Raw genomic sequence first — 260,187 nt, forward strand, 5'->3', positions numbered from 1 at the left:
CCAAGCTGGTGAAGTTTGGCGATCAGCTTGGAGGGGATCACAGTAATCAACAATAAGTTAAGAGCTTGTTGTTTGCAATGATTTGGTTGAAAATGTAAATGGGTGGATCAGCAAGTTGCAGATGACACCAAAACTGACAGAGTTGTGGACAGTGTGTAGGATGTACAGCAGGATAGATATCAGTTACAGATATGGGCAAAGTAGGGGCAGATAGAGTTTAATCCAGGCAAGTGTGAAGTGTTGCCCTTGGGAGGTCAAGTGAAATGAGAAAGTACACATTTAATGGTAGATCCTTAATAGCATCGAAGTCGTATTTCTCTTTGGATGCAGGTGCACTGAAAATGGGTACACAAGCAGATAGCTGGTAAAGAAGGCATATAGCATGCTTGTCTTCATTGGTATGAGTTTGAGTACAAGAGTAAGAAAGTCATGCTGCAGCTGAATAAAACTTCTGCCAGAGTGCACTTGGGGTATTGTGTACAGCTGTGGGTGCCCCATTAGAAGGAGGATGTGGAAAAGGTGCAGAAGAGTTTTATCAGGATGCTGCCTGGATTAGAGGGGATGAGCCATAAGGAGAGGTTGGACAAAATTGAGTTCTTCCCCCTCTCCCAGGGCATCAAAAGCTGAGGGTAGATCTGATAGAGAATATTACAGTTATGAAAAGCATATATAAGGGTATACACTCATAACCTTTTCTCTAAGGCAGACATCGAACATCATACAACATGCTTTAAAGTTGAGGGAGGGGTAGAGTTTAAAGGCAACATGAGGGGTAACTTTTTTTTAATGCAGAGAGTGTTAGGTGTGTGGAATGGATTAGCAGGGGTGGTCGTGGAAGCTTGTAGCTTGGTGGAATTGAAGAGGCTTTTAGATAGATACAAGAATATGAAACAAGGGAATGATTTGGATAATGAAGAATGAAGGATAAGGGTTTGACATCAAAAATGAACTCTCTGGATAGCTAAAATTAAATATGTATGTCACCCTTACGTACTGGGATGGTAGACCAGTACTACGGGTCTCAGTGTCAGGATAATGGAACAAGCCTTTTAGAAACGAGATCGGGAGAAATTTCTTCAGCCAAATGGCGATGCACTTACAAAATTCTCTAGCATCTTAGGCAGTGGACACCGAGTCATTAAATAGATTGAAGAAAAGGGTAAATTATAGTCTATTTCTTGATGTTAAAGCCATTAAGAGAAATGGTGAGAAAGTGATGACAGGATATTTCAGTGGATGATCAGTAAAGATCATGTTGAATGATGGTGCAGAGTGAATGGCCTATTCCTTCTCCTAATTACTATGTTTCTGCCTTTTTTTTAAAGGAATTCAGAACATTTAAAACTAGGTTATTTAGGGATTATGGATTCTTAAAATAATTATTTTGGAAACCTCCAACTTATTTTATCCTTATCCCTCCACATAAAGATGAAATCAAAACACTGGTTTTGCCAATAATGTCATCGTTGCAAATGAATAAAGTCAATGGTTGTGTATTTCTTGTGATTTCTTGCAGGACGCATGATTTTTCTCCAACCATCATTCTAGACTCAGGACATCCCTGCAGGGTTTTCACAGGGCAGTCCCAGGCCAAACCAAATTCAACTGCCTCAGTGATCTTCCAGTATAAACTCCAAAGTGTGATTGTTCATTTGAGATCCCACAATACCCAATTCCTCAGGCAATGAAACAGTCCACATCTATGTGCAGCAGAATTAGACAACATTCAGGCTTGGGTGAATAAGTGGTAAATAACATTTGTATCCAGTTATGGTCATCTCAATAAGAAAGTCTAATTGATTACTTTTAACATTCAGTTATCATTGGAAGTCCTATACTATCTACATCTTGGAGGTCGCCATTGGTTTTAAACTCAATTGCAGCAGTCAAACAATACTTAGGTTACAGTAAGTCAGAATATTAATATTCTGAAGTAATTTGCATCTTGCAATAATGACTTACCTACTGCCACCCTAATTCCTTTACACCATCTATAAGCCACAAGTCAAGAGCAGGATGGAGTACTCTTCACTGTTCTACATGACTTCAGCTCCAGGTGCACTCAAAGAGTTTAACACCATTCACAACAAAGTAGCCTGCTTGTCCCTTAATATTCATTCCCTCCACCACCAGATGTAGCACGTGCTGTGCACAAGATTTAGAGCAGTTACTTAACTCGGCTAGTCTGAGAGAACCTCTCAGGTCCGTGACCTTTACCACCAAGATGCCAAGGGCAACAGTGCATGAATGCATCACCATCTGCTGTTCCTTTCCAAGTCCTGACTTGAAAATATGTTACCTTTCCTTAATAATCCTGGAACTCCCTAACCAATAGAATTGTACGACCACAGCACTAACTTCTTGGGGCAATTGTGGATGACCAATGAACACAGGTTTTGCTAATGATGCCAACATTGCATATAAAGAAAGTCAGTGGTGTGTATTTTTTTGTGACTCCTTGTGGGCACTCTTAAGCTGTTCCACCATTTTACAGGCTGCAGTTAGGTGACTGAAGGAATACTCTCCATTTGCTTGGATGTGAGCAATCTTACAATCGATAATCTCAACACCATTTGGAATAAAGCATTTCATTTTACTGGGAACATGTCCACTGTTTTATTCATATCCTCTTCTCTCCCAGCAAACCATGGTCTGTAACATGTACAAAATGCATTTTAAACGTACGTTCCTCTGCCCAGAAGAAAAACTTTAGCAGGAACATGGAACTGCACCACCTAGAAGTTACAACCTAAGTTATAATTGTGATTTGGAAATATATTGTCACTCCCCCACTACTACTACGTCAAAAATCCTGAACTCCCTTCTTAATGACATTGTGAGAGTAACTGCAACACAAAGACCATGATAGATGGAGGTGCTTTATTCCTCACTAACTGATTTTTCTTTTACATTTCTGAATGTTCAAGTGTGTACTTCCTGAAAAATCTGAAATGTCAACTGGAAAATTTTTGAATCCCAATTGAAGTTTAGGTATTTTTACATGGAATATTTATTAAAATGCCAAAGGAGGTGATAATGAATGTTATTTATACACATTTATAAGTTACCTCACTATTAAACATCATTCAACCACATTACAAAACATTTTGATGTTTCACATTTCAAACTACACAAATTCAGGTACTGTTCTATTTTAGCAAAACTGTTAGTTTTACAGTATTACTAGCCTCGTCAGTCCTAAAGAATGAATCTATCAATACTACACATAAACAAAATCTGAATAACTTCCACAGTAGCTTTCATTATTTAAATAGACCATTGGAATTACTCAACATACAGTAGCTTCTGAATAGGAAAAAAATTTTTTAACTGCTCTGATTAAGTCACTGGGATAGAGGATAAAGGAAATTTGTTGGAATTCTTTTTTGTTCAGTCTTGTTTTACAAGTTAAGTGTTTCATTTGCCAAACTAGGGTATACAGTAACAGCTTTTTTTTCCAATTTGAAAGGGGTACCACTCTGCACTCCCTCCGCACCAATCCTAACCTCACCATCAAACCTTCAGGTAAGGGAGGTACTGTAGTACAGTAGTCTGGCGTACTGACCTCTACCTTGCTGAGGCCCAGCGCCAACCCTCAGACACCTCCTCTTACTTACCCCTGGAACAGTACCCCACTAAGGAACATCTCGTCGGTGTGGAGTGTGTGGAGAGCCAGCAGGACACAGGGCAGGGTGGCCAGGAATAGGAGGAGGGTTGAAGATGGGAGAAGGGGTCGTCGGTGTAGGGTGGAGAGTCCTTGCCAAAGAAAGAGACAGGTACTACTCCCCTCTCCCCACCTTTTAAATCTACTCCTCAGTTTTTTTTTCCAGTCCTGCCAAAGGGTTTCAGCCCAAAATTTTGACTGTACTCTTTTCCTAGATGCTGCCTGGCCTGCTGAGTTCCTCCACCATTTTGTGTGTGTTGCTCAGATTTCCAGCATCCGTGGATTTTTTCTTGTTTGTGAGTTTGTACCCAAGGTCAGACTTGGGAGTGGGGTGTTATTCGAGCCCAGCATGAGCTGTGATTAGGCTGGCCGATGTTATTGGTGGGGTTACGTGAGGATGGTCAGGAATCGTCCAATAACGTTAAGGTTGTGGATGGGTTGTGGTAGTGATGGAAAGGACAACATCAGCATTGGGAAGAAGATGACAATTGCAGTAACATCAGTGAGGGGTAGTGGAAGAGAATGAATTAGGAATGAAGAATGAAGGGAGAAAGGAGTGCTGAAATTAAGTTGTAAAGTTGGCTTGGTCCATATTGGAGATCAGATGTTGGGGAAATTGGTACAGTGTAGGTCAGGGTTGGGGCTGGCCCAAGGATACAGCTGCATGTTTCACCCACCTGCAGACTTCCCACATTAGTGCTGCAGTTTAAGAATCCACTTTCATGGATGTCCCCAAGCAGTATGATTTGGGCTTCTTTAAAATGCTTCTTCATGAAGAAATCACAAGGGTGTCTCATGACAAGAAGTGCCCATATGAGTTTCATCAATGGTGTGATATGACCTACAAATGTTCACACATGATTTACACCATCTCAGACACTCTGCCCCTTTTCTCTCCCTGGTGATAGACTATCTACTGATATCTTTAATAAACCTACTGACTCTCACCCACCCTATCAGTTGTAAAAATGCTATTCCCTTTTCTCAGAATATGGTTTTCCATTCTAGAACATCTGAGATGTCCTCCTTTAAAGAATGGGTTTCCCTATCTCTACCATAGATGCTATTCTCATCCATATCCCCACCCCCCATTTCCTGGACATCAGCTTACCTACCACCCAACGAGCCTCTGCATCCAGCACATCATTCTCCATAACGTCTGCCATCTTCACTAAATATATCTTTCCCTCCCCCACCAACTCTCCACTTTCCATAGGGACCACTCACTACATGATTCTCTTGTCCACTTACCCCTCCCCACTGATCTTCCTCCTGACACTCATCCCTGCAAACAGAACAAGTTCTACACCTCCTCCCTCAGCACTGTTCAGAGCTCTTCCTGGTGAAGTGATATTTCACCCCTATGTTTGTCAGGTTCATCTACTATATCTGCTGCTCCTGGTGTGACCTCCTCCGCATCTGTGATTTGGGGTCAGCTTCATCAAGCGCCTTTGCTCCGTCCATCACAAAAGGCAAGTTTTCCCAGCCCTTTTCTTCTTCCACATATCACTTCCCAGCTTCTCACTCCACCTGACCTCCCCTCCCCAACCACCTTCCCCATCGCCGGTTTCATCTATCACCTGCCAGCTTGTACTCCTTCCCCTCACCCCTCCTCCTTATTCTGAATTCTCTCCCCTTTCTTTCCTTTGCCCAAAACGTTGACTGTTTATTCCTCTCCATAGATGCTGTCTGATATGCTGAGTTCCTCCAGCATTTTATGGGTGTTGCACTGGATTTCCAGCATCTGCTGAATCCGTTGTGTTTATGATTTACTCCAGGTTAAATTGATAATCAACTGCATATTGCAGGAAATAAAACAACACCGTGACATTCAATTTCCGGGCAAGTATCCTTTAAGTAACTTGAGGAATTGTGTATGTTTGTATATTCACTGACTCTAATCTTGCAGCTAAAAAATGTAACTAGAGGCTGTTCATTAGCCTGGAGGCACATTGGCAATGATGTTCTCCACAGATCAGTCCTCAGCCTGCTGTCCAGTTTTGTTTATAACCTGGATTGTGGTGATGGCACTATGGTCAGTACTTTTTAAAGATACAAAGATATGTGGATAGGTTAAGGCGTTAAAGAACAATTAAGGACATCATTATTTGTTGAAACTGCCAGTGATGTCCACATTCCAAATAAAGATAATTAAAAGTAATGCACCATCAGAACAGACCAAAGGGAACTGCTTTTTAACCCAGATAAGTCACATCAGAAGAACCACATGCTCTTAAGGAGATGGAGGAAGATTTTATTGTGATCACCAAAAGTTCATGTTCAATACAGTAAATCCATTGATGAATTTGAGGGTATTGTATTAAATAAAGGAGTACTAATCTGTTACCATATTGTGTTCATGGGACAGCATACAGTCCAGAAACAGACCCTTTGGCTTACTGACACTGCTTGAACCATCAAACACCCATTGAGACTAATCTCTCTCTCCATAGCCCCATTCCTCTCTTCATATTCCCAGATTCTACCAACCACTTACACGTTAATATTTAAAAATAGCCAATCTACACATTTTTGGGATGTGGGAAGAAACCAGAGCACTTGGAGGAAACCCTTGTGGTCACAGGAGAACACACAAAGGTTAGGACTAAATGCACTATACCACCCTTAACAGAGGTCTTGGAAGCGTTTCAGAGAAATGATTTTTTTTTTTGCATGAGATAGTATCCCTTTGACATTAAGAAGTATAATTTACCTCCTTCTTAAATCTGCTTAATGATTCTGTATCCACTGCCAACAAAGCTTGAAAATTTCATAAGTTCTCCTCTGTTTGGGTGAAAAAAAAAATTCTCTTGAATTCAATCCTAATTGGCTTTTTCCATTATCCTGACACAGTGGCCTTTGGTACTGGGTTCCTTAGTAGTTGGGAACAACCTCCTTATATTTAGTCTCTCTAAACTTGTTATAACTGTATAGGTTTCTATGAAAACTCCCTCTCATTCTAATATAATCCAGAGAATATAAGCTTAAATGACCGAATCTCTCATGCCTGCTCTGACGTGCCAAAACGTAAAGCTACCATAAAATCAAAAATCAGCTTGTTTAATTAGCACAAAAGGTAATTATATTTCCTGTTAATTTTATTATCTCAAGTGAGCACAGGCCTAGTCTCTGTAGCTGACCATAATAATTTAACTTCCATATCTTTCTAGTTTTGTACCTTTCTTCAGCAAGTGCAATGACCATAAAGATGTGATGACCATAAAGTGAAACTGGATTTCATATCTTTGAAGTCTATCTGGAGAGAACTGAGTGTGGAGAATGATTACTGTAATCCACAAAGATTTCATGAAGCAACATTGCAGGATTGGAAAATGCACTGATAAATTATTTTCAAGGCATAACATTAGGTAAAATCAAAGGCTACCTCATCCTACTGGTTACAGGTAAGAGTTGTAGAGGAGAATATATTTGTTAATTCACATCGTAAGCTACAGCTAGGCCAAAAATGGATTATGCATCACAGTGATAGAGAAAGACTTCGATTGGTGCCCTTTTCATGCTGTTCAGACATGCAATAATGCACAGATTTGGGAGGTAACACAAAAATTCAGGAAGACAACAACACATGCGTGAATACTAGTTCAGGTTAAAAAGTATCAGTTAAAATTATTTGTACAACAAAAAAAAATGAATTTGTTGTTTTAATAAATATTTTATTAACTGACTTAGATTTTCCTGAGATAGATAAAAGCATTGAAGTGGGTCAAAATAAGTGAAGTATAATTGTTATTAGAATATGATGCCATTTTCTAGGCCACTGTAAAGATCTGAGAATATACCACCTTCATAAATATTATCCAAAGCAGCTCACCCCACACTCTGAGCTTCCAAGGCACTTCTCACCTTTTGCTGCAATGTTCATACACAAGTTTTTTTTACACATCAGACATTTCAAGTAATCAAGTTCCCTTGTGAATGCAGTTGCATATCATTCTAAAGTTCAACAGGCTTGATTATCCTTGTTTGTGAATAATAAAGGAACATGTTAAATAGCTCAACCACATGCAAATTGTTAAGTAGCAAAGATAACAAACATATTGCCAAAATAGACAAAAAATTCTGGTTTAAATTATTTTAAAAATTAACTTAACTTCTAAAATCGTTTCTTACAGATTAAGATAAGGCAGATCTATTACAATGATCATTACTATCAAAGTACAAACCTATTTAAAAAATTATAAATAAAAAGGAAATACAAACTACAGGACCAAAATCGGCAGTTCTTGTCATTGTAAGGAAAAAACATGTTTTCATTATTTTGCTTATTTATTCCTGAGGTTTTATGAGAACTTTGTATTCTCAATGCAAATTCAGTATGTAATGCAACAATGAAAACATTATGATAGGAAGTGATGCTGAGGTAATTTTACCGTTTATATACCAGTTTACAGCAAAAATACATTGTTTTAATTTCCTGTAATGAGTTTATACAGGACTGAAAAACCCATCCACTGGCAGAAATTATTGAACTTCTGGCCTAATAGCTTTCTCAGTCTCTACTAAACAGAAGGGGTTCAAAAATATACTAGGTCATGCTTCCTTGGAAAATGTAATTGATAAGTATTTAATTCACAGTCATTTCTTCTTTGCAACTGTGAGTAACTTAACATGGATAAAGTTTCTGGATTTTCATGTTATGCATTGTGCTTCTTTGTTCAGTCTCACAATCTAATTTGAGTCCATAAACCATCTTATTGCACTTGGCACCCATCAGCTGGTAAGAAATCTTCCATGTATATAGCTGCAGCCTTCAAAATATAAGTCATGGTGCCAAAACGACCACTTGGAGCACTGTCATATATCAATTTACAAATCCCGGTGGTTTTATCCTTCTCTAGCATTTCATCATTGGCTCCCAAGGCTGTCTAATAAGAGAAGTGAGAATCCAGTTAGTGCCATAGCTCTGTTAAAAACCAAATCATTCAGACTTAGAGCGGGGGTTTCACAGCTTTCTTTAAGCCATGGACCCCTATCGTTAACCGAGGGGTCCGTGGACCCCAGGTTAGCAACCCCTGATCTAGAGGAATAATGTAGTTTATTTTATTTGTTCTTGAAATGTGAAGATGTCACAAGAACAGGATTTATTGATGATTCTCAATTATAGGACTTTGCTGCATCCTGATAGTCCAGGCATTTCAGAGAATACTGCTCTGAGTCCACAGGCCATGTAATGTCAGCATATTTCCTTTCCTGCTTTTCTGAAGGCCACTTGTGAACCAAACATATTTTTACAACAATCCAGTAATTTCATGATCACCATTAGTCAAGCTTTTTATTCAAAATTTATTAAATTACTTGAACTTAAATGATTCTGAGATTCTCTGGTGAGACTAAGTATCTGAACATCAGTCTAGTAACTTTATCATTATGGATTTGGGCTCCCACTCATGTATTATTCACAGAAAACGTATCCAGAACATTTATAACATTGATGGAGAAAATGAAAAGAGACTTAGTGCCTGAAGTGATTGCAAAACTGGACACAGTCTGGATTTTGTGGATTACCCTCTCCCCGTCCAAACTTTTGGTCAGAAAAAGGATTGGAATTAGAAAGGAAAAAAAAATTCCTTTTTATGAATGAAGAAATCAATTTTACCTGCTCCTCAATGAATAACTTATTTGCCATGCGTGCAATGTCCTCAATATGAATTGTTCTACCAATGTTCGCTATGTCTACATCCACCAGCGTGGTTAGCACAAGGATTGTCTCCACAAGAAGCTGCCGATATTCTGGCTGCGGCACACAGTTTAGGAAAGTCTCCACCTGAACAGCAAACTTAATCTCACCAGGAGTCATCTGTTCAGAAAAAGAAATGATTAAGTAAGTAAAAATGTACACCTCGCATCTGTGTTCATAATGTTACATTTATTGTACAATACAGAACCAAACCAAATGCTTTAAGTTCTAAGAATTGAAAAACAAGGCAAAAAGAATGTACGAGAATGCACCACAGGAAACGTAAAATGTCTTTTATGAACATATCAATAAGAAAGGGTTGGTGAATTGAAGGCAGGACAAATTGGAGCAAAAACAAAACAAAAAAAAATCATTGTGTGGACTGAGGCCCAAATGGATAGATCACCTCTAATTCTCTAAACAGTTGAGGAGGAGGCAACAGAGAATTTGAATGGGATAAAACAGATTAACATTGTTAGGATTTGTTGTGTTTGGGTGGGATGCAGCTTAGGTAGCTGATGTCAGAGGATTTGATTATAAGCTTCCAATAGTCTGAGTTTTAGGAGTGATACAGAAAATGGAGGATTGTAAGTTCACCCCTCCAACTATTACAGGCTGGGTTGTCTTAGCCACGCTGCTCAGTAAACATCTGAACAAAAATAAATCACATCTTAAAAAATGGGTTAATAAATTGAAACTCTGACAGATTGTTAGAGATGACAGTTGACAACATTAAATGAGCTCTTTGAAGTAATGGAGGATTAACGAGAGTAGTACGATTGATGTACACACAGATTTTAAAAATTAATTTCATAATGTATTGCGTGATAAATCCATTAGTAAAGATGCTGCCTACAGGATTAAAGATGAAATATCCCAATGGAGGGAATACTTGCTGAGGCACAGATGAAGACAGGAGTTGGGAACAGCTGTTTTACCAGCTGTATAAAGTGATAAAGTGGTGTATTTTAAAGGATCACTATCACTTCTGCTCTTTCTAGCATCTGTAGTTTTATTTGCCTGCCCCTTGAAGACACAGGTTAGATCTGTCTCTAAAGTTCGTATTATTAGTGAAATCCTGTTCATCAGTTATTATTAAAAAGTGTCCACCTCACAACAGTGCTGGCCCATTCATCAACCTCAGCTTCTCCACTCAACCATGCAAATTGAATCCCTCATTCCTGGAATCATTTTAGTAAATTTTGTCTATGGCCTCCGTAGGGTCTGAGGTGACCAGATTTGAATGCAAGAGGAGTTGTTACAATGGTTAAAAGTTCATGAGATATCTTTTTTTTAAATACAGGAAACAAAAAAAAACAAGGAAATCATGATAAACTTTTACAAATCACTATTTAAACCTCAGCTGGAATACTGTATATACATATTCCTGGGCCACATGCTTCAGAAAGATTACTATAATCTTTCCATACAATTTTTATTGGAAAATAATATTTACTTTGATTGATTTATTAATTTTGGCGCCATAGTTGCCTCTGACAGGGGCAGCATAGCCAATCCATGTCCCCTTGAGAATTTTAGTGACGAGTCGCTTTTCAAACTGCTAGAACTCTTCTTGTATAGATACTGACAGTAAAGGATTATGTTTCCAAATCAAGTGACATGCAACATGAGGGAGTCTGCAGGTGGTACTGTCCCCAAGTCCCTGTGGCCCTGGTCCTCTTTGTTGGTGGAGGTTGTAAGCTTGGGAAATGGTGTTGGGAATAGCTGAGGCAAGTAACTGCTGTAAATTTTGAAGGTGGTACACACCACAGCAATGGTGCAGGAAGAAACAAATGTGTAGGTCATTAAGAGGTACCAATTGAGAGGACTGCTTCTTCTTGGATAGAGTCAAGTTTTGGCAATGTCATTGGAGCTGATGTTAAGCTCAAAAATGGACATGATATCTAATCTTTGAATTACTCTGGTAGCCAGAATATTTATGTTGGTGGACCAATTGTGCTTTAGGCCTTGACAAGGATCTTTGCATCTTGTATAGCCAGACATGAGGTCCCAGAGGACTGAAGAATAGTCTATGTTGTTCCTCTGTTAAAGAAGATCAAGAGATACATAAAAAGCCCCAGGAAATTATAAACTGGTAATAGTTGAAGATTAATGCTGTATACATAAGAGTTTGAAGTTCAAAGTTCAAAGCTTTCAATAAAATCCCTCAAAGAATGTAGAAAGTATAGTGCAGAAACAGGTCCTTCAAATCACAATATGTCAACCTAAATTAGTAATCAAATGCCAACTAAACTAATCTCTTCAGCGTACCATATTTCCATATCCTTCCATTTCTTGTACATTCACATGCCTAAGAGCTTCTTGAACAACACTATTGCATTTGTCTGCATCACCAACCAAGGCATCCACAGCTCTGTATAAAAAAAAACTTGACCCACATACCTCCTTTAAATATATCCCCTCTTACCTCAAATGCATGCCCTCTGCTATTAGACATTTCAACCCTGGGAAAAAGATAATGGCTGTCTACTCTATCTATGCCTGTCATTATCTTGTACACCTCTATCAGATCTCCCCTCAGAGAAAACAACTCACGTTTTTCCAACCCCTCCCTTGAATCCAAGCAGCATCCTGGTAAACCTCTCCTGCACCTTTTTTAAAGCCTCAATATCCTTCTTATAATACGGTGACCCCCACTATAGAATGCAATAAACCAGAGGCAGCCTAACTAGAGTATTAAAACACTGAAACATAATTTCCCAACCCTGGAGTTCAATTCCTCAACTAATAAAAGGCAAGCATGCATATGCCTTCTTTACCACCCTATCAAGCTGTATAACCATTTCAGGATGCTTATCAATGTGAACTTCATGATCCCTACACACCAATATCATTAAGAGTCTTGCCATTAAGAGTGTACTGCCTCTCTATATTTGACCTTCCAAAGTACAACACTTCACATTTGGTTAGGTTGAATTCCATTTGCCATTTTTCCATTCATATCTGCAACGGATCTAAATCATGTTGTATCCTTTGCCAGTCTTTTATACTATATCCAACACCACCAATCTACATATCCTCTTCAAACTTACAACCTCACCCAACTACGTTTTCATCCAGATCATTTATATATATCATAACCAGTAGAGCTCCCAGTGCAGATCTCTGCAGAACACCACTAATCACAGACCTCCAGAAAGAATGAGACTGTAGACCGTTCCTGTCTTTCACAGCAAGCCAATTTTGAATCCAAACAGCCAAGTCATCATAGATCCCGTGCACCTTAATCTACTTGATGAACCCCTCATCAAAACCCTTACTAAAATGCTCATGATAAATAGATTCAGAAAATTAAGGCATATGGGATCTATGGAGACTTGATAGATTGGATTCAAAATTGTCTTTGCCACAGGAGGATACTGATGTAGAGGAATTTTTCTGACTGGAGTTCTGTTTCCAGTGTTATTCCTCAAGGATCAATGCTGTATCTTCTGGTGTTACTGATGTATACGTATAAATGATTTGGACAAACATGTAGGTGTGCTGATTGCCAACTTTTATTTCACTTAAAAACTTACCAGAGTTACGGATAGTGAGGAAAGCTGTTAAATGATTCACTATTTCTCTGTTTTTCTGGTCATTTGGAAATATGGGCAGAGAAATGGCAGATGGAGTTTAATCCAAACAAGTGTAAGATACATTGAATATAAGAGGAAAGTATATAGTAAATGGCAGGAACTCTAGGAACACTGATATACAGAGGGATCTTGTGATGCATGTCTTTAGTTCGCTGGAATTAGCAATAAAAACAAGTCAGGTGATAAAGGATGGGTGTACCATACTTGTCTTCATCAATCAAGCTGTTGAGTATAAAAGTCAGGAAGTCATGGTGCAACTGTACAAAACTTTGGTTAGCCACATTTGAAATACAGTGTGCAGTTCTGATCACCACATTACAGGATGGATAAGGAGGTTTAAGAGGGGTGCGAAAGAGGTTGCCTGTATTAGAGAATTATATACGATATGGAGAAGTTGGACAAATTTGTTTGTTTTTTCCGTATCACAGAGGCTGAGGGGTGATTTGATAGAAATATATAAAAATTACAAGAGTCATAGACAGGGTAGATGGTCAGAGCCTCTGTCCCTTTGTTAAACACTGAAGGGGAAAACCACAAGACCGTAAGACTTAGGAGAAGAATTAGGCCATTTGGCCCGTCAAATCTACTCCGCCATTCATCATGGCTGATCCTTTTTCCCTTTAACCTTTGATGTTATGTCCAATCAAGAACCTATAAAGCTCCGTCTTAAATACACCCAGTGACCTGGCCTCCACAGCTGCCTGTAGTAACAAATTCCACAAATTCAGCACCCTCTAGTTAAAGAAATTTCTCTGCATCTCTATTTTAACTGGACGCCCCTCTATCCTGAGGCTGTGCCCTTTTGTCCTAGACTCTCCCACCATGACAAATATCCTTTCCATATCTACTCTGTCTAGGCCTTTCAACATTTGAAAGGTTTCAATGAGATCCACTCTCAGCCTTCTACATTCCAGCAAGTACAGACCCACAGCCATCAAACATTCACCGTATGATAACCCCTTACATTACCGGAATCATCCTTGTGAACCTCTTCTGAACCCTCTCCAATGCCAGCACAACTTTTCTGAGATGAAGAGCCCAGAACTGTACACAATGCTCAGGCTGAGGCCTCACCATTGCCTTATAAAGACTCAGAATCACATCCCTGCTCTTGTATTCTATAAATGAATGCTTTCCTCACCACCAACTCTACGTGCAAGTTAACCTTTAGGGTGTTCTGCACAAGGACACCCAAGTCCCTTTGCATCTCAGATTTTTGGATTTTCTCCCCATTTAGAAAATAGTCTGTATATTTATTTCTTCTACCAAAGTGCATGACCATGCATTTTCCAACGTTGCATTTCATTTGCCACTCTTTTGCCCATTCTCCTACTCTGTTTAAGTCCTTCTGCAGCCTACCTGTTTCCTCAACACTACCTGCCCCTCCAGCAATCTTCGTATCATCTGCAAACTTGGCAACAAAGTCATCTATTCCATCATCTAAAGGTGAGGGGATAGGTTTACAAGTTTATTATACATTTTACACAGAGTATGGTAGGTGTCTGGAATATGCTGTCAGAGGAAGTGGGGGAAGTTGATATAATAGCAATATTTAAAGTGCATTTAGACAGACACATGAACAGATAGGGTCGAGAAGGATATAGCTCATGTACAGGCAGGCACGCGATTTAAATTGGCATCATGACAGGCACAGAAAATGTATGTCAAAGAGCCTGTCCTGTGACGTTCCTGTGAAGCCTAATGCTTGCAAATCCACGAGTCTGCAGAAGGCCGAAGGTGGCCTGTCTTGTGGTTGGAGCACTGTGTATGTATATGGGTGGGTGCGCTTTGTTACTTGTAAGTATTGTTTAACTGATTCAAAGACTGAGGCAGGATGGTTAGAGGTAATCAGGAAGAGGGTTTTTTGTGCTTGTTTGACTTGATACAACACAACTTCTTTGGGTTTCAGAGTCAATATTAATTCCCAGGACCACAGGACAGGATGTATTCAGGGGTTCAGATGACAGATTGTCTGTAAAATATGAAGCTGAAGTACAAATATATCAGTCAGTTATTTGATTGTTCTTTTAGCCAGTTCTCCTAATGTAGCGTTCAGTCTCCCGATAATAATGGTTAGGGTTTTTGAAGCTTAGACTGGGCTGGAACAACTTTGCTGAGTCCAAATTCAACATCTAGGCCATTGCTGGATTGTCTGATCATTTTATTATTTTAACCTTGCTGTCAAAATAAAACTGAGAACCTCTGGGGCAGTCAAAACATCCAAACTGATAATGGTGACTGATAATTCCCTTTGTTGGTAATATTTCAAAATAGAACACAGATCATAATCAGGAAAACATTAGTAACTATAGTAGCAGCTATTAAATATTGAAGGCTTTAATTAAGGGATTGGTTTCAAGGCAGCTTTAAAAGTAGGAGAGAAGATAAGTGGAGAGGTTTATGGAGGTTATATCAAAACTTAATTCCAAAGTGCCTGAATGCAAAGCTATGAACTGGAAGTAGAGAAACTGGGCGAATGATTAGGAGGATAGTGGAAGGAAACTAATATCCATGGGCTTGTGCAACTTCTAAAATAAAAATTAAGAGCATTTGAGTACTATGTTCAAATTGGCAGAGACATTTGTTTCTTTATTGTAAAGAAGAGCTAGTAATGCAGACTGCTCTCATGTACCTCTGAATTTCTAGTCATGAGCAGAGAAAGGATTTGATGCAGCAAATTGTAACCTATGTTTTTGTCTGAATAATGTCACTTTTGTTGTACGTCATTTAACGTTTCTATTACTGAGAGCTGAATTGGTAAGTGAAATTTGTTAATAAGACATAGAAAATTATAAGGTGTTACCTTGTGGTGTTATCAGCTAGTGTAATTTTGAAATATAAAAGGATTTAGTGTTCTGGATGAGATAAAAATTAATTCCTGATTACTCTCTTTTCCAGAGACAAGATCTGAATGTGCATGTGTGCACTGAATGAAGAGAATACTGCCATGAGGTTACCATGCTCTGATCTGATTTCATTCTTACTGCCCTTCTAGACTTATTGGAGGGAAAAAATAACTGAGGGCTCAGTATCTGCATTCCAGGTACTAAGCCTCAAACCTACTGCAGGAAACATCTAGTCATTACAAGATGAAAGTGAATCAAAAAATAAGTCCTTCAAGTCAAATATATACCCTTGGCAAAGCCTTACCCGATCTTCCCATGCAACTTGATTGCAATCTCTGTCCTCACTACCCCACCAGCTAGATTGTGAACTCAGAAATCCACCTGTGCCAACCTCAGATTGATGTCCTGGCCCATAGCCAATCTGTTTTCATTTATATACTCTGTACTGACTTCTGAATTATTAATATAACAGATTCAGGAGCACAAAAATAATATTTATTGGATAACTATGCATTATTAATTTTATGTTTCTCCAGGTATATATTTCTCTAGGCCATAACCTATTAATTTCAAATTGTTTGAGAAAAATGACTGGACCAGACTTTCATATCCCATGAAAACAGGTACAGAAATCATGATGCAAGCCCATTGCTTCCAATTCAAGTAGTACACCAAATTTATTCTGTCTGTTAATTAACACATTTACAACATACAGTCTGCACTGCTGCATGGCAACATGCCGCATAATGTAACTTATATTCAAGTGTCTAGCACACATTAAAACCATACTGTGCTATTAAAAAATCAGTCTGCATCACAAAGGGGAAATGCATTCTGCAGCAGGTGGCAAATTTCAGCAGGACTGTGTCTACTGAGGTGTCGGCATGTCACAAACAGTTCCTCACTGAGATTCAGGCGGAAGAAAAGTTTCCTGAACATCCTGATGAATTGTCCAAGTAAAAAGCACTTCCTCCTCTTCTTTCCTCTATTACCTGCTTGTTAAACCCTATGGCTATTTTAATTTTCCCAGTAACATCATGTTCCAATGGAATTGCCAACTGGTGCATTCATGTTTGAGAACTGTAGAAGTCAAGTTCTTTAGCAAGTTCTATACCAAGGTCTGTAGCCTTTAAATACTTTAAAAAGCATCAAACACGTGTACAATACATAGTAAGAGATATTAGAAATCAATTGGGATCTCATCTGAAAAGAGATGATGATCCCTTTAAATAATGTTTGCTTGTGGTGAGGTTATCCTTCACACAGCTGAAAGTGCATTCAGCCAAGAATGTTGAACCATGTTAACTAGAATTCTGAGCTTCAAAATGTCCATACCAATAATATGGTTTGCTACCTCTGCATCTCCTCATCAGTTATTAGTTGTGTGTGCCCCAAATTACTCAAAACTGGTGCTTGCCCATGTGAGACTTGCATGTGTATATCAGATGACATTTTAGCAGCTGAAGTATTCACAAGATACACTGATCTGTATCTTGTCACAGAATATCAGATTGATCAGTCCCAAAATTTGGAGCACAAGATTCCTCATAGTCTTCACAAATTGTTTTGAAGTTGTGACAAAGTCCTCCAAATCTCATAAATGAAACCTGATATTTCCTTTTGGAATTTAATACTAATACAGGTTCACTTTTTCAGATTATGGGGAACACTCCCAGTTTTTCAGACAGCAACTACTAGCAGTGACTCTGATATTCTTATTTACAGCTCCATTTGATCTATTCATTGTGTTTTATAACATTTCTTGCACCAATATCTATTTTTCATTTGCTCTCTCCCAACCTATTGCCAAGCATTTCTTTTTATTCTTTTTTTTCCCGCTAATGTCACGTCTTGTTAAATACGTTTTCCTCTCCAAAGATGTTTCCTGGCCAGTAGAATATTGCTTTTATTTGAAATGATTGCATTAAATTAGTCACTGGGGTTGATACGATATTACAGTTGCAGAATACCAAAGAACTACTTTAAGTTTGATATTTTACTGTGATCTTAGATAAATTAAAGATAATAGTGGTTTACCTCTTCAGTTGTAGATGACCAGAGAACATAATTTTCAATTGCCAACCCTCGACACTGCAAATTAGAGATAAAATTATATTATAGAATTTTGCTTCATAAAGAACACATTTACTGTATGAGAATACAAATAACATTCACAGGCTACACTGACCTTTTGTAAAATTTTCCATACTCGTTGATAAAAACCAACAGGAACTCTGTTCAGTGCACCATCGATTCGCCTTCGCCGCAACCACTGTCCCTGACGTGTGTCTATAAAATCACTATCTTGCCATGGATCAGGCATCTTAAGTGCTTGCTGCAATATACGAATAATTTAATTCACTATTAATGCATCTTCCACTGTATTTTAAGGAAGGAGAAAACAATATCAGTCTGCTCAAGTTATCCATGTCCAAATCACACATACACTGGATATCTCAAGCAGCAATAGCCAATGCAATTGTGATGTAAGTAACCAGCTGAAAAACTTGCTCATCTGTGACAATAGCAGGATTTTAATCAAACACTGCAAGAAGTAAACAAGAGTAAGTTCAGTGACTTTTAACCTACCAACATCACATAAACATTTATGTATTTTAAATATAAAATTGTCTAAATTCTGCTGTCCAACTCCATGTCAATTTGTTAGTTAAACATCTTAGCATGGGTGCTTGCTAAAACTAGTGGCTCTGACAGAGAGCATGTTGAATGGAAGATATATTAATCATTTGACATAAGCAAGAACCGTTCTTCAAATCTCCTCCACTGAATGTCTACAGGGCATTTACCAACCTATTATCAACCTTGAAATCACAAGAGACAGCTGTACAGATACAAAGCTTGCTTTCTGACAGAACACCTGTCATGTGGCTGTGAACTAATCATGGTATTCACATGAAAATAATTGGTTCCTCAACATACAGATACATGTACAGGTTGGGACAAAAACAAATGTAACATCAACATGAGACATTCTTACATGGTTGGTCAAATGTGCGGGAAACATAATGGGCCTTGTTAGGACTGAGTAGACAAAGGACTGTTGATTGGGCACCAATTAATCCCTTGACAGACAAATTGAAATTCCACGCCATGACCCTGATGTGATCAGGATAATAGAAACAGTAAATGAATGGACTGTGAATAGCTATGAAACATCTGAAATCGGCCATCCTTAAGAAACAGTAAAGATCTGAATAGGTCAAATATTAGGGTCAACATATAATTTTGAATTAATATACTTGAAAGCTATGAAGTACAAATACTAAGAGGAGCTCTGCAGCTCAAACTTAGGCAAGGGACAACAGGAGGTTCCAGACAGTCATCTATATCTACTTAGTCCAACCAAAAGTTGTCAAGGGCACATCTGATGGGCTTGACAATGATCTGCCATGTTACATAATTGTATCAGAAATATGAAACTAGGGAGATTCTTCCACCTAGTCTTCCCTGCACTGAGATTAAACGAATAAAGGCTTGCTACGATAATGGTTCCAGATTCCAAGTGATTCTCCATTAATGATGGCTTGATTCTACAGAACCTATCTTGTGACTTCTTTTGCCCTCTATGTAAATTGACCCTGATTCAGTACAAATCAACAAGAGGTGCTATGAAATAATTTTCTTCAAACTTTGATCCATTCTGACTCCTAAAGAGTGTGATGAATATTTGGGAAAAAGTGGGGTATACCAAAGATAAAGTTGAAGAACACCAGGAAGAGAATATAACAAGTGGTGGACAAATTTAGCAGTCATCAAAAAGTACCAAGATTTTTAGTGAATTGAGAAAAACTGATAGGTTACATCTTTCCATTTTTTTCATTTATGTATCTCTCCTTCACTATCGAATTTTATTAAACAGTTGTCAAATAAGTAGAACAAAATTCTTAGCTGTACTGTAAAAATATATTTGTAAAACAGGTGAAATTTAATACAATTGTTGTCCACAACTATTTAAGTGATAATCCACATGATTCCTAACAAACACTCTTAATAGTACCTTAACCTGAAGGCAGCTCAAGTTATGCAGGCCAAGAGGAATAAGCTTTAACAACATTTCTGGAGTTAAAAGGCTAATATTTCAGCAGAAAGTATTTAGAGAAATGAAATTTGTAAAAATAGGAACTTGAAATCAATCTGCTTAATTGGCAGTTTAAGGAAAGTAACATCAAAACATGTTACAAATGTTGAATGTTAGAAGTGGCTTCTTCTAAGGGCTAAAGAATGAGCAAATGGTTTGTGAACTGGGTTTGGAGAAACAAAGCCCTTTGATCTGTTGGTCTGTGATTATGGAATTTGAGAAGGAACTTTTTTTTGATGTGTGTAGTGAAATGAAATATCTTTATTGTCATTGCATAGTACAATTTGTCATGCACCAATACAGCAAAAATGAGTTTGCAACTCTTGTACTCAAAGCTATAAAACAACTAAAATAAATAAACAATAAATAAAATCAAGTAACCAGCCAGTACAAGCAATAGCCAGTACAAGCAATGTCCAGTAGTACAAAAGCACAACTCAGATGCATGACAGCCATAAAACCAGTATTAAAAGTAGCAATATAACAAATTTATGGATGATGCCTGATCGATTGGTTACATTCTAAAGGTAAGAATCCAAAATAGCAAGTAGGCAATCTGCTTAAAGAGATTGCAAGGAAAAGGGCTTTGGCTTATAGAAAAGAATAGTAATTCAGATTAATCTAAGATGTTGGAACGAGCAACATGCTAATTTTTACTTATGTGAAGTCTAACCACATACTGAATTAACTAATACTGAAAACAATGCATTTCTCTGTGTATTACAATACAGTATAATGAAAATATGTTTCTGTACTTTCACTCAATGTTTTTTCACTTTATCTTCAGAGAGAATAAAGTTGATGCATCAAAGTTATATTGATCTGTTCCACACTGCAGAGCATTATACCTCCAGGCCAAACTTTTATAAAATAGAAATGGGGCAATGCAAGTTCCAGGAAAGTTCTTACTACAGTTCTGCTTTATATTTTGGAATGATTAACACTTGAAATTTGAGTCCTAGGAAAATGGCTAACATCCAGATTATCAGAGTTGCTGCTGCAGAAAGAGGTCATTATGACCATAGACTAGATTATTGCATCTGACTTAAAAAAGCACACCCAAGATATCTCATTGTGTATTTCTTGTATAATGAAGACAGAATAGAGCATCAAAATGACTCATTGAAAAATATGTATTCATGAAATTCAAAGTATTCTCAATCTCCAATGAGTCACAGAAATTTTCATGTTCAGTGTAAAAAAAAGCTTGATTGAAGACTAGATGCCAGATTCAACACCTTTATCTTAAAAGAACAAAGTCTAAATCATTAAATTAAGCTAATCACATTGAAATAAGATCCATTACATATCTCATTTTACAAAGTAACTCTTGCAGGAGCACACAAACTGAAAACTGGTGTTTAAAATTTTGAGTGCATTTTCACTTAGCCTTTCCTTAAGGTCATGGAAAAATCTGACAGAGGTCAAGATAGCTCAAGCAGTTATTGTTCCATGGTATTTGTCAAAAATTCTGAGGACATAATTCTGGTAAATCAATTGATAAAATTTGCAACAAAAGTCATCACCTCTTGTAGTTCATCAGATTTGCCAGTTGGCTTCAAAGCTCCACTCTACAATAGCAAGAAATAACAATATTTAGATTAATGAACATACCATGTAAACAATACAATTTTATGGATTTCTGGCCTATCAAAGCAAGTTGGAAGTTAGTGATCTCAAATACTGAGGTTAAACTTATATAACAAAAATTATTTCTTTTTTAAAAAACATCATGCAGTATTAACATCCATGATTAAAATGTTACAGGAAGAGAAATCATAATTTGCAACTGAGTAGGATTCCAGTGGAGTAAAGCTCCACTTAAAACATTTCAACTTTTAAAACAATGTTTGAACATACATATTCCAATAGAGTTCCTGCCTGGGTACTGAAAACCTTTGCTGATCAACTGGCTGGAGTGTTCAAGGACATTTACAATCTCTCATTGCTGCAGTCTGAGGTTTCAACCTGCTTCCCATGCCCAAAAAGAGCAGGGTGAGCTGCTTCAATGACTATCAACCAGTAACACTCACATCTACCTTAATGAAGGTCTTTGAAAGGTTGGTTCTGGCTAGAATGAACTCCTACCTAAGCAAGGGCCTGGACCCGCTGCAATTCACTATCACCATAACAGGTCTAGAGTAGACTCAATCTCATTAGCTTACATCTCTGCTTTGGGCATTTAGATAACCACAAGACAAACACTGTTTAATTGATTGCAGTTCGGTGTTCAGTACTATCACTCTCTCAGTGCTACTAACCAAACTTCAAAACTTGGGTCTCTATACCACCCTCTGCATCTGGATCTTTGACTTCCTTCTTGGGAGACAACAGTTAGGGCAGATCACTAATAACATCTCCTCACCTTTAATCAACAGAGGTGCACCTCAAGGATGCATGCTTAGCCCATGGCTCTACTCTATACACTTGTGACCGTGGGGCTCAGCACAGTTTAATCAACATCTATAGGTTCACTGATAACACTACTGTGATTGATAGAATCTCAGATGGCAATGAGTTTGTGTACAGGAGTGAGATAAATCAGCTGGTTGAATGATGTTGCAACAATAACCTCACAACCAGTGTCAGAAAGAATACAAAACTGATCATGGATTTCAGGAAGGGGAAGTCTAAAGTCACCAGTCTTCACTGAGGGGTCAGCAGTGAAAAAGCCGAGGAGCTTGAAACTCCTGAGCATCAACAACTCAGAGGAAATATCCTGGACCCAAAACGTTGATGCAGTCATGAAGAATGCATGCCAGTGGCCCTACTTTGTTAGGAGTTTGAAGAGAGGCGGTATGTCACTGAAGATCAGGAAATTTCTATAGGTAGATAGTGGTGAACAATCTGTCTAGTTACATCACAGTCTGTGATGGAACCTGCAGTATTAAGAATCACAAGAAGTTGCAGAGGGTTATCGACTCTGCCAGCTCCATCACAACCCTCCCCACTGAAGACATCTTCAAGAGGCGGTGCTTCAATAAGGTGGCATCAATTATTTAGGACCCTCACTGTCTGGGACATGGCTTCATCCCATTGCCACCAGCCAGGAGAAGGTACAGGAGCCTGAAGACCCTGACTTAACGATTCAGATCCAGCTTCCTCCACTTTGTCATCAGAATTGTGAATGATCCATGAACATTATCATCTCATCATTCTTTTATTCGCACTACTTATTTTTGTAATTTATAGATTTTTATTTCTTTGCACTGTTCTGTTGCTGTAAAACAACAAATTTCATGTCATTTCTCAGTGATAATAAACATTATTCTGATTTCCCATGCATTTTATTTCACGTTTCCAGCCTTTATTACTAAAGCAAAATATTGCTTATCCTGAAAATCTCAAATGAAAATAGAGAATGCTGCAAATGATCAGTACTTCCATGGAAAGGGGAAAACGGTTAATCCTGCAGGCTGAAATGCCATTTCACTGGATGTGAATTTTTTGAAACATCCCAATGATGGAAATGTGTTATCAGAATGCAAATTAATTTGCCTTTTCAATAGCTTACACCTGAGAAGTTTCTCTGAACAGTGGGTTATTTCCAATATTTACTTAGAATCAAGTTCTGAAAGAAGATTTTCATGGAATGATTTAATGAGATTACAAAAATAAAAGAAATGAATCAATACGGTAGCACCCTTTTCATCTTTGGAATGTTCCAAAGGCAACGTGTTTGACTCACAAACACTGGACTGCTATTAAAGTAGGAAACATAACAATTTCCACAAAAGGAGTTTTCCATAAAGTCCAATGAGATGTGATCAGACAAAATATTTCAACGTGCTGTTTCTGGAGTAAATCTTGGCCAGGACGTGGTACCATAGTCTCCATGGTACAATGAAGAAGAAAGACATACTGAAATAGAGCAATAATACCTTGCTCAATCTTACACTGTGTCAGTCTACATTATACACTCCCTTTCTGGGATAAAGCTTGATCTACACTATTTCAGTCAAAACCATATCACCATTGAAGTAAAATTGACAAAAAGAATTAATAAATTACAATTCTCTCTGCCATTGACTCAAGTACAGTTGGATTAATATTTTTGACTCCCTGAAGCATGATAATCAACTTAGATAGCTTAAGAAAGTCATGAAGCACATGTTCAACTCCTAAAATCGATTAAGCCCAGATTTGAAATCACGATGTTGTGAAGAAATGCTGAACAAGTACTAACTTTGTCCCTAGTTTAAGATAGGGAGAGAAGTTTGTGGAGGATATGGAAGTACATTATTTGATTTTGTCAGAAAACAGTACCTGTTTAGAAAAAAATATTTAGAGGCAAACTTTGAAATTTTAAAACAAAGGATTAAGGTTAAATCCGTTATTCTGGGGTATATGTAATAATTCAAATAAAATGGTGATTAATCAAAGCACCACAGTAACAATTAGAAGACTCCAAAGGAATATCGTTATACATATATTGGTTATTTTAAATGAAAACATTAAACTGATGGTTAAGCTGTGACCTCAAAACAATGTACAGGATTTAATGTTCTGTAAAGAAATAATTAGGTATTTCAGTAAAGTAAAAGGATGGAAAAATTGTGAAGATTTATTTGTAGCTGGAGTTATATGTCACCTCAATATTGGTTACAGCAGCAGAAAATCTACGCTTATCCATCTAAAAACATGGGAGAAGAAAATCAGATAAATTAGTGTCATAGACTATAAACAATTTCTGAATTAACCACTTCAAAGGCTACAATTAGCAAATAACACAGTCATTGATAGCACAATTCCACTGGTAGCAAATTGCCAAAACATCCATCGACTACAGTGTTCCCTTGATATGTATTTTATGTTTTCTTCTTCTCCCGAACACATTATAATAATTTTACTTTCTCCTCCCCTAATTAAGTAAAGACAGCACTAGGAATGCAAGAAATCGGAGACCTTGGTTGCTTTTCTAACTCAAATGCTATTTTCCTGCCTGGTCCAAAATCCCTGGATTCATTTAATATTATGAAATTGTACTATTTCTGTTCAATAACAGCCTCCATGCTATGGAATTATAAAAGCACCACTTGTTCAGTTCTGAGACCAAACAAAATCCTGGCTTTAATTAACGGACATGCATTCCAGAACTAGCCACTTCTGATGCCAGTCCAGTTACAACACCGGTGTCGACTAAACAATGTGGAAAATTGCACAAGGGCTATATGCTAAACAATAAGCTGTACAAATCTTAAATATCAAAGACAACAAATAAAGAAAAGCAAATGCTGGAACCATGAGTTGCAGAATTTCACTGAAATATTCCTCTATGCACTTCTTTCAGTCATCAAATCACCACCTTGGCATCAGGATGGGGTTATTGCAGTGTGTCTATTCTAGGTCTGAGTGGATGTAGCAGTAGTAGTCTTCTACAAAATACAGTGCAGGCAGAACCACCAAAACCATCAAACAAAATTTCCCACGTCTACAACACTACATTCAGGAGGACAATGACAGCAGAAGTATTGGACCATCCAAGATCCCCTACAGGTATTGTGATTTACAGGATCTAAATCTTGTAACATCACTACCAAACAGCTTTTTGGCAATATCTTTGTCAGAAAAATTGTAGCTGTTCAAAGTAGCTGCCAACCTGAATCTTCTCAAGTACAATTTGGTAATGACAGCAATGTTGGACTTGCCAATGATATCATAAATGAGAAAAATTTGCCATAAATGAGAAAAACATGAAAAAAATTATAAAATACGGAGAGTGCTGTGATGTGGTGAGAGTGGATGCTTATTCTACCTGAAGATTTTCTGTTAGAAGAGAGTGTAGTTGGGGAAGGCGGGGGGGGGGGGGGGGGTGAAATGAGGACAGTTGGGTATGACTCTGTCCCAATCATGGGCTGCAATGCCTCTTCCATAAAGGTATGGAGGCATGCCTGAGCTCTTGGGGTTTTGTTTCTGGCTGCTCCAATTATGCAGCACCTTCACCTGACAGAAGAGTATCAATATGTACCCTAGTCTATGTGGTTTTAGAATTAAGTGGCTAGCAGCAGATCTACCTCAATACAGATGCGATGTAGGTAGATATGTTAACTATATACTGGTGAGGTGCTGTGCCTAAATTTTAGGAAAGAGTTCCATCTGAAAGTGTTTGCTTATAAACAAGATTCTGGGATGTGAATTATTGAACAATATTTGATGCTAGTCTTGCAAATGGTACATTATGCCTTTTAATGATGCACAGACTATCTAATTTATGGAATCTCATCAAACCCCTGTGCTTAGATCATGGTTCTGGCCTTCTGGGTTATCATTTCCCACAGCCTTTAAATTGCATTAACTGGTGCTGTGTTTGAAAACCTTGTGCTATCCTTCACTGCTTCCCAGTCAGTTGCACTTCTAGTACATCTTCCAAATCCTGGCCAACTTGCAATGCATCTTTAAGAGGTGCAACCTTGCTTTTTAGGTAGTGCAGGTAAACTTCAGCAAGCTTTAGTAAGTTCTAATAAATCAAAGGAATAAACTAAATGCAAGGTCCTCTCCAGGTCACACACCATCTTGACTTAGCAAATCTAATTCCCCTGTCAAAACTTAATCTAAGTCATTGAACTCTTCTTTCATTAACTGCGTGGTAGCACCTTTACTAAAAAGACAGTGGAGGTTCAATGAGCACCATTTCAAGGGTGAGCACGATTAGACAGGAAATACTGGTTTTGCCTCACATGAAGCTACATTAAAAAAGACAGAAAAATAATTAAAATGTACACAGAGTATAAAGTAATTCTGTCATCTTAATTCCACTTAATTGGTGCAGGTCAATTGCACACAATCTCCATGGCCATATTCAGGGTTAACTCCATTTTGTAGAATCCAAGACAGAAAATTCACTGTAATATGAAACACAGAAGGGAAGATAAAGAAAAATGAGATGAAAAGAAAGAGAGACTAAAGAAAAAGTTAAAACGATTTAAATTTTGGTTAAAATCTACAGGAATAATTACAAACTAAAGGAATGAGATTCTAAACTTTTAAAAGTAAAATTTCAGTGCCAGATTGTTTGCTTGTCAGTATAAATTCATTTAAACTTGAATAGTCCAGATCAAATATTATTTTTGTTTGTTTAGGGGGTAACTGGCAGAAATGTATACTAAATTCACAAATACATAGTAAATTACTATATACTTTAATCTTGAATCTCTCAGTAAGGCACCAGTGCTGAAGATCTCGAAGGAGATCACAACAATTCATGTGGCAATTTCCTGACTTCGAGACACAAAATAAACAGATGCTAAGACGCAGAGCAATAAACAATCTGCCTGAGGAATTCAGCAGGTTGAGCATCTGTAGGGGAAGGCACTGTCAACATTTTAGGTTGAAACCTTGTATCAGGACATCAGGAGATTTCCCATTTTCTTTCTTTAACTGCTTGTGTTAAGATCCAATTCTTTACTTTCCAGTCTACTCCATGACAATGAAGCATGGTATCCTAACTGTAAAATTTGCAGCATCAATTCATGCTGAAAATCATTCCACTGATGCTGTCTGAATCTTGATACAGCTGCCTTTGGGTAACTTGTGGCAGTCAGTTTGATTCTGTTCATAAGTACGGACACATACATTCTGTAGTTGAAGCTACTGGACAAGAAGTGTACCTGCTAAATGAGCTGAATGTTAGTTCAACTCAGTTTCAGGGTGCTACTAAAAGGTACAGTGCACCCTGACTACACTGGATAATGAATCATTCTATGACGGCTATTATAAATGCATATTTACAAATACACTGGTCACATTTCAGTTAAATGGACTGCTCACCTGCGTCATCTCAAGCTTCAGTTTACTAATTCCAGCTCGCTCGCTTTTTGTTGCTCCAGTGTGATCCACATCATGGATAGAAATATATTTCCTTGTAAAAAGATCAACTGTGGAAAGACATCAGGAAGGTTGCAGTTCCAATATGTGGCATTAATTGGATCATTATTTTGTCAGAAAATAAGTTATGACAGTTTCAAAAGAATGACAGAAATTGAGGATAGGGATTACTAAAAGGTTTGCGAGAGTTTGAAAGGAATATTTATTGTGAAATATAGAAAATAAATAGATTGTCAAATGACTTCATTTCATTTATGAGATATTTCCAATTTAAATAATACATGCAATAATATAGCTCAACAAAAATAGCTATTTGAAATAAAATGGGGGACAAACACCTAGAAGGGATAAAGATGTCTAGAAAGGGTTAAAGGGTGTCTAAAATTTCTTTAGACAATCTGCCATCATAATGGTTCTACCTTAAATGATTCACTAATTTTCCAAAAAAAAAGTTGTAAATGCACCATGCAGAGTTCTTTCACTGAAAATTGAACTCCTGCAGTGTATATACCCACAAAATGATATTCAGTCTTGGAGTCTTACAGCATGAAACAGCCCCTTCAACCCAACTAATCCAGACCAATCAAATCATCTCTTTGAGTTTGTCCTATTTGCTTAGGTTAAGCTTTCCTTTTCATGTTTCTGCCTAAATATCTCTTAAACATAGTTGTACCTGCAATTCACTTCCTCTCCATCACTCAGTGACAGCCAGACCATGACATTCACCTCTTTACTCTTCTCTCAACCATGTTCACTCGCAGACAGCTCATATAACACTTGTTCCCATTCTCCTCTTCCCTGATTCTACAGCTCAACACACAGCCATCAACAAAAGCAAGACAGGCTTCAGTCCTAGGGAAAGAGGATGGGGAGACTAGAATAGCAGAATGATTATTCTGGAGCAGTGGGTTCTTCTTATCATGGACATTGGCGGAAGGTGAGTCTCTTGCTCCCGAGACAACAGAACAAATTCCTGTCTTAGGTCAGCAAGAATTTGGGTGGTAAAAGGCGAGTCAAATCATAAGATCACTAGTCTCTGACCTGTTCTTGTAGTCATAATCTTTAATGTGGCTAATCCAGCTGAGTTTACAAACATTAGTGACCTCCTAAGATGTTGAAGGATAGACTCAATAATGGTATTGGATTTGAATGTCAAGGCAAGTGGTTAGATTCTATCTTGTTAGAGATGGTTATTGCTTGGCATTCTTGTGGTATTCATGTTACTTGCCACTCACCACTCTGAGCCTGTGTGCAGTAAGATCTGAGTGCTGCCTGGACCTTGTTGCATGCAGGCATTTGGTGCTTCATTTCAAAGGAATGAAAATAGAATTGAACATTGTGCAAACATACCCACTTCTGACTTTCTGATGGAAGTATGATAATTGATGAATCAGCTGAAAATGGTTGGGCCTAGGTTACTGCTCTTAAGAACACCTACAATAATGATTTGTGGCTGAGCTGATTAACCTCCAACATCCTTCTCTTTGAGTAGCACCCAGTTGGAGAGATTGGAAGCCTAAGAAGACATAGTTCACTCAGGTTCACCAAATGAGTAGAAAAGGCAGCAACTCGCAGCAGTTTGGAGCTTTGAGCAGCAGCCAGTCCACGTTCAGGATTGATTGGCAAAAAGAAGGCAGGGACAAGCGGAGCAGCCATTATCAGAGAGGCCATCATTGGAGTAGACAGAATTAGTGTGGGGATTTTGCGGCTTCAGCTCTTCGAGGCTTCAGCGAGGAGAGGTTGATTCAGAGAAAGTGATAAGGTGCTGGTACAGCTCCCCAACACCCCTCCACCCCACAGTTTATTGTTCTTCCTTCTTTATATTTGCTCAGTTAGAACAGTAGAGATGCCAGGCAGGATAGTTGAATGCTCTTCTTGCAGGTTATGGGAAGGCAGGGAGACCTCCAGTGTCCCTGATGACTACACCTACGAGAAGTATATCCAGCTTAAGCTTCTAACGCTCCACATTAAGGACTTGGAGCTGGAACTGGATGAACTCCAGATCATTCGGGAGGCCAAGGGAGTGATAGATAGAACATAAAGAGAGGTAGTTACAGCCAAGGTGCAGGACATAGGAAACTGGGTGACGGTCAGGAAGGGGAAAGAGATTAAATGGCCAGTGCAGAATACCCCTGTGGCTATCCCCCTCACCAACAGATATACCACTTTGGATACTGTCTGGGGGGGGGGGGCGGGGGAAGATGACCTATCAGAGGAAAGACACAGCTGTCAGGTCTCCAGTACTGAGTCTGACTCTGTGACTAAGAAGGTAAGGGGGGAGAAGAGGTGAGCTGTGGTGATAGGGAACTTCTTAGTTGGGGGAACAGGAGGGAGGTTCTGTGGATGACAACAAGATTCTCAGATGTTATGTTGCCTCTCAGGTGCCAGGGTCTGGGACATCTCTAATTGAGTTCTCAGCATTCTTAATTGCGAGGGTGAGCAGCCAGAGGTCGTGGTCCATGACATACCAATGACATAGGTAAGAGGAGTGTCAAGGTTCGGCAAAGTGAGTTCAAGTGCTGCACAGTGGGGTTTAAACAAGAGTTGCAGGGGATGGGAACCAGAGTGACAGAACAGTTAGTAGAGAGGTTGTGGAGACAGATGTTAAGACCTCTGGCAAAGTCAGGAACCAAAAGATTGGTGCGACGAATGTCCTGAGCTGCGTATGTTTCAATGCAAGGAGAATCATAGGAAAGGCAGAAGAGTTCAGGGCATGGATCAACACCTAGAATTATGATATGGTAGCTATTAGTGAGACTTAGTTGCAGGAGGGGCAGCTCATTATTCCAACACTTAAAGAAATTAGGAGGGCTAGATGAAGGCATGAGGTTACCCTAGCAGATGAGGTGAAAGAGAATCCTAAGGAGTTCTACTGATAAAAGATTGCAAGGGACAAAATTGGTCCTCTGGAAGATCAGAATGATAATCCATGTGTGGAGCCAAAAGAGATGGGGGAGACCTGAAAGAAATTTTTTGCATCTGTGTTTACTCAAGAGATGGACAAAGAGTCTACAGAAGCGAGGCAAAGTGGCATCTTCATGGACCTTGTTACGGAGGAGGTGGTGTTTGCTGTGTGAGGCAAACCAGGGTGGATAAATCCCCAGGGTCTGAATTCCACTGCAAGCCATGATAGCTTTCCTCACTGTCCCTTGAATCCCTCAGGAGACAAGTACAGAGATTGTCATGGCCCTAGCAGAGATATTTAAATCATCCTTTGCGACAGGTGAGGTTCCAGAGGATTGGAATGTTGTTGATGTTAATGTTGTTGATTGTTAATGTTGTTCCGCTGTTCAGAAAGGCTCTGAAAATAAACCAGGTAGCTATAGACTGGTGAGCCCGACATCAGTAGTGGGAAAGTTATTGGAAGGTATTCGGAGGGTCTGGATATATAAATATTTGGTTAGATATGAGCTGATTAAGAACAGTCAGTATGGCTTTGCATGTAGTAGGTCACATCTAACCAATCTTTTAGTTTGTCGAGGAAGTTACTGGGAACTTAACTTGAAGACAAGACAGTGAATATTGTCTACATAGACTTCGGTAAGGATTTGACACAATCCCACATGAGAGGTTGGTCAAGAAGGTTCAGTTGCTTGGCATTCAGGATGAGGTAGAGAACTGGATTAGGCATTGGCTTCATTGGAGAAGCAAGACAGTTGGTGGTGGATGGTTGCCCCTTTGACTGCAGGCCTTTGACTAGTGGAGTACCGCAAGGATTAGTGCTCGGTCTGTTGTTGTTTGTCATCTATATCAACGATCTGGATGATAATGTGGTTAATTGAATCAGCAAATTTGCAGATGATACCAAGATTAGGATGCAGTGGGATCTGGACCAGCTGGAAAATGGCACATGGAACTTAATGCAGACAAGTGCGAGATGTTGCATTTTGGAAGGACCAACCAGGGCAAGTCTTACGCAGTGAAGGATAAGGCACTGAAGAGTGAAGTAGAACAAAGGGATTTGGGAATACAAGTCCATAATTCATTGGAAGTGGTGTCATAGACAGGCAGGGTCATTAAGAAAGATTTTGGCACATTGAGTACAGGAGATGGGATGTTGCGTTGAAGTTGTATAAGACATTGGTAAGGCTTAATGTGTGGAGTATTTTGTGCATTTGTGGTCACCAACCTATATGAAGGATGTAAATAAGGTTGAAAGAGTACAGAGAAAATTTACAAGGAATTTGCAGGGTCTGCAGGTCTGAATTGTAAGGTAAATTGGAATAGGTTAGGACTTTATTCCTTGGAACATAGAAGAGTGAGAGGAGATTTGATAGAGGTATACAAAATTAAAAGGGGTAAAGATAGGGTACATGCAAGCAGGCTTTTCCACTAAGGTTGTGTGGGACTCCAACCAGAGGCCATGGATTAAGGGTGAAAGGTGAAAAGTTTAAGGGAAGCATGAGGGGATCCTAGTTCACTCAGAAGGTTGTGAGATTGTGGACAAGCTGCCAGGATAAGTGGTGCATGTGAGCTTCATTTCAACATTTAAGAGAAGTTTGGATAGATACATGGATGGTAGCTATGGTCCCAGTGCAGGTTGATGGAAGTAGCCAGTTTAAATGGTTTGGCAAAGACTAGATGGACTTTAGGGTCTGCTTCTATGCTGTACTTTTTTTAATGACTCTATCCTCAACTATCTTGCTTTGAACAAGGCAGGAGTCCAACTACGGGAGCACACTGACTTCAGTTTTCCTGGAAACCTTGATACTGATCCAAGTCAAATGCTGTCTTGAAGACAAGGCGTTCTCAGACATTTCTTAATATCATGTGGAATGAACCAAATTGACTTGATCCTGCATTATAGTGTGCAGTGGAACTGAGGACCTGGGAGTACTGTACAAGTGCATCGTTCACTGGTGGTGAGAAAAACATTTTGCACAATGGCCTTCTTCAGTGAGACACTGAGTATAGGAGTTGGGATATTATGTTGTAGTTGTACAAGTCGTTGGTGAAGCCACACTTAAGAGCTCTGTGCACAATTTTCTGCACCCTGTTGGAGGGAAGATGTGGTTAAAATGGAAAAGAGTGCAGAAAAAGATTTATGAGGATGTTTTCACAGGACTAGACACTTGAGTTGTAGGGAGAGATAGACCAGGCTAGATCTTTATTCCTTGAAGCATAGGAGAATGAGGGGTGCCCTTATTGAGGCTTATAAGAAGCAATTGGGTCAATACATGCAGGGACTAGGTTGGCCAAACACAGGAAACTGGGATTTGATGGGTTGGCGCTATGGTCGGCATGGTCTCATTCGGCTGAAGGACCTGTATCTGTGCTGTGTTGCTCTATGACAACACTGAAGATAAGACCTCATGAAGAGATCAAGATAGGTCTCTACTCATAACTTCTGATGAACATCACTGTGAATGTTTTAGCCTTGAGGGATAGGGAGAAAGAGAGTAAAGCAGCAGTGGTCAAGGAAACAATTACAGCTATTTATTTATTTAAAGATACAGTGTGGAACAGGCACTTTCAGCCCGGCAAATCCATTATCCAGCACTTACATATTTAATCTTAGCCTAATCACAGGACGACTTACAAGGACCAATTAACCTGCTAACCAGTACATCTTTGAACCGTGGGAGGAAACTGGAGCACCAGGAGGAAACCCACAGGCTCACGGGAAGGACATACAAACTTCTTACATATAGTGCTGGAATTCAACTTCGAACTCTAGCACTCTGAGCTGTAATAGCATCATGTTAACCACTAAACTACCATATAGGATGGCTGATAAAACAATAATTAAGCCATAAAAATCTTAATTGAGTAGACAATAAAGGTATGTTTTAACTCCATAACAGAGGCATACGTGTGTTTACATATGGTCAAGTGGTGATGTTGCCTCACAATTCCAGTGGCCCAGGTTCCAACCTACCAGACTGGAGCTTGCACTTTCTTTCTCTGTCCCCAGTTGCTCCCACTTCTTCTCATGACCTATCTAGTGCTGGTTGGTAGGTTAATGAGCTACTATAGAATACCTGATGTAGGTGGGTTGTAGAAAATAAACACGGGGAATGGAATTGCTCTGAAGCTGGAATAGACAAAGTGTTAGCAACTATCCAGAAACATTGAAATTGTTCAGATTAGCATTTTGCACAATCTGTAGGTGGGCTAGTCTTAATTGCACTTTAGAGAATCAACCAGAGCAAATGGAAAGCTCAGGGAAAAGCATTTTGGAGGCTGTAATCAGACTGCAGATATAATAGGCATAGGACAAAATTATGCTTAGGTTTCCTTATTTCTTCCCACATTCCAAAATTACGCTTGTAGGTTAATTAGCTACTGTAAATTACCACACAAAATCTGCAGATGCTGGAGATCCATGCAACAGACACAAAATGCTGGTGGAACTTAGCAGACCAGGCTGATCGGGGATGAAGGGTCTCGGCCTAAACCATTGACTGTTTACTCTTTTTCATAAATGCTACCTGGCCTGCTGAGTTCCTCTAGTATTTTGCATGTGTTGCTGTAAATTACCCTTTGTATTGGTGGGTGACAAGGCAATCATGGAGTAGCTGATCGGCATGTGAGAGAGAATGTTATAGGGAAGTAAATGGGGAATGGAAACACGAAATGATATACATATATCTGTAGAATGTATGAACGGAGACCAGAAAAGCAAAGTGGGAAGGGAAAGAGAGGCATGACAACATTTTGACAGGTAAAATCAAGAAAAATCCCAAGAGTGATCAGTACTTGCAAGGGGATAAGAAAGGGAAGTGCAAATCCAATTGAACATAAATACGACGCACACAAATGGTATCTCTTTAGCTCAATTAATCTTTCACACAGGAAGAATCAATTGTCTTATTTAATCTGAGGATTTCAATATACTCAGCACTTCTGCATAGTATAGGATGACTAAACTTTCTACGACAATCTTGATAAATCACTGAACTTCTTGGCAACTTCTACACAAGCCAAGGACTGAAATTTACTTTAATATTTAAATAGAAATTACAATTAATTCCAGGACACCATCATGTACTTCTGAAGAATCCACAGGAGACCCATAAATACAAAAGCCACTGGAAAAGACTTTTTTCTAATATAGATTAAAGAAAGTTGGATTACAAGCCTCTCCTCTCCTTATCTCCCTGTCCCCCTGCAACTTATTTCCTCTCTCATGCACCTACATTGTTTCAGAAAAACCCATTTTAACGGCATCCTATTTCAACAGGTCACCTAACTGAGCATTAAATATTACTTCTCACCAGTGCAGTTCATTCATATTATACTCATGTATATATTTTGGAAAAACAATAAATTAGGTCAAAAATACTAACCATTTTCTTCAACTGAAAATTCCTTTCCACTGAGGACATGGTGAAGAAGTAGCTTCAGGTCAGAGGGTCTCATTGACATTAAACTTTCAGTTGCTGCTTCACCTAAATAAAAGGAAAAAATTGGTAAGGATGATAATCATTAAGGTCAGATTACTGTAAAACAAATTCTGAATGTGTATTAATAGTACAGAACTATAATTGGAGTACCACATTAAATTTAGTCACATAACAAAACATGTATAATCATTAAATAGGATGCCAAAGAGCCAGAGTATTGAAAGTTATAGGCTGTAAGAAATGATTCAACAACCTCAGAAAAAAAAAAGAGGTTGGGGCATTTCAGGTGCACGTTGGTGTAAAGTAAGACATTTTATGTTCAACTCTGAAGATTTTTTTTATCATTAATAATAATACTACTACAAATCTAAAAATGTAATATGTCATTCAGTTTCAGAATCATTTAAAAAAAAGCTTCCCTTAGCGATCTGAATAAAAATCAGGACATAAAAGGTGGCTGGATTGTTTAAAAGATAAAGACACATTTAAGAAATATATAAAAATAATTGAAATTGAAAAAATAATAATTCTGCTAATAGTTTGTAATGAAAATGGAGGCTGTTACAATATAGCTGTATTTTTGTAACCACAAGGGATGTTCATAAAAAATGTGAAATATTGCAAAAAGTAGAATCAGAATCAAGAAGTAGGTTGATGATAGATAAGATATTACAGGAATCAAAAGATAAGGAATTAGTGCAAGAAACTGCTACTGAGGTAAAAGGTTAGCCATGATCTCACTGAATGGTGGTGCAGGCTTTTGGGACCAAATGGTCTACTTCTATTTCTCACTGTGCTAAAGTCATGAAAGCATTCATTAAAATAACTGTAGCAGGGATTTGCTGCATTAACCCAAAAGGCCTGGCTAAATATCATAATTTGATTTTTGGTATTGGTTTGAAATGGTGTTTCATGCCACCCAAATGAGTTTCCAAACCACAAACACAAATGCACTCTTTGGGATTAAGAGGCCACAAGCACAACCACTGTCATTCTTATTTCAATATAGCTTGCGGCATAAGGTCTGTAGGCATGATTACTCCAACGTACCAAACAAATAAGGTTGTCAAATATTGCACTCATAAATTTATTGAGGCATCCAGGAGCACTTGACCATTGTTCACCATATGCTTATGGATACCATGTTTCTGAGGCAAGGGTACTGCCAAAAAATGGAAGTGAAAGACCATCACCAATGAGTAATGCTTCTAAAAGCCTATTTGTGAATCGTCTTCCAAATGAATATACAGTAGAGCACATCAATCTTACCCCCTTGTCTCTGTGGTTATGGCCATACTTCTATTGACAGCAAGCATTTCCCCATAAGAATATTTCTTTCCCTTTAAGCAGGCTTAAATACTTATACAAGGACTGATGCTTAAAGCTTGCAAAATCAATCTGGAATAGCTGACTGACAAAGACACTACTAGAGAAAAGCAGAAATTCTGAGCAAGTTCAATCATGTCATCGTGATTCTCAAAACAAGTGGCAGAACTGCTGTTCCCCAAATTGAAAACTAGCATAAACGCCTCCAGATCAAATTACACAAAGCAGCTGCCTGTTCACTGAGGATGAAATATTATCCTCAGAGCATTCTATTTGCATAGAACAGTGACCTAGTCATGGTGAAGACTGACCTGTTCCAGAGTAAGGACTAAATGCCTCTTAAATGTGCTATTATTCTGCCTCTTCCTCCTCCCTCAGCATATTCCAAGAACCTACACTCTCTATGAAAGAAAACTTACCTCATAGAAACATAGAAACATAGAAAATAGGTGCAGGAGTAGGCCATTCGGCCCTTCGAGCCTGCACCGCCATTCAGTATGATCATGGCTGATCATCCAACTCAGAACCATGTACCTGCCTTCCCTCCATACCCCCTGATTCCTTTAGCCACAAGGGCCATATCTAAGTCCCTCTTAAATATAGCCAATGAACTAGCCTCAACTGTTCCCTGTGGCAGAGAATTCCACAGATTCACCACTCTCTGTGTGAAGAAGTTTTTCCTAATCTCGGTCCTAAAAGGCTTCCCCTTTATCCTCAAACTGTGACCCCTCGTTCTGGACTTCCCCAACATCGGGAACAATCTTCCTGCACCTAGCCTCTCCAATCTCTTTAGGATTTTATATGTTTCAATAAGATCCCCTCTCAATCTTCTAAATTCCAATGAGTATAAGCCTAGTCGATCCAGTCTTTCATCATATGAAAGTCCTGCCATCCCAGGAATCAATCTGGTGAACCTTCTTTGTACTCCCTCTATGGCAAGGATGTCTTTCCTCAGATTACGGGACCAAAACTGCACACAATACTCCAGGTGTGGTCTCACCAAGGCCTTGTACAACTGCAGTAGTACCTCCCTGCTCCTGTACTCGAATCCTCTTGCTATGAATGCCAGCATACCATTTGCCTTTTTCACCGCCTGCTGTACCTGCATGCCCGCTTTCAATGACTGGTGTATAATGACACCCAGGTCTCGTTGCACCTCCCCTTTTCCTAATCGACCACCATTCAGATAATAATCTGTTTTTCTGTTCTTGCCACCAAAGTGGATAACCTCACATTTATCCACATAAAATTGCATCTGCCATGAATTTGCCCACTCACCTAACCTATCCAAGTCACCCTGCATCCTCCTCACAGCTAACACTGCCGCCCAGCTTCGTGTCATCCGCAAACTTGGAGATGCTGCATTTAATTCCCTCGTCCAAGTCATTAATATATATTGTAAACAACTGGGGTCCCAGCACTGAGCCTTGCGGCACCCCACTAGTCACAGCCTGCCATTCTGAAAAGGTCCCGTTTATTCCCACTCTTTGCTTCCTGTCTGCCAAACAATTCTCTATCCACATCAATACCTTACCCCCAATATCATGTGCTTTAAGTTTGCACACTAATCTCCTGTGTGGGACCTTGTCAAAAGCCTTTTGAGAATCCAAATATACCACATCCACTGGTTCTCCCCTATCCACTCTACTAGTTACATCCTCAAAAAATTCTATGAGATTCGACAGACATGATTTTCCTTTCACAAATCCATGCTGACTTCGTCCGATGATTTCACCGCTTTCCAAATGTGCTGTTATCACATCTTTGATAACTGACTCTAGCATTTTCCCCACCACTGATGTCAGGCTAACCGGTCTATAATTCCCTGGTTTCTCTCTCCCTCCTTTTTAAAAAAGTGGGGCTATATTAGCCACCCTCCAATCCTCAGGAACGAATCCAGAATCTAAAGAGTTTTGAAAAATTATCACTAATGCATCCACTATTTCTTGGGCTACTTCCTTAAGCACTCTGGGATGCAGACTGTCTGGCCCTGGGGATTTATCTGCCTTTAATTCATTCAATTTACCTCATACATCTCCGTTAAACTCATCCCCCCCTCCGCTTTCAGTTTTGGTATTTCCACTCTGGGAAAAAGACTCAAGATATCTATTCTATCTATGTCTCATTATTTTTATACCTCTGTCACATCACTCCTCAGTCCAGAGAAAACATTTCAAGTTTCTTCAAGCTCCCCTTATATCTAATGCATTCCAACCCAGGTAACATCTTCGTAATATTTTCTGCACTCTCACCAAAGCTTCTGCATATTTGCTAAATTCCAACAACCAAAACTGAACATAGTACTCCAAATATAGCCCAACAGTACTGTTATACAGCTGCAACGTGATTTGCCAACTTTTATTTAGATTGTAAACAGTTTTGAGTCCTGCAGTTAACCCATAAAATCTGCCAAGTTGATAAAGACCCATTTTCTGCGATCTGTTCTTAAGCCAATTCCCTGTTCATCTTATTATGCCACATGTGTCTTCACCGTCTACTACCACTTGCACTTCCAAGTCCTAAAGGCCTGTCACATTTATTAACAGTGATTCATGAATTAAATTTCTCTGGTTCACAAGTTCTCTGCTCATTTATGCACCCACGGAAATATTGTAGAAAAGTATTTGGAATCAGATACCAGCAAAAAAAACCATAAAATACATAGTTTGGAAGATTGCTCATTTCATGATGTGGAATCATGAATGCCAGCCTATCAATTTAATCACCGAGTAAAATATTTTGAACAAGCATTGATAAACAATTTGCCCTATTCTATCAGAACCAGAATCAGGCTTAATATTTCCGGTATATGTCTTGTAATTTGTTAACTTGGCGGCAGCAGTACAATGCAATACATGATAATATAGAACAAAAAGTAAATCAATGACAGTAAATATATATTTGTATATTAAACAGTTCAATTAAAAATAGTGCAAAAAACAGAAATAATATGAAAAAATTAGGTAATGTTCACAGGTTCAATGTCCATTTATGAATCAGATGCAGAAGGGAAGAAGCTGCTCCTGAATCGCTGAGTGTGTGCCTTCAGGTTTCTGTATCTCCTTTCTGACGGTACCAATGAGAAGAGGCCATGCCCTGGGATGCTGCCTTTCTGAGGCACCCAAGATGGATCTGACTAATTTTACAACTTTCTGGAGCTCCTTTCAATCCTGTGCAGTAGCCCTTCACCCCAGTACCAGACAGTGATGCAGCCTGTCAGAATGCTCTCCACAGCACATCTCTAGAAATTTGAGTGTTTTAGGTGACAAACCAAATCTCTTCAAATTCTCGTCTTGCCTTCAAACCATTTCTTTTTTTCCATGGCCTAATTACACACACAACAGAATTTTAATGTACATATACTATGTATTTTCTTAGACAGGTTTTTTGTTTCACCTGCTGATGTTTCTGAGAAACTTTACCTGAACAGTTGAGACTATTGCCCATTTCAGTTGCCATAACTTGAATTATTAATCCAACACGCAGTCGGAACATTTCAGCAAATAGATTAGGTTCTGTCCTTGCATACATTGCCAGATAAACCATGACTTCCTATCAAAAAAAAACCATACATGTAAAATAAAGCAGTGGACATAATATGCAGAACAATTTCTGAATCCAGAAAAGTTTCATGGCAAAAAAGACAATTTGGGCCTGCAGCTGTTTACCATTTACATTGATGATTTGGAAGAGGGGACTGAGTGTAGCGTAGCAAAATTTGCTGATGACACTAAACTAAGTGGAAAAGCAAATTGTACAGAAGATATGGAGAGTCTACAGAGGGATATAGATAGGTTAAGTGAGTGGGCTAAGGGATGGAATATAACGTTGGTAAATGCGTGATCATGCACTTTGGAAGGAATAACAGAAGAGCAGATTACTATTTAAATGGTGAAAGATTGCAGCATGCTGTTGTGCAGAGGGACTTAGGAGTGCTTGTGCATGAATCGCAAAAAGCTGCCTTGTAGGTGCAACAGGTTATTAAGAAGGCAAATGGAATGTTGGCCTTCATTGCTAAAGGGATTGAATTCAAGAGCAGAGAGGTCATGCTGCAACTATACAGGGTACTGGTGAAGCTGCACCTGGAGTACTGTGTGCAGTCCTGGTCTCCATACTTGAGGAAGGATATACTGGCTTTGAAGGCAGTGCAGAGGAGGTTCACCAGTTTAATTCCAGGGATGAAGGGGTTAACCTATGAGAACAGATTGAGTCGCCTGGGACTATACTCTCTGGAGTTCAGAAGAATGAGAGGGGATCTTATAGAAACATACAAAATTTTGAAAGGGATGGATAAGATAGAAGCAGGAAAGTTGTTTCCATTGGTAAGTGAGACTAGAACTAGGGGGCATTGCCTCAAGATTTAGGGAAGAAGATTTAGGATGGAGATGAGGAGAAACAGTTATTCCCAGAGAGTGGTGAATCTGTGGAATTCTCTGCCCAAGGAAGCAGCTGAGGCTTCTTCACTAAATATATTTAAGAAACAGTTAGATAGGTTTTTACATAGTAAGGGAATTAAGGGTTATGGGAAAAAGGCAGGTAGATGGAGCTGAGTTTATGGACAGATCAGCCATGATCTTATTGAATAGCAGGGCAGGCTCGATGGGTCAGATGGCCAGCTCCTGCTCTTAATTCTTGTGTTCTTAACCTGTAACACATTTTTTGAAACAGAGTTTCAAAATTGATTCTATATTCCTATTTCTCCTTGACCCTGCAAATTTAATTCACCACTCCAGTATTTATCAGTTGCTTCTTTGAAAATGACTACTGAATCTGTTTTCACAATCTCTCTTGATAGCATATTCTAGATCAGGGGTCCCCAACCTTTATCGTACTGCGGACCGGTTTCATATTGACAATATTCTTGCGGGCTGGCCGACCGGGGGGGTGGGGTATGGTTGCCAACGCACAAAAGTAGCAGTCAAATACGTCGGGTTTACCCCGAGAAAGACTACAATGACCATGAAGCCTTGCGCGGGCACCAGTGCGCATGCGTAACTACGTGCCGATTTCTTAAAAATTGTTTTTGCCGATTCTGTTATCGGCGGCGGGTGTTAATCATGACCGGAATATAGGTGATAAAGTGGCTAATACACTCAATTTCGTTTCTAAAAGGGTTTACCTAACGAATTTAACATTAAACACACAGCGCATATTTTCCTCGAATGAATATAGCGATAAGACAATTATCAGGGGAAGACAGGGGTGCTTGAAGTGTTGAACGAACTTCCAGTAGAAGTGGTAGAGGCAGGTTCAACATTATCATTTAAAGAAAAAATGGATAGGTATATGGACAGGAAAGGAATGGAGGGTTATGTGCTGAGTGCAGGTCGGTGGGACTAGGTGAGAGTAGCGTTCGGCACGGACTAGAAGGAGCGAGATCGCCTGTTTCCATGCCGTAATTTTTACATGGTTATATAAGTCACTTATAATAGCATCATAACATTTTAATTAACGTCTGGATATCAAACACACAGCGCATATTTTCCTTGTATGAAAATATAAAATCATTGCAACGCACCAATATCGCTGAATCAGTGGGAGCCCTGGGCTTGTTTTCCTGCAACAAGACGGTCCTATCGAGGGGTGATGGGAGACAGCGATACTTGAAAGGGGTTCCTTATGTCCTGTCTGTTCCGCAATTTAGTTTTCGTTACATTCATTGCAGAGATATGTTGGAAATGGAAGCAAAGTTTTCAGTGCTTTCCTGACTATCTCAGGATATTGAGCCTTGACTTTGATCCGGAATGCCGGCGGAGATGTTATATCAAACATACTTTTCAGCCCGCCGTCATTTGCAAGCTCGAGGAGTTGATCTCCTTCCCGTGCTGACACGGATGACGCGCGGGTAATGACCTCGCGTGTGTTCAAGCTCAACAGTGGGCGTGACAAGGAATGAGGAAAGGTGCAGCTGACTCCTATCGCCAAATCATATCGTTTCCTCGCGGCCCCGTATCAAATGCTCTGCGGCCTGGTACCGGTCCACAGCCCGGTGGTTGGGGACCGCTGTTCTAGATCATAACTCACTGCGTATTTTTTAAATCCTTGTCAAAGATCTAGAATTTTTGTCAATTATTTTAATTCTGGGTTCTTGAGTTTCCTGTCAGGGGAAAGGGTCTATCCTTATTTAAGCCAAAAAAAAAAACACCCTGTAATGATTTTTAATGTCATTATAATAGCTCTCCTTTATGTTTTCTGTTGAACAATTCTAGGTATGCCATTCTCATCATATGAACATATTGTACAAAGTGTACCAACACCAAAACAATTATTGTATACCAGAGGTAGCAAATTGTAAAACAAATGTCAATTCTACTTTTTAGAATTCAGGCAATAACCACAAAAGGAAACAAGGTATTAAAAAAATCTTATAAGCAAGAGGTAGATAAAGAATATCACATTTTAGAGTTCCTGCCTGGCATTTCTAATGACTTGCTGCACTATTCCTGCTTTAAATTTCATACTTAGACACATGTCTACATCAGTACAAGAAAAGGCATAACTATCTTCTTAATGAAAGAAGATCAGATTTCTATCATTAATTGGATTCACCATTTAAGATTTTGTTCTCTCTCAAGTTTTTTATATTTTAAATAACACTCGTAATATCAGAATAGCCTGACTATCAATTCAGTGTCCCCACCTCTACAAAAACACACATCAGACTGTGTATACAGTAAGGTATCCTTAATACATGTGCGCTATGGGGATGCCAAATAAATCAACATTTGTCATTTTATTGAATTCCAAAACTATCCAAACTGAACTTTAAGATCTATCTGTTGTTACAAACATATAACATCCAAAAGGTATAGCACTTCCCTCCCACACAGACTTCCATTTGTCCTTCATTCATGTGCCTATCTAAGAGTCTCCAAAATGTCCCTAATATTTGCGCCTATCATCACTGCTGACAGCACATTTTCCACACCCACCATTCTCTCTGTAAAAAACCTAGCTCTGACATCCCCTCTATACTTTCCTCTAGTTGTCCTAAAATTATGTCCTCTTGTATTAGCTGTTTCTGCTCTGGAAAAAAAGATGCCGGCTGTCCACTCTAAACATGCCTCTTATCATCTTACACACCTCTGTCAGGTCACCTCTCAACCTCCTTTGCTTCAAAGAGAAAAGACCTAGCTTGCTCAACCTTCCCTCATAAAACATGGTCTCCAATCCAGCCAGCATTCTGACAGTTAACATAATGAGAAAGAAATAAAGAAAAACAAAGTAAAGAGGGGAAAAAATCTGAAACTGTGAGACTAACAACAATGCAGATGCTGTCATTTGTTCTCCCTCCTTTTCTTCTTTTCATTCATCTGCTCTTTATATCTTTTAAAGACATGTCCCCACCGCCCTCTTAAGCAGCATGATCACCACTTGCGGCACTTAGTCCCTATTGGTTTGCATCCGACTGTACACACTTCCTTTGTTCTCTCCACCCTTTCCTGTCACTGAAAACATTTCAACAACAAACTCTGATAACAGATCATCAATTTCAAAACAATAACTCTGGTCCTCTCACCACTGATGCTGAAAATTTCCAGCATTCTCTGCTTTTCTTTTAGATTTTCAGCATCAGCATTTAATTTTTTTTTTGCTTTTCCATTGCATATTTGCTCGATTCATTGGCTGAAGTAATCCAATGATAACATGAAAAGATAGATAGATCATTAATGCGGAATTCATATAACAGAATCTAAATTTAATGAACTTATGCTGCATGAACCAACCTGTGTGAGGATGAACAAAGCATTATTGTGTTCGTTAGCTTCTGCAATCAGCTTAGTAAATTCAGCAGAAGGCAAGGGTCTAATGAGAAAGTAAAAGCATAAGTTAATGTTAAAATTCTCTCAACCTATGACCTGACATCATGCTCAATGGAGTACTCACGCAGAAATAGTTCTCTCGCGTGGTTCAGGAGGAAGGCCAACAGTCAGATGCTTCTGATTTGACAAAAGGGTTGTGCAGGCCTATGACAAATATCATCAGAATGCATCATCATGCTCTTTAAAGTAATCATTAGAACAGGTATGTTAAATTACTAAGGTCTTCCAATATCTCAGTAAATGCTTCATCATTTTGTTATAGTTAGCCCAAAGTGCACCAACCTGATGTTGCCTTTTGGATACAAATATTATTTGTTAATCCGGTAAGTGAGGCTTATTTATGATCACAGAAGAATCCTTGTATAAACTACTAAGGAATACTACTATAGGAACAAATGTTGCTCAAATCAATCGTTACTTTCATAGAATAAAAGGAGAGAGGCAAAGCAAAACTAAGTAGCAGAAGATAGAACATGTCATAAAATTAGATACAAAAACTCAACACTCCATCATACAGAAGCTGAAACTTTATAATGTATAGTTTTATGAAAATTTAATCTCCTTGAAGCTCACAACAATTTTCAATAACAATTAAATATAAACAATCAAATTTACATCATGGTTAAATGAGTATATGTCCTAGTAGACTTGCACAAGTAAAAATAATATAAACAGCAATGCACATGTAAAGCAATATGTAGGTTAAAACTGCAGTATTAGATGTTTATTTACCTCATCAAGTTCTTCAACTTTTTTATGGAGCATACCAGAAATATAACGGATCAGTCCCCAGTGCTGCTCCTTACCAGCTTTTGTGTACAGCTCCATTAAGAGGTCATGAACAGTCAGATCAGGATGACCTTCTTGACCCACTTTCCAATCTATACCCCTGCACATTTGAACAGGTGGGTGGCGAAAGAGAAACAGAAAAGGTCATCAAAACACATATTAATCACTACCTTTAAAAAAAATCAAAATGTTTTAAAACACAATAGTCTTACTTCATGACATAGATTACGTGGCTTATTTCAACCTGTTCTTGTAAGCTATGACTCTTTTTCAACTGTTCCATCAAGGCTTTACAGTCTATTTCACCAGAGTCATCTCTAGGCAAGTCTTTTGAGGTCTTTAATGGAAACTATTATAGAATGAGAACAAGACCAAATTAAATAATTCAGATTGTTTAACTCTTTTAGTCACACAAATGAATCAAGCTCAATTAATACAAGTTGTGTACTGCATGATACTGAAAGAACAACCAAAATTTATGAGTTTAAAATCATACTTTGGCAAGCTTTGAGTTGCAAGCTTACAATTAACATATAGAATAAAACCGCAAATATTAAATGGGATACAGAGTCTGCCACTTGCAACTGCAAGTTTTGAATTGTTTTTTTTTCTAATGTAAAATCTTATGAGAAGTCAGAAGTTACTTAGGTCTTTCCTGTCTGCTCTAACCATCGTCGTCGGATAAAATACCGCACAAGTTCCTTCTTGTATTCATTATGCCCAAATCAGGTTTTACTTTGAACCTGGGATAATAAAAGTGCCATTGGCCATGATTTTGTCAAATCAAATCATACAAGCTTCTCAGACAATGACACCATACTAGCTTTCAGTACAGACCAAGCAGTTGGTAAGACTTCTGTTACTGGTCAAGTAAGACATCAAGGCTACTCAAAAGTACATTTTGCTACAAGTGTACAAATAACTCTAGCTGAAAGGATCAAGTCAAATCTTTGAGGTTATGATGCATTCAACTCTTTTGGCCATTCTAGTAATCAAGGCTTTACCAGGCAAACAGTTATTCACAAAGTACATCAAGGGTGCACCAGCCTCAACAACCAATCATTATCCACGTGCAGGCAGTATGGGAGTTAGGCTGATGATGCAAGTGTTGGTAGGGGATAGGGTGTTGGGGGGGGGAGAGAAGGAAAGAGTACAGAAACAAACTCAAAGGGAGAACTCACAGAATGGATAGGGAAGAATGTGATTAGGTTAAAAGTTGGGATAAGAGAGAGCAAAAGGAGAACATAATCTATATTCCCACCTGTTAGATCATGTTCTTTCTGAGTACCACAACACCAACAGGAAGTTCCCATAACTCCCTGTATCCTGCAATGTGCTGAGAAAGTGGTTTCTTTTCCACAATGGGCAGTTGGATTTTTCTAATACTTTTTGCTTTTAGGCTACGTTGCTTCTGTAAAGTGTATCTCCCAAAGCACACCATGTCACACGGCAGACACCTCCTGTGTCATATGGAGTTCTCTGGTTTTTACATCTTAAGAAAGGGTAGCTTAGAGGCCATGTTGTTCAAGTAATTGAAATACTTGGGACAAATCTGGGTTTTTGATAAATATTCATTAATCCTGTAATAAGCTACAACCAAATGGTATGTGAATTAAAGGCCATCGTTGCTTTCTTCACAGATAAACACAAAGTAAAAGTTAACATGCATTTAGATCAGTTTTCAAATAGGACATTACACTGTGTGTTTAATTTTGCCACAATTATTTATTGTTTTGTTTCTGACTTTACTGACCAAGGCCCCCCACGGACATTCATTTCCAATTAAATTAATAACTCTTGCGCCTCCTCAGACCAGGTGCAGATACTCTGTGGAATTTGTTGTACAAGTGTAGGACATTTATTCCAAGTTCCTTCTCCTATAATGAATTCAAAGGGCTACAGCAGGAACACACTTTTTTTTTTAAAATCCAAAGGCAAATCAAAAAGTTATTTACAAAATATTCTATCCAATCTGTTAACCTGTCAACATGACTCTGCATCTGGTCTGCTTGTGGTGTCTAATTTCAAGCATTCCCAGTATTATACTGATAAACAGAAGACATCCTAAGGTATGGACGTAAAAGAAGAATGTGTGTTAATATTGCAGCACAAATAATGAAGAAGAAATCTCATTCAATTAATAATTACCTCTGGACTGACTGAGGATGCAGATACAAGATTGAGTTTATGACGTGATTCAAATATCAAGCTGTTTGGTAGATAGAAAGAGACGTCTAAAAAAGAAAAAAAACTTGCATTTAAAATACTATATGCTATTCAGAACAAACGTTGTTCAAGTTCAGACCCATAAAATAATGTTGCTCTAGATTTTAATTCTAACATGCATCCAACATGATCAGTTCTACACTATTGATACAAACTGCACTCAACTTGGCAACCCAGTTCCGATGAATTGCTTTCTCTTACCACAGATTCTATTTTTCAGCATTTTATATTTTTATTACTCTTCACAGATTAATCTGCTTACTGAACCTTCATCAGCTCTAGATCTACGCAATTCATTCTGCTCCTCTAGTCTTCACCCAGAACCATTTCTCCAATATCTTCCGATATTTTTTATCATATTCATAAACTGTCCAAATGAACCTTTTTGAATGCATAGATATCCGGTACTTGTGTTGGATATCTCAACCAGCTCACAAGAATTCAATAATCCACAGGTTACAGACTAGGGGCATAAAACTAGGAATTTAAAATGGATGAAAACAGAGTTCCATCATTTAAAACCAATCAGAATTAGAATTGCTACATAATTTTATAAATTAATATGTTGAAAGGTCTATTTCAAGTTACTTTTTTTTCCTGCCCTATAGGCACCAAGAATCCCAGGATAGGTAGCTCACCTCGTTTTCAATGTGAAAATAAGAAACTAAGATCACACTTGGGGCACTACAATCAAAATTATCCATTAGCGTGGGGCACTTTCCCATACTTGTCAAGTAAAATATGAGAAAACTTATTACCAGTCAAATATAGGGCTTTTCTTTCCCTAAGAATTAAAGCACAGTCGCCAAGTATCACTTCCAAACTATCTGAGATTAATTTGCATGTAGGGCCTTCTGATCTGAATAACTTACTAAAGATGTAAATATATAAGCTACTAGAGAATTTAACCATTGAAGAATTTTTTCAATGAATAATTTCCAGCTGATACATTAATGTGGATACATTGCATAAAATTAATAGGTAAAAACTGATTAATCCATAAGAATCTCCACGCTCAATTTTTGCTGTGCACTCCTACTGTAGAAATTCCTCTGCAAGGAATCTACCCATAACCAACAATAAATAAAGAAAATCATTCTGACAAGCTGTACATCCAAATGTAACTGATCAGGGGGGCTTTTGGGGTGCATTGTGCCTGATCTAGTACATACCTTGCACCAAATGTAACTGATCGGGGGCTTTTGGGGTGCTTTGTGCCTGATCTAACACATACTTTACATTTGCCCTCTATGCAAATCATACAGCTACAATAATTTTTGGTGATCCCATGCAACCAGTCATGCTTGATGTCGCACTGCTATGGTCTCCTCACAAAGTAGAGAAGTCCAGTAGCAGTGACTGGCAATAGGCAGGGATCCCCAAGTCATTTGACATGTTTCTAAATGTCTCTGTTGGGCATAGACATTTAAAATTAAAATTAGCATACATAAATAAAATAAATTCAGATTTCTTGATGCACTAATATCACTTAAACATTTCAACTCAAGAGATTGCTGCAAGTACCTTGCAAAAGTTGGCAAGAAATGACAATCTTTTTTGTGGAAAAAGTTGAAGTGCTTCAGGATGACAATATCATCTACAAAAAGTTTCAGTGATGTTGCTGTTAATTCTGAAACAGGGAAAGAGCACAGAAACTCTTCTTTGCTGAGGGTGAAGATAGTTGATAAAAACAGCACTGTATGAGGAAAAGGATATCTCCAACACACCCTAAACAAAGATGAGCCAAGAAGAAAATAATGACTACAGATGCTGGAATCTAACACTGATGAATTAAGACTGGAACCAATGTGCTGGGAAGGCTCAATACATGCATCTCTGGGAAACAGAGCAAAACATATCAACACCAGGAAACTGGAATCAGTGTGTAGCATATTTAATATTTCAGGAATATTTGCTGATTTTGTGAACGTAATGCAGGAACACTTAAAACTGAAACTATGGTTGATTGCAGAACATTTTAAGTTCGGAATCAAAAGGAAGGAATCCATTTCAGCTTAAGTGGCTAAATTGAAAAATATGCCTGAGCATTGTCAATTCAATGATGGTCTGAGTGATGCACTGAGAGATCATTTAGTTTGTGGAATCTTACGAGAAGCATTCAAAAATGGCTCCTAACTGAAGCACAACTCACATTTAAAAGTGCAGTTGAAATTGCTGTATCACTAGAAACAGCAGCCAGAGATACAATTGAGTTGCAGTCAGGAATGAAAGTGAGCGTGAACAAAATTGCAACATCTATACAGAAACCTATCTGGCTGAACAAATTGTATTACCATTGTGGTAGGCATTCAATATACACCAGACCAATGAAGGTTTAAAGGTGAGACTTGCAAAAAATACAATAAAGTAGCACACATAGACAGAATGTTAGGCAGACAAAATAAATGAACTGCACATGGAAGAAGAAAAGAATAAAAGTGAAGTTGTAGTTCCAAAAAGAAAACTAATCTGCATGCTATTGATGAAAAATCTGAGAATGATTAGAGTGGCACAGGACTGAAAAACATTGAGATTTGCAATGTGAAATCTAACAATAGACAAGCTACATAGCTTACACCAGAAGTGAATGGCAGATTTATTAAAATGGAATTGGATACTAATTTGGCTGTTTTTCAGTCATTCCACAAAATTAGATTGAACAGCATTTCAAAGTTACTAAACTGAAACCTGCAAATATCCAACTAAGATTCCTCCTGTGGGAATGACAGTCGGAATAGTGAAATACAACAACCAGCAACAACCACAATGAGCTTGTATGTGGTAAGAAGAGAAAATTCATCCACCATTTGCACGTCACATCCACTACAATAGTACCAACTGAAAATGAACAAAGAAAGGTACTGAATGATACCACAGCAGTGTTCAAGGACAGTATTAGAAAACTCAAACAAAACAAAGGTAAAATAGTGTTAAATGAAAATGCCACACCAAGTTTCACAAAACCTGTCCAGTTCCTTATACCATCCATTTTAAAGTAGATAGTGAACTAGATCTCACGGAGACTGAACTCTTTCCAAAGTTGAGTGGCGCCCAAGGCAACTCCAGAGGTCCCAGTAACAAAGAAGGGTGCGTCTGTCAGGATCTGTGGTGATTTTCAGGTCACCATCAACTGAAAGCAGATCAATACCCTCTGTCCAGGATTGACAATACCTTTGAAAAACCTTTCTGGAGGGTAATATTAGCTGAGGCCTATTTACAGATGGAGATGGAAGAGGAGTCCAAATTGTTTCTCACCAGTGAAACTCAAATAGCTTTATCATGATAATAGACTTCTATTTGGTGTAGCATCTGCACCTGCCTTCTAGCAGGAAGTGATGGACCAGCTGCTGCAAGGGTGTCCAGGCACTCAGTGTCCACTCACTCACCTGAATGACATCATTGTTACCAGTGAAGATGACAAGGAACATGGAACCCATGGAAAAGGAAATACCTGAAAGAAGTTAAAGAGGACACTCTTCTTTACATATTCTTCCTAATGTAAATCAAAAGTCTTCCTATTATAGCACAGATGATCAAAAGGGAAACCAGAAAAGACCCCACACTGTCTTATGTCTGCATGGCCACCCAAAATGGCTAGAATACACAGCAATTTCCAGCTCCCCCATTTTTACCAGTGCCAGGAGGAACTTGCCCCTGATGGGGGGGTTATCTGATGTGAGGATTGAGAGTCGTATTATCCAAGCTGAGAGTTAAAGTGTTGGCTCGAAGCTTTGACTGGTGGCCTGGTACAGATCAGCAGATCAAAGTTCAAAGTAAAAGTAAAAGATTGAGCAGCTTGCCAAGAGCAATGCCTCTCCAACCCTGGCCCTGGCAGAGGATTCGTATGGATTTTGCCAGGCCATTCATGGGCACAAACTTCTTGATTGTAGTGGATGCAACTATGAAATTGCCAGAAGTTCCCAATAACCTCCACTACAGCCTCGCACACAGTTTATGTATTGAGAAGCCTCTTCTCAAGGACTGATGTTCCTGAACACTTAGTCAGTAACAATGAACCATAGTTTGTTGCAGAACAGGTTTGGTCATTGCTAGAATAAGACATATCACATCTGCACTGTTCATCCAGCTACAAAAGGCTCGGTAGAAAGGCTTGTCCAGAGTCTAAAGATCACACTGCGAGCAATGTTAGTAAAGCACACAACATTGACACCGAATCAGAAGCTTGCCAATTTTCTCCTTGCATATCACAATGCTGTACACTCCACAACCAACAACTCACCAGCTATGCTGTTCCTTGTTTGTCCCTTGCATTCACTCTTGGATCTCCTCAAATCCAATCTCAGGAGGAATATACAGGACAAACAGCTAAGACATTCTGAAGGCTCCTCAAACAAAGAGGTTCGATGTTTCACAAAAAATCATGGTGAAAGACTACAGAGGTGATTAAAAGTGGTATTTGGAAAGATTAAGGACAGAACTGAACCACTCTCCTACAGAGTGGAGATTGCATCTGGAGACAACACATCAATCAGTTGTGGAGCAGAGTCGATTCCTAGAGAAGAAAGGCGTCCAGAGTTATCAGAATCACTTCTTGCAGTCCCAGAGTCAAACCCTACAACCACCATGGAGGTGGCCACAGAACCTGAGATTATTTCATAGCCGCAAGTTTCACCTGCCAAGCAGAGAGACTGTCCTTTTCGGAAAAGATATTATCCCACAAGAGTAAGAAATCCATCAGAGTGATTAAATATATAATGACGAGAGAGAAATACAAGATATAGGAGCAGAATTGGGCCATTTGGCCCATTGAATCTGCTCTACCATTTCATCATGGCTGATCCATTTCCTTCTCAGCCCTAATCTCCTGCCTCCTCTCTATATCCCTTCATGCCCTGACCAATCAAGACTATCAACCACTGGCATAAATATATGTGAAGACTTGGCCTCTACGGCTGCCTGTGGCAATGAATTCCACAGATTCACCACTCTGGCTGAAGAAATTCCTCTTCATTCCCATTCTAAAAGGACGCCCCTCTATTCTCAGGCTGTGACATCTGGTCCTAGACTCTCCCACCATAGGAAACACCCTCTCCACATCCACCATTCAATAAGGTCACCCCTCATTCGTCTGAATTCCAGTGAATACAGGCCCAGAGCCATCAAACACTCTTCAAGTGACAATATGTTACATTTTGAATTGAGATGCATTCTCAATGCATTTTGAGTTGGAGTTCATAGTTAAGCAGGGAGGAGTGTAGTGTATTTAATATTTCAGGTACATTTAAAAATATTGTAAATGTATTGTTTTGATTCAGTATTCTTTGATGTTTACATAATTCATTATGGATTATGTTTAAGAAACATGTGAATGCCATTCGTCATTATGCAAATACATCATATGACGGAGACTCACTAAAGAGGGGCAAAGGCATGTTACTGGCATGTTAAAACCAGTCGCTTTGGGCAGATGGTGCTTGTCAGCATGGTTGGCAGCTCGTCTAGAAGGAAAACTCTGATCTCAAACTCCTGCTGCCTTGTGGCTATACCTAATCATGGGGAAGGCTTTGGAAATAAATCCTGAGGGAAAAATCAGGAGCTGGAGTCCCTAAGGCAGTCCTAAGTTGAGTTCAACTCTGACTGGCAACTCCTGCGATGTTGCTGGCACCAAACTGTATCGGTCTCCTTTGGGTTCATCAGGTGCATGGAAAGGGGCAACAGCTTTCTCTCCATATCACACTGCATATCTAGACAGCTAGGACACAACATCCATGGTCAACTCTGTCTGACAGAGCCCTCACTCACTAAAGAAAAACTAAGTAGACAAAACCTATCCCAACTCCTGCATTCTTCTTTCCATTAATTTCTTAAGTTACAAAGCATAACACAGTGCAGCATCCAAAACACCCTACTTTTAGAAGACAAGGCACAGCAATGTTAAGAAAATGACTCACCAACTCTGAGAAGTTGGGATCAGCGCAGCTGACAATTTACCCCAGATCCAGAAGCAGCAAACTTGAAAATACAAATCAAGAGGAGACAAGTCTAACTGGGGACCAAGCAGCTCTTCCCACAGCAACTTCATTTTCTTCATCACAGAACAATTCAAACCCCAGGGCAGATCAACTCATATCTCAGCTTGGGTGCAATGTTCACAAGTTATGAATAACTTGGGTACGCTGGTACAAAGTAATGACTGTTGTGATGCAGCGTTAAATCATACGTTTGCAATATAACAGGTTTAAAGATTGCATCTATTGACATGTACTCTTGTTTAAAGCATAATTTAAGAGTTAAGACCTTAGAAATACCACAAGGTCAAGGCTGCATGCGATTTTTGGAGGAGTGAAACTTGCTGCACTTAAGGAATAAATGACAATGATCATAATGGTAGTCCCATCGGCAATCAATCTGGTTAATAGACAATAATAAACATTATTAAGAAGGAAAGCTACTTCACCATCACAGAAGTCAAAGATTGCTGTCTCCTTTTAATGCTTGTAACATACAAATATGATCCACTCCAGCTTATCAATATGCATTCCTCCTCTCTGAAGAAAAATTAGTTGACTTTCTTCCCAAAGTTCACACTGTTGCTGGCAGCTTCTTGGACAATTCCTGGTGGTGACTTCAAATATATTGCATAAATACCCAGATAATCTGGCAGATATCAGTAAACTGTACACTATATGCTAATAATTCTTTGAATAGTTAAAGTTGTATGACATCTTCAGCAACTCAGCAGATGAAACACTATGGCAATGCATCTAATTGAAAGTAGATGGGTCAGATTGGTCTAGAGTAGACCCCATTTGTGTTACACGTGCTCAATCACATATCATTGAAATCACACTAGTGCTATTCTTTGAAAAGTGTTTCCTGGTGATTGACTGAATCTTATAGGCTAATATTAGAATAGGATAGTAGAACAAGAATTAGTCTCTTAAAAAATCATTAAGGAACATGAAATGGACTAGAGCGGTTAAAGAACTGTGAAGCTTCTCTTCAAATACCAGATACAGTAGTGTGAAGCATTCGAGGAAAATATTCATCCTCAGCATTCAGAACAAAAAGTATTCTGAGAGAAATGCGCTGTGCAGAGAAGCATGCAAAATCTGCAGCTGATGCAATCAATAGGGAGTTAGCTTTTATTTAGAAGTTTAAAATTTTGTTTTAAATTCACAATTTTCTGAAACTACCCTCTAGTCTATTGAGCTCAGGAGAATAAGATCTGGGAGGTTACATTTGACTTTTAAACTGTATAGCTTGACAGAGAAGGATTGCAGATCCTTAACGTTTCTGGCTGTGAGGACATTATTGAGCCACCCTATTCCTCACAACAACTACTCACAGAGGTCCCTCAGTAGAACTGGACATCTCAGGCAAACTGAAAAGGGCATCCTCACCCTCAACTACAAGTGTAAAGGCAAAAAGGAAGAATTCTGACATTGATGAGCGGCATTACTCAATCAGGATTACAAGATTCTGTCCAAGGTTATAAAGCAATCAAGTTGAGGGATTGGTGATTCCCCCAGCTGGATGATTTCTGGAATATAATCGTTATTGAACAGGACAGGGTGGTGAACATTCTTTAGTTAGCTTGGACCCAGAGTATAACTTTGACAGAATAGCACATTTGTCTACGATGGATGTACTCTCCAATACAGGGTTTGGACAGAAAAACAGTGGAGCATCCTACTCAGTGTGTGGGAAATACTGCACTTCCCCATCAAATCTAGATAGGCAAAGACTACCCATTCTTCTCTTATTTGTCTTAGACCCCATGATTAAGGTTAAGAAATGGTAATGATCCCAGGCAGAGAGGCTCAAGTCAAAATTTCATGATAAGTATCCATGATTAGTTTCAACTGCCCATTAGGGCAAGAATTAATTGCAACAAAGCAGCACTGCACTCTTCAGTAACAATGCAACCAATCCTTTGTCCCCTTCAGCATCATGTCTGGTTACCTGAAGGTGCTGGGAATATGCTTTGGAAGAACCAGGACATACAGCAAGCAGAATTATGGCTCATTTGTGATTGCGGGAAAGAACCTGCTGATCAGGTATCATGTATGCTGAAGCAAGCCTTACTTGTATCCTACTAGGTAGTCCATGCACCTATCAACTTCTATATAGATTGATCTTTCAGTGACTTTCTTGGTGTTCACTCCCACCTATCACCCTCCTATCAGATACCATCAGGACCCTTTGTCAATTATCTGACCACTATCTCCCAGAGTTTAAATTTGCCTGTTTAAACAATTGCCAAACACAACCACCTCTCAACCAATCAAGCCCTTCTTAAGAATCCACCCACTGCCGTCTTCTAATCTCACAGCATTAATATAACAATGATGTTAAGCAATGTTATACATAATTTACATTACTCTGCATTGCATATTAATTGACATCACTGAACACATTTCTATGTTTGCACACCACATGCAATGTAATTCCCTGAAACATTATACATACAGATGCCAATGTACTCTGTATTAATGCACTCTGTATTAAAAAATTCTCACTCTTCTCTAAAATATGAAAGTAACGAAAGACCCAAGGGTGTTTAGTTCAAAATGGAAAGTCATTTAAAAATATTAATTAATATAAAGGCATTGAGACAGGAAACAGATTCTTATGCCTACCCCCACGTTTCTTGAAAAAATTATTACTTAAACCAGCATGTGAGCATCTTGCTTAGCCCGTACAAGAACTTAAAGTTTGGTTACCATCAAAACTCTCATAATAAAAGCTCTTTAAAAATAATTCAGTAATATCAAACTAACTTTGGACGTCAAGTTCTTTTGCTTTATGTGCCAGAGATACGACATCCCGCGTAGCATGTGCGGCAGCACGGAATCGATGCAGGCCCACTTTCTTCCCAGATGGCAGCAAAGCAGATTTTGAAGGTTTCGTCTCAAGCAGTTGGTTTAAGTACACAGTTAGCTCATCTCGGTATTCCACTGTGGTAATGAAGAACTCAAACTGAATTAGCACTGACAACGGGGACTCTAACTTTTCCAATGCTTGCATGCATAATAAGAATCCTGCAGCAGCCATACAAGAAATTCCCTATCAACACATTGGCTGATTAAAAGGCAGGAAGCAGCTATGCACACAGTCAAAAAGTACAAATAAAAACGCTACGCGATCAAGCAGTACATAGCTTTTGATGAAGCTGCAGCTGTCTCATTGGGAAAAGCAATATGTACAAACACTTCACCCCGCAGACGATTGAAAACAATATCCAATGGTCTGGATTTCACAGGAGCAACGGTAGCAAACACACACATCTTTCATGTTCTTGCTCTGCAAAACTGGCAACTGGCAGGAGTTGGCACATTTAAACATCAAAATCTGGAAGAAGCTGCCAGCAGTTCAATGTAGGCTGCACTGTGAAGCTGAATATATAATTACTTAATACATAGAGTACGATTGCACAGAAACAGGTTCTTTGGCCTACCTAGTTCAAGGCAAATTATTAATCTGCCTGTCAACCTGCATCCAGACCAGAGTCTTCCATACCCCTCCCATCCATGTACTTCTCTAAACTTTTCTTCAGCGGTGAAATCATTCATGTCCACCATTTCTACAGGCAGTTTGTTCCACACTCTCACCACCCTTTCAGCATTCTTCCTTAACCCATGACCTCTAGTTCTAGTCTCACCGAACCTCCGTGGAAAGTCTGCTTTCATAATTTTGTTTATCTCTATGAAATCTCCCCTTATTCTCCTATGCTTTACAGAAAAAATTCCTAACCTATTCAACATTTTCCTATATCTCAAGTTCTCAACTTTTGGCAGCACCCTTGTGAATTTTCTCTGCACTTTCTCCAATCATATTGATATCTTTCCCGTAGGTAAATGACAATCATCAGGAGGAAACGTTGGAGATGGATTGGGCACGTGATGAGAAGAGAGGCCAACTCCATCATCAAGACAGCACTTCACTGGACCCCCGAAGGGCAGAGGAAACATGGGAGACCAAAGACAACTTGGCGCCATACTATAAAGACAGAAATGAGGACCCTGAACCATGCCTGGGGCAAAATAGAGAAGATGGCCAAAGACAGACAGAGATGGAGAACCTTCATTGCTGCCCTAAATGCCAGCAATGTAACAGGCAGTAACTAGGTAGATAACTAGAAAATGACACAGCACTCTACATCAGCCCTCTCTGATGTCTTATACAACTCCAGCATAACATCCCAATTCCTGCACTCAATACTTTAATTTATAAAGGCCAATGTGCCAAAAGCTCTCTATACAACCTATCTACGGTGACACTATTTTCAAGGAATTACGGATCTGTATTCCCAGATCCTTCTGCTCTACTGCACTCCTCAGTGCTCACTGTGTAAGTCCCACCCTGGTTTGTCCTTCCACAGTGCAATACCTCACATTTGTCTGCATTAAACTCGATCCACATTTTTCAGCCCATTTTTCCAGCTGGTCCAGATCCCGCTGCAAGCTTTGATGCTTTGCTAGCTTTACTCGTTGTTCCCTACATTCCCCAATCTTGGTGTATTTTTAGCAAATTTGCTAATCCAGTTGACTACACAATCAACCAGATCATTGATATAAATGATAAACAACAGACCCAGCAACTGAACACTGCAACACACCATTAGTTACAGGCCTCCAGTCAGAGAGGCAGCCATCTACTACCACTCTCTAGCTTCTCCCATGAAGCCAGCGTCTAATCTAACTTATTGCATCATTAGGACGGCATGGTAGCGTAGTGGTTAGCACAATACTTTACAGGGCAGACAACCCAGGTTCAATACCCACCACTGCCTGTAAGGAGTTAGTACGTTCTCCCCATGTCCATGTGGATTTCCTCTGGGTGCTCCAGTTTCCTCCCACAGTCCAAATACGTACCGGTTGGTAGGTTAATTGGTCATTGTAAATTGTCCTGTGACTAAGCTAGGGTTAAATTGGGGATTGCTGGGTGGTATGGCTCAAAGGCAATAAGGGCCTACTCCACGCCGCATAAATAAATAAATATTAACTGAACCATTTGAATGTGTCATGTCCTTGTCAAAGCAGGACCTTGTCAAAGGCTTTGCTAAAGTCCATGTAGACAACATCCACTGTCTTGTCTTCGTCAACTTTCCTGGTAAATTCCTCAAAAAACTCTAAGATTGGACATACAAAGCAATGTTCATTATCCTAATCAGTCCCTAGTCCCTTAGAATACCTTCCAATAATTTACCCACTACTGATGTCAGACTCACTGGCCTCTAATTTTCTGGTTTATATTTAGAGCATTGTTTAAACAATGGAACAATATTAGCCATTTCCAATCCTCTGTCACCTCACTCATTGCTTTTGATGTTTTAAATGTCTCTGTTTGGGCCCTTGCAATTTCTGCATTAGCCTTCCATAAAATTTGAGGGAACATCTTGTCAGGCCACCTTAGATCTTATATCTTATTAATTTGACATCACGGGAATATCAGAAAGGAGATCACATCATTGCAGAAATTGACCTCCCCTAGAAAAGAATCACCTGTCAATGTTGACAACTAGATTCTACTTTAGAAAGGCTGTCACCATTTAATAGATTGTATTTCAGCATGAGGCTTTACAAGAATCAAGGAGATACAGGAATGCAAAATACAAGTGCCAATAGAAAACATTCAAACTAAAATGCAAGTTTTTAATGCAGTTTATCTGATACTGAATGCAATAAGACATCTTTATTTCCTCCAAATTTAATCAGTGCATGCAACAAATATGTTCAAACTTTTGAACAGTTATATTCATGCAAATCAAAAGATGGAAATCAGACATGACATATTCAAATGGTGAATGCTAATACTGATATCTTAAGTGTAAGGTTGTAACCCATATTCTCAAAATGTCTTTTTTAAGACCCACAGTTCTTTTTAACATGTAATAATAATAAATTAATTCCAATTTCAGAATCTCAGTAAGAACTTGTACAGTTTGCTTATTTCTGCTTTAGACATCAGCAAAGAGCATATGAAAGATACAAGCAACATCATGACAGCTTGACACATTTCAGTTTTCCAATATGCTGTGAATAATATTTTTGTGTTTCATTTGTATATTACAAAGAACATTACAAAATAAGCAACAAAGTTCAAGGCAAAATTAAATAACTCAGCTTCAAAACAGCAATGCTGCATACCATGCACCTGAAATAAAATGCACTGAGAACAAAGCTAATAACTTTCACTGAAGCATGAAGCAAAAATATCTCTCATCCATCTTTTCTTAAGAACAGACCAACTTAATGTCATGCCACATTAATAAAGGCAATGAAAATAAGTATATCAAGTCCAATCACACATAAAATGAAGAATCATCTTGGGTGCAGTGATGAGGAGAATTGTCACAGCTCATATAATAAATTCAATCCCATTCAGTACAATGAAAGAATGAGCAATTCATTTCACTTTACAAAACTGAATGACTGTCATTAAGTTCAAAGCAATTACCGAATGAAAGAGATAGCACTGGCTGCATTTCACATAAGTTATGCCAAGCATAACTTGATTCTTCAATATCAAAAAATTCATCCAACTTTTACCGTTTGTTCTCTCTCAAAACAAAAATAGTAATTACTTTCTGCTACTTACCCATTGCTTAATTCTTAATGAATCTTTTCCTTATTACAAGTACAGTATACTGTCCTGTGTAATCCTGAAATCTGAAGCATCTCTAATTTGATTTATTGAGTTAATTGAAACTGTCTCAGAATTTTTGATCTCTGGTTAACAATAAAAATTGCTTCCCATTTCTAACAATTACAGTATTCAGAAACCTTTCATGGCAAATACAGACTGTGAGATTGAAAACAAGATGAGAGTTCATTTAATGAGATATTAATACAAGCCATGTATTTGGCTGCAGTAGCTACTAGTACTCATGAGATTTTAGACATTTATCTATTTTTCAAACAATCAGCAAGGGTTCTGCTATGGTGCTGAGCACTTCATGACTGCATGGTGTTCAAGGACTCAGAAAATCTGAACAAATTCACGACGTTTGTCATTGACTTTATAAAAACAGCTGTAGACCAGTGTCCCCACAAAATCATTCAGTCATCCCTAACCAGAAACCCTTGATAAGCCATGAGATCTGTGACCTGCTGAAGGCCAGATCAGTACCATTCAGGCCTGGCGACCAATTTAAATACAAGAGGTCCAGGTACAATCTCCAGAAAGCCATCTCAAAGCTTGAAGTACATTTATTATCAGAGTATATGTATATTATACAACCTTGAGATTAGTCTCCTTACAGACAGCCACAAAACAAAAAACACAATAGAGCCCATTAAAAAAACCCTACACAACAAAGACTGTCAAACACCCAATGTGTGAAAAAAACAAATTATGCAAACAATAAAAAAGTAAACAAATAACACACAGAACATTAACTGCAGAAAGTGAGCCAGTCCACAGTCACAGAGCCTGTTCAGCACTTAGTTGAGTGCCAATGATTGCAGGCCACAGCTTCAGAGTCAGTTCAGCGCTGGAGGACTGAGCTGATCACCAGTCCATCCTTCACCCTCGGCCTTGACGCCTTGATTAAATCACTCAAATACTAAAAATAAAGTAAACAAAAACAAATGGAACATGAACTGCAGAGTCCCCAAAAGTGAGTCCACAGCCACAGAGCCAGTTCAGTGCTGAAGTGAGTGAAGCTTGTACAGTACTGAGCTGAACACCACTTCATCCTTTATCCATGCCTTGATCAAATCATGCAAATACTAAACAAAAAGGACACAAAAATACAAGGAACATGAACTGCAGAGTTCCTGAAAGCGGGTCCACAATTGTAGACCCCATTCAGCACTGAGGTGAGTGAAGCCTGTACAAGAGCCTGATAGCGACAGGGCAACAAGTGTTCCTGAACCTGGCAGTGTGGGACCCAAGGCTCTTGCACCTCCTGCCCAACAGTAGTAGTGAGAAGAAAGAGAGGGGAACCCTGTCAAATGCAGGCAGACAGTGCTGAATACCTGTTCATTTTCCACTCTCAATTTTAATCATGTGTAACACCTTGGGAAAGGTTTCACTGGTAATGTAATGGTTTTTCTGTAGCAGCAGTATTTGGGCTATGCCTAGAGATAACGGGGGCTTTGAAATGTGCACCGTCCAATGAAGGGAGCGTTTTTTTCTTGTTGTGTGCCTGAGAATGAGGTGATCTGGGTCTTTTGTTCAATGAGAGATGAACAGAGAAGACACCTGAAAGGAGAGGTTGTAGCCAGCAGGACTGAGTGGACCTGGAGTGGGGCTGGGAGTCGACGAAGCCCAGGAAAATCGATGGAGGACCAATGGAAAGGAAATCGTGAGCTCCAATGTGCACATTAAAATGGGCCCTTTTCTTTTTGTTTTCCTTACTAACCCTTTAGTCAAATTAGGAACTATAAAGCTAAATTGTTTAACTGCATATGGTGTACCGTCTGTTATTTCATGGTACTGATTTGTAACGGGGAAAACAATCACACAGCATCCACACAAACAAGAGGTTTTGCATCTCAGATTCCACACGTTAGGTGGGGCCAGAGACTGTCTTCCCTAGACTAACGCCGTTGTCCAAACCTGAGGGTTACCCTTACTTGAGGCTTTAATCAGCACAGAGTAATGGAACCCACCGTGTGTTTGTCTTCCATCATCAGGCCTCAATGCAGTGTCCACCACCCCCCCCCCCCGCAGTGATGGCTGGCCCGGATGTACCTGCACAAGAATCTAGATTTTCAAATCCCCAGTAGATCACAAATGCACCAGATCGTTTAGTTGGCGCAAAATAGCATCCTTAAAAGGGAAATTACAGGCTACAGACTCCAGTTATCACAATTCAGAAGTAGTATATCTACTTGACTATCAAGTAGTTTTATGAGGTGTCTGCAAAACGTTGCTGTCAGTCGCTGGCACTATCTTGCAATCTCACGTGCAAAGTAGCAATTCCAGACAAATTGAATCACTGAAAGATGCTCAACAGCTGTGATAGGGCTTGAATGTCATCTCCTCCCACAAAGTAAAAACAAGTGAAATAGGTGACAAAAACGTTTCTCCCAGATGAGTTCAATGTCTTTTATGCTCGCTTTGACCATCAAAACATGTAGGCACATTCATGAACTCCCACAGCTCCCAATGACCCTGAGATTTCAGTCTTTGCCAACATGAGAGCACGCTACAAGAGGGTGAACCCAGAGAAAACATCCAGCCCAGACAGGGTAACCAGACAAATATTAAAACCATGCTGATCAACTGGCTGGAGTGTTCACCAATATCCTTAACCTCTCGCTTCAGCAACCTGAGGTAGCCACGTGTTTCAATTATGCCGGCGCCTAGGAAGAACATGGTACCCTGCCTCAATGACTACCAGCCAGTAGCACTTACATCCTCTGCAATGAACTGCTTTGAAAGATTGGTGGTGAAATGTATCATCTCCTGCCTGAAAAGTGACTTGGATCTGCTCATACTAGCCTGCTATCACAACAGGTCAACAGCAGATGCCATTACATTGGCTCTTCATTCAATCCTGGAATTTCAGGACAGAGAAAATGAATACATCAGGATGCTCTTCATTGACTACAGCTTAGTATTCAATGCTATCATTCTCTCAAAACTAATCAACAAGGTTCAAGTCGTAGGCCTCAATACCTCCTTTTGCAACTGGAATCTTAATTTTCTCACTTGCAGAACCCAGTCAGTTTGGATTAGTAACAACAGCTTCTCCACAATCTCCATACAAACAGGTGCACCACAAGGCTGTGTGCTTAGTCCCCAGCTCTACTTAATTAATATTTATGAATGTGAGGCTAAGTATAGCTCCAATACCGTATTCATCTTAGCTGACAACTACACTGCAACTGACTGAATCAAAGGTGGTGATGAATCACCATATAGGAGGGAGACTGAAAATCCTGCTGGTATGGAAACACCAATGTCCTTGTGCAGAAAAGTTTACAACAAGTAGTGGATACAGCCCAGTCCATCACAGGTAATGTCCTCTCCACCACTGAGCACATCTACACAGGCTGTCACAGGAAAGCAGCATATGTCAAGGACCCCCATCATCTAGGATATGCTCTCTTTTCACTGCAGTCATATGCTCTCAGTCATCAGGAAGGTGGTACAGGTGCCTCAAGATCTGCACCACCAGATTTAGGAACAGTTATTACCTCTCAGCCATTAGACTCTTGAGCCTAAAAGGATAACTCCACTCGATTTCACTCACTCCATCACTGACCTGTTCCAATAACCTATGGACTCAATTTCAAGAACTCTTCATCTCATGTTCACAAAATATATTGTTTATTTATTTATTATAACTATTATTTACTTTTTTTCTCTCTTGTTGTATTTGCAAGGTTTGTTTTTTTTTGCATATTGGTTGTTTGTCCGTCCTGTTGGGCGGGATCTTTCATTGATTCTATTTTTTTTGTATTTACTGTGATTGCCTACAAGAAAATGATCCTTGGGGTTGTATATGGTGACATATATGTACTTTGATAATAAATTTACTTTGAACTTGAACTTTGAAGCTGAGCAGATTCTTACCTCTAACAATCCACTGCACACATATCGACTTGTACTCAAACCATGAAGAGCTCAAATAAAAAATGTGCAATTTATCAGAAATATTCCTATATAGATGGCCTCTGGAATTTTATACATACATTGTAACCCAGAAAACAAGTTAAAATTACAGGCTGGAACCCTTAGAGAATTGTGTATTTCAAAATGCAATATCTACTTACAAATCTAATGAAACCATTGTTCTTCACACTCTTGTAAAACAGTGCCAGCTTTTGAGTCAGCCAGCATTGGTTTTTTTGTTCCAGGGCTCAAATTTTGTTGTACTGATGAGTCAACTGCTAAAGCAGTTAGTCTGGACATCCTGTACTCAATGTTATAGGCATGCTGAGACAAAAGGATAGCCCACCTCTGCAACCTTAATGCTATCATCCTGGAAAAAACAGGTTACAATCACAGAATGACCAACAACAGCATGTGGTCATTATCAAAATATCAACGGTCTCCTTAGCAAGAAATACAATCTGTAAACAACCATCAGTTCACACCTCTCTGAGAATAATTTTTCGTTTGCTATTCTGGTTGGTGCTCCTGATGCATTAGTTTTAAAGTTCTCAACACCATCGCCTGTAACATCACTAACTGCTGTCACAACTCCATTGCCAAATTCATCCCATGTTTTGGCACAGTTGGTGACATATTGCATGACTCACTTCTGAGGCTTTTCTTACACATACTACATTTTATACAGGTCAATGTAACCATTATGACAATCTTTCCTTAGTCACTGATAGCATCATATCAACACTGTGGCAGGTCTGGTACAAAGTAGATAAAGTACTGGATTATAACAAAAAATGAATGGCCCAGTAATACTTTTGGAGCTTTTTGGTTCTTAGACAAATTGCTCTAAAAGGCCATAGTCTGCTTCCAACAAGTTAACTTAAATAAATTGGTTCTTTTTGAATGAACATACATTTCCCCCATTTTTGTTACAATTTTCAAAACACATCAAGTACCTTAAGGTTTTCTTCCTCTATGCTCAATACAGAGAATTACACATTCCAATTGTCCACATCTTCTCAAGGTTTCACAAAATACCTTCTTATGTTTATTGACTAATAACATCTCACTAAATACCTGGTATATGCATCCATTGTCAATGTAGAGCACTGTCAAAATTTAGATCAACATGAATAATCAAATTTTGCTTTAACTTTGAAATCATGGTTTCTCATAATACAACCTGTGACATAGGTACTGTGTGAAATGCTCTCCTTGTAATGTTCTTTCACTCAGTATAATGTAAACTTCTCTTCAATGTATTTTTTGCTGTAACCGTTTTCTTCTTTATGAGCACGGCTGAAATACCACAGTTTAAGCTTGCTGGACTCCATTAAGCTATTAATATTGCAACCATGTACATTTGCCTCTACAATTAAAACAGCAGGCAGCTTTGAACTGACAATGTTAATAATGTTTCCCATCAATCTAATCTTTAAATCAGTCACACTCAAATAACCTAGCCTCTCCCTCTATCATTCCTGCCTTTGATCCAAGTGCCAAGTTTACGTTAATGTTTTAAGCTAGCTAGAACACCTAATAATTTTAAGAGGGTACTTCTATAAAAATAGACATTCAAAACCTAAATCTTTAATAAGTTCTCAGATGCAACCCAAAAATACACTACATATGCAAAGCCACAACAGACAATTCTCTGCAAATATATTATCATTATTCATCTCTCTGGATCTCTAGTTAAGGTCACAGCTTTCCAGAGTTTCCCAAATGGCACAAGGCTTAAATGATTTTGTAACTTATCTACTTAATGGAATACCATATATCCTTCAAGACACAGTTTCAGTATGTCCATACATTGCCTCATTGCACCCTTGCCCACTACTTCAATAACATTTTTTAACCCCGTCCCAACCCAAAATTCCATCCTTCCCATGCATTATTTGAAAGCTCCTGTGCCTTGTTGTAAGACTGAGGTTTCCAATACAACCAGTTTGTTCCTGGTCTGCCATTATGCATTAACTAAAACAAATACTCAGCTTGACTTTTTAAACTGTACTCATTTTTCCCATGTGCTGTTTCTTCCCTCATAAAGTTTTGTACTTCTTTAATAATTAATAAACACAATCTTTATGAGTGACAGTATAAAAGCAACAAAGAGTGCTCACAGCCATGGTACAATAGAATATGTAGTCCCAGAAGATTATCCGGGCTGCTGAGTGGCATTAGGCTCATTTGTACCAAAGTACTGGAGCAAAATTTTCTCTTAGGCTAATGTATTCCTGTGACTTATTCAACTGATGTTTGTCTTGGCCAAAACAATACATTCCCAATGTGCTCAAGCCTTTTTAATCTGGGTGTACTTGCTAGAAAATTGAAGATAGGCCAGTCTAAGCCCAAGAGGCTGTTGATTAACAAAACCAAACTAGTAGAGTAGGAGGTGGAGGGCATAACCCTACCTCCATCAACCCCTGCTTCTTGCCTAATTCCATTGGCTCCAGACTCCTCACCAAACTGGCCTGTGAAGAATTTCCAAAAATCAAAGAATAACCAATAATAATGGAATATCTGATGGGGCAAAATGCCACGTGGTCCATCTCAATCACAGCTTATCAAAAGACTAGTGAGAGAAGAATCCAGCTCAGAAAATGACATAATAATTAACAAGCATTCCTAAAAGAATGAATAAAAAGGAAAACTGAGTGCTAAAGTCTAGGAAAGTACAAGTTATCTGGCAATAAATGAGCAGGAGGACAAAGTCTCATCTGCTGTTGCCAAGCAAGCACTAAGCAGTCATACTTTGGTGTCTCTGTTTAAAATATTCTTAACTAACGCATAAATAACAACTGAAATAAAAACTGTTACTTCCCCAAGCCATCAGATTGATCAACACCTACAGCCATTAACCCCCCCATCACCACTACTTTATTATTTCCTGTCAGTCAACTTACGTACAGATACTCCTGTGCCTAGTGTTATATTATGTATATCCAATCTAAGTATATAAGCTAATCTTATGTATTTATATTTATTGTGTTATTTCTACTTATTGTGTGTTTTTGCTGCATCAGATCCAGAATTACAATTATTTTGCTCTTCTTTTACACTTGTATACAGAAGAATGACAATAAAGAATCTTGAAACACTTTATAAATGATTTTAACTGTTCATCATCCACACAAGTACACAAAAACTACAAAGGAGTATTTTGTCCACCCTTCCATGTCGATGGAAATAATGGTTTAATAATCTTCAAAATCCAAATAAAACTAAAACACTAATAAAGATTTCCACTCATCGCACTTAATTTAAATGAACTTCAAATTCATAAGACTAAGGTAGTAAAAGATGCATATATTTGAAATAATGTTCAGGATCCTGAATAAAATTTCTTTGAACTTTGTGCAGACATCCTTCATAAAATCTTAATATAGCAAAAATGATCTAACCCTTTAAAAACTATATTGTTACACAAGTATCTGATTTCATTGAAATTGATGTCAGTATCAGCATATATCTATATGATTATAAAAAATGGGAATCGTGTAGATCCTCATCCTTACCCCAAGATCTAAATCCATAAAATCATGCAGGTCCTCCACCATTTGTAGTGAATAGGACGAATCAAATCAGTTATCAAAAGTCTTACCATTAGGTCCAACATCCATAAAACTGAGTCGTGTGCAGCATGAGGTTACCAACAATGTTGACAAATTGGCTGCATGAACTCTGCAAACAAGAAACATATCATGTTTCTATTATCTTAACTCTTAATCAAGCCATCAAAGTTACACAGCCATTTAAATTTGAGTGACTTTATCATTTCTAAAGGTGAAATAAAGTACTTAGAAGCTACTAAAGCACAAGTCAGAAACTGTGTATGCATTGTTCCCAAGCTTTAACTAGATTGAATTTGGAAAATGAAAATGAAAAATCATGTGCCTATTTCACAAATCAGCGAATCAACAAGATGACCGAGATGTGTTGTTTGCTTGTCTGGGAACAGTAAGGATTGGAATATTTGTGTTATTTAAAGTTCAGGCCAAAAGTTACGAGCTATATAGGCTAAAACAACTTGGTTTCAATTTAAAGCAGGAAAGATCTAAAACATTGTCATCCACAGCCCATATAAAGATAGGAGAAAACAGTTGTGTTATGTATACTACTGTGCTTTACACCTTGGTTCGAAGAAATGTTGTCTCATTTCTATATACATTATATGGTTCTATATGTTACATACATGTATATAGTTAAATGACAATAAACTTCACTTGACAACTTGCGATAAAATTCAAAGCCCTTACAGCTATCAGTGACTCAAGAAATATCCAGCAATCACTTCTTTCTGTTTCGTGTTAACAGTAACTAATATGAAACATTGCTTTCACCCACAAGATTGATTGTAAATCAATTACCTTTGAGGTCAAATCCATGGGCAGAACAAAGGAGCCAAATGCTGGAATCACCCTTCCATCTATCACCTGCAGTCTCTGTCTGACACCTCAGTCTCACTTCTATCTAGTGGCTATGTTCCTTCTACATTGGTCCCAGTTTCTGTTCTTCGTAATTATTCAGCAACTCTTCCTAAAAATGTGCAAGGCTTAAATTGTGCATGGGTTAGCATATTACTTACCTGGCTCCTCCAAAGTATCCATCTTGTAATTTCCTTAAAGTTGACAGAACATAAGGATCCAAACTGGTGCCATTATCAACTGCAACATAAATATTGAATCCAATTGAAATGATAATAGTTGCCTTGGCATCGCAATCATAATTTACATTCAAGTGTCAAACCTTCTCATTTCCAACTAACAATGAGAAATTCTTTTCAGTTTCCAACTAGCTTCCCTTTTATAATCAGTGATTTTTACTAACTGGTTATTTCCACTGGAACTCTATGGAGCCATAGTGCTTACTTTTCCATTAGTTTATTCACTACTGCAATTATTTTAAAAGAAAATAAAACTTAACATAGCTAATCAAGTGTAAGTGTAATTTTATATCTGCATAACATAAACATAAGTAATTTCAGAAAAGAAATTAAAACATGCTGAATAAATGATATTACAATACAATTAATCTATGTGCATTCATAGTTCATCAGTTGCGATATTCTTCCATGCAAGACAAAAATACTCCATAATGAACACCAGTTGTGACAAGAATATACATAGATTACGATGTAGCTGGCCTGGGCTGGCACCAGTGGAATCAGCAGTTGGTCTGCCACCTGTCTTCAGGAGAGAGAGAGATAAGGAAAACAATGGAGCAGCATTTGGAGATGTTAATGAAGGGGAAGGAGAGCTGTCAAGATCCGCTCCCCCTTTGAACCCTGAACTGTTTGAAGTGATGGACAGGCGATACCCCAGCAGGGGGATAAAAAGGGACAGGTTCGCTAAGGCAGCACACACACGACACCTGAGGTAACAAGACCCTGGAAGCAGTGCGTCTCTCACAAGTCGGTGGGAAGTACCAGGCCATAGACGCACAGGGTGGAAAGGCACGATCGGAAGGAACCTGGTGTGTGTCCACCCTTGCCTGGGTGCTGGTTCACCGCAGAGAAACGATCGCATCTGGAAACGGAGGGGTCACGGTCAGTGACCTCAGATGACATCACAAAGGACTCGCCCGAAAGCTGACTGCGAAGGTCTGTGTGGAAGTCGTTTTGAATATTCATTCGTTTTTGCTTTCTCTCTCCTTCCCCCACACTGTCCATCTCCCACGGCAGCGATTACTGCAAACTGAACTGAACTAAATTGAACTGAACTTTGTGTCACTTTGAAACTGGTCATTTACCCCTAGACAACGATAGAGCTTGATTGATCCTGTTATCTGAATTCTGTGTACATGTATGTTTATCATTGCTGAACTGTTGCATTCATTATCCTTTTGATTAGAGTACTGTGTTGCTTGTTTCTTTAATAAAACTTTCTTAGTTCTAGTAATCCAGACTCCAACTGAGTGATCCATTTCTGCTACTTTGGCAACCCAGTTACGGGGTACGTAACACAGTCAATAATCAAAAGAGATAGATATATGCCCTTTCATAAAAAATATAATTGACAAGTAACACAACTTTGTTAATTTAGAAAATTAATTATCATTTGTTTATCCAACTATGAATTACAAGAGATACCCTGCTTTCCAATGGTCAATTAGGAGTTTTGGTTCAATGAACCAGTTCTGCAATTCTTTCCAACTGAAATGCATTTTATCAGTTCCAGATTTTAGCTCTAAAGCTCTTACAGTCAAATCATTACCAAACATTAATTGGCTCAAAAATTAAGAACGATGCCTGCAAGGTACCTATGGAACAAACACAGGCCAACTAACAAAATTAACAAATTTAAATGATTGTGGGATTTTATTAAAAAGTTAGAGACATTTTCAATCCTATAGGGATTATATTCTTGACTTACTGAGCATGGACTGTAAAATTGGAAATGTTACAGTGGGCCGCCCAGTCTTTCTCCAGCAACGACACAAAAATGATAACTCTGTTCGAAGCATTTCGACGATCATTCGATTATCAAGAGCAAGATAGAACTGCTGCTGATCAACAAACTGTAAATACACAAATTTTGTTAAATCATTAGGCAATTGCTAATTATTAAAAGAACAGAAGGGAAATTAGTACCAAACTTTCACTGAGCAATTCCAGTGCAGAATATATCAAGCATGAAAAATGAGACAGAAATGTTTAGAGGGGCAACTAAACTAGTGTAAAGGAGACTATGTTATTTATACAAATTTTCAGAAGGTAATCAGGGAAAGATTCATACCAACTGAATGATGGGCCAGAACTGCAAACTACGCTTGAAATTCATGTTCCTAAGTAACAATTAGGAATGTAGATGAAGGAGACCAAGGCTACGTCTACACTACGCTGGATAATTTTGAAAACACCGGTTTCGAGTAAAAACGACAGGCATCCACACTAAGCGTTTTTCAAAATATCTCTGTCCACATTAGATGGATATTTGGGCAAATCTCCTCCTACTGGGCATGCGCAGGACACACAGAAAACAAGCGAAGAGGAAATGATATACTTCGTGCGCGTTTGTCCAGTTACAGAGTAGAAAAACTTTAAAGGAATTGCTCTTGGCTCTCGCACAGGAGGACTTAAAACTTTAAAAAAAACAAATATTGGAGTGTATGGAGGCAACTGACAGGGAGTTCACGGACAGTATGACCCAGCTGACGACGAACATTGAAAAACTAACTCTGTTACATTAATAAAGCACCTTGTTAAATGTATAAAACATCTGCATCAGCGTTATCTTGTATTTCCATACAATGTTACATTAGGCTGTTACACATCTATTGTCAGAGAAGTACTTGCATAAATAGGTAAACCACCTTCATACAAGCAAGGACAGAAAACAGGGCGAAGTGAGTATACTTATTTATTCAGTAAGCTATGGGTCAACTGGCTTCAGTCTCGTCCGTCTGTTCTGAAATTGTTAGGTGGTGGCGTTCAAGAAAACAACGAACATCTGTTTTGGCACGTCATGACAGCGTTTTTAAATATTCAAGAAAAGCTCACTTTACAATTTAACTCTCACGCTGTTCACACCGACTGCGCGTTATAACAGCTTGCGCAGTACCAAGCAGAAGCAAAAAAAAGCATTGTTGTTGTGGTGTTGTCATGACAGCGTTTTAAAATCTCTCCAGTTACCCCGTACACACTACCCCGGATATTAAGCGTTTTCAGGTTTATTCACTCTGGAGAGTGTTTTCGAAAATCTTCGTTTTCGGGAGCTGAAAACGCCGGCTCAGTGTGGACAGGAGGGCAAAACGAAGAGAAAAAGCTTTGTTTTCAAAATTATCCGGCGTAGTGTGGACGTACCCCAAGTCTAGAGGCAATGGGCAGGGACATAAATTGGCACTAGCACCTCAGTAATGTACTTAACACCTCATTGATATATTTGTGTTACAGCCTCAAATGTTCAATTTATTTAACTATGACCTAAGTGGATAGAGCCATATAATTTGATATGCTAGGCATTTTGAGGTAAAGGAGGAGGTAGTGTTGGGTCTCTTAAAGAGCATTAAAGTGGATAAGTCCCCTGGGTATGATGGGATTAACCCCAGGATATTGGGAGAGACAAGAGAAGAGAATAGATGTCCTTCAAATCTAAAAGGAGATACTTTCATTAAAGAACAAATAAAACTTCTCAAATGGAATTGAAAATAAGGTGCATCTAACTTACCTGAGGAGTAAAAGCAAAGATCTCATCCCGTATAATATACAACTTTGATGTGCCAAGAATACCCATGTGTCGATAAGGCCGACCACTCAATCCCAATCTTTTACTGCAACCTGTCAACAAAATTAGATCTACATGTCAGCTGTATTTTAAAGACTAAAGTCAGTAACTCTCAAACCTGGTACATTGTGTTCACTTTTGGTACAAGCACAAAAAAAAATGCACTGGAGAAGACATAGGGAGGACAACTGGAGAGATTACCGGACTAACTATTCAGATACAGTTTGGTGAGAAAAGCTTACTCTTGTTTGATTGTCTATGTGGGTTGGAGGAATTCCCCAAAGTATTTTTCCAGAAATAGCTGCATTTATTTTTCTACTGCATGGCAAGGGATTTCAATCTTCTATGTAGTTGCAACACTTCTATCTAATGATAGGTCTTGTTGCCTTTTTGTACTGCTTATATATCAACATTGGACATCTGTAATAAGAATTCACCACAGTGCTGGAGGCCAGTATGATTCCAGTATTGGGGATATTTTGGGGTATTATTCCAATAAGGGGCACCTAGGTAGCATAGCGATTAGCACGATGCTATTACAGCTCAGAGTTAGAGGTCAATTGTGGCACTCTCTGTAAGCAACTTTGTACGTTCTTTCCCATATGCACATTGATTTCCTCCGGGTGTCTCAGTTTCCTCCCAGTGGTTCGGAGGTTAAGTGGTCAGTGTAAATTGTCCTGTGATTAGGCTGGGGTTAAATTGGTGGGCTGCTGAGTGGCCTGGCTCGAAGGGCTGGGAAGGCCTGTTCCGCGCTTTATCGCTAAATGAAATAAAGATTGCTAATTCAGGAGGCAAATGGTTTGTTACACCTTCTTTACTGATTTATTGTTGAACATCAAGCATCTGAAATGATCATGTCCCTTCTTCAGAATTGAGTTACGAGTTCATTAAGTGCAGCTAATGCTTCACAGAAAATCAGTAACATTCAGTAACCAAAGTTATTTTTGGATCATTGGGGCCTCTTCCAGGAAAGATGGGACCTGTACACAAGGACGGATTGGACCTGAAATGGGGTGGGGTTAATATCCTAGTCGGAAGGTTTACTAGTACTGCACTGGAGGTAGTGGGGTGGGGAAAAGTTTAAACTAAAGTTGCAGGGGACGGGAACCAGAGTGCCAGAACAGATAGTGGAGTGGTTATGGAGTTGAGCCTAATACAACGTCAGGAATCAAAAGGTTGAGTATGGTAGGACTAATGTTCTGAGCTGCATATACTTCAATGCAAGGAGTATTGTAGGAAAGATGGATGATCTTAAGGGATGAGTCTGCACGTGGATTTTTGACATTGTAGCCACTAGTGAGACTTGCTCACAGGTGGCTGTCTCACTAGTGAGACAGCTCGATGTTCCGGAATTCCATTGTTATAGATGTGACAGAGTGGGTGAGATTAAAGGGGGAGGGTAGCATTACCAGTCAGGGAAAATGTCATGGCAGTGCTCAGTCAGGACAGACTGGACAGCTCGTCTAGTGAGGCTTTATGGATAGAACTGAGGAATAAGAAAGGTATGAGGTATGACCACGTTAACGGGATTATATTATAGATCATCCATCTGCCCACAGGACTTAGAGGAGGGAAATTTGTAGAGAGATTGCAGACTATTGCAAGAAACACAAGGTTCTGATTGTAGGTGATTGTAACTTTCCATATATTGACTCCCATATTGTAAAAGGGCTGGATGGGAAAGAGTCTGTGAAATATGTTCAGGAACGTTTCCTTAATTAGTACACAGAAGTCCGAAATAGAGAGCGTGTAATACTAGATCTCTTATTGGGGAATGAACAGGGCAGGTGTCAGAAGCTTATGTAGGGGAACACTTTAAATCTAGTGATCATAATGCCATTAGTTTCAACGTAATTATGGAAAAGGATAAGTTTGGTCTTTGGGTTGGGATTATAAATTAGAAGGGATTTGGCAAATGTGGATAGGTCGTTTGCTGGCAAAGGTGTACTTCATAAATGGGAGGCCTTCAAAACAAAAAAAAAGTCATTGAAAGTGGGCATGCAGGTACAGCAGGCGGTGAAAAAGGCGAATGGTATGCTGGCATGTATAGCGAGAGGATTCGAGTACTGGAGCAGGGAGATACTACTGCAGTTGTACAAGGCCTTGGTGAGATCACACCTGGAGTATTGTGTGCAGTTTTGGCCCCCTAATCTGAGGAAAGACATCCTTGCCATAGAGGGAGTATAAAGAAGGTTCACCAGATTGATTCCTGGGATGGCAGGACTTTCATATGAAGAAAGACTGGATGAACCGGGCTTGTACTCGTTGGAATTTAGAAGATTGAGGGGGGATCTGATTGAAACGTATAAAATCCTAAAAGGATTGGACAGGCTAGATGCAGGAAGATTGTTCCCGATGTTGGGGAAGTCCAGAACAAGGGGTCACAGTTTGAGGATAAAGGGGAAGCCTTTTAGGACCGAGATTAGGAAAAACTTCTTCACACAGAGAGTGGTGAATCTGTGGAATTCTCTGCCACAGGAAACAGTTGAGGCCAGTTCATTGGCTATATTTAAGAGGGAGTTAGATATGGCCCTTGTGGCTACGGGGATCAGGGGGTATGGAGGGAAGGCTGGGGCGGTGTTCTGAGTTGGATGATCAGCCATGATCATAATAAATGGAGGTGCAAGCTCGAAGGGCCGAATGGCCTACTCCTGCACCTATTTTCTATGTTTCTATGTAAAAGTGAAATTTTGAGAGTACAGAGTTTGTACATTCCTATCAGAATCAAAGAAAAGGATAACAAGCTTATGGAACCTTGGTTAAGAAAAAGAAGGAGGTGCATAGCAGGTGTAGGTACGCAGGAACAAATGAGGTTCCTGCAGGAAACGCACCAGGTAAATTTGGAGGCAGGTTGGAAGTTGGAGAAAAAGTTGATGAAGTTGATTTAGGATAGATGCAAGAAGCAGTACCAATGCAGTCATTGCTGTAGCATAGGAAGAGCTGGAGAGCAATGGCAGTGTAAGTTTGGAACATGGACTCTTCGATATAGCCAACAAAACGGCAGGCACAGCTGGGACCCATGCAAGTGCCCATGGCTACACCTTAGGTTTGAAGGAAGTGGGAGGATCTGAAAGACTAATTATTGAGGGCAAGGACCAGTTCCGCCAGACGGAGGAGAGTGGTGGTGGAGGGGAACTGGTTGGGTCTATTGTCCAGAAGGAAGCAGAAGCAGAAATATAAGTATTTGGATAGACAGGGACTGAGTAGGGATAGTCAACATGGTACTGTGTGTGGTAAATAGTGTCTAACCAATCTTGAAGCTTGCAGACGGATTTGGACCAGCTGGCAAAATGGGCTGAAAAATGGCAGATGGAATTTAATGCAGATAATGTGTGAGCTGTTGCATTTGGAAGGACCAATAAGGGTAGATCTTACATGGTAAGCAGCAGGGCACTGAGGAGTACGGTAGCACAGAGGGATCTGGGAATACAGATCCAGAATTCTTGAAAGTGGCATCACAGGGGAATAGGATTGCAAGAAAGCTTTTAACATATTGGCTTTCACAAATCAATGTACTGAGTACAGGATTTGGGATGTTATGTTGAAATCATATAAGACATTGGTGATTTGGAGTATTGTGCGCAGTTTTGGTAACCTACTACAGGAAAGATATACATAAAATTAAAAGCGCGCAGAGAAAATTTTAAAGGATGGTGCCAGGACTTGAGCACCTGAGTTACAGGAAAAGGTGTGAAAGGTTAGGATTTTATTTCCTGGAATGTAGAAGATTGAGGGTCGATTTGACAGAGGTATACAAAATTATGAAGGGTAAATGCAAGCAGACATTTTCCACTACAGCTGGAGGTCATGGGTTAAGGGTGAAAGGTGAAATGTTTAAGGGGAACTTCTTCACTCAGAGGGTGGCGAGAGTGCAAAATGAGCTGCCAATACAAGTGATGGTTGTGGGGTCAATTTCAGCACTTAAGAGAAATTTGGATAAGTACATGGGTGAGAGGATATGGAAGGCTGTATGCCAGGTGCAGGTCAGTGGAACTAAGCAGATTAATGGTTTGGCACAGACTATATGGGTCGAAGGGCCTGATCCTGTACTGTAGTGTTCTATTACTCTATGACTCTGACTTTATAACTCTCTTTACTTTATACTTTATTGTCGCCAAACAATTGATACTAGAGCATACAATCATCACAGCGATAATTGATTCTGCACTTTGTGTTCCCTGGAGTACAAATTGATAGTAAATATTAAAAATTTAAATTATAAATCATAAATAGAAAATAGAAAAGGGAAAGTAAGGTAGTGCAAAAAAAAAACGAGAGGCAGGTATGGCCTAGATCTGGATCAGGAACGGGTCAGAATCTCAAAGTAAAGCTGACAATTTCCACAAGCAATGCAAATAAAGGAACAGATTCGCTTACCTAGTCTTGTATAGATCTGAGAAAGAATACAAGCTGGCTGTACACGGATCGGTAAGACTTCTGATACAGTTTCAACGCAGATTCCATGCATCTCTAAAACCTCCTTTATTCCCATATTTTCTGCTATTATTGCCACTATTATAAACAGAAAATATATTACAGAAGGGAATATAGAAGATTTTCACCAATGTTCATGGAATTTAAACCTATCATCATTGAAGATAATCTTTAAGTGCATCTCAAATATAACTAACTTTCACCTTTCAAAACCCAACTCCACGAATGGATGATCAAGAGAACCAAATTGCCTCTAATTTAATAATTTCACTTAGTTAATCTTAATAGCATTGGAATGATGCATGAGAGCCCAGGAAGGCAAAAATAGAATTTTATGATATTTCATTTTTGGTAGATTGACTGGTCCAGACATAATTAAATAATGAGCTGAAATCAAGCAGATTCTTCAGTATAACAGAAACTAGAATAAGCATTTGAGGTCTTCAATCCACAATACAGCTCACTGAGCTGATCTGTATCTTAATTCTATTTGCCATGGTAGCCTTACTAACAAAAAAAAATCGATTGAAATTTTCAATTCATCTAATATCGAGCCTTCCTGGGGGAAAATTCTGCACTTTTTAATGCTCCTTGTAGGTGAGATTGTATTTACTAGCCTCACCTAATAGTGAATAAATTCTAATATAAACATTATGCCTCCTTATTCTAAATTCCTAGAATGGGGGAATTAGTTTCCCTGAGCCCAGCCCACCAAATTCCACTGATCATTCAAAAAAAAACTCAGTTATATTATTCACTTTATTAATGCTGCATTCGAAACCATTTGAACTAAAGACCAACATTCCACTTGCCTTGCTGAAAAACAGTCATTAGCAATTCGTATGAATAAATTCATAAATCTTTTAGTGTTTAGAAGCAGCGAAGCATTGTTACTATTGCCTCTTTCTTATTCCTAATCTATTAAAATAATTGTTGTCTTTCTTGAGTCTTCATTCTCTGCACTGAGTTCAAATTGCCACACTTTAAGTTGGTCTATTCTCTCAATCTATCACTTTTCTTTGTGATTTTATTCAAATGGCCTCACAAATTTGATTTGAATAGTTATTCCAGGCCACTGAAATTTAAATTTGCTAGAATTTCTCTAAATCTTTTAATGCCTGTGGTAAACCATGTATATATGTTGTAACTCGGTTACCTGTCTGGACACACCCCTCTGCTGACTGCCCCTGTGGCTCCTCCCACAGAGTCCTGTATAAAGGTGTTTGCCTTGCCCTTCCCCCTCAGTCCGGGGGCAGACACTCACTGTGGAGGTCGTATTGTACAGCGAATAAAAGCCTTTCAGTATTTTACCAAACTTCAGTCTTTTGGAGTAATTGAAGGTGCTTCAATGCCTACATAAGGTAGTGGAATCAGCGCACTACATCAGGGAAAAAACCCCTCCCAACCATTGAGCACATCTACATGAAACATTGCTGTCGAAAAGCAGCATCCATCATCAAAGATCCTCACCACCTAGGCCATGCTCTTTTCTTGCTACTGCCATCAGGTAGAAGGTACAGCTGCCTTAAGACTATCACCATCAAGTGCAACATCAGTTAGTACCCCTTAACCATTAGGCTCTTGAACAAAAGGGGATAACTACACTAATTTAAGAGCTCTTTTATCTTGTTATTTCATGCTTGTTATTTATTGCCATTAATTTATTATCAGGATTTGCACAGTTTGTTTACAGTTCCTGATTTTTAGATCCTGTTTAGTTACTGCTCTATAGATTTGCTAAGTATGCCCACAGAAAAAGAATCTCAGGGTTGTATGTGGTGACATGTATGTACTCTGAAAATCAATTTTACTTTGAACTTGATGCCGTTTTCCTTCATTTATTAACTACTACCACTGTGGAGAATTATATGGAATTTGTAAGTGAACTGCACAAGAACCTGAAGGAAATAGGAGCAGGCATAGTCCCAGAAAAAGTCCACTTAGTTCCTCAAGTCTGCTTTACCATTCAAGTCTGCTCCACAACCCAGCTTCTCCTCTGTACTGGCCCTAAACTCCCCAATCTTTCCATACATTACCTCTTCTTCAAATATCTCCAATTATTTAAGCTTAACAATCCAGCAGGTTAGAGAGTTCCAGAGATTCCTCCATCCTCTATGAGAAACTCAGCTGTATCTTAGTTTTAAAAGTTTGAAACTCTCTCACCAATGGGAACATCTTGACATGACTCTCATCCCAAATGGGATTTTATAAGCTTCAATAAGATCACCCTCATTCTTCTAAACCAATGCAGACCTAACTTTTTTAGCTACTTGTACTTGTTGCAGGAATTAGGCCAGTGAATCTCTTCTGATCTGTCTATAAAGCTAGTAACTTTCTTACACGAGAGAACCAAAACTGTGCACAGTACTACTCACAAAAAATGCTGGTGAACGCAGCAGTTTTTGTGTGTGTTGCTTGAATTTCCAGCATCTGCAGATTTCCTTGTGTTTGCACAATACTACTGGTTTGCCCTTACCAACATCCTGGATAATTGTAATAATACTTCTCTAAAACAATTCAAGTCTTGATACAATTCAAATTCTGCTGTAGGCACATTTTGTTGTTTAATTATTAAAAGAGTTTTGAATTAAGTTGAATTCTAAGGAATTATCACTGAACAGTTGTACTGTCGATGTAATCAGTCTACTGATGATCTGTTATGCCTTGGGCCAATGATAATTTGAACTACTTTCTAAGGTCAAGCCACTGGAGTGGAGGATGGTTAAGTGAGATTTATCCCTTTGAATTCAGTTTTCTCAGGATTCTTAGTACAGTATTTAGCCATAAATTACCAACCCTTGACCCTGCTCTCTCCTACATATTCAACGAAATGAAAAGAGACCTCTGTCCTCGAGAAGAGAATATATGGTCAAAGTAATTTTTTTTAAACTGGCATGCATCCAATAAATATTACATCCTCAAAACTCTTAAAGAACTTTAAACCAATTAAGCCTGTTTATTTCTTATTCAAAGTAGATTTATTTTCAAAGTACATAAATGTCAACAAATATAATCCTAAGATACATTTTCTCATGGACAGACACAGTAGATACAAAAGAACACTGAAGAATTAATAAATGATGTTCTCAGGGAAATGTATGGCAGATATGTGGCAAATGCTCAGAATATTTGCGTGGCATTCCGCATAGGTATGTTCCAGTGAGAAAGGGAAAGGATGGTAGGGTACAGTAACCGTGGTGTACAAAGGCTGTTGAAAATCTAGTCAAGAAGAAAAGAAAAGCTTACAAAAGGTTCAAAAAACTAGGTAATGATAGAGATCTAGAAGATTATAAGGCTAGTAGGAAGGAGTTTAAGAATGAAATTAGGAGAGCCAGAAGGAGCCATGAGAAGGCCTTGGTGAGCATTCTACAAGTATATGAAGAGCAAGAGGATAAGGCATGAGAGAAATAGACCAATCAATTGTGACATTAGAAAAGTGTGTATGAAACTGGAGGAGATAGCAGAGGTACTTAATGAATACTTTGCTTCAGTCTTCACTACGGAAAAGGATCTTGGCGATTATAGGTGCAGACACAAGGAAATCTGCAGATGCTGGAAATTCAAGCAACACACACAAAGAATGCTTGTGAACACAGCAGGCCACGCAGCATCTATAGGAGGAGAAGATGGCGACGCAACGCAGCGCGTGCGGCTGTTCTGAATGATATCGATATGTGTTAACTAGGGGGCCGTGCACAATCCTGATTTGATGGAGACAGCCGTGAGAAGCACAGAGGAACACCTGGAGAAACTTCTGAAATGCCCGCTTCGCTGCCACTGTGCGATCGAGAATCTTCGGAGGGGAAGGCCTCGAATCCTCGGCTTTGCCTATTCCCTGTTGCCAGGGTCGGGGTTGAAGCGTTTGGCAGAGATGGTGCTCGGTGCTCGCTGTCGGAGAGCTGGTTGGAGGCTCGGAGTTTTCGGATGAACTCGGAGTCAGACTGTGGTCAGATGCTTCCAGGACGCTGCATCGGCAAGTTTGCGGCGCTGGAGGTTCACCGTCTGCGTGAGATGATGGGACTTTCGAGAGACTTTGAGACTTTTTCCCGTGCCATGGTCCGTTCTTTATCAAATTACGGTATTGCTTTGCACTGTTGTAACTATATGTTACAATTATGTGTTTTTTGTCAGTTTTTCAGTCCGTTTGTCATGTGTTTTTGTGATATCATTCTGGAGAAACATTGTATCATTTCTTAATGCATGCATTACTAAATGACAATAAAAGAGGACTACATGTCCTCATAATCTAATCTAATCTAATCTAATCTAATCTAAGAGGTACAGTCGATGTTTCGGGCTGGGATCCTTCATCAGGACTAACTGAAAGAAGAGATACCTCTTCCTATAGATGCTGCCTGGTCTACTGCGTTCATCAGCGTTTTTTGTGTGTGTTGGTGATCATAGGGATGACTTACAGTGGATTGAAAAGTTTGAGAAAGAGGAAGTGCTGAAGCTTTTCGAAAGCATCAAGTTGGTTAAGTCTCCGGGACCAGACAAGATATACCCCAGGCTACTGTGGGAGGCGAGAGAAGAGATTGCTGAGCCTCTGGCAATGATCTTTGCATCATCAATGGGACAGGAGAGGATCAAGAGGATTGAAGGGTTGTGGATGTTGTTCCCTTATTCAAGAAAGGGAGTAGAGATAGCCCAGGAAATTATAGACCAGTGAGTCTTACTTCAGTGGTTGGTAAGTTGATGGAAAAGATCCTGAGAGGCAGGATTTATGAACATTTGGAGAGACATAATATGATTACAAATAGTCAGCATGGCTCTGTCAAAGGCAGGTCGTGCCTTACGAGCCTGATTGAATTTTCTGAGGATGTGACTAAACACATTGATGAAGGTAGAGCAGTAAATGTAGTGTATATGGATTTCAGCGAGGCATTTGATAAGGTACCCCATGCAAGGCTTATTGAGAAAGTAAGGAGGCATGGGATCCAAGGAGACATTGCTTTGTGGATCCAGAATTGGCTTGCCCACAGAAGGCAAAGATTGGTTGTAGATGGGTCATATTCTGCATGGAGGTCAGTGACCAGTGTGTGCCTCAGGGATCTGTCCTGGGACCCCTTCTCTTCATGATTTTTATAAATGATCCGGATGAGGAAGTGGAGAGATGGGTTAGTAAATTTGCTGATGGCACAAAGGTTGGGGGTGTTGTGGATAGTGTGGAGGGCCGTCAGAGGTTACAGGGGGACATTGATAGGATGCAAAACTGGGCTGAGAAGTGGCAGATGGAGTTCAACCCAGATAAGTGTGAGTTGGTTCATTTTGGTAGGTCAAATATGATGGTAGAATGTAGTATCAATGGTAAGACTCATGGCAGTGTGGAGGATCAGAGGGATCTTGGGTCCGAGTCCATAGGACACTCAAAGCTGCTGAGCAGGTTGATTGTGTGGTTAAGAAGGCATACGGTGCATTGGCCTTCATCAATCGTGGGAATGAGTTTAAGAGCCGACAGGCAATGTTACAGCTACATACAACCCTGGTCAGACTCCACCTGAAGTACTGTGCTCAGTTCTGGTCACCTTACTACAGGAAGGATATGGAAACTATAGAAAGGGTGCAGAGAAGATTTACAAGGATGTTGCCTGGATTGGGGATCATGCCTTATGAAAACAGGTTGAGTGAACTCAGCCTTTTCTCCTTGGAGCGGTAGAGAATGAAAGGTGACCTGATAGAGGTATAGAAGATGATGAGAGGCATTGATCGTGTGGATAGTCAGAGGCTTTTTCCCAGGGCTGAAATGGCTAACATGAGAGGGCACAGTTTTAAGGTGCTTGTAAGTAGGTACAGAGGAGATGGCAGGTGTAAGTTGTTTTTTTTTTTTACGCAGAGAGTGGTGAGTGCATGGAATGGGCTGCTGGCGACAGTGGTGGAGTCGGATACGACAGGGTCTTTTAAGAGAGTCCTGGATGGGTACATGGAGCTTAGAAAAATTGAGGGCTATGGGAACCTTAGGTAACTTCTAAAGTAAGTACATGTTTGGCACAGCATTGTGGGCCAAAGGGCCTGTACTGTACTGTAGGTTTTCTACGTTTCTAAAATCCGCACACATCAAGCCAGACAAAAAAAACCAATGTACAAAAGACAACAAACTGTATAAATACAAAAAAAAAACCCAAAATAATAAGAATAAATAAGGAATAAATATCAAGAACATGGGATGAATAGTTCTTGAAAGCGAGTTCAAAGATTGTGAGAATAGTTCAGAATAGGAGTGAGTGAAGTTGAGTGAAGTAATCTCTTCTGGTTCAACAGCCTGATGGTTGAGGGATAATAACTGTTCCTGAACCTGGTGGTGTACAGATCTAAGGCCCCATACCACCTTCCTGACGGCAGAAGTGAGAAGAGAGCATTGCCTGGGGTCCTTGATGATGGATGCTGCTTTCTTGCAACACTGCTCCTTGTAGGTGTGCTCAATCGTGGGGAGCACCTTCTCCTGATGGACTGGGCTGTATCCACTACTTTTCGTAGGCTTTCCCATTCAAGGCTGATGTTTCCATACCAGAATGTGATGCAACCAGTCAGTATACTCTCCACTGCACATCTATAGAAGTCTGTCAAAGTTTTAGATGACATTCTGAATTTCGTAAACTTCTGAAAAAAGTAGAGTCGTTGCCACGCTTTCTTTGTTATGTGCAGGGCACAGGACGGATCCTCTGAAGTGATAAACCCCAAGAAATTTGAAGTTACTAGCTTCTCCAACTCTGATCCTCCAATGAGAATTGGCTCATGGACCTCCAGTTTCCTCCATCTGTAAGTCAATAATCAGCTCCTTGGTCTCGCTGACATTGAATGAGAGGCTGATGTTGAGGAACCACTCAGCCAGACTTTGAATCTCCCGCCTATATGCTAATTCATCACCACCTTTGATTCAGCCAACAGTAGTGGTGTTGTCAGCAAACTTAAACATGACATTGGAGTTGTGCTTAGCCTCACAGTCTTAAGTGTAAAGTGAGCAAGGCAGGAGGCCAAGTACACAGCCTCGTGGTTCATCTGTGCTAATGGTGATTGGGGAGGAGGTATTACCGGCAATCTGAACTGACCGGGGTCTGCAAGTAAGGAAATCAAACGGCCAAGTTGCACAAGGAGGTGTTAAGGCCTAGATCTTGGAGCCATGTGGATATCTAATCTACACACGCAACAAAATCCAACAACATTAATGACCTTTATTAGAGATGTCTGTATTGAGAAATTGATGTTTCTCAGGTTACCAGGGCAATTCCCTATTCATCTTTGAAAATGTGCAGTCCTTCATACCTGCCTAAAATGTCAGACATAACTAACTTTATTGTCTCAGATCAAATATGGTATCTCCACCAACAAAGCACATTTCAGAACTGGATTCACTTCAATGAAGAGGTAATTTATCTAGAAGCACTAAAACAAACCAGGATGATACATTAAACAAGATGCTCATTGTATTGTGACTTTGACTATTTTATGATTTTCTTAGTTATTCTACTGCTGGAATCTATTTAGCTATTCTCGTGCTAGAGCCTACATAAATAAAGTGCAACAAGCATACTCAGACTTGAGTGAACAATAGGACTTCAAGAGCAATAAAAGTTGGCCAATCAGATTTACAGCAAGCTATTAAAACTGACAAGAAGCACAAAGGAAAAATGCACAAGAAAAAAAAAACACCATTTCAGCAGAGCTGATTGCTGTCAAGCTTGGCCAGGTCATGAATATTATTTGGCAGTTATCATCCTGTCCTTGCACATTGTTATTTTCTCACTTCATATAAGTATGGGGTGTTTCAATATTGGAGCACTTGAAAATGAATTTGTCAGCAAACATTCTCTGATGATAGATGACGAAATAGTTAAGACAACTGGGCCACAGACACAGCCAGGAAACTCTTAAAGAAAAGAGTTTCTTATTGTTGTTGGATTTCCTTTGAGAAAAATTTACCGTGAAGGATCTGAAGCAGGGCTACAAAAGGAGGAGAGTGGGGCATGGGGCTAGCAACCCCAATGCATAAAAACCCAGTCCTACAAAAATGCCAACAGAAGCTCCAAAGACCTTATACCTGGGAGAGGGAGGATCTTCAAAGATGCGCTACACCAACAGACAATTTGAAAGACTGGCACGGGACAGACGACTCTGGTAAGCTGCTATCAATGGCCTGTGCCCCAGTATGGGTAATAGAAACATAGAAAATAGATGCAGGAGTAGGCCATTTGGCCCTTTGAGCCTGCACCGCCATTCAGTATGATCATGGCTGATCATCCAACTCAGAACCCTGTACCTGCCTTCTCTCCATACCCCCGATCCCTTTAGCCACAAGGGCCATATCTAACTCCCTCTTAAATATAACCAATGAACTGGCCTCAACTGTTTCCTGTGGCAGAGAATTCCACAGATTCACCACTCTCTGTGTGAAGAAGTTTTTCCTCATCTCAATCCTAAAAAGCTTCCCCTTTATCCTCAAACTGTGACCCCTCGTTCTGGATTTCCCAACATCGGGAACAATCTTCCTGCATCTAACCTGTCCAATCCCTTTAGGATTTTATACGTTTCAATAAGATTCCCCCATCAATCTTCTAAATTCCGGCGTGTATAAGCCTAGTCGATCCAGTCTTTCATCATATGAAAGTCATGCCGTCCCAGGAATCAACCTGGTGAACCATCTTTGTACTCCCTCCACAGCAAGAATGCCTTTCCTCAGATTAGGGGACCAAAACTGCACACAATACTCCAGCAACACACATCAAAGTTGCTGGTGAATGCAGCAGACCAGGCAGCATCTCTAGGAAGAGGTACAGTCGACATTTCAGACCGAGACCCTGGTCTCACCAAGGCCTTGTACAACTGCAGTAGTAACTCCCTGCTCCTGTACTCGAAACCTTTTGCTATGAATGCCAGCATACCATTCGCCTTTTTCACCGCCTGCTGTACCTGCATGCCCACTTTCAATGACTGGTGTATAATGTCACCCAGGTCTCATTGCACCTCCCCTTTTCCTAATCGGTCACCATTCAAATAATAATCTGTTTTCCTGTTCTTGCCACCAAAGTGGATAACATCACATTTATCCACATTAAATTGCATCTGCCATGAATTTGCCCACTCACCTGACCTATCCAAGTCACCCTGCATCCTCTTCACAGCTAACACTGCCGCCCAGCTTCGTGTCATCCGCAAACTTGGAGATGCTGCATTTAATTCCCTCGCCTAAGTCATTAATATACATTGTAAACAACTGGGGTCCCAGCACTGAGCCTTGCTGTACCCCACTAATCACTGCCTGCCATTCTGCTCAATACCCAGTCTAGAATGGCCTACTCTCTAGTTGGTTCCTCAACATGTTGGTTCAGAAAACCATCCCGCATACATTCCAAGAAATCCTCTTCCTCAGCACCCTTACCAATTTGGTTCACCCAATCTATATGTAGATTGAAGTCACCCATTATAACTGCTGTTCCTTTATTGCACGCATTTCTAATTTCCTGTGTAATGCCATCCCCAACCTCACTACTACTGTTAGGTGGCCTGTACACAACTCCCACCAGCGTTTTCTGCCCATTAGTCTTATCCAGCTCTACCCATATCGATTCCACATCCTCCCGGCTAATGTCCTTCCTTTCTATTGCGTTAATCTCCTCTCTAACCAGCAATGCTACCCCACCCCCTTTTTGTTCATGTCTATCCCTCCTGACTATTGAATATCCCTGAATGTTGAGCTCCCATCCTTGGTCACCCTGGAGTCATGTCTCTGTGATCCCAACTAGATCATATTCATTAAAAACAAACTGCACTTTCAATTCATCCACCTTGTTACGAATGTTCCTTGCACTGACACACAAAGCCTTCAGGCTTGCTTTTACAACACTCTTAGCCCTTATACAATTATGTTAAAAAGTACACCTATAGAAGTTTTTGCGTTTATTTGCTGACATACCAAATCTCTTCAAACTCCCAATGAAGTATAGTCGCTGTCTTGCCTTCTTTATAACTGCATCGATATGTTGGGACTGTGAATGCCCACAAGGAAATCAACCTCAGGTTAGTATATGTGACATATATGTAGTTTGATAACACATTTATTTTAAACTTTGGAATTCAATTCCTTACAGACCCTGTTTCACTCTTTTCTTTATCCCTTTGTATTGCACAAGTAAGCTGCTTTAGTGATGATAGATTAGATTAGATTATGAGGACACTTAGTCCTCGTTTATTGTCATTTAGAAATGCATGCATTAAAAAATGATACAACGTTCCTCCAGAATGATATCACAAAAAAAACAGGACAAACCAAGACTAAAACTGACAAAACCACATAATTATAACAGATAGTTACAACAATGCAAAGCAATACCGTAATTTGATAAAGAGCAGACCATGGGCACGGTAAAAAAAAGTCTCAAAGTCCCGATCAACGCATCATGTCATGCAGACAGTAGAAGGGAGAAACTCTCCCTGCCATGAACCTCCAAGCGCCGACAACTCGCCAATGCATTGCAAGCACCCGACCTCAGCTGACTCTGAGTCTGTCCGAAAACCTCGAGCCTCTGACCAGCCCCTCCAGTACAGCCTCTCTGAGCACTATCCTCTGCCGAGTGTTTCAACCCTGCCACGGCCACTGAGCAACAAGCAAAGCCCAGAACTCGGGGCCTTCTCCTCCAGAGATTCTGGACCACACAGTAGCAGCAGCAGCGAAGCAGGCATTTCAGAAGCTTCTTCGGATGTTCCTTCATGCTCTCACGTCTGTCTTCATCAAATCAGGAATGTGCATGGCACCCTACTTGACAAATAGCAGATATCGCCACCGGAGTGGCTGCTGCAAGCTGCGTCGCGCTGCCATCTTCTCCTCCCGACCGACCAAGTATTTTGGTTACTTGAATAATATGACTGAAATGTCATCAGCTCCTATGATCTCCACAGCTACAACTGATAAAGCTGCCGACTCAGATTAAATGTAATCCCGTGGATTCATTGCATGGCCTTTTACCTCTTGTCCATTGTCCCACCCTCAATATGTGATCTTCTAACGAGCTCCAAAGTAAGTGACATACTCTGAGTTCTTAAACAGTATTTTCACATGTTGATGCAAACAAGAGAAAATCTGCAGATGCTGGTAATCTGAGCAACACACACAATATGTGGAGGAACTCAGCAGGCCAGGCAGCAGCCATGGAAAAGAGTACAGTCGACATGGACTAAGTAAGTCAGTCATTAAACTGCAGTGCATAGAGAATTGTTCCCTTCATTTGCCTAACTTCAATTTCACTGTAATTTTTCATATTTCTGGCATCTGCAGTTTTGTGCTCCAATTCAAATTAATTGGGCCACTTTGATGCTAAGCAAGGTCACACACCAGGTTTGCATACCTCAGCAATGGAGTAGTCTTATTCATGCTCTAACGTGGTATGTTGTTAAGAGGAACTGGAGCAGAACATTAGTATTGTTGATGTTGCTTCCATTATTTTTCTTACTTAGAATAGATCGGGTAGTCATTATACAGATTATATTTATAGAAAGTGAACTTCAGACTCAATATATGTACAGTACATATAAAGAAAATTCCCACTTTCTAATTGTTGGCTATCAGGGCTGAACAGCACATAATTTATCTAGCTGATTTGTAGTAAACTTGGAATCAGATTCCTGGTAAGAAAACTGTCATAATGATGAATTAAGTAGAAACCAATGCAATGCACACACCTTGTACTACGACATCTGGTCTTGGAACAGTTGAGAATCTTCTGTTCAAAGGATCAATTTCACCAGTAGCAAGAAAACCCTGGCGGAAACACGTTTTATATTAAGACACAGGTTGCAGATTTCACAAACTGAAATAAATTTCTCCCTTAGTGACAGTGTGTAGCCAAGTCAAACATGCCTGAAAGGCTTTAATTATAAATTTCTATCTGTATTAAGACCCGAGCTCAGCTGAAGCAGAAGTGGGGATATTATAACTGGAGAATGGTAGAGTAGGAGGTCATTTTATATGTTACTATTCCACTTTCCAACTGGACACCCTAGTTTAATGTATTATACATGCAAAGTTTAGTGACGTCCCAGACAGAAAGAGGGTCTTTTATGCTATTCAGATTCCAAAAAAAATGCATGCTAACAGTCAGACAGAAAAACAAAACCTCATATTCGTTTTTATAGTAACTAATGAAAGCACCCAACAGGCTCAAATATAGTTTATCTAACTACATACATTCAAAAGATTATTTATAAAGTGAGCTATGATCAGTAAAAGAAACATCAAGGCCAATGATGTGTTCAGTTAACCATAGCCGCTGTACCTAATTCTATGAACACTCCAGAACTGTCAGGGAGGACCTTCACCAAGACAATTACAGGCATTCTTTGTGGCCTAACATCCCTTCTCCATTCATGATTAGAATACATGTGTTCTTGCCAAGACTCACCCATATCCCATAAATTATTAAATTAAAGAAAGCTGGTAAAAATCATAGCCAGAAGTATTTATGTATAGATAGTTTTTTATATATATATTTTAGATAGATAGATAGACAGATAGATACTATAGCTAGGGTGCCCAAGACCTTTCTACCCCACAGTGCTGTAGTAATTTTATGTATTGTACTGTACTGCTGCTGCAAAAAACAACAAATTTCAAGACATATATGGGTGTTCATAAATCTGATCCTTAGTCTCTATTGTGGACTAAGAGTGGGAAAACAGCAGGGAGAGTGGAGAGAGCAGGAAGCATCAGAGAGACATTCTGTAATAATTAATTAGCCAACTGTTTGAATCAAATGTCCTTGCCTGGTGCCTCAGGGGTGGGTGAGTCTCCATCTGTGCCACCCTGTAGCCCAGCACTCCTCCTTTGCCACCTATCCCACATCTACTGTACTCCATCCTCACCAGTCCCAGCAAAATTTGCTCCCGCCAGATCTAGAAACTCGCTCTCCACTCCCCATTGTCAAATACTGTGCAAAAGCCTGAGACACCCAAGCTCCATATATGTGCCTAAGACTTTTGCACAGTACTGTAGGAACGAATGAAAATCAGTCAACAGGAGGCTGAGGAGCGACAGGCTGAAAGGGAAACAAGTGAACACAACTGTGATCCAGTGCTGTGCTCCAACCAATAACAGAGACACTTAAGAAAAGAATGTCTTCGATGAACACCTGCAATCGAAGGTAGGGTGAACACCGTGCCATGGAATAATCTTCATTATGGGAGATTTAAAAGCCAATTTATACAGGAACTAATAACTCACACTTTACTAGGATCATGGGCGTGCATGGATGTGGAACGATGAATAATAATGGTGAAAGACTACCGGAATTTTTATGCCATGAATAATCTAGTCATAGGAGGGACTCTGTTTCCACACTGTCATGGTGCTCACCCAATGGACCCCACAAGAATCAAACTGACCACTTGATGATCAATTGTACGAGGAAATGATCCTTGTAGGATGTAAAGATGAAAAAGAGGAGCAGATGCAGGAGGTGATCACCACCTTGTTGTAGCAGTGACAAAACTCAAGCTGAGAAGCATTGGGACCATAATGTATAAAGACATTTTGATTTTGAGAAGTTCAAGGACATCAGTGTGATACCTGCCTTCACCTTAAGTACAGATTTCAGGCCTTGCAAGACCTTGATGAGGATGTATTAGGAGATAAGATCAATAAAAAGTAGTAATAAATTGCATCATTCTTCAAGGAGAGCAGCGAGACTTGTCTAGGATACAAAGCAGGAAATAAAAAACAAAGAATATATACAGCAGGAGACATGGTCAGCTTTAGAAGAAAGATGGAAAATTAAGAAGAAAAGTGTTAGAAGCAAAGTCAACATAAATTAAGGTGAAACTTCACCCAACATATACTGAAGCTAATAAGAAAGTGAAGAGACTTGTAAGAAAAGATAAGAGAGTCTGCATGAAGGACCTTGCAGTGGAGGCCGAAGCAGAAACCAATCAAGGTGATCAGGGAAATATACACAAAAGTTCAAATGCTGAACTGTTCAAAGCAGTACCAAAAGTTGCAGCAACCATCCTACACTACTATAATCTGGGAACAGGGACAAGTCCCCAATGATCGGACAAAGGGAGTTATTGTTAAGATTCCCAAGAAACAAGTGCTAAGTGATTGCAACAACTGGTGTGGCATCACACATTTATCATTGCCCAGCAAAATTCTTGTCAAAGTCATTGTCCAACAGATTACAGATGCTGTTGATGTATGGTTGAGGAAGCAGCAAGCTGGCTTCAGGAAGAACAGAGGCTGTGTTGTCCAGATCTTCACAGTGCATAACATCATAGAGCAGTGCACAGAGTGGAAGAAACAACTGTACGTACGTTTTGTGGACACTGAAAAGACTTTTGATAGCATCGACAGGGAGAGCCTCTGGTGAATTCTCAGATCATAAGGCATCACTTTCAAAATTGTCCAGCTTATCCAGCGTTTCTATGCTAATTTCACCTGCATAGTTGAGGATGCAATTTGAGCTTTAAAGTCAAGAGAGGGGTCAGGCAAGACTGTGAGATGTCAGTGATATTGTTTAACCCAGTGATTGACTGAGTTATGAGGCAAACAATGAAAGATAAGCAAAGAGGCATTAGGTGGACTCCGTTTTCTACTTTAGAAAACCTTGACTTTGTGGATGACCTCACATTCCTACACATACACACCAGCACATGCAAGAGAAAGACTGAGACCATGACCTTCAATGTAGAATCTCTTCCTCTCGTCAATATATATTGTGCCGACTTACCCATCACTGCTGGATTCATCTACCTGGGCAGCGTCATTCCGCAGGATGGTGGGACCAACAGCAACACCCAGTGCAGACTCAGCAAAGCTAGAAACACCTTCAGATCAATGAGCAATACGAGGATCAACTGTGTACAGCATCTAACCAACCACACTCTAGTACAGGTCATAGTGCCGGCATGTGACAGAAAGCAACCTTGCCAAGAGGTCATCATTTCACATCACGGGTCTCCAGAAGATCCTCCATATTTTCTGGCCAAGAAAGAGCTCCAACCACGCCCTACTCCTTCAGTAAAAGAGGACACAGCCACAATCATCAGGAGGAAACACTGGAGATGGACTGGGCACCAAATGAGATGAGAGGCCAACTCTGTCATCAAGTCAGCACTTCACTGGACCCAGAAGGGTGAAGGAGAAGTAGGAGATCAAAAAAAACTTGGTGCCATACCATAGAGGTAGAAATAAGGATCCTAAACCACAACTGGGGCAGAATACAGAAGGTGACCAAGATCAAACAGAGATGGAGGACCTTTATTGCTGACCTAAATGCCAGCAGCATAACAGGCATTAAGTAAGCATGTAGGAAGGGAGATGTCAGAGAAATGAAAAAGCATGTTTAACAAGGTAGAGAGATGAAATGGTAATCAAATCAAATACAATTAAGAACAAAACAAGTAAAATTTAAAAAATAAGGGGGAAATATTTTGTTGCAGCTTGATTAGGGAAAACAAATCCACAAAAGATCTGCATGGGTGAAGAAACACAGAAGTTCTACCATACAAGAAATAAGAATGCAAAATAGTTGTGTGTGCTTGTGTAATTAACAGCATGATTGGCAAGGTGAAAGAAAAATCCTTGGGACTGTACAATTACATTACACAATAGAATGGATTGATAGATATGAAGCTTCAATACATAATTTTGAAGTATTTAATTGGAGGAAATTGTAACTTTTAAATATAGCAATATTTTATAATTGCGACACTTACCTCTGCAAGAAGACATCCTAGTATATACAAGGATTGTCCCCACATATGTGGCAGCTTTCCCATGTGAACTCTTGAGACAGTGTGAGGATTATGGTACTCTTCATCCATCTGGAAACAAAATGTGAAATAATTAATTTTAAAGCATTTCCTTCTTCAATAATTCTCTGCGGGCATAATACGCAGGCATTGAAATAAGACAAAGTCAAGATGGTACTCAAGACTAACATTGTTTTTAAACCAAGGAAAAAAGATAGAGCATCATCTGAAACTTCATCTGGCAATCAATACAAAAATTGCATTTTGTTTTTTTTTTTTAGCAAAAAGGATAACAAAGCATGCTAAACGGCCTAAACAGACTTGATGTGGAAATGATGTTTCCCATGGTGGGGGAGTCTAGGACAAGAGGGCACAGCCTCGGGATGGAGGGGCATCCATTTAAAACAGAGATACAGAGAAATTTCTTTCACCAGAGGGTGGTGAATTTGTGGAATTTATTACCACAGGCTGCTGTGGAGGCCAGGTCATTGGGTGTACTTAAAGCAGAGCTTGATAGGTTCTTGATTAGACACGGCATCAAAGGTTACAGGGAGTGGGGCTGCGGAGGGGAAAAAAAAGGATTAGCCATGATTGAATGGGGTACGTCTTATGGTTTTATGGTCTAAATAAAATACAAACAGAGAAGATAATATTTAAGAAGAAATTCAAATGAGTGTACATTTATTACAGAAATTAGTAAGAGTCCACCCAAGTAATTAAAATATTTGGCTGAATTATTTTTTCATATTATGTGAATAATGAAAAAGTTTAATAGATACTCCAATAAAATTTCAGACACCACTCAATGTCTATTAAAAACAATGTGAAATCAGATGTACACAAAAAGAAACAACTAATTATAAAAATACTCAGATACTTCTTTACTGCAAGTACAAACTGGGGCAAATGTGGTATTGAAATTAGAATCAAATTCAATTGCACAGCCTCCCTTGGTTACGGCAGGTTTCTGTTTGTAACCTGAATCCTTGTAAGTTGGAGAATACCTGTTTTAGGAAATTATCCTTCACATTTGCCCAAATTGTCTAAAGTTTAATCATAAAAATAAACTAACTTGGCCATGTACTAAGTATTGTATATATTTATTTAATTAATTTGGTCTCTTCATTAAGAGTGAAAATTGATTTCACAAAAAAAAATCACATGCAAGCTGACAAACAACAATGAAATTGGTATATTAATATTCAGAAATTTACAGACTTACTGTTTACTTGATGAACTAAGTTGAGTGGCTAAATTAAATTAAATTTACAGTTTATTTAAATATATTATGCTGGAATCCAACAATTAAAAATTAAGGACACTGAGGCTTTATAAAGGATTGGCCAGCCTGCACTTGGAGTAGTGTGAGCAGTTTCAGGGTCCTGACATTGAAGAGCTTCCAGAGAAGATTCACAAGAATGAGCCCAGGGATGAAAAGGTGTACACATGAGGTGCGTTTCATGGCTCTGGATCTGTACTCGCTGGAGTTTAGAAGAATGAGGGGAATCTCATTAAAGCATGTCGAATATTGAAGGACCGAGACAGAGTGGATGCAGAGAGAATGTTTCACATAATGGGGGAGTCAGGACCAGAGGACACAGCCTCAGAACAGAGGGACATCCCTTTAGACAGAGATAAGAAAGAATTTCTTTAGCCAGAGGGGGGCGAATTATTGGAATTCATTGCTACAGATGGCTGTGGAGACTATGTCACTGCATGTACATAAAATGCAGGTTGATGGGTTCTTGATTAGTAAGGGTGTCAAAGGTTACAGTGCGAAGGCAGAAGAATGGGGTTGAGAGGGATAATAAATCAGCCATGATGGAATGGCAGAGCAGGCTTGATGGGCCGCCTGGTCTAATTCTGCTCCTAAGTGTTATGGTCGAAATAAGGAAATTAGAATAGGTTTCATTCTACAAGCTTGTTCCCTTTTAAAAATGCTTTTCACAAATTGGAAATCCTGAAAGAAAAGGAAGTCAAAAAACTCCCTAGTAAAGAAGTTATAGACTTGGAATTCATGCGGCCTGTAGAAGGCAGAACATTATGAAATTATAAGATTAGCTAATTTAGAAAAATGATATCAAGACAAGAGCTAAAAGCATGTCAATAAGGGCAAGGTATGCTAGAGAGTCCATAGAATTCAGAAAGGACGTCAAGCAAGGGTACAACATCATTCTGTAAAAAGTCCTCCCAAAGCTAAATTATTCACAAGTGAGATTGAAATAGGAAATCCCAATTTACTTTGTTAACAGCTGACTTGGATCGGAACTCAGCAACAATTTGAGGAATGTATTTGTTGAAATACCAGGGAAGAAATCATTAAATATAGTAATACTTATGAGAAGAGATCACCATGGACCTGGAAATTTCCAAACACAATCCTTTCTGTATGACCTTTTCATTTTAGGAAAATGAAAGTCTTTTCTGATGGCATGAAACTAAATCATGAATAAACTTAATCTCCACGCACAATAATAGACTAGCACTGTACTTCTACCTAAGACATGATGTTGATCATGTTTTCAAAGCAAAATTGTTTGGCACATTCGAGTTAGGTTTCATATCCTGTTTTCCATTTGAGAACAACAAATGCTTAAATCCACATGGCAGCTGGATTAAAATAGAATCTTGCTCAAGTACACCAAGGAATTGCAAAAGCTTTCTCTCTCTCCTCCACAGGTATTCCACTAATTTCTCACTCAGAGTATTATGGAACTATTTCCTTGGCTGGAAAAACATCCAGCGAGTTACGAGAAGCTTTGATAAGGATATAGAAAACACTAAGGAATGGCAAACACGAGGGTCAGAAGACGTATAACTGAAACCCAGGGTAGTTCAATGAAGTGATGTCTTGTCAGCTGTTTATGCAACAATATATTGGTAGGTGATCTGGCAAGAAGCATAATATTTGCAGAGTATCTTGATATCACTGATTTTCACCAAACAGTTAAAATGGTAGCGGCATCCACTGCCTTGCTAATATATCATGTGAGAAATGTACAGCAAAATAAATATGTTTTGAAGTACTATATATCTCTCAGATAGTAGGAGAGGCTAGGACATGAAGACACAGCCTCAGAATAGAAAGACATTCCTTTAAAAGAGAGGTGAGGAGGAAAACCTTTCACCAGAGGGTGGTAATCTGTGGAATTACCACGGATGGCTTTGGATGCCATGTCATTGGGTATATTTAAAGTGGAAGTTGATAGGTTCTTAATTAGTAAGGCAATGAAAGGTTACAAGGAGAGGAAGGGAGAATGGATTTTAAGGGGAAAATAACTCAGCCATAATCGAATGGTGGAGCAGACTCAATGGGCCAAATGACTTAATGCTACTCTTATGGTCTTCCATGGACCACTTCCCCACATTCTAACTCATTGTAGTATTCGCACTGAAAATATTAAGTTGCAAGATACTACGTCATACAGAAATAATGCTCAGACAAAAATAACAACGGTGAGAATAATATTTCTAAGCCATGTTGTTACTAAGGTATTCATAGTGTCAACAGATTTGCAGAAGAATCAGTCTGAAAGTATTTATCCTGCACATACCCTATACCTACTGGAAAGTATTTTAAAATTACCTTATCAGCTGGAACAGCATAAAGTTCTGGTAATAAATAGACACCACCTGGGCGCACGACAAGAATTCTATGCAGAGCTTCCCTGTATTCTTCAACCTATAAAGAGGAAGAAAACTATCTGAATAACCCAGTCACAAATGTTCAACAACAGCTTAAGACCTTAAGACCTATCCTAAAGAAAGCCTGGCAGAAATAAAGATGCAGCAGACCCCTTCGTTCTGTGTCTAAAATGAGGCAAAATATGACATCCAGAAATAGTACACTAGCTTTTTGCAAATACAGCTTTATCAAAAATATAACTATTTGATATAATAATTCTGTATTTGTATATAACGTATAATTTATAGTGTATTGTATATACAAAAGATTCCGCAGAGGCTGGAAATCTAGTGTAACACACACGAAATACTGAAGGAACTCAGCAGGTCAGGAAGCATCTATGGAGGGGATAAGCAGTCAAGGTTATGAGCTGAGACCCTTTATCAAGACTGAAAAAGAAAGGGGAGTAAAAGATGGCAAGTGATAGGTGAAGCTGGGTGAGGGGGTAGGTGAGTGGGTGGATGAGAGGGAATGGAGTAAAAAGCTGGTGAAGGGCTGAAGAAGAAAGAATCTCATTGGAGAGGAGAGTGGGCAATGGGAGAAACAAAGGATGGGCATTGGGAGGGAGGTGATTAGCAGGTGAACAGTGTTAAGAGGTGAGTCATAATGGAAATGGAAAAAAGAGAGATGGGGGTGGGGGGAGAAATTATCTGAAGTTACAAAAATCATTGTTCATGCCATCAGGTTAGAGGTTATCCAGACTGAATATGAGCGGTTGATCCTCCAATCAGAGTGACCTCATCATGGCAGTAAAGGGGGCCATTGACCGACACATCAGAATGGGAATGTGGAGTGGAATTAAAACGGTTGGCCACTGGAAAACCCTGACACCCTTGGCTCCACCCATTACCCGGCAGCTTGTACTCTTTCCCCTCTCCTCACCTTCTTATTCTGGCTTTTTCTCCCTTTCTTTCCAGTCCTGATGAAGAATCTTGGCCTGAATTATTGACTGTTTATTCCTTTCCATAAAAGCTGCCAGAGCTTCTGGGTCCTTCCAGTGCTTTGTGTGTGTTTATAGTGTATTGGCAGGAGTGGGGGAGTGGGTTAGGAATAGGGCAACAATAAGGTGGAAATATACCTTCGGCTCAAAATAGTTCCCTTTTGGGCTGGTTTTGCTTCGATTTATTGCTCAATCATGGGCACAATTATAGCAATGTTCATGCCATCCTTGGGATGGTAGCACAATTATCGTGTCACACATGGTGTAGGTATACAGAATAAGCAGATAGTGCTATCAATCATGTGCAACAATGATTGGACACAGTGCTGCTAAATTCCACTGTAATGCTCAAATTAATGAATTGCAGAGCCGCTACTAGAGATAATTGGAAAGAAAATGGTTACATTGAATTATATAGCACACTCATGAATTGAAGAAAGATTTCTAATTGCTATAATTGCTATTTCTGTAAACAGAAAGCTGCTGCAGGCGGTTTATAATCGACTAATGTAGCGTTAGGTCATACAAGCAGCAATTAGATTACTTTTTTGGAGATGTTTTGGTGATAAGTTATTGTTGGGATAGCAGGAAGGTTATTCAAATAATACCATATGAAAATAGATCTATTTGAGAGTGCAAAGGGGGACCCTAGTTCGATATTTCTCTGCTTGCTGCAGCACAGCAATATTCCCTCAGTTCAGAGATGAATTCAGTGAAAATTATGTGCTGATATTTCTAGAGTGGAGCTTAATTGTAAAATCCTTTGATTTGGAGCTAAGCATGTCAACTTTAAACCAGGTGGACTCTCTTCACGCAATAATTTTTTGCCAGTTCATATTAGCTGACATCAAATTTTAATGAAAATAAGCATTTACTGCACCAGTAACTCGTTAGCTAATTAAGAATGTAGATACAGTGCTAAATTTAACCTCTTTTTGTTTGGATATAAATATCTCACATATTCTTACCTGCTCTGTGTTCTTATTGAACAGTGCATCGAGTATCAGGTACGTCCAGAACAATGGCCATTCGCATTCTAGGTTCTCAAACAACTTCAGTTCTGCATTTTCATAATAAAGTCTGGAGGGATCCTAAAGACATAATAAACTACTATAGCTAAATAGAAAGAGGAAGAATTTTGTGCAAATAATAAAAAGACATTGGATACGTCAAGCAAGATACAAAGTGGAGGCCAGTTGCTCCTTCCTTAATAGCTGGTGACAAGGCAACCATTGTAACGCATGAGAATAGTAAAATGAAGGTTCATTCAAGTCACTAAATGAAAAAGAATCTCACCTTTCTTAAATTGTTAAAAAAAACTGTACAGGAGGATCAAGTTGGCTATTGGAGGAATAGGTGGTAGTTAGCAGTTAGTGAGTAGAATTCTCAAGGAAGGCTGCTAGATGATAGGTGCTAAAAGAACTTTAACTTATGGCCAATTATCAATTATCATTGGATTCAGACCAGACCACAAACCAACCCAAGAAACATAAAGGAATTATGGAATACACAAATCTAGACGTTTTTAAAATCACATGTAAATTTTGTTATTATTTGCCCTATTAAAATTTTCTTCACTCAAATTTATAATAGAAATAAGAAATATAAAACTTCCTCAAATTAAAAGAAAACGTCGGCACATTGCCTCATTTAGAACCATAGAACATTACAGCACAGAACAGGCCTTTCGGCCCTTCTTGGCTGTGCTAAACGATTTTTCTGCCTAGTCCCACTGACCTGCACCTGGACCATATCCCTCCATACACCTCTCATCCATGTACCTGTCCAAGTTTATCTTAAACGTTAAAAGTGAGCCCACATTTACCACTTCATCTGGCAGCTCATTCCACACTCCCACTACTCTCTGTGTGAAGAAGCCCCCCCCCATGTTCCTTTAAACTTCTCCCCCTTCACCCTTAACCCATGTCCTCTGGTTTTTTTCTCCCCAAGCCTCAGTGGAAAAAGCCTGCTTGCATTCACTCTATCTATACCCATCATAATTTTATATACCTCTATCAAATCTCCCCTCATTCTTCTATGCTCCAGGGAATAAAGTCCTAACCTATTCAACCTTTCTCTGTAACTGAGTTTCTCAAGTCCCGGCAACATCCTTGTAAACCTTCTCTGCACTCTTTCAACCTTATTAATATCCTTCCTGTAATTTGGTGACCAAAACTGCACACAATACTCCAAATTCAGCCTCACCAGTACCTTATAAAACCTCACCATAACATTCCAACTCTTATACTCAACACTTTGATTTATAAAGGCCAATGTACCAAAAACTGTCTTTACGACCCTATCTACCTGTGATGCCACTTTTAGGGAATTTTGTATCTGTATTCCCAGATCCCTCTGTTCTACTGCACTCCTCAGTGCCCTACCATTTACCTTGTATGTTCTACCTCCAAACTTCTCAGTCTAGTCTGCAAAGAAATTTGGGCATGAAAGTACAATAGTAAAAATAGGCCAAATTACACTTTAAAATGATGCTTCAATAACAGCTCTCCATCCTAATCTAATTACCCTTTCTCTTGACAGCTCTGTACTAACTTGACATCATGTACTAACATCTCTGTCTTGCCATGTGAGACAAACTAAGTTGTAAACTACATTTTGGTTGTGGAACAAAACTCAAAATAGTTAGCAGGTCTTTTATAATCAGGTGGTCATTGACTTGCCTGTAAACTACTTTTGGACTATTTCTCTCATCCCCTGAGGTTACCCTCCAGCTGACTGGATTGGGTATGTGGCCAACTATGCTCAGAAACAATGCAACCAAACAATTTGTTCCTTAACTTAAATTGCTTATTTCTTTAAGATTTTGCCTTTAACGCTATGTAAATGACTTATGATAAATATAGCCCTTCTGTCTCGACATACACTACCCATAACTGCAATTCTAGCTCAATTTAAGAAAACAAATCTGGTTTAATGAAATGAGAGTCAACAATCTTTAGCCACAAACACTGCACTAGCTGTTTCTTAATTTCAGATTTTACCATCCATATTATTTCACCATTGTTTAAATTTGGTGCATTAAAAAAAAGCTATTAGTATCAAGACTGAGAGGCATGGAAGCTGACTTCAGATCGGGGATAAGACAGCACTCAGGTCAGCAAGAGCTGTGCTTTCCCGTGCCATCAGGAAGGCAAAACAGGATTATCCACAGAAAGTGCGCAGCATTTCTGCAACACTGGAGACACAAGGTGTAGGCGGCAAGACAGAAGACCGTAACAGACTACAAGTCCGCTCTGAGTGTTAATGACAGTGGTGCCTCTCTTCCTGATAATCTGAATGTATTTCATGCTTGGTTTGATGCACACAACGATGTGCCAGTGAGGAAGCAGGTACTCTGACCACAGCTGATGTGAGGAAGATCTTAGCCAGGGTCAACCGACATAAAGCTACTGTGATGCCTGATAACATAATTATTCACGTGCTGAGGGAACCGCGCAACCCACTTACAGAGGTTCCGACAAACACCTTCCAACATCTCTCTAGACTAGTCCACTGTCCCCGCAGGCTTCAAGATAGCCACCATCTTGGTGGCCAAGAGTATGACAGTAACCTGCCTCAATGACTACCATTTAGTGGCACTGACCTCAATGAAAATGAACTGCTTTGAGTGACTGTTTACGGATCATATTAAACCCCATCTTCTTGCTACATTGGACCCTTTCCAGTTCGCTTATCACTCAAATCGGCCCAATGATGATGCCATAGCCTCTGCACTCCACTCTGTCCTGTCCCACATGGAAAATGGTACCTCATACACCAGGATGCTGTTTATCACTTTCAGCTCAGCATTTAATTCAATCATCCCTCAGTTCAAAGTTTAAAGTAACATTTATCATCAGACTACATGCAAGTTACCAAATACAACCCTGAGATTCTTTTTCTGCAGACATACTTTGCAAATCTACAGAACAGTAACTGTACACAGGATCCGTAAACTATAAACATCAGGAACTGTAAACTAAACAAACGGTGCAAATACAGATATAAATAAATTGCAAAATATGCATGAAATAACAATATAACCGAGTCCTTAAATGAGTGTAGTTGTCCCCTTTTGTTCAAGAGTCTCTTGAGGGGTGGTAACTGTTCCTGGACCTGGTGGTGCGAGTCCTGAGGCACCTGTACCTTCTACCTGATGGCAGCAACAAGAGCACTGCCTGGGTGGTGAGGATCTTTGATGATGGATGCTGCTTTTCTACAGAAACATTTCACATAGATGCTCTCAATGGTTAGGAGGGTTTTACCCATGATGTACCGAGCCAAAAACACAACCTTTTGTAGGATTTTCTGCTCAAAAGCACTGGTGTTCCCATACCAGGCTGTAATGCAGCCAGTCAGCACACTTTCCACCACTCATCTATCGAAGTTTTCCAAGGTTTTCGATGGCATGCCAAACCTCCAAAGACTCATGTTTTGCCAATCCGAACTGACTGGGGTCTACAAGTGAGGAAATCCAGGATCCAATTGCACAAGGGGGTATTGAGGTCCTGGTCTTGGAGTTTACTGATTAGTTTTGTGGGGATGATGGTATTACATGCTGAGATGTAGTCAATAAAGGGCATCCTGATGTATGCATCTTTGCTGTCCAGATGTTCCAGAGTTGTGTGAAGAGCCAACGAGATAGTATCTGCTGCAGAACTGTTGTTTCAGTAGGCAAATTAGAGCGGATCCAAGTTGCCATTCAGACAGGAGCTGATCTGCTTCAACACCAGCCTCTCAAAACACTACATTTAATCACTAATTGTTCTAAATCAGGGGAACAAGAAGTTGACATAACCCTAATGTCTGTGCACCAATGAGAATTGACTAAAAAGCATACACGGCCACCTATTTTCTTACCAGAATTCGAAGTTCGATCCATTCGGAAGATCGTAAAACCTGCTGGTTGGATATCTTCATTCAGCATGTTCACTGTTAACCAAATCTCAATGTAACAGATAATTGAGATCTGCCTCTGATACAGCAGCCTTGCCCTGAGATCATCAACTAGGTGATATCCAAATCTGGATTAGGTATTGGGTAATGAACCAAATTTGATTAGGGAGCTTAAAGTAAAAGAACTCTGAGGATGGAGGGAGCATAATATGATAGAACAATACACACAAGATGCTGGAGGAACTCAACAGACCAGACAGCACCTGTGGGAAAGAGTAAACAGTCAATGTTTCATGTCGAGACCCTTCAGCAGGACCGGCAGCAGGAGAAGCAGTCAATTGAATACAAGTACCTGGGGTCCTCTGTGGGTCCGAATCTGAGAAGCATGAAAACAGGTCTGGAAGCCATGTGGCACATGATGGCAGTGAAGACAAGTTCTCAGAAAGGATACAACATGGCTGTGGTAGCGGATCTGAGTGAGCACACGGTCGAAGAGTCAGAGGGCAGCATAGATCACAGAGGGGAGTAGTGAGAGAGCATATCACTGAACTCCCGTTGAAGGGAAGATTTAAAATTTGAGGGATGCCTACCCTGACGAAGAGACGTAGCAGTAGTAGTATCAGTAGTATCACAAACACTGGAAATCCAAAGCAACACAGACAAAATGCTGGAGGAACTCAGCAGGTCAGACAGCAATAATGGAAAAGAGTAAACATTCGACATTTCGGGCCTAGACTCTTCATCAGGACAAAAATGATTTTCTTGTGTTTGTGATAATATGATAAAATTCATCCTGCAGTTTAAGAGGGAGGAGATAAAGTCAAATGCATCAGTGGAGTAAAGGGAATTACAGAGGCATAAGAGGGGAACTGGCTAAAGTTAAATGGAAGGAGACACTAGCAGGGATGATAGCAGAACAATGGTTGGAGTTTCTGGGTGCATTTCAGAAAATGCAGGATAGATACATCTCAAAAATGAAGAAGTATTCCAAAGGGCGGATGAAACAACCGTGGCTGACAAAATGTCAAATACAGCAAAAAAGGAAAAGTTCAATGTCACCATGAAAAACCCTGATATTCATTTTCTTGTGGGCATACCCAATAAATCTAATAACCATAATAAAATTAATGTAACACCGCACCAACAGGTTAGACGACCAGTGTGCAGAAGACAAACTGTACAAATACAAAAAGAAAAAAGAAATAATAAGAACAAGGTAAAATAATAAGAACTATAAAAATTAATAAATAAGCAATAAATATCAAGAACATGAGACGAACAGTCCTTGAAAAATGAGTCTATAGGTTGTGGGAACATTCAGTGATGGGTTAAGTGAAGTTCAATTAAGTTTTCCTTTCTTAAGGAACTCTTTAAGAAAGGAGAGAGGCAGAGAAAGGAAATTATAGGCCAGTTAGCCTGACTTCAGTGGCTGGGAAGATGTTGAAGTCCATTATTAGGGATGAGGTTTCGGGGTACTTGGAGGCACATGATAAAATAGGCCAAAGTCAGCATGATTTCCTTAAGGGAAAATCTTGCCTGACAAACCTGTTGGAATTCTTTGAGGAAATAACAGGCAGGATAAATAGAGAAGAGGCAGTGGATGTTGTTTATTTGGATTTTCAGAAGGTATTCAATAAGGTGCTGCATAACTGTCTAACAAGAGTCCATGACATTACATGGAAAGATACTAGCATGGATAAGAGAATGGCTGACTGGCAGGAGGCAAAGAGTGGGAATAAAGGGGGCTTTTTTGTTTGACTGCTTGTGACTAGTGGTGTTCCGTAGGGGTCAGTGTTGGGACTGCTTCTTTATACGGTATATGGCAATGATTTCCACGATGGCTTTATGGTCAAATATGCTGACGATACGAAGGTAGGAGGAGGGGCAAGTAATGTTGAGAAAGCAGGGAGATAGCTTAGAAAAATGGGAAAATAGGCAAAGAAGTGGCAGACAGAATATAGTGTAGGGAAGTGTACGGTCATGCACTTTGGTAAGGATTAAAGGCAAGGACTATTTTCTAAACGGAGAAGATTCAAAAAAATCAGAGGTGCAAAGGGACTTGTGCAGGATTCCCTAAAGGTTAACTTGCAGGTTTAGTCAGTGGTAAGGAAGGCAAATGCAATGTTAGCATTCATTTTGAGAGGACTAGAATACAAGAGCAAGGCTCGCTGAGGCTTTAAAAAGCATTGTTCAGACTGAACATGGAGAATTCTGAGCAGTTTTGGACCCCTTATCTAAGAAAAGATGCGCTCACCTTGGAGAGGGTCCAGAAGAGGTTTATGAGAATGATTCTGCACACCTCTTAAAGGGTTAACATGTGAGGAGCATTTGACGGCTTTGGGCCTATACTCAGTGGAATTGAGAAGAATGAGGGGGGATCTCATTGAAACCTCTTGAATACTGAAAGACCTAGATAGATAGGATGGGTGTGTTTAGTACCTTAGGCACTACCTCAGAATAGAGGGATATCCATTTAGAACAGGGATGAGGAGGCATTTCTTTAGTCAGAGGGTAGTGAATCAGTAGAATTTGTTGCCACAGATGGCTGTGGAGGCTGTCATTGAGTATATTTAAAGCAGAGGTTGATACATTCTTCATTAGTCAGGGCATCAAAGTTTATGAGCAGAAGGCAGGAGAATGGGATTTGGAGGGATAATAAATCAACACTGATGAAATAGCAGAGCAAACTCGATGAGCCAGATTTGCTTTAATTCTGCTCCTAAGTCTTATAGTCTCTATAAATGGATCTTAGATTTCTTGACAGAAAGGCCTCAGTCAGTCCATGTTGGCAGTGACATCTCTATCTCCATCATGCCTAGCACCGGCATCCCACAGGGATGCGTGCCCAGCCCACTTCGGTTTACGTGGCTAATGCATAATATGACAAGAATACACATGGATTAAGATGTAGCTGTCCTGTGCTGGCACCAGTGGGATCAGCGGTTGGTCTGCCACCTGTCTTCAGGAGAGAGAGATAAGGAAAACAATGAAGCAGCATTTTGAGATGTGTAATGAAGGGACGGGAGAGAGAGTAACAGAAGGAGAGAGCTACACACATCAAAGTTGCTGGTGAACGCAGCAGGCCAGGCAGGATCTGTAGGAAGAGGTGCAGTCAACGTTTCAGGCCGAGACCCTTCGTCAGGACTAACTGAAGGAAGAGTGAGTAAGGGATTTGAAAGTTGGAGGGGGAGGGGGAGATCCAAAATGATAGGAGAAGACAGGAGGGGGAGGGATAGAGCCAAGAGCTGGACAGGTGATTGGCAAAAGGGGATACGAGAGGATCATGGGACAGGAGGTCCAGGAAGAAAGACAAGGGGGGGGGGGGGACCAGAGGATGAGCAAGAGGTATATTCAGAGGGACAGAGGGAGAAAAAGGAGAGTGAGAGAAAGAATGTGTGCATAAAAATAAGTAACAGATGGGGTACGAGGGGGAGGTGGGGCCTTAGCGGAAGTTAGAGAAGTCGATGTTCATACCATCAGGTTGGAGGCTACCCAGACGGAATATAAGGTGTTGTTCCTCCAACCTGAGTGTGGCTTCATCTTTACAGTAGAGGAGGCCATGGATAGACATGTCAGAATGGGAATGGGATGTGGAATTAAAATGTGTGGCCACTGGGAGATCCTGCTTTCTCTGGCGGACAGAGCGTAGATGTTCAGCAAAGCGGTCTCCCAGTCTGCGTCAGGTCTCGCCAATATATAAAAGGCCACATCGGGAGCACCGGACGCAGTATATCACCCCAGTCGACTCACAGGTGAAGTGTTGCCTCACCTGGAAGGACTGTTTGGGGCCCTGAATGGTGGTAAGGGAGGAAGTGTAAGGGCATGTGTAGCACTTGTTCCGCTTACACGGATAAGTGCCAGGAGGGAGATCAGTGGGGAGGGATGGGGGGGACAAATTGTCAAGGGAGTTGCGTAGGGAGCGATCCCTGCGGAATGCAGACAGAGGGGGTGAGGGAAAGATGTACTTAGTGGTGGGATCCCGTTGGAGGTGGCGGAAGTTACGGAGAATAATATGTTGGACCCAGAGGTTGCTGGGGTGGTAGGTGAGGACCAGGGGAACACTATTCCTAGTGGGGTGGCGGGAGGATGGAGTGAGAGCAGATGTACGTGAAATGGGGGAGATGCATTTAAGAGCAGAGTTGATAGTGGAGGAAGGGAAGCCCCTTTCTTTAAAAAAGGAAGACATCTCCCTCGTCCTAGAATGAAAAGCCTCATCCTGAGAGCAGATGCGGTGGAGACGGAGGAATTGCGAGAAGGGGATGGCGTTTTTGCAAGAGACAGGGTGAGAAGAAGAATAGTCCAGATAGCTGTGAGAGTCAGTAGGCTTATAGTAGACATCAGTAGATAAGCTGTCTCCAGAGACAGAGACAGAAAGATCTAGAAAAGGGAGGGAGGTGTCAGAAATGGACCAGGTAAACTTGAGGGCAGGGTGAAAGTTGGAGGCAAAGTTAATAAAGTCAACGAGTTCTGCATGCGTGCAGGAAGCAGCGCCAATGCAGTCGTCGATGTAGCGAAGGAAAAGTGGGGGACAGATACCAGAATAGGCACGGAACATAGATTGTTCCACAAACCCAACAAAAAGGCAGGCATAGCTAGGACCCATACGGGTGCCCATAGCTACACCTTTAGTTTGGAGGAAGTGGGGGGAGCCGAAGGAGGAATTATTAAGAGTAAGGACTAATTCCGCTAGCCGGAGCAGAGTGGTGGTAGAGGGGAACGGATTAGGTCTGGAATCCAAAAAGAAGCGTAGAGCTTTGAGACCTTCCTGATGGGGGATGGAAGTATATAAGGACTGGACATCCATGGTGAAAATAAAGCTGTGGGGGCCAGGGAACTTAAAATCATCGAAAAGTTTAAGAGCGTGAGAAGTGTCACGAACATAGGTAGGAAGGGATTGAACAAGGGGTGATAAAACTGTGTCGAGGTATGCAGAAACGAGTTTGGTGGGGCAGGAGCAAGCTGAGACAATAGGTCGGCCAGGACAGGGAGGTTTGTGGATCTTGGGTAGGAGGTAGAAACGGGAAGGGCGGGGTGTGGGAACTATAAGGTTGGTAGCAGTGGATGGGAGATCCCTTGAGCGGATAAAGTTGGTGATGGTGTGGGAGACAATGGCCTGGTGCTCCTTAGTGGGGTCACGATCGAGGGGTAAATAAGAGGAGGTATCCGCGAGAAGGAGAGAGCTGTCAAGATCGGCTCCCCCTTTGAACCCTGAACTGTTTGAAGTGATGGACAGGCGATACCCCAGCAGGGGGATAAAAAGGGACAGGTTCGCTAAGGCAGGACACACAGGACACCCGAGGTAACCAGACCCTGGAAGCGGTGTGTCTCTCACAAGTCGGTGGGAAGTTTTTGGACGGCTGCTCGCGGGATCAAGCCATAGACGCGCAGGGTGGAAAGGCACGATTGGCGGGAACTTGGTGTGTGTCCACCCTTGCCTGGATGCCAGGTTCACCGCAGAGAAACGATCGTATCTGGAAATGGAGGGGTCACGGTCGGTGACCTCAGATGACATCACAAAGGACTCGTCTGAAAGCTAACTGCGAAGGTCTGTGTGGAAGCCTTGAATATTCATTCGTTTTGCTCTCTCTCTCCTTCCCCCACACTGTCCACCTCCCACGGCAGCGATTACTGCGAACTGAACTGAACTAAATTGAACTGAACTTTGCGTCACTTTGAAACTGGTCATTTACCCCTAGACAACGATAGAGCTTGATTAATCCTGTTACCTTAATTCTGTGTACATGTGTGTTTATCATTGCTGAACTGTTGCGTTTATTATCCTTTTGATTAGAATACTGTGTTGCTTGTTTCTTTAATAAAACTTTCTTAGTTCTAGTAATCCAGACTCCAACTGAGTGATCCATTTCTGCTGGCTTGGCAACCCAGTTACGGGGTACGTAACATAAGTGGGGTTCTCGTCCGCGATTTTGAACGCTAAATTTGGGACGGAGTAAATTGATTGGGTCAAAGTTCCCGAAAGAAAGAAAACACAAACAGCAGAAATGGAGGCTGAGGAAATTATAAAGGCGCCGACCTTGGAGGCATTAGAGGATGCCAGGAAATCGGAATTGGTAGCTGTGGCCAAACGGTTGAATCTTGCTAAGGGGAAGTCGACAATTAGGAGAGAGGAGATACACAGAGCTATCATAGAGCACTATGTATCTAAAGGTGTGTTTCCCCAAGGCGAGCTGGAGGTGGTGTCTATTGAAAAACCTGCCGGAGACGCGGTACAGGTACAGCTTGAAAAACTGAGACTCGAGCACGAGTTCCGGGTACGGCAGTTGGAGCGAGAACAGAAGGAGAGAGAGTTAGAAAGGCAAGAGAAAGACAAAGAGTTAGAAAGGCAGGAGAGAGAGAGAGAGAAACAGTTGGAGAGAGAAGAGAAAGAGAGGCAATGGGAGCGAGAAGAGAGAGAGAGGCAGAGGGAAAGGGAATTTGAGCTGGAGAAGTTAAAGATAAGGGCCGAGCAGGGGCCCGTGCCGAACCAAGGTGGAGGGTTCCGGGCGACCCAGGAGGTTAGGCTGGTTCCTCCATTTGACGATACCGACATGGATCGGTACTTTCTCCATTTCGAAGAAGTTTCTACAAGTCAGGACTGGCCGAGGGATAAGTGGGCTGTTTTGCTTCAGAGTGTACTGAAAGGGAAAGCCCAACAAGCTTACTCAGCTTTGTCCGCGGAAGATGCCCAGAGGTACGAGGTGGTGAAAGAGGCCATCCTCAGGATTTATGAGTTGGTCCCCGGAGGCATACTGGCAGAGGTTCCGGAATGCGAGGAAGCAGTGGGACCGCACGTATTTAGAGTTTGCCCGTGAGATGCAGACATATTGTGAGCGTTGGTGCGCCTTGAAGGGGGTAGAGGGGGATTATGACAGACTGCTACAGTTGATCCTGATTGAGCAGTTTAAAGGTTGTGTCCCTGAGGGTATGAGACCCTACCTAGATGAGAAAGAGGCAGCCACGTTAGCCGCAACTGCTAAGTTAGCGGATGAGTATGCGTTGACGCATAAAATGAAGTTTGCCCCGAGTAAAGGCTACCAGAAGGGTAGTCAGAACGGCAGGGAGAGTCCGCCGGAAAAGTCAGAAAGTAAGCCGGGGACTAGTGAGAAGGATAAGGTAGACCGGGCGCAGTCTGGTAGGAAGTCTCCTGGGGTCGTCTGTTATAATTGCGGGAAAGTCGGACACTTTGCGTCCAGGTGTTTTGTCCCAAAGAAGGAGACGGGAAAAGGAAAAATGGCGATTTTGACTGCCTGTATCGAGCTGGTAAATGAACCGCTAGGACAGGACAGGTCTGCCAAAGTTCAGGAAGGGCGCGAGAGGTTTATCTCGGCCGGATTGGTGTCAATGAAGGAGGGGTTAAAACCAGTTCCAGTGCAGATCTGGAGAGACACGGGAGCGTGTCAGTCACTGATACTGAAGAGTGTATTAGAGTTTAGCTCAGAGACCCAGACTGGGGAAGTCAAGGTCAAAGGTGTTGGGGAAGGGACAGAGTCAGTCCCTTTGCACCAGATACACTTACAAAGCAACCTGGTCTCTGGACTAGTCACGATTAGGGTGAGGTCCGAATTACCGATGAAAGGCGTGGAAGTCTTGCTCGGTAATGACCTCGCCGGGGGAATTGTGTTCCAAGCAGGAGATTGACAGGTCAGCCTGCCAGCATTGAGGCCCCGCCCATGGACTCACAGGTTCATCACGGGACTGCTGTAGTAAATTTAGCTGAGACGTTTTTGCCAGCCTTGTACGAGAAGGGGGTAGAAAGTGAAAAGAAGGAGCATAGTGAAACAAGAGGTAGTGAGGGAGCTGAGACAGACTTAGCATTAGCCAGGAAAGAATTTGTGCAGGCGCAGGAGCGAGTCGAGGGGCTGATGGCTTTGGTGGAGGAGGAAGTGCTAAGGAAGAAAGAGAAACCAAGTACCGTACCCGCAGATGAGGAATGGGGGGTGGTGCAAAAGTGTTATGGGGATGAGATTTTTAACCTGGCCCACAAGGTACCCCCGGGTGGACATTTTGCGGTGCTGGAGGAAACAGTTGGTGGAACCATGAAAGAGGTTTACCGGCTGCCCAGGAGGAAGGATGTTATTGATTATGGCCGACGCGAACTGAGACGGTCACAGGCTTTTGATATGCTAACAAACCTAGTCGGTGTTAGCGCGGAAATCAATGAAGCTAGGGTCCTCCTGATAAGAGAAAAAAACCATTTTGAAAAGATGAGTATGGTATCGACCAGATGGGAGAAGGCTATTGTTTTGGCCAGCTCTGTTGATAAGGTCTCTCCCTTAATTCCCGAACAAAGCGACTCTTTAGGAGAAGTAATTAAACGACTCGCACCCATGTGTTTGATTGTCCCGAGGCGATGCAAAGAACTGGGATGTTGGGTGGTGTTTGTTACACTAGGTCAGCCTAGCGAGCAACAGCCATATAGAATGAGTAATTCAGTGACAAAAGGGCTGACGAACACAGAGGTGTGTGTTGGCGATGTAATACGGCTGTCTGAAGCCAGCTTGATAGTGAACCTTAAAAAAAATGAGTTCGGCCACACTAAGGTCACTTACCTGGGAATTGTGGTGACACAGGGGCAGCTGGCAGCGATGCAAGCTAAAGTGCGGGCTATCTCTGACATCCCAACCCCGACAGACAAGAGGGCCCTCAGAAGGCTCTTGGAGATGGTGGGGTACTGTAGGAAGTTTTGCAATAACTCTGCGGTTACTACCCCTCCCCCTCCTACTAAGCCCTTGTGAGAGAAAACTAAGTCGGAATGGGACGACCCTTGTTATTGTGGTCCAGGACGCAACCCAATGAGAGGTTACATTGATCGCAATTCATCCATGTTTTTGGCCACTATGAAGTTTGCTAAGTTGGAGCCTGGTCTAAGGGATTATTAATAACACATATAAAAGGAACAGAAAATGTGATGGCTGACTGTCTGTCAGGTGTTGACAACTTCAAACTCGCTGTATTAGCCAAATAGCTGATAAAGATGTATATTTGTGTGTATCAAATAATGTATTCATGTTTGTAATTTTTACCCCCAGTAAAAATCCTTAAAGGGGGGGAAGTGTGACAAGAATACACATAGATTAAGATGTTAGCTGGCCTGTGCTGGCACCAGTGGGATCAGCAGTTGGTCTGCCACCTGTCTTCGGGAGAGAGAGAGAGATAAGGAAAACAATGGAGCAGCATTTGGAGATGTGTAATGAAGGGACGGGAGAGAGAATAACAGAAGGAGAGAGCTGTCAAGATCGGCTCCCCCTTTGAACCGTAAACTGTTTGAAGTGATGGACAGGCGATACCCCAGCAGGGGGATAAAAAGGGACAGGTTCGCTAAGGCAGGACACACACGACACCCGAGGTAACGAGACCCTGGAAGCAGTGCGTCTCTCACAAGTCGGTGGGAAGTTTTTGGATGGCTGATCGCGGGATGAAGCCATAGACGCACAGGGTGGAAAGGCATGATCGGCGGGAACCTGGTGTGTGTCCACCCTTGCCTGGGTGCTGGGTTCACCGCAGAGAAACGATCGTATCTGGAAACGGAGGGGGTCACGGTCGGTGACCTCAGATACATCACAAAGGACTCGCCTGAAAGCCGACTGCGAAGGTCTGTGTGGAAGCCTTGAATATTCATTCGTTTTGCTCTCTCTCTCCTTCCCCCACACTATCCATCTCCCATGGCAGCGATTACTGCGAACTGAACTGAACTAAATTGAACTGAACTTTGCTCACTTTGAAACTGGTCATTTACCCCTAGACAATGATAGAGCTTGATTAATCCTGTTATCTTAATTCTGTGTACATGTGTGTTTATCATTGCTGAACTGTTGCATTTATTATCCTTTTGATTAGAGTACTGTGTTGCTTGTTTCTTTAATAAAACTTTCTTAGTTCTAGTAATCCAGACTCCAACTGAGTGATCCATTTCTGCTGGTTTGGCAACCCAGCTATGGGGTACGTAACAATAACTGCATTTCAAACCAAATGAACAATTTCACTGATAACAGTGGTTGGCCTCGTCAACAATGACAACGAAACAACGTACAGAGGAGGTAGAGCGGCTAGTAGAATGGGGCGAGCACAACAACTTGAGTCTCAACGTGGACAGCAGCAAAGAGATGATTATGGATTTCTGGAAGCACTCATCACTGCAGATTCACAGCTCCTCCATAGAGAGAGATAGTAGCACCAAGTTTCTGGGAGTGCACGTAACAGACGATTTCTCCTGGTCCCTCAACATCACCTCATTGGTCAAGAAAGCACAGCAGCATTTCCTGAGGAGATTGAGATGAGTGAGGCACCGCCCTCCCCACCCATTTTACCTAATTTTTACAGAAGCACCATCAGGAGTGTCTTGAACGGCTGTGTCACCATCTGATACAGAAATTGCATGGCATCTGACCACAAGCCCCTACAAAGGACTGCGAGGACTGCTGAGAGCATTGGGATCTCTCTTCCACCTAACAGAGATATTTATCAGGACTGCTGCAAACGCAGGGCTCTTGGCATTGTCAATGAACCCTCCCTTCCATCCTACAACCTCTTTGACCCTCCACCATCAGGCAGGAGATACATGGCATTAGGACAAGTAACTGTTAAGATGGGAAATGGCTTCTTTCCACAGGCCGTAAGACTTCTGAGTACTTTTATCAGGTATGAAGTGCCAGTAACATTACACTGTTTACTTTTAACCTGCATCATATATATACACATTATTATTTGTTAATGCATTTGTGGTGATATTACTTTGTGTTGCACGTCCAAGTTATATGTACTGTATTGTGCACCTTGGGCCAGAGGAACAATGCTTCGTTTTGTGATATTGGTCGAAGGACAATAAACTGAACTTGAACTATAACTTCACACACACTCTCTCTCTCTCTTTCTTTAATCCTAGATGCCCCAACTAATTTTCAAATTTATAAAGAAAAATTTTCTACTTTTTTTTGGAAACCACATCTCAAAAAGCCAAAATACATCATATACACTTGCAAGGAAGTTTATAACAGGAAAATATCTATTAAGAAAATGACACTAGAGTGCAAAATATTATTAGAATAATATTATCAGAAGAAAATACATATTAGAGTCATTCCATACCTGAATGGTCGAGAATCACAGTATTATTTAATGCTAAAAAAAGGCAAATTTGTGGGGGAAATAAAAGAATTCTACCATACCTCAATTGGCGTTTTATGACCATCTCTTAGAAACCGGCGGCAGCCATAACGACCCTGTTACACAGAAGCACAACCAAGTTATTTGGATTGTCTCTGCACTACTGTAGTCCCTTTTTGAATGTAATTCCACATGCAAAACTACATTTATTCCTTATATGATGCAAGTATGAAAATCAAATCCATTTAGTGCAAAGTTTATAGCATCTAGTGAGTTGCTACACAAGTTGGTTTAGTTGAGAAACTTCCAATGAGGAAAAAAAGAGGAAGAGAATGGAAAAAGGAAGATATGGAAAACAAACAACAGATGCTGGAAAATTTCAACAGCACTAAAGAGAGAAAACAAAGTCAACATTTTGGGTTAATAATTTTTCATCAAAACGGAAGGATTTATAAACATACAAAGCTAAGGAAAAACAACCCCACGTTCACATTACAAAAACTATTTAAGTGGCAAGTTGAATGGTGGACTGCAAAAGATAGTAATGGATCTGGAATAGTGTAAGTGGAAAAGGCAAATTACCACAAACAGCTAATAAAAATTCACTTAAACAATGGAGCAGGATGAGATGGAGAGATCAGTATAGAAATAGAACAAAGCCCAAACATGGTCATGATTGCACACTGAACAGAGACATTCATAATGTAAAGGGAACTGAATTATGATCAGTGAATATAATGAAGCAGATTTTAAGCCTTTGGACCAAATTTCGGAGGTTCGAAGTTTTCAGACGACTCAGAGTCAGACTGTGGTCGGGCATGGCAGGGAGAGTTTTCTTCCTTCTCCCGTCTGCGTGAGATGATGGGACTTTCAAGAGACCTTGAACTTTTTTTTCTGTGCCATGGCCTGTTCTTCATCAAGTTATGGTATTGCTTGCACTGTTGTAACTATATGTTATAATTATGTGGTTTTTGTCAGTTTTTCAGTCTTGGTCTGTCCTGTGTTTCTGTGATATCACACCGGAGGAGTATTGTACCATTTCTTAATGCATGCATTACTAAATGACATTAAAGAGGACTGCGTGTTCTCATAATCTAATAATATAACTTTGTTCTACCAAGGTCTCAGGGACATAGAGTGTGATCAAAGGTCACTGTAAGCTTTCCAAAATTAATCTACCTCCTCTTCAAGTATCTTCAGCATTCAGCTATTACCACTAATCCAAGTATCAGCAGAGTTATTGGCAGACAGAACGTTGTCAGATCTTTACGTTCAGAAGCATGTTACAAAGAACCACCTGCAATCAGTGGCCACTTTATTAGATATAACTGCTCATTGATGCAAATATCTATTCAGTCAATCACCAGCAACAGCTCAATCAATGCATAAAAGCATGCATTGTCAAGAAGTTCAGTTGTTGTTCAAACCAAACACCAGAATGGGTAAGAAATGTGATCCAAGTCACTTTGACCCTGGAATCACTGTTGGTTTGACTATCTCAAAAACAGCTGATTCCCTGGGATTTTCACATATATATCTCTAGAGTTTACTGAGAATGGAGCGAAAAACAAAAAAAAAAATCCATCGAGTAGCAGTTTTGTGAGACTTCCAGTAGAGCTCATGGAGTGAAGTCATGTTCTTGACTCGCTCCATTACCTCTAAGCTTTATCCTATGATCAGCTACATTTAAGCTAACTTTTAAGGCACCGATTTTTACAATACCTTGCAGAGGATTGCTATTATATATTTGGATGCTTTTAAGGTCCACTATGTCTAAGAACGGGAAAGACGGCAAACCTCCGGTTAGACCGAAAGTTACCGACCCCCCTCCGATTGAACCAGCGGTAACTATGCAAGCTATATCGGATCTGATTCATGTGGAAATTTCATCTAAACTGCAGAAAATCATCGATGAAATTGATAAAATGAAAACATCTATCACGGAACATCAGTCTGCTATATCTAATCTCCAAGTATCCACGCAACAAAATGAACTCAAGATGGGGAAAATTGAAGAAACAATTACTGTAATGAAGAAAAAACTTGACTTTCTGACCTTTAAAAACTCTGACTTAGAATGCAAAATGCGCCGACAGAACATTCGAATTATTGGTATTCGTGAAGCTGCTGAATCTGATGACCCTATAAAGTTTTTCTCTCAACCTTTAAAAGATTCATTTCCCACCTTATTTCCTGATCAAGCACCACTATTGGATCGGGCTCACAGAGTCCCATTATATTCGCATAAGTCAGATAAACTTCGGCATGTTATTTTACGATTTCATTATTTTCAAGACAAGGAGAAGCTGCTTCACTTTGCTCGACCTAAAGGTTACATTGATTTCTCGGATCTTTGCTTTCGATTGGTGGAAGATTTTAGTAAACAGGTTCGTGATCAACGTGTCCGTTACAGATCTGTGATGTCGGAATTCTACAAGATGGATGTAAAACCAGTGTTGCTTTATCCCGCACGTTTGAGGATTCGATTGTCTGATGGGTCGTCCCGTTTTTTCGACTCTCCATCGGAAGCCCAGAGTTACCTGGATCAACTCTTGCCTTCAACATCTTAATCGCACTATTAAATCATCTCTGTTTGATCGGAGGCAGTTAATCTGTTGGGTTTAATTTTTTTTTTGCTTTATATGAGGGCAGAAAAGTTTTTTTCAGTTTAATTAATATGATTGCCAAACTTTTTTTTTAACTGCGTCATTCCTTTCTTCTTCCCTGGGGATTCTGGGTTGCTATTCCCACAGCATCATTTTACGTATATCCCTGGAGGCCTTAAACTTTGTAGTTTTCAAACGTACTTTTTGTAGTTTTCTTGGCTAGTCTATGCTAATATTTCATTTTCTTGTTTAGTTATACGGTCTGTTGTAGATTAACGGTTTTGTTTATATGTACCTGTTTTTTCTTTGTATTATATCGTTTTCGTTTTAATCGGTGTACTTTTTTTTATTCCTTTACTGTTTTATAACTTTAGCTGATCTTTTTTTATATATATATATATATACACACACACTTATTTTTAGTGAGCGTCTATCGGAAGTCATGGGGGTAGTTCTAGTGCTCACTTCTTTCTGGCTGGTCTATCTTAGATTTAGCTTTGGGGTTACGGGGTGGGGGGAGCTTCACTTTTTAGTTTTTCTTTCTTCTTGGGCTACTTACATTACCGAAGTATTGGTCGCGTTCTCTTTCCCGTTATCCTTTGATTATTCTGTTCCCTTTCCGGGTTCGTGGGTCGAACCTATTGTCAATCCTCCTTTATTTGAGGGTTGACTTTAGGGATTATGGAGTCTACTATTAATTTTGTCTCTTGGAATACTAACGGTCTTAATCATCCAATAAAAAGGAAAAAAGTCTTTAAAGTATTCCGGAGACTTAAAGCACATATTCTATTTTTACAAGAGACCTATGTGCGGAGGGGGGACAGATTACGTTTTTTTAACTTCTGGAAGGATCACACTTCCATTCGAATTCCAATGCTAAAATTCGAGGAGTTTCTACTTTTATAGATCCCTCAATCACTTTTGTACAACACGATATTATTTCTGATCCGAATGGTAGATTTCTATTTGTTAGTGGTTTACTCTTTAATAAAAAGGTAGTTTTGGTTAACATCTATGCTCCCAACATGGACTGTCCAGAATTTTATAAATCATTATTTAATTTGTTCCCGAATTTGAATGAGTTTTCACTAATCTGGGGCGGGGAACTTAATACTTATTTATCCCCATTATTGGACCGTTTGGCTCCTTTACGGACTCTACCCAATAAATCTGCAACCTGATTAATTCATTTCTCTCAGATTCTGGGTCGACGGGCATTTGGCGTTTTTTGCATCCTCAGGAAAAAGATTTTTCTTTTTTTTCACATGTTCATCATTCCTATTCAAGAATTGATTATTTTTTTAATTGACTCTCGTCTTATTTCTTCAGTGGTTAAATGTGAATATGACTCTATAACCATTTCCGATCATGCTCCACTTAAGCTTTCTATTAAAATATTGGCCAATACACAAAATAATAGACAATGGCATTTTAATTCGCTGTTGCTTCAGGACTCAGATTTTGTTAACTTTATGAATGAACAGATTGATCTCTTTTTTACAATCAACTGTACAGAAGATATATCCATGAACACCCTTTGGGATACTTTTAAAGCTTATATTCGTGGTCAGATCATCTCGTATTCTGCTGCTTTGAGGAAGAGGTTGAAGGAGGAGGAGCTGGCTATTGTGGACAAGATTAAGGAAATTGATAAGAAATATGCTACAGCTCCCTCTGAGAAGCTGTATAAACAAAGAACTGAGCTTCAAATGGAACACAGTTTATTACTTTCGTCCTCTATTGCAAATCAATTAATGAAAACAAGAAGCGAATTTTATATACATAGTGACAAAGTTGGTAAACTGTTGGCTAATTAGTGAAGACTAACTATACTAAATTTCAAATTAATCAGATTCATAATCAAAAAGATCAACTGATATTTGATCAAGCTGAGATTAATCAATCCTTTTTTGACTTTTATTCCTCCTTATATCAATCAGAGTCTCCACGAGACTCTAAACATATGTATGACTTTTTAGATAACCTAGATTTCCCTAAGATTTCACATGATATATCTTCTATGTTAGACACTTCCTTTACCACTGATGAGATTAAGTATGTTATTTTTTCTATGAACCCCGGGAAAGCTCCTTGTCCTGATGGGTTTACCGCGGAATTTTATAAATTTTTTGCATCCTCATTAATCCCTTGGTTATTCAGGGGTCTGGAGGCCTCATTAAAACTTGGTAAACTTCCCCAATCCTTTAATAGAGCATCGATCTCTTTAATATTAAAGAAAGATAAAGATCCTGCTCAATGTGCATCTTATAGACCAATATCCTTATTAAATGTTGACTCTAAAATTTTTTCTAAATTATTAGCAAACAGATTAGAAAAAGCACTTCTTTATATTATCTCGGAAGACCAAACGGGTTTTATTAAAGGTCATTACTCTTTTTATAATATTCGTACACTGTTAAACATTGTCTATACCCCGTCACAAAATGATCCTGAATGCGTCATTTCCTTCGACGCTGAAAAAGCCTTCGACAGAGTCAAATGGCCTTACTTATTTAAGGTGCTTGAAATGTTTAATTTCAGCCCGAAATTTATATCCTGGATCAAATTGTTATATCATTCTCCTATGGCCTCAGTTCGTACTAACTCTTTAAACTCACTTTTTTTCCCTCTTTTTCGAGGTACCAGACAAGGTTGTCCTCTTAGTCCTTTATTATTTGATATTGCATTAGAACCTCTTGCAATTGCTATTCGAGAATCTTCAAATATTATTGGTATAACTCGTGGTTTAAAGTCTCATAAAGTATCACTTTATGCTGATGACTTACTTTTATATATTTCTAATCCTCAAAAATCTATTCCTGCTGCTTTAGATTTATTAGCACAATTTAGTCTTTTTTCAGGTTATAAGTTAAATCTCAGTAAGAGTGAACTTTTCCCGATTAATAAGCAAGTTCCCTTATATCAGAACCTCCGATTTAAATTGGTTAATAACCATTTTTCATATCTTGGGATTAAAATTACCTGTAAACATAAGGATTTATTTAAGACTAATTTCCTACCCTTAATTGATCACATTACACAACTTTCATTTAAATGGTCTCCACTTTATTTAACTTTGATTGGTCGTATTAATGCTGTTAAGATGTTTATTCTGCCAAAATTTTTATATGTATTTCAGGCACTACCGATTTTTGTTCCAAAATCCTTTCTTGACAAAGTTGACTCTAAAATTTCTTCGCAAACAACAGGAATTCTGCAGATGCTGGAAATTCAAGCAACACACATCAAAGTTGCTGGTGAACGCAGCAGGCCAGGCAGCATCTGTAGGAAGGGTCTCGGCCTGAAACATCGACTGCACCTCTTCCTACAGATGCTGCCTGGCCTGCTGCGTTCACCAGCAACTTTGATGTGTGTTTCTAAAATTTCTTCATTTATTTGGCAAAATAAAAACCCGAGACTGGGTAGAATACATCTGCAGAAAGCTAAGAGAGATGGAGGTTTGGCATTACCTAATTTTAGATTCTATTATTGGGCAATTAATATTCGACACATGAAATTTTGGTTACTTGACCAAGGTACACTATCCATTCCTAAATGGGTAGTATTGGAATTACAATCTGCTCAAGGTTATGCACTTGGCTCCATTTTAGGTTCTTCTCTTCCTTTCGATTTGAAACACTACAAACAGGTTTGTAACCCGATAGTTAAATATACCTTACGTATTTGGTTTCAATTCTGAAAATTTTTCGATCTTAATCAATTTGGGCTTGCGATTCCTATTTTAGGCAACATATTCTTTCCCCCCTCTTCTACGGACCGTGCCTTTCAAATTTGGAAGACTAATGGTATATCACGGTTTTTGGACTTATTTTTAGATGGCTCCCTTATGTCTTTTGAACAATTATCTAACAAATATAACTTACCAAGAATACATTTTTTTAGATATCTCCAAGTTAGAAATTTCCTAAGTACTATACTCTCTTCCTTTCCGACGTTACCTCCTACATATATTTTAGATACTATAATTAAACTTAACCCATGTCAGAAAGGTGTGACGGCTATTATTTATAATACTATCATGAAACTTAGGAAAGCTCCATTCGATAAGATTAGGTCAGATTGGGAAAAGGAATTGGGCTTTATTATCTCAGCAGATGACTGGGCGCATATTTTACAACTAGTCAATACTTCCTCTATCTGTTCCAAACATTCCCTAATTCAATTTAAAGTTGTTCATAGAGCACATATGTCTAAAGATAAATTACCTCGTTTTTATTCTCATATTAACCCTCTTTGTGACAGATGCCATGGGGAGATAGCTTCCTTAACTCATATGTTTTGGTCCTGTCCTACTTTGGAAACTTTTTGGAAAGACATTTTTAATATTATCTCAAAGGTATTGAATATAGATATTTCTCCCCATCCTATTACTGCTATCTTTGGATTACCTAAAATTTCCAGTAATCTTTCCCCTTCGGCCAGTAGAATGATTGCATTTCCTACTTTAATGGCGAAAAGATGTACTTTACAACATTGGAAGGAGATTAATGCCCCAAATACGTTCTTTTGGTTTTCTCAGATGATACTATGTTTAAATTTGGAGAAAATCAGAAGTAATCTTTATGATACTTCAGTTAAATTTGAACAGACCTGGAGATCTTTTATTCAACATTTTCATTTAATGTAATTTTTTTTCTCTTTGCCCATATTTACATTCCCTTCTTGCTTTTTAACTGTTTTTAATGGAGGTCGGGTTTGAGGACATGATTGTTTTAAGTTGTTTAAGTCTACTTGATACCTAGTTAGCCCATTGCTTTGCTTTGCTTTTTCGATTAGTTGCACGGTGGGTTTTTTTTGGGGTTTTTTTCTTCTCTTTATTGATATGTATGGAAAATTAGTATACTATTATATTACCTTGTTATTTTATATCTAAACTGCACTGTTTGTACTAATTTTTTTTTGTGTATTAATAGCTCTTGTAAATTTATATTGCAACAGTGTATTCCTTTCTACATGGTTTACCTTTTGTGTACTAATTCAATAAAAAGATTTAAAAAGAAAGAGTAGCAGTTTTGTGGGCAAAAACACCTTGTTAGTGAGAGAGGTCAGAGGAGAATGGCCAGACTGCTTCAAGCGGACAGGAAAACGACAGTAACTCAAATAGCCATACGTACAACAGTGGTGTGTAGAAGGGTATCTCTGAAGGTACAACATGTCAAACCTTGAAGCAGATGGGCTACAGAGGCTGAAAACCACAAACATACAATCAGTGGCCAATTTATTAGGTACAGGAGGCACGTAATAAAGTGGCCACTGAGTGTAACTCAAGCCACATTTCACTCGCTCTCAGATTAAATTCACATCCTTCTCATCCACTCATCAATGCAGTATATAAAAATAGCTAAATCAATCTGTAACTTATGCCAAGTTAGCACTTTTGAGCTAGGGCAGTGAATAGCTGGACCAAATATATCCCAAGTCGGGAATGGAAAAGAACAAGAATTAGCTTAAATTCTCTTCATGATACTTCTGAGCCTGAGGCAAAATGTGACCCATTATTAAAATGCATTCTAACAGACCTCAAAGACTATTTGAGTCCTTTAAGCCTACACAGAAGGACAAAAATGTAAGCTGTTCAAAAAACTTACTTGTAGTTTTGTGATGATCTCTTGTTTTGTTAACTCAACAAGTTCAATATCTTCTACTGCAAAAGCTGGGTAAGAGATAACTGAGAGGAGACCAGCATCAATTTCTTTAGATGTTGATGCTCTTGGCAGCATTGACTGCAAGATAAACTGGAATAAAGCATATTTTTAAGTCTATATATATTTTTGTTTGCTAATGAAAGTCTGTTTAATAAATGCAAAGCTGCTCAGAGTCCGACACCCATCCTGCAATTTCCAATTATTAACTCAGTTCTCCTAAAGTTCATATATTATAGCCTTTAACCATTGCTTATAACAAAACAAACAATTGCAAAACAGCACATAACAGTCAAATTAGTTGCACAACTTAATAACACCTGTTTGCACCAGATTACTGCTGCCACAAAGCTTCACAGTTCAGGTGGCCCGGGTTCAATTCCCACCGCAGCCTGCAAGCAGTTTGTACGCTCTTCCCGTGACTGTGTGGATTTCTTCCAGGTGGTTCCATTTCCTCCCACAGTCCAAAGATGTACCAGTCAGTAGGTTAATTAGTTATTGTAAATTGTCCTGTGATTAGGCTCAGATTAAATCAGAGGATTGCTGGGTGTCAAGCTCTGACGGGTTGAAGGGCCTACTCTCAATAAATAAAAATAAATAAACCTCTATAAAAGCCATTAATAGCTTTCTATACTATGACAGTAATCAGGTTAAGTTACTTCCTCATAATCTTTGTCAATGTGTCTGCAGCCTTCAATATGGCTGACCACATCATTCACCTTAGAGTCAACTGTTATTATGCTGGCCTATTCCCATTCTCTCTTGCAACAGTTGTGGCCACAGTTTACCTGCAAATTCTTTGCTTACAATGTGAATATAAAGCTCCTCCAGCTTCAAAGCGGGAGGATCAAAGCTGTCATCTCTAATCCTCACCCTTTCCTCACTGTTCCCAATTGCCTGATTCCATGCCCATAACACAGCCCTTCACTGCCTCAACTCATTGGCTGCCAGAACATTTATACATACTCTTGAAGCTCCAAGTACAACTGTTCCAATCCACTCCTCCCACCAAGACTTCATCTTCCACCTTCTTTAACAGGATCATCCAAATCTCTTGTTATTCACACATTAACTTCTACAAAATCTCATTCATTCTTTGCCTGTGTAAACTTGTGAACCAGCAATGCTTTATTTAAATTTAAAGAGCATACTCAATTTTAAATCCTTCCTCAGTTTCTCTCAATCTCTAATCTCCCACAGAGCTACAGTCCTCAGATTTCACTGTTACTCCTATTCCATGCTGTTGATGTTTGGGCTCTTGGGTCTTTTTGAGCCTACAATGAAGATGCTGGCATATTTCACTATAATGAAGGTCCTGTATAATTGAAAGTGGGTTTTATACTAAATATGGTGGAAGTCAGCAGGTAATTCTACCATTCCACCTGGCTAATTTCTAACAATGAACCAGGATACTGCGAAAACCACAGCAGGATGAAAGCTATAAGCATCATACTACATCACTCTTCACAATGAATTTACCAATAGAAGTATACCCCATCCCTGCCCACCATCTCCAGAGTTTATGAAATATAATTTGTAATATATCTATGTATTCCTGAAATTAAGACACATGCAGAGATTTTATCAGATTCTACTGAGATCTTCTGCACCATATCTCACAATAAGTAAACATATAAAACACAAAGCACACTATATAACAATTGCAACGGAAAAAAAAAAACAAATTTCTGATCCATGTGAAAGCAAGGGATTCTGACTGAACTTTACTCGGCACCCTTATCTGCCTAACTTAGCACAAAAATGGTTCCTTTTCAGGGAAAAAAAATTCTATGGCAAAAACAGATCTTAATAAAATTTGGAAATGCAGATGTTTTTTGTTTGTTACAAGTACCAATGAAATTGTAACTCTAATAGGTGGAAAGCAATAGAAATAACACCCTTATCAAAAATCTTCTGCATAAGGGCAAGTATTTAAAATATCCAATTTTATGTCAGCACTAAGTTTTGATCAGAGAATCTGTGTTTTATCGAAAAAAAATTAAAATGCTCTAAACATTGAATACGAAAGGAGAAAAAATATAAAATTTGGAACAAAGAGCAACATACACAAGATGCTTGAAGAACTCAGCAGGTCAGGCAGCATCTATGGAAGTGAATAAACAGTCGACATTTCAGGCCAAGAGCCTTTTTCAGGACTAAAATGGTAGGGGGAAGATGCAAGAATAAAAAGGTGAGGTGAGGGGGAGGAGTATTAGCTAGAAAGTGGCAAGAAGGGTCTCAGCCCGAAATGTCAACTGTTCCTCCAGCATTTTGTGTTGCTCTGGATTTCCAGCATCTGCAGAATCTCTTGTGTTTATGGCTTAGAACAAGGAACAATGTTAGCATACTCAATGCTTGTCACATCTTTAGTGTTCCAACAACACAGAAAATGGGACATTGTGTATTTGTTAGCACAAGAACACAAGTTACACATTGCTTTGAGGAACTGAAATCTCTTATTTTATACAGATAGTTGAAAATTAGATTTTCACTTCTGGAGAAAATGGCTATATGAAGATGGTGAAGAAGTTAAGCTGTTTCAAAAAGCAAAGAAGTGCCCACTGAAGTACTTAGTAAAAGGGGCAACAAAGCTTTGGAAATCCAAGTTGTTTAAACTAAATTGGAACCGTCATTTTTCCGAAAGTTAGTATTAATTTTTAGGCTACAGTGCATGGTTTAGAGAAACCACACAATTCTTAAGACGATTTATTTAATTCATTTTTATTGTAAATGTTTGTTTTGATTTCCTTTCCTTTAGAAAAGAAATGTTTCAATTGATTGTGGATATCTTTGCACTCAAAACCACAAGATGCTGAACGCTGAATAGCAAGAATTAAATCTGCACACTTTGATACCAATTACAATTCTCTTCAATATATCACATTTTACTGAAATATAATTTAGCAACAACACATGTTAAATTAAACAACCTTTCTATAGATCTTACTTGGCAAAGCTGCACTTCATCAGTCATGACATGAATGACTGATCTGGGACCTCCATTAGCACCAAAGAGATTCAATTCATCAAGTGCTTCCAGAGCTGCCTGTGTTTCAAACAGAAAGGGATTTATTTCAGAGCAACACTTAAACTATCATTTTTAGAAACAACCTAGGGAACATTTGTATTTGTACACTGGAATGAAACTCCATCTTTTTTCCACTTTTGATACACAGAACTCTTCTGATGAATGAAAGCTACATGTACTTAATCTAAACTTCAGAAAACATCTATGATTTTTACCCCCCGTAAACTAGATTTTCCGAACAAGACTTGGGTAAATTTCGATGTCTATGATTTCAGCACAACAGACGACAGAATAAATGGATGCTGGTGATTACTATAGTGATTTGCAGATACTCCCTTATACATGTTATACTTGTAACTTGAGAGCCTATTTACAGAAGCTGGGTTAAATCAAAGGAGAGACTTGGATTTCACAGTGCAATTGAACAGACTAATAATTATACTCAACATGTGGAGCTTTGGATACACCAAGTTATTAATCAAGTTATTGATTAATTGACAGTTAAAAGATGGAGGTGTACGTATTTCTTAAAAATACCTTGTGATGGACAATGTATTATGATCATGGAGGAAATGATACAAGAAAAGGAAAAACAGTAACATATTGAGAAAGAATCCTTTAATATAAAAATTTCAACTGATGGGTTTGTAATGCAACTCTATAAGAAACAGTTTGTACCTCTGGTGCCGTATTTGCTTTGCAGAATAAAATGAAAACAAGATGGCAGGGAAGCAGGTAAGGAAAAGAGAGATCCAAATATTAATACCAGCAGACTGATAAGATGATCAATTAAACTAGTGCCGCTACAGTGAGTAGAGCAGAATTTGGTCGGTTAAATAGTACTTACCAAGATTTGTGTGAAGCTGGAGAGGAGAAAGGTTCACAACTACTAGAGTTAGTTGAGATACTTCATCAGTTCTGATTGATTCATTATTGCTCTAAGGTAATTAGGATAATGAAAGCACATTTGCCAACCTCTTGAAATTTGGTAGTTGAGTTTGTGCACAAAGAATAAAAACCACACAAATAACTCAGATTTCCAAGAGGAATACTGCATATTTGTCATGGCTTAATATTTTGACTAGATTGAAAAGAAGACCATTGTTAAAATATCTTTTGCTTACTGTTCAAATGACCAATTTGTCATAGGACATTGAATATAAAATTATGGACATTATGATAGTTGAGGTAAGGGCAGGACAGGAAATAAAGCTAGGCAGTTGATGGAAGGGTGAGTGAGAAAGAACATTGGGAACTGTGACCATAGTTCTGTGGGTTTCAAAGTAGATATGGAAGGGGATAAGATTAATGCTCAAGTTTAGTTGTTGCGCTGGGGAGCGGCTGCTTTTAATATCATAAGAGAGCACCTGTTGAAAGTAAATTGCAAGCAGTTGTTTGTAGGTAAAATAACAGTTTACGAGTGGGGAATATATTTTAGGATAATAAAAAGTGTTGTAAAGACTTCCAGTGAAGTTGAAAGGCAAAGACTGCAAAATTAGGGAACTTTGTATAACTAAAGTTATTGAATGTTTGATTGGGGGAAAGAAATGAAGCATATGGCAGGTATAGGCAATACAGAAATTAGAATATACACAATATAGGAAATAAATTAAGAAATGAATTAGGAGGACAAAAGGAGGCCACAAAACTGGCATTTAAGATTAAGAAAATCCCAAAACATTCCACAAGTTTATCAAGAGCAAGTGGGTAGCCAAGGAAAAAGTGGGGCGCCTTTGAAACCAGAAGGATAATCTAAGCGTGGACCCTGGAATGTAGGCAAAGCTCTACATGAATGTTTCTCATTTGTATTCACCAAGCATAGGGAAGAGAGTGTGTTCAGGGAGTGGGATATGAATAATCTGCAGCAGATGACCTTAGCTGATTTGGGATACGTAAGCTTGATAAATATCTAGGGGCAGGCAATATCTATCCCAAGTTCCTATGGGAAGCATGGGAGGAGGAACATGGGGTCCTAACACAGATACTTGGATCTTCATTTCCAACGGATAAAATACCAAAGCACTGGGGGATAGCTAACATTATGTAAGAAGGGAAGCAGAAATAAATCAGGTAACTACAGGTGGTGACCTTATGCCGTACGTAGGGAAATTATTGGAGAAATCCTAATGAATTTATTAATTTATGTACATTTCGAAAAACAGGTTGATCAAGGACAGTTGGCCAGCATGACTTTGTGTAGGGGAAGCTTTGTCTTACTAATTTTATTGTTTTTTTTTGAGGAAACAACTAAAAAGAACAACAAAGGGAAGATGGTATATGTTCTCCACATGAACATTAGTAAGGCATCATTCTGGCAACGCAGAAAGATAAAATAGTGAAGGTGACATATGGCATGCATAACTTCATAGTAAAGGCACAGAATATGGAGCTGGAAGATTATGTTGCAGCTTTAGAAAATACTGGTTGGACTGCACTTGGGAGTACTATGTGAAGCTCTAGTCACTACACTAAACGAAGGATGAGAATACCAAGGAGATTCACCCCAGACATTGCCTGGACTTTAGTTATAGGGAGAGATTGAACAGACTGGGCCAGTTTTCCCGGAGTGAAGTAATCTTAGAGATGACCTGATAGTGGTGTATAAAGAATTAACAGGGCAGATAAACAGAATCATTATTCAATGGCAAGGGTATCAAAAACAAGAGGACATATGCTTAATGTGAGATAAAGGAGTTTTAAAGCAGATTTAAACAGTCTTTTAACTCAGTTAGTAGTGGGTATCTAGAATGCACTGCCAGAGGCAGTGAGGGACACAGATACAATCACGATGTTTACAAAACATTTATTTAGGCACAAAAATATACAAAGCATTAAATATATTATCAGTGTTGTACAATTCAACAACTCTATTACTGTACGTGTTATAGGTCACACATTTTTGCAATACTGTTTTTACTTTTTACATTATATCCTCCAGTTCTGACCTCTTGCATCATTCCACCATTCCACCACTGGCAACCATATCTTCAGCCCCTTTGGCCTTAAGCTCCAGAATTCTATTGTCTATAAATCTTCTTGATTAAGTTTATGCTTAATTTTTTTTTACTTTGAATAAGATTTACATCATTGTTCTATATTTGGCATTTCAGTGGAAGAAATATGTTTTGGCTAATCATGCTACCCTAGCAATTGCTGTATAAATGCAAGCTGCTACTGTTTCTCAACTCCTTGTAGCTAATAGAAAAGAGATTTCCATTCCACAACTCCAGGTCCCAAAAAGAGGGATGCCAACACTGAATTGTTCAATTCCATCACTTTGCCTTTCTAAAATTATAAGAATTGCATTAAATCATCAATTAATACTTACTTTGGCCATTCCTACAGAACTGGCATTGAGCTCTGGAATTCCTCTGTTAGTTTTGTCACCACGTTCCCACATCCCATAGTCCTGTCACAAAAGAAAACAACAAAAATGTATGCAGCACATGAAAGAAGCTATCAAGGTTACCCTGGACAAGTGCAACAAGTTAGAACCTGGCAGTCTGAAATGGAGTTTCAAACATAAACTTCCAAGGCGGAAACGGCAATGCTGCCAAAATCAAAGACTCTTGCCAGACAAATAAGGGAAGAAACCAAAATATATTATTTTCAGGGATGCGATAGAGAGAAAAGAATAAGTGCAACCATTCTATTCCATTGTGTACCACCTATTTGCCTTAGTGCAAATGCTATAGATCCTTCTGGGTGTTTTTCCCTGACTGTCAGCATCAAAGAAAACCTTCAACCATTGCAATTCACTAATGAAACTTAACAACCTAGTTGTAATGCCAAAAAATTGTGCTCCATTAATAGCTGTACTTCTAGCCACATTGTTCAGCACAGTTGTAACACTGACATCCACACAGTAAAATGGGATATCACCGAGATATGGCCAACCCACTGAAGGTAAACTTGCAAATTTTCACCAAAATGGTGAACAACAGCATGAACAATATTATTGGTACTAAAGGTCTTAGTTCAGCCTTGATCCAAATGTAGGCACAATGACTTGAATCTGAGGGCTTAGGTCTGAATGACAATCATTGATATCAGGCATTAAGGAACCTTAGTAAAATTCAAGCCAGTAGGAATGAGGCTGAAAAGTGTCTACAAGTCGGAGTCGTTTCAACTCCACTTAGGGCATTGTCCTAGATTCAGTCTCGTAAGATAAGTTTTTGAAGAAGCATACTTTGATCAGAGATAATTAGCATTGCTTTGAGGGGCAGGTTGTGCCTCACAAGCCTGATTGAATACTTTGAGGATGTGACAAAGCACATTGATGACGGTAGCTCAGTGGTTGTGGCACATATGTATCTAGTAAGGTGCTTCATGAGGTAGGCTCATTCAGAAAGTCAAGAGGCTTGAAATCCAGAGAAACTTGACTATGGATTCAGAATTCACATGCCTATAGGAGACAGAGGGTGGCTGTACACGGAGTGTATTCTGCCTGGAGATCAGCGGTGTTCTGCAGGGATCTATTCCTATATTGAATGTTCTCATACACTCTCTACAAAGCCAAACAGCCTGGCCCCATTTGGGTATCTCACCCAAAGAGTAGGTATATAGACAGAAACAAATCATGTGGTTATTCATCAATTTTGACAGAATGCACAATAATAATATAGCAATGTGCCTTGCCATCTTGTAACAAAATTCCATGAAAGCATGCATAGGTAAGTAGCAAGGAAAATAAACTCAGAGTGTCCTTACCAAACATGCACTGTGTTTTAGACAAACCCAGAGGTGAAAGGAAGACAGTGCAGCATATTAATAAGAAAACAACCAAAATATTCGGTAGCAATATGTAAAGCAGGCTGTCTTTATTTGTACAGCTGTACCAGTAAAAAAATTAAATTATTTTCTTGTCTGAACAAAACACAATATTCCTCCCTACAAAACTGCAAAATGAAATTACAAGGGTCAGGATATCTGGATACTCACTGCAACTTTGTATGCTACTTCAATATAAAATACAAGATTCTGTATAAAATTTACTTCATCCAAAGTAAAAATTATATGAAGCCCTGGGGGGAGAAAACAGACATTATTAAAGACTTAATCTCATGACATAGAATGTAGCATTAAAACAGTCTTTTTTTGATATCAATGAAATCATCCAGGAACTCAAATTTACAGTAATTAATTATAAACCTCTAATGCTGAATACAAAATTTCAACTGGCACTTTGGAGATCAAATTATTCAATTCCACTATGCAATAGTGACATCACATCAACAAATTTTCAACAAGAACTGGATATTGGTGATGGCAAAGTTTATACATGAACAGAAAACCTAACATTTACACTAAAAGATTGAAATCATAAAAATGTTTAAGTATCATAAATTAAATATGTCATCATGCAGATTTAGACATGAATCAAATTGCAGGTTCTGTAATACAAGGACCACAGCAATACTGCAAATCAAATCACTGAAAGTGAATGATTGTCCATTATCACTGGACTCCCTCCTTAAGGAATTATAAGAGATTAAAATAACAATGTTTTTACAAGTCTATTATTTTATGTGTTAAAGTAGATGTCTAGCTATGAATAACATGTGTTCAACACTGGATAGTAATAAGGGAGAATTTCATCCTCTCCTTAAATAAAATATAACACTATGACACTGTCGATTTCAGCTTTCAATGGAATCCCCAAGAATGCACAGAATTGTATCAGCCACAAATAAATGAAGATAAGACACAAAAATAATTGTTGGAAACTTGGCAGTGTGTAAACTTACAAAACATCAACTTGCAATTTCAAAGTTTTAATGAAAGTTGTTGGACATATAACTATGCAAAAGATCAAAAAACTTAACATTAAGTACTTACCTCAATTCTAGAAAAAAGCTTAAATCTTTTAAAAAACAAAGTGAAAAAATATATTTAAAGGGATTCGAATGCTGAGGTGAAGTTCGCCAGATGTTAAAACTTGATCTGTTCATTCTTCATGTTTTATGAATTCAAAATCAATCAATATTATCAATGGAAGAAAAAATGAATCATACTAAAAGAAAATGTGCAGTTATGCCACTTCTTTTGTCTAGAGATAATCCAGTGTAGGAATGCCACCAATCCCCAAGATCTGCCAAAAGTACCTGTGAGATTACTGCCTGAATGACAGCATGATTGGAACCAAGAATTTTAGGCTCAGATTGTTCACAGCTTCTTCTGTGCTTTTTAACAAGGAAGTTATAGATTCACTTTGTCTTTAACATTGGTCCTCTTTCCACAGATGTTGCATGACCTACTTAGTTTATTTGTTTTTGTTTCATATGAAGAGGAAACATTGAATAGAATGAAAAAAACTGGAAGTATCCAAAATAATTATTCAAGTTTTCAAAAGCCCATGTGGATTCAAGGATAGTAACACAAAGTCTCAAAGACCACCAACATAAAATCTGGCACCAGTGTGAGTACCAGTACGTGCAACATTGGAATTCTAGTGTTGTTGATATGAGAATATTCAGTATCCATACAGAACTCTTAACAGAATAGTTACAATCCAAGAGTGCACAGTTGAAGGAAAGAGAGGGTCCAGTAAAGGTGCTGGTGTGGTTAGAAAATCTCTTATTAGTGTGTGTAAACGGTCTTACACTTGCTTTCACCTTGGATACCAAGTTCCTAGCTTGATTTTACATAATGGAGCAGGCACATTTCCAGTTGGAAAAGAGCTCATACTTTCAGTGCATGTATTACGCTTTGATGTAGAGTGTCAGCAGAGAAATTAGGACAGAAAATGCTAATTTCTAGCCACTTTGAATAAAAATCAATTACAAAGGACTGGGATAGCTACAATTATGTTTGTGATTTTGAGGCCAGTTCAGGTAGGGAACATCACTCCTTTGAAGTATTAAAGCAGGAAAGATATTCAATGATAATGTGCTATTAGCACAAGCTCACAATTCTAAATCAAATTAAACAATCATCAATAAATGAAATGTGGGAATATCCAAATTAGAACTAAAGGTAAATCAAAACTAACCAGTTGAAATGCAAGCATTTGTGATGTCACAGAATTCAACAAATTACTGACAAATGTAATTATCAACACTGGTGAACTAGAATTATCAGTAATTTGAAATATCAAGTGGTATGCCCATATTTAGGTAACATTTCAGAGTTCCTTACCTGATGCAGTCATTTGTGCAAGATAAAGCAAGTAAAGAGAGGTGGCATCAATTTGCAAGTGACCCCATTTATCATCTTCAACCACTGTATTACATGTGGTATTGTTGTATTTTGCATGAAGTGCATCCGTTGTACTTAGGGTCTGCTTGAATTTTTCAACTTTATTTATCTACATATATAAAAGAATATTGTCAGCAATAGCAATGTAGACCATAAGATACAGGAGCGGAATTAGGCCATTCAACCCATCAAGTTTGCTATTTAATTATCCCTCTAACTACATTCTTCTGCCCTCTCCCCGAAACGTTTGATGCTCTGACTGATCAAGAACCCGCCAACCTTCACTTTAAGTATACCCAATGACTTTTCCTCCGCCACCGTCTGTGGCAATGAATTCCAAAGATTTACTATTTTTACTAAAGAAACCCCTTCTCATCTTTGTTGTAAAGGTGCATCCCTCTATTCTGAGACAGTTCCAGACTACCCCATTATAGAAAACATCCTCTCCACATCCACTCTCTCTAGGCTTTTCAATACTCAATAGGTTTCAGTGAGATCCACCCTTTCTTCTAAACTACAGCGAGTACAGGCCCAGAGCCATCAAATATTCCTCATACGTTAATCATTTCTTTTAAACAGTAAACAGGAGCCTTGATGAAGTGTCTCGGCCAGAAATGTCAACTGTTTACTCTTTTCCATAGATGCTGCCTGGCCTGCTAAGTTCCTCCAGCATTTTGTGCGTATTACTTTGATTTCCAGCATCTGCAGATTTTCTCTTGTTTGTGACCTTTAGGAGATCCTGCTCAAGGACTCCCAAGTCCCTTTGCACCTCTGATTTTATCATTTTCTCCCCATTTAGAAAATAGTTTATGCCTTTAATCCTTCTACCAAAATGCATGACTATACAACTCCCCACACTATATTCCATCTGCCATTTCTTTGTCCATTCCCCCAATCTGTCTGAGTCCTTCTGCAGACCACCTGCTTCCCCCCACCTATTTTGCATCGTCCACAAGCTTGGCCACAAAGCCATCAATTCCATCATGCAAATTATTGACATAAAGTGAAAAGAAGCAGTCCCAATACAGACCCCCGTGGAACACCACTTTACCAGCAGCAAACCACAAAAGGCACCCTTTATTCCCACTCTTTGCCCTCTGCCAGTCAGCCAATCTTCTATCTATGCTGGTATCTCTCCTGTCACACCATGGGCTCTTATATTGTTAAACAGCCACATGTACGGCACGTTGCCAAAGGCCTTCTGAAAATCCAAGTAAACAATATCCACTGTCTCTCCTTTGTCTATCCTGTTTGTTATTTCCTCAAAGAATTCCAATAGATTTGTCAAGCAAGATCTCTCTTAAGGAAACTATGCTGACTTTGGCCTATTTTATCATGTGTCTCCAAGTGGCTCAAAACCTTATCCTTTATAATGGATCCCAACACTTTCCGAGCTGGCCTATAGTATGGTACTGCAATATAATTACAACTAAAATATAGTATCACACAATCTTAATACATTATGCTGATATCTCTCTACTAATTAACATTTTACAGATTATCCCCAGGTTAAGAACATTCAACTTAGGGACACCCAAGCATATGAAAGAGCTGCCAAAATGTTAATAGATTCAAAGTTTGTTTCTATGAACAACATAACTCTTGCTCCACTTTTAGTAATTGATTTTTTAAATTAGCCTTATGGATTTAGATGACATTCATTCCAATACTGTAGTGGTATGTTTACCATAGAGTGTTCTTGTACATTTTCCAACTGATGAACAAAATCAATTTAAGGATGACTTTAAAAAGTAATTCATTCATTATCTGTATAAATTATATTTAACTGCATTTCTGACAGATGGAGCTATTGATCTCAAGGCACTCAAAAGCTCTTATGTAGTGAAATGTCTCATAACAGACTACAACATGCAGCAACTGAATTTTAGAATTAGGTTCCATTAGCTTCCAGGTTTTCACTGGGGGTGGGGGGAGGGGGGAACAATTCAGATAGACCTGCTCTTGATGACTATCCAGTGACTCCAAGAAAAGGTGTACGTTAACATCAGGTGACAACAAACCAACTGTGACATCTCTCACAGCTCAAATGTTTGGATGCCTTCTTTATAAACTTAGCCAAGATGAAAGGTACTGTAGCGGTGTGCTACACACAGCGCTAGAATAACCACACGGAGTTGGTGAGTTAGAGTTGCGATGAAAGAGATTTATTCAAACTTCGCGGCCTGCTTTAAAGCCTTCCCGTTCCCACCCTCCCTGGGCGGGATTGCTGTGGGGAATGTATATTCCCAGACCCTTCCTGCGCGCGGGATTTTCCCCCTGCTGGTGAAGATGGCTTGGCGCCCTTTTTGGGGCCGGCCCTCTGCCTGCGCGCGCTGTTGTGAGCCGGTTCGTGCGTGCCAGAAAGTGGGTCGCCACATAACCCCCCCCCCCAGAACTGGCGATACCTCCCCCAATGTCCCCAGTCTGGTTCGGCCTCTGTTTGGGAGGTCTGCCCCTGCGCCGCGGTGCCTGAGCCTGGACCGGTTGCGCCAAGTCCACATGGGCCGGTTTGAGTCAGTCCACCATGAATACCTCCTCTCTCCCCCCAATGTCCAGCACGAACGTGGACCCGTTGTTCCTGATCACCTTAAACGGTCCCTCGTAGGGCTGCTGTAGCGGTGCCCGGTGTCCGCCCCGTCGTACAAAAAGAAACTTACAGTTCTGCAGGTCTTTGGGTACGCAGGTCGGGCTCTGTCCGTGCTGTGAAGTGGGGATGAGGGCCAGGTTACCAAGCCTCTCCCATAGTCTGTCCAGGACTGCTGTGGGTTCTTCCTCTTGCCCCCTTGGGGCTGGTATGAACTCTCCTGGGACGACCAGGGGCGCGCCGTACACCAACTCGGCCAACGAGATGTGCAGATCCTCCTTGGGCGCCGTGCGGATTCCAAGCAGGACCCAGGGAAGTTCATCCCCCCAGTTAGGCTCTTCCAGGCGAGCCATGAGAGCCGATTTCAGGTGACGGTGGAAGCGCTCCACTAGTCCGTTCGACTGTGGGTGGTAGGCAGTTGTGTGGCGTAGCTGTGTTCCTAAAAGGCTGGCCATAGCCGACCACAGGCTGGAGGTGAACTGGGCGCCCCTGTCGGAGGTAATGTGGGCCGGTACCCCAAAGCGTGCTACCCAGGTTGTGATCAGTGCTCGGGCACAGGATTCAGAGGTGGTGTCGGTGAGCGGGACTGCCTCTGGCCATCTGGTGAACCGGTCTATCATAGTTAGGAGGTACCGCGCTCCTCGCGACACTGGCAGGGGCCCCACGATATCCACATGGATGTGCTCGAACCTCCGGTGGGTGGGTTCGAACTGCTGCGGCGGAGCCTTGGTGTGCCGCTGCACCTTGGCCGTTTGGCACTGCATGCCCGTTTTGGCCCATTCACTGACCTGCTTACGAAGTCCATGCCACACAAACCTGTTGGCGACCAGCCAGATGGTTGTCCTGATGGAGGGGTGCGCTAAGTTGTGAATGGACTCGAAAACCCGCCGGCGCCAGGCTGCTGGGACGACGGGGCGGGGTTGGCCGGTAGCGACGTCACATAGTAGGGTCCTCTCACCTGGGCCTACGGGGAGGTCTTGAAGCTGTAAACCGGAGACTGCAGTCCTGTAACTGGGGATCTCAGTGTCTGCCTGCTGTGCCTCTGCCAGTGTTGCACAGTCCACCCCCTGGGACAGGACCTGTATGGTAGGTCTGGAAAGTGCGTCCGCCACGACATTGTTCTTTCCAGAGACATGCCGGATGTCCGTCGTGTACTTGGAGATGTAGGACAGATGTCGCTGCTGGCGGGACGACCAGGGGTCGGACACCTTAGTGAACGCAAAGGTAAGCGGTTTGTGGTCTGTGAACGTGGTGAAGGGCCTACCTTCTAAGAAGTACCTGAAATGCCGGATTGCCAGGTATAGTGCCAATAGCTCCCGGTCGAAAGCACTGTATTTGAGTTCAGGTGGTTGTAGGTGTTTGCGGAAGAACGCCAGGGGTTGCCAGCGACCTCCGATGAGTTCCAGCACTCCACCGACCGCTGTGTTGGATGCGTCCACCGTGAGGGCAGTAGGAACGTCCGTTCTGGGGTGCACTAGCATCGCGGCGTTTGCTAAGGTTTCTTTGGTTTTAATGAAAGCGGTTGCGGCCTCTTCGTCCCAGGTAATGTCCTTGCCCTTACCCGACATCAGGGTGAACAGGGGGCGCACGGTTTGGGCTGCTGAGGGGAGGAAACGGTGGTAAAAATTCACCATACCCACAAATTCCTGCAAGCCTTTGATTGTGTTGGGTCGGGGGAAGTGGCGGACCGCGTCTACCTTGGCGGGCAGCGGGGTTGCCCCGTCTTTAGTAATCCTGTGGCCCAGGAAGTCGATGGTGTCAAGTCCGAACCGGCATTTGGCTGGATTGATTGTAAGGCCGAATTCGCTCAGGCGGGAGTAGAGCTGGCGGAGGTGGGACAGATGCTCTTGCCGACTACTACTGGCTATGAGGATGTCGTCCAAATAGATGAATGCAAAGTCCAGGTCGCATCCCACCGCGTCCATTAGCCGCTGGAAAGTCTGTACGGCATTCTTTAGACCAAACGGCATTCGGAGGAATTCGAAAAGTCCGAACGGGATGGTAATTGCTGTTTCGGGGATGTCGTCCGGATGTACAGGGATTTGATGGTATCCCCGGACGAGGTCCACCTTGGAAAAGATCCTTGCGCCGTGTAGGTTTGCTGTGAAGTCTTGAATGTGCGGTCTGGTGTTGTAGGCTCGTTCAATCTGCGGTAGTCACCGCATGGTCTCCAGCCCCCCGTTGCCTTGGGCACCATGTGAAGGGGGGAGGCCCATGGGCTGTCGGACCGTCGTATGATCCCTAATTCCTCCATCTTCTTGAACTCCTCCTTCGCCAGTCGGAGCTTGTCCGGGGGAAGCCTTCGAGCACGGGCGTGGAGGGGTGGTCCCTGGGTCGGGATGTGGTGCTGTACTCCGTGTCTGGGCATGGCTGCTGTGAACTGTGGTGTCAGTACTGATGGGAAATCCGCCAGGACCCTGGTGAATTCATCGTCGGACAGCGTGATGGAGTCCAGGTGTGGGGCTGGCAACTGTGCTTCACCCAGGGAGAACGTTTGAAAAGTCTTGGCGTGGACTAATCGCTTCCCTTGCAGGTCGACCAGCAGGCTGTGGGCTCGTAGAAAATCTGCCCCCAGCAGTGGTTGGGCCACGGCGGCCAGTGTGAAGTCCCACATGAACCGGCTGGAGCTGAACTGTAGCCGCACCGTGCGGGTGCCGTAGGTTCGTATTGTGCTGCCATTAGCGGCCCTCAGGGTGGGTCCCGGTTCTCTGTTGCGGGTGTCGTAACTCGTTGGAGGTAAGACGCTGATCTCCGCTCCGGTGTCGACCAAAAAGCGGCATCCCGACTGCTTGTCCCAGACGTACAGGAGGCTGTCCTGATGGCCAGCCGCTGTAGCCATCAGCGGCAGCTGGCCCTGGCGTTTCCCAGGAATTTGCAGGGTGGTCTGCAGTGGCGGGCCTCTGTGCCCCACCGCTGGTGGTAGAAACACCATTGTTCGTTGGGCTCCTCACTCCCGTCGCCGGGTTTTGTAGGCTCTGCTGCTGGGCCTGGTCTGGTCTGTCGTTGGGCACGCGGCTTGGTGATCTGTGCGACGGATGTCCCTCTCTCTTTCCTGGCATTCCACAGCACATCTGCTCGGGCCGCCACCTCCCAGGGGTTGCTGAAATCTGCGTCGGACAGCAGCAGGCATATGTCCTCGGGCAGTTGCTCTAGGAACACCTGCTCAAACATGAGGCAGGGTTTGTGTCCTTCAGCCAGGGCCAGCATCTCGTTCATTAATGCTGACGGCGGCCTGTCTCCCAAACCATCCAGGTGCATTAAGCGGCGTGCTCGTTCGCGCCGTGAGAGTCCGAAAGTCCTTATGAGCAGGGCTTTGAATGCTGTGTATTTGCCGTCCTCCGGGGGCGACTGTATAAACTCCTCAACTTGTGCAGTAGTCTCCTGGTCGAGTGAGCTCAGCACGTAGTAGTAGCGAGTGTACTCCGAGGTTATCTGCCGAATGTGGAATTGTGCTTCTGCTTGTTCGAACCATAATTGGGGTCGCAGAGTCCAGAAGCTTGGCAGTTTTAATGAAACTGCGTAAACAGATGCAGCGTCGGTCATCTCTGGTCCAAATACCGTTTGGGCCGTCGGGGTCACCAATTGTAGTGGTGTGCTACACACAGCGCTAGAATAACCACACGGAGTCGGTGAGTTAGAGTTGCGATGAAAGAGATTTATTCAAACTTCACGGCCTGCTTTAAAGCCTTCCCGTTCCCGTTCTCCCTGGGCGGGATTGCTGTGGGGAATGCATATTCCCAGACCCTTTCTGCGCGCGGGATTTTCCCCCTACTGGTGAAGATGGCCTGGCGCCCTTTTTGGGGCCGGCCCTCTGCCTGCGCGTGCTGTTGTGAGCCAGTTTGTGTGTGCCAGAAAGTGGGTCGCCACAGTACCATGGACAAGGTACCAAAAGGCTATTGTACCCTCAATGCAATCATAGAATTTCTTCAGGAGGAAGGGAAAATATATATATATATATATATATATATATATATATACACTCCACTTGTTCATATTGGTAATCACTTAACTCCAGTGATTCCACAAGTATTTCTCTAAACTGAGAATAAAGAATTAACAAATCTCAAAACAGGATTCAGTGTTAAATAAAACACCATTTGCTTCAGTTTTAAACAGAACATATAAAACCTCAGTAAAAATATTTTTAAAGATTCCAAACAAAGATTAAATACTCAGAATGTGTTTATGAGTGGTAATGTGACACTTGCTTCATTTTTTTAAAAAGTAGTCCAGATAAGCTGTAACCAATAAGTGCCATGGACTGGTTCAAAGTGCTAAATGTGAATAATTCTAAACAAAGATATGATGTGAAACCTGGAATCATTTTGTACCTGTTTCATCATGCATTGTAGCAATCCACGCATCAGTTTCACCACACTCTGTAAGATGAAACAAAAACCAGTACATATTAATAAGCAGTCAGCAATTCCTACCAGGCCATGACCCGCCAGTAGATCTTTTTTGGCACCATGGTACCAACCTCAGCTTTCACATGACATTTACAAATTGTTCAGGGATTAAGTTACAAGCTCTCAGTAGGTCCAATAGGAGCATTCACATTACAAACATATTGAGAAAATAAACAGAACTTGAAATTTTAACCACGTAGATGTAGTTTAAAATGATCTCAAAATGTTTCAGAAATGTTTAATTAACAGATCTTGTTTTTCACAAGTTGATATGTTTCTTTCTGTCATAAATAGTGCAAGCTGGAGGATTATTTTATGTAACCAAGTCCCATTGGAATAAAGCAAAATGTTGACATGGTCGAGTGGAGTGAGGGGTGTGGAGGTTGAATGTTACTGCAACTACAGCGTATATTATATATCAGCCACCCTCTCCACATTACATATTTCTAGTTCTATGACCAAACCCCAGCACTGGCAAAAAAGCTCCATCTCTTCACAATATTCATCAGACAATTTAACACAGGATTGGTTAAAACTCAATTATGGTATACCGCTGAGAAAAATAGCTAAATTTTACAAGGTTAACATTAAGAAATTTCTAGAATAACCATATTGCACTTAAGAGTGGCTTACATGAAAAAGATCACAAGCCTGCTTCACTGGGGAAGAATTAGGTTGTGGCAATTAAAAGAGGATGGATACCATTCTAACATGTAAAAATTATGGCTCTACACCAATACAGAGGATAAATAATTCTATACCAATATCGAAGATAAATTATAAAGAAAATCGAATCTCATTGTGTCTGAATGATATATATTATCCAGTCAATATTCATTTATTTTATTCTTGATAATACCAGTAAAAGCAGAAAGACAAAACAAATTTACACATTATGAAGAACATTTCTCCCATTTTGTAACAAGGACTGCTTGCTAGATGCACCTACTCACCTGCTCGAGCTCAAAAGCTTTTGCTTTATCTTCATCGCGATCAGCATTTTTACGATAGGCCATTCCCAAACCCCAGACTGCCAGGATACCGTACACGTTATCACGCACCCAAGCATGCTGCATATCAGGACTAGCTGGCAGTAATCCAGTTACAGAATTCTAGACAAAGGAGAGATGATTATAAATAGGTTTTAAGCAATAAGTTAATATTTATTTATTTATTTTATATTATAAGGGCACTCAGTCCTCGTTTATTATCATTTAGAAATGCATGCATTAAGAAATGATACAATGTTCCTCCAGTATGATATCACAGAAACACAGGACAGACCAAGACTAAAACTCATAAAAACCACATAATTATAACATATATTTACAACAGTAATTTGATAAAGAGCAGACCATGAGCATGGTAAAAAAAAAGTCTCAAAGTCCCGATAGCCTCATCATCTCACGCAGATGGTAGAAGGGAGAAACTCGTCCTGCCATGAACCTCCAGCGCCGCAAACTTGCCGATGCAGCACCCTGGAAGCACCCGACCACAGTCAACTCTGAGTCCGTCAGAAAACTTTGAGCCTCCGACCAGTCCTCCAATACCGAGCACCGAGCACCATCTCTGCCGAGCGCTTCGACCCCGCCCTGGCCATCAAGCAACAAGCAAAGCCGAGGACATGGGGCCTTCCCCTCTGGAGATTCTGGATCACACAGTAGCAGCGAAACAGGCATTTCAGAAGTTTCACCAGATGTTCCTCCGTGCTCTCACGACTGTCTCTATCAAATCAGAACTGTGCACGGCACCCTACTTGACAGATAACAGATATTCATCACCGGAGTGGCTACTGTGTGCTGCGTCGCGCCACCATCTTCTCCTTGCCATCTTCACATCATTTAAAAATAAGAATACTGGAAGTACAGGAATAAAAGCAAAAGTGAAATTAGAAAATCTTTGAGGGGATAAAAAATAATTTGGAAAATAAAGTTAAGGGAAACCAAGCATTTTACAATGACCAAAGCAAAGAATGCAAGAGCAAGGAAGTTATCCTAGAATTCTGTACGTTATGAGTTGGGCCATAATTTGAATTTGGCATATAGTTTTGGCTACTTCTTTACAGGAGACATGCAATTCTACTGGAAAGCACGCAGAAGAACTAAATGTTATCACGACTAGAAAATTAGAGATGAGAGGAAAGATGGGATAAACGAGGACTGTTTTCTTTGCAACACAGAAGGATGGGAGGAGAGTTCATTGAGCTATACTGTATTAAGAGGGACATGAATACAGGTTTCCCCCGCCATCCGAAGGTACAGCGTTCCTATGAAACAGTTCGTAAGCCGGAATGTCGTAAAGCGAAGAAGCAATTACTATTTATTTATATGGGAAAATTTTGTGAGCGTTTGCAGACCCAAAAATAACCTGCCAAATCATGCCAAGTAACGCATTAAACCTAAAATAACAGTAACATATAGTAAAAGCAGGAATGATATGATAAATACACAGCCTAAATAAAGTAGAAATACTTTTCCACAATCATTGCCTGCACTGTTCTCCGTAGCGAAAATCTCACGCAAGCGCTCTCGGCAGAAAATCTCATGCAAGTGCTGTTGGCAAAAACACTCTCTCCAGTAACCTTTAGCTATGAAGCTGCCAAATCATACCAAATAACACGTAAAAATACACAGCCTATATAAAGTAGAAATAATGTATGTACAGTGTAGTATCACTTACAGGAATTGGGAAGACAGCTTGCCGAGCACACTGATGATGGTGTGTTAGGCTGAGTCAGAGTTTGGGTGGTGCAGTGGCCCCCACCCTCCAGGCAGCAACCTGATACCGATCCGCGAAGCATGCAGGGGTACAACGGTACGGCACACAGCACATCTTTAAGAAAAAACCCAAAGTGAACATGCTAATTAATAAGGTGCCGCCCGGCACGTAATTGTCGGCCCAGATCAGAGGCGATTGCCCATTGCATCATCTCTCTGATCTGGGCCGACAATTATGTGTCGGGCGGCACCTAATTAATTAGCATGTTTATTTCAGCTTTTTTCTTAAAGATGTGCTGTGCGCCTCCCAGCGATCGCTGCATTCTCCGCGAATTGGTATCTGTCCACAGCCTGGGGGTTGGGGTGGTGGGACACTGGGGTGTCATCTCATCGTCGTCTGTTTCCATTAGGACAGGCAGGTCATCTTCTCCTATGACTGCCCGCCTCGATGTCGAAGGTTGAGGTTCGTCGTCTGCTGTGGCTGATGTGGAAGGCTTGCTTGACTGCTGAGCCTCGCGCATTTTTCTATCATACAGTTCTTTGTAAGCACTCAAACCATCCTGCAAATATCCCCTAAACCTACATACCCTTTCAAAATTAAAGTTGTACTTTATCATTGCAGCAAAAATCTCACACAGTTGCTTCACGTTCAGTTCGCTACTGCATTCGGTTTTGATTATTATCCTTTCCTCTTCCATTGCATCAGCTCTTCATCTATCAGTTCTTGGTCATGGGATGCCAAAACCTCTTCAACATCATCTTCGTCAACTTCCACAAGCCAAACTCACGTTGTCCTTACTTCGTTCACTACGATCGAAATGCTTAATTATGTCTAGTTTTACGCTAAGTGTAACCCCCCCCCACGAGCTCTTTCAGGCTTTTCCGACACCTTAGAACTCATCTTGCTAACGGCTGCTCACAGGCATGTGTTTAAGCAATGCTGGCAAGAATGCAGTTCCAAATCCGGAAGAGAGCAGCTGCTCGGGGCGTGCGTTGCCTTTTATCGCGCGCTGATTTTTTATCGTGTGCTGATTTTTTTCGTAACAGTGAAAACACCTTCTGTTAGCGAAAACAGGGAACTAATGTAGGTGTTTCGTAACAGTGAGGTTTCGTAAAGCGAACGTTCGAAAAGCGGGGGACACCTGTATACAGAAAGGAATGCTTCTAACAAAAGCAGGGCACAACAATGTATAGTAATCAACAGAGGATCATAAACAAGAAAAAAACATCAATCACCCAGTGTGGATCTGAAACTCATTGCCTGAAAGGGAAATAGATGCAGAAATCAAAACTTAAATAGCATCTAAGAAAGACTTGGATGTATACTTGAAGATCTGTGACCTGAAGGACAGTAGGTCAAGCACTGAAGATAGAATTAAGCCAAATACCTCTTTTCTGACTGGCATGTCAGATTTGCCCAATAATCCCCCATCATAAATTGATTTTAAGATTTGAGAAAAACCCAAGACACACATCCCCATCTATAAAATTTATTTCATAGTCACAGAGTAATATGGCATAGAAACAGGCCAGTCATCCCATCTAATATGTGCCAAATTGTTATTCCGCCTAGTCCCATCAACCCACAACTCTCCATACCCCTTCCATCTATGCACCTATCCAAACTTTTCTTAAGTGGTGCAATCAAACCCGTATTCACTACTTCCACTGACAGCTTGTTCCACACTCAAACCACCCTCTGAGTGAAGATGTTCCCCCTCAGGTTCCCATCAAATATGTCACCTTTACTCTTAACCTATGACCTCTCGTTCTAGTCTCATTCAGCCTGCTTGAATTTAACCTATCTATACTCCTCATAATTAGTGCTGAGACTTGCTTCTGTATTGGTGCTTAATTTCTCCTTAAGTTTTCCAGGTGCTTCCATACTGCAACATTTAATGCAACATAATAAGCTCAAAAAGTTTCCATGACACAACAATAATGAAGTGAATAATAAGCAAGTAAGTTATTGAAGGAATTACTGAAATCGGGCATCGATTGAGACACTCATTTGGTTTATAATGCTGAAAGTACAAGTTAAAGCGTTAACACAAAATAATCTGCAGATGCTGGGGTCAAAGAAACACTCACAACACGCTGGAGGAACTCAGCAGGTCGGGCAGCATCCGTGGAAACAATGAGTCGACGTTTCGGGCTGGAACCCTTCATCAGGACTGTAGAGGGAAGGGGCAGAGGCCCTATAAAGAAGTTGAGGGAGGGTGGGAAGGAGAAGGCTGGTAGGTTCCAGGTGAAAAACCAGTAAGGGGTAAGATAAAGGGGTGGGAGAGGGGAGGCAGGGAGGTGATAGGCACGAAAGATGAAGGAGGAATAGGGGAAAACACAATGGGTAGTAGAAGGAGGTGGAACCATGAGGGAGGTGATAGGCGGCTGGGGGAGGGGGCAGAGTGACATAGGGATAGAGGAAGGGAGGGGGAGGGAATTACCGGAAGTTGGAGAATTCTATGTTCATACCAAGAGGCTGGAGACTACCTAGACGGTATATGAGGTGTTGCCCCTCCAACCTGAGTTTAGCCTCATCATGGCAGTAGAGGAGGCCATGTATGGACATATCTGAATGGGAGTGGGAAGCAGAGTTGAAGTGGGTGGCTACTGGGAGATCCTGTCTGTTGTGACGGACGGAGCGGAGGTGCTCGACGAAGCGGTCCCCCAATCTGCGTCGGGTTTCACCGATGTAGAAGAGGCCGCACCGGATGCAATAGATGACCCCAACAGACTCACAAGTGAAGTGTTGCCTCACTTGGAAGGACTGTTTGGGACCCTGAATGGTGGCAAGAGAGGAGGTGTATGACAGGTGTAGCACTTATGCTTACAGAGACTCATTCCTCTGAGATGCAGCACAGAGCGTCATAGGAAGTCATTCCTGCCTGTGGCCATCAATCCACCTTGGAGGGTCAGATACCCTGAGCTGACAGGCTGGTCCTGGACTTATTTCACAATTTACTGGCATAATTTACATATTACTATTTAACTATTTATGGTTCTATTACTATTTATTATTTATAGTGCAACTGTAATGAAAACCAATTTCCCCCGGGATCAATAAAGTATTACTATGACTATGACTATACAGGGATAAGTGCCGGGTGGGAGATCCATGGGGAGGGACGTATGGATCAGGGAGTCGCGGAGGGACCGATCCCTGCGGAAGGCAGAGAGGGGTGGAGAGGGAAAGATGTGCTTAGTGGTGGGGTCCTGTTGAAGGTGGTGGAAGTTGCGGAGGATAATGTGTTGGATCCGGAGGCTGGTGGGGTGGTAGGTGAGGACAAGGGGAACTCTGTCCCTGTTGTGGTGGCGGGAGGATGGGGTGAGGGCCGAAGTGCAGGAAATGGAGGAGATGCAGGTGAGGGTATCATTGATGACAGCAGAAGGGAAACCACGATCCTTAAAGAAAGAGGACATTTGAGATGTCCTGGAACAGAAAACCTCATCCTCGGAGCAGATGCAGCGGAGACGAAGGAACTGGGAACAGGGAATGGCATTTTTGCATGTGGCGGGGTGGGAAGAGGTATAGTCGAGGTAATTATGAGAGACAGTGGGCTTGTAGAAGATGTCAGTGGACAGTCTGTCTCCAGAGATGGAGACCGAGAGATCGAGAAAGGGGAGAGAAGTGTCCGAGATAGACCAAGTGAATTTGAGGGCTGGGTGGAAGTTAGAAGTAAAGTCGATGAAACTGACAAGCTCAGCATGGGTTCAGGAAGCAGCGCCAACGTAGTCGTCAATGTACCGAAAGTGTTCATCTTTACATGATATGTACATCCACTGTTTGCTCACCAAAATGATATACATTTGAGTCTTGGCTGGAGAACACAGAAAAAAACTACAATAACATTAAATAATTATTACAGATCAGACTGGCATTGTTCTATCCATTGAGTCTATGTTAGCTCCTATGAGAATAAACCTGTCAGTCATATTTCCCTTTTCTTTGCCCAGACCTTTCCAAATTATTTGCTGTTACATACTTCTCGAACCTCTTTTCAAAGGCACTAATTGATTAAGATTCCAGCACCATTACCATTAGTGAATTCCAAATTTTAACTACTCACTGAATAAAAATTCTTATGCCTCATATCTCTTCTATATTTTTTGCCAGAACTTTACGTGTTTACTTGTGTCCTCCAATCCTTAAACTATCTGCTAATGGAAATAGCATCTCTTTAACCAGTGCTCATAGTGACAGCTTTCCTATTTTTGTGCTTCATGCCTCTGTTTACAATTCCCAGAATTCTAAATACTCTTTCAACCTCTTTTCAAGGTTTATGCATACGTTCATCAGGCTCATTCTGTTCATACATACACTTTAGAACTTCGTCATTTAGTCTCTATTCCCTCTCAATAGACTGCATGCCACAGATCAAAAGGGTATGTTGGAAAGGCTTCACAATCTATGCACAACACCATGGTGGCTTCTCACCACAACTCTCCAGTCCCACCATCCCTCTTCAGCTCACTTCAACTACAGTATCAAAGAAATCTATCCATAAGGAATATTATTAAACAAAAAAAACTGACTCAGCACAACCATCAAAACTGAAGTTATGAATCTTATCTCACAAAGACAAAAATCGAGGAAGAAAAAAGTACATTTATATGGGTAGAAAGGGCAGCAGCAATGAGCACAGATGCAAAGGCATGGAAAAACGTGAATATAAATTTTGTGACTGTATCTCAATATGAAATACCAAGCAAAGGTGTAAAGGCTGAATTAAAAATATGAAGATATGAATAACATTGGAATAGTCAAGAATAAGGGTTAACAAAATCAAAGCTGAATGCATTGGCAGAAGATAACCTGAGGCAGGGATAGAACTTGGCATGTCAGGTGGAAATGGACGGCATTAGAAAAGGAGATGGTATATGGCCATAAATTGGACTTTGTTTCAGACACAAAACCATGGTGCCAAAATATCTAGCACAGCAACAGGCAAGTGCTGTAATGGGAATTATGGTCAAGAAGGTGTAATGTCAATACTTAATAGTAAGTTTCTTATAGAATATTTTTGTCCATCCATCATTGGGATACAAGATAATGTTTGATAAATCTAAGCTATTTGAGAAAGGGAATTCAATACCACCAGCATATGCACAGAATCTGATGTAAAGTTTTTGCCTTATTGCAGAGGCAGCACTTGTACATTGAAAAAAAAATTCTAATCTTACTATGCCCTTGTTCTCCACATCCTTGAATATTGTTTCAATGTCCAAGCATTTACCTTATCTAAGCCACACATACAATGTGGAACATCTTATTTTAATCGCAATAAGGCAGCGATTAATAGCCTTCAATTTCAGGATTCAAGATTATTTAATGTCATTTGCAGTATAAGGTGTAAAGGAAAATGAAATAGTTATTACTCCAGATCAAATGCAACACAAAAATGTACAATAAGATAAAGAACACCATAAATATAAAAGCATAGGCTTGAGGGAGGAGAAGATGGCGACGCAACACAGCTTGCAGCGGCCACTCCGGTGAATGATATCTGTTGTCTGTCAAGAAGGTTGCCATGCACAATCCTGATTTGATGGAGACAGACGTGAGAGCACAGAGGAACATCTGGTGAAACTTCTGAAATGCCTGTTTCGCTGCCGCTGCTACTGTGTGATCAGAATCTCCGGAGGGGAAGGCCCCGAGTCCTCGGCTTTGCTTGTTGCTCGGCAGGCAGGGTGGGGTCGAAGCACTCGGCAGAGATGGTGCTCGGTGCTCAGTGTCGGAGGGCTGGTCGGAGGCTCGAAGTTTTCGGAAGGACTCAGAGTCGGCTGCGGTCGCGTGCTTCCAATGCATCGGCAAGTTTGCAGCGCTTGGAGGAGAAGGGAGACTTTCTCCCTTCTACTGTCTGCGTGAAATGATGGGGCTATCAGGACTTGAGACATTTTTTAACCGTGCCCATGGTCTGCTCTTTATCAAATTACAGTATTGCTTTACACTGTTGTAACCATATGTTATAATTATGTGGTTTTGTCAGTTTTAGTCTTGGTTTGTCCTGTGTTTCTGTGATATCTTTCTGGAGGAACATTGTATCACTTTTTAATGCATGCATTTCTAAATGACAATAAACGAGGACTGAGTGTCCTCATAACCTAATCTTTAAGCTAGCTTGTGTACATTGATTGATTGCATGTCCATAAAGTAATGCTAGGCACAGAAGTGTCTGTACATAAGGTGACTGACAGGAAGTGATAAAGTACTGGTGCTGGGGGGTGTGGAGTGGTGGGTGAGTGGGCGAATGTGTTGATCAGCCTTTCTACTTGGGGAAAGTCACTGTCTTGCCTTTACAAGTCTGGTAGTCCTGGCATGGAACCGCCTCCCTGATGGGAGTGGGACAAACAGTCCATGAGCAGGGTGGGTAGGATCTTTCATGATGTTACTGGCCCTTATCCATCACCTTCCTGTATACATATCTTTGATGGGGGTAGGCTGGTGCTGATGGTGCACTGTGCAGTTCAGACTACCCTATATAGAGAGTCCCTGTCCGCCGCAGGCAGCTTCCTGCTATCCTCCAGTAGCTGGAAGTCTGAAATAGTACTTTTCTCCCTCTCTCAGACAGAGACACTGAAACCAACCATAACGATCTCTCCAATGCATTGGCTGCCATCCTGAACTGAAGGTTTTTGTTTTAAGAGCAGTGGTACACCAAAAACAAATTATAACCCTGATTGTGATAGCTCGTAAATATGCGTTTCCTCAATCTTCCACTCAAACTCAATTGCATTTCAAGAACAGAAAAGCTGCCAAAAATGTGCACATTATAGCAAAGTCAAAATCAATGTCAATTTTAAGCTTCTAATTAACATATTCGATTTTAACAAAATACCCTCAAAATAAGGATTTAAGTTAATTGCAGATGGAAAGATATACAGAGACAGGATGTGTAATTAAAGCTTCATTTGCCAGAATTACCTGGACCCAGCAATGCATTTATGAATGATGCTTAATCCTGTATCAACAGGATAACATTATATTTACAGCAGTAAAATCCTGTGGAGGATGTTGGAACTTAAGGAACTTCATGTCAACTGAAGTAATATAATAATTTATTGAATTATTTGAACTGAATACTAGTTCACTGCACATTATGTTACAGAAAATGCTTTAATAATGCAATCAATACGATAATAAATGTATCGCTAACATTTGTATTCTGGTAGTATTTATACTTATTACCAGGCATTTACTATTTATAGAGCTAGGAAAAGAAAGAAGATTTTATACACGCCTTTAATCTGTGAGCCATAAGGTCCAAAAATTGTTTAACAACAAGCAGGTTTATTATCTTTCCCTTGCCCAGCCACGTGTTCGTCCATCGTCGATGTCGATGAGGACCTTGACACCATTTGATGGTGTCGAGACTAGTGTGTGATTTGGATTTAAGTGAGGGAGAGTTGTGCAGCGTCAGCCTCACTCTCTCTTCCCAATTCCCATCTGGATCCAGTGGCAAGACAGAGTCGAGACAGCTGGAGATGGGACTAGGCACAGTGGACGACCAGGACGTCTTCAGTGTGTTGTCCTGATCTAGACGTTCCACGACGCTTGCAGAGACCGCCTTTTTGGCCGTTAGACCTTCCATTGGTCTCATCCGCTCAATCCGCCAGAGTCGGTCTTCATATGCTGGGATAGACAACTCCCTATCTCACCGAGGGTTTGAGACCCGTCAGCTATCCTCACTTGGTTTAGCCGGCTTGTCAAAGTTGTTGTCCAGGGTGTGGCTGCTGTCACATGCAAACAGCTACAGGGAGCCACACCTCAGCTCTCACCTGTGGCTCCCCGTAGCTGTTTGCTCAGCCATGTAAAGGCAAATTAAACAGTAAAGCTCTATGTTCATTTACACTCCAGCAAAAAAAACTCTTAGTAACAAGCCTTATACATTCACAATTATTTGTCAAGTTTATTCAACTATCTAATTTAAATGAACAGAGGTAACATTAATTATGCCTACAAACAACAAATTGAAACCAGATGCGAATACTGATTGCATCTGGGGGTATGGGAGAAAGCTGCAGGATTGAAGTATCATGGTCTGGTCCGTGAAGTCCGCGTTCCGGTTCACGGTCCAGTCCATCGATCCTTGTTCTGGGTTTTCCTGTTTTCTCCCTTGTTCTGTTGGGTGCCTTAATTGAGGTCTGGCACATAAATACCTCTGGAAACCAGGGATTGTTTGCTGGGCTGTTCTCCTCCCTTCCCCTAAAACCTCGTCAGTATCCCTGTCAAGTTCAACCACCGGAGTGAGACCGGAGCCTTGCCACGCCAAGATGAGGAACTATCTATTGTTCAGTTTGGAACTGTCTCTTTGTGTCCCCGTGTTTAGTGTCCGTGTTCTGTGTACGCATCCCGGCCTTATGTCCTGTTCCCAAGGAGGGGTCCTGACTCTGTGTTCCCTGTTCCTGTGCCCACGTCCAAGGCTCTGTGTTCCTGTGTTCAAAGACCAAGTTCCAGGTGCCGTGTTCCAGCCCTGTCCAAGTCTGAGTTTTGTGTCCTCATCCAGTTCTGGTGCCTCACTCAGCCCAGGAGTACCTCGCCCAGCCCGATGCTAGAGATTCCTTGTCCTGTGCTGGATTGTTCCCATCCGAATCCTTGGCAGCTTACCTCGGCAGTTATCCGGGCCCTGCGCCCTAGAAAGGGTCCCGGACCTGCACTCCAAGGAAGAGTCCGGCTCCGTACCCAAGAGCCTAACCAAGCCGAGTCCAAGAACCGAGCCAAATCTAGTTCAAGAGCCACATCCTGTGCTGGAGATTCCTCGCCCAGCCCGGTGCTGGAGTTCTCGTGTCCTGTCCAAGCCTAGACCAAGAACCTCGTCCTGTCTATGTCAAGGCTTTGTGTTCTCGTCCTGTCCATGTGCCTCGTCCTATGCAGGAGTTCCATGTCCAGTCCTGTAGCCTAGCCATGCCTTGTCCTCACCTAGATCCAGGGTCCGAGCCAGAGTTAAGACCCAGGTTCCGGGTCCCTGTCCAGTCTCTGGCTCGGAGTCCTAGCCCAGGCTCCTAGTTCTAAGTTCCTTGTCCTGGTCCCACTTTCCTAGTCTTAGTCCTAGCCCAGGCCCGGTGTCCTTGTCTCGTCCAGGGCCTGTGTCCATGCCCAGCATCGATTCTTCCTGACTCCCCTTGCTTTCTTGATAAACCTTGTCCTGTTCTTAGTACTTCAGTGACTCTGTCTTGCATTTGGGTCTGCTTCCAGCACACCCCCCCCCCCCATATGACATGAAGTTACTCGTTGATACATTCAAAAAGCTTAAGTTAAAATTATAGAACTGCTGTTCACACAACAGTTCACTTGAAAATTGAAGCAATTACATATTGTTAAGACTAAGAATATAACAACAGGGAAATGCAGAAAATGTTATTAAGTATATGCTGGATTAGATGCATAGATGTTATTGCCACTTTGCGTTGGTTCAAAGGCCTAATTTTTTATCAGGGTATACGACTCTGAAATTCTTCTTCTCCAGGTAGTCACGAAACCAAGAAAAAATGGCAGCACAATCATCAACACCCAAATCCCCCCTCCCCCGCACACGAAAAAATGAGGACGATCAGTTGAAAAACACGGAATATAAAAACTATAAGACTTTGAAAAACTTCATAGCCCAAGTCCATATCCAAAATGCAGAAAATCTGGGTAACATTCTCTGGGCACAATGGCAAATTCCGTCTCCGGCAGCAGAGTGATCCCATCTCCGAGCAAAAGCCAGGCAGCCAGCACTAACCTTCCACATTCACCTCAACGTTTTAGTCTCCCTTGTCACTTTAATCGGTGAACAATGGAAACTTTAATCAGGGAAATGGAGTCGAGCATCAGCTTGCACCCCATCCCACCCCTCAGCCTGCTTGCCACAAAGTTTGCCTCTGCCTCCCGGAATCCTCATGGACACTGCAGAGCACTGAGACACCAAAACGATGTCCAAACTGCAAATCACAGGCTCCAAAAGTTCCAGAATCACATTTGAGATTAAAAACAAACACAAAAGGGTTAGTGCTTTGTTCAGGGTGTCAGTTGTGGGAATCTTGGGAGACCTCCAGCCTCCCTGATGGCCACACCTGCGCAGGTGCACCGAGATGCAGCTCCTCAGAGACCATGTTAGGGATCTGGAGCTGCAGCTTGATGACCTACTGCTTATTAAGGAAAGTGAAGAGGTGATAGACAGGAGCTACAGGGAGGTAGTCATCCCCAGGCTACAGGGGTCAGAAAACTGGGTGACTGTCAGAAGAGGGAAGGAAAACACCCGGATAGTGGAGAGCACCCCTGTGGCTGCTCCCCTCAGCAATAAACATCTCATTTCGGATGCTGTTGAGGGGGATGACCTGACAGGGGACGGCCACGATGACCGGGTCTCTGGCACTGAGCCTGGCACTGTTGTGCAGGAGGGAAGGAGGAGAAGAGGAATGCGGTAGTCATAGGGGATTCCATAGTCAGGGGAACAGAGAGGAGATTCTGTGAGCCTGATAGAGATACCCGCATGGTGTGTTGCCTCCCAGGTGCCAGGGTACAGGATGTCTCGGATCGGGTCCAGAATATTCTGAAGGGAGGGGGCGATCAGCCAGCTGTCTTGGTACATGATGGTACCAATGACATAGATAGGAAAAGGGAGGAGGTCCTGAAGAGAGATTTCCGGGAGTTAGGAAGGAAGCCGAGAACCAGGACCCGCAGGGTAGTAACCTCAGGATTGCTACCTGTGCCACATGCTAGCAAGGGCAAGAATAGTCGGATCAGGCAGATGAATGTGTGGCTGAGAGACTGGTGCAGGGGGCGGGGCTTCAGATTCTTGGATCATTGGGATCTCTTCTGGGGGAAGTATGACCTGTTCAAAAAGGACGGGTTACATCTGAACCTGAAGGATACCCAATATCCTGACGGGAAGGTTTAATAGAGCTGTTAGGGAGGGTTTAATCTAATTTGGCAAGGGGATGGGAACCGGAATGATAGAGCGGAGGAGGGGGAAAACAGAAATAAATCGAAGATAGTGAGCAGTAAAGATGTCAGGAAGGACAGGCAGGTGATGGGGCAAATTTGCAGCCATTGCAATGAGCTGCAGTGCAATCAAAGAAAAACGTACCAAATACTGGATTTATGGTGTTATACTCAAATGCATGCAGCATAAGGAATAAAGTGGATGATCTTGTCGTACAGCTACAGATCGGCAGGTATGATATTGTGGCCATCACTGAGACATGGCTAAAGGATGCATGTCTCTGGGAGCTGAACGTCCAAGGATACACGGTGTATCAGAAGGATAGGCAGGTAGCCAGAGGGGGTGGTGTGGCTTTATTGGTAAGAAATGATATTAAATTATTAGAAAGAGGTGACATAGGATCGAAAGGTGCAGAATATTTATGGTTGAGCTAAGAAATCACAGGGGTAAAAGTACTCTGATGGCAGTTATATACAGGCCTCCTAACAGCTGCAGTGATGTGGACTACAAATTACAATAGGAAACAGAAAAGGTTTGTCAGAAGAGCAGCGTTATGATAATTGTGGGGGATTTTAACATGCGAGTAGATTGGGAAAATCAGGTCGACACTGGATCTCAAGAGAGAGAATTTGTAGAATGTTTGCGAGACGTCTTTTTAGAACAGTTTGTTGTTGAGCCCACTAGGGGATCGACTGTACTGGATTGGGTATTGTGTAATGAACCGGAGGTGATTAGAGAGATTGAGGTGAAGGAACCCTTAGGAGGCAGTGATCATAACATGATTGAGTTCACTGTGAAATTTGAGAAAGAGAAGCCGAAATCTGATGTGTTGGTATTTCAGTGGAGTAAAGGAAATTACAGTGGCATGAGAGAGGAACTGGCCAAAGTTGACTGGAAAGGGACACTAGCGGGAAGGACAGCAGAGCAGCAGTGGCTGGAGTTTATGTGAGAAGTGAGGAAGGGGCAAGACAGATATAGTCCAAAAAAGAAGAAATTTTCAAATGGAAAAAGGATGCAACCGTGGCTGACAAGAGAAGTCAAAGCCAAAGTTAAAGCAAAGGAGAGGGCATACAAGAAAGTAAAAATTAGTGGGAAGACAGAGGATTGGGAAGTTTTTAAAAGCTTACAAAAGGAAACTAAGAAGGTCATTAAGAGGGAAAAGATTAACTATGAAAGGAAGCTAGCAAATAATATCAAAGAGGATACTGAAAGCTTTTTCAAGTATATAAAGAGTAAAAGACAGGTGAGAGTAGATATAGGACTGATAGAAAATGGTGCTGGAGAAATTGTAATGGGAGATAAGGAGATGGCAGAGGAACTGAATGAGTATTTTGCAACAGTCTTCACTGAGGAAGACATCAGCACCGGACACTCAAGGGTGTCAGGGAAGAAAAGTGTGCGCAGTCACAATTACGACAGAGAAAGCATTCAGGAAGCTGAATAGTCTAAGGGTAGATAAATCTCCCGGATGAGATGGAATGCACCCTCGTGTTCTGAAGGAAGTAGCTCTGGAGATTGCGGAGGTATTAGCAATGATCTTTCAAAAGTCAATAGATTCTGGCATGGTTCCAGAGGACTGGAAGATTGCAAATGTCACTCCACTATTTAAGAAGGGGGCAAGGAAGCAAAAAGGAAATTATAGACCTGTTAGCTTGACATCGGTGGTTGGGAAGTTGTTGGAGTCGATTGTCAAGGATGAGGTTACGGAGTACCTGGAGGCATATGACAAGATAGGCAGAACTCAGCATGGTTTCCTTAAAGGAAAATCCTGCCTGACAAACCTATTTTCAATTTTTTGAGGAAATTACAAGTAGGCTAGACAAGGGAGATGCAGTGGATGTTGTGTATTTGGATTTTCAGAAAGCCTTTGGCAAGGTGCCGCACATGAAGCTGCTAAACAAGTTAAGAGCCCATGGAATTACGGGAAAGTTACATACGTGGATAGAGCGTTGGCTGATTGGCAGGAAACAGAGAGTGGGAATAAAGGGTTCCTATTCTGGTTGGCTGCCATTTACCAGTGGATTCCACAGGGATCCGTGTTGGGGCCGCTTCTTTTTACATTGTACATCAACGATTTGGATTATGAAACAGATGGCTTTGTGGCTAAGTTTGCTGATGATACTAAGATAGGTGGAGGGGCCGGTAGTGTTGAGGAAACAGAGTCTGCAGAGAGACTTGGATAGATTGGGAGAAAGGGCAAAGAAGTAGCAAATGAAATACAATGTTGGAAAGTGTATGGTTATGCACTTCGGTAGAAGAAATAAACGGGCAGACTATTATTTAAATGGGGAGAGAATTCAAAGTTCTGAGATGCAATGGGACTTGGGAGTCCTCGTGCAGGATACCCTTAAAGTTAACCTCCAGGTTGAGTCGGTGTTGAAGAAGGCGAATGCAATATTGGCATTCATTTCTAGAGGAAAAGACTATAAGGCACTGGTAAGACATCACTTGGAGTACTGTGTGCAGTTTTGGGCTCTTTATTTAAGAAAGGATGTGCTGACATTGGAGAGGGTTCAGAGAAGATTCACTAGAATGATTCCAAGAATGAAAGGGTTAACGTATGAGGAACATTTGACTGCTCTTGGACTGTACTCCTTGGAGCTTAGAAGAATGAGGGGGGACCTCAGAGAAACATTTCGAATGTTGAAAGGCATGGACAGAGTGGATGTGGCAAAGTTGTTTCCCATGGTGGGGGAGTCTAGTACGAGAGGGCATGACTTAAGGATTGAAGGGCACCCATTCAGAACAGAGATGCGAAGAAATTTTTTTAGCCAGAGGGTGGTGAATCTGTGGAATTTGCTGCCACGGGCGGCTGTGGAGTATTTAAGGCATAGAATGATAGGTATCTGAGTAGCCAGGGCATCAAAGGTTATGGTGAGAAGGCGGGGGAGTGGGACTAAATGGGAGAATGGCTCAGCTCATGATAAAATGGCGGAGCAGACTCGATAGGCCAAATGGCCAACTTCTGCTCCTTTGTCTTATGGTCTAAAAAACATTTTAAAAAGTGCAATATATGGTTTCATGGTCTACCCAGAAAATGTTGAACATTGTACGCTGGTGCCATTTTGACTAGAAGTTCATGGAAGTTTTGGTATCGTACAACAATTACAGATCTGTTGTGTAGCTTAAAAGTGAACTGGACAAGTTTCCTTCTACAAGTAACTTCACTGAACACAGCAAGAAAGATGGAATACAAAATGATGCAGGTGCTGACAACCTGAACAGATAGAATGCTGCGCATGTTTATCATCAAAGCTCATTGTAATCACCTTAAGGGAATGCTGTAGAAGTTGCCATTTTCCCTAAATTATTGCCAGGATCTTGAGCTGCTTTACTTCTCTACACCTAGTGAGAGGGCACATTACTGAGAAGGAAGAGGAAATATTGCCCATTTACAAGACAAAGAGAAAGTGATTGGGAACAGAGGCCGGTAGGTGATGTAGAACCAGATGAGGAGAGATGGAACCACATGGGGAGAGGGGGTGGAGAAGGTGAACCAAGGCAAAACAAAGCTTGGTGGACAGCAGAATGTGTGTGCAAGATGAACGCCAGGGGTTGGGTTACTTGATATTGGAAAATCCAATGCTCATATTATTGGTTTGTACACTATCCCAGGTGGAAAATAAGCTGTTTTATTTTTAAATTGCACGTGGCATCTCTGCAACAGTGGAGAAACTGTGAGGACAGACAGGTTGGATTGGGAGTGGGAACAACAGTTAAAATAACATGCAATATGTAGACAAATATGTGTGTGGTCCCCTAGAGTATTCTTGGTTACCCTAGTGCAGCGGTCCCCAACCATCGGGCCGCAAAGCATGTGCTACCGGGCCGCGAGGAAATGATATGAGTCAACTGCACCTTTCCCTCATTTCCTGTCACGCACTGTTGAACTTGAACATAGGGTTACCAACTGTCCCGTATTTGCCGGGACATCCCGTATATTGGGCTAAATTGGTTTGTCCCATATGGGACCGCCCTTGTCCCGTATTTCCCCCGCTAAGGTAGAGCATTCCTATGAAACCGTTCGTAAGCCAAAATGGCATAAAGCAAAGAAGCAATTACCATTAATTTATACAGGAAAAATTTTTGAGCGTTCCCAGACCCAAAAAATAACACATAAAACCTAAAATAACACTAACATACAGTAAAAGCAGGACTGATGTGATAAATACACAGCCTATATAAAGTAGAAATAATGTATGTACAGTGTAGTCGGGAAAATTAAGCCAAAACCAACTTGTGGGAAAAAAAAATTGGCACGTACGCACATGCGCATGTCACATATGCCCACGTCACGCATGCGCACACAGGTGTTGATGGTCATGGTAGTCTTTCTCGGGGTAAACACAAGGGTCCCGTATTTGACCGCTACTTTTGTCCCTTATTTGGGAGCGGGAAAGTTCGCAACCACAACTGTAAAAGCCATGTTGAGGTGAGTTGCACCCTCTCCACGCCCCACCCCCCGCCGTCGTCCGGTCCGCAAGAATATTGTCAATATTAAACCAGGCCGTGGTGCAAAAAAGGTTGGGGGCCCCTGCCCTAGTGCAGATGAGGCTACATTGTCAGCATCAAATGCATTAAACCAGGTTGGAAGAGGTGAAGATGAACTTGGAAGAAAGGAGAAGAAAAGATGTGACCAGTAATGTAATTGCATTGTAGCTGATAACTATGGGACAATAATCTAAAGAGGAGGGGAAAGAGAATACAAAAGCAGATCCATAGTAACAGAAAAAAGTGATGTGATTGCTATATTAACATCAATAATGAAAAAAAGAAACAGAAGTAAAAAAGACTGAAAATCAATTGAGAATTGGAATTGCCAGAAATATCCAATTATAGTTGTTTCTTTAGACCTACTGAAAAAGGATCATGTATGTAGATATTTTCCAAGAGAGATCTGCTATTCCACCTGTTTACCAAAATGAAGACTGATGAGATATCTAGAACCGGTCCACTAAACATAATAGATTCTGCTGATGCTGGTAATCCAGAGCAACACAACAAAATGCTGGAGGAACTCAGCAGGTCAGGCAGTTTCACTATTACAGCTGCGGGAAGATGGGACAAAGGAGAAATAGAGGAAATGCAGGTGAGGGCAGCATCAATGACAGCAGAAGGGAAAAAGGAAGACATCTGAGATGTTCTGGAATGGAAAGCCTCATCTTGAGAACAGATGAGGCAGAGATGAAGAAACAGAGAAAAGGGAGTAACATTTTTACAAGTGACACAGTGGAAAAAGGTATAGTAAATATGGTGAGAGTCAGTAGATTTAAAGGCGGTCAGTAAATAGTCTGTATCCTGAGAAGGATACAGGGACTGAGAAAGCAGAGAGAAGTTTCAGAGGTAAACAACGTAAATTTGAGGGAGGATGGAAGTTGGAGGCAAAGTGGATGAAATTGATGAGCTCTGCGCGGAAGCAGGAAGCAGACCACTGCAGCTATCGCTGGTCTTTCAGTAAGATGGCGGTGCGTATAGTAGCAGCGGCCTTTCCGGCTCCAACCAAAGATGTAATTGTTAGTCCTTTATAACTTTTTTTTAAATGCAAGATGCTGCTGGATATTAAGAACATCAAGTACTGCAGGTCTACTCCATCAGTGAGCTGCTTGATAGTGATGGAGCTGGAGTTATTGTGTACTGTGTTGTCACCTGGACTTGTGCATCATTGTGGCACGGAGGCGGTACAAATGATCGTCTTGGACATTTTTATTGCAATCACAATACCCGGTTGGACATCGGTCATATAGAATACTCAAGTCCAGTTCACTGGTTCATTGGCAAGACCAGCAGCAGGGGAGCCGGGTTGCCTCGGTTGTAGCACATCTTAGACCCTCATACTACAATGTTGCCTGTTGCAGCTGCCCAGAAGAGGAGGTACCAGGAGGCCTTTGTGGGTGTGCTGGAATCCGTATTGGGTTGGCAGCTGCCCCTCCCAGCACTGCTGCCCTCCAGTGTTCGCCTGGCGGAAGATAACCTGAACCAGGACATCCCACGCACCATCAGTCTATAGGGCATGCCACTTACGGACTTGGTCATATTATTTTTTGTGATTTTTTTTCTGCTACCATAACTACATGTGCTACATGTACCTTGGCCACGGAGGAACACTGTTTTGTTTGGCTGTATTCATGTTTAAGGTTGATTAAACTTAAACTTGAACTTGTAGCATAGAAATACTTGAGAAGGATTACCAGTGAAGACTTGGAAAATGGACTACTTCATGTGGTTGACAAAAAGATAGGCATAACTGGGGCCCATGTGGTTGCCACGGCTACACCTTGGCTTTGGAGAAAGTGGGAGGAACTGAAAGATAAATTGTTGATGGTGAGAACCAGTTCTGCCAGATGGAGAGGGTGGTTATTGAGGGTAACTAGTTAGGTCTGTTTAGAAAGAAGCAGAGTTACAGGGTCTTCCTGATGGGAGATAAAAGCATATGTGAACTGAACATCCACAGTGAAAAGGAGGCAATCAAGGCCTCAAACTTAATGTGACTGAAATGATCAAGAGCATGTGAAGTTTAACTGAGGTAGGTAGGGAGGGACTCAACAAAGGGGGACAAAATGGAGTCAATGTGTGTGGATACAAGTTCAGTGGGACAGGAACAGAAACAGACAGAAATACCCAGACAGTCAGGATTGTAGATTTGGGATAGGAAGTAGAAACATGCAGCGCAGGGTAAAGGGACTATGAGGTTGGTGGCAGTAAATGGATTATCTCCAGTGGCCATGAGTTTTGTGATGATGTAAGAGGCAATAGCCTGATGCTCCTTACTGGGGTCTTTTTCAAGGGGTATATAACAGGAGGTGTCCGAAAGTTGCCACCTGGCCTCATCTAGGTAGCGGTCAGTCTGCCAGACTACAGCATCACCAGCCTTGTCTACAGCTTTGATGGTGAGGGTGGGATTAGTGTGGAGAGAGTGAAGGGCAGTGCGTTCTGAGAGCATGAGGTTTGAGTAGAAGAGAGGAGTATGCAAGTCAAGACAATTGATGTCTCATTAGCAGTTAGAGATGAAAAGATCCAGATTGGGCAGAAGACCAAAGCAGGATGTTCAAGAAGAGGAAGAGGGATGAAGATGGGAGAAGGGGTTATTGGTGGGGAATCCTTGCCAAAGAAATAGGCTCAGAGATGGAAGCGAGGGCTGCCTGGCCTGCTGCGTTCACCAGCAACTTTGATGTGTGTTGCTTGAATTTCCAGCATCTGCAGAATCCCTGCTGTTTGAAGAAGAGCTCAGTCTGTTTTTGATTAAGTCTATTATTACTTCATCATGTAACTGATGGCGCGTGACCAAATGGTTAAGGCGTTCCTCTGGTGATTTGAAAGTCACTAGTTCGAGCTTTGGCTGAGGCAGCATGTTGTGTCCTTGAGCAAGGCACTTAACCACACAATGCTCTGCGACGACACCGGTGCCAAGCTGTATGGGACCTAATGCCCTTCCCTTGGACAACATCAGCGGCGTGGAGACGGGAGACTTGCTCGTCTTCCGTACAACCTTGTCCAGGCCTGCGCCCTGGAAACCTTCCGAGGCGCAAATCCATGGTCTCATGAGACTAACGGATGCCTATTGTAACTGATCAAAGTCGCAGGGTCAATTCTCACCAATAAAGCAGTAGTCACACTGACAACTATAAACAAGTTCATACTTTTAAAAAAGGATCTCATGTTTTCCCAATGTATATGACAAATAAACACTTCTTGGGCTTCCGGCCAGGTACAGGTATAGATTTTTTTTTAATCTATTCAATTTACCATGGAGGTGCACATTCTAATATGAAGGAAACTGGACGGTAGCCTCGGATATGGCATCTATTGGAAACCCACTCATACAGACCTACACCTTAACAATAATATTCATCATCGTGCCTCCCAACATCAAGTGGTTCTTTCTACTTTGATTAACTATGTGAAAACTATTTTGGACCCAGAAAGTCTCCTGAGGAAATAAGATGCTTACGGACGACATTCCTACAGAATGGCTACAAGGTGAAGGAAATCAATCGAGCTGTTAAAAGGGCCGACAGAAAAAAAACAAAGATGAGGAAATCTGCAGATGCTGGAAATTCAAGCAATACACACAAAATGCTGGTGGAACGCAGCAGGCCAGACAGCATCCATAGAAAGAAGCACAGTCGACATTTCAGGCCGAGACCCTTCGTCAGGACTAACTGAAAGAGAAAAACCATCTGTCTTCCCTATATTTCCACTGTTTCTGTAAAGATCACTAGGATCCTAAAGAAATACCAGATTAATACCATCCACAAACCCGTAAGGAGGCTCAAATCACAGTTTATGTGGGTCAAAGATGACCTGAGTCTCAGGACAACTGGCATTTACAGGATTCCCTGTAAATGCAGAATAGCCTATATCGGCCAGATGGGACACACGGGGGAAACCTACATCAAGGAACGCAGGAGGTATATCCAGTTGGGTTATCGGGAGAAATCGGCAGTAGCAGAACACTGCATTCGCAGTGGCCATACGATTGACCTTGAGGGAACAAAACTACTGTGCCACGCCAATGGCTTTTGGGGCCACCTGGTAAAGGAAGTCATTGAAATAAAACTAGAGGAAAAGAATTTTAACAAAGACGATGATCTCACTCTAAGTAAGAACTGGAATTCGATTGTAAACAAGGTGGGACAGCAGAAACCTGATTGGATGAGGACTAACCAGTCAAGAAGGATTGATGAAGAAGAAGATGGCAGAGTTCGTCATTGAAACGTCAGTTAAAATTGAAACCTGTACCCGGCTGGAAGCCCAAGAAGAGTTTATAAGTTCATACTTCCCTCCTTTATAACCAAAGAGTATTGTTGCTACAGGTTAAAAAGAAATACTCTGATTAGGCCCATCTTTGCAGATTAAAAATGTGTTCAGCACAGATGGACAAGTAGTTCAGGATAGCGGCAATGTGCATAACAGAAAGACTACCAACAAATAATTGCTTAAATTATAACTGCCCATGTCAAATGTTCTTGGGTGCACTCTGTGAATGAGTGCAGCATCAATCTGAAAGGTAATGCACTATCATCTTTGCAATGACAACCCGGTAAATATATTGTCTGGTTGTATATGTGAATTACAGTTGCCTTTCTTTAGACTGATGCCCCTGCCCATTCTGCCAGCACTCAGGCAAGTTAAACATCAGCTTGCACAATATGAAGGGTGAGTTATTGTTGCTTCCTCCCACCATTCTTCCCTCAACTGACAACATCAAAGTAGATTAACCATTCATTCAACACTTGAGTAGAGTAGGCAAGTTATTACTGTTTAGAAAAAAGAAAAAAATAGAATTAATCTTACAGGTTGATTACCTTGTATCAGAAAAGGCCTGTTCTGGTACAAGCTGCAAAGGATGGCAATTGTCCAATTCAGTTTTACATTTCAAAGTCTGTATGTAACACTGGCTGGAAGATGCAGTTCCTGGAACTTACAAAGGCCTTTGCTGAAGCAATGTAATAAGCCAAAGACAAAGAGGTCAGAGTGTAATGGGATATTATGGTGACAGACAAGTGTAAAGTCAGGGACATAGCACATGACCAACTACAATCCCTGTCTTTTGCATCTAACATTGTTCCAAAGTAAGCTTGCAAAACTGCATTTCATCTTCCAACCAAGCATGTTACAGACCTCAGAACTTAACACTAAACTGAAAAATTTCAGATTACCAGGCTTTTCAGTTTTCCCCAGAACAGGCTAATTCAGATACAAGATCAACAACCTATAACATTAATCTCTGTTTTCTCTTTCCACAGATGCTGCCTGGCTTACTATTTCTACCATTCTGTTTTTCATTTTAGGTTCCCTGTGCCTACAGTGGTGTGTATCTCACAGTCCCAACAACTTCCCTCTATTTTTGTTCATCTCTTCTGCAGAGCAAACATTGTTTTTCATGATCTCCATCCTAACATTCTTGCCATCTCTTCCTTCCTTTGCAATTTAATAAACACTTATTTCTAACCCTTGCCAGCTCTGATGAAAAATTACTGGCCTGAAACATTAACTCATTCTCTCTCTCTCTTTCCATGATGCCTGACTCCAGAATAGTTCCAGTGTTTTATATTTCTAATCCAGACACTGAAATATTTAAAACAAACTTTAGGGAACCCAGTACTGTACCACCAACTAAACTACAATGATTTGAATGTGATAGAACCCCAACCTGTCTATACTTACAATCTCACTCCATGCATTTGACTCAAAAAGTTCAAGGTAAATTTTATTATTATATATGCCACCATATACAACCCAGAGATTCATTTTCCTATGGGCATACTCAGCAAATTTATAGAATAGTAACTATAACAGGATCAATGAAAGATCAACCAAAAGACAGCAAATTGTGCAAATGCAGATATGAAGAAATAGCCATAAATGACAAGAACATTAAATAGCATGATAAGGTCCTTAAAGTGAGATCATTGGTTGTGGGAACATCTCAATGGATGGGCAAGTGAATGTAGTTATCCCCTTTTGTTCAAGAGCCTGATGGTTCAGGGGTAGTAACTGTTCCTGAACCTGTTGGCATGAGTCCTGTGGCTCTGGTCCCTTCTACATGCTGGCAGCAGCAAGAAAAGAGCAGGGCCTGGATGGTGAGGATCTCTGATTATGGATGCTGCTTTCCTACAACAGCATTTCATGTAGATGTGCTCAGTGGGTGGGAGGGCTTTACCTGTAATATAATGGGCTGAATCCACTACCTTTTGTAAGATTTTCCATTCAAAGGCATTAGTGTTTCCATACCAGGCTGTGATGCAGCCAGTCAATACACTCTCCATTATAGAAGGTTTGTCAGAGTTTTTGATGGCATGCCAAATCTCCACAGAATTCTAAGAAAGTAGAGGTGCTGCTGTGCTTTCTTCACAATTGCATTTACATGCTGGGTCCAAGACAGGTCCTCTGAAATGGTAACACTCAGGAATTTAAAGTTGCTAACCCTCTCTACCTCTGATACTCCATTGAGGACTGGTTCATGGACCTCCAGTTTCCCTACCCTGAAGTCTACAATCAGTTCTTTGGTCTTGCTGACATTGAGTGAAAGGTTATTATGACACAACTCGGCCAAATTTTCAGTCTTACTTTTGTATGCAGATTCATTCACCACCTTTGATACAGCCCACAACAGTGCAGTCATCGGCAAACTTGAATATGGTATTGGAACTGTACTTTGCCACACAGTCATAGGTATAAAGCGAATAGAGCAGGGGGCTAAGCACAGGAGCCTGTGGTACGCCTGTGCTGATCGAGATCGAGATTGTAAAAGAGATGTTGTTGCGAATCCGAACTGACTGGGAGAAAATCCAGAACCCTGCTGCACAAGGAGGTATTGAGGCCAAGGTCTTGGGGCTTATTCATTAGCTTAGAGGGAACGATGGTATTAAATGTCTCAAGAGATGGTCAGTAATTACAATGTCTCCCAAAAACACAACGCTTGTAAACTGTCACCGGTGTAGAATATGTACTAATATTGCAAAACGTTTTTTTAAAATCACCCCCTTTTGCTCAGACCTGCGTGTAAGATAAAATAATACTGCCAAGACAAAAGTACATCCAGCAACGGTTCAGCACCAGCCAGTTACAGACCTGCTGCAGCTGCAAACAGCGTGATATGAGTTATGAACTGTGAAATTACATGCCTTGATTAAAGAGAACAGAGTGTCTTCATCTGCAAAGATCAAGTTTCGCAGCTAACACATCCTAAGATTTCACAGTGAAACTGGCTTCAAGCCGAAGAATGAGACCTCGAATGGGTTTCAAGGAGGTGAAGGCTCTTTAACTTGTGAGTCAAAAATCACCAAGCCTGCAGATGACTGCAGTGAGACATTTTCCAGTATAAACTGAGCCGACAGTTACCCACCTGGTGACACAAGATGGTGTTGTTCACCAACCGGGCGAAATAATCCAACCGGACCCCGGAATTACTGCGGCTCCTCATCCTGAATCTCGCCCGCCTTATTGCTGGGTGCCGCTGCAAGATCCGCCCGTCAACCTCGCTGTCCTCTCGGCAATATCAGCCTCTCGTGTCCCTGCGCCGCAGTGAGCGGCCTTACACCCCTCTATCCAGGCCACCTGTTGCCGACCGGGGCAGGAACCGCCAGTACCCTCACATCAAGTCCCAGGGGACCCGTAACCCCACAGCCGCCTCTCGCCACCCCGCCAACAGCGGCCAGAGGGCGCTTCTGCTGACTGCACATGCGCACACCGAGCACTCGGCGCTGCTACTGCGCATGCTCACATCTCCGGTTGCGTTCCCTTCTGATGAGCACGCCAGTATTAGCTCAAGCAAGAATTGGCATGTGTTTTGTGCAGGCGTCAATGTCTTAAATCACTGACTCTGTGCTCGAAGCTTCAGGTATTGACAAATGGTTCAATTAGCAACTGAAAGGCGTAAATCTAAGTATTTATCCCAGAATTTGAACATAACTTCGAATGTCAAAACCACAACAGGTCTGTCACTGTCATCCTCCGGGTGTTATTTTCAATGAGAGGACAGACAATGGTCATCTGTGTTTTAATTGTTACCAGCTGCGAATTTTGTCCTGTCTTAACAGTTATTTTGACCATCTTTTGGAAGACAGTAACAGAGTTAAATGGTCCCGCGTAACCCAAACTTAGCATTGATCATTTCCACTGTGCTGATCATTCCGAATCTATTGATGTGGTGGGGGTTGGCTGAATTAATTTAATCATGCTATCTGTGGACTAGACATGCGGGAGAATAAGGAGGTGACAGATAGGAGCTACAGGGAGGTAGTCAACCCTAAATTGCAGGAGATAGGTACCTGGGTGACTGTCAGGAGAGGGAAAGGGAATAACAGGCAGCCGGTGTAGTGTACCCCTGTGGCCATTCCCCAAGTATTCCGCTTTGGATACTGTTGGGGGGGGGCGGCTACCAAGGAGAAGCAGCAGTGAGCAGATCTCTGGCACCGATTCTGGCTCTGTGATTCAGAAAGGAAGGGGGAGAAGAGGCAAGCTGTAGCGACAGGGGATTCGTTGATTAGGGGAAGAGAAATGAGGTTCCGTGGACGAGAACGAGATTAGTGGATGGTTTGTTGCATCCCTAGTGCCAGAGTCGAGCTCACAGTATTCTTAATTGAGAGGGTGAGCAGCCAGAGGTCGTGGTCCAAGTCGGTACCAATGACATCGGTAGGATGGGAGAAGAAGTCCTGCAAAGTGAGTTCAGGGAGTTTGGTGCAGAGTTGGAGAATATGACCTCCAGGGTTGTGATCTCAGGATAGTTACCAGTTTCATGTGATAGTGCGGCCAGAAATAGAAAGACCATGCAGTTTGACATGTTCCTAAAGAGCAGGTATAAGAGGGAGGGCTTCGGAATTTTGGATCATTGCGCTCTCTTCCAGCAAAGGTGGGACCTGTGAAGAAGGGACAGTTTTCACCTAACTGGAGAGGGTCTAATATCCTTGCGGGAAGGTTTGCTAGTGCTGCATGGGGGGAGGAGGGTGTTAAACGAGACATGCAGTGGGGTGGGAACCAGAGTGCCAGAAAAGATATGGGGTGGTTGTGGAGAAAGATGTTATTAAGCCTACATACAACGTCAGGAATCAAAAGATTGAGCATGGCGGATTCATATTTTGAGCTGCATATATTTCAATGCAAAGAGTATTGTAGGAAAGACGAATGATCATAAGGCATGGAATTGTGACATTATCGCCATCAGTGAGACTTGGCTGCAGGAGGGGCAGGACTGGCAACTCGATGTTCCGGAGTTCCGTTACTATAGATGTAACAGAGCGGGAGTGGTTAAAGGGGGAGGGTGGCATTACTATTAAGGGAAAATGTCATGGCAGTGTTCAGTCAGGGCAGATTGGAGAGCTCCTCTAATAAGGCTTTATGGGTGAAACTGAGGAGTAAGAAAGGTATGACCACGTGAATGGGATTATATTATAGACCACCAACAGTCCACGGGATTTGGAGTAGCGAATTTGTAGAGACTCTTGGAGCAGACTCTTGTAAGAGATATAAGGTTGTCAGAGTAAGCAGTTTTAACTTTCCACATATTAACTGTACTTTCCACACTGTAGAAGGGCAGAATGGGAAAGAGTGTGTCAAATGTATTCAGGAAAGTTTCCTGAATCAGTACATAGTGGTCCCAAAAAGAGTGAGTGCAATACTAAATCTCCTATGAGGCAATGAGATAGAGCAGGTGTCTGCATAAGTATGACCTAAAATGTGATCAGATCTTCACATAAATCCTAAAACTAGTTAAAGAGAACCAAAGTAAATAAATAATACCTGCTGTTATACCTGTTAGTATTTAATTGAGAAAAATGATCCAATATTACATGTATTTGTTGGAAAAAGTATGTGAACCTCTGGGGTAATGCCTTCTACAAAAGCTATTTGAAGTCAGATGTTCCAATCAATGAGATGAGATTGGAGGTGTGGGTTGTAGAGGTGCCCTGCCATATATAAAAAAGACACACAAAGTCAAGTCACTGACAGAGCCTGTTCTTCTCAAGAAAAATCTGTTTATGAGCACCATACCTCAATCAACAAGACTTTCAGAGGACCTTAGAAGAAGAATTACAGAGATGCATGAATCTGGAAAAGGCTACAAAAGCATTTCTAAAGACCTGAGTGTTCATCAGTCCACTGTAAGAGAAATTGTCTACAAATGGAGGAAACTCAGTACTGTTGCCACTCTCCCTAGGAGTGCGAGTCCTGCAAAGATTACATCAAGTACACACCATGCAATGCTGAAGGAGGCGTAAAAGAACGCAAGGGTAACAGCAAAAGACCCACAGAAATCTCTAGAACTTGCTAGAGTCTCTATTCATGTGTCCATTATATGAAGAACACTGAATAAGAATAGTGTTCATGGATAGACACAAAGAGGAAACCACCGCTCTCAAAAACAAATTGCAAAAGACCACTTCGATATTCTACAACACTTATGGGATAATAATGTTCTACAACACTTATGTGGACAGATGAAAGAAAAGTCAAACTTTTTGACAGAAATCTACATTGCTACGTTTGGAGAAAAAGGGGCACTACACACCAACACCAATACCCCATCCCAACTGTGAAGCATGGTGGAAGGAGCACTATGATTTGGGGCTGCTTTGCTGCCTCAGGGCCTCGATAGCTTGCAATTGTTGAAGGAACAATGAATTCAAAACTGTACCAAGATATTTTACAGGAAAATGTCAGGGGAGCAGTCCATCACTTGAAGCTTAATAGAAGTTGGATAATGCAACAAGACAATGATCCGAAAGACAAGAGCAAATCAACAACAGAATAGTTTAAAAAGAAGAAAATTGTGTTTTGGAATGGCCAAGTCAAAGTCCTGACCTTAATCCTATAGAAACGTTATGGAAGGACCTGAAGCAAGCAGTTCGTACAAGGAAGCCCATCAACATCCCCAGATGTGAAACAGAGTTGTAAGGAGAAATGGCCTAAAATTTCCCCAAGCCGATGTGCAGGACTGATCAACAGTTACCAGAAATGTTTGATTGAAGTTATTGCTGTACAAGGGTGTCACTCCAGTTACTGAAAGCATGGGTTCACATACTTTTTCCAGCAAATGCCTATAATATTGGATCATATTTTCTCAAAAAATAAATGACTAAGTATAATGATTTTTTGTGTTATTTATTTAATTGGATTCTCTTTATCTAGTTTTAGGACTTGCATGAAGATCTGATCACATTTTAGGTCATACTTATGCAGAAATAGAGAAAATTCCACAGGGTTCACAAACTTTCTAGCACCACTGATTAGACTAGTCCTTGGGTTAGATTATACAGTACCTATAAAAAGTATTCGCCCTCTTAGAAGTTTTATTGTTTTATTGTTTTACAACATTGTATCACAGTGGATTTAATTTGGCTCTTTTTGACACTGATCTACAGAAAAGGACTCTTTTGTGTAAAAGTGAAAACAGATCTCTACAAAGTGATCTGAATTAATTTACAAATATAAAACACAAAAGAATTAATTGCATAAGTATTCACTCCCTTCGAGTCAGTATTTCGTACATGCATCTTTGGTAGCTATTACAGCCTTGAGTCTGTGTGGATAGGTCTCTATCAGCTTTGCACATCTGGATGCTGCAAGTTTTCCCAATTCTTCTTTACAAAACTGCTCAAGCTCTGTCAGATTGCATGGGGATTGTGAGTAAATAGCCCTTTTCAAGTCCAGCCATAAATTCTCAATTCGATTATGGTCTGGTCTCTGACTTGGCTTCACCAGAACATTAACTTAGTTGTCTTAAACCATTCATGTGTAGCTTTGGTTTTATGCTTAGGGTCAGTGTCTTGCTGGAAGGCAAATTTTCTCCCAAGTTGCGGTTCTTTTGCAGACTGCATCAGGTTTTTCTCCAGAATTTCCCTGCACTTTGCTGCATTCATTTTACCCTCTACCTTCACAAGCCTTTCAGGACCTGCTGCAGTGAAACCTCCCCACAGTTTGATGCAGCCACCACCGTGCTTCATGGTAGGGATGGTGTGTTTTTGATGATGTGCAGTGTTTGGCTTACACCAAGCATAGATTTTAGTTTGATGGCCAAAAAGCTCAATTTTGCTTTCATCAAACCATAGAACCTTCTTCCAGCTGACTTCAGAGTCTCCCACATGCCTTCTAGCAAGCTCCAGTCGAGATTTCATGTGAGCTATTTTCAATAGTGGGCTTGTTTTTTTTGTTTGCCACTCTCCCAAAAAGCTGTGACTCGTGAAGCATCTGGGCAACAGTTATTGTATGCACAGTCTCTCCCATCTCAACCACTGAAGCTTGAAACTCTTCCAGAGTTGTCATAGGTCTCTTGGTGATCTCCCTCACTAGTCCCCTTCTTGCATAGTCACTCCGTTTTTGAGGATGGCCTGCTCTTGGCAGAATTACAGCAGTGCCATATTCTTTCCATTTCTTGATGATTGACTTACCTGTACTCCAAGTGATATTCAGTGACTTGGACATTTTCTTGTATCCATTTTCTGACTTGTGTTTTTCAATAACTTTTTTTCCAGAGTTGCTTAGAATGCTCTTTTGTCTTCATGGTGTAGTTTTTGCCAGGATGCTGACTCACCACCTTCCAGATACAAGTGTATTTTTACCACAATCAATTAAGACACTTTGACTGCATACGGTGATCTCCATTTAACTGCTAAAGCCAATTGGCTGCACCCGTTTTGTTTGGTGTGTCATTTTAAAGAGGGTGAATAGTTAGGCAATCAATTATTTTGGGTTTTGTACGTGTAATTAATTTAGATCACATTGTACAGATCTGTTTTCACATTGACATGAAATGTTGAGGCCCTGGTTAAGGAAAAGAAGGCGATGCATAGCAGGTATAGGCAAGTAGGAACAAATGAGATATTTGAGGACTATAAGAAATGCAAGAAAATACTTAGGAAGGAAATCAGCAGGGCTATAAGAAGACACGAGGTCGCTCTAGTAGAGAAGGTGAAGGAGAATCATAAGAGCTTCTAAAGATATATTAAGAGCAAAAGGATAGCAAGGAACAAAATCAGTCCTCTGAAAAATCATGTAATCTATGCATGCAGCTGAATGAGATGGGGGAGATATTAAATGGATTTTTTTTTTGCATCAGCATTTACTCGGGAGATGGACACAGAGTCCATCAAATTCAGCAGCGAGGTCATGTACCCTATACAGATTACAGAGGAGGACGTATTTCCTGTCTTAAGGCAAATTAGGGTAGATGCATCCCAAGGGCCTGACAAGGTGTTCCTTTCAGATCCTGTGGGAATCTAGTGCAGAAACTGCAAAGTCCCTAATGGAGCTATTTAAAACATCCTTCGCCACAGGTGAGGTGCCAAAGGATTGGATGATGGCTAATATTTTTCCATTGTATAAGCCAGGAAATTATAGGCTGGTGAGCTTGACAGCGGGAAAGTTATTGGAAGGTATTTTAAGTGACCAGATATATAAGTATTTTGATGGGTAGGGACTGATTAGGGATAGTTAATATGGTTTTTTGAATGGTAAGTTGTGTCTAACCAATCTTATGGAGTTTTTCCAGGAAGTTCCCAGGAAAGTTGATGAAGGCAAGGCAGTGGATGTTGCCTACATGGTTTTAGCAAGTTCTTTGACAATATCCCGCATGGGAAGTTGGTCAAGAAGGTGCAGTTGCTTGCCATTCAAGGTGGGGTAGTAAATCTGATTCGACATTGGCTTTGCGGAAGAAGCCAGAGAAGCCTGTAGGTGATTGCCTCTCTGACTGGAGGCCTGTGACCAGTGGTGTGCTACAGGGATCAGTGCTAGGTCCATTCTTTGTTATTTATATCAACAATCTGGATGATAATGTGGTAAACTGGATCAACAAATTTGCAGATGACACCAAGATTGTAGTGTAAAGTGTAGCGGGGAAGACTATCAAAGCTTGCAGTGGGATCTGGACCAGCTGGAAAAATTAGCTGAAGAATCGCAGATGGAATTTAATGAAGACAAGTGTGAGATGTTGCACTTTGAGAGGACCAACCAGGGTAGGTCTTACATGGTAAGCGATAGGGCACTGAGAAGTACATTAGAACAGAAGGATATGTGAATACAGATCCATAATTCCTTTAAAGTGGCACCACAGGGAGATAGGGCCGCAAAGAAAGTGTTTGATGCATTAGCCTTCATAAATCAATGCATTGAGTACAGGAGCTGATGTGTTGAAATTGTATAAGGTTTTGGTGAGGCCTAATTTGGAGTATTGTGTGCAGTTTTGGTCACCTACCGACAGGAAAGATGTCAATTAGATTGAAAGAGTGCAGAGAAAATTTATAAGTATGGTGCTGGGACTTGTGAACCTGAGTTCTTGAGAAAGGTTGAATTGGTCAGGACTTTATTCCTAGAAAGTAGAAGATTCAATGGAGATTTTGTAGAGGTATACAAAATTATGAGGGGTATAGATAGGGTAAATGCAAGCGGGCTTTTTCCACTCCAGTTGGGTAAAACTGCAACTAGAGGTCATGGGTTTATGGTGAAAGGTGAAATGTTTGAGGGGAACCTAAGGGGAAACTTCTTCACTCAGAGGGTGGTAAGAGAGTGGAACAAGGTGCCAGCACAAGTGGTGGATGCAGGGTCAATTTCAACATTTAAGAGCAATTTGGATAGGTGCAAGGATGAGAGGAGTATGGAGGCTACAGGTCAGATGCAAATCAATGGGATTAGGCAGATTAGTAGTTAGGCACAGACTAGATGGACTGAAGGGCCTGATTCTGTACTATTGTGACAAGACACAAATGCTGGAGCATCCGAAGCACGGATCGAGATATGGCATCAAACTGGATCGAGAACTGAGCTAGACAAAATCACTAGTAGGGCTTACTATTGAACACCAAACCTCAGTTCAGGTGGTCCTTAAGTACTCGATTCTTGGTGCCCAAAACATGATTACCAATTTGCGGGACCGTCTTGAACCCTTAAAGGGGCTGTGTCAGCTATCTGTATTCCAGGGGGTTGGAGAACCTAAATCCTGGAAGCTGGTGCAGTTGGGAACATCTCATAACAGGACCCCCTCCCCTACAGCTGACTGCTTGGAGAGGCAGTGATTGTAATCGTGAATGAGAGCCAGATCCTATAGGTCTCTTTCAGATACCCAGCATTTCTCCTCGGGTTCAAATCCTTCCCGGTCCATGGGGTATGGCCAAACACGTCCAACAGTACATGAGTCCAAAAGTCTTTTCACCATGAAGGCCTGGGTGGCAGCAGGGAGGATGGTGGTGGGGCCAAGGGGCTGGTGCAGACAGGGTTTAATTTAGAGATGTGGAAGATGGGATTGATCTTTAGGGTCTTGGAGGCTACAAGATGTAAGCTACCAGGTTTACTCCCCTCAGGATTGTGAAGGGTCCAATGAACTTGGACACCAACTCTCTAGATTCCATTTGGAGAGGCAAGTCATGAGTGGACAGTCGAACCTGTTACCCAGGCTGTAAAGCAGGTCCCTATCTTCTCCTTTGGTCTCGGGTTCTGGGTGGAGGCCAGGTAAATCTTTCTTGACCTAATGCATTTTTGCTTGCAGCATTGGATGAGAACATCAGCCGCAGAAACCCCAACCTTGGTCTCTTGTTCAGGAAGGAGAGGTGGAGGATAGCCAAACTGACACTGGAATGGTGACATCCCATGTGTCAAATGCTGTAAGGTGTTGTGAGTGACTTCTACCCACGTCAAATGGTCACACCACTCATCAGGTCGTCCCAAGGCCAGGCATGTAAGGATACGTTCTAAATCTTGGTTGGTCCACTCTGTCTGGCCATTGGACTATGGGGTGAAACCCAGAGGAAAGGAATGCTCTTGGCCCGATCAGTTTACAGAGCGTCCTCCAGAAATATGATGTGAATTGAGGACCACAATCCGAGACTATGACCACCAGGAATCTGTGGATCCTGAAGACATGGTCCAGGACAGTTCTGGCTGCCTCTGCCACAGATGGCAGCTTCTCCAGAGTAATGAACTTGCAGACTTTCAAAAACCAGTTGACAACTACCACGATGACGGACTTCCCCTTGGATGGCAGGAGAGCCGTGACAAAGTCCATGGAGACGCGTAGCAGGTGGAGGAGCCGTTGAGAGGGCTCCTTGATCTGGGAACACACCTTGCATGCCTGCATGCACTGCTGAACCTCTTTTGTTATTCTGGGCTACCAATACCTCCTCTTGATAAATTTGAGTGTTGTGGCAATCCCTGGGTATGCAGTCATTCTTGACGAATGTCCCCACTGGAGCACTTGGGACCGGATGGAACTTGGGACGAGCAGCCGACCCAGAAGATTGTTCTTAGGGATCCCCCCTTGCATTTGGGCTGTGTGTACAAGAGCGTCGATTCCCCAGTGAATTGGCACTACCACCCTGGCTTGGAGCAAAATAGTGGTAGGCTAGTCCTCTCATTTTGGTTCGTCAAACTGAGGGGACAGGGCATTTATCTTCTAGGTTTTTAGATCAGGATGAATTCAAAATGGTTAAAGAGCAAAGACTACCTGATCTATCTGGATTTCAGCCTTTTGGCCTCCTGAACATAAGCCAGGTTCTTGTGATCCGTCCAAACAATAGAAGGGTCCTTGGCAATTTGCCTTCCGATGGAACCGGTCTACTGATGATGCCATACCCCCAGCACTACACACCGTCCTTACTCACCTGGAGAAGAGGGATGCATACATTAGAATGCTGTTCCTGGACTACAATTCGGCATTCAGCACCTTAACTCCCTCCAGACTTGACAGGAAGCTCAGAGTTCTCGTCCTGCACCTCACCTTGTGCAGCTGGATCCTAGACTTCCTATCGGATTGCCGACAGGTGGTAAAGGTGGGCTCCCTCACCTCTGCCCCTCTGACCCTCAACACAGGTGCCCCCCAGGGTTGTGTTTTGAGTCCCCATCTCTATTCCCTTTATACCTATGACTGTGCTGCCACACGCAGCTCCAATCTACTGATCAAATTCACAGATGACACGACATTGAACGGCCTTACTTCTAGCGGTAATAAGACAGCCTACAGAGGAGAGGGTGACACCCTGACACAGAGGTGTCAGGATAACAACCTCTCCCTCAATGTCCAAAAAAACAAAAGAGCTGATTGTGGATTACGGGAGGAACAGAGACAGGCTCGCCCTGATCAACATCAATGGATCTGCAGTTGAGGGGGTGAGTGGTTTCAAGTTCTTCAGTATACACATCACCGATGATCTCACCTGGACTGCACATACCGGCTTTGTGGCAAAAAAAAAAGAACAACAGCATCTCTTCCACCTCAGGCAACTGAAGAAGTTTGGCAAAGACCCCCAAATCTTCAAGACCTTCTACAGAGACAGGATTGAGAGCATACGGTATCACTGCCTGGCATGGAAACCACACCAGCCTTGTTTGCTGGGCACTGCAGAGAGTGGTATGGACAGCCCAGCGCATCTGTGGATGTGAACTTCCCTCCATTGAGGACATTTATAGCAGTACGTGCAAAAAACAAAGGACCAGAAGATAATCAGGGACATCATTCACTCCAACCATAAACTGTTTCAGCTGCTTCCGTCTGGCACAAGCCACCGTAGCATTAAAGCCAGGACCAACAGGCTACAGGACAGCTTCTTTCTGCAAGCCTTTAGACTTTTAAATTCACATGTCTGTACATTGCAACGGAGTCATAACACAAAGATTTTTATTCTCTCACATTGTGGGATGCATTTAAATAAATTTTAAATTCTAAATTCAGTGATACCATTCCTCCAAGCCTAACTTAACGTCAAGAAGTTCCGGATTCTAGATATCATAGTTGCTGTCTGCCAGTGAAAGCCACATGGAGAAGAATGCAATGGGTGCAGTTTACCGACCAAAGACGATCATTGAGACAAGATGGCACCCACTCCAGTGTCTGAGGAGCCCACCTCTACAATGAAGGGAAGGCCCAGGTTAGGAGAAACCAAGGAGGGAGCTGTTGAGAACCTCTGTTTATGCTCTGTAAAAGCATCCTCCACTGCAGTAGTCCAAACAAAAAGGCCCATAGATTTCTTAGTTAGCGCTGTCAGCGGAGCTGACACTGAGTTTGAAAACCCCAGAATCATTGGACTTGTTTGATACTGGATGGTGGTCGCCAGTTTCTGACTGTCTGGTCTTGATAGGGTCCATCTTGAAATTGTCATTGAAGATGATAAAACCCAAAAATGTAACAGTTGTCATGTGAAACTCAGACTTCTCCAACTTGACATAAAGTCCATGGTCTAGAAGCCTCTTCAAAATATCCCTGATGTGAGCAATGTGCTCCTCAATGGACTTTGAGAGGATTAGGATATCATCCAAGTAGACGAAGGTGTACTTATGGAGAATAACCCAGAACACTTCATTTATAAAGACCTGGAAAATGGCTGGAGCGTTTGCAAGGCCAAAGGGCATAACCAGGAACTGGTGGTGTCCTATCGGTGTATTGAATGCAGTCTCCACTCATTGCCTTCCCTACTATGGACCAAATTGTATGCACTCTGTAGGTCTAGTTTTGTGAATACCCTGCCCCGTGGAGCATCTCGAATGCTATATTCCTGAGTGGAAGGGGTTGGCGACTTTTGGCCGTTATGTAGTTAATTCCCTATATTCAATGCATGGCAGCAGGTTCCCATCTTTCTTTTGTACAAGGAAGAAGCCTGCACTGACAGGTGAGGGCCGAATGAAGCCCGTTTCAAGAGACACACATCAAAGTTGCTGGTGAACGCAGCAGGCCAAGCAGCATCTGTAGGAAGAGGTGCAGTCGACGTTTCAGGCTGAGACCCTTCGTCAGGACTAACTGAAGGAAGAGTGAGTAAGGGATTTGAAAGTGGGAGGGGGAGGGGGAGATCCAAAATGATAGGAGAAGACAGGAGGGGGAGGGATGGAGCCAAGAGCTGGACAGGTGATTGGCAAAGGGGATATGAGAGGATCATGGGACAGGAGGTCCGGGAAGAAAGACAAGGGGGGGGGACCCAGGACCCAGAGGATGGGCAAGAGGTATATTCAGAGGGACAGAGGGAGAAAAAGGAGAGTGAGAGAAAGAATGTGTGCATAAAAATAAGTAACAGATGGGGTACGAGGGGGAGGTGGGGCCTTAGCGGAAGTTAGAGAGGTCAATGTTCATGCCATCAGGTTGGAGGCTACCCAGACGGAATATAAGGTGTTGTTCCTCCAACCTGAGTGTGGCTTCATCTTTACAGTAGAGGAGGCCGTGGATAGACATGTCAAAATGGGAATGGGATGTGGAATTAAAATGTGTGGCCAATGGGAGATCCTGCTTTCTCTGGTGGACGAGCTTCCTTTATATACTCTTCAAAAATAGGAACAACTTCTCCCTTCCTTTCCACCTCAAGGAGAGGTCTTGGCCCGAAACATGACTGTTTATTATATACCTGCTGAGTTCCTCCAGCGTCTTGTGTGTGTTGTTCTGGATTTCCAGCATCTGCACAGTCTCTTGTACTTGTGTTTATTCTTATGACAAGTCTTTTTATATCCCGATGGCCCTAATGTCTAAACTGCAATATTCAGAATCATCACATTGTGCAATCATTATAATTTATTCCAAACAAATATGTTCAGTCTTTTACTATGGTATGTATCAATATCAGACACTCTGAGAGTTTTATCATTATTACATTTTTAACAACGTCAGTGTGGGTCAAGAGCAAATTAACTATTTCCATCAGAAATCTGGTATGGAGGCTGGGATTCTTGGTAGAGTTATTTTATTACAATGAAAGGTTCCTTCCAATTGAAGAAAGCCAAACAGCCATCAAAGACAACTGTTAAAATACTTTAAATGTTCTTTCCAGATGAAAAATAACAGTGCAACAATGTTTTAGGAATTTAAATGAAAACTGTAGCAGTTGTGAAATCAACAAGTTTTCACATACTGATGTTTCTGGTGGCTGGCTCCATTCCCTGGGAGATGCTTCTCTCAGAACCTTCCCTTAAGGACTGGTGTGAAATATTACTCGTAAATTACCCTCTGGATAACAGTGTCTGCCTGTTAACACACACAAAATGCTAGAGGAACTCAGCAAGTCAGACAGTGTCTATGGAATTGAATAAACAGTCGCCATTTGTAAGATCCTACATCAGGACTGGAAAGGAAAGGGGAATATGCTGGATTAGGAAGGTGATGGGAGGGGAAGGAGTTACAAGCCATGTGAAGCCATGTGGGTGGGAGAGGGGTGGGGGGGGAGGGATGCTGAAAGGTGATAGATAGAAAAGGTAAAGGGTTGAAGTAGGAAGAATCTGATAGGGGAGGAGAATGGACCATGGGAGAAAGGGAAGGGGAAGCACCAAGGGGAGGTGAAGAGAAAGGGTACAAGGCCATCTCCAACTCTCCACCTCCCCTCAGGCACTCCACTTTGGTTTTCTGCCCGCTTTGGATCTTTTCATATCTAACTGCTGACTCAACTTCAGCACTCGTCTCTCTTCCTTGAACCTGACCTCCTGTGAACATACTGCCCTGCACTCTCTCCACACCAGTCCCAACCTAACCATCAAACCCACAGTCAAGATCGGTGCCACTGTAGTCTGGCGGACTGACCTCTACCTTGCTGAGGTTGGGTGGCAACTCTCAGATACCTCCTCTTACTTACACTTTGAACCATCTGGATCATCAGGCCATTGTCTCCCGCATCATAATCAACCTCATCAACTCTGGAGATCTCCTACCTTCTGACCTCGTTGTTCCCTTTCCCCACACCTCCTACCCAAGATCCACAAACCTGACTGTCCAGGTAGGCTCATTGTTTCTGTCTGCTCCTGCCACACTGAACTTGTGACAGCATGTTTCGACTCCATTTTATCCCTCTTGGTTCGGTCCCTTTCCACCGACATCCACCACATGCTCTTGATCTCCTCAGTAGCTTTCAATTTCCTGGCCGTGATCACCTCATTCACCATGGATGCCCTGTTCCTATACACTTCTATCCCCCATCAGGGAGGCCATAAAGCTCTCTGCTTCTCTCTCAACAACAGGCCGATCAGTTCTCCTCCACTACCACCCTCCTCCATCTGGCAGGACTGGTCCTTGCCCTCCACAGTTTCTCTTTTGTCTCCTCTTACTTTCTCAGAACTCAAGGTGTAGCAAAGAGTACCCAGATAGTCCCCAGCTATGCCTGCTTTTTCGTTGGCTATGTGGAACAGATCATGTTCCAAGCCTTCCCTGGTAATGCTCCCCAATTCATTCTGTGCAATGTACATTGAAAACTGCATTGGTGCTGCTTCATGCCCCAATGCTGAGCTCGTCAATTTCATGAACTTTGCTGCCAACTTTCACCCTGCCCTTAAGTTCACTTCATGTATCTCTGACACCTCTCTCCCCTTTATCAATCTCTCTGTTTCAATCTCTGGAGACAAACTATCTACCAATATCTTTTATCAACCAACCAATTCCCACAGGTATCTTAACTGCACCTCTTACCTCCCTGTCTCCTATAAAAATGCCATTCCCTTTTTTCTCAGTTCCTTCACTCCGCCACATCTGTTCCCAGGATGAGGCATACTTTCCAGGACATCAGCGATGTCCTCCTTTTTCAAAAAACAGGGTTTCCCTTCCTCTGCCATTGATGCTGCCATCAACCACATCTCTTCTATTTTCCAGGCATTCACACTCACTCCATCTTCCAGTTACCTTAACAGGGAGAGCTCCTCTTGTCCTCAACTACCACCCCATGAGCCTCCGAATCCAGCAATCATTCTCCACAGCTTCAATGGGACCTTACCACCAAATAGATCTTTAACCCGCACCCCCACTCTCCACTTTCTGCAGGGATCCCTCTCTCTGTGATTCCTTTGTCCATTTGTCCCTCCTCTCTAATTTCCCTCCTAGCATGTATCCCTGCTAGTGGCCAAAGTTCAACACCTGCCCATTCACCTCCTCCCACACCCTGGGCAATGGCTTCAACAAGCCGGCTAAACCAGGTGAGGGTAACCGACGGGTCTCAAACCCTCGGTGAGATAGGGAGTTGTCTATCCCAGCATGTGAAGACAGACTCCGGCGGATTGAGCGGAAGACACCTATGGAAGGTCCAACGGTCAAAAAGGCGGTCTCTGCAAGCGTCGTGGAACGTGTAGAGCAGGACAACACACTGAAGACGTCCCAGTCATCCACTGTGCCTAGTCCCATCTCCAGCCGTCTAGCCTCTGTCTTGCCACTGGATCCAGATGGGAATTGGGAAGAGAGAGTGAGGTTGACGCTGCGCAACTCTCCCTCACTTAAATCCAAATCACGCGCTAGTCTTGACACCATCATAATGGTGTCAAGGTCCTCATCAACGTCAACGATGGACGAACAACAATATCTCTATTTAGACACCAAATAGTCCTTCCAGTGAGGCAACGCTTCACTTGTGAATTTATTGGGATCATCTCCTGCACCTGGTGCTCTTGATGTGGCCTCCTCTACATTGGTGAGACCTGACATAGATTGGGGAACTGCTTTGTTGCGCATCTCCGCTCCATCCACAAAAAGTGGGATTTCCCAGTGGCCGACCATTTCAATTCCTATTCTCTTTCCCATTCTTACATGTCAGTCTGTGGCCTCCTCTTCTGTCACAGAGGCCACTCTCAGGTTAGAGGAGCAATACCTCATATTCCATCTAGGTAGCCTCCAACCTTCAGGCATGAACATCAATTTCTCTAAATTCCAGTAATTTTCCTCTCTTCCCCCTTTCCTCTTCCTGAATTCCCCTCTCTGTCCTCCTATCTCTTCTCATCTGCCTATCACCTCCCCCTGGTGCCCCTCTTCCTTCCCTTTCTCCCATGTTCCACTCTCCTCTCCTTTTTCACCTATTACCTCCCTGCTTCTTACTTCAACCCCTCCCCCACCCACCTGGCTTCACCTATCGCATTCTAGCTTCCCCTCCCCAACCTTCTTATTCTTGAGTCTTCTCCCCGCCTTTTCAATCCTGATGAAGGGTGCTGGTCCAAAACATTAATTATTTATTCATTTCCATAGATGTTGCCCAACCTGCTGAGTTCCTCCACCATTTTGTGTGTGTTGCTCCAGATTTCCAGCACCTGCAGAATCTCTTGTGCTTATGGTGTCTACCAGTGTCCTTGTTGATTGTCCATGGCTCCAAGGATTGGAATATGTGGTAGAAATTATTTTGATTGATTTTCTTTGACTTTTTATGACGTATGTTTTATTAATTACACCCTTATAGAAATTTCCAGTCAATGAAATTGGGACAACCTGGTTAGATGAAAAAGAAGTACTGAATTAAAAATAACTAAAATGCACTCTTTATGGAAACAGAAAATTAAACATGAGTCAGATGTTTTACAGAAGAGCACAGTTGGCATCGAGATTCATCGTCACCGAGGAGGACATTAGAAGGGCCTTCCTGAAGATAAATTCAAGGAAGGCAACGGGCCCAGGTGGCGTCCCAGGACGGGTTCTCCAGGCCTGTGCAAGCGAGCTAGCTGGAGCGTTTGCTGACATCTTCAACTGCTCCTTGCTTCAGTCTAAGATTCCCTCATGTTTTAAGAAGGCAACGTTAATCCCAGTGCCGAAGAAGACCAAGGTGGCATGCCTGAATGGCTATCGACCTATGGCTCCGACATCAATTGCTATGAAGTGCTTCAAGCAATTGGTTATGGCACACATCAACAACAGCCTACTGGTCAACCACAATGCTTTGCAGTTCGCCTACCGGAGCAACAGGTCAATGGCAGATGCCATCTCTCTGGCCCTACATTCCTCCTTAGAACACCTGGAGAATAAAGACACATACGTATGGCTCCTTTTCATTGACTACAGCTCTGCCTTTAATACCATCATTCCAAATAAACTGATTCCTAAGCTCCGGAACCTGGGCCTTAGCACTCAGATCTGCAGCTGGATCTCCAACTTCCTCACGGACAGGACCCAGGCTGTAAAAATAGGGGACAAGCTCTCCTCTACAATCACTCTGAGTACTGGTGTCCCACAAGGCTGTGTACTCAGCCCCCTGCTGTACTCACTGTACACCCATGATTGTGTAGCCAAGTTTCTATCGAACTCAGTATTATAAGTTTGCTGATGACACCACAATTGTAGGCCGTATCTCGGGTAAGGATGAATTTGAGTACAGAGAGGAAATTAAGAACGTGATGGCATGGTGTGAAGACAATAACCTATCCCTCAACATCAGCAAGATGAAGGAATTGGTTGTTGACTTCAGAAGGAGTAGCGGAACACACGATCCAATTTACATCGGTGGTGCGCAAGTGGAACAGGTCAAAAGCTTTAAGTTCCTCGGGCTTAATATCACAAATGACCTGACTTGATCCAACCGAGCAGAGTCCACTGCCAGGAAGGCCCACCAGCGCATTTACTTCCTGAGAAAACTAAAGAAATTTGGCCTGTCCCCTAAAACCCTCACTAATTTTTATAGATGCACCATAGAAAGCATTCTTCTAGGGTGCATCACAACCTGGTATGGAAGTTGTCCTGTCCAAGACCGAAAGAAGCTGCAGAAGATGGTGAACATGGCGCAGCACATCACACAAACCAATCTTCCGTCCTTGGACTCACTTTACACTGCACGCCGTCGGAGCAGTGCTGCCAGGATAATCAAGGACACGACCCACCCAGCCAACACACTTTTCGTCCCTCTCCCCTCTGGGAGAAGGCTCAGGAGCTTGAAGACTTGTACAGCCAGATTTGGGAACAGCTTCTTTCCAACTGTGATAAGACTGCTGAACGGATCCTGACCCGGATCTGGGCCATACCCTCCAAATATCCGGACCTGCATGTCAGTTTTTTTTGCACTACCTTACTTTCCATTTTTCTATTTTCTATTTATGATTTATAATTTAAATTTTTAATATTTACTATCGATTTGTAATCCAGGGAGCGAGAAGCACAGAATCAAATATCACTATGATGATTGTACGTTCTAGTATCAACTGTTTGGCGACAATAAAGTATAAAGTTGAAATATTTGTTTATAGTTTCATGCAGGTATTGAAATAAGCACTTTTGTTAAAACAGTATCATACAAATATTATGATCAAAACCCAAAATAATAAATGTCTTTGACTTAATTGTTTAAAAACTTTATAACAATACACTAAATTTTAAAAAAATAGCTTAATGTTATTGACTTAAACTTTACTCATGCAGAAACTCCCAAATTTCTCAGAACGCTTAAAAACTTCCTTTATCTCCCTCCAGAACTCTCAGCTTTTCAGGCTACGTTTGGAGATGATGTCCAAGCCTTTAGTCATTTATGGGGCTGGATGTGGTCCAGGACATCCAAATTAAATGACTCTTTTTCATTAGTGAGCCTCATATTGCTGAAAGCATTGCGAGACTAAAATGTCTCAAATGGGCGAAGTTGATCTTCTATATCTTTATAAGTTCAGGCATGGATAAACTGCAGTGAGGGTTGTAGGCAGTTAGTCTGGGCAAGTTTGATCTGGCTCAAAGTTTATATTTTCAGAATATAAACGTGAGGGAAGAAAGAACAGTACTGTAAATAAGACTTGTAGTGATAGGCTTCATTCTTGACCAGCACGAGATACAGTTTTCTGAATATATCCCAGGGGCACGTTTCCTCAGGACACAAATTTAGAATGTGTACAGTGCCTGTCCCTATGAAATAGAGAGACATAAATTATACATCAGAATGTGGGAACCACTTATAAGTCAAGTACAATCATTATGGATCATTAGCAATTCTTTATTGTATTCCAATATCTTCATTCTTTCAAATGAAGACAGCAATCTAAGTTACTTTTTGCCACAGTTACTAAGAAGTGATTAAATCTTTATCAACTGTGCATGTTCCCTACTGAACAGGCACATGTTCCATTTAATTTTAAGCCCATAGCACTCAAAATAGATTTATACATGCACAAATGACAGTGAATATACGTTAACACAGCAAAATAATCCCAAAAGTTTTATTCAGTTAATAGTAGTAAACTGCATTGCATTTCCTTTGATTCATTGAAGAAAAAGTTAATTAAAAAGCAAGCTTTTCATTTTGAAGAATTGCATAGTACTTGACCAATAAAAGTGTAATCATTTCGCTCCTTGGCAGATTCAATAGTGGTAATAAGAATATCAGACAGAATTAGGCCACTTGGCCCATCAAGTCTGCTCTGTCATTCAATCATGGCTGATCCTTTTTTCCCCTCCTCAGCCCCATACCTTCAGCCACGATTCAGTGATGGCCACAACATTGGTAATATTGGGAAGACAACCTCCATTTGTCACCACTACGTCATAAAACTAACAGCAACTTTTTGATATTTGCAGTTTACTGCCACCAGGTGGAAATTGCAGGAATACATGAATTTATATTGTTTGTGATGTCCCTTGTCCATATTTAGAAGACCGCTTAGCAAACTAGCTGAAGCCATTAAATTGATTCAGTGTATGTTTTGTGTACATTATTTCCTTATATGAATATTTCAAAATATAAGGAATTCTTTTGTTAAAAGAATTTTGCTATTTCAGCTGCTGCAATTTAACTCATAAATGTATGATCTAATCCTTATTTAGTACAGTATATGGATTGTATAATGTATAGTGTTTAAATAATCAATATAAAAAAATCGCTTCCTGATTGAGAATTCTTTAATCTGATTCTGTGCTTGGGCAAGTTGCTATCACACCTGGGATATTATTGAAATGATGCTTAACAGCAGTATTCTTTGAGTCACGGGATCTATGTGAGGATTTTCTTCACAATCTCACTGGAATCATCATCACTGCTGGTGGCACATCCTTTGTGTGAACAACAACTCAGATGTCATATTTAGCACAATCAAGTAGCCTGCCACCGTGCAGCTTGTGCAAATGATCACACACATTTGGTGTTACCAGACCAGTGCCTTTGTCAGCAACTTAAAAAGAAGGAAATTGGGAAAATTAGTACAGCAAGAGAGGAAGACAGTTATTGCTATTCCTGCAGAAAGGTCTCAACTCACACAAATATATTGATGCAAGCAATATTATATCTGCTCTTTACTTTGAGCAAAGTAAAATTACCAGGAATTTCAAGCTATCAGTAAATTTACTATCCACACACCCCCAATGTTCCTCAAGATATTCACATCGCTGGGATGTGAGTTAAAATCAGCACAGACCAATATGAAAATCTACTTTCAGTCAAATATCCTAGTTGCTATAAACATGCAGCAGAAAGACTGTTTGTAAATTGACAGTAATCAGTTGAGTGTCAGAAGTACAAGATTGTGGTTGAAAAGATTGGCTTAATTAAAATATAAAATGTAAATAATTCATTATAAATTTCTTTTTGATGTCATATCTCCAGCAATCAACTTAAAAGAAAAGGGATAGGAGCAATCCTTTGCATGTAAGCTTTATATAAAATAAAGGTGTTTATTCATAGCCTTTCCACTGGTAGCACACAATTTGAATTCTGGAGCCTGAGCTGCAGGTTGTGGTGATATACCACACTTGTTTAGAAACGAAGGAGAGTTTCCTTGCAGTAACATGATATGCTGGAAACTATGTACAAGAATACAAGTATTTGTTTTCAGTATAATTATGATACACTGACTTTTACCTGCAAGTTTTTGTGCTGCACTCATAGTCACTCTGACAGAGGGCTTGAATGGGTTTACTGCTACTGACAATCCTCCAGAAAGGAGTGTTCCGTGAAAAACGTCTAAGAAATGGGGATCTCTGATAACCTTCCTTATGGATGGGCATTGAACCAAACTTGAAATAAAAAGAAGCACCAGATAATTACTAAATGAAAAATAAGTAACTCTTTAAACAAATGAATAGATTAAATTTATAATTGACACCTACAGATAATTAATTCTCAATGTTGTCTGGGTAGAATAAAACATCTAAAGAAATGTACATCCGTAGATCATAAGAGTAGTTCACGTGACTACCTTGGATGCTCTTTAGCACAAAGGAGGATGGGGGCAGCAATATTCACCAACCCACTTGGGAGCAGTTGGAAACTCAATATTGTAACAGATGCACAATTTGGAACTGTAAAGATGATGAATAGGAAAAATAGCTCCATCAGTTCTCTTCCACACTTCACAAAATCCCAAAGGAGTGGCCAAGATGTCTATGAATGCAATCAACCATGATTCATAAATAGCCTGTGAAATTAATTTGCTATAGTTGCATTAAATTCTTATCACACATTTGGATAATTGGGGTTAATCTGATATGCAGTTTTCCCAATTATCAGATATTACACGTGGAAATCCACATAAACTGTTGCACTGGTATTTTTTCATCTAGGATTTCTGGGACATTCTGATGTAGGGTATAAGGAAAAGCTCCATTAAGAACATACTTCGTTATTTTAACTATTAAATGCTCCTGGTTAAATTATTTAATTTAATGATTCCAGAACATTTATTCCAATCTTGTGACATCAGAGATGTTCTCAAAAGTAAATCAGAAGATGTACATTAGAGCAATACAAATATTCAGCAATCTCCTAAGAGAAGGAACTATGTAACAGAAAAGGAACTATTACTGAGGCCTAACAGAATGATACCATTCTGTACAATGGAGTCAGGACAACTCTCACAGTATTGATACTATAAATTGATATTTTATTAAGGGATCTTCTAATAGGTATCACAACAGATCTTCAATCCATTCATATAAATTTATTTTAATCCATCCACTGTATTATTTGATCATTGACATTTTCATCCTAAAACACATGTAAAACCTGTTTTAAACAACAAAATATCAATTATACCAGAAAATCTATTGCCTTGTTCAATATTTCTGTACATCATGTGATGGAAATGTATAAAAAATCCAATTACTAAACACATTCCAATATTTAGTGTGCCACTGGTGTACCACTGATATCCCCCCTCCCACCCCCACAAGTCTTCTATGCCTATGACATGCCAACAGAGGTCACAAGAGGCCATCAGGCATAACCAATGGTGTCAAATGCTGAGTAAGGTATTTCCAGCACTATTTGTTCTGCACAAACAAGGCCTGTAGACATAGGCTTTGCAATCTGCAGTCAGCTTTAACCAGAAGGTCATGACCCTTTTTTTGTATTAATTAAAGGGGAAAATCCACCAACGTCCATTCCCTTGAATTGACTGATTCTAGTGCTCTATGCCTGATTGTCTGTTCCTGCCGGATCCCTCCTCAATTCTATTAATCCTGTCAATTATCCAGCACGGGTTCAAATATCTCACAGGCTAACTCCCATCCTCTTTACTTCCATGATCTATTCCATCCTCCCTGCGATTATTTCTATCATATGTGTTCATTTCTGCCCCTACTTCTTGTTTCTCTCTTTCTATGGATACTTTCTACTCATTTGCAGTATTTCTGCACCCCTCTCCCCCGAACATTCCTCCTGTTATCCAGGTCTGTGCTTAATTGAGTTCCAATGGAGGCTCGACGATGATGAGAGCTTGTGGATTATGTTGTGTTTTGTAACTTCAAACATTACATTAATTCAGAGGAAGGCACGGGAGTCAAAAATGCAGGTATATCTTTCTGTTTACTTAAGCGAGGTGCATACATATCACATGGTAGTGTGATGACATATGCAATTCACATATTTATATATATATAACCCATAATGAATTATTTAAATGAATAAGAATGCTTAAACAAACAATATATATATATACAAGATTACTCAAATATTGCTATAATTTTAAATACACAGCACTCCTCCCTGCATAGCTATAAACTCCAACTCAGTAAAGAAGGCATCTCAACTATATACACAGTGTATGATATACTACAACTACTAAATACTGATATCCACAGCATGGTAAACTTTAAATTGTCCCATTCAGATCTAAAGATTTAATTGCTGTGGAGGATTTCTCTTGTGGGATAACATCTTTCTGACAAGGGGATCCCTCTGCTTGGCATGTGAGACTTGTGGCTGTGAAACAATCTCAGGTACTGTGATCTCCTCCGTGGTGGTGGTTGGAGTTGACTCTGAGACTGCAGAAAGTGGTTCTGATAGCAATATCTACCTTTCTTCTTCTAGTTTATGCACCTTAATCTTGTGAAGGAGTATTCTCTTAATACACACAGAGTAGATTCTGGTTCTTTATAGTCACAAAATCTGAATGCTTGCAACTTTCCTGAAGCTCCTTGAACTCTCTTCCAGCTTAAAACCAAGCCACATTTCACAAGTAACTGCCTGATTAACATAACAGATGCTTTCTCAGATATGTTGCCTACAAAAATTGTTGTAGTCGGACCACTGCTTTCATCACATTCACAATTTCTCTGAGCAACATGGTCCTTCCTTGGTCCAATATACTTTCCAACCAGAGGCACAGAGGTTGGCACCAACACCTTTTTGTTCTCTGTTGGGCAATGGTTCATGGCGTTCGGCATGGAGACAGTTGTGGCATCATCCAGTACCTTTCTGAATTTGCTTTCAGTTGACTTTATTGCAGGGGATGTGGTATGGAAACAGTGGATAGATCGCCAATCAAATTGTAATTGTTTCAGCCACTCACAACCCCACAATTCTGGTCCTCCTGTTTTTACCACATAAAAGCTCAATGTGGCTTGTTGGCTGTTGTATTTCATGGTCACGAGTGTCATTCCCACAGGAGTTATCTTTTCTCCACTATAAGTTCTTAGTTGAATATCTACAAGCTTCAGAACGGTATCTTTGAAATGCCATTGAAACTCAATATTATGGAATGACTGAAACAGCTGAACCAGTGTCCAATTCCATTTTAATTAATTTGCCTTTCACTTGTGGCATTAGGCATATTGTTTGTCTGTTGCTAGTTTTCACATTGGAAATCTCAAGGCTAGCCAGCCTCTCTCAACTTTATCACATTTTTCATCAACAGTACGCAGTATGCAGATTAGTGCTATTTTTGAAATTGCAGCTTGACTTTTTATCTTTTTCTCTTTCCATGCAGACCACTTATTTTTCTGTGACTGACATACTCTTTGTATGAGTCCTACTTTGTTGCATTTTCTGCAAGTTTCACCTTTAAATCTGCATTGGTCTGGTGTATGTGAGCCCCTGCCACAAGAGTAACACAGGCTAGTTTGGCCAGGCTAGTTTCTGTTTAGATGTTGCAATTCTGTTCATGCTCACTTTCATTCCTGAATGCAACTCAATTGCATATCTGTCTGCTGTTTCCATTGATACGTTTTCCACTGCTCTTTTGAATGTAAGCTGTGCTTCAGTTAAGAGCCGTTTCTGAATACTTTCTTGTAAGATTCCATAAACTGAACAATCTCTCAGTGCATCATTGAGCTCATTACTGAACTGACAATGCTCAGATAATCTCTTCAATTTGGCTACATATGCTGAAACTGACTTATCTTCTTTTTCATTCCGCTTATGAAACCATTCTGCAAATCAACAGTGGCTTTAGTTCTAAATGTTCCTGCATTGCTTTCGCAATATCAGCAAAGCTAACTTCTGCTAGTTTGGTTGGACCATTCAAGCTCTGAAGCAAACTGTATGCCTTTAAACCCAATCCACTTGGCAAAATTGGTACTCATTTCTCAACTGGCTGTTTCAGTTGCTTCAAAATACTGTTCAATTAGCTCAGTATACATGAGCCAGTTATCTCCATTTCCTAACTTTAAAAAAAAATTGATTGTGTCTTCCCTTCCAAAGAACACATGTTGTGCTGCTTTTTTTTTAAACTTGACCCTCTCTGCACAATCTTCAACAGGTCAATAGCCGTCTCTGGTTCGTTTTAAAAATACTTCATTGCCACTTTTGTGTTTTGTAACTTCAAAACATTAAACTAATTCAAAGTAAGACATGGGAATGCAAAATATGAATCTAAATTTGTGTTTACTGTAAACGAGGCATGTATGTATTACATGGTAGCGTGATGATGTATAATATTCACATATTTATACATCGTGCCAGAGAGCACTCAATAAACGCATTTCATACACTTGCACAATTACACATACACAGACAAATGTTGCCTTAACCTTCTGCTATTGTTGTGCTGATTGTTCACACTTCAATGTCTTTCCATTGGTATACAGTATTCTAATAATGTGTCCTAAGAGGGCCTTTCCCGCCGTACACTTCAGTAATGGGCAAGTGTAAATGTGTATATATGTTTGTATACTGTATTTAAGGTAGATACTTTTCTTTGTAATATGATTGTAACTACAGTGTGAGTGCACCATATTCTGATTCATGTGTAGTCTTAAATTCACTTTGTGGGTAGTTACAAATGGTATGTCCTGGTGCCAAAATAAACGAGGCAGATCGCTCTCAGCAGGGGAGAGAGAGATTGGGCTGCCAGGAGTTCACACTGGACACAGTATGAAGCTATTTATTGTGTTTTCTGGTAGATATCTTTTTGTAAATATTGGCAGTTTTCTATTTGCTATTTTAGCTAATTTTTTCTGTTTGATTTTTTAAGCCACTGAATAAACACCCTTGAACAAAAGTGCTAAGCAACTCCTGTCATCCTTTTCTGCAGTCATAACTCACGTACGTATCATACCTATAACTGGTAATGAATTATTTAAACAAATAAGAATGCTTAATCAAACAATATATACAAGATTACTCAAATATTACTGAAATATTAAATACACAGCAGATTAAAATGTCCTTCCATGTATTTAAACATAAAACACCATTTTAACTGTATACAGTGTATTGTGCTTCAGGCACACACGGTTATCACCGTCGGGGCATTTTGCACAAATTGGCATTGACATTCATATATTGTCAGTTTTAACTTAGTCATAGTTCCCAGCTTAGTGCAAGTGTTCTTTTTGCTTCCTGCCAACTAAGGAGCATACTTTTTTTGTGTGTATTTTCCCTTTCCTGAAGTCAGGTGGGGGAATTTTGATGTATGAGATAGCACTGTCTATTTAGCAATGTTACAGCCAGTAGTTACAGATCTCTTCTGATTTTCAACTGCAGAATTAAATGCGTATAAACTTGCAGTACATTTTCTTCTAGATTGAGAGGATTTAAGTATCACTCCAAGCATCTGAGCAAAATCAAAATCTTAGCTGACATAGCAATGCAAGACTGATGGATTAGCCGTACCATCTTCTGGATGTATAAACTGAGGGTCCCACCCTTTATCCAGGTGTTCCATTTTTAACAATATCCTGGTATTTTTCCCAATGCCCTGACTATTGGCAAAGATTCCTAAAATCAGATTGTCTTATTATTTGATTCCTAAATACAGGTCATCGTCTTATTGTTGCCTATGAGATCCTGCTGTGTTTAAAATGGACATCATGTTTTCTGCATTGGAAGAGTGGTTACTTTGGCTGTAAAATGATTTGGAAATGCTGAAAGGGACAGGGAAGGCACTAAGTAAATTTAAATCACTCCTTTTACTGTTGACTACAGTGGCCTTTTCTGTGCAATGTGCACAGGCCACCATTTAATGTAATTTCTGAATAATCACCAGTCTCTTGTATGCTGAGATGCTGTCAGTAAGTCATTAACCATGGAATACTTTAGGGATGTTCTCTCCTACTCTAGTCAGACATCAGCATGCAACAATATCCTGTAGGTATTATAAGACAGGAATTTCTGCTGATTTTTTACCATCTCAGCCCAGAGCACTGAAACATGTTGCAACAGTCCTTAAGCATAGATTGCTGACCTCACAACAGTCCAGGAAGCTCTCTAGTCTTTTTGCCGTGGTATGATGTATTTGCCCAGTCGTAAAGCAGAAAGGAAAATACAGCTAGAGATATTTGTATAATACCAGTTTTTTATTTGCTACACATAAGATCAATATTAATTTCACTTACCATAGGACAAATCAACAATAAAGTAACAAATGCAATGAATAGTCCTGTCTTCCAACCCCTAGTTTCCATCTTCCAAAATCGTCCAACAACTGCTTCAGCCTGCTGAGATTTGTGAGCTCTGAGACCAAGCCGAGTTTTATATCTGGAGTGCTCAAGGACACAATCTGTTCTATCTTTTATCTACAGAGTGGACTTCCAACAGATTATTTGCCAAGTATTTGGCAACTTTAAAGATTTTGTATTGAACCTCTCCTGAGCCATTCATCAAACAAGAGAGAGAGAAAAACGTGGACTCCTGTGAAAACTTTATTGGTTTTATTAACTGACTCAGAATGATGGCCATATATGCACATAGTTTCTGTCTGAAATCTCAGAGTGTTTGGGATTCTTCCATATGCCTATGGAGTAATGCATGAATCTCAAATGAATATGTAAAGTTCTTCCCAAAATAATTAATGGCTCATCTAAACTCCCCGCTCTGCTACATCCTTAAAGTGCTGCTCGGTGTGCTAATATGTAGCTATTTCACAATGGTCGGCAACACATATCTCCATACCAGAAGACAACATCCTGTCCTTGTCTGAGAAGGGTGCATGGATTTCCCTGTCCTGGTAGAATAAGAGCTGAACAACCCCTCTACATTCCTCTTCCCTCGCTTAAGGGCCAGCCTGCTCTTTGCCTCACAATGCAGGCATATTAAAAACTGACCCTTTGTATTTTTCACTAATCTCTGAATTAATAATAATTTTATTTGCAACTTAACCAAAAAAGGTGTAACACATGTAAAACATAATGAAAATGCTATCCTCTATGCAAGTTTACAATAAAGGTTACATGCCCCTTTTATATATATTAGTCACCAACCATGATTAAAACAGTGATGAGTTCACATTTCTCATAACTCTGAGTGTTGCTGAAAATGCAGAACATAAAAATGGAACTCTTTGTATGCCTATCTCTGTAACAGCCCACAGCCATAAACACCTCTGTGCTATTGGCACTCCTAGTGCGCAGTCCATTTTTCATACCTATAATAACATACCCTCAGGTGTTAATGCCGTAAACCTCTTCTATTTGCCTTCATTAATTAAAATGCTGCTTAAAACCACCTTTATTTGCAAAGCTTTTGGCAATCAGTCTTGATTTCATTGAGAGATTTATTCCAATTTGTTTGAAAATGTGAATGTACCTTTGGGATATTTTACCATGTTAAACGTGTTCCTTGAAATCAGCAAGCCAGATAGTAATTTTCCATATAATCCAAAACGTGGCCAGCCTGATTCCATTAGCAGGGCCAACTTTTTATTTGACTTTTTGTAACCTGAGTTATATCCATTTCTGACCTTGGCTAATATCCAAAAGACAAGGCAAATTCAGCATAGAGAATGGTTCAAAGCAGGAACTTTGTGGTCTGTATGATTTATTCTACATGCGTATTTTCACCCGAGTGACCAAGGGTATTAAGTTTTCTCTGTTTTATTCTCCTTTCATTTAGCATTGGTGCCTTTCCATCAGTTTATCATCACTATAGTCCCTTCGTGTGTGAGTAGCTGTGCATTTTTAGAGCACTACTCTGTCTAGAAATTCATAGAAATAATAATATGAAAGAGACCTTTCAGTGGATAACTTGTGCCAATGGTTACTTTCCACGAAAGCAAATAGTTCCAACTTATTTACCCACACTTTTCCCTTCAATCGTCCCGTATTTACTGAACCAAATTCGGAAATGTTAACATAGATTTTACTTTATTTAGTAAACCTGTAAATTATTTCCACAACTTCCAAACTCCAAATTGTGTAAAGATATTTCCTTTGTTCTCTCTTTTAGCCTTTTTTCTTGGTGTGTCCAAACTTAAGAGGAAGTCAGGGAAGACATTTCATAAATAATGACGGAATCTGAAATAGACTGACTTGTCTTTTTGATTAGACATGACTTCCATAGAATAGGACAGATTGCAGTGATTTTCTTTTGTACCCCATCCTCTGTCTAATGAGCTGTCTTGAATCTGCACAACAATCTATCAAACACCAGGATGAGGGCATTCAGCCAAGGTGAAATATCAGCTGAAATCTACTAAATTTTGTCTGGATGTGAAGTTGCATTTTGAGTGCAGCCTCCCATAAATTCCTCTTCCAACATAAATAGATGCTGAAAGTACAAAAACTAAAGGAGCTTGTAAAGCATACGGGGCAATTGTGATTCATGTGAGAATCCCGATTTAAGCCAGAATAATATGTTCATGGAGTCACTGATTGCCAAGTTCACAGAAATTTTGTACTCCAGTTTCTTAACATATTTTGTTCGTGCCCAAACAACAACCGTGTGACTTCTAAAGTTTATATTGGGATAATGGATTGGTATCTGGTAAGTCAGTCTAGAGCTGGCTGCTTGGCTTTGACTCTGAGTAGCCCATAAGTTAATCACCCCTTATTTAGAGTAGGGGAACAATGAGTAACATGGCTAAGAATGGGAGCTCAACATCACGGTGATCAAGAAGGGGTTTATACCCAGGTCCTATCCTTCATCTCAATAAGGCTGCTTTGTGCTGCTTTGGTGATTGGAGAGGAATGGGGGGGAGGGCTGACCCTCATACAGTTGTTCAAAAGCAGATGGATTCATGATCACCTGTGCCATCGTAGAAATGAAAGCCAAACTTTCTTATGACAAGTTAATGAATGGTTCTGTTTTACAAATTGCATAATGAAGGGCATTCAAAGTTTGTTCCATATGAATTTGGGTAGACCTATCCTGATGATGACCTGGAACATTGACAATTCCGTTCCATGTCCACACCCTCCCAAAAATATGCTGCTCAACCCACTAAATCCTCCAGCAGAATGCCTTTTTGCTCCATATTCTAGCAACGGCAGTCTCTCTACTTTTATAAAAATCATTTTGTAGAATGTTCATGAAAAATTTGTACGTCATTCTAAGTTAAAATAAGCTTTTTGTAAACATCAGTTCAGAGTTTATTTGAAATGGCAACTTCTTGAGAGCAATTCATGACCTGCCTTGTATTGTGTCATTTTAACCACATGGTGGAGGTATTGAGTTACTCTTCGGTTAACATTAACAGCTGCATCAGGGTTCCCTTGATCGCTAGCTTTCTAACTGGTTTTAGTATGTTAAATATTCTTCGCCTCTCCCCAGGATGAAATCGGGAGACATTTCCTTGAGTATCTTGCCTTCCATTTTCCATGAGGCTTAACAGTATAAACAGCTTAACACTGTAAACAGATTTTATAGTGAATTTGTACATACACAAGTATAGTGGATTCTGGTTAATTGAGGCAGCCGCTTTTTTTGGACAACGCTTAAAGAACAAAAACAAACCCAGAAAATAGCCAGGATTCCCTTCGTTTATTTGGGTCGCTCCGCCGTTTAATCAGGGCAGGAGACTTGCCGAACAGGTTCTAACCAGCAACAGTTGCGTTCACGTTGTGTGGCTGTTGGACAATACACTGTGTTTAGAGCGAACAGTTTTTAAATAGCACACATCAACGTTGCTGGTGATCACAGCAGGCCTGACCACCAGCGATCACCAGCAACTTTGATGTGTGTTGCTTGAATTTCCAGCATCTGCACAATTCCTCGTGTTTGAGTTTTTAAATAGCATCGGTTGCGTGTTCAAAAGGCAGTGATTTTTGTCGCTGACAGTTGGCAAGTGAAAAACAGTATGACAATTCAGGCAACACACATCAAAGTTGCTGGTGAACGCAGCAGGCCAGGCAGCATCTGTAGGAAGAAGTGCAGTACAGATGCTGCCTGGCCTGCTGCGTTCACCAGCAACTTTGATGTGTGTTGCTTGAATTTCCAGCATCTGCAGAATTCCTGTTGTTTGCATGACAATTCAGGACTGTTTTGCTCACTGAGGCTTCAAGCATTCAGTCTTGGAAATGCCAGAAATGGCTGGGAGCGAAAATGTAAACGATTTCACCGCTTGAAGAGTTAGGACCTGTGAAGAATTTTACGGTATTTGCAATTATCTTGAATGTTGTAATTAAAAATGAAGATTTGGGCAGTACAATTATCAAAAGCGCTCTTTGAAGGCAGTTACTTGCACTAGGTGTTTGCTGATTTTGTTAATTTACGATCAATCAAAAGCACAATGAATGAATTCCTCCACATATCCATTTGGAACTAATTCACAGTTTTATAGTACTCTAATGATTTGGCTGTGCTCCAATTTATTCTGTATTTTATTTAAATACATAATTTGTTCTTCAATTAAGGCGAATTGGGACAGGGGCTTAATTGGACCAAAACATACTGGTCATGGTCCCAATTAGCCAGAATCCACCAAAGGCAGAAATACTGTACAGGCAATCTTGTTTGAACCAGTGTTTTCTTAGCTCAGTATCTCTCCCTTTGGTTGTTCAAATATAGTGTCTATGTGAATTATGACCCATGAAATGGAAGGTAGAACAAAAGAGAATAACCACACTCATTTAAGGACTTTGATCTTGCTATTTATTGCTATATTTACTACCTGCATTTGCAGAGTTTGTTTATAGTTACTGTTCTCTAGATTTGCTAAGTACGCCTGCAGAAAAAGAAACTCAGGGCTGTATGTGGTGACATGTATGTGCTCCGATAATAAATTTTTAATTTTACTTTGTCTTTAGATGAAGCTGATTGAAGTGGTTATCAGGAATGCAGTAGGCTAGGCCATGTAGGCAACATTTCCGGTATGATGCGCACTGTCATGAGGTTCCTGCTGTAAAATATAGCTTATTTAATATTGAAACTGTTCAAACTTATTTAGAAGTGTTCCTCCTAAGTCAAAGTGTTTTCAACCTGACTTCTCCAACAGAGTCTCAGGGTCCTATCTGATTCTACAGTTTCTATGGTAACCTATAGGACCTACAGGCTATATCATAGATGATGCAGGACTGGTGGCTTCAATGGTTAATAAGGTGGTACATTCCTTCCACCATTTACACAGAGTTTCTGTGTGCACACAAAGTACTGATTCAAAGGTTCTTGGTGTCATCTCAAATGCTTCTTCAACACTTGAAGCAGACATGGGCCAGAGATCCCCAGGAGTCATTTTTACAGAAACATTTTGAGGACATCCTTGCATCTTACTATGTGTCCATTTGGTAATCTTTTTCCATGAGAGAACTCAGAATAGTGTGTCTGTTTCAGGAGTCTAAAGTTGGGTTGGTGAATGTCATGGTTTGTTCAAAGGTGCAGCAGAGGGTAATTAGTGCCTCAGTGCTGGTGATGTTTGCCTGGGAAAGGACACTAATAATGATCTATTTCTTCTGTCAGTAGATTAGAGGATTCTGCAGAGATGTGGTAGTATGCAGAAGGCAGCGCTGAACTTAATTATCAATACCCTGCCTTCACTGACAGTTGATTCCTGCAACATGGGTATGGGAAGTGCTCCACATTTTCCAGTTTCTCATCGTGTCAAAGGATGGTTATGTATTCTGGGGATCAGTCAGTAGATAATCTATATTTAACAGAAATTAAGGGTTGGGGGCGATCCTCTCTTTTGCTTCAGTGAACAAATCAATGATAAAACAGTAGATGATGGGCAGAAAGTGTGTAGGGGTCCAGAATGCAGCAATGGTCATTACATAAGTCGGTTCTAATGAGCTATCAAGGTTATATATAGGCCTAAGCTTCTGAAGCTGCATCCCATTGAAAGCCCACAATTGGGATGACCTCATCCACAGCCGAGAAAATCAGCCCAGAGTGAATGAAACAATTCTAAAACACGAGGAAATCTGCAGATGCTGGAATTTCACGCAACACACACAAAAAATGCTGGTGAACGCAGCAGGCCAGGCAGCATCTGTAGGAAGAGGTACAGTCAACGTTTCAGGCCGAGATCCTTCGTCAGGACTAACTGAAAGAAGAGGTAGTAAGAGATTTGAAAGTGGGAGGGGGAGGGGGAGATCCAACATGATAGGAGATGGGGTGGGGGGGAAGAGGGATGGAGCCAAGAGCTGGAAAGTTGATTGGCAAAAGGGATATGAGAGGATCATGGGACGGGAGGCCCAGGAAGAAGGAAAGGTGGGGGAGGGAACCAGAGGATGGGCAAGGAGTTATAGTGAGAGGGACAGAATGAGAGAAAAGAGAGAAAAAAAGGGGGAAGAATGAATAAATAAATAGACAGATAGATAGATAGATAAATAAATAAGGGATGGGGTACAGAGGGGAGGTGGCGCATTAACAGAAGTTAGAGAAGTCAATGTTCATGCCATCAGGTTGGAGACTACCCAGACGGAATATAAGGTGTTCTTCCTCCAACCTGAGTGTGGCTTCATCCTGACAGTAGAGGAGGCCGTGGATAGACATATCAGAATGGGAATGGGACGTGGAATTAAAATGTGTGGCCACTGGGAGATCCTGCTTTCTCTGGTGGATAGAGCATAGGTGTTCAGCGAAACAGTCTCCCAGCCTGCCAATATATAGAAGGCCACATCGGGAGCACCGGACGCAGTATATCACCCCAGCCGACTCACAGGTGAAGTGTTGCCTCACCTGGAAGGACTGTCTGGGCCCTGAATGGTGGTGAGGGAGGAAGTGTAAGGGCATGTGTAGCACTTGTTCCATTTACAAGGATAAGTGCCAGGAGTGAGATCGGTGGGAAGGGATGGAGGGGACGAATGGACAAGGGAGTCACGTAGGGAGCGATCCCTGTGGAAAGCTGGCGGGGGGGAGGGAAAGATGTGCTTAGTGGTGGGATCCTGTTGGAGGTGGCGGAAGTTATGGAGAATTATATGTTGGACCCAGAGGTTGGTGGGGTGGTAGGTGAGGACAAGAGAACCCTATTCCTAGTGGGGTGGTGGGAGGATGGGGTGAGAGCAGATGTGCGTGAAATGGGAGAATTCTGACCTCAGTTTGTCTTGACATGAGATTCAATCCCACTACAGTATATTCAGACGATCCCACTGCACTCTATTCAGACAAGCCTTGTTGCCCCTCCTGGTTGATGAAAATTAAAAAGAAGCCTTAGGAGCAAATGGTATCCCTGCTGAAGTTCTAAGCTTAGTAGTAAGAGTCACAATTACACAACAGTATTGAAAGATTAGATTAGATTATAAGGACACTCTGTACCAGAGGACATCAAAGACTTCAGGAGAGGAGACAAATCCAGCTTTGAAAACCACAAGTGGATTCTTCTGCTGCCTGTCACAGGGAAAGTCATCACTAGAGTCTTCCTCAACCATCTCTTCCCAGTGAGCTAAGAACTTCTCCATGAATGACAGTGGGAATTCAATCCATCTAGAGCAGGGTGCCTGATAGTTGGCCAGCTACGTTGCACAAATGCCTGCAGCAGGAAGACTGCAATCACGTTCATCTAGCAGTAGATTTAATAACTACTGTAAGTTTGTAGTAATTAGCATGCCATAAATGATATTTTGAGATATCTGTAACAACTGTAATGTGATATGAAAATATCTGTGATTTCTAATGGTGACAAAGTCACAGGTTCTGTTAATACCACCGAGGTTTGTAGTCTACATTCGTAATTGAAGGAAATACTAAATTTCAGTTGGAGGTTAGTATAAATAAAGATGTAAATTTTTCCCCATTCAAGTTCATGGACCCCAGATTAAGAACCTCTGATCTAGAGGCATGACTTAAAGAGAAATGAAGAGCATTATGTCAACCTCTGTACATGGTCATTTTCAACCAGGCTACAAACTTTTACATCATCAGTCAGATGAGATTGTGAGGAATTCTCTTCAAATTTGGTAGCAGTAAAGCTTCGTTTTGCAATTGTTTCATGTTGCCATGCAAACTGAGATCCTAACCAATGAGTTAGAGCAGTGTTAATCTTAACGCAGACCAGCATTGACCATCATTATTCCAACACTTGTCAATATTTCAGGCCACAATGCTACACATCACCTCTAACAAACTTTCCACTGGAGTGGAACTTATTGATGAGAATACTGAGAAGTTAAATCTATGTTTCCTTCACTCCAGAACCAAGATTAAATCAGCCTCTGTGTCTATTTGCATGCAATCAAAGGCCTAACTCCAAATCATCATTGACTTGATCGCGTCATGCAACACTGTTATGGAACACTGTTCCATAGATTGCTAAGGCAACGAGAACGTGCATTAACTGTATTATTATGGCATAGGTCAAAAAGCAAAGCTTGATTGTCAGTTAAATCAAAAAAAAATTATGTTAGCTTCAAAGGATGTGCTGAAATAGGATTAGGCTTTAACATTTGAGACTGTGAAGGTCAGAGAGCTAATTAAGGGTGTAGAATTATGACAGATCATCAGGAAGAAAATAAGTACAGAAATGTGTGAACAAAATGTGAAACATCAAACAAATAAATTCGGGACATAACACTGTTAAGAGATAGCGAGATCAGGATTAAAACATCCCTGGGGACATTTTCACTGAAGCAAAAGACATTTGTAACTGAACATAAGATAATTATTGTGAAGTCCCCAGAACAGAGTAAGCTACAGTAGGTCTGTGTGCGAGGCTAAAATTGCTCAGGAAACTAAAATATAAAATTTATAGAGAAAAGGTTTATTAAAAGAATGCAGACCAAAAAAAAAACCAACAGCAACACAGGAGCAGGAGGAGCTGAAGCCAACAGCAGACAGTAAGGGGATAAGAAACCATTTAGAGGCAAAAGGCAAGGGGTTCAGCTTGCCCTTTTCTCTCCAGAGTATCTGAGGTTTGAGGAACAGACTATGACGGATGTCTTAAGTATTGCTTCTTGTACTGTATTTAAATAAAAAATAAATTCACAGTGCTTATACTGAAGATACCCATGCCCGTCATAATTTGTTTGAATAGTCTTTTGAATTAGAACAAAATAGGCATCTTGGAAATAATAAAATCTGCAGCAGTCAGAAACGGAAAATATTACACAGCCAGGTTAATTTTGCTGTGGACTTATTGTCTCTGCACGAAGAACCAATAATCTGAATGCCTCCTCTGCTGGGATTGTCAATATCAACTACCTATCTCCCCTCCCAAAAACTGTGTCTTCCCTAATTGGTGTGCTGAAGTGCAGTATAATTTATATGAAGTTGAAGAGAAGGTTTAGCCTCTTGTCTTGTACACAGGTGATCATAGTATCCCTCAGCAACACAAGGCTGTTAGAGATCTTTCTGTCAGATACTTCATTGGCCTGGCCAGAATTGACCCTGACCCTGTTGGTAATGACCCTAAACAGAATCTTATCACCGGCATTTAGAAACAAAATTGGTCACCAATTCTTGATTTTAATCAGCTCCCATTTATTCTTGTAGATTAAAGTGATGATTCCCTTCTACGTGGACACTAATATACTTCTGGAAGGCAGCATTTTCTGCGAGTGTGTGTCCATCCAGTCCCTCAGGGTCGAGTTCAACGTCATCAGTCTGCTGTGTACATACATCTACTGATGCTTCTGGACACACCTTCAGTGCTGCTTTCAGAGAGCTACTTCTCTCAAAGACCTAAATGGCTTTTCTCTCCCCATTGTAAGTCTATATCTGATTTGTGGCCTTTTGTTCCTTGTCCAGCAAGACACCACACTGGAACATAGGGAGCTTGTAATGGCTTCACTATCTGCTGAAGGAACTCAGCAGGCCAGGCAGCATCCATGGAAAAGAAAATCACAGTTGACGTTTTGGGCCAAAACCCTTCGGCAGGACCAGAGAAGGACTGGACACTCCAGTCCTGCTGAAGAATTTCAGCCCAAAACGTCGACTATGCTTTTTTCTATGGATGCTGTCTGGCCTGCTGTTCATCCAGCATTTTGTGTGTGATGCTTGGATTTCCAGCATCTGCAGATTTTCTCTTGTTTGGCTTCACTATCTGCCAGCTTTGTGTTGTTCTGCCCAGTATGAGGACTTGTTGATCTGAGAACATCTGACTATGAAGTTATAATGGAAGTATTCTCCTCCTCCTCCTACAAGTACTCACAAAGGAGTAAAATATTCATGTGTGTATCAATGATGCTGAGGTCAAGAGGGTTGAAAGCTACAAGTTCCTTAGAGTTAGCATCACCAATAGTTTGTCATGGCCACCAACTTCAGTAAAACCTGTGTGGATGAGTGTGTGCCTACAAAAACATACCGTACATTCCCAAATCAAAAGCCGTGGATAAACCAGGAGGTTCGTAGTCTGCTAAGGACTAGATATATGGCAATTAAGTCTAGCACCCCAGGTGTGTACAAGAAGACCAGGTATGACTTGCAGAGGGCTATTTCAAGAGCTAAGAAACAATTCTGAGAGAGTTTAGAGGCAACGTCAGATGCATGTCAAATCTGGCAGGGTTTGTGGGCTATTACTTCCTACAAAGCAAAACTCAACATCATGAATGGCAGTGATGCTTCACTCCCAGACGAGTTCAACGCCTGTTATGCTTGCTTTGAAAGGGAGAATAAAGCTACAGCTGTGAGGATCCCTGCATCACCTGGTGACCTGTGACCTCCATCTCAGGGGCCGATGTCAGGCTGTCCTTCAGGAGGATGAATCCTTGCAAGGTGGCAGGTAAGGCTCCGAAAACTTGTGCCAACCAACTGGCAGGGGTATTCAAAGACATTGTTAATCTTTCACTGCTACGGTTGGAAGTTCCCACCTCTTCAAAAGGGCAACACTTATACCAGCAGTGTGAGCTGCCTGAACAACTATCGCCCAGTAGCGCTCATGTCTACGTGATGAAATGCTTTGAGAGGTTGGTAATGGCTAGAATCAACTCCTGCCTCAGCAAGAACCTGGACCCACTGCAGTTTGCCTATCGCCATAATAGGTCTACAATGGATGTGGTCTCAATGGCTCTCCATATGGCCTTGGATCACCTGGACAATACTAATACCTATGTTAGGAAGCTGTTCACCGACTATAGCTCAGCATTTAACACCATCATTCCTACAGTCCTGATCAAAAAGCTACAGAACCTGGACCTTTGTACCTTTCCCTGCAACTGGAGCCTCAACTTCCTAATCGGAAGACCACAATCTGTGTGGATTGGGAATAACATCTCCACCTTACCGGCGATCAACACTGGCACACCTCAGGGACGTGTGCTTAGCCCACTGCTCTACTCTGTCTACACCCATGTCTGTGTGGCTAGACGTAGCTCAAAAGCCTTCTATAAATTTGCTGATTATACAACCATTGCTGACAGATCTCAGATGGAGACAAAAGGGCATACAGGAGCGAGATATACCTGCTAGTTGAGTGGTGTCACAGCACCAGTAAGACCAAAGAGGTGATTGTGGGCTTCAGAAAGGGTAAGCTGGTAAAATGAGGGAACACAAACCAATCCTCATAGAGGGATCAGAAGTGGAGAGAGTGAGCAATTTCAGGTTCCTGGCTGTCAATATCTCTGAGGATCTAACCTGGTCCGAACATATTGATGCAGCTATAATGAAGGCAGGACAGTGGCTGTATTTCATTGGGGGTATGAGGAGGTTCAGCTTGTCACCTAAAACACTGAAAAACTTCTACAGATATACCATGGAAAGTATTCTGTCTGTCTGCATCACCACCTGGTATGGGGAGGTGGTGGGGGGTGGGGGCTGCTACTGCACAGCATTGAAGGAAGCTGCAGAGAGTTGTAAAATTAGTCAGCTCCATCACAGGTTCTAGCCTCCGTACTATCCAAGGCATCTTCATGGAGCGGTGCCTCTGAAAGATGGTGTCAATCAGTAAGGACTCTCACCACCCAGGGCCTGCCCTTTTCTCACTGTTACCATCAGGTAGGAGGTACAGAAGCCTGAAGGCACACACTCAGTGATTCAGGAACAGCTTCCTCCCCACTGCCATACAATTTCTAAATGAACATTGATCCCATGAACACTACCTCACTACTACTTTTAAATTTCTGTTTTTAAAATTTAATTATTTAATATACATATATACATAGTGTAATTCAGTTTCTTTTCTGTATATATCAAGTATTGCATTGTACTGCTGCTGTAAAGTGAACAAATTTCACGACATATGCCGATGATATTAAACCGGATTCTGATTCTGGTTCTTAGACACCACAATCACAAGGCGCTGCTGGACATTAAGAAATTAAAGTTCTGCCAACCTACCCCATCAGCGAGTTGCTCGGTGGCAGAGAGGCTGGACATGGCGTGGATCGTGCTGCTGCCTGCATCAGAGACGTGTCGGAGGAGTCGGTTTGCAGAGGAGGTGTGCTGTCTAACAGCGACTGATCACCTTAGTCGCTATTCCTGTGATCGCAAGACCCTGTTGGACATTGTTAATGTGGAATGCTGCGAGCCCAGTTCACAGATTTATTGGTAAACAGTAGGGAGCTGCACGGCCTTAGTTGGAGTGACAACAAGGCCTCAAGCCACAGTGTCGCCTGTTTACAGCCACCCAGGAAGGAGGCATCGGAGTCAGTGTGCTCCACCAGAGGCGGTGTGGTGTGGCGTCCCAGCTGATGTCAGTGCTGCCCCCAGTGTTCGCTCGGCAGAAAAGCAGCTGCATTGTGTTCGACAGCAGACCGTGCAACATTCATGGACTCAGGGTCCTGGACTGTATATTTTTTGTGTGACTGTATTTTACTGATACCTTAAGTATGTTTCCTATCTCATACGTGGCTTGTGCTGTGTGTGACTGTCAGTACTGTGTCTTACACCTTGGCCCTGGACCATTCCCTCAACCACTTTGTTGGTATTCATGTATGGTTAAATGACAAATGAACTTGAACTTGGTAGATGAGCTGCTTGAGTGGAGTCACAGCAACAGCACTTAACAGAAGACCAAGGAATTGATTGAGGGCTTCAGGAAGATGAAGTTGAAGAAACACACACCAGTCCTTCTTGAGGGATCAGAAGTTTCAACATCTCTGAGGATCTATCCTGAGCTCAACATATTGATGCAATTACAAAGAAGGCACAACAGCAGCTATACCTCATTAGGAGTTTGAGGAGAATTGGTATTTCCCAAACACACGCACAAATTTCTACAAATGTACCATGAAGAGCATTTTAACTGGTTGCATCACTATCTGGTATGGAGGGGCCACTGCACAGGACCAGAAAAAGCTTGTAAACTCATCATGGCACTAGCCTCGCCAGCATCCAGGACACCTTGAAAAGGCAATGGGTTGAAAAGTTGACGGCTCAGAAAGGCAGCATGTATCATTAAGGACACTAATTGCCCAGGACATGCCCTCTTCTCATTGCTACTATCAAGGAGGAGGTACAAGAGCCTGAAGACACACACTTAACATTTCAGGAACAGCTTCTTCCCATCCACCATCAGATTTCTGAATGGACAATGAACCCATGAAGGCTACCTCTGTCTTTTCCCTCTCTTTTTGCATTACTTATTTAATTTAATTTTCTTTTCCTATATATATTTAATGTAATGTATAGTTTTTATTATTATATATTGCAATCTACTGATGTTGCAAAGCAACAAATCTCATCACATATGCCAATGATATTAAATAAGATTCTCAATCTGAAAACACACCAGTGTCTTTACTTCCTCAAGAGGCTGAAGAAAATTGGCATGTCCCCGTTGACCTTTACCAGTTTTTATAGATGCACCATAGAAGGCATCTTGTCAGCTGTGGTACTTCTCCTTGTACCAGTATATATTAGACCTGACCAATACCCATCTCCCGGCCAACAGCACCAAAATAAGTTATTTCATCACTATCACATTGTTGTCACAGCTTATCATGTACAATTTTATCGCAACAGCTTGCACATTAAAGAAAAACTAAACCAAAAAAAATCATTGAATTAAAGTGCTTTGGAGCATTTTGGTACCTTGTAAGATACCATACAAATGGAGGTCTTTCTTTTTTCCTCAGTAATATTTGTGTCTTTTTATCAATTGATTTAATCCAATACCTATTGAAGTAATAATACCTGGGCAAAATTAGAAGATGGACCAATAGCACGGCCTGTAGCAGAGATGCTAGTGCCAGAATCATGGATAGAAAAGGTCTGGAGTGATATGAGCAAAATGCAGGCAAATGGAACTAGCCCAGGAAAGCACCTTGGTCAGTATGAACAAGTTGGGCTGAAGGCCCAAGGCTGTGCTGTCTAACTCTATCAATCTAATATCAGCTGCAGTGCCCGTAATAACAGTACTCAGTCCGGTGGTGGGTCAATTCACACAGCTGTGAATTGACCCACTACCTGTGGCACATGTTCTGACTGAACATGTGCCACAGGTAGTGACAAGCTCTCTATTCTTTCCCTGGTACGCAGACAGGTACAGGCTTCTGGTGCCTCTGCACATTCTGTGGAAATAGTCTATTTTCAGATGGAGTTTCCTGACTTTCTGTAAGCAACTACCCTGACAATCACAAAGTTTCTAATAATACAGTGCTGATATCATGTTACCATCCATTGAATGAAATAAGAGAATGCGTTCTTTTTAATTCAGATTGTCAGTGTCTGCAGTTTGTCATATTCAATTACACATTGAATGAATAGCTCAGTAGATACTCACTACTGTCAGTTGTAGCACACTCAGTGTTTTCAAGGTCCTTAAAAACAACAAGAAAAGCATTAACTTAAGAGAACTGAACTGCTAGATCTACTGATACCATTCCTGATGCTCACAGTATAGAGTTTTTAGTTTCCATTTTTAACTATACAGATGTAAATAAGTGTTATGATTTTGACATTATAACAACATCCCATTAGCAGGAATCATGACTTCTCTGGAACTGATCACTAGCTCAACTTCAGATAAAAATGATATTGGATTTAAGTGCTCTTAAAAAAAGAACAAAACAACATTTTTCAATTTCTGTGCATTAATATTGTTTATACTAGAGGCAAAGGACAGCATTCATAAAATACCAGTCTAATTGAACATTATCTAAGTGTTGGAAAAGTCTCTGCCCTAGGATATAATCTGCTTTTTCTGTTGAGTCGGGTTACTTCATTCCCAGTGGGGTCCAATTATTCCTTTCTCTTGTAACAGTGCTAGTGTTTTCTTTCATTATTCTGAAATTGATTGAAGGTAAAATTACAGAGTATCCTTTAGCTGCATAGTTTTATATTGCCTGTCTTTGTAGAACATATCAGATAGAAAATTTAACCACACACAATACAGACACCCCACCCTGCAAAAACTCATTTCAGGGAGGTAGCACCATCAATTTGCGGGAGACTCCCGGAACTTCCCGGAGAGATGAGATGTCTGTAATAGAGTAGCTCCTTAGCAGCTAGCCAGCTAGTTTAAATAACATTCGCCATGCTAATGAACGAATGTCACCTGTTAAACTCACCTCAGCATGTCTTTTACAGTCTTAACCCACCATGGACAATAGAAAAGTCACTGTTGCAAACACTGAGCAAACAGTGAGCAACACTGTCATTATTTTTGATCCTGATTAGGCAGGGGTACACTTTAGTGTAGTCTGGGGTGGCGTATGTTTTATATTTTCTTTTTTTGGAACACTCTGCCATGGCATTCTCGCACTCTGTCTCGCTCGCTCGCAAAAAAATCGATTTCCGGGATATTGTATATAACTTGCGGGCGTCAGGGAGCCACTATCAATATGTGGGAGACACCCGGAACTTCCGGGAGAGGTGGTATGTCTGCACAATAGTCTCATTTCTTTAAGAGAGAGTTAGCCAGAATGTAATGTTCCCTAAAAAATCGTTAAGAAAACCATTTCTTGACAAGTATCTTCTAAATGACACTTTGCAAACTCTTTATGGGCAAAGATATGCTCCTTTTTTTTAAGCCGGGGTTTCTTCCTTGCCACTCTTCCATAAATACTCCTTTTGTGCAAGGCCTTGGAGATTTTGGAGCCATGATCTTCACCTCCATTTGTAGCCACTGACGTCTACAGCTCACTTAGAATGACTATTGGCATCACAGTAGCTTCTCTTAAAAGTTCCATTCTTCTCCGGCAACTAAGTTTAGAGGAGCAGACTGATCTAGACAGTGCAGCTGTAGTTTCATATTTTTTCTGTGTTTTCATGATGGACTACACTGAGCTCCGAGATACGTCCAGTGTCTTGTACCCTTTCCCAGATTTGTGCTTCTCTATTATCATTCTCCTGATGAGTCTTGAATGCTCTTTTACTTTCATTTTGGTTTGGTCTGTTGAAAATCTACCATATTCTTGGACCTTATGAGGGGGGATGGGGTATTTATTCTTGTGAATTCATTGAAAACAGCTTTTCCACATCAACAAATTGGATGAGTAGGTAAGGTAATTAATATACAGTTTTGCACCTGATGCAAGTTAGCATAGTAATTACAAATGGGATGAATACTTTTTCAGCCTCATAATTTTGGTTGTTAATATTTAGTAAATTGTTGGCAGGTTTTGGAACTTTTCTTCTGATTTGACATGATTCACAATGTTTCATAGATCAGCTCCAAAAAGTCCTACTTCAATATATTTTAAATTTAGAAAATGAGACAATGAAATGTGAAAATAGTTGGGGGGGGGTTGAATACTTTCTCAAAGCACTGTAGTTGTAAAAGCAGTAGAGATCACAAAGAATTTTATCCTATTTGTTTAGTTCACATTGTTGCTGCTCTGCAAGTGAAAGTGAAAGAATATCCCAGATTCATATGGTTTCTAACTGTAATCTTCCAATGTTTTATTTGTACTTTTCATGGATTTTCTCGATACTCTTGGTCTCTTTTGTTTTGATAATAAATGAAAATAAACTGGAAATAAATATTGTTTATTAATTCCAAACATTGAAATCTTTAAAAATTAAGATAAATAATTTGTAATGAGCCAACAGATGTGTGGACAAAGGAATCCCTAACCAGCCATATTGCTACCTCAGGATCTACACCTGAACATATCAAAATACTTCTGTATTCAGCATTAGTGATTCATGAGAATATTCAGTAGAGTCTTCAATTGATGTCTTGACTAAGATTTTGGTTGTTTGTTTTAATCTTTCTTTCTGTAACTGACTTCAAATTATGCCTGATATTGCCTCCTTGAAATGCCTTTAAATCGGGGTACCCAACCTGGATTCTTGGTTAATGATAGGGGTCCATAACATTTGAGAAAAAGGTTGGGAAGTCCTGCTTTAGATGTTTTTACTATGTAATTTTATTAATATATCTTTGCATTTTTGAGAAGTAATGCATCATGAGATAATGAGACCTTTCTTTTGGCTTGATCCTGATAGCAGCCAGCATCTTCCTCACCTGGATCACAGGAGCTGAGTCTTAACATGTCCTCAGCTGATAATCTCTCCTAACCTGAATCAAGAATAGCCTTCGGCAGGAAATAGGTAACATTGTCTGCGGACTCCCTGCAGCTGGAGTTTTGGTATCACAAGTAGTCTTCACATAATCCTATCGCTCACATTGTGAACAGTTTAGCCACGTTTCTGTCCCATAACAACATTTCTGGTTTTGATGAACTGCAGTTGTTTAACAGCTAATGCCTTGCCAAAACTTGCAAGTCCTAGCCATGTGTGCCGCAGACCAAGGCAAGATTTATCTGTAAAGTGATATTTATAGTCTGCAATTGGAATAAAAATATGTGTGAATCTGAATAGAAATCTCATGTACACAAAACTTTCAATATCGCAAAACTGGTTGACTCATGATTGCCTTTCAAACATATGAATGGCAGTAAGTTCATGCTGTTTATTCTCAAAACAACATTGCACTGCAGGAGATTCTCTCAGCATATGACACAACATATGCTTCCAGACTAACAGAAACATATTTGCGGCTAAAGTTATTTTTAGCTCTGCGTCTGCAAATTTTTGCAGACCTGACAGAATTTTGGCCTATATCCAGTCAACACCACATCTCCAACCAGATGAGGGAATGCTGTCAAATAATGGATTTCTGTCTTCCTGTATTCCGTGGAGACAGAACTTTTTGTTCATATGATAACTTTTCCAACTTCCATTGTCTCAGTTGATACGATGCACCATTGGACCAACATGCAGCACTATGCTGGATTCAGCTGGCTGAGTGCTTCAGGGGCACCACAAGTCTTCAGCACTTTCTGTAAAGGAGAACAAAAAATCAGGGGCACCCATTCTCCTAGTGTCTTGGCAATGACCCTGGATTCTGATTGTCAAGTTTAATTTCCATCAATTGAATCAACAGCATGACAGTAAATGAAAGAAGGTAAGAACACAGAGAACCGTGGCAGGCACAGAGCATATGGCCCCCCTTCAGTCTGCTCTGTCATTTAATAAAGTCATAGCTGCTGTTATCTTGGCTCCATTTCACTTTCCCACATGATGCCTTGAATCCCCTATAGTCCAGAAATCTGTCATTCTCAGCTTTGAATATAGTCCAAAATTCTTTGAGTAGAGAATTCTCAAGATTCAAGACTGAAGAAAAAGTCTTCCTTTTTCTCTGTCTTAAATAGTTGTTCTGAGCTAAGCATGGGAAAATGTGACTAGCTTCGATGGGAATTTTGGTTGACGTGGATCAGCCAGGATGAATGGAATGTTCCTGTGCTGGAGATAGATAGATAGATAGATATTTTATTGATCCCAAAGGAAATTACTGTGTTGCTGTAGCACTACAAGTGCACAGATATATTAGAAGAGAAGTAAAGAAAGAATGAATAATAGGTTACCTCAAATAGTCTAACAGGAGGGGGTCATAACATCCCGGGCTATAGATTGATGTATTATAGAGCTTAATGGCTGAGGGTAAGAATGACCTCATATAGCACTCTCTGCAGCAGCGCAGTTGTTTTAGTCCGTTACTAAAAGTGCTCCTTTGTTCAGCCAAGGTGACTTGCAGAGAGTGAGAAATATTGTCCAGCATTGCCAAGATTTTCTGTAGGGTCCTTTGTTCTACCACAGTGTCCAGTGTGTCCAGTTTGACTCCTATAACAGAGCCAGCCTTTCTCATCAGTATATTAAGCCTGTTGGTATCACCCGTATTGATGCCATTGCCCTAGCACACCACCACATAGAAGATTGTACTGGCAACAACAGACTGGTGGAACGTGTGAAGGAGAGGCCATTAGTCTCTTTAGCAAGTAGAGGTGACTCTGGCCCTTCTTGTAAACTGCCTCTGTGTTGGTGCTCCACTCAAGTTTGTCATCCAGATGCACTCCCAGGTACTTTAGGTCCTCACCACATCCACATCCTCACCATCAATAGTAATGGAGAGCAGTGCAGGCCTACTCTTTCTAAAGTCCGTTACCAATGTAATTCTATGTCTCTGTATTGCCTAGTTCCAGATTTCCCCATAATACCAAACATTTCTTGGCATCTACCTTGTCAGTTGCCTTCAGAATAATACATTTTTCATTAAAGTAATTTTTTAATCTTCTAAACTTCACAGAGCACAGCCCCAACCTTCTCAGACCTTCCTTAGAATTCTGATGTGGGAGAACATGACAGAAAATGCTGGGTATATTCAGGGGTGCAGTGCCAATTTTTTAGGTGCCGGAGCTGTATGATGGGTGATTGATAAGTTTGTGGCCTAAGGTTATACAGCTCTCGTTACATGCACGTGCAGTTCAACTCTTTGAGTGATTATGCAGAAAATTTGAAGTTAATAACTTTCGTGGTATTTCTGTTTCAGATAATTGACAATTGTCAGGTTTTCTAAAATTGACTCCTTCTACCTTAGGCCGCAAACTTATCAATCACCCCTCATATGTCACCCCCAATTTGTGTACCTGCTCATTTCATATACTGGGCAACTTTCTTGCCCCATTCATGTAATGAGCAGGTACACAAATTGGGTGTGACATATATATGAATAGGGCTTCTTATAATGTCAAGCACTAAACCAAGATGAAAGAAATATATGAATTCCAGAGCTCCACAGCTTTTGTCAGTTTTACTGTTATCAGTCTCTTGTACGTTATTCTTGTTACACGCCTCAGCTTGTTTACGAAAGAAAGAAAGTAACATTGTTTGCTTAGAAGCCATAGTGAGAAAAATTTACTTTTGTATTCGTGACCACCACAGACGTAGCCTTACTAATACGACTGAGTCAAAGCAGACAGCAGGGCCCGCAGCACTTAGCTGTGTTCCTAAGCAGGTATAAAAATAACAGAAATAAAGCAAATAAGCTTTTTACACTTTTAGCCACCTAAATTGGAACCAAGTAATCAAGTATGAAAAAAGAACGCCTAATGAACTATTGCTAAAGCCATGACCATTGCTGAATATTAGTATCGAAAGCGGTAGGTTAGCAACTCTGCCTCGTACCTTTACTCTCGCAGAAATGGTTGGACAGGAAGCGTACCTGTGAGTGTTGATACTCACAATATCCTCACACGTCGGGTATTACATGGTTAGACCAATACAGATCCTGTTTAGTCTTTAAATATATAAAAAGTTAAAGAAGCTTGAATCTTTACATAAATTATTATTGTATCTATACGAATAAAAAATATCATATTTTGGAAGTGACAAATGTTAACGGGGAGGAGAGCAACTATTTGGGAGGTTTGAAAATGCATTTTGTCTCATTCATTGCCTCACTAAATTACTCTTTTTCCTATCAACACAAAGAGAAAAAGAGCCTCTTTCCAATCAACTACAGTTGGTGGAGCTCGGCCAAGGGGTTGATCCACTATTAGTGATAGTTGAAATGACGTAAAACTAGCTTATAGCCTAGAAATCTTTTTTTTCCCATTTGGCTTGTAAAAAATAACTAAATTCACTTTATCCAGGTGTAGAAGAGGATTTTGGACGATTACCTTGAATATTTCATCAAAATCAGGCCAAAGATAAGGGAGCAGTGAATTTTTCTTTCATTATTTTCGACTTTTAACCTTAGGTTTGGATGTTCATTCCTTGCTTAATATAGCTCCCAGCTGGAATCCAATGATACCCATTGGAAAGAGCGGAAAAATGCTCACACTTGTGTACAGTCGTCCCTCGGCTGGAGAGAGACTGAGGATCTGTGAAATGGCGGGAGGCTACAGCAGGGTATGCTGGGAAAACAACGGGTCGGGCGAGGATGATTTTCACAAATACCTAAATAAAAAACAGTCACAGCTCCAGGATTTCACCAAAAATGATCAAATATCCTATCCTAATGTTATTAGTGGTATTTTCCCCACCAGCCACCACCCCCTCTCCCCAACCCCTGCTTCCGTAAAATTCCCTCTATTTAATATGCGGCCGCTGTTAAATTCCCCGCTTGTTTATTTTGACTCTTTTTTCACAGAGGTGCCGAAGCAGTGCTCCGGTGAGCTCCAGCAGCACCGCACCCCTGGGTCTATTCATAAAGTCAGTCCACATCCAGTGAAAAAGAAGCAGAGTTAACATTTGAAGATGGGTGATATTCAAGCTTCAGAAAGATTCCTACATTTAGCCTGACTACTTCACCCCCACCCCCCCATATGATATCTGTCAAAGTGAAACTCTGAAGGAAACCCTCATAGCTGCTGTGCTCGAACAGTTGTCTAAAGGAACAACAAACAATCTGCTGGAGAAACTCAGCAGGTCGAGCACACATCTGTGAGGGGTAAGGAATTTGTCAACATTTTGGGTCAAAACTCTGCATCAGGACTGAGGGTGAAGAAGCAAGCACATCAGGCTTCTGGGGTGATTGATGGACTGAGGAGGGGTGTAAGATGGCAGGCAGGTCGTGCCAGGTAAGTGGGCCATAAATGGAAAGACCAGAGGTGGATCAAAAATGTTGGGAGAAAAGTCATCCCAGTTTTTACCCCTTTCCATACACCCTTCAGCCCTCTTCACCCACCTTTGCTCCCACCCCCGTTCTATTCACCTGTTTCACACCCAGGTCCTCCTCTTTCCCGGTCACTCCCATCTGGTTCAATCTGCCATTTACCTCTCCTCTTATAGTTCCCATTCTCCCTTGAGTTCTTCCTGCAGGTTATTTGTTGCTCCTGATTCCAGATTCTAGAATCCCCAGTGTCTGAATCATCTCAAGGAGCTGCTGTCAGAGTGCACCAACACTTCTCCTTTAAAACAAATAATGTTCTGCACATCAACAGCTCGAACTAAATCTGCTCCACTATTATCACCAATATCCACCATACTTTATCTCAAATACAGCAATCAAGGAACACAAAAAAATGAAGAGCACCACACACAAAATGCTGGAGGAACTCAGTAGGCCAGGCAGGATCTATGGAAAAGAGTAAACAGTCGACGTTTTGGGTTGAGACCCTTCTTCAGGACTGAGAGGGAAGGGGTGAAAAATTAATCTGCTAGAAGTCTGAAACAGAAGAGAAAAGCTTATGAAAGTTACAAAAAAACTGTTTAATGATAGAGATCTAGAAAATTATATGGCTAGCAGGAAGGAGTTTAGGAATGAAATTAGGAGAGCCAGTAGGGGCCATGAGAAGGCCTTGACGAGCAGGATTAAGGAAAACCCCAAGGCGTTCTACAAGTATGTGAAGAGCAAGAAGATAAGATATGAGAGAATAGGACCAGTCAAGTGTGACAGTGGAAAAGTGTGTATGGAACCAGAGGAGATAGCAGACATACCTAACGAGTACTTTGCTTCAGTATTCGCTACAGAAAAGGATTCAGTATTCACTACAACAATTATAAGGATGACTTACAGTGGACTGAAAAGCTTGAGCATGTAGATATTAAGAAAGAGGATGTGCTGGAGCTTTTGGAAAGCATCAAGTTGAATAAGTCACCGGGACCTGACGAGATATACCCCAGCCTACTGTGGGAGGCGAGGGAGGAGATGGTTGAGCCTCTGCCAATGATCTTTGCATCATTAATGGGGACGGGAGAAGTTCTGGAGGATTGGAGGGTTGCAGATGTTGTTCTCTTATTCAAGAAAGGGAGTGGAGATAGCCCAGGAAATTATAGACCAGTGAGTCTTACTTCAGTGGTTGGTAAGTTGATGGAGAAGATCCTGAGGGGCAGGATTTATGAACATTTGGAGAGGCATAATATGATTAGGAATAGTCAGCATGGTATGGTCAAAGGCAGGTTGTGCCTTAAAAGCCTGATTGAATTTTTTGAGGATATGACTAAATACATTGATGTAGGTAGAGCAGTAGATGTTGTGTATATGGATTTCAGCAAGGCATTTGATAAGGTACCCCATGCAAGGTTTATTGAGAAAGTAAGGAGGCACGGGATCCAAGGGGACCTTGCTTTGTGGATCCAGAATTGGCTTGTTCACAGAAGGCAAAGAGCAGTTGTAGACGGGTCATATTCTGCAAGGAGGTCAGTGACCAGTGGTGTGCCTCAAGTAGATGCTGATGACACAAAGGTTGGGGGTGTTGTGGATAGTGTGGAGGACTGTCAGAGGTTATAGTGGGACATTGATAGGATGCAAAACTGGGCTGAGAAGTGGCAGATGGAGTTCAACCCAGATAAGTGTGAGGTGGTCCATTTTGGTAGGTCAAATATGATGGCAGAATATCAAGTTAATGTTAAGACTCTTGGTAGAGTGGAGGATCAGAGGGATCTTGGGGTCCAAGTCCATAGGACATTCAAAGCTGCTGCACAGGTTGACTGTGTGGTTAAGAAGGCATACAGTGTATTGGCCTTCATTAGCCATGGGATTGAGTTCAAGAGCTGAGAGGTAATGTTACAGCTATATAGGACCCTGGTCAGACCCCACTTGGAGTACTGTGCACAGTTCTGGTCACCTCACTACAGGAGTAATGTGGAAACTATAGAAAGGGTGCAGAGGAGGTTTACAAGGATGTTGCCTGGATTGGGGAGCAAGCCTTATGAGAATAGGTTGAGTGAACTTGGCCTTTTCTCCTTGGAACGACGGAGGACGAGAGATGACCTGACGGAGGTGTATAAGATGATGAGAGGCATTGACCGTGCCGATAGCCCAGGGCTGAAATGGCTAACACAAGAGGGCACAGTTTTAAGGTGCTTGGAAGTAGGTACAGAGGAGATGTCAGAGGTAAGTTTTTTACGCAGAGAGTGGTGAGTGGTGGAATGGGCTGCCAGCGACCATGGTGGAGGCGGATACAATAGGGTCTTTTAAGAGACTCTTGGATAGGTATATGGAGCTTAGAAAAATGGAGGGCTATGGGTAACCCTAGGTAATTTCTAAAGTAAGTACATGTTCGGCACAGCATTGGGGGCTGAAAGGCCTGTATTGTGCTGTCGGTTTTCTATATTTCTAAATCACAGAAAATGCTGGCGACAATTGGCTGGTCAGCCAGCAGAACCAAAACAGGCAAAAGTGATAGAATTACTTCATTTGGCAAGTATTCATAATCTGGAATGCACTGCCTGAAAGGGTAGACAAAGAAAATTTAATCATAACTTGTAGAAAAAATTATTAGATATCTAGAGAAAAGCATTTCAGGGTTAAAAGGAAAGAGGTAGGGGATGGGACTGACCATGTAGCAGACAAGTGTACTCCTGAACTCTAATAATTTGACGGTTCACTGTTTTCTAATGTCTTTGAAGGCACTGCTCCATGCAGGATTAGGGCTTTGTTGTCTATCTTCCTGCTGTAAAAGTTATTGCCTCTTCTAATATACTCATTGCAGAATCTTTGGAAATACCTGGACAATGCCTTGATCAGCTGCAGCTTCAAGTAAAAATAAAACCCGATGGGACCACAGTGGTTCTGAAGAGAAACAGAACATTAAAGCTAAAGACTGCAGGTCCAGGAATTCTGAAGTAAAAGCAGAAAATATAATAGGGTGCAGCAATGGCAAGAGAGACAATTAAAAGGAAAAAATGGAGAATGCGAAAGAAAAGGTCTGTGACACTTTGGAAGACTGGAGAGACTAAATTTTAAAAGAGACTTTGGTGCAAAGGTTTTCTTTGGGCAAGTAAAGAATCAAATGTTGAATCTGGAGAAGGAATAAATGGGAATAATGTAGCTGGACAGTGCTAATGGTAGACTATGATAAAGTGAGAACATTGGGTGTTTCCCCTGTCAATCAAGTCAATTAGCTACAGTATTGTTAAGTAGATCTGATGGACAAAATTAGTATGTAGCTGAATTTAAAAACGCAAACAACAGGAATTCTGCAGATGCTGGAAATTCAAGCAACACACATCAAAGTTGCTGGTGAACGCAGCAGGCCAGGCAGCATCTCTAGGAAGAGGTGCAGTCGACGTTTCAGGCCGAGACCCTTCGTCAGGACTAGTATGTAGCTGTTCCCTATTCAATGCACTTTTTAGTATAAATTTTATACAAACTTTTGTTGCAGTTTCTGTTACACTTTTTAACAGACCCAGACCCAGTTTTATAATATATTGACTTTATTGTATAATTGATAAATTTGGCCCCAAACAAGAGAAAATCTGCAGATGCTGGAAATCCAAAGCAACACACACAAAATGCTGGAGGAACTCAGCAGGCTGGGCAGCATCTATGGAAAAGAGTAAAGAGTTGACATTTCGAGCCGAGACCCTTCATCAAGCCCCAGATAGCCCACTTAGTCAGTCTCCTCTAACTCCTTGATTGACAAGGAATTAGATCCTTGAGCTAATATTCATTTCGGAAACAGGTACGCTCTTTCCACACCCCTTAGGAGCTTTGTCTTTGAAATAATCTATCAAACTCCATTTTGGACGAGGTCATTAATCCCACTGAGTGCATGCAGGGTCAGTGTGGTCCCACTCTCCAACTCTTTCCCCAATCCTTTCTCCTTCAATTCTCAATTGACTTCCAACCTTAACAGACTTTTGCGGGAAGAGTGAACCCTTCCAGCCCAACGAACGCACGTCACCAAATTACAGCCATGTGAACTAACCTCTTAACCCAAACGTCTCTGGAGTGTGGGAGGAAACCCAGACGGTCACCGGGAGAACGTACAAGCTCCTACAGACAGCGGCAGGAAATGAACCCAGGCTGCTACTGCTGTGTAATAGCATTAAGCCAACCGCTATGCTGCCCTGTTGCCCATATACGCAGATTGTAAGTAATGACAGTATTCCAGAGCAGTCAAAATCTAATGGCAATATTAATCCCCTATTATCTGAGCTCCTCCACCGAAACTAAGTTTCCTTTCATCCTTCCTGTTATCTATTTTAATTATTCTAAACTCCATCCTTCAACTCTGGTTCCTCAGCTTTAATCTTCTGTACTCAGGAAAATGCCATCTCAGACTAAGTCTTCATAATTTAATGTTTTTGGTCCTTGCACAATAGTATGATGCCAGACTGCTGATGCACTACATAATTGGCCAGAGCTCTGTCCTCTAGTCACGGGCACATTAATCTGCATGCTGAGCGACTTCATGAGGTTGGTTTAGGAAATGCGCTGTTGCACGCAGTAAAGAGGGGTGATTCTTCTATTTATGGATAATAAATGAAAGCAATGAAATATTTATGCAATCTTCAAAGCTGTCATGCTACATTAAATTCAGGAAATAAAATCATTAAACTTACTCTTTGTTGCGCTGATGCTTACAATTTTCCCAAATGCAGGACATTCCACCGCAGAATTTATGGCAGCAAAAAATTGCTTTCAGTTTCTCCTCCAATATTAAACTCAAAATTGGACAGTAAACAAATTTTCTGGTCTTAAATAACGTATTATTTTTTTAACCACAGATTTATTCACTTTCCTGCAGATGGAGTTACTTCTATAAAATCAGCAGCTCTCCCAGGAGCAGGCTGTATGCCAATATCTGCAAAGTACTCAATTGTAACATATCCCATTGCCAAATATGTGATAGTGTTCATATTTTTCCATGAATTGAATCCAACGTGAGAATGACAACTTCTGTACTTTAGACCTCTGCTTCTTTCTTTATTTTAACCATGATGCTGTCTTTTCTCCAACAGGGGGTGCTTCTATACAAATCAACCCTCTCCAAGATACCAGGCCTCTGACAACTCAGTACCCAATAACTCTTGGTATTTTTTACAATGACCTCAAATTTCAAAACTGTAATGTCAACAACAATTAAATCTTACAGTTTCAGAGCATAAGTTCCAATCACGCTTCTTGGGCAGCCTCTTGGAATAAACATGCGATCCTACAGATGCTGGAAATCTTAAGCAACGTACACAAAATACTGGAGGAACCCAGCAAGTCAGATAGCATCTATGGAAAGGAATAAGCAGGTAGCGTTTCAGGTCGAAACCCTTCTTCAGGATTGTAAAGGAAGGGGGCAGAAGCCACAATAAGGAGGTGAGGCGAGGAGGAGTACAAGCAGGCAGTTTCTTCTCTCTTTTGTTATTCCCCATTCTAGTTACCTTCTCGCCTCTTGTCTTCTTACCTGCCCATCACCTCCCTCAGGTTCCCCTCTTTCTTTCCTTTCTTCTATCGTCCATTGTCCTCTCTCAACAAATTCCTTCTTCTTCAGCCCGTTACCTCTTCCACCTATCACCTCCTAACTTCTTAGAAGGAATCTGACAGGAGAGGTCAGTGGACCATGGAAGAAAGGGAAGGAGGAGGGGAGCCATTGGGAACTGATGGGCTGGTGAAGAGAAGGAGCCAGAGGGTGACCAGCATCGGGAATGGAAAAAGAGAGAAGGGAGAGGGGAGACCTTACCAGAAGTTACGAGAAATCAATGTTCATGCCATCAGGTTAAAGGCTACCCAGACAGAATTTGGGATGTTGCTCTGTGAGGCTCCATCATGGCAGTAGTAGTGGCCATGGACAGTCATGTCAGAATGGGAATGGGAAGTTGAATTGAAAAATGAATAGTCACCAAGAGATTCTGTCTTTTGTGGCAGACAGAGTGAAGTACTTGACAAAGCAGTCCCCCAATCTGCATTGGGCGTCACTGATGTAAAAGAGGCTGTACTGTTGTGAACACTGGATACAATAGATGACCCCAACAGACTCTCCTGGCTGAATTGTTAGGACCCTGAATTGTACTGAGGGAGGAGATGTAGGATTTGTCGTGCTTGCAGAGGTAAGAGTCAGGTGGGAGATCAGTGGGAAGGGATGAATAGACAAAGGGTCTCAGCCCAAAATGTCAACTGTTTATCTCCTTCTATAGATTCCACCTGACTTGCTGAGTTTCTTCAGCATTTTTTATGTATTATTCTACTCTAAATTCCATGTTCTGTCTACAAAAATTAGCTGTGTGTTGGTCTACCTACCTCACTAACCCATAATATTTTCTACTCGTCTGTACCATAAAGTATCCCACTGTACTGGTGAAGGTTCTCCATATCTTGCCAAGGTCTTGCATTCTTAGAGTGTGGTGTCTAGAATTAGACATCTGTTTTCAAAATAACTGAACTAACATTTTAATAAGGATAAGCATAGTGTTCTCAGTTTAGTACTCCAAGCATCCAGAACCTTTCACATTGTGCAATCATGCTAATTTCAAAGGTATTTTTGTATGTTCACATCCAAGGCATCTTCTCATATTCAATTTAAAGTGGTACCGTTTAATTTATACTGTCCTTCTTCATGCTTCCTACCAAATTGTACTTCTCATCGATTGAATTCTATTTCTCTCTTTTCTGCTGGGTTGAGTAGCCCATTAGTATTGTCCTTCAGTTTATACCTATTTATACCAGTTATGCACAGCTCATTTTTGTAGTATCTGTAGACATCTCAAACTTAGCTCTTTAATTTAAGCCAATTTTTTAAATATCTTCTTTTTTGACAATCTCTCAAGATCAAGGATGACCTACTTCCACTTTCTGATACTAGAGATGGACACCAGTAGGGCAGAAAGTGCTTGAGAGGTGGGTAGCTGGTTTGGGAGGTGCTACACTCTTTCTGCCACTTACTCTGTGTTCTGAGTGAACAGACTTAAGATTATCAAAACGATCCTGTATGTTCATTCTCCATTCTGTGGGCCAGGAGTTGGTGGGGATGCTACACTTTTTTTACCCAAAGAGGCATTCAGAATATCCTTAAGCTGTTAGAATATAGAACACAGAACAGCACAGCACAATACAGGCCTTTCAGCCCACAATGTTGTGTCGACTCTTTAACCCACTCCAAGATCAATCTAACCTTCCCTCCCACATAGCTTTCATCCATCTGCCTATCTAAGAATATGTCCCGAATGTATGAGCCACTACCACCACCCTTGGCAGTGTGTTTCACACACCTACCACTCTGTGTAAAAAACCTGCCTCTGACATTACCCCTACCCCCATACTTTTCTCCCAACACCTTAAAGTTATGCCCCCTTGTCACCTCAGTCAACTTTGTTACATCTTCCCACAACAGAGCTCAGAAAAGATCTTTCTTTTTGGAGTCTGATGTTGGACATGTGAACGACATGACCCACCAAAGCAACCAGTTGAGTGTGTAAGGGAATAGGGCATAATACTTCATCTAAAAAAAACTGAAGTCCTCAACCAATCTACCCAGGGTGCACCATACATCCCTTCGACAATAAGAGCTCATCACTGGACTCCGGAAAAAGTGGACCACCTCCCATATCTCAACAGACAAACTCTTGACATTGTTGCACCATTGCACCATTGAGGAAAACCAATTTTAAAGATCAAGACCTTACACTTGGCACAAAGCTCATTGTTACTAAGTCATAGAGAGATATGATATGGAGTTAGGCCTTTGGCCCACCGAGTATAAGCACCTTGAGGTAGCAACTCTACGTGCTGCGCTATTGGGCTGTTCTCCATACAGCAGTGATCTCTGCCTCCTGCATTCTTCTGAGATCTGGACTATTTACCATGAGCAAGGTGTTGCTGGTGATTCTCTACAAAGCTGCTAGCCAGAAGGGAGGATCTCTGTTAATGTGCAAGTCTAAATGAAAAGCGTTTTGTTGTAAATTAGTTCTCAGTTACTTTTCACATTGAGATTTGACAGACATTTGATTCAAATCCACTGCGTATATCTGACTACAGAAAACTTCCTGCTTGTAGGGACATCAATCTGGAGAAAATGCACCTTACCTACACATTGATGCATTCTGGACTCAACACTGAGTCCCCATTGCAGTTTCAGATAAGTTTAACAGTTTCAGAAAACTACTTTTTTTTCACTGAAATTCCATTTTGAAATTTCAGTAAATACTTCCTTTAACACCTCATCTAGTCAGATATTTAGTCTCTTTACTTGCTCAATTAACACCCTCTCTCCTTTCTTTCATTTAATTTTGTCTTGTTAGGTCATCTGTCTGCCTCCTTTGCACAGTCCTTCCCTTTTGTTATCTCCTCCAATCCTATCCTCTTGAGTGAACTTGGCCTTTTCTCCTTGGAGTGACGGAGAATGAGGGGTGTCCTGATAGAGGTGTGTAAAATGATGAGAGGCATTAATTGTGTGGGTAGCCAGAGGCTTTTTCCCAGGGCTGAAATGACTAACACAAGAGGGCACAGTTCTAAGGTGCTTGGAAGTAGGTACCAAGGGGATGTCAGGGGTAAGATTTTCACACAGAGTGTTGTGGGTGCATGGAATGCACTGCTGGCGATGGTGGTAGAGACAGACACAATAGGGTCTTTTAAGAGACCTTAGACAGGTACATGGAGCTTAGGAAAATAGAGGGCTATGCGGTAGGGAAATTCTAGGCAGTTTCTAGAGTAGGTTACATGGTCGGCACAACATTGTGGGCTGAAGGGCCTGTAATGTGCTGTAAATTCTATGATTCTATCTCCAACGAGATCCGACCACTAAGTACATTCTTCCCTTCCCCCCACCCCCAACTTCTCTGCTTTCATTGGGATCTCTCACTACATCCTTTGTCCACTTATCCCTCCTGGCACTTATCCTTGTAAGCAGGACCTGACCCTACACCTCTTCCCTCACCACCATTCAGGGCCTGAAAGACTCCTTCCAGGTGAGACGACTGCTCACCTGTGAGTTCGTTGCAGTCATCTATTGCTTTCTCTCCAGTGGAGGCGGGAGGAGAAGATGGCGGCGCAACACAGCGCGCATAGCCTCTCCGGTGAAATGATATCGTATTTGTAACTCAGACGCCGTGGACAATTCTGATTTGATGAAGACAGACGTGAGAAGCAGAGGAACGTCTGGAGAACTTTCTGAAATGCCCAGTTCGCTGCCACTGCTACTGTGCGATTGAGAATCTCTGGAGGAAGGCCCCAAAATCCCCAGCTTCGCCTGCTGTTGGCGACCAAGGCAGAGATCGAAGTGTTCGGCAGAGATGGTGCTCGGTACTCGGTGTCGGAGGGCTGATCAGGGCTCGAAGTTTTCGGATGACTCAGAGTCGGACTGTGGTCGGGCATGGCAGGGAGAGGTTTCTTCCTTCTCCTGTCTGCGTGAGATGTGGGACTTTCGAGAGACTTTGAACTTTTTTACTGTGCCACGGCCTGTTCTTCATCAAGTTATGGTATTGTTGCACTGTTGTAACTATATGTTATAATTATGCGGTTTTTGTTAGTTTTTCAGTCTTGGTCTGTCCGGTGTTTCTGTGATATCACACCGGAGGAATATTGCATCATTTCTTAATGCAAGCATTACTAAATGACAATAAAAGAGGACTGCGTGTCCTCATAATCTAATCTAATCTAAATCATCTAATATGGTGCTCTGACCTTCTCTACATACAGTAGGTGAGATCCAACACAGATTGGAGGACTGCGCCACAAAAGGTGGAATTTCCCAATGTCCACCCATTTCAATTTGATTTCCCATTCTCATCTTGACATTTCTGTTAATGGCCTCCTCTTCTGCTACAATGAGGCTTCACTCAGGTTGGAGGAACAACACTTCATATTCCCTCTGTGTAGCCTCCAACCTGATGGCCTGGACATCAACTTCTCCAACTTCCAGTAAGTTCTCCCACTCCCACTCCCTCCTTCCCTCCTTTTCCATTCCCTATCCTGGTTACCTTCTCACTCCTTCTCCTCACCTGCCCATCACCTTCCCTTTCTTTCATGGTTCACTGCCCTCTTCTATTAAATTCCTTCTTCTTCAGCCCTTTACCCCTTCCACCTATCCCCTCCCAGCTTCTTACCTCGTCCACTCCTCCCCACCCCACCCATCTTCCCCCTCACCTGGTCTCACCTATCACTTGTACTCCTTCCCCTCCCCGCACCACCTTATTCAGGCTTCTGTCCTTCCTTCCCAGTCCTGATGAAGGGTCTTGGCCCACGATTTTGACTGTTTATTCCCCAGATCCTGCCTAACTTACTGAATACATTCAGCATTTTGTGTGTGTTGCCCATCTCCCTATCACTTGTAACATTAAAACCTACCAGCTTGCCACAGTGATTCTGAGAGCTGTTGATAGGAATCCTTCACTGTTATTCAAAGCAAATTAGCAAATTCAAGCAGAATATATCCGTATGATAATCTGCCCCCAACACAAAACTGGAAACTTTAAAGACTATGTGCTTTGGGACAATAGAACATAGAATAGTACAGCACAGTACAGGCCCTTTGGCCCACAATGTTGTGCCAACCCTCAAACCCTGCCTCCCATATAAGCCCCTACCTTAGATTCCTCCATATACCTGTCCAGTAGTCTCTCAAACTTCACTAGTGTATCTGCCTCCACCACTGACTCAGGCAGTGCATTCCACACACCAACCACTCTCTGAGTGAAAAACCTTCCTCTAGTATCCCCCTTGAACTTCCCACCCCTTACCTTAAAGCCATGTCCTCTTGTATTGAGCAGTGGTGCCCTGGGGAAGAGGCGCTGAATATCCACTGTATCTATTCCTCTTATTATCTTGTACACATCTATCGTGTCTCCTCTCATCCCCCTTCTCTCCAAAGAGTAAAGCCCTAGCTCCCTTAATCTCTGATCATAATGCATACTTTCTAAACCAGGCAGCATCCTGGTAAATCTCCTCTGTACCCTTTCCAATGCTTCCACATCCTTCCTATAGTGAGGTGACCAGAACTGGACACAGTACTCCAAGTGTGGCCTAACCAGAATTTTATAGAGCTGCATCATTACATTGCGACTCTTAAACTCTATCCCTCGACTTATGAAAGCTAACACCCCATAAGCTTTCTTAACTACCCTATCCACCTGTGAGGCAACTTTCAGGGATCTGTGGAGATGTACCCCGAGATCCCTCTGCTCCTCCACACTACCAAGTATCCTGCCATTTACTTTGTACTCTGCCTTGGAGTTTGTCCTTCCAAAGTGTACCACCTCACACTTCTCCGGGTTGAACTTCATCTGCCACTTCTCAGCCCACCTCTGCATCCTATCAATGTGTTTCTGCAATCTTTGACAATCCTCTACATTATCTACAACACCACCAACCTTTGTGTCATCTGCAAACTTGCCAACCCACCCTTCTACCTCCACATCCAGGTCGTTAATAAAAATCATGAAAAGTAGAGGTCCCAGAACAGATCCTTGTGGCACACCACTAGTCACAATCCTCCAATCTGAATGTACTCCCTCCACCACCACCCTCTGCCTTCTGCAGGCAAGCCAATTCTGAATCCACCTGGCCAAACTTCCCTGGATCCCATGCCTTCCGACTTTCTGAATAAGCCTACCATGTGGAACCTTGTCAAATGCCTTACTAAAATCCATATAGATCACATCCACTGCACTACCCTCATCTATATGCCTGGTCACCTTCTCAAAGAACTCTATCAGGCTTGTTAGACATGATCTGCCCTTCACAAAGCCATGCTGACTGTCCCTGATCAGACCGTGATTCTCTAAATGCCTATAGATCCTATCTCTAAGAATCTTTTCCAACAGCTTTCCCACCACAGATGTAAGGCTCACTGGTCTATAATTACCCGGACTATCCCTACTACCTTTTTTGAACAAGGGAACAACATTCGCCTCCCTCCAATCCTCCGGTACCATTCCCGTGGACAATGAGGACATAAAGATCCTAGCCAGAGGCTCAGCAATCTCTTCTCTCGCCTCGTGGAGCAGCCTGGGGAATATTCCGTCAGGCCCCGGGGACTTATCTGTCCTAATGTATTTTAACAACTCCAACACCTCCTCTCCCTTAATATCAACATGCTCCAGAACATCAACCTCACTCATATTGTTCTCACCATCATCAAGTTCCCTCTCATTGGTGAATACCGAAGAGAAGTATTCATTGAGGACCTCGCTCACTTCCACAGCCTCCAGGCACATCTTCCCACCTTTATCTCTAATTGGTCCTACCTTCACTCCTGTCATCCTTTTTTTCTTCACATAATTGAAGAATGCCTTGGGGTTTTTCTTTACCCTACTCGCCAAGGCCTTCTCATGCCCCCTTCTTGCTCTTCTCAGCCCCTTCTTAAGCTCCTTTCTTGCTTCCCTATATTCCTCAATAGACCCACCTGATCCTTGCTTCCTAAACCTCATGTATGCTGCCTTCTTCCACCTGACTAGATTTTCCACCTCACTTGTCACCCATGGTTCCTTCACCCTACCATTCTTTATCTTCCTCACCGGGACAAATTTATCCCTTACATCCCGCAAGAGATCTCTAAACATCGACCACATGTCCATAGTACATTTCCCTGCAAAAACATCATCCCAATTCACACCCGCAAGTTCTAGCCTTATAGCCTCATAATTTGCCTTTCCCCAATTAAAAATTTTCCTGTCCTCTTTGATTCTATCCTTTTTCATGATAATTATAAAGGCCAGGAAGTGGTGGTCACTGTCCCCCAGATGCTCACCCACTGAGAGATCTGTGACCTGACCCGGTTCATTACCTAGTACTAGATCTAGTATGGCATTCCCCTGAGTCGACCTGTCCACATACTGTGACAGGAATCCATCCTGGACACACTTAACAAACTCTGCCCCATCTAAACCCTTGGAACTAATCAGGTGCCAATCAATATTAGGGAAGTTAAAGTCACCCATGATAACAACCCTGTTATTTTTGCACCTTTCCAAAATCTGCCTCCCAGTCTGCTCCTCTGTATCTCTGCTGCTACCAGGGGGCCTATAGAATACCCCCAGCAGAGTAACTGCTCCCCTCCTGTTCCTGACTTCCACCCATATTGACTCAAAAGAGGATCCTGCTACATTACCCACCCTTTCTGTAGCTGTAATAGTATCCCTGACCAGTAATGCCACCCCTCCTCCCCTTTTTCTGCCCTCTCTATCCCTTTTAAAGCAGTCTATGCAATGGGCTAATCGAGAAGACTACTGTGCAAGGCCATTACACTGATGTTTTTGGAAAGATAGTATTAGAGGATACAGTCTAATATCTTGTATTGTAAACATGAGATCATAATTTGTGGAAATAGTAATGTATTGGTTTGATTTGATACTGCCTGAAGCTCTGCCTGTTCTCTCTCATCGTTCCTGAGCTTTCAGTAAGGATTTAGTATGTTCTTCTTGTGACCACATGCGTTTCCGCTTGGTGCTCCGCTTTTCTCGCACGTTCCAAAGACAGATGGGTTAGTACAGTAATCGGTCACATGGGTGGGTTAGTACAGTAATCGGTCACATGGGTGGGTTAGTATAGTAATCGGTCACATGGGTGGGTTAGTACAGTAATCGGTCACATGGGTGGGTTAGTATAGTAATCGGTCACATGGGTGGGTTAGTACAGTAATCGGTCACATGGGTAGGTTAGTACAGTAATCAGTCACATGGGTGGGTTACTACAGTAATCGGTCACATGGGTGGGTTAGTACAGTAATCGGTCACATAGGTGGGTTACTATAGTAACCGGTCACATGGGTGTCATAGGGCAGCACGGGCTCATTGAGGCCTTTTACTGTACTGTATCTCTAAATTAAAAACTAGTATGTATGTATTTTCTATGAATTAACAATACTGTGTGAGTTTGCAAGAAGAAAATGTAACATGGCTGTATTTAGTATCTCTGCGCCAGTATAATGAAGTTTAGTGGTACCACCAGTAAACAGAAGGACAGCAGTCATGCCCAAAGAAATAATTTCGCCTGGGAAGTGCCACTTCATCCAGACATCCTGTGCTGCGGTAAAATCCTCTACATTGTAAATTCAAAGTATAACTTGATCCCCTATTATCAGCAAATCCTGTGTAGCATGTCCAAGGTCAGTGATTGAAATGTTGTTTCATAAGAACTCGTCCAGCATGCCAGGCAACGCACAATATCTGTTCTGCTGCAAAGTGATATAGCATTTTGGCCTTGGCTAAATATTTCTCATCTGCTCAGTACCAAGCAGCACTCCTTTAAGTAAATCTTTGCTTACTGTATATATAACTTTATATCCTTGATATGTGTAATATAACACTGCCTGGCAGCCCAATTGAGTTTCTTTGTTACTGTAATTTATTTAAGGCTATTGACATGGGCCCTCTTGTGTTATTTGAAGTTTCCTTAAGCAGGAGTGTTTGCACTCTCAGACCTTGAGACCTAGGCCGAATGTTATGAATCAAATTCATTGAAAATAAAAGGGGTATAATAGCAGACAAACAAACCAATTCAATCACACTTAAATCATTTTCAGTCCCTTGGGTCGAAGATAGCTTGCTCGGAGAATTCGAGGATCTAGACTTAGCCAAGCCAGATTTGGAGAGGAGCTTGCAATTAGTAATGCTTTTACGGAGCTACTGCACTTCTCCTTGTACATGATGCAGGATCTAAGTATGGGTAGTGCTATTCATGAGGCTGTGGAAGCTTCTGCTCTGAATTTTGTGGCGGTCTACGCTGCAGTTCAGTGGTAGAGGGAGAGAAAGTTCAAGTAGGCTATGTTGTTGAGCTTCTCCGGTACTTTTGGAGATGAACTCACGCAGGCAAATGGAAAGTATAACTTCACATTCCTAACATGCCTTATAGGGATGGTGGAAAGTGCCTGGTATGTTAGCAGGTGGGCAACTCAACGCTGCTTCTGGTCTCTGTGTTGTAGCCCATGTATTTATGTCACCATTTCCACTAAGCTTCTGGCCAATGGAAATTCCGTGGGTGCCCTTCTTCCTATCCATCAAAGGCATACTTTTTCCATTGATGAATATAATGCAATTCAACAGTTTGTCATGGCATAATCCCGTGCATTACTTTTAAATGGGATGTGCACCAAGTGATATTGCATGGTTTGTCACTCGCCACAGTCACAAGTTCTATCATGCTTCAGGTGTCTTCATTGTTGCTGGCCTTCACAGTTGTCAAATGATCCACCAAGTCCCAGAAATGGATGCACTTGCTGAGGCTTCCTGGTGGATTATTCCCTGATGCTAATGTCAAGAGGAGCTAATTCAACTATGTTAAGACAGTCCTTCTTAGGCCGATGAATGAGATTAGTTTGCTAGCTGCTTCTCCACACCTGCAGGTTATCCATGTCATTCCTCAAACAGAGAAGAATTGCCTCATTTTCTATTGTGAGTGGAACTGAACATCGTGTAATCATCAATCAACATTCATATTTCTGACCTGATGGAGGAAGGCTCATTCACGTGACTGAAGATTGTTGGACCAATGACACAACGCTGAAGAAATCTTGCCCTGATGTCCTGGGACGGGGATGATTAACCCCCCAACAATCACATCTATTTTCCTTTGTGTTGTCTGTGATTCCAGCACTCAAGAATCTTCAGCTTGATTCCGTGCCTCCTTCATGCAAAACTGGTCAATTATGGCCTGAGAGTCACTGACAGTCATTTATGGAAATCAGCCATTTTGCCCATTTTTGGGCCGTGATTTTAGTGAAGCTGGAAGTGAATGTTCCTGGCCTGGTAGAACCCTAGAGTGCATCAACAAGCAGCCTATTGATGTTTGATAGCAGTGTTGACAACAGCCTCCATTACTTAGCTGGATTGATGGTAGACTGATGGTGCGGTAATGGGTCTGGCTGGGCTTGCATTGCCCTAAATAGACAGGAAATTCCTGGACCAGTTCTTTACTTAAAGTAGTGTAACAGATTGACCAGAGGCATTGATAGCTATGGAGCATAGCATCAAAGTCAGGATGATGTCAGAGCTCATAGTACTGCTATCAGAGTGGAGGTATAGCAGCCTGAAGACTCACACTCAGTGTTTGAGGAACAGTTTCTTCCATTCCACCATCAGATTTCTGAATGGTCCATGAACCCATTAACGTTACTTTGTTATTTGTCTTATGCACCATTTATTAATTTTGAAAATTATAGTATTTTTATGACTTACTAAACAACAAATCTCATGACATATGTCAGTGATAATAAACCTGATTTCTGATTGTGTAATTTCACTCCCTTGCCATCAGTTCCATTCATACTTGGACAACAGAGAGGAGAAAACAAGTCAAAAGACTACCTTGTAATGCTGCTCCTGGGCTTGCTTAGGGAGGCTTTTCACAGATACTGACACTGTCCCACTTGTCACCCTCATGGACCATTGCTTTTGAATGTTACAAGAGTGATATTATATAAATGTGGTTGTTATCTCAGGAATATGCTGGCCTTTGACAATTGATTGTATGAGCAAACAGAGGAGAAAGAAACAGAACGTTTGCAGAGCAAACAGAAGGCCACAGTACAGTACAATGAAAAACAGGAAATAGAGTTGGCAGATGACACAAGACAGAAGTGTTAGGAGACAGGACTAAGCCAGGAAGTCAGAAATTTATTGGATTTGAAAAAGTAATGCTGTGAATGGAAAATCTTTACACTTCATTAGAAAGAATCAGAAAAGCAACATGGGCATTTCTGAAAGGGTATAAGAATAGACAGTTCTGCTGGTTAATGTATGGTCTATTGAAAATAGTAAGCCAAATTGAGAAAAGTGTTAAAAATACAGATACCTGACCTTCATAAATAGAGCAAGGAAGACATGATGAATCTTTAACATAGAAACATTACAGGCCCTTCAGCCTACAATGTCACACTGACCATGTAACCTACTCTAGAAATTGCCCAGAATTTCCCTATCACATAGCCCTCTATTTTTCTAAGCTCTCTTAAAAGACCCTGTTTTATCTGTCTCTACCACCTTCGTTGCCAGTGCATTCCACACACCCACCACTCTCCGTGTGAAAAACTTACCTCTGACATCCCCCTTGTACCTACTTCCAAGCACCTTAAAACCCCCTCTTGTGTTAGCCATTTCAGTTCTGGGAAAAAGCCTCTGACTATCCACACAATCAATTCCTCTCGTCATCTTATACACCTCTGTCAGGTCACCTCTTGTCCTCCATCACTCCCAGGAGAAAAAGCCAATTTCACGCAACCTGTTCTCATAAGGCATGCTCTCCAATCCAGGCTACATCCTTGTAAATCTCCCCAGCATTCTTTCTATAATATCCACATCTTTTCTGTAGTGAGGTGACCAAAACTGAACACAGTATTCCAAGTGGGGTCTAACTAGGGCCCTATATAGCTGCAACATTACCTCAAGGCTCTTGAACTCAATTCCACAGTTGATGAAGGCCAACACACCAGCACTTGTCAACCTGCACAGCAGCTTTGAGTGTCCTATGGACATGGACCCCATGATTTCGCTGATCCTCCACACTCTCTTACTATTAATATTATATTCTGCCTTCAAAAGATTCAGCGCCTGATTCAGCCACGATAGGACAAACAACTTGTTCTTTCTGGGAAAGGAAGTTGCCAGAAGAAGTGATAGTAACATTGAAGATCCCTTTAGTAGGAGTGGACTTTAACAAAACAACCGAAAGTGAATGAGGGAAAGTATTTTTAATGAACTGCTGGATCGGGTCTGGAATGCACTGCGAGATTTGCCAGTAGAGGCAGATTCAATGTTACCGTCCAAAAGGGTAACAAATATTTGAAGGGAAAGAATTTTCAAGACCACGGGATATATTAACCAAACTCTTACACAGGCTTAGCAAGAGGAATATCCTTCTGTCTTACTGTAGCCATTCTATACTTGTATTAAACTTGATTGCATGGAAACAAATGAATTGTCTGAGCCCTGGCACGCCAGCTCAATCAGAGTGATTTTTTAAAAGACTGTTTGCCTCGTTGATTGTTTTCCAAAGACCCTTGTCGATGATAAATTGTAGGCAGTCCGAAAACCCGCCCGAGGAGTCGCTTCAATTTGCCGGATGATCAACAGAGCACGCAGCAGTTAGTGAAGGCATTACGATGCTGCGGGCAGAAAGCTCGCCTAATCAGTTGCAGAAGGACAGCCTCCTGACTCCGCTGGGCTGGCGGAGGAGAAGCTCAACGTCTATCTTTCCGTGCCGAGGAAAACACTTGCGGTAGATCATGGCTGTGGATGAAGTGCGCGTAGTTCGCCCCTTTAAGTTGATCGCCCTGATTTGCGTCTTTGTCGCGTTGAGCCTGGACGTGGTTGCTTTGCTGAGTCCAGCTTGGGTCACGGCTCAGCGGTCCTCGCTTTCGCTCTGGGATGACTGCAAACAAACCATGGCTGGATGGTACTGCGAGTCTGTTCTTCACACAGGTAGGGGTTCCAAAAAACATTAACACGATCAGTCGCCACAATGAACGCGCAGTGTCCTTACTTCATTAAAAACACATGTTCCAGCTCAACTTAGAAACGATTCCCTTTTTTCTGTTTACTTTTGCTAGCTGACGACTGAAGCTCCCCTCGCCTCCCCAGTCCTTCCCTCGCTCACCATCACGCCTGTTTTATCGGAGAAACTTTCGGGGCTAAGATTTCTCACCGATGCTTTGAGCCACCTTCCAGTTCATCTGTAACATTCTTTTTACAGTTTTGGTCCTGTTTGTGAAGAGGGTCGCCGGAAGGTATTAACTGTGGGGAAAGTTTCTCCTTACTATACGAGTTCTACCTTAACAAAGGTTCAGTGATTTGTTTTAGGGGGAGGTGAGCGACAGAACGCCGAAATAAAATGTGAACGTGTGGGTAGAGTGAGTCTGCAGGGAAGGAAACCAACAAAAATAAAAGCTGCTTTTGCCGAGTGGGAAACTTGGACGCTGGAACTGTGACTGGTTGGAACTTTTTACTGGCCGCAAAACTGAATTAAAAACATAATTTTGGTAGAGAAGTTAGAAATGTTGATTCAACTAATCACCCTTAAGAAAAAGGGCTAACACTCCCAGATAAATCTGTCTATTTAAGAGGAGTGCGATCTGCGGTCTTGAAATATGCTTTTGAAAGAAATAGTTGCTATTAACACTAATGTTCCTTAACTATGATGATATGGTCTGAAGCATTAATTATAAAAATTGAGGGCTTTGTGGGCGGGAACTTGGAGCAGGCTAAAGGGTCGGCAGAGCATGGTAGGACGAAGGGCCTGTACTGTACATTACTGTTGTATATTCTTTTTCTTTTTCAATCTTTTTATTAATTTCAAAATATAGAAACAAAACATAGCAATAATACAGATAATATGAGATGTATTGTTACATTTAAAAAAAGAGTAATTGCAAAACCAAATAGTGGAGATTACCAAAACTCCCATACATGTAGAACTGATCACGGATAATATAGAGCAAAAAAAAAAGAAAAAAAGAAAGAAAAAGAGGAAAAAAAACCATCCCAAAAGAAAAAAAAACAACTAAACTAAACTAAAAGACTTGGGCAAAACTAACAACTTAAAAATGGAAAAGAAGTAAACCTCAGTGTCGACGATTCCATTCCCCTCCAACAACAGTACAGAGAAATAAAACAAGTTTGGAAATGATCAAATTACATCAAATGAAAATGCTGAATAAATGGCCTCCAAATTTTTTCAAACTTAATAGAAGGGTCATAAACTGCACTTATAATTTTCTCCAGATTCAGACACACCATAGTTTGTGAAAACCAATGAAATACTGTAGGAGGGTTGATCTCTTTCCAATTCAACAAAATGTACCTTCTAGCTATTAAAGTAAGAAATGCAATCATCCTTCGTGATGAAGAGGTTAAATTATTTGAGTTTATCATTGGTAGTCCAAAGATAGCAGTAATTGGATGAGGTTGTAAGTCTATATTTAGGACCGTTGAAATAATATCAAAAATATCTTTCCAATATTTCTCCAACAAGGGACATGACCAAAACATGCGAGTTAGAGAAGCAATCTCAGACTGGCATCTGTCACATATTGGATTAATATAAGAGTATAACAAGATAGTTTATCTTTGGACATATGAGCCCTGTGAACTACTTTAAACTGTATCAACCTATGCTTAGCACATACAGAGGATGAATTCACCAACTGAAGAATTTTTTCCAATTTTTCAGTCGGTATATTAATCTCAAGTTCTCTTTCCCAGTCAGCTTTAATTTTCTTAGAGGCATCAGGACATAAATTCATAATTATATTATATACAATTGCTATTACACCTTTCTGAGAAAGATTTAAGTCTAAGATTTTTTCCAAAGTGTCCATTGGATATGGGTGTGGAAAATTAGGAGAGACAGTAATTAAAAAGTTTCTAATCTGTAAATATCTAAAAAAATGAGATCTGGGTAAGTTATATTTATTAGAGAGTTGATCAAAAAACATAAAACAGTTATCCAAGAATAAATCGCGAAAAGATATTATACCTTTGGTTTTCCAATCAAAGTAAGCTTGATCCATCATGGAAGGTTGAAAAAGAAAATTTGATATAATGGGACTTGCTAGAATGAATTGATTAAACCCAAAAAATCTTCGGAATTGAAACCATATACGTAAAGTATGTTTAACTATTGGGTTATTCATTTGTTTATATGATTTAAAAGAAGTAAAAGGAAGTAAAGTTCCTAAAACCGAACCCAAGGAAAACCCTTGTAATGAATTAGATTCAAGATTTACCCAATGAGGGTTTAAAGATGCGTCCAAATCTTGTAGCCAAAATTTTAAATATCGAATATTAATTGCCCAATAATAGAATCTAAATTTTGGGAGGGCAAGTCCCCCCTCCTTCTTGGATTTCTGTAAATATCTTTTACCTAACCTAGGATTTTTATTCTGTCAAATATATGAGGAAATTTTTGAATCTACGTTATCAAAAAAAGATTTTGGGATAAAAATTGGAACTGATTGAAATATATACAAAAATTTAGGCAAAATGATCATCTTAATAGCATTAATCTGACCAATCAAAGACAAAAAGATTGGGGACCATTTGGTAAATAAAAGTTTAATCTGATCAATTAAAGGTAAAAAATTAGCTTTAAATAAATCTTTATATTTTTTGGTAATTGTTATCCCTAAGTATATAAATGAATCAGTAACCAATTTAAATGGTAAACGTCCATAAATAGGTACATGCTTATTTAAAGGGAATAATTCACTCTTACTAAGATTCAATTTGTAACCAGAAAAGTTACTAAATTGAGCTAACAGATCTAAGATAGCAGGAATTGACTTCTCTGGGTTAGAGATATATAACAACAAATCATCTGCATATAATGATAGTTTATGTATTTCATTTCCACGGGTAATACCAACAATATTTGGCGAGTCACGGATAGCAATTGCTAAAGGTTCAAGAGCAATATTAAATAGTAAAGGACTAAGAGGGCAACCTTGCCTAGTACCGCGAAAAAGACAAAAAAAAGGAGATCTATAATTATTTGTACAGACCGAGGCTACCGGGGAGTAATATAACAATTTAATCCAAGATATAAATGTCAAATTAAAATTAAATTTCTCAAGAACATTAAATAAATAAGGCCATTCAACTCTGTCAAAGGCTTTCTCAGCATCTAATGAGATAATACATTCCAGGGTAGTAAGTGAGGGGGTATAAACAATATTCATTAACCTCCTAATATTAAAAGATGAATAGCGATTTTTAATAAATCCGGTTTGATCCATGGAAATAATTTGAGGTAACACCTTCTCCAGTCTAGTAGCTAGAATTTTTGAAAAAATTTTTGAATCTACATTCAGAAAAGATATCGGTCTGTAGGATGCACAATCCGTAGGATCTTTATTCTTTTTAAGAATTAAGGAAATAGAGGCTTCATAAAACGATTGTGGTAATTTACCTAAACTAATTGCTTCCTTAAATATTCTAGACAACTTAGAAGAAAGAATGGAGGAAAAAAATTTTAAAAATTCCACTGTAAACCCATCGGGACCGGGTGCTTTACAGGAATTTAATGATGAGATTGCAGTTATTATTTCTTCCTCTGAAATGGAAGTTTCTAATGATAGGCAATCTTCGGGAGATAGTATTGGAAAACTCAATTTACTTAAAAAATCATGCATGAAATTAGAATCATGAGGAAAATCAGAATGATATAAGGAGGTATAAAATTCTTGAAAGGTTTGGTTTATCCCAACATGATCAACTGTGAAAGTATCATCCTGTTTGCGGATCTTAGTAATTTGACGTTTAACCGAATCAAATTTCAATTGGTTAGCCAGTAATTTACCCGATTTATCACTATGAATATAAAAATCACTTCTAGTTCTCATTAATTGATTTTCGATCAAGGATGTTAATAATAAGCTATGTTCCAATTGGAGTTCAACTCTGTGTTTGTACAGCTCCTTGCTAGGAGAAAGAACATATTTTTTATCAACTTCTTTAATTTTATCAACCAGTAGAAGTATTTCATTGTTAATATGTCTTTTCAAACCCGCCGAATAGGAAATAATCTGACCACGGATATAAGCTTTAAAGGCGTCCCAAACAGTTCCGTTGGAAACTTCATCCGTAGTATTAGTTGAAAAGAAGAAATCAATCTGCTCCTTTATAAATTTGACAAAGTCATGATCTTGAAGCAAAATAGGGTTAAATCGCCATTGTCTAGTAGTACAAAAGGTATCCATTAACTTGATGGAAAGTTTCAATGGAGCATGATCTGAAATAGCAATAATGTCATAATTACAATCAACTACATATGGAATCAAATGAGAGTCAATCAGGAAATAATCAATTCCGGAAAAAGAACGGTGAACATGTGAAAAAAAGGAGAATTCCTTATCACTTGGATGTAGAAATCTCCAAATTTCTGAAATCCCAGCATCCAACATAAAAGAGTTGATAATAGTAGCCGACTTATTCGGTAAAGCCGGTCTACTTGTGGATCTATCCAACATGGGATTCAAACATAAATTAAAATCACTGCCCATTATCAACATATACTCGTTTAAATTAGGAAGGGAAGTAAGTAAATGTTTAAAGAATTCAGGATAATCCACATTCAGAGCGTAAACATTAAGCATAGCGACCTTTTTATTAAAAAGTACCCCCATAATTAACAGAAATCTGCCATTAGGATCTGAAATGATGTCTTGATGAATGAATGTAATTGAGGGATCAATAAAAATTGAAACGCCTTTAATTTTGGCTTGAGCATTTGAGTGGTATTGTTGTTTTTTTCCAAAACTTAAAGAAGCGTTGACTGTCCTCTTTCCTTACATGAGTCTCTTGAGCAAAGATAATATGAGCATTCAGTCTTTGGAATATTTTGAAAATCTTTTTCCGTTTTATTGGATGGTTTAAACCATTTGTATTCCAAGAGACAAAATTAATAGAATGAGCCATAACTAAAAATTAACCCTTTGGTGAGTAAGGGGTTAACCATAATGTGAGCTCATGAAATCGGAAGAGGAATACATGATTAGAGAGGAACCGGAAATCTCGACACTGGGGACATCTTTGTAGTTCTGAATCAGCCCAATAGAAAAAATTTAAAAAGAAAAAGACAACCCCCTCCCCCAACCCCAAGTAGAAACCCGAACTGAGCCAAAGAAGGCTGAAGAAAGCGCTAACTAATACTAACTTTAACCCCATTTCTGCAGGGGGCAACTCCAAAAATATATGTTAGATAAGTGACCTCCCAAAGACTAATATGTGAAAAATAAACAGTATTGTAAATTAGTCTCCATAGTAAAAATTACTAAAATATATAAAATAAAAGAAACCAGTATCAGTGCATATAATTAGTTAATTATAAACGAGTAAATAAAAAAAACGCTTCCAAAATAAGAAAAATGGATTATGGGAAGAAGAAGCATAAGAACATGGCGTCCCGAAAAAAAAACAAAAATTATAGAAAAAGAAAGACAAGTCGCCATTTTAATTATGCGAAAATCAAAAATAGGAAGCATATAACTACAAATGACCGTCGGATCGGATCATTAGTAATAACAAAAAAGGATAGATTAAAACAAAAGGTTAACTAAGGGAAAGTGATGTTATTCACAGAAGATAAATATTCCATATAAATTCTCGAGTAATCACTATAGTAATAACCAAAGAACAAAAATCTTAAACTTATAAATAACCTTCATCGCACAGTAGTAGAAGGTTTATTTTGAAGAAAAAAAACCAGAGAGAAAAAAATTGGTGCTGAAAGCACCAAACACAGACTAAGAGAGGGTGTCTGTATCAGATGGGAAATTATCATCCAAAAAGCTCCGAGCGGCAGTTGTAGAGTGGAAAACACGACGATTTCCATCGGGAAGAGAGATTCTGAGTCGTGCAGGATACAGTAGTGCCGGTTTGAGATTTTTTTGATAGCATTCCGACATTAAAGGTTTAAAAGTCAGTCGTTCCTTCATCACTTCAGGACTGTAGTCTTGAACTATCCTGAAGGAATGCTGACGATACTTTATCATCCCTTGTCGACGAGCGATCTGGAGAAGTTGTTCTTTAACATTAACATAATGGAAACGAAGAATAACTGGTCTGGGTTTGGAAACAGCCGCTGCCGACTTTACCCACGGTATACGATGGGCGCGATCGAGTAATGGAGGATCGTTGGGAAAAACTGAACCGAACGAATCCTTTAAAAGTTGAGCAAAGAATATTACAGGATCTCCAACCTCAACATCCTCGAGTAGGCCAATTAAACGTAAATTTTGTCTTCTCGATCAATTCTCAAGATCAATAACTTTGGACTTAAGTTGTTGGAGCTGTTTAGTAGTCGAAGCTAGATTCTTCTCTAAGATCTCAACTTTTGTATCCGTCTTCTGAGATTTAGTATCCAGCTCAGAAATTTTTGCATCGTGTTTTTGAACATCAGCATTCAGGAATTTCAAAGATTCCGTGATTGATTTTAAATCTTCATTAAGGCTTTGACGATGTTGTTCAAATTGAGCAGTTAAACTTTCAGATAATTTTATCCGATGCTGCTCAAACATTTCCTCCAAACACTTCACCATAACTTCGTAAGTTAATTCCGTTGGTTTAGAGTCACCTTTCTTCTTTCCTCCGTTCCCATCAGCGTCTTTCCCATCTTTGGTTTTAGATCTCGTACTCATTTCTTTAAGCTCAAAAGTTGCGATTGACAAAAGGAAGTTAATTAATCGATAATTCAGAGAGATAAAGTAAGTCTTCTGGTGTACTTAAAGTTGATTAGATCAAGAAGATCATAGGTTAAAAAGGATAACGGGAATGGAGCGAAGCCAGAAAGACGACCTCACTCCATGAGCGCTCCCTGCAGAATCCTGTTGTATATTCTAAAACAGTTTTGTTTTGTAATTGCTCTTACGGTGTTCATTTGATTCTGACACTAAGGATATTTGGGAGGTTAATAGTAGCATAAAATGTTGAAGTCCGGTACAAAGTGACACAGCGGACATGTGTGTGATATACTGAAAGCTCACCGCCATAATTTTTTTTTCAGATTATGGGGACACTCAGTCCTCCTTTATTGTCATTTAGAAATTTACTCACTACACCAACATAACAGACCTATGTTGCCAACACTGCACCTAGTCTTGTAACAAAATGTGTAAGTTTAATTGTTGTATTTCCTTTGTTGTTCAAACTGGATGACAAAAATTTTCAGAGAGTATCTTTCTGTCACTGAAATGTTTTTGTTTTACATTTAATCAACAATGAATATGTGAGAATCTATGGGCTTTTCTCCCCCTTATGGCTTATTTGATAGCATTGTGCCACTGTTAGATTCTAGGTTCAATCACTTTTCCAGAAACCCAATCACAAATCTAGGCTCAAACTGAAGGAGTGTCATATTGCCAGAAGTGACATCTTTCTGGTGAGGCATTACATTGTGTGTCAGTGATTCATGCACTCTCTCAGATTAATAAAATGCCATGGAGCTATTTCAAAGAAGAGCAAGGAATTATCAATTGTGCAGTGACCAGTCAATGTCATACAAAACAGATTATCTGGTTATTATCACATTGTTGAAGTTTGGTGTGAACAAATTGACTGTGCTACCTTAGGAATTACAAAAAATAGCATCATCACTTTGGGTGCCCAATGATTGTGAAAGAACAGTCTACTTAGTTGTTTTCATTCTATTTTGTCACCCTTTCCTTTTCATAAGCATGTTGAGCTATGATTTAGCATTACCCAATTTGTGTGTGGCACCTAATCTAACTTCCATTGTTTGTTCACGAACTCTCACATGCCCAGTTTTACATACAGAGGGACAAATGTGTCTTGGAATGCATTTCCACCAGCACCAGAGAGTTGAGAAGGGATACAGGGTACCTTCCTGTGTTGGTTCTGGCACAGAATATAAAAGGAGGCAGTGTTAAAACTGTTTTTAAAAGAAACACTAGTTAGGCCACAGCTAAGATATTGGATGCGGATCTGAACACTGTGTCAATGAAGATGTGATAGAACAAGGATATTACAAGGGCTGGACAGATTAGCTAAAATAAGGTTTTTTTTTCAGTAAAGAATGCAGAGGGGAAATTAGCACTATTTAACTGAAAGGCTTTGGAGAGTCTTTTCATTCTGTTTAGCTGGGCAAACAGGATAAAGTGTTAGTTACAATCGTGCATTTGCTAAACCAATATTGAAAGGCCAGGTTATGATCCACAAAATAAGTTTGAATCCCATTCTTTTAGAATTAAATAAATAAAATATGTTAGAAAAGTTAACTACAGTGATGATTTTGAAACAACCAGATGTCACTACAAACACATCTACTTTAGTAGTGTCCTTCAGAGTAGGAAATAACCCTGTCTCAGTTATATGTAATTGACACGTAGATGCTTTCTAAAATGGTCAAGCAAGCTGGTCAACTTGAACAATAATCTAAAAGCAAAATACTGCAGATGCTGGAAATTTGAAATAAAAACAGAAAAAGGTAGAAACATTCAGCAGGTCTACTGGCACCTTTAATCTCCTGAAATAATTCTATTTCTCTCCCAACAGTTGCTGTCTGACCACCTCTTATTTTTATTTTAAAGTTTAGATTATGAGAACACTCAGTCCTCATTTATTGTCATTTAGAAATGCATGCTTGCATTAAGAAATGATACAATGTTCCTCCAGAGTGATATCACAGAAAAACAGGACAAACCAAAGACTTAAAACTGACAGAACCACATAATTATAACATATAGTTACAGCAGTGCAAAGCAATACCATAATTTGATGAAGAGCAGACCATGGGCACGGTAAAAATAAGTCTCAAAGTCCCGACCAACTCCCGAGTCCCCAATAGCAGGCGGCAAAGGGAGAAACTCCCTGCCATAAACCTCCAGGCACCGACAACTGTCGATGCATTGGAAGCACCTGACAACAGCCGACACTGAGTCCGTCCATTCGAAAACTTCAAGCCTTCGATCCAGCCTCCTGAGTGCCATCCTTTGCCGAGCGCCTTCAGCCTCGCCCTGGCTGCTAAAACAAGTGAAGCCGAGAATTCGGGGCCTTCTCCGGAGATTCCGGACCACACAGTAGCAGCGGCAGCGAAGTGGGCATTTCAGAAGTTTCTCCAGATGTTCTTCCGTACTCTCACGTCTGCCTCCATCAAATCAGAATTGTGCAAGGTCCCCTACTTGACAGATTACAGATATCATTCACCGGAGTGGCCGCACGCGCTGTGTCACGCCACACCACCATCTTCTCCTCCTTCAAATTTATAAGAATTTGATTTCTTTTTGCCATTTAAGAGCAATTTGAAAAGAACAATAAATACACTCCCAATGATGCTATATCTCCTTTGAATGAATTAACTACATAAGGGGTATCAGTATAAGCTAATTTCTTCTGTTGAATGTTAAGGATATTCTTCTCTGTGGGGTGGGACTATCCTTCCATTTGAGGGGGGTAGAGGAGACAAAATTTGTTTTTGCATTTGAACGGTACTCCCAAGGTCACAGGTTGAAATTTGGGAAGAGGGACTATTAATCTGATATTCTTCAACCAGCATTGACCTGAAGAACTGGATGCTCTCAATTTGTAATGTAACTTTTAGGAGCATTGCAGTTGTAGATGGTTCTAATCTTATCCATTGTTCATGCAATGGATTATCCCACCCATCTATCCAGCATCCTCTTTGGCTACGTCCACACTACGCCGGATAATTTTGAAAACGCCAGTTTCGAGTAAAAACGACAGGCGTCCACACTAAGCATTTTTCAAAATATCTCCGTCCACATTAGATGGATATTTGGGCAAATCTCCTCCTACTGGGCATGCGCAGCACACACAGAAAACAAGCGAAGAGGATATACTTCGTGTGCGTTTGTCCAGTTACAGAGTAGAAAAACTTTAAAGGAATTGCTCTTGGCTCTCGCACAGGAGGACTTAAAACTTAAAAAAAACAAATACTGGAACGTATGGAGGCAACCGACAGGGAGTTCACGGACAGTATGACCCAGCTGACAACGAACATTGAAAAACTAACTCTGTTACATTAATAAAGCACCTTGTTAAACGTATAAAACGTCTGCATCAGTGTTATCTTGTATTTCCATACAATGTTACATTAGGCTGTTACACATCTATTGTCAGAGAAGTACTTGCATAAATAGGTAAACCACCTTCATACAAGCAAGGACAGAAAACGGCAAAGTGAATATACTTATTTATTCAGTAAGCTATGAGTCAACTGGCTTCAGTCTCGTCCGTCTGTTCTGAAATTGTTAGGTGGTGGCGTTCAAGAAAACAACGAACATCTGTTCCAGCACATCATGACAGCGTTTTTAAATAGTCAAGAAAAGCTCACTTTACAATTTAACTCTCACGCTGTTCACACCGACTGCGCGTTATAACAGCTTGCGCAGTACCAAGCAGAAGCAAAAAAAAGCATTGTTGTTGTGGTGTTGTCATGACGGCGTTTTAAAATCTCTCCGTTTACCCCGTACACACTACGCCGGATATTAAACGTTTTCAGATTTATTCACTCTGGAGAGTGTTTTCGAAAATCTCCGTTTTCAGGGGCTGAAAACACCGTTTCAGTGTGGACAGGAGGGCAAAACGAAGAGAAAAAGCTTCGTTTTCAAAATTATCCGGCGTAGTGTGGACGTACCCTTTGACTTTCTACCATCAGGGAGGAGACCTCGATGCATAAAGAACAAGAATGGTCAGGATGGGGGAAAGTGTTTCTTCCCTTAGGCCATTAGGCTTCTGAACTCCCTGGCGCATCGCATTCAAAGTGTCGCTGGTTAATTCTTATAGTATTTAATTTATGCACTTTAGTTTGTTATTTATGTGTGATTCAGCTGTAGATTTTATCCTTGCCTTCATAAGTTATGTGTATTCCTGTGTTGCGGTTCAGAAAACCATCTCATTTCTATATACGTTATATACATGTACATAGTAAAATGGCAATATACTTGACTTGATATCTGGTAGGGACATGACATAGCAAGGGACCCTAGGGTGTTTTAATTCCTCTCATTACTTAACCCTTGGGCATTAATAACAATGCAACCCCCTTGCCCGAGAAACATGTTAACAACAAGCTGAAGTCAAGCTCTGGACCTTACTTGTAGGTATGGTAGACAAAACTGTTACGCTGATCAAACTGAGCTGTCCTATTATGATTCAAAGGGAGAATCTTTTTTTGATGGGAGATCCCCAGAGAATATGCTGTGACACATCAATGGTGGAAATGATCAATAAAAGGAAAAGCTCTTAAAAATTGCAGGTAGACTGTCAGTCCTCTGACGATCACTGTGCCGTAAGGTTATTCTCTGAAGAAAGAGCTTTGGTACTATTCCCTGACCCTGGATTACAGATGGGAGCAATAGCCAGAGTGTTGAATAATAAATCACATTTAGACTTGTTTCATTCTGGCTATGGAGTTTGTTCATGTCATAAAGTTCGAGAATCTGGTGGTAACCAAGAACATTTGCCATTAGAGCCCTTCTGTGAAGAATCTGCCTTTAAAGGAGTGGAGGCCAATTAATTCTGTAAGGAGATCCAAGAGAGATTTGCATTCAGATTTTATCCTTTGCTGCCACTTGTCATGCCTGAGCACAGTTCAAATATATTTAATTGGCTGTAGTAGAATTGCTGATGTGATGTAGGGAATGTGCGAGCACAGCAGGTACCCACATAAAGTGATGTGGTGGCATCATAACAACTCTGTTAGCCAGGATAACTTCTACTTTCTTTCAAAATGCACCAACCAGATCTTTTATATCCATCTTCAGAGATTGGACAAGGTCTAGATTTAACATCATCAAAAAATTATTTCTTCAGCTTAAATGTAGGTCTCTGTGTTATGCTAGTGTTCTGAGCTCAAGCCTCTACAGTATTACTTGAACACCAACCCCCCCCCCCCACAACCTTCTGACTTTGAAATGACCCAACTAACCATAGCTCATCCAATCTGTCTAATGTGAAGTGACTTTTGAGATCATTCATTACGGCGCAGTAGATAATAATTGTTAGGAATCTATCAATGAATGGTAGGGCCATAGAGAGTGTTATTGAGCAATGAGACCTCATGGTACAATAGATAGTTTCCTGAAAGTGGCAACACAGGTGAGTGAGTGGTAAGGGTAGTTTATGGTATGCTTTCTTTCATCGGCTGAGCCAGTTTAACGGGAGTTAGGATGTCCTATTACAGTTGTACAAATTATAGGTTAGGCCCCAAATGCTGTTAATGTATTATGTGATGTTTTGGTGGCTGTGCTACGGGAAGGATGCAATTAAGCAAGGGAGGATGAGGAAGGCATTTACAGGGATGTTGCCAGGTCTGGAAGGCTTGAGTTATAAGGAGAAACTAGATAGGCTGGGACTGTTTTCCCTGGCATGAAGGAGGATAAAGGGTAGATATTTTTTAAAAAAATCAAGGGATGCATAGCTGGGAAAGATGGTCACAGTCTTTTTTTTCAAGGATAGATGAGTCTGACTGCATAGTCAGCAGCAACTTTGCAGTTTTCTCCCCATCCTAAGGTCTGGTGAATTGCAGCACTCTGAGCCGCAATTATCTGTTAACTCCACAGGCAGTGTAACTCAGTAGGACAGTAGGACTGTGTAGACAGCTGTTGTAACTTTGCCTTCACTTGGGTTGAATTGCAAAGTGTTTGTTTAGCCTTAAGAGTATGCTAAGCTAAATCGTTTCCATGGTGCCCTTTACTTCAATTCCAAACAGCTGCAAATTCCAAATACTGCAACATAGCAGTTGTAGAAACCACAGGGCTGGCCAGTAGTTGCATCTGTTTCTGTACATCTGTTTATTTTTTCTGTAATTCAACCCCTTCAGTCATTTTGAGAGTTTACACAATTAATTCTGTAAATAAAACTTCCTGCGTTCAAACATCAATTTAATTTGTGCAGGATTCAAAGATGCAGAGTCATCGTCATGATGCTTATCCTAAATTTTATTAGGTCATGAGGAGAAGAGAACCAGAAATTTAGGGACACATGCTGGAAAACTAAAATTGCACCCCTGAAATTGGTATATTTTCCTTTTTGGGATTTTGGATGAAATCTCTATTTAAGATCTCTAAGATTAGGATTGTAATTAGTATTTATTTTTGGACTAATTATTTGGTTTGCAACAGCAAATTGAGAGATATCTTTCCTGTTTTGTGCAGTGGTTTGGGGGCGGATAAGAATGGGGAAAATGGGCAATCTTCTTGATGAAGAGAAGGTACTACTACTTCAAAAACTAAAGTAGCAAATTACGTATGATTTGAAGTTGGCAACTCCTTTCACTGTAAGAGTATCTTTTCTTTATGCCATATAGTTGGTATCACACTAAGCTGGCTCAAGCAGAGATTTAAAAAGATACTTGGGCAACTCTGTCAATAGATTTTTTTCCCTACTCATTCCTGTCCAGTGATTTAGCAGTGTTCTTTGCCAAGGATTACAGGGTGGGCACGAATCCCAGCATCTTTTGTGCAGACCTTGATCTTCAAATGTCCTTTTACTCTGTCGGGCTGTGCAAGCACACTGGAGGCAATCAGGAATTCTTTCATTGATGTATCTTTGCTGAGAGATAGCTACAAGGTAATGGACACCATTCTTTTATTCCAGCGTCTAGCTGTTAAATTATTATCAGAGGATGGTATAGTACAGTAGGAGCATATTGGTTAAGGGGATGTTGGGAGTATGGCCTATCCTTGTGTACTTAACTGAGCAAGTCGATCAATATCTGGAGCACAGCTGAAGAAAAGGGGGATTGACATAGTGGGTAATGACCCCTGCCTTCCTAAACACTTCTCCAACTTAGATGACCTAAAACAGACATTTCAAGGGACTAGAATGATACCTGAAAGTACTGCACAAAACCTCCAAGTCCATTGGAAGGACAAGCAAACCAACAACGGTGATGTCTCCCAGGCCAATATCCCAATCATTGAGGCAATAATTAGAACTGCTCGGCCCTGTTGTGTCAAACGTGTACAATGCAGTCTGCCCCAGATTTCAGAAGTACTGATCCTACAAAGGAGCTTTGAACTCAGTTCAGATCAGTGTATAATAATCACAGCCGTTTTGTTTTTTGGTAAGCTTATAACCTTGGAGAATTTCTTGAATAATGGAAATTAGAGTTGGGGAATTATAAATTAGATACACCAGAAGGTCAAGACTAATTTCACTTCCCTGTGTCACTATCAGGAACTCTCCAGGTTGCACAGTGCAAACCAACAAATTCCCTGGCTAAGGTGAGCTTGATGTTTTCATCCAGAGTAGATAATGGAAAGTAGCACTTTCTCCGCCCCCCCATGCCTCCTGTTTGCAAAGGATGGAAAAAACAACCACGATTCCTTGAAAAATCACTGACCTGAAACATCAACTGGTCCTACGTAATTACTGCCTGAGTAATTCTGACATTTTCTTGCCTTTATTTCAGACATCCAAAATCTGCCACGTTTTCCTTTCGGGATCGCAACCCCACTTTTTTTTCCCAGCTCCAGTTAATGCTGGTGGGAGGTGTACCTGGCTCGGCTATTTTTCTTTTCCCGCCACCACATCTGCAGCCAGTACTTTCTCCCGTCAGGCTAGTTTATTCACCATAAGGGTGAAGTGCTAGATTGTGAGGATGAATTGGAATTATCAGGTAATGACTTGTTTGCAGGGGAAATCCAAGGCTATGTCACAGCTGCAGTGTAATATAACTTGACACTGCCGACACTGATAATCCTAAAGTAGTTTCCTGGCTCACAAGTTATAATCAATTGGTAATGGTTAATTGCTAGATGATGTCAGAGATCAGCGAGTCTTTGGATTCTTTGCCAAAAAGAGCTCAGAACTGACCCAGTGTCTTTGGCTTGAAACGTTAATTCTGTTTCTCTTCCCATTGTTCCAGTAATTACTATTTTCATTTATTTATTAAATTTTCATAAAGTTTTGATTGCTGAAGGAATCAAGGCATGTAGTGTAGTAGAGAAACATGATGCTGAGGTGAGTTTGACATCCATGATTTTAATTAATAAAATGGAGGTGTGGGGTTCGGATGTCAACTTTATTCCGAACTTGAAATATGTACAAAGGCAAAATAACTTGGAACAATGAAATGATTCTTCTTGGTTTAGCTACTTTATTTTCTCCCTCCCTACAATTAGAAGTAAACCCGATTTTTGACTTGTAGCCAAAAGGGATTAACATAAGAAATAGGAGCAGGAGTAGGTCATCTGGCCCGTGGAGCCTGTTCTGCCATTCAATAAGACCATGGCTGATCTGGCCTTGGACTCATCTCTACCTACCTGTCTTTTCCCCATAACCCTTAATTCCCCTACTATGCAAAAATCTATCCAACCTTTTCTTAAATATATTTACTGAGATAGCCTCCACTGCTTCATTCGGCAGAGAATTCCACAAATTCTCTGCACAAATTCCAGAAGATGGCGTCGCAACGCAGTGCACGTGGCCACTCGGAAATGATATCGTATTTGTGAAGTAGGATGTCGTGCACAATCCTGATTTGATGGAGACAGACGTGAGAAGCATGGAGGAACATCTGGAGAAACTTCTGTAATGCCCGCTTCGCTGCCGCTGCTACTGTGCGCTCGAGAATCTCTGGAGGGGAAGGCCCCAAATCCTCCGCTTTGCCTATTGCCTGTTGCCGGGGCCGGGGTCGAAGCGCTGGGCAGAGATGGTGCTCGGTGTCAGAGGGCTGGTCGGAGGCTCAAAGTTTTCGGATGGACTCAAGAGTTGGCTGTGGTCGGGGTGCTTCCAGGGTGCTGCATCGGCAAGTTTGCGGCGCTGGAAGCTCATGGCAGGAAGAGAGTTTTTCTTCCTTCTATCATCTGCGTGAGATGATGGGACTTTCGAGAGACTTTGAGATTTTTTTTTACCGTGCCCATGGTCTGTTCTTCTATCAAATTACGGTATTGCTTTACACTGTTGTAACTATATGTTGTAATTATGTGGTTTTTGTCAGTTTTTTTAGTCTTTCTTTCTGTGATATCATTCTGGAGGAACAAATAGTATCATTTCTTAATGCATGCATTACTAAATGACAATAAAAGAGGACTGCGTGTCCTCATAATCTAATCTAATCTAAATTCACCACTCCTCATCTCCGTCCTAAATCTACTCCCATGAATCTTGAAGCTATGACCCCTAGTTCTAGTCTCACCCACCAATGGAAACAACTTTCCTGCCTCTGTCTTATCTATCCCTTTCATAATTATATATGTTTCTATAAGATCTCCTTTCGTTCTTCTGAATTCCAGCGAGTGCAGTCCCAGGCGATTCAATTTCTACTCACAGTCTAACACCTCATCACCAGGAATCAACCTGGTGAACCTCATCTGTACCGCCCCCAAAGTCAGTATATCTTTCCTCAGGTAAGGAGATCAGAACTGCACACAGTACTCCAGGTGTGGCCTCACCAGTACCCTGTACAGTTGCAGCATAACCTCCCTGCTCTTAAATTCAATCCCTCTAGCAATGAACACCAACATTCCATTTGCCTTCTTGATAGCCTGCTACACCTGCAAACCAACCTTTTCTGATTCATGCACAAGCACTCCCAAGTTCCTCTGCACAGCAGCATATTTTATCATTGAAATAATAATCTACTGTTACATTTTTCTTCCTAAGTGGGTGAGTTTGATTCACTACGCTCGGTCCCCTCTCCCAGATCGTTAATATGGAACTCTTTTGAGCTGTATTGAGACCCAGCTCATTGCATAGATTCATTTTCTTCAGCTTATGTACCCATTGGCATCCAGTGAACAAGTTCCAAGTTGCAAGAAAGCCTAGGGTATCACATTTTGGATTTAAATAATTAAAACAGTTCAAATATTTGCATTTCTCCAGTCAGCCACACCATTCAGATGATGAGGGATGTAGTTCCTATGCCAGTCAGGGCTGGATGCAACGTGTATCTGGACTAACTTCAGGGAATTGCTGTTCTGCAGCTGGATTGCCTGGTGAATTTAACGGCTGAGCAGACGTGTGCACGGGACCTGATCCTAAGCTCCTTGGTTTTCTGGCTTTCACTGTGTTTGTGCAAGCCACCTGCAGAATGCCGAGGCAAGAATGAGGAGTATGGTCATTTATAAATGTAGACCATAAATCAAAACATTCAGCCTATAAATTTTTGATTATATGATCCCTACAAAGTTGAGTCTGTATCTGCTTCCCTTTGGTCAATCTCTTTGACATTGCTTATTAGAGATACTGACAATCCTATAGAAGCTTTCTGTGTATGAGCATCTTAGGAAATATTGAGTTATTTATTCAACTCTGTATTCAACAAAACAAAGCGAATTTCCGATGATCGCCGGATGTCAACTAAGAGCGAGTATTCTTCTATGGGGGAAACAATGATGTTTTTGATCAGCGAAGCTTCTCAATCCCAGTGGATTTTAAATTCGGAACAGCAGATGCAGCATCTGGAATTGTGGTTTATGAGATAAATTCCTCCTTGTTGGAAGAATTTCAAGCTAATTACCTGTGTCTAGATTTGGAATTGGTTTATTATTGTCATGTACCACAATGCAGTGGAAAAACTTAGTTTTGCCTGTGAGATAAACAAAATTAAAATGTCTGCAGTGCTTAATATATTTCTATAAAGGATTGTTAAATACAGTGATACATTCTAATCTTGGAACACAGCTCATTGTGGGTGGACTGAAGTAGACTGCAATCCACCCACCACATCCAATAAGCAACCCAATTCCATCCTTTCCTTCTCCATAATGAGATTGTCCCTGCAGATGCCTTCAGTTCTCTTTTTAAAAAAAACTTATGTTTCTTCATCCAGACTGGCAGATCGCTACACTGGTGCTACTACTTGCTGGAGGATCATTCACTCTCATTGCATTTCTCTTTGCTGTGATCTCACTTTGCAAGGGTGCTCACAAACGCTGTTACAGAACAATATCTGTAATGCTGTTCATTTCAGGTGAGTGGGTGCATGATGTTTATAGCATCTGGGTAGGAGACAAATGTGTATTTCAATTGCTGCTCACACGTTGTTGAAATAGCTGCCCAGTCCAAGCTGGAAATAAACAATTATTAGGTATTGCTTCAGAAATAAATCTCTTGGTTTTTTCTCCCCCTTATCCACACAGTCAGAAGGAAGTTTCTGGCAGTCACGGCAAATATAAACTGAAGTGATTTATAAATGTTGAGGCCTCACTCTACACACGATTCTTTGTTGTTAGATTAAAAATGTTCAGTTTTCTCTTATCTGTACAAAGTCAGAAGCATGCTTCTGAGGCTGCTTTCCTTTGAACCGCATTATGTGTCACATATAAACTTAAGTAATTTGATATTGTTGATACATCAGACAATGCCCGATTTTTGTGCATACAGATATACCTATGCACAAAAGTTCCTTTCTGATATCAAGCAAGGGAATTCAGACAGTCTTTATCCTCTCCCCACCCTCGCATTCCATGGGTGCTTGGATTTCTCTTTCTTGAATGACTTTACCATATTTGGACATTGCACTTTGGTTGCAAACCACAGGGGGCATCTCAATTAGCATTTGGCTTCCAAGCAAATGTTTTTCAATGGTTAATGCTGATACTGAGATTGATTACTAACCAAATGTTCACACCCTCTAAGTCAGCTCATAAATGGTGATATCATGCAATCTGTCTGTCTGATTAGAAAAAGGTCTTAAATTTTTCAAAAGTACTTTAAGAGTAGAAAATTATTTCTAAATATTGGTGTATATGCCTGTGTTCAATAACAACCACTTGGATTGTTATTGAGCATAATGCATATTAGGATATAAGTTCAGTTATGATAAGTGTATGCTTCAGAACTAAAGCATGGTCATAAAACTAAATACCAAAGTAGTAAAGGCTAGGATTCAATAAATATTTTTGTCTTGTATGGAATAACCTTACAGTAATGAATACCACAATCCCATACTTTATGAAGGTGGCTTGGCCTCTAAAGTCACATCCAAAAGTAACTGATCTGTGCTCTTAAATATGTCACCGTAGATAATGTGTCAGACTTGGCCCTGTGCTAATCAAAAGGTTGATATAGATCTAGGCTTTTGAACTGATGGGTGGATCTCCTTGGGAAGTATGGTTAAGTCAGGAGAGTGTAATTATTAAAAAGGAATTGCTTTAATCCTGTATTCATAATTAGAGTGGAGAATTGGAAGAGAGGGGGTGGAAATTGGAGAAACAAATCTCTTTGTAGGGGAGCACAGTAATGTATTGGGATTTGACCTGCTCATGCCAGATTTAAATGATTCCCCAACTTGTAATAATTAGTAAGAATTGCTAGAAAATTCTCAGCGCTATAAAGGAAATGGTACATTGCAATATCACCCTATCTTTAATTCTCAATTTTTCATGTTTTAGTTGTTTTGCAGGTTTGTGCCCTGGCTTTGTATCCTATCAAGTTCATTGATGCCAACACACTGAGGACATACCATGAGTTCAACTGGGGCTATGGCATTGCCTGGGGTGGAACCATCTTTATGCTTGGAGCAGCTATACTCTATTGCCTGAATACAGACACCTATGAGGAAGAGTATTATTAGTTTCTATTCTTTACTGACCTTATGAACCTTAAGATTTAATGGCAAGATAAACTTTTGCTGCTCAAAGACAGTTAGAAAACATGAATTTGAGAACAAGTATTGAACAAGATCACAATGGACAGCAGACATTCCAAGAACAAATTCTTCAGCAAATGCAGCTTTTGGCAAGGACGTAAGGTTCAAGTAAAAAGAGAAGGCTTCAGTCATGAGAAATGACTCATAATGGTGTTGTGCAATCTTTATACGGTTTGCTTTTAGGTTCAGCTATTCCAAGAAGAAATAATTGTCTTTTATTATGCACATATTGTATCTCACTGAAACAGTATTCTAATTGGACAATGATTGCTTATTGTTAGTAAATGCACTATTCCAGAAATTGGGCAATTCTGTTATCAGCATTGTTTCGGCCTTTGTTTTACTACTTTGTCTAATTGTCTTATTCCTAATAAATACAAGGTCTATTCTATATCGGTCTTGCTTGTGGTAAACTTATTAATGCAAAGTAGGAAAAATTGTAACAAGTGGCCACATCTGTTCTAAACATAATACTAGCAGCTGTTAGATTTCAGCAGAAACATAATTTATGCTTGTGCACCAATGTATTATAACCCTTGAGTACTGCAGATCATGCTATTGTTCCAAGAACAGCATGAACCCTATGTATCTAAACATTTGTGACTGAACCTTTCAGTTGAGTTTCATTGATGTTCTAAGGTCATTTGTGTAGATTTTGAAATTGGTGACACTCATTCAAGCTAGAAGGATTAATTGGAAATTCCACCCTTGGTCAAACAAAGACTTTTGTTAAGTCTGGGATGGGGAGGAGTTTGGGGAAGAAAGATGAACACAGTTGATAAACAGACTTTAGGTTACACATTTCTCACCTGTTAAAGCAATTTAGTATTGAACTTTTACTTCTGGGATAAGCAAATCTTCCTGTGTCTGAACTTTCTGTGCAGATACATTAGGGTGTTTTAAGAGCCTCTTGGATAGCTACTTGGTGCTAAGAAAAATAGAGGGCTACGTGCTAGGGAAATTCCAGGCAGTCTCTAGAGTAGGTTACATGGTCAGCACAACATGGTGGGCCGAAGGGCCTGTAATGTGCTGTAAATTTCTATGTTCTATGAACATGATTCAACTATTTTAACATATAATCTAAATGCCCATTCCTCACTACTGTCTTCACTAAACTGCTCCCTCCCCCCCCCCCGCAAAATAAACTTCCTTTGAACATGATCTGTTTTATACAATTTAAGAATTTCCTGTGTTGGAGCTTTTGTAGTACCTGTCCAGAACCATAAACTAAGATTTGTTCATGATGTTTAAGTAGCCTTTGACTGTAACTATGCTTAAGAACACTATCTAAATTTTTAAGTGGGATAATTTATTTATTTATTGGGTTTTGGAGTTCTTTTGATAGGAAAAAATCTTAAAGGCTATACAGATCTGGTTTTTGTTTCTTTCCCCTGATTCTATATTGAAGAGTTCCAAAAATAAGTCATACATGATGGTGGGACCATTTTCAGAAGTACAATGGAGGTAATTCATATGCAGTAAATCAGAATCAAATTTATTATCACTGACATATGACGTGAAATTTGTTGCAGCAGTGCACTGCAAATCTATAGAAATCTATAAATTACAGAAATAGTGCAAAAAATGGAGTAGTGTTCATAGGTTTATGGAATTTTCTAAAATCTGTTGACTGAGTGGAAGAAACTATTCTAAATTCCTTGAGTAAGCGTTATCAGGCTCCTGTAGCACCTCCCTGGGGGTAGTAATGGGAACAGGGCATGTCCCAGGCGAAGAGGATCCCTCGTGAGGTGTCACCTTTTAAAGATAACTTCAATTGTAGGGAAGATTGTGCCCGTGATGGAGCTTTTCCGCAGCCTCCAGTAAGCCTGTGCATTGGAGGCTCCAAACCAGGCTGGGATGCAACCAGTCAGGATGCTCTCCACCGTACATCCATAGAATTTTGTGAGTGCCTTTGGTGACCTACCAAATTTTCTCAAACTCCTAACAGTAAAGCAAGACTCTGTTGACTTCAGCTTGGCATTTAATACAACCATCCTTCAGAAGTTGGTGGGTAAACTGCCCTTGCTGGACATAACGCCCCTCTGTAACTGGATCATGGACTTGACAGAAAGGCCACAATCAGTCTGTGTTGGCAGAAACATCTCTAGCTCCATCATGGTGAGCACTGGCGCTCTCCAGGACTTTGTGCAGAGTCTGTTGATGTACGGCTAGGTTGCTAGATCCAGTTCAAACCAAATCATCAAGTTCGCTGATAATGCAGCAGTGGCTGGCCTCATCATCAACAACAATGAGACAGCATACAGAGAGGAGATGGAACAGATAATAGAGTGGTGTGAGCACAATAATTTGATTCTCAACATGGACAAGGCCAAAGAGATGATTGTGGACTTTAGGAAGGTGCAGGCTGACCGCTCCCCACTGAATATACTTGGCTCTTCCATGGAGCGAGTTAGAAGCACCAGCTTTCTGGGAGCGTACATAATAGACGATCTCATCTGGTGCCTCAACACCACCTCGAAAGCCCAGCAGTGTCTCCACTTCCTGAGGAGATTGAGTCAAGTGAGGCTCCCCCCCCCCATTTTACCCAGTTTTTACAGGAGCACTGTCAAGAGTGACCTGACCAGCTGCATCACTGTCTGGTAAGGGAATTCCAAGGCATCTGACCACAAGTCCCTACGAAGGATTGCAAGTACTGCTGAGAGGATCACTGGGTCTCTCTTCCACCCATTAGAGATGTTTATCAGGAGCGCTGTGCATGGCCTTTAGCATTGTCATTGATCCCTCCCATCCGTTCAACAATCTCTTTGAACCCCTACCATCAGACAGGAGGCAACATAGCATTAAGACAAGAACTGTTAGGATGGGAAACAGCTTCTTCCCCCAGTCTGCAAAACGACTGAACTCCCTGCCACCACAATCTCATCGGGTATGAAGTGCCAGCAGCATTATACTCTTTATTCTTTAACTTGTATATGCGCCTTATTATTTTCTTAATTTGTTTGTGGTAATTTTACTTAGTGTTATGCATGTGAGTTATATGTACTGTATTGGACAGCTTGGTCCAAAGTAACATTTGTTCGACAGCATATGTGTACAGTTCAATAACAATAAACTGAACTTGAACTTGATGTTGATGGTCAGGAACTTGAAGCTGTTCACCTCTTCCACTGCTTAACCTGCAATGAGGACTGGGGTGTGTTCTTCTGACTTGCCCTCCCTCAAGTCCACAATCGGTTCAATGGTGTTGCTGTTGTTGAATGTGAGGTTGTTGTGTTACCACTCAACCAGCAGATATACCTCAACCATGTTAGCCTCCTCATTGCATCTAAGACCAACAACAGTCATGTCATTAGTGACTTTATAGATAGTGTTTGAGTGGTGCTCAGGCACATAGTCATGATGTAGATAGAGTAGTGCAGTGGGCTTAGCATGCATCCCTGAGGTGTGCCTGTGTTGATGATCAGCGAGAAGGAGGTGTTATTACTGATCCTAAGGAAATAAGGAAACTGAGGATCCAGTTGCAGATGGAGGCAAAGAGGCCCAGGTTCTGAAGTTTAGCTATTGGTACTGAGTGAGTGATGAAACATAGAACCATAGAAAATCTACAGCACATTAGAGGCTCTATGGCCCACAATGTTGTGCTGACTATGTAACCTATTCTAGAAGCTGCCCAGAATTTCCCTACCGCATAGCCCTCTATTTTTCTAAGCTCCATGTACCTATCCAAGAGCCTCTGTTGTGTCAGCCTCTACCACCTTCACTGGCAGTGCATTCCACACACCCACCACCCTGTGTGGAAAAACTTGCCTCTAACATCCCTCTTGTATCTACTTCCAAGCACCTTAAAACTATGACTCCTCGTGTTAGCCATTTCAGTCCTGGGAAAAAGCCTCTGGCTATCCACATGAACAATGCCTCTCATTATCTTGTACAGCTCTATCAGGTCATCTCTCATCTTCAGCTGCTCCAAGAAGAAAAGGCCAAGTTAACTCAGCCTATTCTCATAAGGCATGCTCTCCAATTCAGGCAACATCCTTGTAAATCTCCACTGCACTCTTTCTTTGGTATCCACATCTTTCCTGTAGTGAGGTGACCAGAACTGAACACAGTACTCCAAGTAGGGTCTAACTAAGGTCTTGTATAGCTGTAACATTACCTCATGGCTCTTGAAGTCAATCCCATGGTAGATGAAGGCCAACACACCATATGCCTTCTTAACAACATTGTCAATCTGCGCAGCAGGTTTGAATATACTATGAACATGGACCCCAAGATCTCGCTGCTTCTCCAGTCTTACCATTAAGATTCCAGAGTCTTACCATTAATATTACATTCTGTCTTAAAACCTGACCTACTGAAATGAACCTAGCTGAAGTTGAACACCAAGCTCTAAATTGACGCACAACAGCTTGACATAAATGTTGTGGTTGTCCAGATGCTCCAAAGCTGAGTGGAGAGCAAGTGAAATTTTCTCCTGTAAACCTGTTGTCGCTATATGTGTTTGCAACTGGTCCATGTCCTTGCTTAGCCAGAAGTTAATTCTAGACCTAACCAACCTCTTGAAGCACTTCATTACAGTAAATGTCTGTGTGGTCAGGTGATATTTAAGGCATCTCATGCTGCTGCTCGAGTCCAGGAATGATTGCTGCCTTTTTGAGGCAGGTGGGAAACTCAGATCTCAGCAGTCAGAGGTTGAAGATGTCCTTGAATACTCCATCCAGCTGGTCAGCACAGGTTTTCAGTATCCAGGCAGGTACAAGGCTCTGACTGCCTGGTGAAAGGTGTTTGAACATTGGCTTCCAAGATAGAGATAACAAGATTGTTGGATACTGTGGGGTTCACACTGATGTAGTGTTATTCTTCCTTTCAAAGTGTGCATAAAAGTTTTTGAGCTCGTCGGGGAGTGAAGCATCATTTCTGTTTGTGCTGCTAGGATTCATTTTATTAGAAAGTAATACCTGCATACCCTGCCACAGCTGTTGTGCATTCAATTGTGTCCAACTTCAAATGAAATTGCCAATTCATTCTCACAATGGCCTTCCATAGGTCATACCTGGATACCTTTCAGAATTCTGGAGAGATTGTCTTGAACACCACAGATCTAACCCTCAACAGACTGCAAATCTCTTGGTTCATTCAGAGCTTCTGTTTTGGGATATTTGGTATGCTCTTGAAGGTACAGAGTAATCTACACAGGATTTGATGGTCAATTATACTGTGGCGTATTCATTCAGATCCAGATGAATTGCTGAATTTGGCCCAGTGCACTGAGTAAAAGCCGTCCTGTAGATGGTCCGTTGCTGTCATTGACCATTCCTTCCCAATCCTCAGCCACTGCCAATATGCTGGGAGTAGAAGTACAACCCAGTGATTGAGCTTGTTATACCGTGGGCCTGGAACGGCATGGTAAGTGCTCTTGATGGTGGTGTAACAGTGATCAAGTGTGGTGGTAGCTGCCAAGAGATTTATTCAGGCTTGTTTATTTACTGCCTGTTACGCCACTGGCATTTAGAGCAGCAGCAATGAAGGTCCTCCATCTTTATCTCTCTCTTGGTGTTCAGGGCTTCCTTCATTGTGGTGATAGCTTCCTCTCAGTTTTCACTATTGTCAATCATGCAGGTCCCTGGTGGACTCTCAGGCATACTGTCACACACAGATGTAGAAGGATTCTTCACTGCTGTTTCCGTAACAGTTTTATTGCACCAGTCACATTTGTTGGACTGAGCTTATTCAAACTGCGTGGGCTGAAATCCCTGGCTTGTCATAGTCCGGTCCGTGAAGTCCATATTCCGGCTCACGGTCCGGTCCATCGACCCTTGCTCCAGGTTTTCCTATCTACCCTGTTTCTGTTCTTGTTGAGCTCTAATTGAGGCAGCTGATGCTCATTGGGGCTGGCTGCATAAATACCTCCAGAGACCAGGGTGTGGCTGCTGGATTGTTCTTGTCCTTACTCCTTGTATCCCTTCCTCTGCCTTCTGTTTCCTCGCCTGAAGCCCTGCCTTGTCTTGTCGGTAACTCTCGCCTCACCTGAAGTTCTGTCTCGCCTTGCTTTGCCAGTAGCCTTGCCTTGTCTTGCTGTCTGGTCCTGGAGCCACCCTGTACCTGGCTCCTTTCCTGTCCCTTGCCTCCGCCCAGGTAAGCCAGGCCGTCTTGCCGTTACCTACGGTTGGTTCTGTCCCTTCCCGTCCCTTGCCTCTGTCGGGTGGTGATCCGCACCCTGCCCAGGAGGAGCCAAGCCTCGCCTCAAGTCTCCTGCCTCCAGCCTCGCCTCACCTCGTCTCCTGCCTCCAGCCTCACCTCAAGTCTCCAGCCTCCAGCCTCGCCTCGCCTCACCTCAAGTCTCCAGCCCCGCCTCGCCTCGTCTCCAGCCTCGCCTCGCCCCAAGTCTCCAGTCTCCAGCCTCGCCTCAAGTCTCCAGCCTCGCCTCGCCTCAAGTCTCCTGACTCCAGCCTCGCCCCAAGTCTCCAGCCTCGCCTCGCCTCAAGTCTCCTGCCTCCAGCCTCGCCCCAAGTCTCCAGTCTCCAGCCTCACCTCAAGTCTCCAGCCCCGCCTCGCCTCGTCTCCAGCCTCGCCTCGCCCCAAGTCTCCAGTCTCCAGCCTCGCCCCAAGTCTCCAGTCTCCAGCCTCGCCCCGCCTCACCTCGAGTCTCCAGCCTCCAGCCTCGCCTCGCCTCACCTCAAGTCTCCAGCCCCGCCTCGCCTCGTCTCCAGCCTCGCCTCAAGTCTCCAGTCTCCAGCCTCGCCCCAAGTCTCCAGTCTCGCCCCGCCTCACCTCAAGTCTCCAGCCTCCAGCCTCGCCTCGCCTCACCTCAAGTCTCCAGCCCCGCCTCGCCTCGTCTCCAGTCTCCAGCCTCGCCCCAAGTCTCCAGTCTCCAGCCTCGCCCCAAGTCTCCTGCCTCCAGCCTCGCCCCAAGTCTCCAGTCTCCAGCCTCACCTCAAGTCTCCAGCCCCGCCTCGCCTCGTCTCCAGCCTCGCCTCGCCCCAAGTCTCCAGTCTCCAGCCTCGCCCCAAGTCTCCAGTCTCCAGCCTCGCCCCGCCTCACCTCAAGTCTCCAGCCCCGCCTCACCTCAAGTCTCCAGCCCCGCCTCATCTCAAGTCTCCAGCCCCGCCTCGCCTCGTCTCCAGCCCCGCCTCGCCTCGTCTCCAGCCTTGCCTCACCCCAAGTCTCCAGTCTCCAGCCTCACCCCAAGTCTCCAGTCTCCAGCCTCACCCCAAGTCTCCAGTCTCCAGCCTCGCCCCGCCTCACCTCAAGTCTCCAGCCCCGCCTCATCTCAAGTCTCCAGCCCCGCCTCGCCTCGTCTCCAGCCCCGCCTCGCCTCGTCTCCAGCCCCGCCTCGCCTCGTCTCCAGCCTCGCCTCGTCTCCAGCCTCGCCTCATCTCCAGTCTCCAGCCCCGCCTCGTCTCCAGCCCCGCCTCGTCTCCAGCCCCGCCTCGTCTCCAGTCTCCAGCCTCGCCTCAAGTCTCCTGCCTCCAGCCTTGCCTCGTCTCCAGCCTCGCCTCGTCTCCAGCCTCGCCTCGCCTCAAGTCTCAAGTCTCCAGCCTCGCCTCGTCTCAAGTCTCCAGCCTCGCCTCAAGTCTCCAGCCTCCAGCCTCGCCTCGTCTCCAGCCTCGCCTCAAGTCTCCAGCCTCGCCTCGCCTCAAGTCTCCAGCCTCGCCTCGCCTCAAGTCTCCAGCCTCGCCTCGTCTCCAGCCTCGCCTCGTCTCCAGCCTCGCCTCGCCTCAAGTCTCCAGCCTCGCCTCAAGTCTCCAGCCTCGCCTCAAGTCTCCAGCCTCGCCTCAAGCCTCCAGCCTCACCTCTAGTCTCAAGTCTCAAGTCTCACCTCTAGTCTCAAGTCTCCAGCCCCCTGCCAAGCCTCACCTCGTCTCTTGCCTAGCCTCGAGCCTGTAGACTCCAGCCTCTAGCCTCTTGCCAAGCCAAGCCAAGTCTCTAGCCTCTAGCTTCTAGCCTGAAGACTCCAGCCTCATCCTGCCTGCCTGCCAAGCCTCGTCCTTGCCTACTTCTGGGGTCCCAGCCAGAGGCAAGACCCAGGTACTGGGTCCTTGTCCAGTCTCTGGCTCGGAGTCCAAGCCCAGGCTCCTAGCTCTTTTGTCCAGTCCTGTTCCAGGTTCCAGGTTTTCCTGTCCATGTCCTTGCCATCGCCCTGTATCCTAGTCCTGTCCCTAGTACTTCAGTGTCTGTGTCTTGCACTTGGGTCCGTTCCCAGCCACCATCCTATGACATTGCTATAATCGATAATGCATCATGGTGCACAGTCTTATGACTGCTGGCCATGATACTAAGCTCTTCCTGTGCCAGCCTGATACCTGTTACAGGTGGAATGTACACTGCTATCAGAGTGACTGCAGAGAACTCCCTCAGCAGGTAAGATGGGTGATACTTGACTGCCAGATGTTCCAGGTTGGGTGAATCATATCTGTGCAGTTAATCTTGAAGCAAATGCCACTGATGCTGCCATCTAGTCCATGCAGTAGATAATGAAATCCTTCGAGGAGAACAGTATGTCTGGAGTGCTTTGGGTAAGCTATGCCATTGTGAAGGAGAGTACCCAACAGTCCCTGACGTCCCCCTGGTACTGCAGTCTTAAGTTTTATTTTCCAGAAACCCAAGAACGGTAGGAGGGAGGGAGGGAGAGGGAAAGTTCGTGTTCGTTCAGAGCCCTGCACTTCAGTTTTACTTTGAGCCCTCCTCAGTAGCCACATCTTCTGAGACACGGAGACCTCCCCTGAGTTTCCAGCTATCGCACTGGTTATCTGATTCTCAAGTCCACCAATTCTTTCGATTGCTAGTTAATTTTAATTGGGTTGAACAATATTACTTACTGCAGTGCCTGTGGCTGCAAATATTAGCTTTAACAGTTGTAAAATGGGAATACTTGATTCCCTCAGATACCATATACAAAAAGTTGCCCCCTCCAGGATTTTGCCAATATTCACGGGCTTGAGCTGGGAGATACTGAATACGTTGGATTTGGTTTCCTTGGAGCAAAGGAGACTGAGGGGGTAACTCGATAGGGTGATATAAAGTAGGAGGCAGAGACAGATGGTCAGAACCTCTTTCCCATGTTGGGGCTTTAAAAACCAAGAGAGCATAAATTTAAAGAGAGAGGAAGGAGTTTTAAGGGAATTCACGGGAAGTGTTTTATACATAGTGCTTGATATCTGGAAGGTGCTGCCAGGGGAGTGATGGAATCGGATACAATCACTTTTATAAACACTGAAGCAGGAGCAAGGTATAGAAGGATATGGACATACTGTGGGCAAATGAGATAGTGTAGATGGGTGGAAGGTTGGCTGAAGAGCGTGTTTCTGTGCTGCACAACTCGATCTCTTGACTGTAATGATATTTAGGCAGCTAGAGAACTGACATTTCTATCATCCCCTGTTAATCTAAATTGATGGACTGAAGTTTCTTGATGATATTACTAGAATAAAAAGAAAATTCAATCACCATTTTGTGTCTCATATTCATCATCATAAAAGGTTTCCTCAATTCTCTCTCTTATCTCTCCTTTTGCGATGTGGGTTAAAGAGTGTTACCAGCTATTCTGTTTATGCATAAACAATATCTGGCTGTTAAACCCATATCTTCACTATACTTAATTACTGCCACTATACTGTTCTCTACCATTCCTTAACCTGTACTTGGTAATCTCTTTAGGACCTAAAGCCCTGAAGCCCCAGTTACAAATCTCCTCCTTGGATCTTAAGTCCCTCCATGATCTCTGCTCTCCCAATCTCTATATTCTCCTGGTTCCTTGTTTTGTAATTCTCACCAGTCTCATTTCCTACCACTACCAGCTCTGCCACTTGTCTGTCTAGGTTTCACAATTAAGTCACCTCTCTCTTCTTGCTCAGAAATTAGGAGTTAAACATGCTTATTTAAACAAATAAAAATTGGAATAGTCATTTCTCAAGAATTGGTACTAAGCCCATTGTTCACAAATTATTTTGACTTAAGAATTAAAGAGGAGCAATATCCAAAATGTGGGATGGTTAGAACAGTGATAAAATTGTTGCACTTGTAATCTAGACGGATGTATTAACAATTCAGAGGTACAAATTGAAGTATCACCTCAGTTGTGGGAAGTTTAAATTTGATTCATACTAAGAGCAGCATTTTAATTAAATTAATGTAACCAGAAACATAAACCCCTCTGGCTTCATTATAAGCTTAAAGCAGTCTCTCCTACTACTTAGTGGAGCTTCCAACTCCAGATCCACAGCAATGTAATTGACTCCACCTACTATAGGGATTTAGAATGTCTTTTCGTTATTCACCCAATATGTCAAAACATAATTTTCCTATTCCTGGATGGTGCGTAGATCTCACTGAGAAGGCCAACATTTATCGTCCACCCTGAATTACCTCCTGGATTTCCAATACATTAACAACTAGGCTACAAAAACCCATCACTTGACAGAAATTAAACTGGAACGAATATCTCACAGTGACTTGCATACTATTTAAGCATTAACAAAGAAATTAAATTTTCAAGTGATTCTGCATATTCTTCCATGACAAGCA

The 260,187-nt window shown here is 41.1% G+C and overlaps 2 protein-coding genes across 4 annotated transcripts; one reads left to right on the forward strand and one right to left on the reverse strand.

Annotated features, from left to right (window-relative positions):
- Positions 1-5,933: 5,933 nt before the first annotated feature.
- phka1a (phosphorylase kinase, alpha 1a (muscle)) lies at positions 5,934-164,083 on the reverse strand. 3 transcript variants are annotated; one of them, XM_072270555.1, is made up of 32 exons: positions 163,766-164,083; positions 139,229-139,387; positions 138,198-138,245; positions 131,223-131,391; positions 129,027-129,109; positions 127,414-127,494; positions 124,005-124,103; positions 121,004-121,150; positions 112,851-112,904; positions 97,758-97,880; positions 95,751-95,846; positions 92,129-92,236; positions 88,103-88,181; positions 76,376-76,510; positions 71,942-72,051; positions 70,148-70,292; positions 68,362-68,440; positions 67,378-67,457; positions 55,985-56,161; positions 47,163-47,248; positions 45,227-45,363; positions 44,958-45,114; positions 44,290-44,369; positions 44,130-44,208; positions 39,825-39,954; positions 35,020-35,121; positions 27,674-27,780; positions 21,433-21,477; positions 17,996-18,142; positions 17,845-17,898; positions 9,282-9,482; positions 5,934-8,550 (listed from the first exon to the last, which is right to left on the reverse strand). In XM_072270555.1, the coding sequence occupies exons 1-32, from the start codon at positions 163,841-163,843 to the stop codon at positions 8,377-8,379; spliced, it is 3,549 nt and encodes a 1,182-aa protein (XP_072126656.1). In that variant the 5' UTR covers positions 163,844-164,083; the 3' UTR covers positions 5,934-8,376. The 3 variants fall into 3 exon arrangements, with proteins under 3 accessions (XP_072126656.1, XP_072126657.1, XP_072126658.1); XM_072270556.1 differs by lacking the exon at positions 76,376-76,510; XM_072270557.1 differs by lacking the exon at positions 55,985-56,161.
- A 65,462-nt stretch (positions 164,084-229,545) lies between these two features.
- Positions 229,546-250,115, forward strand: LOC140204143 (transmembrane protein 47-like). Its single transcript, XM_072270558.1, has 3 exons — positions 229,546-230,051; positions 247,882-248,022; positions 249,446-250,115. The coding sequence occupies exons 1-3, from the start codon at positions 229,856-229,858 to the stop codon at positions 249,625-249,627; spliced, it is 519 nt and encodes a 172-aa protein (XP_072126659.1). The 5' UTR covers positions 229,546-229,855; the 3' UTR covers positions 249,628-250,115.
- Positions 250,116-260,187: the final 10,072 nt, after the last annotated feature.

The sequence above is a fragment of the Mobula birostris genome, chromosome 10 (assembly GCF_030028105.1).
Source record: "Mobula birostris isolate sMobBir1 chromosome 10, sMobBir1.hap1, whole genome shotgun sequence".
Classification (NCBI taxonomy): Eukaryota; Metazoa; Chordata; class Chondrichthyes; order Myliobatiformes; family Myliobatidae; genus Mobula; species Mobula birostris.

Coding starts and splice junctions, on each gene's coding strand:
- phka1a (XM_072270555.1), bottom strand. CDS start 163,843: ATGAGGAGCCGCAGTAATTCCGGGGTCCGGTTGGATTATTTCGCCCGG. Junction 92,237..95,750: donor ATGCTGTTCCAGCTGATAAG/GTAATTTTAAAA, acceptor TTTTGTTTCCAG/ATGGATGAAGAGTACCATAA. Junction 45,115..45,226: donor CACGTAATCTATGTCATGAA/GTAAGACTATTG, acceptor TCAAATGTGCAG/GGGTATAGATTGGAAAGTGG.
- LOC140204143 (XM_072270558.1), top strand. CDS start 229,856: ATGGCTGTGGATGAAGTGCGCGTAGTTCGCCCCTTTAAGTTGATCGCC. Junction 230,052..247,881: donor CGAGTCTGTTCTTCACACAG/GTAGGGGTTCCA, acceptor TTCTTCATCCAG/ACTGGCAGATCGCTACACTG. Junction 248,023..249,445: donor TGTAATGCTGTTCATTTCAG/GTGAGTGGGTGC, acceptor TTCATGTTTTAG/TTGTTTTGCAGGTTTGTGCC.